Source organism: Perca flavescens, chromosome 23 (genome assembly GCF_004354835.1).
Source record: "Perca flavescens isolate YP-PL-M2 chromosome 23, PFLA_1.0, whole genome shotgun sequence".
Classification (NCBI taxonomy): domain Eukaryota; kingdom Metazoa; phylum Chordata; class Actinopteri; order Perciformes; family Percidae; genus Perca; species Perca flavescens.
Genome location: NC_041353.1, coordinates 16,780,372 through 17,068,729, shown reverse-complemented (window position 1 = coordinate 17,068,729; position 288,358 = coordinate 16,780,372). Strand labels below are relative to the sequence as shown.

The window sequence follows — 288,358 nt, the reverse complement described above, 5'->3', positions numbered from 1 at the left end:
AGTCTGGTGGACTTCAAGTGCAGTGAGCGATGACTGGCTATTGAATTTTCTACTTCTCTCCAATTCTATTTTTTTTCTTTATTCCTCTGTTCTTTGCAGTGCGTATTTTAGTTTCTCACTCTTGGGCTGACTTATCCATTCCTGTTTGAAATACAGTACACTCCTTTTTTCGGCTAATCATCTGAACTTATGTCACGCCATGCAGCATTGACAGCAGCACTGGTAATAAAAATAAGCTTAAAATCTATGAAAAGGGTTTAAGAAGCTGTCCGAATGCTTAAGCTTGGCTTGTGATTCAGCAACATCCGCTATTCCAAGACTATCTCCTCGGAGCAAAGAAGAATGAAGATTGGAGTACATGCTGCAGAGTTATAGGCTAAAAGAAGAGTAGTGTTTGTCTTCCTTTTTGTAGGCATTTTTTGAAAGTAGCTGAAGGTTTCTGTCTCTGTGTTGGCACATATCCATGAGCAAAATGACTTCCCATAAATCGTTGTTAATCACCCCCTTGTCCTTTTTAAACTTAAAAACTGTACACTGAAACATTACAATATTTAGCCTATAGGGCCAAATCAATATTTTGGAAAATGTGCTTTTTCACTTAATTGAAGACAGTTACATAAGAAAATTACAAGCTACAAGGGGGAGATAGTTATCTTAGCACTAAGACTAAAAACAGAGGGACACAAACAGCTAGCCTGGCTGTGTCTAAAGTTAAGAAAAATAAAAGGCTTACTAAATAAACAGTTAAAGGAATAGTTTGACATTTTGACACTTTGCTTTTACGTTGTTGCTGGGAGTTCATATCTGTCAGTTCAATATGGCGCTAAAGCTAGGAGATGGTTAGCTTAAAGACTTGGGTAAAGACTGAGCTCAGGGCTAAACAGCTAGCCTTGCTTTGTACAAAAAGTAAACATTTGCCAACCAGTACCTCCAACTAATTTAAAAGTAACAGTGTACAATAATAAGCATTGTTGTAAATGCACCAGACTTTGCAAAAAAGGTTATTTTTAATATGTAATTCAATCTGCAGTTAACACGCTACATTTGTTTAACCTGTAAAAATCAATGTGTAAAAAGGACAAGTTGTGGTTCTTGGTGCGGCAAAAAAAAAAACAGCAATGTTTATTAACAGATATGAACTCAGCCAGAAAGCAAATAAGAAAGAATACTATTCCTTAACTATTAGTTTGAAAGGTTAAACATAGACACTAGTCTTCATTCTAATTTCTGACATTTCATTTGATATGTTACGATACAGATGACAATGCCAAGCAACATTTACTGGAAGTTTCTTTGCTCTTTCAGTGTTTCCCTTCCCGAGGTTTCCACCAGCCATTTTAGGCCAAGTATTTTGAGCTGCACACAGAGAGAGAACCTGACCTGATCACGGTGACCCGCTGGTTCCTCTGCTTCTGCAGCGCTTCATGGGATACTTGGTCCCAGCAGCAGCTGTGTTCCAATTAGAGAGCCCTGACTTATGTGGCCTGTATTAGCATTTCATTTAGGCTCCCCTGCTCCTCACCTGGCTCCTGCGGTGTGGTGGTCCACCACAAACTGTCACCGGCTCGGCCGGTGACTGCCCACCAATCCCACTAATTGACTCTTGATCTTCCCACAGCGCACAGGTGAGCCCACACCGCATTAGTTTGGATTTAACGCACAATATGAAATGGAATATCACCTTAACTTCTCCGCTCTTCCCCTCTACCGGTGGGATAAAAGGACCAGGCACATAGTAAATTAAAAAGAGGCAAAAGAGAGCTTGAATGCAAGCTCTCTTTTGATTATCACTCTTTATTCCTATCAATCCAAATACTTTGGGGTATTAATGGCAACATAGTGTTCATTATACTTCTCTTACAGCTTATTAATCTTATTTAAAGCCATAATACTTCTTTAACAGCTTATTCATCTTTTTTTAAAGCAAGATAAAATCACCAACCACAGGTCCTTTGTACCTCAGTTTAAACATTAAGGGTGTCATGCTGCTTGCTGTGACTGCAGATGGGTGCCCTGCAGAGAATAAGAGATTCCTCTAATAACTGTTTGCCTGGGGTGAAGCCTGCAGAGGGCCAGGCACTGCCGTCTTATCTCTAGGAAACATTCCACATGAGTCACACAAACACAAACGCGAGTACATACATGCACATGTGAATTCTCCAGGATGCACACGCACATAGAACGACGACGTGTAGTCCCTCAGCAGCAGGGAAATTCAAAGTGAGGTAGACATATACAGGCATCACTCACAGTGCGTACTGAATTATCTCAAGTATTCAAATAATATTATGCCCTTTATATAAAGTGGATCCCTGGGCTGCCATTGTTGAGAAGATTTTGAAAGAAGTGACTTTTAAGTTTATTTCCCAGGCTGCTGCAGGATCTTATAAAAATAATATATACTTGCATAACAAGGCATGACTTGATTTCCATTTCGGTTTACATAAGTTATTGAAAATGTGTTGATGGCAGAAGGGTAGTTCACAGCGTTAAGCCACTGGGTAACCAGACAGGGAATGTGTTCAGCTCTCATTTAATTAGTGGGGTTTCAAGTGAGAGAACCATCAACAATCTTCTTACTGAACAATTGGTTTAATTTTTTCAAATGATGAGACAGCACCTAGCGGAATTGCCAATGGCTTATCAATTAGCACACGGAAGAATTACACAACCAAGTATTGGAGACTGTAGCATCAGTAATTAAGAATTGAATAGAGAGATGGGAAGGTTAATAGATAAAATTAAAATCTAAAACACTATTTTCTTACAAGTGAGGACTTATTGTACTAGGACTTAACTTGTTTAATTCAGGTTTGTTTTTTAGAAATAAGTGTTTGTATCTTGATAAAAGAAAGAATAAAGCAGGTCTCTGCATTCCAATTTAGAAAATACTGCATAGGCATTATCTTCTCCTTGTTGTAAGATAAATATGATTTTTAAAAGGCAAGACTTAATTAGAAGATTTCTGCATTACAAACCACATATACTTCATATCACCATTTTCTAAATCATGCAGCTGTGTTTAGATTTTTGAATGCATCTTTTCTATTGCTACAGGAAGCAGTTGTTTTCCATTTAGTTTTTTTTTTACAATATAAAAAATTAACTACCATCACAGTGATAACCAAGTCTGTACTAATTTTTGTAAGATATATTCTTGTTGCATGGTAATACAGCTCATGTGCTGACTGATTTGAAAAGTTGTACAACTCAAGTTTTAAGATTTGTTTTTGTACGACAATGAACTGAAACCAATGGCTGGAATGTGAGAATTGATGAATAAAAATACTTACTATACGCTATTTTTATATAATAGTTTTCAGACCAACATAGCCAAAACTCTGCTAGTTTATTGATTGTGACGAATGCAAATAATGTCAATATTTTAATAGTCTCACATTGCCAGAACTTCCTCCACAGCATTCCGGGATGGGAGAAAAATGTGCTCTGGTTTATTGATATTTCTTTAAACCAATCACAATCGTCTAGGGCGTTGCTAAGCGCCGCACTGAGCCACGGTGGAACTTGTCTTGGTGGATTTACCCTGCAGAGATCTGAGGAGCAGTTAAATATAGTCCTCATAAATCAACCGGAGTTTAAAATTACAACACAAAGAAAGCAGAAGGTAATGGGACATCCGAAAACGGACACCTGAAAACAGTGACGTCCGGTGGAATTTCCGGCAGAACGAGAGCAATCCCCGAAGTGGAACGTCGTGGATATAGACTAATCTTTGAATAACCTGCATCATTCATGACGGAAACATCAAGCTACTGCTACTACACAAATTAAGCTTCTTGAAGGTAACACAGGTAATGATTTGAAGTTTAGGAGCTAAAATGTGCAAAAATACTTTTCTTTCCAGATTTAGCACTATTATTTTATATATTTAAAATGCAAATCAAATGAAACAAAATTACATTTGATCTTGAACTCTCACTGAATTATATTTGACACGGACCATAGCCCTACAGTTTGACAGAAGGTAAATTAAATGATGAGACGTGATGCTCCTAAGCTCCCAAACTCCCCAAGCCACAGTACATATTTATCACCGCCTCTGCCTTACAACACTCCCCAAAGCTGCGCCTGTCCCAAGTTTTTGTTGCATCCGCGAGACACCCTGACAAGAAATGGATTGCGGTGCTTTCCCGCCCCAGTAAACAGGCTTCCTGCTTGTGAAGGTATAGATGGGTTTGATATAGGATGCTGTTTAACCCAGAAACGACGCCATGGCCCCCGGGACGGCCCATTCCTCACACTGCACATCCATCATGTAGGGCAATCGAATGAATGGGATACAGGGCTTACCCCAGGGAGGGCGAGGAGAAAAGCACAGAGGAGATGTAGAGGAGAAGAGGGTGTCAGATTTCACCCATGCATGTGGGTGGAGGTAACAATGGGCCCGCCTACCACATTTTCCCACTTACGGTGTTCAATTTTTAACGGCCTCTTTTGTCAGGCTCCATCATGCTCTGACTGCTAAACAGGAGAGAAAAGATCCGTGGGGAAGCCAGGTGGAGCGCTGGGGAAATCTTCTGTTTAGGCTTGAAACACAGGATCTAGATTGGTGTAGTCGTGCTGGATTGGCGGTGGCTGTGAGGAATCTTCTGTGTTTACCAGCTCATTTTGATGTGCCAGACCTTGTAACAGCTTTTAGGTGCCACAAACCCCCCCTGAACTGAATTAAAAAGCACACAACTGCGCCTTTGCCCATCACGGTGTGACAACCATTTATCACTTATCAAGTCTGCATACCTTGAGTGAAGGAGCTAGACCTGAGAATCATTAAAAAGTCACCTGTAAATTCACTTGCTTCACACTGATGTTTAGTCAAACTAAAATTAAAGTTACAGTAGCACATACATCCTTGGTGTTTATTTCTGAATGTATACTCATTTGGTCAAACATGTAATTATTAAAAAAAGGACATTTTTATGTCTATACCTTTCTGCTGTGATAGCACCCCCTACATTAGTGTTCCCCAGTTGGAGTGATTATTTGGTTCTGACAAACAACATCGCTACTATATTTGATTGGTCCAATATGTGTGTAGGCAGGCAAGAAAATAGTTAAAAATGTAAACTATTTTATATCATTGATTATTTTTCATAATATCCCAACAGTTTCAACAGCCACACAGCCAGCTGGGGTGTCAACATTTTTTGCAGTTGCTTTTTGCTGTTCCCTTCGAGTCTATATACACGGCCTTCCACTTCCGGGATTGCTCAGGTGCTGCCGGAAATTCCGCCGAATGTCCCTCATTTAGGTTGGATGTCCGTTACCTTGGGCTTTCTTTGTGTTGCCATTTTAAACTCTGGTTAACTATGGTTAACCGCTCCTCAGATCTCTGCAGGGTAAATCCAGACAGCTAGCTAGACTATCTGTCCAATCTGAGTTGTCTGTTGCACGACTAAAACAACCTTTGAACGTTCATGTTCCACCAAGACAAGTTCCTTCCCGAGGCTATTTTGCAGAGGCCCCATTGCTCCGTACAGCGCATAGCGCCGCCCAAGACAATTGTGATTGGTTTTAAGAAATGCCAATAAACCGGAGCATGTTTTCTTCCATCCCAGAATGCTGTGTGGACTAGCCAGACCCTCCTCCGCTGGGCTTTGGAGGAAATTCTGGCAAAGTGATACTAGTCTATTTGGAGCATGTTGTACGTTACCCCACTACTCTGGGTCAACGGATGTACATTGCTGGAATAAAGCCTGACATCCGGCGCTTCCGCTATCTATTTTGCAATGGGACCCGGGGGTGCAGGACGGTTGTGATTGGTTTAAAGAAATAAAAACAAGCCAGAGTGATAGGTCTGACAATGCAGGACTACTCTGTGACTAACTGGACCGAGAGAGAGCTATTGCTAGCTAGACTGCCTCCTTTTAATACTGCAGAATGAATACAGCGCTCAAGTGTGTGATGATGTTAATGACTCAGTAGCTGTTGAAATAACATGAATCAAAAGTATCTTTGTGAATAAGTGCTAATGTTAGTAGGCTAGCTTCCATTGAGTGAAATACATTATTTAATAATCACAAAGCATACATAACCAATGCTATGTGGGCTTGTTGAAAGGGGGAAAAATGTATGTACCAACATTGGTAGGTTACAGGGCATGGACGTGCCAGTAGCCAGTAGTGCACCACGGAAATTGACAGTGCGTCTTCGTTGGAAAACAAACTTCAATGCATCTTTAAAAAGACGTCAGTGTGTGCAGCCATTTGTGTTTCTGCCCGTTTACAGGAACTTCATTGACTACTTTCATCGTTTCAGTAATTAAATATAATACGTTATCTCATATTCTAATATTTTTACTTAATAGAAAAAGATCGTAAACACACATTTCATCGGGCAGGTGACATCTCACTGCAGCGGGGAGTGACTGTAATAGCACATCTGATTGACTGAGACATTAATTATGCACTTGGCTTCCCTTGACCGTCTCGATGTCCCCCTCGGTCCCGACTCTCCGCTGAGTGCTCATTAGTGAAATGGATTACTAATGGATTATTAATCTAAGAGGAGGAGTCCGCGGCGACCCAGCTCTGAACACCTGGAAAGCAAACAGTAAATAGCAGTTTACACACACACACACACACACACACACACACACACACACACACACACACACACACGGCATAAACACAAACACACCCTCATCAGCATATTCACACACACATGCTTGCTGGGCGTTAGTTACAAGTCTTTTAGGACAAAAATAGCTTGACCGTTTGATTTATTGTTGGCCCAGTAAATATAACGGATACAACTAATTAGCCGTAATTAATTGTTGCACCATCTTTGTTTCTCCAGGTTTTGGCCTCCAAATGTACGGCCTCTGCTACGTCCTCTCCTCCTATCCTTACCGCCGGCTAAAAAATGGCTGCGCACGCTGAACCACACATAAGACATAACATACATCTTTTTCTGTAGCCGAGGCACCATTACGTTTGCTTTTGTCACCTAATTATTCCTCAGGAGAGGCAATTAGCCACCACACAGCAGCTCGGGCTGCATGTTTCGAAACATACTACACACATACACGCACATACACGCAAACGCAGGTATACACCAATCCGTCAGTACGTGTGAATGCACTTAAGGCATGCTAACACACATATACTGTACATGAGGTTACAAAGCATGCACACACCAGGCATAATCACTCAGGAGCTCAGGTCCAGGGAGAGCGAAGTGCACGTCGCAGATAAAAGATTCTGTGAAACAAACCAAGGAGCATATATTTAGACAGTTAATTTAATCAGATAAATGTTTGTATTTTATATGCAGAGAAAACCATAAATATAAATCTACGTACGTATTCTCCATATCAAAGACACAACTTCAAAAGAAAAGACAGCCTTAGCATGTACATGTGGGGTTTGTTCTTTTAAAAAGAATCACTGGCCTAAGCAAAAGTATCACAAAGAAAAAGTGAGGGAAAAGAAATAGTGCTTCATTGTGTAAAAGCTGCCGACTTCTTATTACGCAAGTTTGCGGTGCCAAAATCAGTTGCTCTGCGAGACAATGGACGGCAACTTATTTGTGTTTTGCCCTAAATATGTCATGTAGTTGTCAGTTGATTCGCAACTGGCCTGGGCCTCGCGTAAACACTCTGTGCTTATCAAATCTCCCAGCTACTTTCTGGGATGTCACTTTGAATCAGAGGCCAATTACAAGTTCCAAATGGGACCAAAACAGATAAACCGTAAACACTGACATGCCAGAGTCTAAGTTTTGACTGTGTTCTTCATAAAAAATGTAGCAAACGGAGTGAAAGCTCTGACAGGCCTTGTTGGTAATAAGTCTTAAAAACACCTCTAAGGAGTTCCAAGACTCTGGTAGTCCCGAGTAACATTGTTTGTCCCATTTAGGCAATGTTTTAATTATTTCTTTGTGAATTTTGTACACATGACATTTATTTACTGAATGATCTTATTACTGAGAAATGGCTCAATCTTCTGCTTCTTCTTTTCCGATTGTTATTGTCTTGGGAGCTGATTAATTCCGTTGGCCTCTCCATGTCTAGCAGAGATACAAGTTTAAAAAGATACGAGGGAGGTCTACAGCTCTCCATTTTCTCTGATTGCTTACAAAGGTCTCCCTCTCACTGCCGCGATCCTGGCCAAGATAATTTGGCACCCACACACAGCCATGCACGAGCATGCAGCCGCACACACTGATGCAGCGCGAGGGTACATGCCGACAGCCTCCCGGTACACTTAATTTGGCTTCGCACACAAGAACAATTTCACAAACACGCAAGCGCATCAACCCCCATACTCCACATGCAATGCTGGTTATTAGGCCCCAGTGTTTTAGGGATGCAAGGGAGAGCAGATACAGAATTTGAATTCCTGGCAGGACTATCAGTAAAGGTTATTAAGCCGTTGTTGATGCATCCATTTGTCGTGGCTGTATCCAGCAGTGTGACATTTATCAAGTATGTCTAGCTAAATGTCACAGAGAGAGGTAGCTTGCTGTCCTGTCCCTAATTAGGACCCTGAAAGTCATACTGAAAGTCCCTCTCATCCAGTCCTCTACTTCTGGACAACATTGATCTCTTTCTCACTCTCGCCTCTATTTTCTGCACCCCCCCGCTTTTTTTTTTTTTTCCTCCTCTCTCTGGCATAGCAGGGAGTGCATGTTAAGCAAACTTTGGGGTTTTAACAATTGATTCTGAGATGGGGATAAAGTGCAGACAAATGGGGAGGGATGTAGGCCATCCGTCATGGACACAGGACTCATTGTTTGCAGATTTTAACCTATGGGAGAGCTCGCTTCTTCCCCAGTGGGCTCCACAAATCATAGGCAGGCAGGGGAGTACAGCACAGTAGGCAGGCCTGGCCTGGGAATAGCCTGAAAGCAGGACGGAGCCTCAGCTGTATAGTGAACAAAATGCATAGCTTGTACTACTCGCTCCCTCTCCCTGCTTACCAGCCCCAGTTTCACAAGCCAGACTGAGAAATTGATTTTAGGTTGAGGGTTATGAAAATCATAAAGTACAAAGGAATTGATAAAGAAATGGATTGCATGCCAGTACATATTCAACAGTTTTAATACGCAACATGCAGTGACTTTCATAATGTATGTAAATGTATTAACCAAATACATTCACTTGCATTTTTCTAGTCAGTCCAGTACAATAACTTTAATACATGTACTGTACTGTGCTTTTGGTGACAGGTAATTGTTGTGATTATATTTAAATTGACCTATAATGTAATTTTAGATCCCCTAACACATTAGAACTATTTACAACATCCCTGCAAATTCAATGATAGACTGACTTCAGTGTAGGTTTGACTCCTTTCAGGCTTTCCTTCAAAAATAAGACGTCTCATTTTACAGCAAGTCTAACTTCTAACTACGAAGCATCTATAACTATACACTGAGTGAATGACTGAAAAAATCTGCAATCATATTTAATGATCCTTTAAGTATGCTATTATTTATTAAAGGTCCCATGGCATGAAAATTTCAACCTAACCAAAAATTATTAATTCAAGGTCCACTTACTAGATTTTTTTTTCTGGAGCTTTTAGATGCATCTCATGGCCTTCATGAACGAATGGACTTTGATCAGTTGTCATCGAGTGTGAAGAAGTATTTATACTTAGTGTGTTATACAACATCTATTTTTGTTTATATACTCCTAATAATTACGGCGTTAAAATAAAGTGTTACATTATTACAGATGAAATTAGGAGTTGGCTTACATGCTTCACATTTATCATACACAGATAAGTCTTTGTAAAAGAGTAATACATAACTATTTTGTCAGTACTAATCAACGGACCTACGGGATAACAGTGTAGCTGGCAAACCAGTGAGGAGAATTGATCGACAAAATTCTACACTTATTTATTTATTTTCATGAAAAAGTGAAGTGATATAATACACTGTCCTTGCTTTGACTTACCTTCTTGATAGCCTGTGACACATTGTGGCTCAAAGCAGATTTGGATTGCTCATTTGTGAACATGACATTTTTGATCAAATAGAAATGTATGGGTAAAATCAAGCTGAAATGCAGTTTGTGAAATAGACCTATCTTTTGCTTTTAGATTACAATTACCCACTTAATGATTATATTGCAGCTTATATATTATGCCATTAAAGTTAGTAAAAAAAAGTTAGTGGGGAAAATATTTTTGTCAGTTGGACAGGAAAGTGCAATGGAGACTGCGGACCTGATCTGGGAATTGTACTACTGAAAGCAGGACGAAAGCCTCAGCTGTGGAGAACAAAGTGCCAGGCTTGTACTACGCCCTTAACTATTCACCGGCCCCATTTCCTCTGGACCTTGTTTTACTCTGAAGGTGAGGAATAAGAATAAAAAAAATTGCAGCTGTGCAGCGAGAAGGAGAGCAGCTTTGAATCGAGTGTTCTGGAGTTCAGGTGTTCAGGTCAATAAACACCTGCCCTGCTGGAGTACTTACCTTTTTACCTTCCTGTGGAGGTTGGGTGGTATAAAGAGAGTTTCATCATCAGTATAAATTCATGTGTGTGCTCTTAAACATTCAGTGTTAACATAAAAGATGCTCAGTTCCCTTTTTTTATTACTGAAACAAAGATCTATAGAAGGAGACTTCCCCGTAGACAGGGAATTGTACTGTAATTTTAATCACTGGTCATATGGTTCCTCACATCAGTCATTAAGGAAAGGAAAACTTGCTTTAAAATCTTTTTGTTAAGTACAAAATAAACATCCTGAGATTAGAACAGGAAAAACATGTCTAATGGTATAATGTGCTAGTTAAATGGCCCTGTGTTTCTAATTAAACAAAATTAAACATGTTATTGTTAAAAATAGAGATAGAAAGTGTTCCTTTAACATTTTGCATTAAAAACAAATGTGCATGCACAGAACTGTCGTGTTGCTCTATATTAAGGTCTATAATAACGTCAAAAATAGTAATAGTAAAGTATTTTCTACTTCTTATTTGCAACATTACAGGAATTCGAAACCTAGACTACACTAATAAATGTTTGGAATACATTTATTAATGGAATACATTTTTAAGATGAGATCCTTTACTTAAGTATAAGAAGCAATACAATTACATTTATAATGCATTCATAATTCTACTTGAGTAAAAGTACAGAAGCATGATCAGAATGTTAAATTATGGAGCCCCCGAAGTCCTGAAAGATGCTATCTTTTATATCTTGTGCGCACAATTATTATTATTATTTTGTACAAGATATTAACTTGTACAAGAAAAAACCTTGGGCCAAAAGGGCATTACTTCTGTTGCAACTTATACATTCTTATTGATACATGGAGTTTGGTGATCTGGCGTCAATCCTAGCATAGCTTTCCACAACTCCAACCAGAGCAGGTCTAATCTGACACAATAATAGACCTAAAACACCTGTGTGGGTATGCAGGGCCTTTAATCTGTAATAATGCATCATATTTATCATGCGTTTTATAATGTAATTAATTAGTAACTATAGCTGTTCAATAAATGTAGTGGAGTGAACATTGCAGTATTTCCCATTGAAATACTGTATAGTGAAGAAGTATAAAGTAGCATATTGAGTAAATACTCAAGAAAATTACCTCAGAATTGTACTTGAATGCAGTACTTGAGTAAATGCACAGTACTTTCCGCTATACTGTTAGGTATACTGTATATTAACTATCCTCATTAACATGAATGTTTGCTGTATCCGTCTGTGTTTCTGTTACTACATGTTGTGGACAGGCTTTTGTGTAATTAAATATGAGAATGCTGAAATGTCACTCATTTAGCTGCCTGATGAACTTGGCACTGAGTCAATTTCTGCATAGTGTTTTTGCTACATTTAATTACTTATAATCATTTGACACAATATAGACTGTGTATCTCTCACAAACATTTGGATGCTGTTTCATGTCCTGATTCCACTACAAGCAAACAACACAGGTCACCTTGTTTTTGAGAGTGGCTTGAAATAACAGGAGCTTTTGGTAGAAACCCAAATAGGCTACCACATGTTTTCTCTCTATTTTGCTTTGATAGGAAATGGTGCAACACCCATCTATGCTCCCGTTATTTGAATCCCTGATATTTGTTTTTGGCTGCGAGAGCTTTGAAGATAGGCCAGCAGTGTAAAACCCTTCCACAGAAAGATAAAGAAACCCCTTGAAAGAATTCCACAGGGATATCGAGTGTGGTCCTTGACCATGGAATATGCTTCCACTGGCTTCTTAGTCAGTCTGCATTCAGATGAAAACACAGCACAGTCACAAACAATGCATCTGATGTCTTATTCAAATAACAAAAAGATAAGCCGGCTCGAACCCTTGATTCGCCATCATTCTTTTAGGTGAACTTGTACAGGCAGATTGGATTCAGTGTTTATAGGCGGACTCTGTGGTGCTGAAGGAAAGCAACAGAGGCACATGCAGGGTTCATAATGGGGGAGTATGTTGCATTAATGTGTAGTGAGCTAACCCAGTGGTGAGTATCAGGAGACCTCCTACCTGCATGGAGACAGAGCCAAAAACAGAGCCATGGACTCAAGGGGGGAACGGCTCTGAAGCCTGAGATTGATGATAGTTGGGGTGTGCGTGTGCATGCTTGTGCACGGAATCCAGCAACTTATAGTATTCTTAGATACCTGTTTATGTGTGTTAGGTGTGTATTTTTACAGGAAATGTGAATAAGGGTTGTGGTAAATGTGTATTCCTATGTGAGCTTATCTGTGAATGTGTGTGTGTGTAATATGGGTGGTAAATGCTTGTATGAACACACACACACACATTCAAAAAATCTGTATATGAATGTGCGCTCCATTCCCCTGATCCTATGCCTCCTTTCTTTTTTTTTGTCATTTAATTTCCCCTTGCTCGTTACCTCGGGATCCCCACTGATTCCCCCTGGTTCCAGAGCTGGCCCCTGGCCTCAAGGTTCCCTAACTGAATCCTGCGTTTTTCAGTCTGTGAGCTGTCTAGGGGCCCGCCTGGTGTAACGTAAATAATTCATTGAATTCCTATGCTTTGGCAGAAAGGTGATAATGCCTTTTCTGGGTCTGTCTCATCCCCCCAGGAACACTGCAGCCCAGCGCAAAGAGTATCAAGCAACGGCAGCGTGCGAGGGAAGTTTGCATAACCTTTTGATAAGCACGTACAAATGTATGCGTGTTGATACCTGTGCATGCCTGTAGCTCACACATTCTCTATTATGGTTATGGTCATAGAAATGTGATCTTGGCAGCATAAGCAATGTATTAATGATAAAGAATAACATGGGGGCAGAGGTGCTCATTTCAATCATAGAAAAAAGAAGAGCAATTATATGACTAATTATATGACTGAATGTATATGCAGATGATAGAATTACATGAGTAAAAAAAAAATGCTCAAGGTAATGTAGAAGAACCAGAGATATCATTTATTCTTTGCATTTTTCTGACGTCTACATTACCCACAGTTAGGGCTGCACAATATTGGAAAAAACTGACATTGCAATATATTTTTTTCCTGCAATATATATTGCAATATGAAAAAAAATCTTTTTTACAAGATGAAATAAAAAGCTCTATTTGGAAATAATAAATAATTTTCGACTACTGCGGGGATTTTGTAAGTAAGCGCTGTGACTACTCTTCTGAAGTGATAAAGGGAGAGGGGAATTAAGTAGACACTGGTTGACTCACATGACACCATTGTATTTAGAGTATATAATACTATCAATCCAGGCTAAAGTCAATGATATTAATAATGCATGCATGTTGCTTCCTCTAAATTTCAAGTTGTGGTCCAGTAGCGGGGCCAGCCTCAAATGTTTGTTTGATAAATTGATCAACATTGAAAGTGATTGGTGGTTGGCTGTGCATGCATGTCACACTAGCAACAAACTGTGTATCCAAGAACACTTTGAAATAAATTGTGTTATATTAGACAAAGACTTCTGTTGTAGATTAGTGTTATGTTTTCAGCTTTGCGGCTCCGAACCATAACGTTAGTTGGGACAGACCCCTTGATTCTTAAGGCTAACTATATTAGCTTTAGCTAAACCTGAAACTCTGCGATGAAAAATGGCCGGGAGACGTCGTGATAACGTTGCATTAATCAGGTGATTTATTTCGTCTTTGCAGCGAACATAGAACACTGACTACTGTAAGTTCACAACCCATGGAAAAGCCTGTGCATCACAGCAGCTGCCACTTACGGTACTTTTCTACACACGAGAGAGCTTCACTTCCCATAACAAACCCCGCTGGACTAACGTTGGGTGATAAATGTTGCCAACATGGCCACCAGTCTTAAAGGGGAAGGGTCAGCTGGTAACAATCATGTAAAAGGAGAACGGTGAAAGATTACTTTTCTATCAAGCAACAAAAAGTTGTAGCGTTAATATTGCACGTCCTGTGATGTGACTATTGCATAATGCACATCGCGATGTAGACGATGAAACAAAATATCGTGCAGCCCTACCCACAATGCAAAGTGACTGCCGATACTTTGATCTGAGATGTGTTATGCTAGTGGTGACTAATCCTAAGCCTTGAGCCGGTAGCCTCAAACATAGATGAGGAGCTGGCTACAGAGGAAAATGTAAGTAAAACACAATATGCTGCACTTCATATTTCGCTAGAAATTAGCTGATAAAACTAATGCAACTCAATTAGTTTTATCTGAAAATAGTTGTCTATAGTATCATTTATTTGCAACTGTGAGTATTTACAGCTTAAAGCTACAAATGTTGAAGTGGTAAACAAAAAGTGGCAGTCTGTCTTCAAGGCTTCTGTAGCCCAGGTAAGTGTTTGTGTGTGTATAACAGATAAGCTTAGAATTCCCTCTGTTACCAACACTTGATAGAATACCATCTTGCCTCTCTATTTCAGTTTTTAGTCAATGTCCTTGTGGGATCCCAGTTGGATCAAGAAGTTAGAGGCTTGAATAAATTGGCCTGTTACTGCAGATGGAACTAATTCAGTGGATTTCTCTGTAGCTGAGAGATGCACATCTCTGTGAAACAAATATATAACGTCTGCAAATATATAACGTCTGCAAAATGATGCTGAGTAGTAGTCACCTACTTTGCTGACTTCACATCCTATTTTGATGATTTTGCCACAGAGTGCACACAGGATTGGAATATAATAATGTTGAAAGAAAACATCTCAATGTGGAACAAAATATACTGTGTGTCAAAGAACAACACCCACATATGGTTAATCTATATCTATCTATTAGGGGTGTGCAAACTCTCCCTTATAAGACTACGTATCTAGATACACGTTCAGTTCAATACGGTTCAGGGTCAATACATTTCATTATGTAATGATTCAGTGCGGTTCAATTCGATGTTAAATAGATTCGGTGCGATTCGATGATACAATTAATATATGTTTAATGTAAACACATTCATTTCCCATTATAAATTAAAATAAGCCAATTCTATAAAAGAAGCATTGACTATTGCCTTGCTAGGACATGTTAATAGTATAACTTAAAGTGCTCATATTATGCTAATTTTCAGGTTCATAATTATATGTAGAGGTTGTACCAGAATAGGTTTACATTAATTTTCAAAAAACACCATATTTTTGTTGTACTGCACAATGCTAGCAGCTCCTGTTTTCACCCTGTGTGTTGAGCTCTCTGTTTTAGCTACAGAGTGAGGCATCTCACTTCTGTTCCATCTTTGTTGGGAGTTGCACATGTGCAGTACCTAGGTAAGGACAACTAGCCATTAAGAAGCAGAGTATGAGGGCGTGCCACGCTACCAGCTAGGCCAGCATTATAACATGTGTTACAAAGTGACGCACGTTCATCACGGAAGTAAAGGCTGGACTACAATAGAGCTGTTTGGAGCAGTTGGTGAACAGTTTCTGTTTGAGATGGTAAGTCCCTTTGGGGTGGACCTTGGGCTTTTTCACTTCGTAATCCTATTACATGCACAAAAAAGATATATAAAACAATAAAGGAAAGGAAAAAGGCCAAAAAGCATAATATGAGCACTATTAACTTGATATGTTAGCCACTTATAACCAAATAGCATACACATCAGCTCCATATTAAATGAAACTGCCTCCTTGCTGTTGTAATCTTAGAGACAGTAACTTAAAAACACAGCTCCACGTTACACAGCCATTGTGAGCACTCCGATAATAATCTTATACAGTATTACGTGAGTACACATAATGCACAATAATACTGTTGTGAGCGTTAGCATGCGGCTAGCTGACTTTTATGCTCATGTAACTTCTTCTAACATCTTGGAACATATAAACGTCAATATAAACTTAACATGTTTATGAACGCATGCGTGGATGGAGGACTCACAGACCGCAGCAAGTATAATTCACAATATCCACGATTTATTTCTCTCACTCTCAACTCCAAAAAAAACCCGAAACCTAGCAGTCGGCATGTTTTTTCTGCAAACCCAAAGGCGCTGATTGGCTGATCCCTGCCAAACATGAATGACCATGTCTGTAATCACAGAAATGGTGAGGCTTTTGTCTCCCTCGCACATAAATGCACAGCCGTCTCTTTCAACAGCATTGCAAAAACCAGAGCAGCTTCGCTGAATTGACAGCAAAGCTTCAGTCAACCGATTGGTAACGTTAGAACCGGGCCATCGGCCGAATATTGCTCAATTTAGATCGATCCAGGGGCCCATGTATTGATGACCTGCCAAAATTAAGACATTTTTAATTTTGTATGTCTGCTACAGTTATCAGATCTACTGTACAAAGCAGAACACATTTCCTCTGTTCTTGTCTCTGCTTAGATGAGAATTTGTGCGCACGCACGCACACAAACACATGCACACACACACACACACACACACACACACACACACACACACAAACACACACACACAGACTGTCTTTATTAGTATATCAGTAGCGTCTGATGAATGTAGTACGGCATCAAAGATGACAGAAGGATCAGTCCCAGCTAGGCTTTTTTTGTATTTTAACCTAATCAATGTATTTCCAGTGTTTGATCCTGATGGCTTTATGTGCGTTTCCTTTCCATTCAGATATGAAGCTCAGCAGGGAGCCTGTGTTAATAGAGCAAGAGAAAGAGATGGCGAGGGAAGAGGAGAGATAGAGACAAAGACTGGTGTTGATATGAAAGGAACAAGATGCGACTCAACCCAAATAGCACGGATCAATCACCTCCAAGAGTTACGCACGCTGAGAACATGGCAGTGTGCTTGCTTGTGCCCCGTCCTTGCTTAACCGAGGTTCGATAGGCACAAGAAAGCTCAGTCACTACTTGTCTCTTCTTCATTTTTCCTCCTGTACACTCCCTAATCCTCTCTTTGCAAATTTAGCCTGCAGTATTTTCATTAGTTATTAAAAGCTGTCAAGCCGAGGTCGGCCTTCACTCCATCATCCCTAGGAGTTCCCACATTGGGTGCAGTCCTGATGAAGGGGTAGGCATAACACACACACACCATCTATTAAGTGCAAAGTATGTGGGGGAATTCTGCAGAATATTCACTCAGTCTCTCTGCCTTTTTTATAAATTATCATATTACTAAAGAGGCACATTTGCTATGTATGGTTTGTTGCCTGGGAGCTCGTTCTAATAGCCTTCTATAAAGCAGGAGGGGTGCTTTGGACTCTGATGTATGCTGGCCAGAGCCCACTGTCAGCGGTCGGCCCGGCCATCATTTATCAGATTTTTTAAGAGCTCTCCAGATGGGGAATATTAACAAGCATATTTGGCGGAGCTACAGTCTATAAGAATCTTAGCGCCGGACTTTGCTCACACTATACAGAGAGGCAGGAGGTGGGGTAGGGGTGGGGAAGAGGAAGGGGAAGGGGGTTGAGTCAGGGATTGGTATTCAAGATCTTGAGTGGATGAGTGGAGAAAATATCCACACAATATGCCTTAGTCAATTACGTGTGCCATGTCGCAGCGCTGCATTCATATATCATCTGAGAGGGTTTAAATCCCAAAAACTGACTGTTGCCAAAGTGATGACATTTTCAAGCGGCCGAAAATGAATTCCCACTTACAATGTTCCCCAAAATAAATCCTCTGCATTGTCAGGATATAAAGCCAACGGCATTAATGTATTATTCTAACAGATGCATGATTTGATTGTGTTGTTTTTCACGATCGCTATTTTTATCGAGTGCCACAGTGTATAATACCATGTAGAACAATAACACCACTCACAGAATGGTATCCAAAATTTAGAAAAAGTGACATCCTTACTCATAAAGTGATTGATAGCTTGAAGACTTTCTAACCAGTGTTGTCTGCTAGTAATGACAGTCCCCAGTGTAAGATTTCTTTTATGGGCCATACTTATCTTTGAGACACACACGATCATGCACAATATTGCAGACAACTTTAAATAAATACTATTTCTCATATACTGTAAACTATATATATTAGTAATGTATGTATTATATAGTATTTAAATGACTTGGTTATTTTCTACTGTTAATTTTCTTTTACCCTCAGATTTGTTTATTGTTTAAATACTACATTGTCCATTTTGTGTATCTTGTCTCGGTTTTCTTATAGCCTCACGTTGAAGGCTATTGAATCTTTTATCTTTTTTTCTTGTTAAACATTAAAAACTGATTACAAAAAATGCTATTTCTCATGTAAAAGGACATAACCTTTTATACTATAAGATAAACTAATATAATACTGTACATACATAAACACAGTTTGAGTTGTATTTAAATATTATGTGAGGCTATAGGAGTTAGGAGTATATAGCTGTGATCAAGGTTGAAACCACACTAGAGTATCTGACTGTAGTGAATTCAAGAAATTGGTCCAGAAAGAAACAAATAAGATGAGCAAGCAAAGGCACAAATAAGAATTATTATCATTATACAATTGTAGAAAATAAGGATCTGTGGTTCGATTTCAATGTGCAGCACCTCAATACGTTTTGCCCCTTATACACTGTCATTTCAAAATTGGTGTGCACAGTCGTGTTCTGTTGTCGGGCCCAGTGTCATTGAACACGGATGTTTGGCAAGCTGAAGTCGACTCGGACAACAATAGGCTCAGCTCAAATTAAAAAGAGAACACTATTGAGGCCAAGTGTTACGGCCGCTGTGGCTCCCACAACTGTAGGAATCTGTTCTGGATTTATTAGTTTCAATTTCACACCTCTTCTCTTTTAATGCCCGCTGTTTCGCTCCGCTCTTCCTCTCCTGTGCCCCGCGTTCCTCTTGGCTTCTTTCCTCTCCAACCTGCTGCTGAGCTCCTTCTAAACGCTTCTCCTCATATTCCTGCTGCTTTTTACCTCATTTTCTCCTCCTCGACTGCTATCCTAACAGTTATCCCTCTCCTCCAAGCTGATATTTCTGTTTTTCTTCATCTTAAAGTACCATCCTTGATTTGTATTGCACCAATGCACAGAAAGCTGCAAAACGACTGTACTACAACAACTTGAGTTAAGGTTAGGGAGTGTATGAAAATGATTAAGAGGGAGAGGTGGACGGTTATGTATTTTTTCTTTTAGATGAAGGGAGGCAGTCAGATTTTTTTGGGGGGCACCCTTTAAGCTTTTTCTCATCCCATATTTATATTTTATTTCCACCTTACATTGTGAGAATGATTATACTGTATACGTAAAAAATCTACATCTGGGATTTTCTTTTGTTATCAAAATCAGAGCAGAAAATGTCAGTTTTCGAAAAACAAAATAGACACAGGTCTTAGTTAATAATTGTTGATCATTTTGATATTCAACGGTGTAGCTCCTCATTCATAATTAGGGAGTGCCTGTATTTTCACCACTTTATGCCATAATATAATATTTTGAGGTATTTGGGGGAGCGTATTGCAGTTTCTTCTCTAAGTCAAGGGGAGGGTCCAATGAAAATATTACTTAGGCTGGGGACAGACTTTTTTCTTTAAAATTGAAATACAAGATTAAGCCCCGCTCTCAACGCAAATATGTTTTTATACAGTCCCATAATAAATAAATAAATGTATTCATTGTTAGCAAAAGGTTTTGGTCATGGTTAAACAAAAAGAAAAGTATAAAATTTCACTCACAATTCCAAACTTTCTCATATATTAGGATCTGAATCTGGGTCATCCAAATGAATCCAAATGAATCCAGCCCCATTTACTCTCCACTTCATTATTTCAAAGTCAAACTACCACCTTTTTCAGCCATGTGACTCCACCTTCTGTCTCATTTTAACACACAGAATCTGTGCACTTTAAAGTTTTTTTTCTAACTATAATTAAGAATTTCGGAACTGCATTTTCTCCTGTTGCAGTTGCGCCCTCCCTTTCTCCTCCATGTCTCCTCTCATCGCCGGGGCTTTTACTCGCCCTTCCTCCGTGGCGTGTCTGTCGCCCCCACCGCAGAGACACAGTGACCCGCAGGCGGTGAATTTAAACGAGGCTGAGAGCTGGGCAGGCCTGGGCCGCACCCGGCCATATGGCTCTGTCTCTGATAGAGGGATGAGGGGGTGGAGGGGGGGGGGGGGAGACACGGTGGAAGGGGGCAAGGATGAAGGGGTAGGACAGAGCAAGGAAGAGGAGGAGGAAAGCTTACTTGGCAGATTAAAAAAGAACAAAAATGGGGGTAACAACTGAGAACAGAGCAACTCAAGTAGCTTGAAAGAAATTTGAGTAAATGTGGCGCTCACCTGGATGAGGGAAGAGGATCAACACGGAGGTGCAGGGTGAGGAGCAAATTACCTGGCATTAATCTGGAGGTAACAGCAAGGAGGATGGAGTGAGGAGGAAGAGGGGAGGGGTGGTCGCAGGTGCGGAAAAGGCACTGGCTCACCTGGCAGAAGAGTGGTGCTCAAAAGAACAAGGCAAAAGAGAAAGAGGGATCGATGCCAGCTCAAGCGGCAAAAAAAAATAGGGCAAATACTACAGTTACTAAGTCTTGCTTTGAGTATCGATACTAGCACCAAAAGGATTTATACCCAGATGGAAAACGGATCCATCTAATTTCAATACCAGAGAGGAACGGATACATATAGCACAGAGGGCCAGATGGAAGGAGAGAGGGAGGGAGGGAGGGAGGGAAGGAGAGACAGCAGAATATAAGAGAGGACAGGAGGGAGGGCGAGAGACAAGACATACTGGTCTGGTGCATAGCTGGCTGTGGCTGGGTGGGCCCAAGGGTGCAGACGGACAAAGGGAGGGAGACTGGGAAGCAGAGATCAATTCTGTCAGAACTGGGTTCATACCCCCGGGGCCACAGAACTGGGCTGGCCCAGGGAGAGAGTCAGAGGAAAGCAGCAGGGGGGGGGTGAGCAGTGGTGCTATTTTTATCATTTTATACCAGACTTAAATGTTACACAGAAAGGGAATGGAGATATATGCAAGCACAAGACATATGCATGTGTGCACTTGCTTGAACATCTGTGCATGTGGAAGTACTGCATATGCATATTTGCGCTCATAAATCAGTCAATAAAGAGATGTTGCCTCTAGAAGGACACATGCGGAGAGAGCTAAGCATCCTTTTGTCATTGCAAGGGAGAGTCATACATCCGAGAGAGCAGCAGAAGCCAGGCAGAGACAAAGACAGAGAGAAAGAGTGAGGTAACCCTGCCTTGTCCCCAGCACCGGGGGAAATCTCCAACTCCAAGGTTAATTAAGCACTGGAAATGAGATCAAGAAGCTTTCCCTTTCCGACTCATTAACCAATCACAACGCTTCTTCAAAACAGTTCAGCACTCATCTCAGAGTGCAGAATAATTGTCTGTCAATGCAGATCAAAAATCAAATCACGTGATAGTCGGGGACTAGCTTCAGCAACAGCCAGAGGCGTGTTTGTGGATGTCCGAACAACAGCAACAAATGACTGTAGAGCATGCTTTGCAGAGCATTGTGAAAGTACTTCTTAGTGTGTGCATGGGTACCATCTTTGAATCAAGTGGGATTATTTAACAATACAGACAACAGTTCTAATGTCACATTAAATAGAGTGTTAGTGAAAGCCAAAGCACAAAGTTATTTTAATAAAAAGAAATCTGCCTGAAAGACTGCAAACCTTGTGAGAGCCATGGTCTCATGGTGAGCTAAGGCTGCCCACTCTTTTTTTGAAAAAGAGCTTTTTCAAATGCTCCTCCAGCGTAATCTTGGGGAAAAGAAAACAGTTTAAAATCGGACATATTTTTTTTTACCCTGGTTTTTCCCAAAACATGCATCATAAAAACACCTTTGTTCTATTGTTCTATAAGCGAGCCCAGCACACTATGTCACCACACTAATTTAAGGCCCGTGTCAGCAGTTTTTGACCCCTTTTTGACAGTAGTTCTATCACAGCCACACAGCCACAGGGCGAACAACATGAAGTGTGCTACTGACAAGGACACTGTACAAAATCCTTTTATACAGGAGCAGAGGTCAAGGCTTCATAGTATAAACATCACTGCAGTGTACAAGCACGTTACATATGCCGAACATGGCCGACAAGAAAAAAAAAAAAAAAAAAAGATGAGAGGATTGCATCAAATCTGTGCTTAGTCATGATTGGTGTAATGTAAAAAGTAGTAGTAAAAAGTGTTGTTGTGGCCGGGTTGGTTCAGTGGGTAGAGCAGGCGCACAAATACTTGGAGGTTTACGCCTCAACGCGGTGGTCCAGGGTTCAAGTCTGACCTGTGACGATTTCCTGCATGTCTTCCCCCTTTCTCACCTAGCTGTTCTGTTGATTAAAGGTGGAAAAGCCCAAAAAATAATCTTAAAAATAAAAGTGTTGTTGGAAAATAATCCAGAGTAAATTAAGTGTTTTGATGTATTGCCTTAAATCTTTTTTTTTTTATGCAAAGGTATTATTAAAATAGTTGCAGGTATGGGAAATACATGAATATTTTGTTCTTTACATAATGTTGCAATAGATGTATCCCTTCATTGATACCAACCACCATAATTTTTGTTCTAATGCAGTTGAACTGTCAATGTTTAGGTCTGTTTGGTCAAGTTTGTATTCATACTGCTACCAATTGACAGAGGCTGGACTTTTCAACCATTTACCCGGCACTTTTAACTGTCTATCCAATTTTACTTTTACACCAAGGGGAAAACAGTTGCTTGGGAGCAGGTGAAGAGGGTTGTGGGGCACAACACTAACTATGGATCCCCACATTGATACTTCTTATAAAGTCAATCAAATCAGTCGGGTGAAGTCCAATGTAACATCAGCATCCCTGCTACTGAGGAGGAAGCTGAAGATATCACAGAACTGCAGAGCCAGGAGAGTGGTGAGAGCGGGCAGCCTAGGGAAGAGAGGATTGATTAGCTGAAACCCAAAGTGAATTGGCCTAGGGCTAGTGAGAAAGGCATATGGGCAACTGCTATGTCAGATCTGAGAGGTGCACTGGAAGGCCTGAACGGGACAGTTGGGATGAAGTTAGAGAAGATGGGAGGTTTAATTTATGAACATGGCTCGGGAAGGTTTGTGGTTTGTGAGAGTAGGAAAAAGGTCATTTTGGAGGTAGTAAAGTCAATGCGGTGGCAACAGGAGATTAACAGTCACGTCCTAGAGTGAAGGCAACTCAGAAGGCAGTGGCTACAGATAGTGAGAACCCACAAATCCAGGTTGGCAACTTTAAGGAAAGCAGAAATATGGAAAATGGATCAAGCTAGGGCAGCTTTTTACAAATATCTGTATACATTTGCCAATGCATTATTTAGTAGGGATTAAAGCTCAATACAGGGAGTTAGTTTAACCTTTAGATATACCCCCCATTGGGGCAATAGACTACCCAATGGATGTTAAAGTTTGAAAGAGGTGGAAGTGTATTTTTTTGTGGAGGCTTTTTAAGTGGAGCATGAAGGAAGCAGCTTATTTATGGAGTTATATTACTGCCATTAGTCAAGAGCGCATTATTTCAATTTGAGAGCATTTCTCACTGATATTACGTTCAGATTTCTTGCTCTCACACTCAAATAGTCACTGCTCGCGCTCAAAACCTTGCTCTCACACTCAAATAGTCACTGCTCGTGCTTAGATTTGCTCTGCTTGTGCTCAAACTTTCTGCTTAGACTCAGATATGTTGTTGTTTGGACAGATTTCCTGCTCTCAGCTTTGAACCTTCTCCTCGCACTCAGGCTAATTCTGCTCGCTTGCAAATTTTCTGCTCTCGGATCTCTCCTGCGCGCTTGGATTTTTTTGTGTTATAACCCAAAAAGTCAACAACCAATAGAATGGGTCAACAACCAATAGAATGGGTTAGTCTGAAAATGATGAATTCATATCAGTCTGTTTAAAAAGTTGTAACATTAAGTACAATTTCACCACAATAATAAAAACAAATCTAGAAATGATATGCTTTCTTATTTGCTCCTTAAATAGCAGTTATTTGTTTAATTAATACAAAGCAAACTGAACTGAAAAAAGTTCTTTTCATCCAGGTGGGGCTGAGGGGCTCGACCCCTGTTGATCTGTGTGTGTCATATCACCAACCCATGATAGCTAGAATTCACCCTGCTGCTCCAGATCTACCTACTGTATGGCTGACTACAGACTACAACCATCTGGTCCAGATCTACCTACTGTATGGCTGACTACAGACTACAACCATCTGGTCCAGATCTACCTACTGTATGGCTGACTACAGACTACAACCATCTGGTCCAGATCTACCTACTCTATGGCTGACTACAGACTACAACCATCTGGTCCAGATCTACCTACTCTATGGCTGACTACAGACTACAACCATCTGGTCCAGATCTACCTACTGTATGGCTGATTACAGACTACAACCATCTGGTCCAGATCTACCTACTGTACGGCTGGCTACAGACTAAAACCATCTGCTCCAGATCTACCTACTGTATGGCTGACTACAGACTACAACCATCTGCTCCAGATCTACCTACTGTATGGCTGACTACAGACTACAACCATCTGCTCCAGATCTACCTACTGTACGGCTGACTACAGACTACAACCATCTGCTCCAGATCTACCTACTGTATGGCTGACTACAGACTACAACCATCTGCTCCAGATCTACCTACTGTATGGCTGACTACAGACTACAACCATCTGCTCCAGATCTACCTACTGTATGGCTGACTACAGACTACAACCATCTGCTCCAGATCTACCTACTGTATGGCTGACTACAGACTACAACCATCTGCAAGTTTTGTTTGTAGTGAACATCAACAGCTGCACTAAAAGTCTCTTGGGTCGTTCTCCATACTGCATCACACACTATATTATATTAGTATATTTTTTGTTTTGTTATATTAGTACAAACAACAGTAAGTATCATTACTTAACCATAGTATATATTATTCTGGTGTACACTGTTGACTTGACTCTAATACAGACAACAGTAAGTATCATTACTTAACCACAGTATATATTATTCTGGTGTACACTGTTGACTTGACTCCCTGCTATTGATTATACATCACTTTAGCTTACCACTACCTCATAACTTAACCTTAATTGCTCTTGTATAGTTCATTTATCTTCTACTAGTTGTATATACCTCCTATTTAATTGAATTATTCTTAATTTGTGTTGCAATACCTGAATCATCCCTCTTGTGAACACTAGGCTTATCTTATATTTATTCATAACCCTGCTCACAAACTCACCTTAACCTGGGTTATCTGTTTGCCAATATCAATGTTCCTGCTACAGTAAATCCTATAGGCAAATTGTTCTGCTATCACCGTAGTATGAACAATACACTTTTAAGGTTTTGTGTCAAATATTGTGCAATTTGTTATGAATTACTCATTGTTTTGACAAGGTAAATTAAAGCTATTTACCAAGTGTCAGCTCTGGTCAATTTAATTGTACTGTTTTTTTTATAAATGTTATGGAAAATGAAAAAAACAATTTGCCTTGATCAGGGTTTTAATTTGTTGCAAATATGAACATGGTTTTAATAATCTGTATCTTATTGCTCTGAAAAACTACAATGATTTAAGAAATATCAGTGATACTAATCAACATTTATTGAATTGATTGAATATATTGGCAGACATTACAGGCACCTACTCATGTCAACAGAGAAAACAATAGTTTGTTCTCTCTTTTATCCCTTTGATTATGCAGGTGATGGTGCAGAAAGAGGGGTGAAGTCCTTGTAGATCTCTGGCACTTTGAGGACAGAAAGATCCAGCAACTCTCCACTGTTGTCTTTGTATAGTATGCTCCTATTAAAGACAAATTCATAGACATCAACACATAAGATATTAGGTGTACATAGCTTTCTTTAACATCATTACTATATATATATATATATATATATATATATATATATATATATATATATATATATATATATATATATATATATATACCTTACCTTATCTGATTTGGTTTTGTGGATATCAGTAATTTTCTCTCCCAGGCCTGGTTGTGCACCCTGTGAATTTAAGCAAGAAACATAAATGATAAGTGTATGTAACATGATTTTACTATTATATTACAACAGGGGTACTTCAGTCACACCTAGAAGAAGAAAAACAAACAAACAAAACACTTGTTCTTTTCTGCTCAGTTTGCTTTGTATTAATTAAAAAAAATAAAATTTAAGTTGCAAATAAAGCATATCATTTCTAGATCTGTTTTATTATAGTGGTGAGATTGTACTTAACAGACTGGGTCCTTGTACTTTTTCGTTCTTCGATTTTCATTTCATAAACAGGTATTATAAAACAAAAAACAAATGTTTATTTGATTTTCGTTTTAAAATACGAAATTTGAAATTGAAATACAAGGCGTTTTTTCCTTTTCATGGTCAAAAGGGGATGGGAGAAATTTAAAATATGCTGTGATTTTCATTTTCTATTTCATATAACAACAACAAAAAAAACACTCGAAAATAGAAATGAAAAAAGGCCTGTTTTTTCATATTCAGAGACCGGATGTTGTCATTTCCAAGGCAACAGTGCCAGCCTAGCCTACCAGTGTTGCTTTCAGCCCAGGCTAAAATTACTTTGGAAACCTGTACTCTTGATAATGCTTGGGGGGAATTTTATTTCATAATGTCACATGTATTTATTACCCTGTCTCCTTGCCTCCCTCTGACTCTCTGTCTCTACCTGCCGCAGACAACTTTGCCCAAAGAGAGTCGAACCAGCTGACTGAGGAAACAGAACTTCAGTTCACGGCTGTAACGCTACCGTTACGCCACCGTTAACAATCCCAGCAAACTTTCTGTTGCTGCCGTTAAACTTGCTGATCTGGCAAAGAGTCACCGGCGGTTCAGGATCAGATCATGGGGATCAGACCTCCGGCGCTGGGTCTAATATTCTAATATTAGCTGCTGCTAGCCACCAGCCCTGTGACCTCGGTCCCTGCGGTTCGCTGGCGTTACCCGCTCTAGCTGAGCTGGGAATCTGCCGCGCTTGTGATTTATTCATATTTTCTTTTCTTTGCAGTGATATGCTATGATGCACTGATGCCAGGCAGGCTTGCTGCTTCTTTTAGTCAGAGTCTGTGCGATAACAAAACTTAATAAAATATAAAATATAACGTTCATATAAATAGACGGAATAAATAAAAGTCCCCGGAAATAAATATAAGTAAAACATATGTATTTAGGCTATTGAACTATAATGACTAGCTAATGCCTATATATGTATTGCCTCATTTATGTATTTCATGTTCTATTTCATAGCCATATTTATTATGTAAAGGGTGGCAAAAAACGACTGATCAGTCGCTTAGGAAGTTATAGGCTACAGTTTCCCTCAACTGCAGCTGGGACATTCTAACGCTTAACGTGAAAAAGCTTAATGTGGTTTAATGTAACTAAACATTCAGTTATCAGTCACATAACGTCCATAATAATTGGACTTTGGTTTAGATTTTTTGACAGTTTTCAGTGGTTATGAGGAGCAATATGAAAGAGAAATTTGGTAAACATTGATCATTGCTTAGGTACATTAAACCACATTAAGCTTTTTCACGTTAAGAGTTAGAATGTCCCGGCTGCAGTTGTTTTTTAATACCTGTTTATGAAATGAAAATCGAATGAACGAAAAAGTACACAGACCAGACTGATATGAATTCATCATTTTCAGACTAATGCTATATGAAGGAATGAAGACTAAATTCTGATGAACAACACAACAGTGATGCAAAAACTGACACAAACAATCCAGTTTCTGGTGTTCTTTCAGTTATATTACAGTTTAGGTTCTACTACTGGCTCTAACATGAAATCAGCCAAATCCCAGGAACATGGTTAACCAAACGAGGAAAAAATACAAAGTGAGGTCATCACATATACACATACAGTCCGTCATATGTCGTTCAATCTAGCTATACAATAAAGAAAATCTATTTGTTTATGGACATCAAGCTACGCTATATGCTAGCGCTATATGTTAGCTAGCTAGCTAGGTGCTTAAATTATGTTACTCACCCTCGTAGTTGTGGACATAACTTCATATGTCCCACTTCAAAGCTTTCTCCCGTTTCCTGATGGCTGCAGGTGAAAGTGCGTCGACCATTCTGTGCACATTGTTGACATATACTTATAATAAAGCAATGAACGGCGCGGGGATATATAAACTTGGTTACAGTTATCGGTTACAGTGCAGCCGCCCTCAACAGACGTTCTAACGTAAAGTGAACGCACCCTCAACGGGGCAGGGATCATTTCATTGGTCAACACTACAGCTGGCATTCTATTGGTTGTTGACTTTTGGCAGGGTTATAACACAAAAAAATCCAAGCGCGCAGGAGAGATCCGAGAGCAGAAAATTTGCAAGCGAGCAGAATCAGCCTGAGTGCGAGGAGAAGGTTCAAAGCTGAGAGCAGGAAATCTGTCCAAACAACAACATATCTGAGTCTAAGCAGAAAGTTTGAGCACAAGCAGAGCAAATCTAAGCACGAGCAGTGACTATTTGAGTGTGAGAGCAAGGTTTTGAGAGCGAGCAGTGACTATTTGAGTGTGAGAGCAAGGTTTTGAGCGCGAGCAGTGACTATTTGAGTGTGAGAGCAAGAAATCTGAACGTAATATCAGTGAGAAATGCTCTCAAATTGAAATAATGCGCTCTTGACTAATGGCAGTAATATAACTCCATAATTATTGGGTATTGGAGCAAACAAGCATGATATGACAACAAATTCAGTCAGCAAAGAGCAAAAGAAGAGACTCACATTTGTTTTTTTAAGATTATTTTTGGGCTTTTTTATGCAGTTTTATTAGACAGTACAGATAGACTGGATAGAGCAAGAGAGGGGGGATGACACGCTGCTGAAAATGTGCGAAGGGCCGCAAATGGAGTTAAACCTGGGCCACTGCCAAGCACTCAGCCTATATGGGGAGCACGCTCTACCGGGTGAGCTAGAGGTTGCCCTGTATTTGGTATTCTTAGTTTTAGAAAATGCATTTGGTTGTGTTCTACATAGTCTAAGGTGGAAAGCATTAGAGTACCAGATGTAGTCATACTCTAAAGGCGTAAACGGATGACATGACAACCATTACTACCACGGCACCATGTACCAAAAGGCTGCTGGATAACTTTAACACTTACTTAAACTGGGCTATAGGATGAAAGTTAAGTCAGAGAAATCTGAGTATTTCAATCAATGGGTGTTGCTTTCAAGTAAGCAATTTTATATAAATGAAGAGGCAATTCCAACAGTGTTAGAGAAGAAAGTTAAATGTTTAGGTGGGTGGTATGATGTAGCTTTTAGTGATAAGGAGCAGATCCAGGGGTTGAGACAGTAGGGAGTGAATGGCATTAAGACTATAGAGACGTAAGGCTTTCCAGGCACTGACAGTATGATGTATCTATTTAAAAAAGTCAGATAAAGAGAATGATTAGCTCTTACATTAGAACGTTGCCAGGAAACCCACAATGCCTCAGTGTGGCCTTGTATGGAAAAAGGGATTATGGAGCTCCCTATAACCAGTTTAACAGAGAAGTTTAAATGTGCATTAGCAAGGCTGGAGAAGATGACGTCAGAGTCTAGGGATGAAGCAGTACGGAGCATAGTGCCAACAGTCTCAGCAGGAAGTGGAACCCCAAGGGAGGCAGTTTTATAGGCTCAGGCAGCACTTAAACAGGGATGTTGAGGGCAGGCACAGCATGGATGTGGAGGGTTTAGACTAAGCATAGCCTAGCCTACATGGCGGCTCACACACACATTCATTTGGATATCTTGTTTTTTTATTTGGTATGACAGGGTCAGAAGGGAGGGACATAATTCAGGAGTGGTTTCTAATACCAGAGGGGGTTTCTAATTAGTGGCTACTGGTAAGACTAGTGGTTAGTAATGAAGGCTGGACTACTGAGCAGGCCATGGCTTTAAGATCATACTGCCTATCAAGCCAGTTGGGCCAGCCTTGTCAATTTAGCCTAAGCAGATACAATGTAGACACAAGGCTGGGTCAATCCTCGAGAATCTGCTCGTTGCTTGAGTGAGAGTAGGACTTAAAGGCAGCTCAAAGGCAAGTGAGGTCAGGGTTATACAATGGTGTTGCCTGTCATGGGGCCCCATAGATGAATGACAGCACAGTCAGATATCCAGTGAAGGGCCTAGTGATAGGGTCAAAAACAGTATTTAACATGAATGGAATGCTCACTGAACTTTTAGTACACTTTGGTAATGTGGATTGATTACTTTAGCTAATTATTTAAACCATTTAGCCATTACTTTTAGACAACCATTTAATCAATTTATCCATTACTTTTAGCTATCTATTTCAACCATTTATACATTACTTTTAGCAAATAACAAATTTTTGGAACACAACCATACTTGCTGGGCTACTGCTGCATTTTGACTCCATCCACAAGTCAGTGTTTGGGGAAAAAAAAGAAGCAATTTCTCTACTATCACACTGTCAGAAATTACAAGGAATGGTTTGGTAACTACTTGGTTAAGAGACCCTGAGTTTTGGGCAAGAATAAACTAATTTTGTTTGCACTGTATAATACTTGAGAAGGAACTCCCTGTAGTATTAGTGTGACATGCAGAATAAATGGCAGAAGCGAGAATTTCACAATGACTTCTATTGTATAACCTTATTTAACAATGAGGTTTGCCAAACTGTACATGATTTATAGATTCTAAATGTATGAGAATAGGAAGATGGGATGTGCCGCACTCTATACAGTATTGTTATTCAGACTAAAAAAGCTATGCATGAGTAAAACAGGATGTGTATTTAAATAAAAAGGGAAAAAACTGTGAAGTAAAAGGGCAAAAGATGGACTAGATAAATCCACTGTCGTCTCTCTCACACACCTCTCTGCTGTTGTTCATTTGTCTCAATTAGTGAGCATCCATTCAGGTTGTACAGTCTGTGAATTCATAGCCATCTATTTGCTTTACATTTTCTATTTTTCATCTCGCTGCCTCTTTCTTCATTTATTTGGTTTTAATTTTCAAGTTGAATGGCATTAATGTATTACATTGGCTGAACACAATTACTGAGATAATAGGCTAATATTATGATTACTGTATCAAAGTCAAAACATTCTGATTTCAAAGAAATTTGTAGAGGGGGAAATATCACATATCACAGGGCTGTTGCTGAATGAATGTACCTTAGTACATGGCAGTCTGCCACATTCTGCAGCTAAAATAAGAATCACCTTAATCTTCAAGTACAATAACCGCAGGAATATGACTTGGTGACATTGACGCAGAAACATATTGACACAATTCAATAAAAATGGACTTGCATGGAAGCAGGGCACACATAAAGTGCAAAGAGACACAGTCTTTAATGTTCTACTGATATTTGCATTTCATTGTGAATTGTAACTGTGAAAAGTAATGTTAGAACTGAGCTGTGTGCTGCACAGAATGACTGCAGCTGTGGCACAGGGAGTGACCATTAAATCAATAAACGAGTTACTCTCCTGAATATTTATTCTTATTTTTCAAAAAGATCTATCATGGGTTTGTTGTTGATGGTTTTAAATTGTGTGCCTGAACAATCATTGAAAAAGATTTCTGCTGCTTGTTCTCTCGCTCTTGCTCTTTTTTCCCCTCTGTAATGAAAAACAGAAGCAGCAGCAGCTGGGTGGTCAACTGTTGTCCTTCACATCCCAGTGACCAGCTCACACTGATCACTGTGCATTACTTTATCAAGGCTTGACGCAAGCACACACATATGCACGCAAACTCACATATACAGGGAGTAGACAAAAAAACAAACCTGTGTGCAATATAACAGCCCTACATACAATTACAAAAATATAACACCATATGCGTCACAAAGGCCAAATTTGTTGCATTGCCTTATTTTAAACAGGTATTGTTTCCATCGACTGTGCATAACAGATGCAATACCTTCACAAGTCTGGTATACTAGCCTTGCCCTCTCATCAACAACCAACCCTATATACAGTACCTTTCCACAGCAGACATTTTAACCGTTTCAAGTAGGAAAAGCACCGTTGTAATTGATAACATTAATGATGGGTGTTTTCTATTACATTGAGCCAGATCCAGGGTTTGGTATTGTACATGCTGCCTCACTGGAGAGGACTTACATTCATCAGGTGGACAGAAATACAACTCCTAATTAATGCTAATGTTGGGGGAGGAGGAGGGGGATACTTATTTTCGTAACAACCAAGTACCAAAAACTGAGTGATGTGGTCCTCCTCTCCTACTTCAATGCCTAACGAATCTATCTCTTTCTCTCCCTGACCCTGTCTTTCACTGGTTGAAGCCTGAAAATATTGTAAAGAAATTAATAACATAACTAATTACACTTGTCGGACTGTTCAGCTCTGTTCAGGCTGGTCCTTATCCTCAACACGTGCCTTTTTCCGTCGCAGAAAATTCTTTTCAATACTAATCTGGATTTAAGCAGCAAACATTCAGTGTAAGAGTAAAAAATTACATAACATTATTTAAAATAAGTTTATTTGATTCACAGCTGCTACATATAGCGTTTTGACCTCGACAACCCAACTGCATTGGTTTGCGTGTCATTCTGTCCAAATCTTGTTTGATTTAAACATCCCCTGAATTAGATAATTTTAGATTGTCCTTTAAATTATTGCATCAGTTGACCCGATGCAGAATAGAAACAAATTATTATTAAATTACATAATTGTCCCCTCCAGGCCCACACCAAAGTTGAATGTCTATATTAATGCCCTATGGGGAAAGGACTATGTTTATGTAGCGGCTCAGAAATATTTTCCCCCTTACACGCCATTGTAGTCCCTCCAGCAAAGACCATTTTATTGTTTGTGTGTGTATAAAGTGTGATATTGGTCATTAATATTTCATGCTCTCTGTCTGGGTGGTTCCCTACATACACTGTGTATGTTTGTGTGCGTCTTAATACATGAGTGGAGGGACTGTGTTTGTGGTGTAAAGTTGATGTCTTGGTTGGTTGTCACACAATTTCAGTTCCAACCTGAGCTGCCTGAAGTGTCTCATTCTCTCCCTGTTTGGATATATGGTCTCCCTCCTCGCATGTTCACTCTTTCTCTATCGTTCTGAAATCATAAAGTGTTTCCATTCACCTGCTTTTATTCACACTTTCAATTTGCATGACAAGACCTGACCGGAAACGCCTGTAAAAGTCACTAAAGCTTCTGCTCCATTGAACGGACTATACTAAAATAGCGGTTGATGAAAAAATCTGATCTGTGTGTAGCTAAGAGAAAACTGTAACATTCCTCAAATGCATGAAACAAAAATGCCATATTTCCATTATGTTTTCTACATTGGGTTCCATCGTTTGAGGTCTGACTGGTGCTCTTTTAATTACGTCATCTTATTGTGCCCTGCAATCTTTTAATAGCACCAACTGGAGAATTAGAGCCACCAACTGTTTATGTGGAAGTGCCCAACTTTTTATATTCGTATAACAGTAGTGTGTATTAATTTACTTTTGCAGATTTTCTAGAAATTCAGTAAAAATGTGTTCGACATTTGGATGGAAAGCTGACTATAGAGCTATGGTAGAACCAGAATAAGGCAGGGCATCACATCTTAACTTAACACATTTTAAGTTCTGACCGGAATTTGTTCGCCACATTGAGTATTGAAAAGTGTTACTTAATTTGGTCTCCGATGCTTGGGATACTTTCTGATTTAAATTAGGAAACTATCCTGACTGTAGGCTATATTTTATACAGGCACAGTTCTTTATTTAACACTGACGTGTCCAACAGTTTGGCAGTATTTTACAATTTGTACAAATGCCTGCAAATGCAAGGTGCCTTTAGCAGTGATTTATTTTTTGTAATAAGCACTGAAACTAAGGTAATATGAGGTGGCTGAGCATGTGATTTTGCACTTTGTATATAAGGCATAGATGCCTGCTGGTACATGATGATGAAATCAATACAGGTGCACTCTTCCAGGAAATAACTAAGTAAAAGCAGAAATTGCAATGGTACATTTTTGGGATTTGTTGTTAAAAAGGTACACAAGATAAAATTGAGCCTAAAGCAGCCACCTCTCCTCTGGCTCATTTTGTTGCTTTCCCTGCTTCTCTTCCTCTCCCGTCCTCCCAGTTTAAATCCCTGTTATCTGTTTGATTGAACCAAACCCTTTAATCACATAGCTATCTTGAGGATGGAAATGGCAGTGGCTAGATAATTAGCTGCTAGATAATGGATGGCTTTTTTTTTCCAACAGCCATCCTCTTCTCCCTTGTTCACTGGTCATTCCTGGAACAAGTTTATAGTTAATTGACTATTCATCACGAGCCATCTGATGCTTACCGAGAGTTGCTTTCGCCAACATTCTCCACTTTTACCTCCCTGCATACAGATACACAATCACACCAAAGTGGGAATGAGCAAGCATGCTCATAGTCAATATTAAACACACACACACACACACACACACACACACACACACACACACACACACACACACACACACACAAATACAAGATTGTGCACACTAGTACAAACACAGAAACTCACGTGCATGTGCATTAGCATAAGCATTCCCCTATGGGCCAGCTCATCTATATTCATACTGAAGGTAGCTACTTATTTAGCCAGTTTAGAGGTAGATTATATAGTAAACAATGTGAAATGAATCAAAAACAAGGTGCTGCTAAATGGCACGTGTCAAGGTGTGTGACCTTTGACAAATATACAAAGCACTGATTGAGCGACCTTTATCAAAGTAAACACAAAGTAAACTCATAAAATATACTGTAAAGCTATAATGTGTAGGTTTGTGTACTTGCCTTTTGCATATAAGCAATGGTAGAGTGGCAGAACATAAGACTATCATTAGGAGTTGATTTAACCTAACTATTTTGTAAAGCACTTTGTAGACTAAGCTTAATAGAAGTACTACATTAAGAGTACATTCTTTTAAAGTTTATTTTGGTTGTTTGTTAGTTATATGTTGCTCTTTTGTGCTGGTTTGGCTTTTTTTGTTTGGGTTTTGCACCAGTATGGTTATTTTTGTGGTTGGTTTTTTAGTTTGTTGGTTGAGGATACCGTTTAGGATATTTAACCCAACAAAAAAACTTGATTCATTAATTCCAAGGTGATCTTTGGTAATGTGACAGATTTAAAATAGGTAAGAAATGTATATATATGTATTTGGTATATAACTGTCAGTGATCATCAAACCTTTCTGCCCATGCCTCTTGTTCAGCTGCAATCCACTATATTTAGCAGAGTTTTGGTGTACCAATGCACACTAAGAAAAAAATAAAACGAGTACTCAGCGTTTCCCACCATCCTGGGAAGAAAGGTCACACATTTTGCTGCATGGCAGTATCTGTTGGGTCCTAGCACATGCACTTATCACATTTGTGAAGGGATTCTGGAGTCTGTTTCATGGTCTTGCATTATGAATCAGTCAAAGGAGGGAAAATTAATTATTTAGGGACATCCTATAAATTTAGTAAGGTAAAGGCCCCTAATCTGGGTCTGGCAATGCCACTGGGTTACAGGAGGGTTTTTTGTCATCATGGGGCCAAAGTATTGCACAGAGACCCTTCATCAAGAACCTGCAGTTTCTGCCATCAGGCAAACAGAACGACATTCACATTTTTCTCACAATTAAAATACGAGAAAGCTACGGGATAAATTGCCTCCTAATCGGGCAGGTGGGCTGCGAGGGATCTGGGCGTCAGAAGGCTTTAGATCATTCCATTTATTACCAAGTTGATTTAATCAGCACTGGCCCCTGATTTGATGAATTGCTCTAATAAGCCGCTTGGTAAATTGTTAATCTTTGGGGGGAAAGACATAGCATGCAAAAAGTCTTTTAATACTGCTAACACACATAAATAAATGTGGGCATTAAATGTGAAAGCAGCATATGGAAATAGAAAACGGAGAAACAAGTGTGATTGTGAAAGAGAGAAACGGTGTGAATATGTAAACGAGTGAAACAAAGAAGGGGGGAGGTGAGAAGTGGACCTCCTGGCATTACAAAAAATCGGCAGTTTCTTTGGCAGAGTCGAAGACTCGAAAGTCTTGAGTTACAGTAATTGGTTAGTATCATACGAACATGCAAGTGAACAAAGCATTGACGACCGTGTGTGATTGTGTCTGTACCTATTATAAGTATTCACATTTATTTTAAAAGTTGTTTTGAAAACCAAGACTAATATATATATATATATATATATATATATATATATATATATATATATATATATATATATATATATATATAATGAACGTACCTGAAAGCTGAAACTGTCAAAAAAATAAATAAATCTACATAAGTGCCTTGGTGTCATTTAAACTTCAGTGAGGTTGCTGTGATCAAAAACATAACAGGACAGCAGCTCGTTAACTTCGCTCCATCATTCAATTTATTACCACAGAACACAGCAAAGGACAGTATTTCCGAGGCATTATGCTCCAAATACTCTCTTTCATGCCTAATTTACACATACAGATGATTAATGAAACAGTAGTTGTTGTCACATGAGCTCCCGTGTGTGTGTGTGTGTGTGCGTGTTGGGTGTGTGTGTGTGTGTGTGTGTGTGTGTGTGTGTGTGTGTGTGTGTGTGTGTGTGTGTGTGTGAGAGGGGGCACTCTGGCACTAAAACAACCCACAGACTGTGGTGAGAAGTCATGCAGAGAGAAAGTAGTGTGGGGTGGTGGAGGTCTGTCCCATCTGTCTCCCTCAAGAGTACAGCTCACACACACAAGCACATAAATAAGTCATTTATTGGATGGGAAGCTTTGTTTTGGAGTTAGTACCTGTCTCTATCTATTATCCAATTTTTCTTTTAAGCCAAAATCTCTGACATGTTGACAAAATGTATTTTCTATTTGATCTATTTTTTTTTTTTTTAGCAAATATAATTGGAGTTGCAGCCTTTATTTACAGTAATTAATTATGCATGTGCCTTTTCTGTTTGAAACAATGTATTCTGTCCAATGTTTGTTCACATGGGAACTGTTTAAAATTGCTATTTGTCCTAGTTCATCAGGCTGATGTGAGTCTTTGTGGGATTATTGTTACTTTGAACTAAACGACACTGTGTGCGAGAGTGAGTATGTGTGTGCGTGTGTGTGTGCGCTTGCGTGCCAATGCTTCCAAGCGGATTCTGGTGTAAAAGCATAACAACCACAAGATTTTATGAGTTTGACATGTGGGAGATACAAAGTGACTGCAAATATGGCACTAGTTACCATCATGGTAATGGTAACGCAGAATTTTGGTGGAGGGTGGGGGTGTGGCCTTGACCAATTGCCACTTTGCTCGTTTGAAAGCAATGATGTCTCTCTCTCATGGGTAGGCCAAATTCTCTGGGCGGGCAAAGCAGAGAAAGGGGAGGTAACCTTGCTCCTTATGACCTCAGGCTGGGGGAATGCATATTAATGTTAAAAAACCTCATAAAGTGAAATTTTCATGCCGTGGGACCTCTAAATGTCTGCGCGGCCCTCTTGTGTTTCGAAATGGACATGGCAACAGAAACATTACTGCAAGTGACGCTAGTTAAAAAAATTAATAAAATAAAGTACCGGTTCAGACACACTATTTTACAAGTAGTCTGGCTTTACCAAAACTTCCTCAACAGCGCTGCGGAAGAGGGTCTGGTGAGTCCACAGAGCATTCCGGGATGGGAGAAAAACATGCTCTGGTCTATTGGCATTTCTTTAAACCAATCACAATCATCATGGGCGGTGCTAAGTGCCATACGTAGCAACGGAACCTCTGCAAAATAGCCTCGGGAAGGAACTTGTTTTGGTGAAGCATGTTCAAAGGTTGTTTTAGTCGTGCAACAGAAAACTCAGATTGGACAGATAGTCTAGCTAGCTGTCTGGGTTTACCCTGCAGAGATCTGAGGAGCAGTTAACCATAGTTCTCATTAGGGGTGTCACGGTGTCAAAATCCTCGAAATTTTCGATTATTTTTTTTTTTAAAGCACAGGTTGCTAGGCCATTATAAGATGTAATGCTCAAATGCAGCCTGTTATTAATATGCACTACACTACTCACACTTACGCATTGTCAACGTCACTATAAGCATGTGGTTGTTGTTACACGTTCTGTCCACTAGAGGGACTTCCAACATTAGCCTGGCCTTGAAGGGGACCTAAGTCACAGCACATTGCATTTCCAACACGCTGCTTTACATTCATTTCCCACCACAAGCACACAGCGACACAAATCAACAGAGAACTTTGTAATTAAACATTAACTAACAAGTGTAGTGAAGCAGTTCTGTTGTAAAGGCTAACGGTGCTCGGTTAGCACAATGACATCATGTTAGAAAGAAGAGCCAAAACGATTTGTCAAAAATAAATTAACAAAAGTGTTAGCCACGATGCTAACGGCATTGATAACTAAGCCAAACGGTGCTGTCACTGCTATCGAACGTTGTCGCTCACTGGAAATCCAAACTTCTTCCACACCGGCGACTTCAGTGAAAGAGGAGGGGGTTCAAGGTCTGTCGCTGGGTCTCCTGCATCTGCATTTGCCATGCTATCTTTTGACTGGCTGTAGCTAAGTTAGAGGAGTTTGACTCGCAGCACCTCAACACGTTTTTTTGTTTCCGCTTGACAAGCCGACCGGACGTGACATGGGGGCATGGCAGCATCGACGATTACATTTTTTAATTCAAAGTTCGAGATTGTGACTTAATTTTGGTCGATTTCGAATTAAAATCAAAATCGTGACACCCTTAGTCCTCATAAATTGACCGGAGTTTAAAATGGAGCAATCCCGGAAGTGGAACGTTTCTATTTTAGAAGTATCGTTTTAGCACTGGTATGGGAAAAAAAACACAAACGATACCCAACCCTACAAAGGACACAGGGGACTTACTCACAGCTGCAAAAAAAGATGGTGGTGAGACAGCTCCAAGATCTTGGAAAGCAAACAAAAAATAAACAAATATAATAAAGTGAATCACATTACATTTTTTTGTAAGAAAAACACATTTAGCTTGTTCTGGAGTTGAATTGAAATTTGGTTTGACTGTTCGTATTACAGCATTACAATACAATGTAGTGACGACAAAAGGACATTGATTCATTTTATAGAAACGGCAAAACTAGTATACTATGACAATTAGCAGCATTACTAGAATTAATTAAGTAAACAATGCATATATATATATATATATATATATATATATATATATATATATATATATGATTTTAATTGGGCTTCTACCTCAATAGTACAGCATTGTTCATGAAATGCTGGAAAATACACCGCAGTCTCAGCCAATATTTCACAGCGCAATGCACATGTTCCTTCATGCTTGTGATTGCTGCTGGGTTTCTCTGCATCTTTAGACTGTGTAATTTTATCACCGTAGAAACAAATGTGCCGAGGCTTCAATTGTATTTGAAATTGACTGTTTAAAATATCTTGTAAAGATAACTGATGTAAACAGCATTTTACATGTATAGTCTTCTAGTGACGAGATATGAAACAAGATACAACTGAACAATTATAATGACTGTGATAACTGGGTGAATGCACAAGCTGTACCAACGCATGGTGAAGATAATATGCTCCGTGTAACAGATTCTGTCTTTGTTCTTCAATGAAAAATAAATAAATAATTACATTCACTATCATTGAGTCTCATTGATAATCTCAACGCAGCAGAACATATCTTTACATACGTTTTTTGAGAGCAGAGGATCGCCAGGATCTGGATTGGTTGGCCAAGTAGTACTATTCTAGGGAGGGTGGGGTTGGACATCCAAGGGGGACAATAAACAATACTGTGGAAGCTGTACACCCAGTAAGTGCTACAAAATTATATTAAAATGATAGGAGAAATTAGACTATTTATATTAGACATATACAGTAAATCGACTATAATTTTCTATCAGCTAGCGTAAACTAGTCACTGCTTAGTCTGGATCAATGACGGTTCATTCACCGGATAGTTCCTGCTGGATGTCCCTTACTTTTCTTTTTTTTCTTTTTTGTTTAACATAAACTCCGGTGTGCAGAAATGAGCAGCAACCAGAACCTCTGAGCAATGTTACACGCTGAACATGACGGATCGTGCAACAAGGCTACCCCCCTCATCCTCAATAGCTACAGACACAGAAATGGCACATCCTAAGGAAAGCTCATTGTGGGACTGGCTCTAGTGGCTGTAATTCTGCACCAAGGCTGAATTTCGGGAAAGAGCCTTCAGATACAGTATTAGGGGACCACTAAGGCCTATATAAAAGAGCCTTCAGATACAGTATTAGGGGACCACTAAGGCCTATATAAAAGAGCCTTCAGATACAGTATTAGGGGACCACTAAGGCCTATATAAAAGAGCCTTCAGATACAGTATTAGGGGACCACTAAGGCCTATATAAAAGCATCCAAAGAGCACCATGTCATGGGACCTTTAAAACAAAGCAGTGAATCAGAGAAATAAAACGTTAAAATTATCCACATTCATATGTAGACCCAACAAATGACATCCAGCTACAAACAAAGCCTGAAAGTCGGAATTCAGGACGGAAGTACAAAGAGTCGTCGTGCTAGATAATGAAGATGAAGATAATAGACCGTCTCATCTCGTCGCATTGGTTTAAACTGGCAGGTTTCAGAATGTTGCAGACCGGCACATTGCAAGTAGCTGCAAATTTACACTCGTCTCATCCACAATCTGTGGTCTGAACTGGACTTCACGGCGCTGCGAATATTCGATCAAAGGATTGAATATTCAACTATATAGGGTCACCCCTATTTAATATTGTATATGCAGTTTTCTTATGCGGGGTGCAAATGTTCCACCTTAAAAAGTTCCTTCCCGAGACCATTTTGCAGAGCCATACTTGCTGCATCGGGAGCTTAGCGCCTCCCAAGACGAATGTGATTGGTTTAAAGAAATGCAAACAACCCCTGACCATTTTTCTCCTATCCAGGAGATACACTCCTGGTTAGCTCCTGTTGCCAGACCTTCCTCCCCAGTGCTGTGGAGATAGGTATGGCAATGCGAGACTAGTGAGTACCTTTACTGCTTGCTACAACATACTGGGCGGGGTTACGATGTGTGCATGCCGCTAACACAAAGTTGTTTATTGGCAGGCAGAGTCACCACTCGGTTGGTCTTTTTAAACACCAAAAACATGCGATCCTCACAAAAAAAAAAAGTTAATCTAAACAGTGCAGTTTTTTCCCTCTCTAACAAGCTATGTGTGTACAGACACCGATAAAACAACTACTTCATATGCACGTTAACCAGCCAACAGCCACAGCTGGCCTTGACTTTGCGAGGGAGGTTGCAGTGACGGGACATTTTATGTTTTTAAAGAGAGGGGGGAGGGGGGCAGATTGTCCCAAAGGAACACTCTGGATCAAACCCTGTGTGAGGCTTACAACGTAGTCAAAAGTCTATAAAAAAATAAAGGGCTGATGTGCCGACTGTGACATCATAACCCTGTGGGATAAATATGCCTCCTGTGAATGTAAATGTGGATGTGGGAACTTGTCTCCTAGACATAAGGAGACAGCAACTTCCTGTTTTAGGTGCATGGAGCCAATGCGCTGCAGTGATAATGTCAAAGTTATCGCTGACCTTTCTTGCCTACCCAAACATCCACGCTCTCACATGTCCACAGGCCCGTGTGGAGGCGTGCGATCCCACCCCCACATGTACACATGTACACATGTAAACTGATTCACATGCGGGCGCCTATCCTGCCGTTTCGTGTCTCTCCCTTTCTATGTGCCCTGAACTCTCCATACCCTCTGAGACACACTGCACACAGGCAGACACACCTTCAGGTACATGAACACACTCCCACAGTGTGAAGTGACCTGAGTCACACAGGGAAGGCAGCATCGACATCAGAGGGTTGTGATGGGGGTTCTTGTCAGAGAGTCTGTTCTCACATCTGTCTCTGCTTTGACCTCTCCCTATGCTCTGAACTCTTTATTGGCCACACAAGCATGCACGCACACACGCACATACACACACACACACACACACACACTTCGTCTTCTTCGGACAATTTCAAGAGCAATTAGTCGGTCCACGCCACCAGGGTTAGGCAGCGTATTCAAGCGTGGCTCAGAACCAGAGGCGAAACACTGCTAGCTAATGATGTGATGCTGGGGGAAGGGTTACCCGTAACTTTGGTCAAGACTCGCCGAACATGCTTTCTCCCTTCTTTTATTCAAATGTAGGCTGAAGGTTTGTGTTCACGCCTAATTGACTCAACTCTTCCCGCTGGCTGTCTCCTGTCCACTGTCGTATTATGGGTAACGCACGTTACGAAAAGTCAAGCCGTTTGTTTTAACAGTGGCTTTCCACCCGGTTTTGCTCATTATACTGAAACACATTCTTAGAAAATAAGATAGTACTAAGACATATGTTGACGTATGAAAACATCTTGTAAAAAACCACAACTTAAAAAACAAACAGATAAATGTACCTTCAGATCCCATGATATAAGTAACTGGTTTGAATAGACAAAGTTCAGGTACATCATTATAGAAACAGAGACATATGACAGCAAAACTGGAAATGAGACTCAGTGGAGGGAAAAAGACTGCCACCACATCTTTGTGCCTTGAAAGCAAATTGGTTGGAAACAAAGCCAAGAATTCATTATAATTCTGGTTTTAATCAAGATGTCATGTACTGTAGGTTTTTTGCAATAAGAGATGTAGCAGTAGAAGAATATTATACCTGCTCATCCATGTCAAGGAATTGACTATTTATAGCAAATTGTTACACATATGAAGCTCAGCGTAAATTCTTTCAGGGAGGCGTTCACTTTTCAGTTAAACCAATCAGAATCGGCCATGTATTTCACGAGCCAATCACAGCATGACATCCCTGCTTTAAATCTGTTCTCTCCTCTGCAGCTGTCAAGTTGTCATTTCAGGCAAAGAGTGCAACCCTCCTCCTCCTTGTTTTTATGCTCATATGCTTAGTCGCTGCGCCTAAGCCATATAAGTGCAGGGAAAACCCTAGGACTGGGCATCGAGAACCAGTTCCAAAAATTACGATTCCAATTGTATTTGAATCGTTTGGAAAATTTGGTTTCAAATCCGATCATCGATTCTAAATTTAACATGGGCAAGTTTTGGTTTGCGTAGCGGCCGCCGTACTTCCAGGCGCTTGTTGTGTTGCAACCATGGAGCACAGTAAGCAGCGCTCTAGTGTAGTTTGATTTTACAATAAAAAAAAGCCTGGTAAAACTGTAAATCACCACTGAATCAAAATAAAATGTTCCTCTTATCTGTGAAATAAGCATGTGAAACAGTTTCAACTCCATGCCTCAAAGAATCGGAATTGAGAATCGATAAGTACCGCAATTGAAAGAAAGAATCAGATTTGGAATCAGAATTGTTCACATCAAAACGATGCCCAACCCTAAAAAACCCTGACATACATGAACGTCAACTTACCCAAATATTAGAGCATACGAGGTTGGGGTGATAGAGGAACCTGCAGGAGCAAACAGCTTTTTTGTTAACTGATCAGAAGAAGAATAAAGTGAAGTGTCAGGTTATAATAAGGGATTCTTTTGGCAGTTTGCAGATTATCTGTATCAGCGCTTTATTTGCCTGATAACCGATAAAGTTAATTCATTAAAAAGTGCGCAACTTTAACACTAAGCTTCATATACAAAAGCAAGTATTCAATAAGTATTTAAAACAGCAGAGTTTATGGCCCTGGGAGGAAGAGCCTGGGAGGGCTACAGCCCCCTCAGCACCCCCTCCCCCCCTTCTCACCGTGGTGCACGCTAGATATTAAAAAATAAATGTTTTTAAAAAGAATTCATAATCTTTAGTAAATATTCTAACAAGCATCTAACTTATCTAAAATATTAAACAAAACATCAATTATAAACCTAATGAGGTTATACATATAATTATGTTCTAAAATGATTGATGCTCCGCGGGGGACCAGCCGTGAAGGGATCCACACGAGGGACCTAAAAAGCTCAACACTTTCAACTAGTTTATGTTTTATACGCTGTTCTTTTTTATTTGCAGTCTGGCAAAAGCAACCATTGCTTATTTGGCAGCACCTGAGAAATCCCACCAAGCTAAAAACATTGTATTAGAAATTTACATACTAATGAAGTGGCATAAAAGGGTTGGCAGACACCTCAGCCCTTCAGTGGTGGATTGGAGGTCTGCTCTCCCTCTCCCCCGATGTGTGCGAGGCCTCCTTCAAGGTGAATGGCGAGAGGGGTTACCACTTGTTGTGTCACACGACTTGCATAACGGCTACACGTGACCAAAAACCGTGGCACGAACAGGTCAACTTGGCTCGCGAAATAACGAGGCGACGAGGACAAAAACTATTATAAAAAAGGCACTGCGCTCGACATGTGGCGACTTAAGACGTGGCGTCAACAGCGTGAACCCGGTGGAAGTTATGGGAGCGGCGGGCGGATCAGTGGCTTTCCCCCCGTGGCAGATTACACAGAATACACACAATGAGAGACAGGAATATGGCAGCGGCTCACTTTTTCTCCCCTAATTATCAGACGCCATATTGGCTCTCTTCAGGAAGAGAGGGGGTAATTTTGTTTCTGAGTCCTTTTGGGAAATTAATTCATTTTACTAAAGTGACTTGGTAATTACAGTGACATCGAGGTTAATTGCCAAATCTGTATTGCTTTGGTGCCGTCAACGTCAAAGAAATCTGTTCTCTAAACACTCACCAGTAGACAACAGACCACACAAGCCCTGGCACACGCACGCGCACACACACACATGCCCATTTGGGTTTTGTGTGCTTTTTGTCTGAACAAAAGCCTTCAGTCGCGCACAAGCAAACAAGCACCGGCGCGCACAAAAATACCACATTCTGAAGGATTTAAAGATGCTAGTGCGTCATGACTGAAAGAAAACAGTAAACAAAAGCTAAAGGTCAAAAGACTGAATTATACCACAGTGGAAGAGAGTGACAAAAAAAAAAAGTAACCAATACCTATTTTTAGACTTAAATATACATGTGATGGGCCACCTGACATTAAAACATTCATCCTAGTAATGAAGTCTTTTATCAGCTGATGACAATCCGCTCCTTTCTCTGATGAGCTTTATCCACAGCTTACTGTTTGAGGTTGTCCATAAATTCACACAGAAAAGTTTATTAACAAAAACAAGGCAAAGTCGTCAGAGTGGAAACCTTGGTAATTATTATTACGAAATAGAACTCATTTGTTCTCCGCGGACCAAATCAACAATAAAAGACATCGTGCTCATTAACGGATCCGAATAAGGTGCCAACTGGGGTTGTTATGAAATATGTTTATTGGAAGTTGGGTAGAAAGCCCCAGTACAGCATGTTCCACAAATATAACTGCTGATTTGCAAACTTCCTTCGTACCCTTTTATCCTTGAATAATTTGAATTAAATTATTTTGCCTAATGTTGGTGCCCCTGTGCTGCTGCACCCTAATCAACGTACACTTTGATGTCTTCTTTAATGTGTGTGGGTATTTGGTTTGTTACCGTTTCTTGTCGAGCTGGTCGGACAGTTTCCTCTAGACAATATTGCCGGTTCTGAAAAAAAAAAGGGTTGCAACATAAGTAAAAATGAAAAGATTACTCTATGTCTGGCAAGATATAACAAATGCCAAAAGCATCACATTAAAGTTAACAATTTGTCCTGCCCACGGCATGCTTTTTAGAGGTTTTTATGGCCTCTTCAGAGAACATAGCACTAGCTAGAGTACAGGCAGGGCGCCAAGAAATAACTTTAAATGTGCTGAATTTAATGGAGGCCCAGGGCATCCGAATATTATGGCGTTTTTCCATTACATGGTACCAGCTCAACTCGCCTTGACTCTTCTCGCCTTATTTTGGTTTTCCATTATGAAAAAAAGTCCCTGCCAACAGGTACGTTTTTTTAGTGTCACCTCCATCGAGGTTCCAAGCGAGCTGAGGCGATACCAAAAGGTGATGTGAAAACCCGCAGACTACTGATTGGTCGGAGAGAATCGTCACTAATCACTGCGTCATCATTGCTAGCGACAGACGGGGGTGTCCTGAACCAACCCGCCGTTTTTAGATAGTTTAGCGAGCGGTGGTTTTCTTTTTGCTGCCTCCAGCTTCTTTTGAAACAAAATGTGTCTTCTGGCTGTGGCCGAGAATCAAAAACAACACACCGACGTTCTGTGTGTGTGTGTGTGTGTGTGTGTCGCGTTAGCTCGCGGCAGTTTCCTGCGGCGTCGCTATGACGACCAGCCACGCTTGCCTCACGCATGAGGCGGTACTAAATCTGCAATGGAAAAAGGAGGACGGGGCACCGCGGCCAAGCCGAGCCAAGCTGAGCCGAGCCAGGCAGAGCTGGTACTAGTAGTGGGTAAGTGCCAAAAGGTCCCACGGCCCATATGCCTGACAACAGGTGCTGCATCGGCCAGACAGGATGTTCCTGGATGTTGAGGGAATCCCTTAGGCCATAGTCTCCCGTTGCCTGGTGCAGCTGCCAACAAGCAGATGTACAAAAGAATATTCAAGATTCAACTGTGTCTATTTGCAACAACAACAGAAAAAAAGACAGCAGTGCTGTGAAATACAGAAGAAACCAGAAAATGTGTAGATCTAGCACTCATTTTGACAATGTCTGTTTGGTGTCAAAGCCTCAGTGCTGCACATTAAGCCTTAAAGCTTGATTCACATACACAAATACATTAAAATAAAAGAAGAAGCATCTGTGTAAGAACTGCTAAATTCAAATTGACAACTTTGCAAATTCTAATGCAAAAATAATCATCCTAGAATATGTTAAGCAACCCTAAAATACCCACTCCCAAGGCCTCAAAGCCCTACATATTTCTCCACTTTTTTCTTCCTACTTCAGTATACATTCGTGTAGGGTTGCTCGATTACACAATACCTTTGGAAAGATGTGGCATTTACTGAACTTAAAAAACAGTGAAACAGCGATAAAAATACCTTGAACTGTGAGATAAACCTAATACCTTTCTCCTGTTGAACTTTTTGAATTCCCCTTCAGAAGACAAGACAAAACAAGAGTTTACTTGCAAAATGTAATCTGCAAAATAATGTTTTTTTCTTGATTATATTGTTTTTTTTGTGATCAGATTTGATTGATGAATTGCACAGTCCTACGTACATTCAAGTGGATCCATCTACAGCCAAAATCAAGACACCTGGGCCCCCCCAAAACAATCAATTTTTATAGCTTTTATTTGTTTATTTATGGCACAGTTAAAAGTGTGCAGAATCAGCTATTAGCAGTTCCTGTTTGCAATGTCCTAATGGATGTACAGAGAGCTATCGTGGTATCCTTTATAGTGTAAGTCACACTAAATCTAAAGATATGTGTATCATTCTCTTTCCATCTAGGATTGAAAAAAAAAAGAAAAAAACACATCTCACGTAAGAGTAATTGCCTGGGGCGCCCGGATTGCTCAGTTGGTAGAGCGGGCGCCCATATATAGAGGTTTACTCCTCGACGCAGCAGGCCGGGGTTCGACTTCAACCTGCGGCCCTTTGCTGCATGTCATTCCCCCCCTCTCTCTCTCCCCTTTCATTTCTTCAGCTGTCCTGTCAATAAAAGCCTAAAAAGTCCCCAAAAATAAAAAAAAAAAAAAAATAAAAGAGTAATTGCCTGGCTTCATTCACATACTTAGCTTAGAAGTACGGCATTGGGAACACTTTTTTGACTATCTCAAATATCTCAAAATGTAATAACTATTCATTCCATGCTATAATTTGTGTACATTGCATATTTGCATATTTCATTTTTTTACCATCGTATCCTTATTTTAGTAGTCTTTTAGCACAACTTAAGAGGTAGAGCTGTGCAATAAATCGATATTATATGGATATTTTGATATGAGACAAGATATCGTCTTAGATTTTGGATATTGTTATATGGCATAAGTTGTGTCTTTTCCTGGTTTTAAAGGCTGCGTTACAGTAAAGTGATGTCATTTTACCAGACTGTTTTAACTGTTCTATTATTTGCCTTTACCCACTTAGTCATTATATCCACATTGCTGATGATTATTTATCAAAAATCTCTTTGTGTAAATAATTTGTGAAAGCACCAATAGTCAACACTACAATATCGTTGCGGTATCGATATCGAGGTATTTGGACAAAAGTATCGTGATATTTGATTTTCTCCATATCGCCCAGCCCTACTTAGAGGCACGCCACATTGCATTTAACTACACATATTACTTGTGTATATGACAAATACACTTTTTAATCCTTGAATGCTTTTATTGAAAGACCTTATTATACAACATAATATGTGTAGCTGACGCTGGAAAGTGTATATTTGTTACCAAAAATTAATATAAGGCGGTTTCAGTTTTATACATTATTATAAGACATTGTTCACTAAATTTCAGGTTCTTTATGAGTTAAACTGAGTTGTATTTTGTCTTTTGGTATATTCAGTACAAACGACTTTTATTTTGGTAAGCTACAAGATACAGGACCGGATGTTTTGGTGACGGGCGCGAACGGAGGAGAGAAACGGCAACCGTGAATAGCAAACTGTTAAACTTCTGTTTCCTTTTATTCTACTGCTTGTCTACCAGGTAAACACGTTTTCACAGTGTTCCATCATACTTCTTAAAGGAATAAAGGTGAATATGGACATCAGTATGAAGTGTGGACTCCTTCGTGACCAGGGTAGTTATAATATGGACATTGACAATGCATCATCATGATATAGCACACTATTTCAAATTTTACTTACATTAGCCTAGATATATTGCATCAAATTAATCACATTTGCTGTTAATTTGTCAAACTTTAGTGCCTTTTTTTGTGTTTCAGCACTTACATGATTATACTGTCCCTTTATTAAAGCAAAGCGGTCCTCTGTGTGCATATTCAAATTCATGTCATAAAATGGAAACACAGACACAATTATTTAAACAGTAAAGATGATGTGACATTTTTATTTTTTTTTAGCCGATCCATAATGTATCCAGTTATGTAGATTCATGTCAATTAGTTGTGTGTGCAATGCTTAACCTGGGAGTTTACAGCGCTTGTGCAACTCTTAACCAATCAGAGCAAAGCTCAAGGCCAGTTGATCCTTGATCAATGATGGGTCTTGATTTGCTCATTAGGCCCAGATGTGAAGTCTAATTAGGCTCACCAGTCTCAATTGCCGTTGTATCAAAACACACACACACACATACACACAATGCCCCCCCCTCCCCCCACCCCCACCACCACCCCCTACCTCCAGACAACCTGAGCTTCCTGAGTGATCAATGTCTCTGTCATCCAGGGCTCTGTCCGAGGGCGCCAGGCAGGGCCGGTGAGCCTCTGCGGCCAGGCTCGGGGCTGACATTAGCAGACACAGGTTGAGTGATGTCAGCCTGCTACTCCCGGGGGGGGGCGAGGCAAGGGATCTGGCTCGGCCAAAAGCAGTGGGCTCGGAGAAAGGTCACTGCTCAGCAGTGTGATTAATAGACAAGACGCTGAGTGTCCCCAACGCCATTATCAATATCTGTGGCCACCAGCCGCCCTAACTGCATATGCAGTAGGAGTCACGCACACAGATGCAAATGTGGGGAAAAAAAATAAAACGCGGATGCAGTGATTGGGATGCACACAAACATAGTTAAGTCTTATTAGCGTGCGCTGGTTTGGTCACATTTGCTCGTTAATGTGAGAGGTCAGCTATCAATTAGATCATATTTATTCACAACAACAGCTCTGACTCAACCTGATTCTGGTAATGACTCACAGCGAACCAATCCGAGGAGGTGAAAGTCTGGGATTGAAATGTCAGCACAGCTTCGGCAACAAACATGACATTTAAACAGACATCTGTTTCGCTGTTCTGTTTCCCTCGCCAACCAAAAATATTTATCCTAACCAGAGTTATCAAATGTAAATCAGGGGAAGAAGGAAAAAGAAATCCCCACTTGTATCAGAAAAGATCGCCATTAAAATAGTTCCGAATCCTTATTACCATGCACGATACTCCCCGAGCTCGGGCAAAGTCGAAATAAACTAATTTGGACATCAAAGCATGTGGAAGAAATCCAAAGTTTACATAGACAGCAGAAACTCCCTTCTGCAGCTTGAGCTTTTCTTTTTTCTTTTTTTCACTCCTATCCATCCTTTTCTGCTCTCCACCCTCCTATATTAGCTTTTTAGTTAAACCCATCAGCATCAATAAGCAAATCTTGCTTCTTTAAATCAATTAGCCTCTGCATGTTGAGTGTAACTAATAGCCCTGCTGAATCCCAGATTAAATATGCTAGATACAAGCCGAGTATGAAGCAGGATGGTTAAGATAATTAAGAGTGATAAATCCTTGAGAGGGGGAGAGAGCAGGAGGAGGAGGAGGAGGAGGAAGAGGGGGGAGAATTTGAAAGAGCCAAGTGTGAGCGAGAAGACAGCTTGAGAAAGACACAGTTGTCAAGACGGGATGGTTTAATGGGATGAGAGGCCAAAAGAGCAAAAAAAAAAAAAAACAAAAAAAAAAAAAAAGAGTCAAATAAAACCGATGTGTGAATGTGAGCTTGAGAGTCAGCGATGGAGCCGGAGTTGTTTTCAGCCTCGCCTCGAGCGGCCCAGATGGCAGGGTCTCGTCTTTGCCTAGCCCTCGGTGCATTTGGCAGCAGCTACTCTTCACTGCTGGCTACTGTACATCTCTCTCTGGCTCTTCTCTTCTCTTGTCGGAAAGGCGCATTAGCACGAGCCGTGAAAGATTACCCCACATTTTCACACTCCACATAGTCTTTTTCATCACCCTGACCTCTGGCTTACATTTCTTTCGCATCCAGATGTACAGAGTGGCACAACTGCGTTGAGTGCTTTGCGTTCCGCTCTAATGCAAATCAGCTTTTTTTTTTTCAAACCACACAACTGAAGCCTTGTAACAACATTATCCTGAATGCTTAACACAAGTGTTGTCAGCTTTAATTCTTTAAGGCAGTGAAATAAAATAAAAAACATGTACAAGCTCTTTCTCTGTGTCCCGATGTAAACCCTATCTCGTATAAAAAATAAAATCTTGTATATATCTATCAATATATATATATCAAATATATATATCAAAATCTTTCTCTTTTCTTGTAATATGTTCAAATATTTATAAAAACTCATCGGAGGTGTACACAGAAATTTATCTGGTAGTCCTTTAAGGGTTCATAAATTGATGTTATTTTCCTAATATATTCCAATGAAGGTTTTTGGGAAGAACCATGTAATTTGGCACTAAAGGTAAAGTAGAGACAGTGTTTAACTGTGATCTCCAATCAAGTCAATCAAGTCTTTTAGTCAGCTGAACAGGCATACAAATGCAATTTGTCTGTAAGCAAGCGAGCACACAATTCAACATTTATAAAGAATAAATATCCAATATGATGAATAAATAAATAAATGTTTACATGGGTTTAAATGGAGCATTTATTTCAAAGAAGGTCCTCCATTAAAAAATGACAACTGCTTATAAACTTAATAATATACCTTTGCCTACCTACATGTTTACCATAATTAGTAATTTGCTAATTCTTGCCAGTAAACTTTATAGGAAATTATTGGGATTTGTTTTTAAATAGTATATATATTTTTTTAAACTGTGTTGTTATTTATACAATCAAATTTGATTTGGGGTGACCAGCGTACCCCCACCATATAAGCTGCAATTGACCGTTAGCTTGTGAATTAGCTAGCAGAGTTAGTTTCATCTACAACTGTCCAAATTGCTGAAGCTCTCCAGAGACTCCATGCTATCACAGGTAAGAGGTGTGTCGCGTTTTTATTAAAGGTCCCATGGCATGAAAATTTCACTTTATGAGGTTTTTTAACATTAATATGCATTCCCCCAGCCTGCCTATGGTCCCCCAGTGGCTAGAAATGATGATAGGTGTAAACCAAGCCCTGGGTATCCTGCTCTGCCTTTGAGAAAATGAAAGCTCAGATGGGCAGATCTGGAATCTTCTCCTTATGAGGTCATAAGGAGCAAGGTTACCTCCCCTTTCTCTGCTTTGCCCGCCCAGAGATTTTGCCCACCCATGAGAGAGAGACATCATGGCTTTCAAATGAGCAAAGTGGCAGTTGGTCAAGGCCACACCTCCACTCTCCACATTGCCCCCCCTCTCTCCTCCTCAATAGCTACAGACACAGAAATGGCACATACTAAGGAAAGCTCATTGTGGGACTGGCTCTAGTGGCTGTTATTCTGCACCAAGGCTGAATTTCGGGAAAGAGACTTCAGATACAGTATTAGGGGACCACTAAGGCCTATATAAAAGCATTCAAAGAGCACCATGTCGTGGGACCTTTAAAGATTTTTCTATTATTTCTGGGGCTTTTGGCCTTATTTGAGAGGACAGCTTGAAGATAGGAAATGGGGGAGAGAGAGGGGCATTGACATGCAGCAAAGAGTTGCAGGTCGGACTCAAACTTGGGCCGCTGGGGTAAGGACTGAGCCTTTGTACATGGGGCGCACGCTCAACCAGATGAACTACCAGGGCGCCCCTAAGAGGTGTGTTTAAAAAAACGTTTTATATTTGCAATTAAATGTGATTTAGGGAAACCACCTAACCCTCTATTTACCCCCAATGAAACCGCACTTAACTAGCACTGTTAGCTTGTGGGTCAGAGGGGTGCTTTTGGATATATTTCAAAAAGTGTGTGGTTGTGGTTACTTTTTTTGGTTTACTTTTTCAATGTAACAATATGGGAGTTGAGGAATGAAGAAGTTGTGGGTGATGGCTAACAGTTCCCTACAACCAAGTAGCGGGTGATAGCTAGCTTCAAATCGCTGTGGTTCTGCAGCAAATAAGCTGAACTAAGTCATGTTATGCAAATCAAATGCCTGAATTATTATAGATCAAATTCCTTTAGATTATGACCCTACCTGCATATTGTTTTTCATTTAGAGAAAAAAAAATTACATTGCAGAAGCTAAAGATGTGCTAACTGCCATTACACTGTGACTAATGGTTTCAGTTAAAAGTACACAGCTACTTTATTATGCAATGAATGTGCATTTTCAAACTTCCATATCAGCAGATGAAATCATCATTCATCTGAAATGTTAATCTGTGTTAATGATTAGTTTTCCTAAGTATTTAATTGGCTTAATAGTAAAGAGAGCCAGAAACAGATTGTACAGCTTCACGCACAGTTGGATTAATACACCAAAACCTTATGAGGGCTGTCTTTTCCACCAAGCTAATACAAGCCTCGGGAGCTCTCCATCACTGTGAGAGATGCCTTATATTTTCCTCTGTCATCCCCGACAGAAGCAGGCCTGATTTAGAGCGAGCAGCACAACAATGACTTTTATTAGGGAGGTAAATATTAGCTTGGAAGAGCGAGATTCACAGCTGGGGATGAGATGTGCTGTGTTGACTGTGCGGAGACAGTACCAAGATCGTTTATGGGATGTTGAATTTCAGTCTTTTGTCACTTCCCTGAGTCCAATCAATTGTTCTCATCAATAGCTTTGTTCTGTTGGACCTGGTCCTCATTTTAATGAGATAACACAAAATAAAAGGAACTGCTTGACTTTTAGAACTTTCAAAACTTTCTAAGTGAAGTCTTTAAAGAAACACCCACAGAACCCAAGAGATTAATCTGTGAAAATGTTAAGCAATGCGTATCGTTACTGTGCAGAGGTGGACACGCGCACATGTTGATTGCTCATTACCCCCACTATAGCATTACAGCGGCGCAACAATGGAAATGTATGCAAGCTCACTTAACATTTCACATGGGCTTTGTACAATATGCAGGATCCACTCGAAGCAGCTCAGTGGTGCTTTTGAAGCGGCGCAGCAGGATATGAAAGTGACTCCGTGGCTAAGTGTCGCAGCATATTTCATAAAACATCTCCTCTCCTCCCATGGGTTTCCCCTGCTCATGCCATAGCCGTCAGTTGTCAGCTGGGGAGCCTGATAGCCAGAACCCAACAAGACAAGTAAAGCTAGAAAGCGCTACAGTAAACTGGAAACGATAAAAATGGCTTGAGGCCTTTTCAAGTGCGATCTAACATGACATGTAAGCAAGATGCTTTACTTCTTTACGGCAAAATAAACAGTGGAAAATGATTAACGTTAATATCTAGTATCCAACCCATATTCATCACACCTTTTCACCATCTGCCACCCACCATCTACGCCTCAACGACTCTGCGTCGAGAAGGTGAGGGGTTTTCCAAATGACATCCTCAGGAGTGCCCTCCCACTCATTCTCCCTCCTACACAGCCGCACCAAATAAGGCACCATTTCCCCTTGTAATGGCTGCCGTGACAGCTCTGAGATTAGCCTAGATAAATTTAAAGACTGGCGGTTTTACTACATGGCTCATTGGCGTAGCAGATGATAGTTATTACATGCTGCGGGTTAAGAGGGGAAATCCGTAGAAAAGAGCGGGGAGAAATGGCAAAGGCAGATGGATGATAATGGCAGAGCAGATGTTTTTCTTTCTTTTTTTGTTTAAAATGGATGAATAATAAACATTTGCTTAATGATTTTCTGAGCAGATTTTTGTGAAAAAGCGCACCAGCGATTCCCAAAGAAAACTCTGATGAGGAGCGAGGTGAGGGAATTGACAATTTCTGTCATCTCCCTTGTTAAGGGATTAAAATATGCTTTTGTGTATTAAAAAAATTAACATCTACATATGAGAATTTCTGTTTGAAATGCATGCTTTGCTTTTACCTACTGTGGAGGGGAGAAGGTATACACACACAGCCTGAGGGGCTTTGTAAAATAAGTGGGTAAATCATGGTTACTGTACATGTCAGTCAAGCAGGGTTAAGAGAGTGTAAAGACATACTGTGGGCTGATAGGGGGGGACGCTGCAGACAAAAGGCTCCAGGGGTTGCTACTGGGTACTGGGCTCGGTCCAAGATCTAATCAGTCCCTCCAGGATTTCGCAATGTCGCGTTTGCAACAATTCACGCAAATTCAAAAAATAAATGAATTTGGTGCGACTCGCAATTTTGACCAATCACCACAACTTTTCAGCCAAATTGACCAATAACCGGATGCTCCCGCAACTTCAACCAATCCCAGCAGTCCCACGTGCCAAGCTGGGAAATTAACTAACAATGTAATGATCAACAAGCCACTGACACATATGCTCAAATTTGATTAATTCCATTCCATTCAATTAATTCCATTCCATTCAATTAAATCCACCAGCTATTTTCATATTATACCAACATTTGCAGCATCCTGAGCCTTTTTGGTAAGGTTACTATAAAAACTCAGGCAAAGTATACCAACAACAAAAAAATCACAACTTTACATACATGCATACATACACTTATTTGCTTACTTGCTAAATGTGTGATAAGAAGATTGCTAACTCCATTGTGTTTGTATGCTAAATATGAAGGTAGAGCCAGCAGTTTAGCATAAAGATTAAAAGCAGGGAGAAACAGCTAGCCTGGCTCTGTCCAAAGGTATAAAAAAAGAATTACGTAAAGTGTTAATTAAATAGCTATAGAAGTGATGACAGGCTAACCTTTTTTAAACATTTGGACAGAGTCAGGCAGTTAGCTTCATATTTAGCATACAGCCAGCAGCCAATTAGCTTAGTCTGGCATCATTTTTTCTTTTTTTTTTACTTCTAAAATAGAGCCAGGCTAGCTGTTTCCCCCTGCTTCCAGTCTTTAACCTAAACTAAGTTAACTTTCTACTGGCGGTAGAGTGCTATCAATCTCATCTAAAAATTTAGCATATATATATATTAATATATATATATTAAAGAATATCTCAAGCACTGTCAAACTATCTTGAAATCTTAAATAAGATAATTTAACATTATGCAGGGAAATGGTTAAAGCTGCATTGAGACAAAGACCAAAAGACAGCAACAGGATGGAATAGAAACATGAAGCAAACGGCATGTTTACAATCCTACAGTCTTTTAGCAGAGTAAACACAGTTGTTGCATATGTGTAATGCGTACCAAGGGGAAACTTATCAACTTCCAGGGAGGAGATGGACAAGACAAGATGTGTTAGCGTGCCAGTTTAGGTTGACATTAGTGCAGTTCTGCTGTGAGTTTCATGGCCTGTCCACAGGCAGTCTGTTACAATGCATCCTGAAAACAGAAGGCTTTTGGCTGCCACCCATGATCTTTCTAGCAGGATGGGCAAAACATAGATTTGTTACTGGTGGGAGCTGCTGGGTTTCTAAACCACTCCGTGATCCCTTCATTGCATTAGATCTTTTTGACAGCTAAGCAGAGCACAAGCAATATTTTTAGGTTCACCCCCAAAACACTGCAAGATGTTAGAACTCAGGTGCATTTGAGAGTTCTGCTTTTCTACCTGTGTACTCTCAACTTGTTTGTGTCTAACCTAACAAGATCTGTACAAGGCTCCCCGCTCTGTGGCAGTTTTGCGGATTAGAGCCGACTGCAAATTCTTTGATGGTGTTCAACTGAAGTTTACCTCATTTGCACTAAACTTTATCAAAACAAGCATTACAAATGTGCTGTAAAACAACTAAAGATGAAAAACTGACAAGTAAAAAAAAAAAAAAAGTGTCTCAACACCGTACAAAACCGTATTGGATACTGCAGTAATATCAGTTTCTGGTTTCCATTAAATCAATTCTTATGAAGCAACTTTGATTCTTTATTTTGACCTCGAAATATGAACAGCTACCTCAAAAAAAAGAAGAAAAAAAAGAATCTTTTTATAGCTATAGATCCAGCACCTCTGTGAAGGTTTCCTGAAAGCAGTTTTAGCAAAACACCACGTCAGATTTTCTCTCCATTTCCCAGCTTATTCTGAAAAGTAATTGGGGATAATGAGGTGTAATCCATTTAAAGCCTGGACACACTTGTTCAAAAACATGTACTACACTTCTTGCACAGTCCCCTGACAGGTATTGCACGGGCCTGTACCTTTTGGTCTCTGTGACAGAGGGATTTGAAATGCCAAAAAATATAGTTTGACTTGTCAAAAAAGCAAGGATTATCATCTTTGGATACTGGGATTGAAAGTGACTACAGTCTTTGAGGTTGTTGTTTTTTTTTCAAAACATATACAGCTTTTAAGTATACAGTTTCTCCACATTTTTCCACATTTGTAGCCTCGACAGGTTGTCGTGCTACAGCTCAAACTCACTCATACACACACACATATGTATTGATACATTCGCCTGGCATATTTCCCATCACCCCCTGCAAAGAGTTGCAAAGCTGCAAGTCTGTTCACTCAATGCAACAATCAGAAATGACCTTAATGTTGACAACAAGGACACCAGCAATGGATTACTTGTCAATTTGACTGCATAACAGAATCATGGAGTTGGAAGATGAATTACCCTGCAAACCAGGCAAGACAAGTGGTGTGTGTGTTCATTTAAACCCGATTTATGTATTTAACGGCTTACGACGGGGTGTACGTGACAGAGTGCCACCAGGCGCTTAATTCAGATGAATTGCAGCTAGCGGCGAGTACTTCTGACTGACAGGCAAAACATAACGCTTTGGAAACAATTATTCATAAGCTCTGCAGAATTCTGTGTTCGCAGGCCGCTCGGTTTGATGAGAAATGCTTCGGTTTTTAGCAAAATTTAAAATGAATTTCCTCCATCAGCATCCATGAACATCTAATGGTGAACGTGTGCAGTGGTGGTTAAACTGTGCTGACCCTATCCTTTGATAAGGGCCCCTCAGCGCTGTCATCATTGTCGTCAACAATGCCGCCACCGTTGCTGATTTAATCATAGCCTGTCAATGTGTCGGCCCATGCTTGGAAGCTTTGTGTTCCATGTTGGTCATTAAAGTGTTTCAGACCGTCTGCACAAAAGGAAGGATAGTCTTGATCAATACCGTCAACGGCGATGACAGGCATGTCCCTGAGAAATGTCCGCAGTGTTTGGCCACATTTAAGCACGCGAGACATTCTCCATGACAGTTTTTCTTTCGCCTACATGCCGTTTTTTGCGTCACATTCGGGGTCAAAGCGACCGCAAAGAGACTCGCCACTACAAAGAGATGAAAAAACAACCACAAAGAGATGAAAAACACAAAAGTACAAATGGCCGGACTCCCATATTCTTATACTAAACTGTCCATGGCTGTGGGCTATTTGGAGCTATAAATAGCAACTATTTATTGACATTATTTTATATGAGAATATCAAAGTTTACAAATGAGCCACGCTTCTTTTGTTTTTTCCTCGTTTGTGTGTCTGTGTGTGTCCTGACTATTTTCCGCATGGCCACTTATCAGTTTAATATGCTCCACTCACCTCTTGATTCTGTCCCTGTGCTCCCCCGCGGCCTGTCACTTCATTCCCGGTGGTTGCAGCGCCAAGCGTGTGACGCCACGTGCTCGCGCCTCCACGCTGCCTTGTTATCTGATATCTTTCTTCCTCCTTACGCTTGATTTTCTGGAACCTTCGTCAAGCACAGGGAAAGAAATGCAGAAGCAAAAGCGATGTCATTAAACTTTGAAATTCTCTGTCATTCATTCAGGCTTCACGTGTCACATCTACTTAGAGGAGGCAAATTGATTCAATTTGCCGTGTTTGCATCACGCTTAATTCAGCAGCCTCTCGGTGAGCTGTGAAACATGCGTTGTCAAGGAGATGGTTTTATTTAGACTCTTTATTTTTTTTTGCTTTTGCACTTTAACCGCAAATGTGTCTGCCGATGAAATCTCATTTACTGATGTAACTGAGCAGATGAAGGCGGCAGGAAAAAAAAAAGCTGCAGTAAATAATGCCTCGTGATGAAAAGCTGTAGATTAGGTTGTCAAAAAGCTAAAGCACTCATTTATCTGATATGATTGTTTAAGATAAACAGTTGATTTATCTGTCCGAAAATTAACAACATTCCGTAAGGGGCTTTTCACACAGCCGCGTGGTAACTCGCCGCCTCCAGTCATTTCAATGAGGGCAAGGAGGCAGAGGGGAAGCTGGTTTTGATCACCGCAGTAGGGGAATGAAGCGGTTGCTGCCTACGTGAATGTGCACAGATTCTTCTCTGCCGCAGAGTTCACAGTGCTCAAGTTCTGGCTGTAACCGACAGGCGGCAGGAACCTTTTTTCCAACGCTCCTGCAAGTGTAATAGAGTGATTTGATATAGAATTGTTGAGTCAAAGATCAAGGAGATTACAGAGTGGCACAGGTGGGACATGAAAGGTACTAGTGGTGTATGTATGCACGGACTCTAAATTACTGGCGCACACAGAGCCTGAAAGTTTAAATGGATGTGTGTAGTAAAAATGACCGTATATTGTAGCTATTTTTGGAAACTGTTCATTGTAAGTAAGAGACTTTACAGAGAAAAAGTTTAAATAATGTTTTGTTTATTTAAAGCATAATTAAGACGTATATGTAAGGTTTTGTTTATATACTATATACTATATGTTCACCTGAAAACGAGTTATTGTTGTAATTGTGCATACAAAAATCTTTTTGCATTTATTTTAAATACAACAATTCTCGGTGGAGCTCCTGGAGAGAAAGCATCGTTGTCTGAGTGATCATATCTATCTCGCATTTCCAGGCTGTTACACAAGTAGGCGGTTGTCTTGTCATGGTGGTTGCCACATGGCGGTGTAAACCCAGCTTTAGCAACTGCTGTTAAATAAGTATGATAAGGATGAAACATTTAAAACCATTTAGACGATATATCAAAGCTGTTAAACATACAGCCAGACTTCCTATTACATGGAGCCAGTGCACTGCAGAAAATGCTAAATTACAGATCTCTGTTTTGTTAATTTTGGGGTGTGGTATTGTGCTGTTAAGTCATCTCACAACATTTATTTTAATCTCAACTCTGCACAAAGCACAGTGACCTCTAAGTTAAAACAGAATTATATTAATGTGTGTCAGTGTGTGAAATAAAAGTAGCATGGAATTGACTGAGCAAAAGCATACATTATTGGTGTTAGAGATGATTTAATTGGGTTACTGAATACTTCTATACTTAGCCAGATTAGTTGCACATTTTGACCCTAAAACTTAAGTCTGGAGCAGGATAGAGCTGGAACAATTACATTACATGTCATTTAACACTTTTATCCAAAGCAACTTCCAATTAAGTGCTTTCAACCCTGAAGAAATATATATATATATATATAAAAAAATTTTTTATGTTTATCCGAGGTGTAGTCGGAAGAGATGTATTTTTAGCCTTCGGCGGAATATGCGTAGGCTTTCGGCTATCCTGATGTCAATAGGGAGCTCATTCCACCATTTAGGAGCCAGGACAGCAAAATGTTTTATAAGTCGATCTACAGCAAATTTGATCAGAACCATTTTGATAATTATTTAACTGATTGAATCGCTTTTCAAGCAAAAATGTACAATAGAAGAGAAAAGGTCTGGAGGGCTCGGAAGTTCAAACAAAAAATGAAGGTGCTCTTTGGAAAGGAACACAAAAGTAAAAGAAAAAAGAAAAAAGAATAATGGTCTTTTTTGAAAAATGCCCAACATCCTCATTTGCTACTTTTCATTGTCTTATGTGATAGTAAATTGAAAATAGTTGGGTTTTGGACTTTTGGTTAAACAAAACAACCTATTTTAAGATGTCATCTTGGACATATTGACTACTTTCTGACATTGTATAGGCCGAACAATTCATTGATTAATTGAGAAAATAATTTGCAGACTATTTGATGATGATAGGTTAGGTGAACATTGACCATTTTAGCATTATGACAAGTGGCGAGTTCAGACACATTTCTCATTTTATCGTTTTTCCTTCACACTAACTGAAAGGTCAAGGATGAAAATAACACCTTTGCTTCAGCCAGACCCAGTCATCACACCTGAAAGTCTGTTCAACATTTCTCATCATCGGTTGGTCACACTACAAAGTGGCAGAACGGCATTTATCGCGCAATCATGACATATTTGGGTCTATCTTAGTTTAGTGACTCCTCGCAGGGCCAGTCGGTGAACCACTGTAGCTGGAAAGCAACCGCTAACACGCAAGCAAGACAGGAACATACTATAGGTGCTTCTCACTTCCCTTAAATTGCATCCCCGGCTCCTCAACTTGCCTCCCTTCCTCACGTCTTAGTCCGTCCTACCGAGGCAGCGAGGAAATCATGGGAGGAGAGAGGAAACGAGGAAATGTGTTTTTAGAGGGATAAGACGTCCTTTCCTCGGAAGCGTCAGCTGGGCAGAGTTAGCAACGGCTTTCAGCTGCACGGCTTCCAGGAAGGCTGTTCTCGTGTATCCTCGCTCATAGCTCCTCTGAGATCCCTCCTCAATCCTTGCTCCTCGGGGCAGGAATAAGAGCTTTAAGACGGCCTTCACGAAGGAGGGCCAGATCAACTTCTGGATCAGCAGAGGACCGAGGAGCTATCAAATAAAGGAAGTGAGATGCACCTTATAAGTCAGTCCCACAAGCTATCCAAACTTCTTTCTATTTTCTATGTACCGTTAACTCCCTAATGGCATTTTCTTCACAGATGGAATTTTGTTTTGTTGAGAAGGGAAAAAGAGCTTTTCAAGCTTACGAGCTTGCCAGCTGTTTGATTTCTGTCAGTTGGCAAGCTTGTTAGCTTGGTCGCTAATGCGATTATACATTCAAAAAAATGTTGAGAAATAAAACTGGATGGTGCAACACAGCTAATAAGCTAGTAAGCTTCCGCCATTTTAGGCCATCCCTTCCCTGTAAGGTCAGCGTTATCAAGACGGCTTGCTATTGCTCAACAGCACAAATGTGGATGTCTACATTGTCTACGCAGATTTACATGGCCACGACAAGTGAATTCAATTTCCAGTGGAATTTTGTCGTTTCAAACAGGGATGTGACCAGACCTACTCTGATGAACAATGAATATAGAAAGCAGGGCAACAGTATATCTAACTAATACTCTAATAACTAACTAATAACTAATAGTTCTTCTTCTACTTGAGGTAGAGATGGACAATATGGATACAATCAAATATCACGATATTCTTGACCAAATACCTTAAAGTCGATATTGCGACGATATTGCTGGGTGAATAATTTGTGCTTTCACAAAATATTTTCAAAATGAGATTTTTGATAAATAATCCTCAGTAATGTGGATACAACGATTAAGTGGGTAAAGGCAAATAATGGAACAGGTGGAACAGTCTGGTAAGTTCAGAAAATTACATCACTTTACTGTAATGCAGCTTTTAAAACCAGGAAAAGGAAACACCATATTACAATATTATGATATCCAAAATTTAAGACGATAGAGTCTCATTTCACAATATCAATATAATATCCATATAAACTCAGCAAAAAAAGAAACGTCCTCTCACTTTCAAATGCTTTTATTTTCGTACATGCGTAAAACTTTGTATGAACATAAAAAAATTCAGCTACTAAGAAACAAATGTGTCCCTGAACATAGGATGGTCAAAATCAAAAGTTACAGGGAAGACATCCTCCTCCCTTATGTGGTACCCTTCCTGCAGGCTCTTCCTGACATGACCCTCCAGCATGATAATGCCACCAGCCATACCGGCAAGGTAGACAGGAAAGTTAGTGTTCTGCCATGGCCAGCGAAGAGCCCGGATCTCAATCCCATTGAGCACGTCTGGGACCTTTTGGATCAGAGGGTAAGGGCGAGAACCATGCCTCCCAGAAATGTCCAGGAACTTGCAGGTGCCTTGGTGGAAGAGTGTGGTAACATCTCACAGCATGAACTGGCAAATCTGCAGTACGTAATGTAGGTGGTGGCCACCCCAGATACTGACTGTGACTTTTGATTTTGACCATCCTTTGTTCAGGGACACATTTTTCCATTTCTGTTAGTCACATGTCTGTGTAACATTGTTCAGTTTATTTCTTAGTAGTTGAATTTTTTTATGTTCATACAAAGTTTTACGCATGTTAAGTTGGCTGAAAATGAAAGCAGTTGAAAGTGAGAGGATGTTTCTTTTTTTTGCTGAGCATATATTGCCCAGCCCTACCTTGAGGCCAGTCTGAGCGCCAGTAAACACTCTTAACTTTGATTTCCTAGAAGATTCCGAACCTCTGCTCGCCCTGACGTTCACTTTCCCCAGAAGAATCCGCCAAAGCACCTAAAGCCATGCTAAATCAATAGCATGTACAGGTTAATAGCAGTCGTGTTTTTGTAAGCCGGCACATCAACTATTAATTAGCTGGTGATGAGAGTCAGCTGGCAAGAATGATTCACAGCCTGAGGAGGCTATCGTCCTTGTGCTACGCTAGGATAAATCAGCCGCTATTAAAGAGGGGGATAAAGGTTCTCTCTCAATATGTATCTGTGTGTCCTTTCTAAAAGTACAATCCCAAAACAACAGAACAAAAGAACATGGAATTACAATTTACAGCCAAACCGAGGCCTCTGTGTCTGACCTGTGCAACCTCAAGCATTTACTGCAAAGACTTGATTCTTGTGCTCACACTCTGGAGAGGTTCGCTCTTCCAAGACGACACTTGGACATTTCCAGGAAGAAATGTTTTACACAAGGACACAAACATGATTGATTTTGACATCATCCAAAGAGACTGAGGCAGGAATAAATATGGCAGAATAAGGAAAAACAGAGGGTAGAAGTAATGCCAGTGGCTGCTTTGATTAATGGATTGATAGAGGCTTGGACACTAACAAATGAGAAAAAGATGTTTACTAAATTTAAGAGTCAAATTCTTGTGCGGATGCCAATGACACGACAACTACACACCTACCACAAGACAGCAGGCACGTTTGATTGGTCCCTTTCCGCCTTCTACTCTTCTACTCTATTCTTCCCACAGATATGGTCGAAATGAATCCCCTGCAGCTAAGAGACATATTCTTTTTATTCTATTCTTTTTTTTTTAGGATGTTGTTTTCACTCTTTGGCATTCATGTTTCCACAAGGATAATTGGAATGCACACCTCCATATTCAATATCCAAAGTGGAGAAAAACAGGGAGAGTATTGGATTGCAAATCAAGTGTTTATAGTGTCTGGTTCTTGTGTCTTTGTGCTGATTACAAAGGGTTTGTGTAAACTGCAAGAAAATAGGGTGCCATAACTCCACAGGAAGAATTCATTGTATAATACTTAGAAATGGTTCTTGGAAGTTCATTTTATTGATGTAATCTTTGTTTTATGAATCTTTCAAATGATGCGTGTATTGTATTTGTAAAAATGGATTTATTAAATTGCGTAGATCAAGCATAAAAGCAAGGGATCAAAAATAGTGCTGTCTTTTAGATTAAAATCTCCGTTCTCAAGGGTCTCAAATGCAAAAGCAACCTCTACCCTAAATAAACATCATCACAAAGACTGGTCAGACATAAAAGAAGATGAAAAAAGGACATGTGTCAAATACAAAATCATGTTTCCGGCGTTGGAAAGAAGAGTGCAGTGTAAACGGATCAGGGACCCCTCAAAAGCAATTACTGCTTTGATTCCCATAGCGAAAAACAGGTGTCAGAAGATCCAAACCTCAGAGGTCAGATTTCATATTCTATCTGTTGTTTGAGTCTGCAATAAACCCAGTTTGAAATGTTCATGACAAGGGAGATGTTTTTATGATTTGTGAGGGCGCCGAAGTGAAGTTAAAAATCTAAACAGTTTGACATGGAGTGAAATATGGTGTGACCTGCAGATTTTCAACACCAAAAATGAACACGCACACTGTTGTGTTGCTGCAATGGGCAGAATTCTACTACATTTACAACTTCAAATGAATTTCTTCTCACATCTTTTTTCTATATCATAAATTTAGAATGGCAATAAAACAATGACATAAGGGCAGATTGTGTGAAAATATATTATTAAAAAAATGATTTGATGTAGGAAAAAAAAAAATATATATATATATATATATATATATATATATATAAAAGTTTGGTTGCATACTTATCACAATACATTTGATAAAGGAAAAGTCTGGGGTGTTCATTTGATCATAGTTATGATGATTTTCAACACATTAAAGTGCACGTACTAAGTAGGTCTGTAAAGTCAAATGTATATACTGTATAGAAAGAAGCAGGAAATGATGTGTACTGCAATTCTATCCAATGAAAACCATGTATTTACTGGGGCTGTCGCTTTCTCAAATTAAAAAAAGAAAAATCTAACCAAAAAACACTAAATATGAAGAACGGTTGAAACTGAAATGATAAGGGTCTTATGGCGGCTCCTGGATTTTTACCTGAACTTGATGCCCTTTCTTGAAGAGGGGGGCCTGTGTTGAAATGTTGTTTTGATCCTTTTATTATTTCAGTTTTGTATTATACTTAGATTAGTGCATATTTTAAACATGTGTGTTTCATTAAATTGACTGACACACAGCAAGAGACAGGGCAGCAGTCCAACAAAGTCTGGGGCTAAAGGGGAAATAAAATAAAGTTGCCGTGAGCTTTGTACCGGATGTATACCTAAAAGGAATAGTGGATAAATAAGGGGCCCATAGCTTATGTTTGCCCCTGGCCACCCAAGCAGGTTAAACCCCGTCACTTTCCAGATAGAAAGTGATGAGTGTTGAGTATTCACCCTTAAGCAAATCCATTTGAAGGTATATTACGTACAACTGATGTATCAGTGTGTATCTAATGCACAACATGACAGCTTTTTCATCAGACAGACGAGATGGCTTTACACATCTGATGGATGTGAGAGCCGTGGCTTGGTTATAGGGCAGCCATAATGACCAACAGTGAGGGTGCGCCGTTCCAGGCCACAGCTTTTGATTCCCTGTACAATTCCACGGCGACATTACATTCCCCGCGTGCAGAAGTTGTATCAAGGTCGTTTCAAATCACCCCCGTTCCCATTAAAGCGACAAGTTCAAACCCGATGCATCCTGGCACCGAAGAAGACGACATAAATTAGCTTGGCTGACGAGTGAAAAAAAAAATAAGGCTTCCGAGTAGGTGGGAGAGGGGGGAAGAAAATAGTTTTTCACCCTTTAATGGAGCCGTCAACAATCACTTTTCAGCAGAGAGATGGTGTCACAAGGCGGATGGCGGTTTTGTGGTCTAAGGCAGAGGGGAAGCATCATTACCATAGAAAACATTACAGCCAACGGCGGACATCCAGGCCATCAAAGATGATCATCTCATAAATTCCATGCACTGTATAATAGGCCTGTCACTCTTGAAGGCTGAAGGTAGAATAATGCCCGCGGCTAATTTTTATCTCCCACAGTGGTTCTGGTGATTACTGCTAAATAGGCTTCAGCTTGTTTAGCAAACACACACCGTGGATGCAAAACCACAATGTGGTGGGCAGCTTTTTTTTTTTTTTTTTTTTTTTTTTTTATGGCCACTGTCCGAATCCATATGTCCCTTTCAATGTCCCATGTCTTATCATTGAGGCAATAATTTGATGAGCAATTAAAGCAAGGCCGTCGTAAACAACCGCTCGGCCAGCTCAATGTGTGGCATTTCCAAAAGTGCCAGCGGTGGGTAATCAGCCATCGGCAGAGACCCTGGATGGGCAATCGTGACAGCGGATACACACTGAAGGTGTTTGTAAGGCCTCACGAATCCACACACAGCCATGTAAAGCATGCACAGAAACACACACATGGGCCGAATAACAATAAGACAATAAGACTAAATAAAAGACTAATGCCGGAGGTAGCCAACCCTCTCCTCGTCTTAAAGGTCGGTAATAATGTCTTTGTCTCTGAAAACATGGACTCAAGACAATGTTTTGGAGGGAATATTTCTAGCGGGGGGGGGGCATTAGACAGGCAGTTTCCCCCTTCTCGTTAATTACATGATTAAGCTCTGCTAAGGTTAAATATCCATTCAAAGCCCTGCATTGCTAATTGGGACACAAGTGATGCTGCTGTCTGGACTTCATCTTCTAGTATTCCCCACACACACGCACACGCACACGCACACACTTAATAGGTTACATCATGTCGTTCTACATTTTAATTTTGTGCCAGGAAACACCCTGTTGTGGCACCACATTTAACAAAAAAGCATTTAGCTAAAGCACTTACCCAGCAGTGAGTGCTGCAGTCAAATCACTTCTGCAGTAAACTCACAGTTTATAGACCAATGCCATGAGGGTCTAACAAACAAAATGTCCCTTTCATTCAAACACTTAAGCTAGGATGTGAGTTTAGTTTTGGAAGTGAAAATGATGTCAGTGAAGCTTATATATATTTATATACAGTACAGGCCAAAAGTTTGGACACACCTTCTCATTCAATGTGTTTCTTTATTTTCATGACTATTTACATTGTAGATTCTCACGGAAGGCGTCAAAACTATGAATGAACACATATGGAATTATGTACTTAACAAAAAAGTGTGAAATAACTGAAAACATGTCTTATATTTTGGATTCCTCAAAGTAGCCACCCTTTGCTTTTTTTGATAACTCTGCAAACCCTTGGTGTTCTCTCAATGAGCTTCATGAGGTAAAATGGTTTTCACTTCACAGGTGTGCTTTGTCAGGGTTAATTAGTGGAATTTCTTCCCTTATTAATAAAAAAGCAAAGGGTGGCTACTTTGAGGAATCTAAAATATGACATGTTTTCAGTTATTTCACACTTTTTTGTTAAGTACATAATTCCATATGTGTTCATTCATAGTTTTGATGCCTTCAGTACGAATCTACAATGTAAATAGTCATGAAAATAAAAAGGAAACGCATTGAATGAGAAGGTGTCCAAACTTTTGGCCTGTACTGTACATATATTTATCATGAGAAATTGGTTAATGTGCTTCCCATTATAGGGTTAGTACAACAAAAAGGAATAGGAAATGTTATGTAAATCTAACTGATTCTTAATGAGAAGTAATGAAGGCCTAGTAGCATTTCATGGCTGTACTTTGATTGATTATAATTATATTTGAAGAGAGTATTAACTGTAAATAAAAACACAGATTTTCTTTTCTTTTACCAGAAACATGCACAGGAGGTAAAATACTTTATTTGGCCCCAAGTTGTGACTGCAGTCTTTCTCTCAGGCTGCCCCCAACAACCCACACTGCTATGGTTAGGCCGACTGCGTGTAGCCCAAGAGGCGAGATAAAAAAAAAAAAAAACATTTTAAGGAACTTCTGCAAAGCAATCGCTGCTGCTCGTTAAAGCTTATTGCTGTGCGCCCCTGGTAATAATTGAGGCTAACTCAAATGAGCATATTAACATATTTATCCACCTTCTTCTCTAAAAGATTGTGGTCACTGGACAAGAGGACTGCATGTATGGAAAGATCGTGGAAAAAAATATAAAACCTAGTAGAGCAGCGAAAGACTATTTGACTTGAAGATAAGAGCATGTTAGAGCACTGGGTACACACTGTATGTATTAGGGATGAACAGGAGAACTGAGCTGATTCATGAACAGTAGTGTCTGCCTGTCTAAGTGGTTCTCACGCACATAAAAGCTTTCCCTCATGTACTATGCTTTCAGTAGATATTCCAAATGTGCACACCTTTCACAAAAAAAAAAAAAAAAAAAAAAAATGATATTGAAATGAAGCCTGCGCTTTACGTCCACCTTAATCTTTTTGCAGTCTTTAAACATCTGTCAACTCTTCATGACAGCTTTGTTACAGGATGTGTTCGCTCGCGCCGTAGAAGAATCATGGAATTTCAAACACAGATGAATGGCCTGTGGGGAGAGGGCTAGCTACAGTATACGGACTCTCCTAGGACTGAACTGTAATGAGCACCGTGAAAGGCCCGTGTGGCCGGCCAAGTAGCACCCTCTGTAGCGTATAACGGAGTAATGAAAGGGAAACCATCAGAGTTGTCCGTTCCCCCTCCCCTTTTTGCTTCCGCTGCTTCACTTGAGTCCTCGACAGAGACAAATAAACTTGTTTAAATGGAGCAGAAAGCATTCAGAGGGGGAAGACGAATAGGGCACACACTCGCGCAGTTTGGGAATCCACTTTCATCCCTCACTATATAGAAATATAGCTTTCCCCCCCCCCCCCCCTCGCTTTCTTCTCTCTCCCTCTTGCTTTCCCCTCTCTGAGGCAAACGGAGGGATGGTGATCTTTTCAAAAGGTCATTTGAACCATTTGTCTTATCTCAGAGTTTCTTCACTGAGATGGCAAGCACATAAGAGAAACTTTGCCTCGGGCTTTTGGCTTTGTACGTTTCATAGCCAGGCAGCAAGAGACCGGGCAACACTATTCTCTTCTCTTCGGCAATAACGTCTTACTTCCTGTTATTAAATTATGATGCGCAAAATATAGCGCCATTGATTTCGGTTCCCCCCCACCCCACCCCTCCTCTCAACAAGCAATCAGCAAAAGCAGGGTTGTAAACAATACTACCTTATGAATAGCTAATGCAGACCCCTGATGGTTGACTAAACTCATGCACCCACCCGTGTACTTTGACCTGAGTTTGAATCTGGCAGTTTTTGGCTATGCGGCCACGACTTGCCCTTTTCATTCCTGCTGCCGCGTCCGTAAACACTAACAAGCCACAGAGAACGACGGGGTTGCCGGTTCACTTAATAAAAACGAGTGAAAAATTACTGTGGGCCGCTGCTGCCTGCGCCCTACTGCGAGCACTACTTGAGTATTTACCTGCTATTATGATAAACGAGTGCTGATTATTACCCAGGGTGCACTAGGGACGGCAGTCATTACAGCAACTTCCTGTTTCTGCTGCAGTTAGCCGGTTGTCCTCTGTGTTATTCACTAAACACCTGTGCTGGACGCCTCCGGCTTTTGGCAAAGAAGGAGATGAGAAAATGAATATTGATGAACAGAATGAGCTACACTACAAAACACACCGACTGCAGCGGAGACACATTAGCCCTACTAATAATTGGTTTAGAATTGAAATTACACAAATTTGAAGTCTTTGAGATTTAAAAATAAAAATAAAAAACAGACCTGCTGTATCACACAGTAAAATATCGTCTATGTAGACAAATATTTACAAAATGACATTCTGCTGTAAGAAACACGCCAAGAGTATTTAAGAACGACACAGATTGGTCTGCATTATTTCAGTATTGATTAATCTATTGACTCCTTTTTTTTTTTTTTTGGACTAATCTACTAATTGTTTAGTCTGTATTTACAAAATGTCAGAAAATAGTGATAGAAACATTTCCCAGATCCAAAGGTGACATCTTGAAATTGTTTTTTTGTTGTTCAATTAACAATTCCAAAACCTAAATATATTCAATTCACAATCTTAAAATCGAAAACAGCATGAGCTTGTGGCAAACTCTGCACATACATCATTCTGCACGAGAAATTCAAACATAAACTAAGTGTTCATGCTTTTAGTCTGGATAGGCAAAGAAATTATATTTATGGGTATTTTTTCTCTCCTTTTTTTTTTTTTTTTTTTTTTACATTTTCAGACTGTTGTACTCCACCTTCATGCTAATAATGAACGCATATGCCCTGGATAATTATTGAAAAGCACAGTGGGAAGGTGAGAATAGAAGCAAATGAGCGTTAAGAGGCTGGGGCAATGGCCCAGCCAATCAGATTTTAGGACAGGTCAACCCCCCCACCCTCCCACACTCCTCTCTCCCCAGAACTCTCTCAGTGAGGCAGGCCACGATGACAAGAAGCCTTCAATTAACCTGCTGCACTCTGGCCAATGACATTTAGGCTCAAGCACGATCTGAATCACAACTAGCTTCCCCCTCTGTGCTCAGAAGTGTTCCACTTCTAATTGCCACCTCGCCAGTAACAAGAGCCTGAAAGTGAAAGGAGCACTCGCAGACAAAGGGCTTTTTCATCACATGCGAGGAATGCATTCACTGCATGTGTATGCACATGGCGTTTTTGCACAGGCTCCCTATCCTCACTATACCCACCTCACGTGAAGTTACCCACAGCGTTCCTGGCAGACCATACTGCTCTCACAGCAGCCCCAAAACTGAAATATTCATCTTTAATAAGATGTATACAGCACATGATTTATTTTGATAGTCCTATGCCTGCTGTTGAGAATATTTGTTGTTGATGCTATGTTATGGAAAGAGAATATCCATACAGCTCTAGCTGTTACATCCTTACACGTTCCCTTCTGTTTTCTCTCATTGATTTTGGCTGATAGTGCCACCAGGTGGCTGCACTGTCATGCTTTGCAGAGGATAACACTGCGGTCTCCTCTCTTTTCATCTTGGCCGGCTTGGTCGAAGTGCTGGAACGATTCGCCATGAAGGGAGTCAATGTGCCTTTTTCTTTATGTTCGAGGCAGCTCAGTGGCTGTCATCTACAATTCATCCATATCACGTGTGCATGTGTGTCAGTCGGTTCAACATGACTTTTAGGGCTGTTGAAAGATGTGCTGCTGATTGTTGAGTAGCTGCTAGATTGAAGAGCAGTCCACCCACATCAACCGCACTCTTCCTCACTCTCTCGGGCCTCCGTCTCCCGGGATGGAGAGGTGGGCAAGAGTGATATATACGAGCCAGCCTGAGAGAGATGAGAAGGACCTGCCATTCCCTGTCAAGAGGTGACGTTGCGAGGCGACAGGTTACGCACATTGAAATGCCATTTTTCTGCAGTTTACTACCTCACTCCTGCCGCTACCTCCGAGGCCGGGATGAGAAATGCGACCTATGAAAAATGGCTCCCATTACAGGCTTGACCCCAGCTGATCTTTGCTGTTGACCCCCACATCTTATAAGTGTGACGCGTTTGCAATGTCTCAACCTTTCTACTACACACACACACACACACACGCACGCGCGCGCGCGCACGCACGCACGCACGCACGCACGCACGCAGAAACACTCACACATCCACTCCCTTTTTTTCCCCTCCTGCGGGTGCCTTTAGATTAGTAATAACCATCTAGCTAGCTGCCAATAGGTCCGTGGTGAGTATCTACCGCTAGCCCTTTTCTAAATCAGTATAAATGGCTTCACACCAGAGGACAAGAAATTAATCTTGCACTAATCACTAGCATGGACTACTTACTGTACCAGGTACGATACATCAGCTGGAACTGGATCTATGCTGGTGAATGAATGGCATATTACCAAAGGAACTGTGTGTTAACCAGTTTTGGGGAGAGTTATTGTAAACGGTAATTAGTTAAAGTAATTCACTTTGCTTCACAGACTTATTTTGCAGAAGTTTAAGGTATCTAATGAGATCCTTGCTGTAGCAATATGGCTTGTACTCCCAAGTGTGCTGTTATGGTTGCAAATATCCCATTCAAGGCTATTGCTGCTCATATCAAAACACATGAATGGTCTTTTTTAGAAGGAACATCATCTCTGCCCCGGGTGCTTTTTTAACTTTTCTTTTTTTCTAATTTAACCTAAAATATAAAGCAAGTCAATGCTTTTGTTTGTCTTAACACCCACCTCACATACAAAGTGCAAATTCAAAAAAAAAATGTTTACGTTCAGGGTCATACCTTACACTCTGTTGCTAATACATACTGTATCTTTATGCGGTTTACTTTTCTACTCAAACTCTCTAACTCTATGGCTCCTATAGATATTGATCAAGACATAACTCTGCAAGACTTTGGCAAATAACCAGAGGCATCGCAGATAAACTTAACTCCATACCAGCTTTTATTAATAATTATGGCTAAGATCCTTTTTTTTCAGTGCATATTTTAACACTGTTTTGTCCAATGCTGTATTTGAAAAAAAAAAAAATTAAGAATTCAATCTTCAAATGTAGGCAAGTGTTTTAGTCTATCTAGCTACTTTTAACGATTCGTATGTCTTTCCTTTATACATGTTTTATTGGTCATTGTCCCCACTGTGTGAGAAGGCAGGAAATATAATGTGATTATCCTGCTCCCAACACTGCTTTGACTATCAAACAGAAAAGAGTGCGGTCGAGAAATGAGCATGTCCATCCATCTTCAACCGCTTAAACAAGAAGAATTCTTGAAAAAAGGGCAGCACCGTGGCTCACAGCAACTTGGCACGGCAGAGTTCAATCACCGGTCTGGACAGAGTTTGCATGTTCTCCCCGTGTTTGCGTGGTTTTCCTCCCACCATGCAAGACATTACATGCTAGGTAACTAGGACTACAGTTAAAAATTGGCCATCTGGCTAAAACTGGTGCATTTACAGAAATGTTGATTAATGTGCATTGTCCTAATCAATCTTTAAAAAATTAAATAAAAAACATGTAAATACCTAAATCTAACAAGTTTTTTTTTCACTTAGTGACTGTTTACTTCATTTCATTATGTGTGACAAGAAGACATTGGGGTGTCAGCAGAGTATATTAAAAGACCAGACCAAAAAGAATAATATAGGAAATAGTTGAATTACCCTTCTATCTTTTCATCCAACACTTTCAGGATAAAACCTTGTGGTCATTCTCCTCTTAAAAGTGCCTGCCTGCATGTAGCAGTATACATTGTGCCTGGGATTTTTTACTTTCAACACTAAGACCAGTACAGCTTAGAGAGAACTGGCCTAAGCTCTTTCTGTTCGCCTACTGAAAGAAATGCCATGTTCCTGCTTCTCAAATTACAGAAATGCAGTAACAACTGCCTGTACCATTCAAATAAACACAATATATAAACAAATAATGGCCATGTAGTGTGATAAAGGGACAGGCAGGATGAGAAATGTCCCTACATTAGCTCTGCTATCCTGCTATTGATAACGGCTACTCTAGCCACAATTGACAACTTGCTAGCTATGCCTGAAAAGCTGATGTCACATATGCAGATAATGTAGCAGATTTATTTATTTGAATTTTTTGAAACAGTGGGTCAAACAGCTAGAAAAAAATAGGCTTCAAATTTTTAACTGCCAACCGTCGATGCCAGCTAAAATGACCACTGTCACTGGCAGATTTGATCTGCTGTAGCTAGCAACTAACTAAACTTTAGCTCACTGATTCTTGGGAATTGGGATAAAACAGGTTTTAATTTTGAAAATAAAAAGTTAGTTAAATTACAAAATCTGAAGGTATATCATTATAGACCAAAGTGTTGGCTGTTCAGCAATGTACTGGTGCAACCTCCTCATTTTGTGTTTTTTTTCATATACTTTGTTTTTGTCAACACCGACACAATAAAAAGCATATTATGTTTTATTTATTTAGTCTAATATGTATTTAGAGTTTTTAAATCATTATCTGACATTTGTAGTACATAGATATGCTGTTAAATGTTGAATATTCACTTTTGTTGATTTTTTTTATACTGTTTCACATGTACTCCTTTAAAAGATCTAACATCATACAACGTTTACTTTAAGCCTAAATAGAAAAAAGTAATGTTTGTTATTTAACAAACATATATTTGTATTAAAAGAGACTTTTACTTTAATAACTCAACAGCACTGAAGAAACATATTGTAAGCATATTCATTTAAAACAAATAAAACTCCCTCTGACGGTGGTGACTTTAGAACTGACGGTGGTGACACTAATCTGGTGACAGTGGCCTCATAACAACATACAATTCCAAAATGTATACCACACAAGATGGCTTCTTGCTTAATAACTTCATTTAACTATTGGGTCCAAAAAATAACAATCCTGAGCATGCATATCATGTGAAAGAGTATGTTTTTGTCACCACCGTCAGACGTCACCACCGTCAGGTTTTTTGTGACGTCCAGTCTGACGGTGGTGACAAAAACCCCCAAATAGTCGTTAAGGGAGGCTTGAATATAATTGTTGATCACAATAAATACGGGCTCACGGCTGTGGTTCGGCCGCAGCCTCGAGGTTGAACCACAGCCGTGAGGATATCCACGAAAACCTGACGGTGGGGACGTCTGACGGTGGTGACGTCTGACGGTGGTGACAAAAACCTACTCTTTCACATGATATGCATGAGTTGTTCACATTAGCCATCTTGTTTCCCCTCTATTGTTGCTACTTCAGACCTCTTCTTAAAAAGTATACATTTATGTCATAATCTAATCTAATATTTTTTAATACAAAAGAGACGGTGTTGACATGTTATGGTGGCGACAGTAGCAGTGTCCAAAAATATGAACAAGTTTAAGAGAAAATAGCAAATTTAAGGGAGCTTGAGTGATCTTGAAGCATGCAGTAGAGCTGAAGGTTTGAAAATGGGGTCCTCAGGAATGTAGTTGACCTTTTAGTTGCCTGACTTTATTGCTTTTTATAAATATCTGACGGTGGTGATGAATATGTGGGACACATTTTGAGCAACCACAAAATAATAGTAAATATTGTTAAAATCTCACTGTTTGCAGTTTTTAAAACATATTACAATGTACTATTTCATGTGGTAAAGATATTATTCAATTAAATTATTACTTTATGTTTTTTTAATCAAGTTGAAATGATTATCTCCTATCCGAGGACAACTGATTTTGTAGGCAATGGGCCAGCAATTAATCATTAAATTAATAAAAATTTAAGATAAAACTATAAAAGAACCTTACATGTGTGTAAAGGACCCCCTGATTATAACCTACATTCTTTTTATTTATGAAAATGTTATTAATTTCCAACAGAATTGGCACTTTTCTTAGTGGGACATGTTTTTGCCAAAGTTTCAAGAATCACTGAGCTTTAAGTTGGCTGACTTTTTAAATTTCTTATCCTGACTCGTTTATAAGACGAACATTTTGTAAAAAGGGGTCTTAAATATACACTTGAGGGATACAAACATGACATTGTTCTAAAGAAAATAGAGATCGTGTGTCCCAGACAAATAGTTAGCATCCACAGTTACTGGTTGTATGCTAGTTAGCTGGGTATGCTAATGGCAGCACCTTATGTAAGAGCAGTTAAAAACAGGCTGTTTAATCCATACCTCACACTTTTTGCTCTTGTGTATTTGGTGGAGAAAGCATGTGGGGAAATCCTGCCTAGTTGCGATTGCTAATGCTACGCTTGGACAATAGCTACTCAGGGGACGGGTTTGGCTTATAGTCAATTAGCAATAAATACCCATAGCAAATGATATATAAATACAAACTTATTTTTTATTTCTTACCTCTTCCATCTCTCTAAAAAGAGGTACATGCCTTTAAGAATTCAGACTTCCTCTTGGTTAACCAAGCCCTAATCAGACTTCAATGTATATGATTAAATATAAGCCAACTGACATAAAATTATTGTGTCAATCAATGCCATTTAGCAGATTACTTTTAAATGTGATGTGGGATAAAAACATGCTCTGCACAGACAGTCGCTAAACAAGAGAGTAACTGTTTTACATATTTAACATATTAGTGATTGTTTATAAAGAGAGACACGCCGTTATTAGTGGAGACGGGAGACGGCGCTCAATCTGAGAAATCAAGGATGCAGCGATGTTGTTACACATTTATGCAAAACAAAGCTGATCAGAAGTAACCTCCAGGCAATGATACAAAAGAAAATGCGTTGTGGGAGGAAGGCAAGCAAATATTTGATCAAAGTTAAGGAGAACGTCTGCATGTTGTGCTTTTCATCTACATCCAACTTTGCAGCCTGGCAACAAACATCCCACCAATCAAATGTATTCAAATTTGTATGTACAGTAGCACCTTCTGTTCTGCCAGGAATAGATGAGATATGTCATCACCACTGTGGAAGAGTGTAACACTGCTGAGAAGGCAAAGAAAACCATTTGACATTTAATTTTAGTTTAGACTGATGGTCATAAAACATCATTTATTTGCTCAAAATTTTCGTAGCAAATAACATATTTAACAGTGGGTAGCTTGAAACCTGTTCTTGCTGAAAGATTGCAGCCAAAGCACTGATAAAACAGGGGATCCAGTGCAGAGTCAAGTATGGATAGTGACTAGTACGAGCCATAATCTTAAATTAAACCTACAGCATTTTATGCCACACCACCACAAAACTGTTTAATTCACCACAATATCTGCTATTTTCAGTGAGTATAGCCGACTTGCCCAACCCAACTAGACCCAATGATATTTAAAACAAACAATTAGATTCTCCAATGCAATAGTAAAAAAAAAAAAAAATTACCTTTTGCAATTCAAATAGACAATCTAGAACCCCGGCGAGATAATTTTATCATCTCCATATTCATCCGCAGCATTGTCAACAACACTGTTCTCCCGCATGGATGTTATTAAATACATAAGTTTCCCGAGCCAATCCAAACACAAACCCTACAACTCAAAGACTTGAAGGTTATAATCAGTGGTTGCTGCCATAAGTTTATTTTCCACCATGCAGTCAGAACTGGTCAGGGTGACTGTGGTTAGCAAATGTATTTCACATTTTTTCGGAGAAGACAGATTTTCAAATTAACCGTTTGACCTGCATTCTCAAAAGGACTGTGATGTTGCCACGAAACACTTTCATGACGCACATGTTTGAAATATGTCAAAATAGTCATGTCCTTTCTTTACTCCATGAAATCAATTAAAGGATTGAATTTGTGTTTATTCTTCTCAGGCAAAGGACATTTTTAGACTAGGTAGAAGGCACAAATCATTGACTTATTTGCTGGTGACTTAGTTGTTAAAGTAAATCCACACAGCGAGCCGCAACATGAAGAAAAAGCAATGGTCTTTTCTGAAAGTAAAAACTGGACAGAAGGTGATCATGTGTAGAGGAACAGGATGGTATTTTCTCATTCTCAAACTTGATATTTCCATCAGTGTTTGAATGAGGTTTTATAGGTCTTTTTTTGTTGAACAATGAGCTTAAAAGCACCAAATTTCAGCCTCATTCCCTTAAAGTCAACACACAAGATAATCTTTTGTAAAACTGTAATGCATTGGGAGTCGGCTTGTTCACTGTCTTAGCGGAGGTTGATGTCAGTGGTCTCTTTTGACTGGACTGTTCGACTTCACGGATTCAGATATTAGTTTTTGTTGTTTTTTGATACTGTAGAATAACAGAATCCTTAAAAATAAATGCTTTTAATCAAACCGAAACACACCTGTTGCGTTTGGTTTCCATTTCAACTCAGTGTGGGAGTCTTTACTGCGTTATGCTATCGTTGTCTCCTCTCATTTGATTTCTGGGTTTCACCAAGGGCAGGGCTTTGTACACACGAGCTTCCAATATTCGCTGTCGATGAGTACCAAAGTTCCGAAGCCCAAAAACTGATATTCGGGAAAGCCCTAGTTGATAAACTGGTCCCTGGCGTGTTAGCTCGACGCAGGGACTGGAAGTGTGGGTATGCGGTAACTGCAAAGTTGTCTTATTTATGTTTTGTTTTTTTGTGTTCTTCGTTAGCTAGCTTACTGATGTTAGCTACTAGTAAATCATTCAAGGTTGTTTTTTTTGGTCAACCCGATAGCTTCACTTTGAGGATGGGACTTCTGGGGCTAAGCTAGCGTTAGCTCTTTCCTCATGCATCAAGTCACTATGTGCTTCTCATGTCGCTTAAATTGTTTCCTCGACTCCTCCACTTGTCACCCTTCCTGCGTCTAAAGGTGACTACACACCGAGCCGATAATCGTCTGTCGGACAGTCTAGCGAGGTCAGTGACTCAAGTCTGTTCGGTGTGTTCCGTGCCGTCGTCCTTCCGAGGGGCCAATTTTACATGTATAATCGGCGGGGCGGGCACTGTCGACAGTCGGACTCAAATGACCCATCTGATTGGTAGAGTGCTAACCCAGAAACGGGGAGCGGAATGAGCGTGACTAGAGTCTCTCAAAATCTGATGAAAATCTTTTAAACTGACCTTTGTCGATCTGAGATGAAGACAGATTCAGCAACTGCATGGTCTATTTCTCGCTTAAAATGTTTTCAGAAACACATTTCGGTTTTAGTACAATATGAGATCGTATTCTGAACAAGCCGCCATGACAGTCTGTCTTTGAATTTCCGGAGAAACCAGACCCACGTGACGCGTTCGTCCAATCAGCTGCCGGTTTTCATTTTTGGGGGCGACAATACAGATTAGCGTCACCTGTTGTTATGGAGACGTATTACATCTTGTCGCTTCGGTGTGTTCCGAGTCACTTTTTTGACCAAATGATCAACTTGACCAACCACTGATCAGCCCAACTGCCTTTTTTCGTGCCGAGGGTCTGCCGTCTGGTCGGTGTGTCTGGGCCTTTAGTCCCTCCCACCGAGGCGGCACGGGAGAGACGCGAGGAACTCATCGGAGGAGAGAGGCAACGAGCAAATGTGTTTTTAGAGGTATGAGACGTCCTTTCCTCTGAAGCGTCACATGAACACGTCAGCTGTGTGGGCGGAGTTAGCAAATCCTTCAGAAGCACGGCTTCCGGGAAGGCTGCTCTCGTGCATCCTCGGCTATAGGTCCTCGATGATCCCACCTCGATGATCCCACCTCGATGCTCGCTCCTCGGGGCAGAAATAAGAGCTTTGAGACAACCTTTACCGAGAAGGGACAGAACAACTTCCAGTTCAGCCGAGGACCGAGGAGTCGAGGAGCTAGCAAATAAGGGCAGCCACTGTGGCTAATGAAGGGCAGTACATACTGTACCTCCCTAATGTAGGCCGGCTGCTTTTTAAACCACACAGTCTCGTTTTCTATTGCTACATGCGTTGAATACAGAATATGTGACGTGTCGGTGTGGAGGATTAGGGCTTGTTTAAAGGCACCTTTAACAGAACTATGCTGAGTAATGGAAAGTAAGAAAGACATTCACCACAAAAGAGGGAAAACTATATACATTTCTCAATCAACTGTAGGCTCAGTAGATCTCCTGGAACACACTGAACACAACAAAATGATGATATCTCACACAGCAGCATCAACGGCTGGATTTCTTTCTTTTTTTTTCTTTGCACACAACTTGATTAAAATGCCCATTTTTAATCCCCAGCCTCCAGGCTACTCGACCTGCAACAAACACCCTTCTTGTCCCTAGCAGTTGGAAAGCAACTGAATGCCTTGGTGATTGTAACACGAGAATAAGCTTCTTAGATCATTGAAAGAACACGCAATTAATAGCAACACTTTGCGTGGGTTGGGACCACAGTTTGGCCATGTGATAGGGGTGCACTGGGGGGAAAAAAGTACATGATCACATGAGACAGATTATTAAAAAAAGGAGAAGATACATCAGTCAGTAGGAAAAGTATAGTTCCCAAGTATATATCTGGATCTCCTTTGCCAAGTGGAGTCTGTTCCTGAACCTTAACAGGTCTCATCACGAATAATGGAAAGTATTTCAAACGTGGCTGAGTTTTCAAATTATATAATCTGTTATATCAGTACAGAGTTAAATTTGCATAATGCTTGCTTTGGCAGCTGCATATTAATGCATAAAAGCAAGCAGGCAACATGATACACATAAGGTCTTCAAGGATCCACCTGAACTCCAAGACCCGACTTCTACGGGTTCGGGTCCCGTTCTATTGCGTAGCAGAGTTTGCTGCCAAAGACAGATGATTCTAACATAAAGACAACTTACATTTCTTTCTGATATTCTTATATTTCCACTTATCAAAGCACACAGCATCGTCTGCCTATTTTGGTATATATGGTTTAGTGTCGTCCTACTTCCCAATTTCAACTAAGCAAAAAAATATGGTACTGTTAAGGTGCTACTGTATCTGGATCATGTGTGTTACCTAAAACAAGTTGTAGGGAGGGTTAAGTGGAGGATGAGACGTGTCTATTATCTTTCAATTAAAAAACGTTTTGTCCGTGTGTCATTTTTTTTATCGTATTCTTGCTTGTTTTTCCCTCTGAAAAACGTCAATTCCGCCTGAAAGGAGAAGAAACAAAGCTATTTCTGCATTGAGGGGACAACTTTTTATACTCTGCTGGAGGGATAATCATTCTCTTATTCTAGGTCATTCTCAAAAACCGTCATCTCCTGCATCATCCATCCCCTGGTCTTGAGGTACATCATGCTGTTCATCTTTTTCCTACACTACCTCACATTTTTCTTTATTTCACTTACAGGCATTAACCTGTCCACAGTGCATCTATGCAGTCTGGGATCAGTATACCAGTCCCTCCAGAAAAACGTGATTATGCAATCGCATAATTCAATGCATAATCAGCCAAAGTCCGCATATCTATGCGGGGGCTGAATTTTTTCAAATACGCCGCACTTTCGCCGCATAAATTGCAGATTTCCGCGCAAAATATGCTTGCATGATTTCATAATCCCCGCATTTTCGTTGCAAAAGAGTCACATATATCTTAGCAGAAAGTTGAAAACTTTTGCGTTTACTTCACACAAGAGCAGCCATTTTCCCCTGTTGCCATGGGAACATTATGAAGTGACGTAATTACGCGACGTGAACATCAACGAAAAGCAGGGTGTTGGGGGAATCACTTTTTTCTCTCTTTTTCATCAAACTGCAATTTTTGCAAGTTCCCGCAATTTCATCGCATAAAATTGCATTTTGTAAGAAAACGTGCCGCATAATCAAGGATTTTTGCAAAAAAATGCATTTTTCTGGAAGGACTGGTATACAGATGTAGCAACATTTTTCATCAAGTCTTCTTAAGGGTGAAATGAAATGAGAAACCCTTTTCACTATTGTATTTGTTTCAGTGCTCAGTTTACAGCACCGCTCTCCTCTGTGATCGGATTTAAAACCCAAACAAACACAAACAGTTTTTTGCGAGTGGGCCTTTTTGAATATCATCCACTAGACCTCCCATTGTCTGAGTGGGATGAGACTCAGAGCCATGAGACAAGACTCTGACAACACTTCTGACAACTAAATCCAGTATGTGTGTGTTAGTGGGGTGGGGGGGCTGTAGTTCTCAAATTTAGAGACATTTCAGGCTTGTTCTTGGAGTTATTTTTTGTAAAGTAGAAGTCTTTCTGACTTCTTTCTAATAATGTTTTTTTTTCTTCTCCCCCCTCCCCCTCTCTTTGCATTCATTACTGATTCTCCCACAAACAAACGTCTCCTCTCTGGCAGATTTGTGACTCTGATCCAGGGGCGTAATCTGTGAACGGCTCTGTCAACATAACCGGCTGCCTATTCATGTTTATCGCTACATTCCAGGAAGACATTGAGCGGAGAGGAAGAAGTGGGAACAGAGAGATGGAGGTGAGAGGGAAGGACAGACAGCACGGTGAATGAAAAGGGGAGGGGGGGTAGGGGAGGGCAGCGACGGGCAGACGAGGGAATCACTCAATCGTTTCGGCGGAGGGAAAGAGGTATGAATATTCCAATTTTACCCTGCTCATTAGAGACGGCTGCCTCTTCCTTTTGGGGAAAGCGCTGCTTGTGTTTGCTTGGAAACTGATTATTTGCATGATGTATTCCACGGCTTTACATTCAGTGATGGGAGGAAGATGGCGTTCTGGCAGGCTGACAATGAGGCCTAAGGGGTGCCGAAGCAGGCGCAGTCAGCTTTATTCAATGCAAAGTTCAAAGGCCACGCTTCTTTACCCCAAATTAGTCACCATTTCACAGTCCTTAAAGCCCCCTTCTAACAACTCTACTAAGGCTATTTTCTGAAAGGATGGGCACACTGAGGGGGGGATTACTATTTTGGGACAACAGCTTATAGCTAATAATGAATTCATACTGCCAGCAACCTGAGAAGCGGGTTGTCTACAATGCATTTTGGATGACCCAAGTAAGTCATATAGCCTCATTTCCTGGTATTTTGGCGTGGAGAAAATGGCTGCAGTTGAACCCTTTGGGCAACGTCACCTATCAACAGCCAATCATGCATTTTGACATTCAAATACATCCTGTCGATCACATTGTCATTAGTGCTGGAGCAGAACATTTGTTTCTAATATGACACAAAACAAAAAGTAGCCAGGTCCACATTAGTCTGACATTGCCAGACCTTCCTCCACAGCACTGCGGAGGAGGGTCCGTCTAGTCCACATAGCATTCCGGGATGGGAGAAAAACGTGCTCTGGTTTATTGGCATTTCTTTAAACCAATCACAATCGTCTTGGGCGGTGCCTCTGCAAAATAGCCTCGGGAAGGAACTTGTTTTGGTGGAACGTGTGTACGTTCAAAAGTTGTTTTAGTCGTGCAACAGAAAACTCTGATTGGATTTACCCTTGCAGAGATCTGAGGAGCAGTTAACCGTAGTCCTCGTAAAATCGACCGGAGTATAGAGTGCCAACACAAAGAAAACGGAAGGTGTCGGACATCCGGACGAAAATGAATGACATCCGGCAGGAATTTCCGCCGGCACCTGAACAATCCCGGACGTGAAACGTCATCGATACAGACTAGGTCCACATGGAACAGTGTGAGAGAACGGCCAACCCTCCACCTGCGACAACTGTCGATGATGTTTGTGCTTCCTTTGTGCTCGCGTTCCGAGAACACGTGATTCAAACATTTCCAGGAGCCAGCTCTACACCTCCTCTCGCCGTTTCATCAACTCCACTGGATACCTTTAATGTACTGCACAATGAAATGCAGCAACAGCTTTAATCCTAAATACATACAAACCACGCAGTCACAGTGAAGCACAGTGTGCCTGGTTAGGCTTCACACATGAGCGTGATGCCTTCTCAGCATGACATCCACCTTACCTCGCCCCTCTCTTTACGCCTTCTCTCTCTCTCCAGTCGACTCCACGCCTCACAGACTTTGCGGGAGAGCCTGCAGTCACATTAGCTCAGAGCAGTGACTTTGCAACTGAGACACCCCCCGTGGTACATCAGCTATCTATAGATTATAGCAGACAAACAAACTATGTGTTTGTGTTTCTAAGAGGGAGGCAGATATTTATTCCTGCACATATCCCCCTGCTAAATGCACACTTGACGTCGGCCCATAACGGCGATACAAGATATAGCGCTGTGGTTTCATTTGGTGGCTTGATGGCAGTTTATAAGTGACAGGCTATGAATCAGGGGAGACGGAGGATATACAGAGAGAGCAAGACATAAAGAAGAAGTAGAGGTTGAGAGGAGAGGGGAGCTGTGAAGGTGAGAAGGGGAGTCAAGGAAGACATGAGGCAAGATTGAGAGGTGAAAGAGAAACGGAAAAACAGTGTTCAGAGGAGAAGAGAAAGAAGCTGTGGAGGGGAGGGTTTAGAAAAAGTTTGCAGTCAATGTTTATCATACAAGGGTGATACTAATGTGGTGAAAAGCAGTGTTGTAATGGGGATAAGGATATTCTTCGATTGATATGCATCACGGTATGCCAAATGTATAAAAGTTGTGTAGAGAAGTATCCACATCAAGTTTTTGACTAGAAGTTGCCTTCACTAAACAACTGTTCGTTTCAGTTTACATTTCTGTCGGTCCGGACTCATTTAATATATGCAGTGAAGACTTGGAAGGAATTTAATAAAAACGTATTAAGTGTATGTTTTTGGTAAAATGGAAGTTATCACTATATTGACATGTATTCCAATACTTTCCGGTAAAGGGGACTGAGCTTCGTTGCATGGTGCAACAGCAATCAACTGAAGCTCATATACAGAACCATCTGAAGAGGCCTTTTTTTTTGGAAACTGTTTGGAAAATGGCAGGGACTTTCAAAAATGTTTAAAAAAAAATCCCCTGATTGGTTGAACCATCTCTCTATCAGGTCCACTATTGGAGTTTTGAACAAAGAGTCGCGGCCGTCACACACACACCTAAACCACGCCCGTAGCTGCCAGTAGCTCCTCGCCGGACACTGATTGGTTCGGTAAGCCGGTAGTTCAGACACACACAGACGCATTACTTGAAGCCTGACAAAATTGATTTTCGTGTGATACGTGATCCTGCAAATTCTCGCGTGATCTTGTGATATTGTAAGAACTCCCTACCCTGGAAATCCAGAGTTCTCGCAAGAGCACAATTCGAATTTGCTCAGCGAGTCGCTAAGGCATTCAGTAATGATGCTCATTAACTACGCCCTTGTAGCCGTGCTGCACCAATCACATCAGTGTATGTGCCAGAGGCGAGCTAAACAGATGATGACAGTTTAATCTACCAGTTAGCTCCGCTGGTAGCTAAGCACCCCGTGTATTGTTGTGATTGGTTGTAGTTTTATCCAATTGCGTGCAGTGAGATTTTCAAATGGTGCCGCCCCTTGAGTTGGGCCATTTTTATTACTCAGTGCCAGACCCTTAATCTTTCAGATTTGGGTCTGGATTTCCAGGCTAAGACCCCCACCTAATTTCTCAGGTGTGTGTTCAGGACTGTGTGCAGCGTTAGGCTAAAGTCATTCTATGCAATGATGTACATTAAGCGTATCTGACATGCAGCTGTCAGCCTGACTCTCCATTATCCCGGACTGAACACGAACACACACAAACACGAACACACACATACACACACACACACACACACACACACACACACACACACACACACACACACACACGTCTGGTGAACTCACCTGATCAACTCATTCATGTCTCTCCCTCAGTCTCTCTCTCTTACACTGTCACTCACACTCTTGGGAATCAGAAAGGGACACAGCTGCGGCTGTAGATGGCCTCACTAAACGGGCTACTAGGATGCATTCAGGGACGACAGGGACGTCTTGTTATGCCTCTATAATCACAAAGGCAATGCTTAGATCGACAGACTGCTTCGACTGACTGCATCCGCGCTGCATTCAAATCCAAATTTAAAATGGCCGGTCTCATTTCTAATTAAAAAATAAAGGAATAAAATATTTGTTGATTTGAATGAAAATCAATCACCCTATTGAGGCCATTTTTCTCAGTCAACGTCAGTATAAATCATGTTCAACTAACACTGGGGGGTGGGGGGGAATGCCACACTGGCTGAGAATGACATGTACAAGACAGCCACGTCTCGATCTTGCGGGCTTCTGTGGAGTTGAACTGAGGAAGGCAGACGGCATGCCCACAGACTAAAGAGTTACAGCCATGAAACCACATAGCCCTCACAGTATCAAATCCAAAATTGAACGTTCTTCTCTGTCGCATGTTGCTTGTTGAGATGGAGGCGGGGCGAGCAAGGGAAGGGAAGGAGTTCTTTGAATCTCTTAACCTTTACGGCTTGTTGCAGTATCAAGCCCCGCGGACAAGATCGGACGCTGACACGTTTGTCGAGGGATGACAAATTAGCTGTCCTTCCACATGCCTGATTGCCTGACCTTTATTCACTAAGTTGTGGTGGTGGTGAGATGGGCGGGTGACAGCGGTAAATGGTGCCTGTGTCAATGAGAGGGGCCTGCACAGGAAATCCACATTTCACCCTGTCAATTAGCATTCACAGTGAGAATGACGGAAACACAATCCAGAGCAGAGCATCTTACAATTTCTTCTTCTTTTTGACCACGATAATATTCGTTTGTATTCAACTGCATGATGATACGGAGTACGTACTGTATTATCGGCTAATGTTAAATAGTGTTTTAGGACACTTCATGTAAAAATTAAAAATGGAAGCCGGTAATTTCTCTCTGAATAGAAAACAATGTGTTCTCTCTGCTGAACTTCCTCATGTGACACTCAAGAATCCATGGCTTCAAAAGTACTGGAAATTGGAATATGAGAGCGCGTAAGCAGAGTTCACCTAAACACACACACACACACACACACACACACACACACACACACACACACACACACACACACACACACACACACACACACACACACACACACACAGAGCTAAGTTGGCTTTGAGAAAGGGGTGATAGTTTTGCGTTCTAAAATCTCTGTAAAATGTGGAAGAAATCACAACAGCTCATTAAGTTAAGTTTGAGTTGCAATGTCTTGTTGAGAATTTTGTTTCATTAAACTCAATGGTTGAGCCATCTTTAGCACTCATTTAAAGTACGTTAGGCTCAACAAACATCCCAGGGGCTACAGCAATTTTCAAATTCAGACCTTTTAAGTGTCCATTATGTGTTTAGGTGCGCAAAAACCACGTTCAAAGGTAATCATATTTTTTGTTGTTTTGAAGATGTTTCTGAGGATTCACTGAACAAAATGGTAACCAAAAAAAGTGATGTATGTGTTATATTTTAAAAGCATGCACAACCAATCAGGTTAAATGTCCACAATCTTTAAAACAATATTAAAAAAAAGGTAGTACTGTTAACAATTACCGTTTTTTAGCTAAATATTGCCACGGAAAACAAAATTTTTTCGTTGACGAAAACATGGCTCTAATGTCATTCTACTTTAAAAGGTTTTTGAAATTATTCTATTGGTATGATGTTTTAGACAGTAATAAGGTGACTCAGGGGTTCTAAAACTGGTAATAATGATTTAACAAAGACAAATCCAGGCACAAGATCAGCAGCACTTGAATCAGATCACTGGATTTTCCAGACTGAATTGTTAACTTGTGTTAGAATAGAAGTTACAGTAACAATGGGTTGTGGAACACCACAAGAGACGATCAACTGTTGTGCTGTCTCATCACCACACACAGCAAGTCTGGTATAGTTCTGCTATGGTAATCCTGCATATTATATAAATTTTTTTATACAGTGATGTTTAAGAAATGTTCCATTGAAATGTTATGGGTAAAATGTTTTTATTTCTTGGGTGTTACACATTGCTCTACAAAAAAAGATATGGGCATTAAAGAATATATATATATATATATATATATATATATATATATATATATATATATATATATATATATATAAAAATTAAAATAAAATAAAAAATTATTATATATATTATATATATATATATATATATATATATATATATTATATATATATATATATATATATATAATTTTTATTTTATTTTTTTCATTGCTTTTCACTGGGTGTGGGATCATTAAAGGATTACATTATACATTATTTCATAGATTGTCAAATGGAAAGTTAAAAATACAACACACACAATTTCTTACACTTACCATAAAGATATAAGATGCAGGTGAACCACTGCAAACACACACACACACCAAAGCCTTTATGGTTGTCGCATATCAAAGTTTTTTCTGTAGATTTTACATCATTTTCATTCAGCATCAACAGATGCCAAATTGGGATCTTTCTATTCTTCTGGCAGCAGATACTGTATTGACAAGGATCAGGGAGGCTACGGACCATGTTAGTAATTTTTTTCATTTTTCTATTTAAATGACAGTTGTGCACTGAAAGAAATATCACCGTGTTCGTTGAGAGAAGAGTGTGCTGCAGCGGAGGTGTTAGATCACATCATTATTTGGCAGGCTGCTTCAACACCATAAAAAAAAAAAATAATCAAGATTATGCAACTGCCTGTTTGAAAGCGAATAAAAAGTGATGAGGGCACAGGGGAATGCTACTAAAATGTAACAGAGTTAAGAGTCACCAAAAACACCATTTATTTATCTGTTCCAAGAAACCTCATTATTTCTTATATAATCAACTTATTATAATTAATTGTTCAGGCAAACGGCACTATATAAATAAGTCTTGATACTGAAAATGTGAATGTTAAACATTGTTTCCACGTAATCTAAATAGGTTTCATAAATTAAATTAAAGAAACAGTTCAGTGAACATAAATGGTATGAAATCAGAGATATGCAAACTATATTTGCAAATGTGTCAAATTCTTTTTTCAAAAGTTTTGACACATCTAAAAGTTCTTATTCATATACAACATTTAAGTAAAGTAGTATAGTATATAAGTGTATAAATTGCCTTGCCCCAGATACAATCAGCCGGTCAATTGATCAAAAAACATAATAGAGAAGGAGTCGTGACCAGAGGTCCGTAATCCTTTTCAGTAAAAGGCATAGCATCATAGTAACAACATGATTGATTGGAATCAGGAGAATCCTGATATTAGAGGATTGTCGAACAAGCAGTGAGACACGGACCGGTGATGTCATAGTAACGGGCTATGTCTGGCTGTACTGTAAGGTCACAAGTAGGACTGGGTACCGAATTCAATACCTTTTAGGCACCGACTGAATCGCTTATAAAGTATCGAGCATCGAAAAATGCCGCATCATTCAATACCCAATTTCAATACCTAAGGAGTAGATCTCGTCAGCTAGCCAATAAGCATGCAGCATGCTTCTTCTACCAAGACGCGGGGAAAAGCTCTACGTTACGCAGAGAGACGGCGCTCACTGGGGATTTCCACCGAATGCAGAAGGTTTGCGGACCGGCTCCGCTGCGTGTCGGCTGCGGCCATGACTGACAGCTGAAGTCACGAGGACCCACGAGATCTCGCGAATTCAGGTAGAACAGAACCACAAAACCCAACAACAGTTAGTTTCCATCCAGAAGAGTAGAGGGGAAAACAACTCTGTGCTGTGTTTTCAAGATGTGGCGCAGGGAAATATGATCCGCCGTGAGCACGGTGGATTTTATTTTGAAAATGAACCGGATGTTTTATTTTGAGCTTGTGTGCTCAACTTCCTGTCCCACACTGTCTGCCCTGTGCTGAATTGCTGCGCGAGCTCTTCGGCGTCTGGCAAAAATAGAAGCTCTGCGTATCTGCTATGGAGGGCTGCGGACCACCGGAGCCGGAACGCAGCCGTTCTGCAGCCAGTGGAAATACACACACTGACTTTAATGGAAACCTAATGACTCCGCCGCCGTTCCGGAGCGCCCGCAGACGTTCCGCAACTGGTGGAAATTGGGGGTCACAGAGTAGGAGCTGAAAAATAAATAAAAAGATTTGTGCCGTAATGTGTAATTTTGTCATTTCTCTTTGCTTCATAAAATTGGTATAAAAAAAAAAGGTAGCGTTTAGGAACCGATATCGAAGTCACAATATTGGTATCGGAAGTGTTTGAACAATAGTCAGCCCTAGTCACAAGTTGATTGAAAAATAAATACCTCTGGCCTTTGTTGAGATGTTTTAAAAGTACGGTGCACCATTTTATTAGCTGCTGCAACCTGCGAGTTGTGTAGCCCAAACAGAACGACAGCGAGGAGACGTAATATCAGATTTTATTTTACAATGAGTTATAGCAGACAGTTGATTAATGCAGAGGAACAAGACCTACTGGGTATTGACTTTTTTAAATTATGTCATGAATGTTAGATATGCATTTTAGTCTCTGATTGACATGAATTAAATGAAACAAAATGACTTTTTCAAATCAGAAGAAAAAAAGCTATGATAGTGCTGTTTTTGGGTAGCAAATACACGAAGAAAACATTTTGCAATAACAAGGTCTATGATTTGGAGAGATCTACAGAGCACAACTGTATATTTGTCATTAGGCAACAGAAAATAAATGCCCCTTCTAACGTTAAAACCAAACCTACGGTCTTTTTCTTATATCTATTCTACCATGTTGTGGATTTCATTACTTTCATACATTTAGAGGTCAAAGTTGGCAGAGTGGCTGACTGGAATCCAGGCCCCAGTGAAATGTTGGATAAAAACGTCTGAAAGAGACTTCTAAATCTAATTTCAGTATTCAGTGAGCATAGATACATTGTGAAGTTTTTAGGTTACATTTCTCATCTTGGTGCACAATTCAATCTGTCAAGCAGGACTTTCAATTAAAAAAACACTCATCAAACATGTTTGAGAAAATCAGTTTAAAGTGAACCTGTTGAAAGTTCCAATCCTTGCGAGAAACTGTTTTATTTTGATGGATTGCAGGGATCAAAAAAAAAAAATTGGATGTAAAGTTTTAACAGAAGAATGAGCTTATGTTAGCCTGTGAGCAAGAACACATTAAACAGTCAATTTCTCCGGTACAAACACAAGGTGGAACGGCTCGGGACAATCCTTAACCTTGACTTTTCTCTGTCCTTTCCTTGTGCAAGTCTAAAGGTTTCACTGCGTGCTCCTCCGCTGCATGTTAAGCAGCCCCATCCAGAGTAAACTTTACCCAAGTGCATCTTCTCCTACCTAATTGAGTTTGAAGATGCCATCTCTTTGAGAACAGGACATTAAGCTTCCCTCCAAGGGAATGGCGGGGAAAGTAAATCGCTTTTAATTAGAATAAACCTTAAGATTAGATCTGGCCTTTCCTTCCCAGTCATTTGCATAGCTCCTCTCAATGCGATCCAGTCTGATAACTGGGATCTGGAGATGAGAGGGAATGAGAGGTGCTGCGGTTGGAGTCAAAAACTGATCAACAGGTGATCTGAAAATGCCTGAGGGTGATCCCATTTATGTTTTATTGTGGGGATGAACTTCATGGGTTACATTACATTTTCATATCAAAAAAAAAAAAAAAAAAAAAAGCCAGAAAGTACAGACATCTTGATGGATTAAAAAGTGGTTTCACTTTATTATCCTTGCAAAGTGCAACTAATGATTATTTTTAATTATCGATAAATCTGACGATTGTGTTCCCCATTTATCGACATTTGGTCTATAAAACGTCACACAAAAGGGAAAAACCATCACAATTACATTTCCTGTCAATTAATTGACTAATTGTTTCAGCTCTGGTTTTTATTACATTTTACTTTATACTCACTTTAAAGATAGACATGAAATATAAGCGTACTTTGAATAATAATTTCTTTCCGATATGAAATACACAATAAACATTTTTTGAAACTCGCACTCGCTCCTTTTTTGAGTTTTTTGAGGGCAAGTGTATTTCTTTATCCTCACCCTGGTACACTGAATTGTTTGCACACACACACACACACACACACACACACACACACACACACACACACACACACACACACACACACCATTATAAACACCTTCATCATGAACTACCTCACACTCTGAATGTCTCTATCACTCGGTCTGCCTCTCGAGTGACAGAGAGAGGACTCGGTGTGTCACCATCACAAACAGACCCCGCCTCCGTTGTTTTCTTAAATTATTAAAAGAAAAAAGCCAAGTCAAAGTTATTTTTGGTCAAAAACATCCCCTCCGTGGCTTTATGTATTTGATCTCCAGGGACATCGCAAATAGGCCTAGAGGCGTTGGTGTCTGTAAATGACAGTTGCTGCAGCGATTTAACCTGCAACCTTTCTGTGATGGGACAGACTTTCTAACTATAAGCCTGTAGTGAGGAGAGAGGAGCAGGCGGGGGATGAGCGTGGCGCACGGCAGGGCCATAAAGAGAGAAAGGAAGGACGGATGAACAGAACCGAATGGAGGCAGTGACTGAACCCCACTGAGGGAGATGTGAGGGGACGTGTCCCAATCTCCTCTCATTCAGAGGTGACAGTCCATCTGTCACCACCACAGAAGTCCGCAGGGGGATCAATGTCTGCTGAGGTGGCCAAACCAAAAGCTATCTGCATCCCCATTAGTATTCCTGTGCGGTTGGGGGCCCAGGACGTCTACTGCATCGGGCTCCTATCGCAACTGGCAGCGCAGGTGCCACGTCGATAGATTGATAAGACAAGCCAGACATGGCCCTGGAAAGCCCGCGACTGGACAAGTGATTTAACCCCCCCCCTTGGGATAAACTTTTAGGAGCTTGGGCACACGCAGCAAGAAAGCACTTCCATACATACATAACACATGCAAACGCAGGTACAGTACACACACAGGCAGACACACGCTTGTGCGCCCACACTGAGAGCAGATATGGACATCTTACAAGGATGAATGGCCAGCCCGCAAAGGACAGCAGGACCGCGTAATAAAAGCCAGATGAGGCATTAATCCTCCTTGTGGGGTTCGCTGATGTTTGCAGCATTATGGCAGGCCACTAACATTTGTCACGTCTCCGCTGTGGGAGGGGTGGGGTGGGGGCGGTGAGGAAAGGGGCCACCGGTAAGTGTAATGCTAAATCACAACTATGTGCTTGGCATGTTGTGTCATCATAATAATTCAGCAGCTGTGAGGTGGTGGGTGTGGGTGTGTGTGTGTGTGTGTGTGTGTGTGTGTGTTTTAATGCCACATGCAGGCTGTTTTCTGAAGAAACAATCAACAAATCTCTCTCATATCTGTCCATCAAACATGCAGCTGCAGCCAGGAGTCAGTTAGCTTAGGTTAGCATAGCGACTAGCAACACAAAGTAGCAGCTAGCTAGCTAGCGTCTTCTGGCTGTAGCAACATGATTAAAGGAAAAGGTTGTACTTTTCTCACAGTTAGATTAGATCAACACCACTCTCACATTTGTCTGTTCGATATGTAGCTAAAAATAGAGTCAACGAGATGATTAGCTTAGCTTAGCATAAAGACTCAGAACATGGGGAAACTAGCTGGCCTGGCTCTGTGAAAACGTAACAAAATCTGGCTACCAGCACACCTAATAGCCGGGACACACTCAGCCGATTATCGGCCGTAGACAGTCTGGCGAGGTCAGTGATGCGAATCTGTTCGGTGTGTCCCGTGCCGTCGTCAGTCTGAGGGGCTGTCGGCGTTCATTTTGGCCAACCGGACACGTTCAGTCGCCGGCAGGGCAGTCGGGACTCACCCGGAAATGGGGAGCGGAATGAGGGGACTAGAGTCTCTCAAAATCTGACGAAAATCTTTTAAACTGACCTTTGTTGATCTGAAATGAAGACAGATTCAGCAACTGCATGGCCTATTTGTCGCTTAATATGTTTTCAGAAACATGTTTCAGTGAACTATTTTAGTACAATATGAGATCGTATTCTGAACAGCCGCCATGACAGTCTGGCTTTGAATTTCCGGAGAAAACAAACCCATGTGACGCGTTCGTCCAATCAGCTGCCGGTAATGTGTGTAAGCAGCTTAACGCTCACTAATTAACACATTGCACCTCATAGGAACCTGTAACCTTGTAACTTGTACCTTATTGGAGTCTATGTTACCTAGCAACTGGTCCAAGCCAAGAAATAGTTCAGCACATAACTTAAAATAATATTACATGAAATGGTGAATTGACACCTCTGTTTTCATACAAATTAAACAAACGAGACATGTTAATCAGTGAGCTTTACCCTTCTTGGTAAGCATATTTTGTTACCATCGGACAGCACCAGGCTAGCCGTTTCGCCCTGCTTCCAGTCTTTATGCTAAGCAAAGCTAACAGTCTCCTGGCTGTAGATCATAGCCCGTTAATATTAATGGACAGAGCATGTGTGACGTCACCCATTGGTCTGTGGAAATCTGCTACGAGTCGGTGAGTTTGCCGTTATGGGCGCCGTGGTTGCGGATGTGGCGGATGTGATGATTTTAGACGAGAGGGAGGAGCCATAGACTGTTGGGCGCTGTCTGACTGTGACGTTAGCTGAGAGTTGGTAACGCTGCTTACACTCTACCTTACACACTTTCACTGGCAAGGTAAGATTTAACTTTGCTAGGTTTTAAATATATCTTTGTCCCATAGTTATATTACATATAGACTGTAAATCACATCATAGCCACGCCCTAAAACACCCCCTGCTTTAGACCATAATTCAAAACATAATCATTCTGTATTGCAGAAGACTTAAAACTAGCGATTGAGACCATAAACTCATTATGAAAATGTTTACTGAGGTAATAAATCAAGTCAGAAGTGGATCACTTTCTCATTGACTTCTACAGAAACCGACCTCCTTTTGCAACCGCATGTGTCGCACCCTGCTGGAACTCAGATAGAATGCAGGTTTAAGGCACTTCCGCATTTGCAGTACTTCGTCGAACCGGATGCATTGTCCATTAATATTAACAGTCTATGCTGTAGATTTACAGTTAGCGTACATGCATGCGAGTGTTAGCAATCTTCTCGACTAACTCTTGTTGAGAAAATGTAATGTATTTTGAGCAAAATCTTGATTTTTTTTTTTTTTTAACAAACATCCAATGTTAATGGTTATTAAAGCAACAATAGACAAGGAAAGTGACTAAAAAAAATCTCTTTAAATAAATATTTTTCTTCTACTTAAAAACTAATTAAAAATAACAAATGAAATTCAAATGGTATTATAGGCGCCGATACCGTTGGGTGCTCCGGAAAATACTGAGCATCCACGTGTGCCAGACTACCAGTAGGCTACATTCATTTAAAATTAAACATTGCAGTTGTTGTTAAGTGGAGCGTGTGAGCGCTGATCACAGTTACGTGTCAGTTAAACTTCTCATCTCCAATCCTATCTGTATTTGTAAGAAGTGGCGCCGTCCTGAGTTGAAAGATAGCCTACTTTACGGCTTTATTATCGAGTTAATAGGCGTGTGTGATCGTGTCGGCCGCTGTCCATTTCCTAAGGTTGCTGCTCTCCCTCTCCTTTGCCTGCTCCGTGTCCGGTGTGTGTGAGTGACAGCCCGGTCAGCGAGCTTGTTACGTTACGCCCGCAATCTCTCGTGGAGCATAATAACTTTGAAAAACCACAGGCGTGTGTTGCGTTATTTAAACAAATGATCGGGGAACTAAACGCCTCTTGTCCGCGAGTCTCCTGATAGAGCTCCAGCCAGCTCACAGCGGGGGCTGTGAAGGTGGACAGGCCGACCGGCACACCAGCTACCCCGGCAGGCACCCGCCGGCTCTCACGTCAGACTGTGTGGAGTTTCTGAAATCCAACACAGTCGGACAAAATTTGCAATTAGCCATCAATTTTCGTACAACGGCCCATATCAGAGCTACATAGTTGATTTCTCGCATAAAAAAGTATCAGAAGTGAATTTAGTGATGAAATAGCAGACGAACAAAGTTTCCAGTTGTTGGCCACAACAGCAATCCATGGTTGTTGTGATTGTGTCTGACAGGGTGGGGGGGCGTGGCATCACGATGGTGGCTGACCGACATCACGATGGACGATGATATCGGCACAACCCTACTCTAGTGCGATCTCAGGTCTCAAAGAGAAATATGCATATCTCATCAACAACATCAGCATGTAAAAGCCAGACACACGTATGACCTGGTCGACAACAAAACAACAAACAAAAGGGGCTCTTTGAGTAGAGCTCACACCGTATTACATTGTGTAGCAACGTGTTGGTTTCACACATGGGTTGGTTTTGAACTATATATATATATATATATATATATATATATATATATATATATATATACACACACAGTACAGGCCAAAAGTTTGGACACAGTTTCTCATTCAATGCGTTTCCTTTTTATTTTCATGACTATTTACATTGTAGATTCTCACTGAAGGCATCAAAACTATGAATGAACACATATGGAATTATGTACTTAATAAAAAAGTGCGAAATAACTAAAAAAAATTCTTATATTTTAGATTCTTTAAAGTAGCCGCCCTTTGTTTTTTTATTAATAAAAGGGAAAAAAATCCTCTAATTAACCCTGACAAAGCACACCTGTGAAGTGAAAACCATTTCAGGTGACTACCTCATGAAGCTCATTGAGAGAACACCAAGGGTTTGCAGAGTTATCAAAAAAAAAGCAAAGGGTGGCTACTTTGAATAATTTAAAATATAAGACATGTTTTCAGTTATTTCACACTTTTTTGTTAAGTAAATAATTCCATATGTGTTCATTCATAGTTTTGATGCCTTCAGTGAGAATCTACAATGTAAATAGTCATGAAAATAAAGAAACACATTGAATGAGAAGGTGTGTCCAAACTTTTGGCCTGTACTGTATGTATGTGTGTATATATATATACATATATATATATATATATATATATATATATATATATATATATATATATATATATATATATATATATATATACACACATATATATATATATATATATATATATATATATATATATACATACACACATACATATATATATATATATATATATATATATAAATATATAAAAAGAAAAAAAATGATGTTAGTATGCATTTTAGCAAGTGAAATAACATTAATCTTCAAATTTGTGTTAAGAAATGTCAATAATAAAAGGACTATACAAAACAGGCCAGAAGTAGGTCCGATTCACTACATTTATGAAAAAAAAAATGACAAAATGCACAAATGCACTTTGAAGATTATGCCCCAGTAAGCATACTAACAGTGTGGTCGAGGGCGAGCATAATAATGAATTGATTGTCCTCTGAGAGTGTCATAATGAATGTGAATCAGACTATGCAGTGTGCTTTTAACAATCAATAAGGCTATGAATTGCCACCGCCATCCAAGTGATTGATTATATTCATTTCTATTTAAGCATAATGCAGGGTTCCATCAATTATGAAAATCTTCTGTAGTCTCATGAATAAAACAAACGTCAACGGTAAAATAAAGGTTGGAAAAAAAAAAACAGCCACTCTATGGTTTTATTTTGGAAATGGAGAGAGTGACAAGACAAAAAAAAATAACTATTTTGAAATTAATTTCCAAAGAGTTGTCAATATTCCTGAAGTGTGGCACATGCAGCGCGTAGCTATGGTGCTACATTAAGCTTTCATGAAAGTGAAAGTTAATTAGATATGATGACTGAACTCCCGGGATCGTAATTAGCCGAACTGCGTGACTGCTCTCCTGTAATTAAATGTCATTTTCCCTCAGTTCACTGAGCCTGAAAAAAAGAAGAAGAGGAGGAAGAAGAATAAGAAGAAGAAGAAGAAGAAGAAGAGGAACACTGCTGCAGAAAATGTCAGTTACAACAAATTCACCTGTGCCCCGTGGACACTTTTTGAAACATGGGCAAGGCAGAATGACAAAAAGTGCCGTTAAGCTATTAGTCCACACTGAACCAATAAAAAGCGAGCCTCTGTTCGGTGGTCTCACAGTGGTCTTGTTTCATAGCTCTCTCGCTGACATTTGGATTTCTGGAGGTTTGGAGGTCACGAATGAGTGTAAACACTCCGGTGTAAAGGTGAGAAAGGAGAGGAGGTCGTATGTGCAGGTGAGAATGAAATGTCAGATTCCTTTTATGGTGCCGCCATGGCAGGTGTCATATGTGGATAACCCCAGGAAGAGAGAAAAGAGTGGGGAGAGAGGCGACAGAGGGAAGAGGGGAAGGGAGCCAGTCCAACAGAGTGCACGGCGGGTCTCTTGTCATGTGTTAGAGGAGAAGAGTCAAACCTGCAGGAACCAAACTATTGACGGACACCAGAGGACACCGTGGAAGGACATCCACTACTACTACAGCAGCAACCACAACCACTGCTGGAGAGTCGGCCGCTATCATTTACCCCTACCATTTGCACCTTCAGAAGTAAAATGTCTTTTTAAGATGCTGCATAGAATATATTACAGTATAAACCAGAGAAGATGCATACAAGGAATTCTGTATTGTTATTTTATAAAAGGCTTTCTTATGCTTCATGCCTGCTGCGACACAAATTGCCCTCTGGGAAAAATAGTTCATTGATTGATTGATACCTTGTTTTGAGAAACTCATGCTATCGCTAAATCCTTGACAAAATAATTGGAGTTCATGTGGTTATATACACACACACACACACACACACACACACACACACACACACACACACACACACACACACACACACAATTGGCAGCTTGGAAATGCATTCCTTTATAAGTTTGAGACTAGCATTGAGGTGAAGACCCACAATGTTATGAAAATTTGTGTTAGAATAATTACATTATCAAATGACAGACAGTGACCACTGAAGATATATTAAAGTTAATTTTACCTGGGAACCCAACAAGGAGGCCTCCTCCGCACTACAGAATAATACAGACAATGACCTAACGAAAAGCTCTCTACAGCTGCTTTTTGTAATAAATGTAATAAATCATGATACAGAGTAGGTGTCAATTGATATCTCGCCAGAGTCGATGGCGTCTGCCCTATCTGGTCTGGGAGGGCATGTATGCCCTCAGGAAAAAATCATGTATCATCATTTCCCTAACAATGTGTCATATGTATTTTGATTTTCAGAAACAATTGAAAATATTATGTAAAATAATCTTGATGTTTAGACATTCGTCAGGCCCTGTACATTGTACTCCATGGTATGTGTGCTTTGGTATGGATGGTAATTCCCTGATAAGCTCAATGACGGGTAGGCTAGATTTGACAACATGATCCCTCACAATTCCGTAGCTTACTTTGAGCTGAGACTGAAGCGTGATTTATACTTCTGCGTAAAATCTATGCCGTGGCAACGTACGTAGGTACGTGAACTTGCGAAAAATGTAACTACAAGTCGTGGCGACGCACGTCAGGGCTTAGTAGCGTTGCATTTCCTGGTTCTCCTTCTCCATAAACGACATGAAATCAAGGAGAGGGTTAACTTTTCCTGCTCCAGATTTCCCACCGTGGTCAGAAAGCTCAGGGGAGACACTTTGTTTCTCTCACTAGGACTCTAGAGTCGGTACTCACTCCAAAGCTAAGCACCGTCACTCTCTCACTTCTCCCTCACTCTAAAATACACTCCACCCACCCACACACATATATGTATAACATCATGCCGCACAGCTCTGCGTGGAGCCTCTGCAGAACCAGAAATCACACTCCTGTTGGTACAAATTTGTACCTCAAATCTTGAACTTCTTAACATAAAGATGTAATTCTTCTGTATGTCTATTTCTGAGAGCGTCTCTAAGGACGCATGTTAACGCATGCCTGCATGAATGCATGGATGGGGGAATGTCATTGATAGGAACACCCACAGGCTATGTTCTCTATTATAATCACTCATTTTACCGTCTCCATATAGCACACTCTCTCCGATGAGATATCATTGACGCTGGAAGAGACAGTGTGAGTGGAAAACCTAATTAGCTTTGCCCGATGGACAGAAAAATGATCACTGTGAATGTAATAAGGCTTTCACGTGATTGCCTGAGAAAACGACTCGGGGCTCCCCGCCGTGTTTTGAATTAGAAAAACGCCAGGTTAAAAACCCACCTGTGTCTCCGACTCAATCGCTAATGTGGAGTCGCTGCGCCCCTCTTCTCTGCTCCGTTCCTTCCTGTGAAATGGTCTGCATCGGTCAAGGGTCTGGTTTGAAAACCGCTTCAAGACCCCCCCCGACACACCCCAACTAAAACACCGATTTCCCTTTGATGAAGTTTTGTCCAATAATACAACTTTTTTTAATCTATTGGTCCTACTTGAGGAAAGATAACTGTAGAAAGATGGAGACATCTCCACAACCCTAACTAGTGTTTCCAAGTAGGTGTAAACTCATAATGTATCCAATACTTTAATGTGTAATTCTTAAAAGGTCCCATGGCATGAAAATGTCACTTTATGAGGTTTTTTAACATTAATATGCGTTCCCCCAGCCTGCCTATGGTCCCCCAGTGGCTAGAAATGGCGATAGGTGTAAACCGAGCCCTGGGTATCCTGCTCTGCCTTTGAGAAAATGAAAGCTCAGATGGGCCGATCTGGAATCTTCTCCTTATGAGGTCATAATGAGCAAGGTTACCTCCCCTTTCTCTGCTTTGCTCGCCCAGAGAATTTGGACCACCCATGAGAGAGAGAGAGACATCATGGCTTTCAAACGAGCAAAGTGGCATCTCGTCAAGGCCACAGCCCCCCCTCCACCTTACCCCCCCCTCTCTCCTCCTCAATAGCTAATTGAAAGCTGAGAAAGCTCATTGTGGGACTGGCTCTAGTGGCTGTAATTCTGCACCAAGGATGAATTTCGGGAAAGAGACTTCAGATACAGTATTAGGGGACCACTAAGGTCTATATAAAAGCATCCAAAGAGCACCATGTCATGGGACCTTTAAGATTTTTTTAATAGGGACGATTAGTACAGTACAGATACAGTATTTTTTCAACAATAGCCATTTAATGTGTTTACAGCACATTATATATATCTCTGTGTAGTAGTCTTAATTGTGAGGGGCGGAGTTCGCCATTCCCGTACAAGATTTGAATCGTCGTCAAATGCACAAGGGACTCATAAAAAATGATGCATGGAGTCCAACGTTAGAGTTACTTCTGTACTTTTACGTCATTAAGATATTTTTTCATTTAAAAAGGCAATATTACAAGAATAGAAGAAGATAAAAATGAATATCCCAAAACCCCAGCGAAAGGGAAGAGTCTTTGAGCTGTAAAGCAAGTATTAAGGATCAATCATCTGAATATTATTCCAGGGGGAAGTCTTTTATGGGTGCTTTAAATTGGGTGATTTTATGACTGCAGCAGTCTATGTAATTTAATCACATTAAACTCCCTAAAAGAGGCTCCTAAATTCTCCTTATGTTCACCTGATCACTTAGCGCCATAGACCTGAAGTGGAAAACAAACTGCAGAGATTTGTCTGACTAAATCATTTCCCTGTCCCCATTACAACTCAATATAGTCTACATGACTCCCTACTGAACAACAGTTGTCAGTTCTGACCTATCCTCCTCACCACAGCTTTCCATGGCAGCATCTGTCCTCTAAGCTTTACTGTAGCTTTACATCCAGCCTGCCTATCTGACTGCCCGAGGGCTCTTAAGGTGTCTCATGCTAATTCCACCTGAGCCTTTAATTACCTCATTAATTTAGGCTGACAGGGTAGGTTAAAACCCCTCTGTGATCCCCAGGCTCCATACGCGGACATTAGCCGCTGAATGGGAGGCCGTAACCCAGTCCCCCTTTTTTTTGAGACCCTTAAGTGTTTAACAAGGTCCATACCTAATCCACAACTTTATCTTTATGGATCGTGGCCAGGTTTTTCAAAAGCAGCTTAATTGTTGATTGGCTTACAGTTGAACCAACATCATCTCAGTGCTTGGCAAGTCTTGTCTGAAAGTGGGTTTTAGGGGACATTACGCCCAATGTGGCAGCTGAGCTAGAACAGCCCCACTTATGAAACCATAAGTTTTAGGGATTTCCACTGTGGCTTTAGCTAAGCCATCTCCCATCCGGATCCATTCTATAAAGACGGTCACTGAAGGACAGAGAGCGAGAAATACAATGGCTTGAAGCCTCCTGGAGATCCTATCTAGACAGAGGAGTAATAAGGAGAGGGCTGAGAGGAGGGTTATATTGGTCTAGCTGGACGGCATGGAGGAGAAAGGAGGGCCATCACACATGTCCAGCCTTGACTGAAGATGGGATTAGAGAGGGAGGGGGGGAAGACAGGCAGACAGAGATAGAGAACAGACACCGAGGAAGTGATAGTGAAGGAGAGCAGGAGAGGGTGAGCGAAGGAATGGCGGAGAGGAAGACTGATGGCTGACTCGTCCTCTCGTTACGTGACTCCCCTCCCCCCCCCCCCCCATCTCTCCAGACGAAGCCGGCATCCAAGAGCCTCCACTTCTGTCACCAGGGAGAGAAGCAGGCAGATGGTGACGCAGGGGAAGGTAGCGATAAAATCACAGAACTGTTGAGCAGATAGAAAAAGGAGGAGGAGGAGGAGGAGGAGGAGGAGGAGGAAGGGGGTGGGGGAGGGGGGGGGACTTGAGAATTTAGGGGGAAATTATTAAAAAGATTTATTAAGAATTTTTTTAAGTCACTAGTGTGTGTGTGTGTGTGTGTGATTAAAGACAAATGGTGACTCCCTGCTCCTCTCTATACACGGAGACAATGAAATGCACGGGAACATTGTACAAGTGAAATTCATTTGGCAACAGCTGGGCTCTGGGCCACATGTGCAGAACAGAGCAGCAAACTGGGCTAAATGGCGTAATTCCACCTAATATGTACAGCATAGTCATTTGTATGTTTTGCCATATTTGTGGTATTCCAGGGTAAAATTGACGATTCAATTATTCTACAAGAACAGAACAATGAATCTGACAGTTTCATTGTTGACATTACATGCCGTCAGAGTGTCAAAGAGTGCTTTCAAAGCAACAGTGAGGAAGTTAATCTGTTAATTGATCAGTTTTGACATAATTACATAAACTCTGCACTGACTGTAAATTATATTTACAGGATTTCATTGGATTTCTGTACTGAAAACGGTCTTGAAAACATCACATTAACAGATAAGATACAAGTTATTAAAGTTTAAAGTTATACTTACAACTTACTTATAACCCTTAAGATTTTCATAGAATCAAACCCCATTTTTGATACTATTAATTGTTGACGTTTTTACTGCAATGGCCATTCAATATACTCATCTTCTGTAATTACTTCACTATAGAGTTGTTTTTATTGGTAGTGGCGGACTCTGCCATCACCGTGCTGGATTCAGAGGACGCAATGCAGCATATAATCCATCATTATTTTATTTTATTGAAATCAGGCTCATTGTTTACTCTTAAAAAGGACACTTTTCAAATTGTAATCCAGCTCTGTGTGGGCAGTGTGTTTGGATGAACAGTGTTTGATGCACAGCTCGGAGCAGCCCAGGTCTGCTGAGATCCGCCGGATGACAGACTTTTTGGACCTGCGTGACACACTTTGCGTAATCCCGTGGATCTCGGCGGACCTCAGCCGATTTGCTCAGCTGGTAACCACAGGTGTTGCCAAATCAACCTGGACTAAAATATCAAGGATTATACATTCAAACACTTTACCTTTAAATATTAATTTGGACTGGATGTGCTACTTTGAACATGTGAGGGAAATACTTAGGTTCTTGCATACACATACTGTATATACCGTATATAAACATACAGTAAATGCACATGAACATGCAAACAAGACTTCTTCACTATCTACTAATGTAATTATCTCTGCACCGACAGACGTGTATGCTGCACAATGCCATATTACACCCGGAACAACAATTCTAATATGGATACACTATATGGAGTGACTGCAGGATAGTGCTACACAGCTGAATTTATTTTGTTAGCTACAGATGCAGTGAAAACACCGCAGAGTGTTTTCACACGTTGCCATGACCCCAGGCTATAACGGCTGCAGCGTGGATCAGCCGAGTCAATGCACCATAAACCATGCATGATGTGTGATAGGAGTCCTTTATTTTGTTCCAGAGAACTTTCGTAGAAAAATGAGCGCTATATTTCAAGCACAAAAAACTGGATATGGATTTCATTCCCTCAAATCATGTCAGATAGTGTGACTTTAGTGGAGAGTTCATTGACGTGCAAGAATAGAGATTTGCCAATTGAGTGACTCTGCCAATTCATTTTATTGTGCAAAGTTTAAAAGAAATGAATTCATGAAAAAATTATTATTATTATTATTATTATTATTATTATTATTATTATTATTTATATATATATATATAGACACTTTAGGGGCAAAATGGAACCATGTCTTAGTAGTATTTGAATATTTATGAAATCACAGTACTGTGTTACTATATTGCTGTAACTGCTCTTAAAAAAAAGCTACATTTTCTATAATTTCACAATAACTTGTTCAAACATGACCCTAAAACTTTGTTTCAGAAAACACTCACCACAAAACACCTGGAGGCGACAGGAAAGGCAATAAATGGAAAAAGATGACACGAGATATGAAAACTTTTTTTCCACACCAACTTTGCTAAACTGGACCGAAAAAACTAACACCAAGCAATAAATCATGCCAATTTCCAACAAATAACTTGATAATAGTCAAGGCTACTGTATGAAAGTAGAGATGAGGCCCTGTGTGTCCTTCCCATACCTGCAAGCTCACTTTTCATCCTTTAAAAAAAAAATAAAAAATAAAACATTAAATAAACTATACTTGCAGTTTACAGGTCCAGTAAATCAACTGGGATAGTGGCAGGGGAGCGGAGGGGAGAGGTATTACATTTGTGTTATTGGTCAAATATCGGCGGCCTGTTAAGGAAAAAAAAGGTGATATCCAGCATGGGTGTGTGTATGTCACAGATATGTCCTTTCTAATAAGTGAGTTTTCACTTGCCTTCAACCCCTCCCCACTGTAATAAGAGTTGACACCTATTTGTGACATATGACTGTATCTCTGATTGCCTGGGGCGTGATAGCATCCCGACGCCCCGCTCAGGCGGCGATGGAGGGATAGCGAGAGTGAGCGATGGAGAAATGGAAGAGTTTGTGGCTCAAATGCACCGGTCACTGGATACACTATATCTATGGGAGATATGGAGGCTACGTGTGTGTGTGTGCTGTGGGGGGTGGTGGGGCAGAAAAATTGGAATGTGTGCAGCTTACGCGTTGCTCGCTTAGAGATGTGTCGGATGGATGGTTGTGTGGATGGATGGCAAATTATTGGGTACCTCAGGGAATCCATTTATTCGCATCTCCATTTGCTTGGACCGCAGTGTAACTGCAGTGTCGCGGGGCAGGGCAGACATGCTTCTGCAGGGCAACTTCCACCAACTGCGGGATCCCAAGGTGTTCCCAGACCAGCTGTGAGGTATATTCCCCCTCCAGCACGTCCTTGGTCAACCCTTAGGGTTTCTTCACAGGTGGCCATGCCCATTACACCTCCAGTGGGAGGCACACTTACTAATCAATGCCTGTTGGGTTCTCTCAGATGGAAAATAGGAAGCACTGTTCGACAGTCCTCCTGGAGTGCAAAACACTTTACCCCATTTTAGCAAATAAGCTTAGGTCCCGCTTGGCTCGTAGACTTTACATTGGCCAAACAAAGATAAAAAAAAAAATTGCTTTTCTAGGCTTTGGGGGAGTCTTGTAGTATAAAATCCGCATGGTAAAAAAAGAAAACATAATACAATGAGCAGGGAAGGGAAGGGAAGCAGGGGATTAATTTTGTTATCAGTATCGCAAGTGGCCAATGGGGCAAATTGGCAGCAAAGCTGACTGGCTGCACCATATTTGGCTTCCTTAATACAGTGGTTCCCAAAGCGGGGTCCGTGAACCCACAGGGGTCATTGAGGGGGTTACAGGGGGTCCCCAGCACAAAGGGGAATAATTTATTCTTCACTATAATTCCATCCATAAGTAACACAATGACAGAATGTATGACTATTTTGTTCATGGGTTTCACACTGGTCCTTTCAGATGGGTTATGTAGATTGATCACAATAAAGTTTCTTATCTAATAGTTTAGCTTTTTATTAGCTGCAGCCCTGAGCCTAAGTAAACAGAACCTCCACTGAAGGAGCGCACACGCCCATCTGCACTGGCAGAAGAGCCAATAGGAACGCTCTCTCTGAAATGACCGGTGATTGGCCAAAGTCTCCTGTGACGGCTAGATTTATTTAAGGCTAGTCTTGCGTTGCCAAACGACAACACTGTGGATTAAGGTCTGGCTACATCACGCACACATTACAACATGTGTATTTTGTCCATAGCTAATCCCCGCCAATCGTGTCAGGCAAATATCCTGGAAATGTACATCTGTTGATCCAGACTAACTAAAGGCTGAATACAAAGCCAAAGAGGAGATGTAGAAGTCTAGTTTTCTCTCAGACCACTTCAATTACAAAATGTTGAAATATTATGGATTTTTTGCCAAACACCACCAAAAATAAACTGCCTCCCCCAGCTTTAAGGTTGGGGGCCCCAAACCTCAATGCCAGCAACTTTACCTTAAGCGGTACACTGTTCAAGTGCACCTTGAAAGCCGAAAAAGCCATTGCCAAATCTGAAACAAGACAAGAGAAAAGACGCAACCCTGTCAAGACACAGACCTTAAACCATTTGACAAATGCCGAGTACGCAGAGTAACACGGACACTTGGACCCCATGCATCATCTCATACCAAGATAAATGACACAAAGTTGTGAGCTTTTTCTTACAAGTCTAAACCCTGAGATGAGCCTTTATAACATTATCCTCATGCACCACTGACTGGTACAGCGTTTTAATAGGTATGGGATGAGAAGTGTGACTGGCTTTTTTGTTGTTTTTTGCGCACTACAGTATATAGAAAGGTTGTGCAAAGTGACATTTTTGAATGCAGTATTAAAACTTCTGGGATCAAAACAAAAGTTTCAATTTACGTGCAGTCTTGCAGTCAACACACTGTTCACAGAGCAGAGGTTTGACACTGTGGTTTCACAGATCAATGGCCCGCTCCGCTGCGCTGTCTCAGGCATGATAAAAACACTCCTCACTCTGTATGCTTACTGAGTCTGGCCTACATCAAATGTGCTAAGAAGGTCACCAAGGTTAGATTAAAATGTATGTAAAAAAAAAAAAAAAAAAAATATATATATATATATATATATATATATATATATATATATATATATATATATATATATATTTATTCAGGGGTATTGACAGTTATGAATGTAGAAGTTATAAAAATAAAAAGGTAAGCACACATTCTATGAATTTTGTGATGGAAGATCTAAAAAACTAAAATTATTGAAAAAAATATATAAAATACACTATTCACGTTTGAAAGGAATCTACAAGAAATGTGAGCTTGCACGTATTTGATTGGACAACGCAGCAACTTGCAGGATGATGTCACACTGCAACAAAAGTTGAGCCAGCTTTTTTTGCTGGAGGACCTAGCACATTTTTACCAAAGCCCACTGTGTTGAAATTTTGCATGCAGGCCTGCATTTTTGTTGGTCTATTCAAACGTATAGGGTCTCTAAGAATAAATGAGGTGGCCAAGATAACCGTACATGAAACTATACTGACACTGGAACATACAGAGCCATTTGTCAGGCGGTAAAACCTTTTGTGTTTCTATCAAATTTTAAAGGATTCTTCCTACAATATCTTGAGCCCCAGAGCAGCAAATAACCCATTTGAAGTAATAACTTCCTGTCATTCCTTTTCATTAACCTCAAACTCTGACAAAGCTATAAACTTTGAGCTAATAACCTTTGCAGCTAATGGCGTAAGACTGAATAATGTGAAGTCATCAGGCTTAGAAGTCGATGCCGCCTCCTGACCTTACAACCTGTAATGAAATGCATCTTCAGCCTAATGTGAAAAGGATTGCGCCGATTAAATATGAGTCTTTAATTTTCTATGGAGGAAAAAAAAGGCCAGCCAGTTCAGCGGCAGTGTCTATCTTTTTCATAGCAGTGAGGGAAAAAGTCCTGATCCCGTTGGGGCACAGGTGGTGTCAGAGGTGTCAGACACACAACAATGCTTGGCCACATGTAGGACTCTTTTAACAGTACTGACCTTTATCAACATGAGACAGTGTACGGTGTATTTTTGTTGCGCTGCTGTACCAACAAATGCTCTGAAATGCCTTGTGTGTGTGTCATTCTGTCTGTAAGAAATCAGAAAAACCCTCCTTGTCACTAGGGCTGGGTACCCAATTCAGTACTTTTTAGGGGCCGACCGAATTGCCTCCTTGGTATCGAGTATCGAAAAATGCCTCGTCATTCGATACCAAATTTTAATAGAGCAGGGCATGAAATTAACACCCGCCCACCCGCCAAATGCGGGTGAATTTTGCAATTGGCGGGTAACACTGTCAATCTACTTGCCACTTTGGCGGGTAGCCAATGAGAATTGAGTGATTCAGATGCGTAACTATCGGTAAGCAGGGTACGCGGTTGCTTACGGGCTTGGTCCAATCAGGGGCCCGCATCACTGGAAGACATTGATTGGCAGCCGGGGCTCCCTATCGCCCAGCCACTGACCAAGCGGGAGGGAGAACAGGTCAAATTCATTTCCTTGTTTATGTTATGAAGACGAGACGTGTGTGTGACTCGAACAGCTCACATTTACCGACAAAACGTACAGCGAAAGACCGTGCAACACTTTTTAGACCGTCCTGCCAACGTGTATACATCAATGTACGCTGGAACGATTATTCACTCTTAAGTCTCTGAACGTTGCTGCTGTTTCATCTTGTCAGCTGTCTGCAGCGGAAGGGTCTGTTGCTCCATTTCCCCCGCGACTGACGCGCACACACACAATCACACAATGAATCACACAATGAATCACACACACACACACACACACACACACACACACACACACACACACACACACACACACACACACACACACACACACACACACACACACACACACACACACACACACGGTGGATGCAGGAAAAAATGCAGATGAGACCTACAGGATGACCTAAATTGAGGACAGCTACTTTATTGTAAGTGCAATGATAAGTTAAAGTCCAATATGAAGCCGTATGAATGTGAGTCCCAGCCCAGGTTAGGAAATTAACTAACAATGTAAAGATCAACAAGCCACTGACAGATATGTTCATATTTGATTCATTCAATAAATTATTATTTTGTGTCTTAAATCTACCGGCCGTTTTCATATTATACCAACATCATTATCCTGAGCCTTTATGGTAAGGTTCCTAGAAAATCTCAGCCCAGAGTAATTAATTTATAGTACTAATTATTATTCTCCCCAAAACAAGTTTCCATTTTATTTATTTATTTATTTTTAAGAACTATACAAAAAAAGTTGCAACTTTTTTGCAACAACTCGTGTGTTATGGTCCACATTCACCAGTGTTTTTTTGTTGTTGTGGTGCGCATAGGCTCCTCCTGATTTTGTCATCTCATCGAGCCAACATCGGACCCCTATGCAGTATTATCAAGGCAGAACCCCCTACTACAGCACGTGCGCAATGTCCATGAGTAGGCTACCATGAATAGGACAGGACAGGATTATAGAGACACAGCAAGTCCTGTTTTTCACCTTTTATGAGGCTGATAAAAAGTCACTTTGGCAGGTGGATTTAAAAAATCCACCTGCGCTTCTGTCCACCTTGAGCAAACACTAATAGCGAGTTAATGACTGTTTGTGGAGCAGTATGAAATCCCTGTGGAGACCGCTCAAAATTACAGGTTACCGTAATACACCTCGAGACCGTTAACCAATCGTCACGGCCCTGATCGTGATTCATCAAACGCTTCTCAATTAGCGGACATCTCCGTTGACACCAGAGCACTTTGCAATCTAATGAAGTACCTCACATTATTGCCCTGCTAGTAAATTATTCAACTAAACTCCTGACAGGGGGTGGGATGAAAAGACAGACAGCGAAGAAGAAAAAAATAAAAAATAAAAAAAGTCTTCTCATCATTTTCAATTCATCGCCTTTTTATCCATATTGCCCTCCAGATCACAGAGAATATTCGCCTAATCAGATTTATGATTTATCCCATTTAAATTCCGTCGACTTTCTCAAACGCTGAGAGGTGGTGGGTGGAGAAAGAGAGACAGAGAAAGACAGAGAGAGCAAAGCAATTTATAATCTACAGAAGAAAGACACCTAGTGTGGGTGACCTCTATTTGAATGAATAAAGATTGGCTCTTTATATGTCCCACTATTGTGCCATTTCTAATGAGCATACATTGACAGTTAAGTGTCTCAAACTCAAAAAACACGGGGCAGCTTGTCCTGATACGTCTTCTTATAGTCAAAATATGGGGATTCCAAAATCAGTAATGGTAGTACAAATGCAAAGCTGTCAGACTATTATGTTATCACGCTATATATGCAATTTATTATTTTATTTATCACACCAATGTGTAGGATTATGTCATCCTATGTTGTAAAGACTATACTGGAGGACAATCAAGCTCAGTTGAGACAAGTTTCTCAAAATAGCAAAAGGTAATCTAATAACAACAGGCTGCAGAAGAAAATATCCGTCTACAATTTAATAAATGATTCCATGTACATGGAAGACCTTGATTTATTCCTCACATTCAACTTATTTTCAATTTAAAAAAAAAAAAATTAATATTTGTTAATTGAATTAACATGTACATGCAATTTAATAAAATATGTGTGTTTTTGTTATAAGATCTCACGTTCCTATCATAATTAGTTCGACATGAAGGCATTGATTTATCTTGTTTAATTATCTTGACATTCCGTTGAATAAAACTACATTTACTACAGGTAATTGCCGATTTTTATCATTTATTATGAACAGAAAACTTAATCGTGTTTAACCGTAGCTAAAAATATAAAAGAATGAGTTACTGAAGCACTGTCTGCGTAAAAGGTTTGAAATATTACTGATTTATCTTAAAAAAAAAAAAAAAGTAAACTTCATGGTCGTCATCATGCACAAGATTCCAAACAGGGACCTGCTCATTAAAACATTGCTCCATAGCGCTACTAGTGGTGAAAAACCTCCTCAGGGTAACTTTAAAGAGGCACTCCACCAATTTTACACCCAATGGTCGCTTCACTCAACAAGCGTGCTCAGCCTAATGTGTGTGAACTGAAGCGTTTGTGAAGTTTGGGGACTAGGAACTAAAAGTCACCATATCTCAACCTTTAATTTATTTTATATTTATCAGTATCTAACAAGTATGGTAATTAAGTACTTTTTAGGCACCGGCCGAATTGCCACCATAGTATCGAGGATAGAAAAATGCCTCGTCATTCCATACCCAATTTTAATACCTAAGGAGTAAATCTCATCAGCGTCAGTGAGCCAAAAAGCATGCAGCATGCTTGTACCAAGATCTATTAATGTTGGTGATTGGCTGTCTAATGTTACACGTCGTAGAGACAGGCAGGACAAACTCTACGTTACACAGAGACGGATCACATAGTAGGAGCTGAAAAACAAATAAAAAGATTAGTGCCGTCATGTGTAATGTTGTAATTTATATTTGTTTCATGAAATTAGTATCGAAAAAAAATTGTTTAGGAACCAGTTTCAAAGTCACGGTATTGGTATTGGTATCAAAAACCTGGCCTTTATGGAAATGTAATGCAAAATGCAGTACAATCAGTGGTACCAACAGAATACATTTTCAGTTTGGATCATACGGTCATCTATACATAGATGCAAAGTGTACGGACGTTGGCAGTGGTCCGAAGGAATAAGAGGCACAAGATGTGGTGAGTGAGATTTCTTTAAAAGTATAGTTGAGCAGAGAGACGTAAAAAAAAAGGTGACCTAGAGGTGAAGTGTGGGTGTGTTTGATTTAGGGAACCTAACCCACAGATTCTCAATAAAGAAGAGCTCAGGAAAGGGCAGTAGAGACCATTTCAGAGTGCAGGCTAAAGCCAGGTGGGTAGAGCACATAAAGCAGACAGGACACCTTTGGCTGGTGCCAAGGTGATGTCGCCCTTTTAACCATGACGCGACTGTAAAATTAGGAGGTTAAGTGACTGCGCACGATGCTGACGACAGGAATCTCTGCAGACGCTTCACAACATCAAAATCCACTCCAGATCTTTGATCCTGCCTTGGTTGCACAGGTCTCACGGGGGTTTCCAAATACATGAGTTTACTTCGCCGCTGTCAAATGGATCACAAGCTTAGCCCGACGAAAAACTACCCCAAACGTGCTGGTTTTTCCACTCTTAAACTGGCAGACAGAACAGGATTTACCCACCTTACATTTACAAAGTGAATCACACATTCGTAGTTAAAACACAGTAGGGTGTGTGGGCTAGGATCGCAAATATATAAATTATAAACCCAAATGTAAAACCTATTGGAATAGAAAGGTTGCCACATAATTCCAACAACTACCATATCCATGTTATTTTTGTGTTAAGACAACCATGTTTTCTGTGTAGGGCACTGGTATAAATACAGTGGCAGGAATAACAATAAAATGGATGAACACCGTTGCATATTTCTGCAGCATGTCAGTGAAAACATGCCAGAAAAATATCCCCATGTACCATAACTGTTATAGCGCGCTATAGCTATAAAGCCATCTTTTATGTTCAGGGGGAGGCAAACCAATATGATTAGATTAGATCATGTTTTCCATTCTGCCGACAGCCAATCTGTGACACGCTATTTTATTTTACGGATAACATGTACATGAACACTGATGGGCCCACACCATCCACCACGGAAACACTATCACTGACGGCTGTGCTATGGATCCACAGTACTGCTCTCCAGTGTTTCTGCACACACACACCACAGCCCTCCCTCCGTGCACACAGCGCCGCCATAAAAACGAGAGAAAGACTAATTTGTTGGCGGAACACCTTTACACAATGTATTAAAAAATCCTATAAAAAAAAAAAATATTCTGAATACAAGTCAACATCAAGGGGCCGCCACATATTGCGTTTAGTTTTTTTTTTTTTTTTAACCCTATTTAAAACATGCAGCGAACCAGATTCATTCAGAACTGCATTTCTTAATTTGTTTAATATTTTCAGGCTTCAACCAGTGCTGCTCCTCAGTCTCTGTTGCTCACTCACACTCGCACACACACACACACACACAGGTCCCCCTTCCCCTCCTCTGACCCCACAACAAAGCGTCTGTCGCCATAAAAACAGTGAAGACACAAAAATAAGAGAAATTCACAATTTCTTTTTGAAAATAATCCCAAAAAAGGTTGGTATCTCGTGAACACCTTTACACAATCACGTATTAAAAAATCCTATAAAAAAAAAATGATATTCTGAATACAATGTTGTCAGTGTGTTAATGTTGAGTCCGGACCCCAATCCTTGGCAAACAAGGGATTGCGCCTGCTTTAGAAAGTTAACTAGTCGCAAGTTTGCAGTAAAAGGCAGAGTTATCAATAATGGTCTTTTTATTAATAAGGGAACAAATTCCACTAATTAACCCTGACAAAGCACACCTGTGAAGTGAAAACCATTTCAGGTGACTACCTCATGAAGCTCATTGAGAGAACACCAAGGGTTTGCAGAGTTATCAAGAAAAAAAGCAAAAGGGATGTTTTCGGGAAGTTTGACTTTGAGGAATCTAAAATATCTAAGACATGTTTTCAGTTATTTCACACTTTTCTGTTAAGTACATAATTCCATGTGTGTTCATTCATAGTTTTGATGCCTTTAGTGAGAATCTACAATGTAAATAGTCATGAAAATAAAGAAACACATTGAATGAGAAGGTGTGTCCAAACCTTTGGATATTTTTTTTATTTTTATATATGAGATATATGAGTCTGTTACTATTGGGCTTTTTTCTCTCTTTTTTTCTTTTAGCTTTTCTACTCAGGTTTTTTGTGCAAATTAAAAATGTGCATTAAATAGGTGGACAGAAACATACTTTTAGTGTGTTTACTCGTGTCATTCAATGCTTTGCTTGTTTGTTCAATATGTGTATTGTATTTTAAGCAATTTTGACAACTTTGTTGCGCAAAGTGTGCAGTTAGTTTACTGAAAAACAGCAGGGAGGGAACGGGATGAGGAGGAGGGAGGAGCGAGCTAGTCTTCGTTTTGTTTGAAAATACTTTGAACGTCAACAAGAAGTAACGTCACCCAACATCGCTTGGAGCACCTTTAAGTTGTGGATCAGTCTTTGCCAACCCCTGAGAAAAGAAATAACACTGCCTTTCGTTTACTAGATTCTTGACTTGTGTCACCAGGAACTCTGGAAACGGCTGCCTGTGGTTTTACATGCGAGGGTTGATAAAAGGCTTGACCATACAGTCTGTGTGTGGACTGGAAAACTAAATAACGGAGCTAAAAACAGCTGAGGGCTGTTAGTTTGATGTAATGTCTGATCATTTGTTTGGTTCGTCACTTTTACATTGTGTGATGCATGTACAAGGTGTAATGTTCCCACACGTCTGCTTGCTAAATTGCTATCGTGTTCACACATTTAATATGTTCATTGTTTATTATACTTTGTGATGCACGTCTCATTTGTTTTGATGAAATGTGTATGTAATGTTTTCCTCATTCTGGTTGATATATGTGTATAGTTATTCATTAGTCTGTACATTTGTTATATTATATAGATAAATAAACACTGGTTTGTTCATATCAGAATGCTGCTGCTAGACTACTAACTGGTACCAGGAAGAGAGACAGCATCACACCTGTACTGGCGTCCCTGCATTGGCTATCGGTCGAGTATAGGACTGAGTTTTACGGTTATATCGTTTGTTTATAAAGCGTCAGACAGCATGGTGCCCCCAGTACATCACTGAGCCCCTCTGCCCACATTTCCAACCCCAGATCTCTCAGTTCCTCGGACCAGCAGCTCCTGGCTGTCCCTCGTTCGAGGCTAAGGTGTATAGGTGATTGTGCATTCGTAGCAGCCGCCCCAAAGCTTCGGAACAGTTTACCGTTTTCAAACGTGTCTGCTGTAGACACGTTTAAGGCCAAACTTAAGACCCACAAGTTTCCTCAGGCCTTGGAGTATCCTTGAGGCTTTACGTCTCGTGACTTGTGTTGTATATTGTCCCATCTGTTCCTTACTTATCAGTACCTGGGATGGTATTGTTACTGTATGTCATCTCTACTGCTTTTATGCGGTTACCACGGTATGTTATTGTTGCTAATTCATTGTACAGCACTTTGGTCAACTCGGGTTATTATTGAATGTGCTTTATAAATAAACTTGATTTGAAGATTTCATGTGTACGACTCAAAATAGTTTCCTATAGATTGTATGTTACATATATTACACTTTTGATACATCATCGGTTTTATATGTTATGTAGTACAGTTTGTAGGGCTGTGCAATTAATCAAATTTTGATCACAGTTTCAATTTATGGCTGCTAAAAATCACAAAAACAATGTAACCAAGAAAATTGATTATTTTGCAAGTAAACTCTTGATTTGTCAAAAATTCAAAAAGTTCAATTTCACAGTTCAAGGTGTTTTCACTGTTGATTTGCTTAACCGGTTTCACTGTATTTTAAGTTCAATAATTCCAACGTCTTTCCAAAAGTCAATGAGTGATGGTGTTAAATCGTGATTTCAATTTTGACCAAATTAATTGTGATTGACTTTTTTCCATAATCGAGAAATTTGTTTATATGATTCATAGAGTATATTAGTGCTGCACAATTAATCTCAATTTTATCGAAATCGCAATATGAACTAGCGCAATATCCAAATCACAAGGGGGCTGCAATATTTGTTAAAGGCAAAATATGTGTCAAACCATTCTAAAATAAAGTATTGCGGCGATGCAGAGACATCTCGGCCTACAGATCATATCCCACAAAGTAAAGAAAATCTCAATCTTTATATATATATATATATATTTTTTTTTTTCAATGAAAATGTGAATGATACAAAAATTATCATTCCCTCCAATATCATGAATCAAATCTATATATCGGTCAAAATAATAGCAATTAGATATTTTCCTAATATCGTGCAGCCCTAGAGTATATTGCTTATTAATGATTGCGATATACTGATCAATATACTACTTGTATACTAACTCCCTTTGCCTGTTGTGACAAAGTGTCCAACACCATCCAAGATATTGTGCATGATGAACATCATGTAATCGTTGTACTGTCCCACTGCTAATCAGCGTAATTTGTAAAATGCCACAACGAAGCAATGACAGTCATCACCCTTCCCATCCGAGCATTATTAAAATCCAATCACTGGCATCCCAGATATTGCGCGTGACATTTGGATGGACGAACCGGGGTCGATCCATACTCTCTCTCCTGATTTCATTGCGGGGGACAATTATAAAGTTGCTTTAATCTCATTTCATGTCCTGGCTTATTGCATGTCTGCTCTGATTAACTACTGCTGGATGTCCTTAAGGAATGTTTTTTTTTCTCCTTTTCCTAGCATTTACCTGAATTATTATTATGAGGTCAAATGGCAGCATCAACAAATGAAATGTAAATCCACAATAGGTAACTTGGAGCCTGAAAATACCTGCCTTGTGTGTAAAAACCACTCCGCAACACTCAGCATGTAGCTTTGAAGCTCAGAATCACCGTTGTTGTGTGAAGGTTATCTACTCATCTCTGAGCGTGACAGTAAAAAAAGAGGGTCTATCCTATCATTAACATGGCAGATGTGTCGTCTTGTAACTATTGAAACACTACAAAGGAGCAGATTCAAGGTTCAGATGGACTCTTGAAAAGTAAAGTGAATAAAGAGAATATTTCATACAAAGCCATAAAACAGAATCCCTCTTACAGTTTTACTGGTCGGATTGGACTTAGTTCTATATGCATTTGGCCTTTGCTCATTCATTTTCCATTTGATTTAATACAAGTTAATAGGGACTGAGATTTTCAAATACAAAGCAGCTGTAATGATCATGCAGTTTTAATGGTTAGAACTATATTGCTTTTGGTATACCATTTAAAGCGAGCTTGGGGAAATTGGGAAGTTGTCATTCAAGCTACTACATTTAGTGTTTTTTTTTTGTTTGTTTTTTAACAGTCTTGAGGCTAATGTTAGCTAGTTATTAACTAGGGCTGAACGATTCATCGTTTTCAAATCAAAATCGCGATTTGAAAGACCGCGATTAATCAAATGTGAAATATTTAGACAAATATTTGATGTAACATTTGATTTAACATTTTGTATTCCTCTTTTCCTTATTATATTTACTGTTTTTTCATAAGATAAATGCTGGATTAATTTTACATATCACAGATTGTTGCAAATCCAATCGCAATATCTGGCAGGAAAATCGCAATAAAGTTGTTTTTTTTTCCCAAAATCGTTCAGGCCTATTATTAACCAACCTTAACCATATAGTTCTCATTGTGCATCGTGCTGACTTTAGAGGTCTTAGATAAACATTGGAATGATTTTACCAGACTTACACAGGAAGGGAACAAACTGTGGCGTGCTAGAAGACACATTTGTTGGTTTCTGCTTTTGGTCCATTTCCTGTCACTGAGGTCGTCTACAGTATGAGCTCTGACACATTCTAAAATGGACACACAGCGGACGAAGACACACTTCTGTACATACTACACTGGGTGTCGCCATATGAAAACATAGTAGGGCAAGTGCAGTCGACGCAAACAAGAGCAGCTGACAAAATTCGCACCCTTGTTACAACCCAGAAATTAGAACGGTGGCTGATGTTCGGCTAAATTACTAGGTCGCTTGCCTGAAGCAATAATTTGACATTTTGGGAAATAGAAAATATTTTTTTGGCTTTCTTGCCAAGAGTTAGATGAGAAGACCAACATCACTTTCATATCTGTCCGTTATAAATATGAAGGTACGGCCAGCAGCCGGTTAGCTTAGCTCACAATGCTCACACACGCACATAACCGCGTGTAAAGCCCCAACGTGTCCTTTTAACAAGCTTTTGTGCAGATTTAACAAATGCGATGTAATGTGTTAATTAGTGAGCTTCAAAAAGGTGTTGGTAGGTGGATTCTGTTACCTGTGGACAGAGCCAGACTACTGTAGCAGGTTCCCTGTTTGCAGTATTTGTGCTAAGCCAACTGGCTGCTGTCTGTAGCTTCACATTTACCATACACACATGAGAGTGGTATCCATCTTCTTATTTAACTCTCACCCAAAAAGCTAACGAAAAAAGTACAAAAAGTAAGTCATTTCGGGCTACATTGATTAAGGATAGCAATATATTCAATCATTTTGGTATCTGAAGAGCATAATAAATCTATAACTGTTTGGGGCCATTTTACCTCGGGCCCTCAGGAAGTTGCCTACCTTGCCTAATGGTAAAGTCTGCTCCTGGGTTTTGTTTCCCTGTGAACCAGTGCATTCCACCGGTGTTTTGACCGCGAGTAGCTGCAACTTGGGTACGTGATGCGACTAAATCGTGGCAGGTTTATTGCTCGGGACCCGAGGAAGCGCAGTGTGAGTGTAAAGTTGAAGAGATGGGCAGTTCCCGAGAAAGCTGCAAGCAGCAATACCACAGGGCCGTTCCGAACAGGCATGTTTTAAAAAAAAGACAATGTTGTGCACATCCATGTAGATGGCGGTGCAGGACAAAAACCTGAATGTTCAAAGAAGGTCAAGTCCGCACAGCAGCTTAGTGCTCCGGAAAAATGCTTTAATAGTGCAAATAAGGCACATAATGTTTCGGCCCACAATTTCTTCCTTCCTCAGGTGTTTTGAACTGAGACTGCACTAGTATTATGAATGTAGTGGAAGACCTACCTACTGTGACTCTACAGGTATCTAATCCACAAACAATACCAAAGGAAGCAAAGGTCTTGAGTTGATAATCCAATTCTGATTCACCTCACTAAAGTGCCTTAACAATTGGCGTGAACAATTGCCGTTTTTCCTGCCTCTCTTGGCTAAATAACCCTTAGAAACTGATGTCGCAAAAATAGAAAATAGGAGGATAAAGGATTGCTGCAGTTTAAGCCTCAGTAGACACAGTGCCTGTTATTCGTCAGCACAAAGAAGTACATAAGCTTCCTTGAATAATGATTTAAACAAGGATATCATAAACTAGGGCTGCATTAGGATTTAATGAGGCCAAAAATATAGAGAATAAAGAAGCAAATAATGAATAAATTCATCTGAATGCTATGCATGTAGTAATACGAATGTGATATTTTGTTTATCCCCTCAGGGAAAACAGTTAATGATACGCTAACACACAAACCACAGAATGCATTTCTTCCAACACCGATTCTTCACTGATCTTTACTCTCAAAAGGAGAAGAGGGTAGTGATCACAATCTTAAAAATATCTCTTTTACTCAATTAGATTTACTTGAGTAAAACATATTGGTAGGTGTATTATCACACCGTCGTACCCTGCAGTCTTTCCAGATCTTCTGTGCCAAACGCAGATTTTGCCAATATTGCAAAAGGTGCCTTTAAATACCTAGGTTGAGGCTCCAATGTAAGCAAGCATGTGCCCTGCTGAAGTGTCCTTAAGCAAGACACTGAAGACCACAATGTTTTTAAATGAAAAAAATCAAACATGTCTTCTTGTGAAAGCTCTTGTTCTTTTTTTTTTCATATTAGTGAATGGGTTTCCAGGATAAGAACTTCAAATTGTATTTATATTGGAGAGAATTAGGAGTGCGTGCACTTGAATGTCCTAAAATATTCTCCTTACTGCACCAAGAGCTCAGACTGTCTGTTAAACTTCAGACTTAGCAGGGCCCGTCTGACAGTGGAGAGCAGGAGGATTTTAAATCTCTCAATAACCCTGTCAATGAGCAACTTTACATCATTGTTTGTGTTTGTGTGTGTGTGTGTGTGTGTACGCGTGTGTGTGTGTGTGCACGCAGTAGTTCCCAAGTGCCAAGTGCATGACTCACCTCCAGTGATGGTCTGGGCTTGCAGAAAAAGAAAGACGGGGTGGGAGGTTAATCTGAGGTTGGTACAGTTCATCAGTTTCCTGAAGTGATGTGTGACAGCAGCAGGAGCAGGCAGGTAGAGCCTGGAGAGCCTGGAGAGCTGAATTCAGAACTGCAGCATCAACAACACGGACTAATAGCTATCCACACAAAACGGTGCGCCAAAACATAGGGCATTTCTGACAGTTTGAGGCATCATTAATGTTGTACTAGGTACTTTATTTCCATATAATATAAAAAAAAAAGAAAAAAAAGGAAAAACAGACGCCTGTTAGCCATGTTTCCTCTGCTACCTCAGCCTTCTGCAAATAAGTACATGGCAGGAAAGCTATATTAATGATTGAACAGTCATGCATGCTATCAGTAATGCCAGTCTCCAAGATGTGGACTAGTAAGTAGACAAACTGGCACAAAGACTAAATACATAGGGAAGGAAGGGTAATGAGGGACAGGTGAAACAGGGCAGGCAATCACAGAGGGGCAGGAAGTGACGCTATCTGAAAGAGAGACAAGGTGAGCATTTCAAAATAAAACAGGAAATATTAACAGAACTAGAACTAAGAAAAGCATAACATTGAAGGCAGGGCCGGACATGACAGGAGAGATCCAGTAAAAGTTGAGGAATAACACTCATAACTTAAACAAATAAGAAGTGTATATAGAATAGAATAGAATAGAATATACTTTATTGTCCCCATTGGGAAATGTGTCTTGGGCATAATGCTACAATTTTGTTGCTTCACAATACAAACATGTCACAGAAAAACCATTCAAAATTGACATGAAATCAACATAAACTCTATATAAGATCAACATAAGACATCTTAGGACATGAAGGAAGGACACATGAGTGTACAGACAATACTACCTCTTAAAAAGTGACTGTAAGGATTATAGTGCTATGTGCAAAAAGTGCTGGTGTATTTATACTTTGCTAGGTTGTGTTAAGGGTTACAGTGAAAATACACCGGGCGCATAAGCGTCGTGTATAGTCGCATAGCGCAGCTATTATTTATTTCGGCGGCCATGTTGTCTAATCTGTCCATTCATACCGGGCGCGTAGCGTCCGCCTCGGCCTCTACGTTCATTATAGCGCCCACTAACGGCCGATTTTCACCAAATTTGGTAGGGAGGCTGTGGGAATTCGAACAACAATACCAAGTTTTGGTATTTGGCTGAGATATGCTAACGTTCGTGTTTTGTGGCTAGCTACGAAAATTAGTTTGCTATTAAATTGCGAATGGTGTAACGTAGCAAAATTCTTTTGATAACTTTAGGTCAGGTCTGTATGGAGATGCTACCTACCAAGATTCATGCCAATAGCTCGCACGGCCTAGGAGGAGATAGAAAAAGTTTGTTTTGCTCATTGCGCGATATTGCGAAAAAAAACTTCTTTGCGCAAATGGCCGTGGACTATATCATCAGACTCAGATGCATTCAAGGAACACGTGGATATAAGGGTTTCTAATCTGCGATGTAGACTGTGGGAGTTATAGGCAAAAACACGTTTTACGTGATTATAGCGCCATCTAGTGGTTCATGTGTGTATTTCTTGTTAGGTAAGGTCCATGAACCATTGTACATCTACACTGTAAATTTTAAGTTGCTCACATTAGTGTAAGTGGTGAATCCAAACCTGGGTCCCATAGGCCACGCCCGCTTTGACAAATCAGTACCCCACTGTAGGCGTGGCGTCAGGAGCGGGCCGAGATGGTACACTAAAAATTTCGTAAAAATCAGATGAGCCGTTCATGAGATATACACTTTTTGTACTTGTATGTGTATTTTTAAATATGTGATGTACGGTTTGGGAGTTATAAGGCCAAACGCGTTATAGTGCCACCTAGTGGTGTAAGTGGCTGAATTTTTTTGTCCGAGGTCCCTGCAGGGATCTGGACCAGTCCTGAAAACTGCACCCCCCCACTATGTTTTTTCTACGAATCTTTGAGTTAACATTTACTAAACATTGAATTTGTTGAATTTTCAACGCAGCACCGCCACGCCTTGATGCTCATGACAAGAATAGCATGTATAGTTATCTTTATTGAAGTGAATGAGGTTTAACCCATTCAGACTTGATCACGCATCTGTGTGTGTTTACCTTTAAGACCTGATCACGCATCTGTGTGTTTACCTTTAAGACCTGATCACGCATCTGCGTCATTTTGAGCGGTGTCATCTTTTTCAAGGCACATGGCCAATTATATGTACTGTGATTGGCTGAAATATTCTTGGGGTGAGTGACAGAGATGCATAGGGATTTTGTTATGATTTCTTAGATGCTTTTATCCAAAGTTCGATCCAAATAATACAAGAAACAAAATTAACATAAATTAATATGTAATTGTTATGTAAAGAAGAAGTAACCCTCTGTTTTGTTTTGGGTTTTTTTCTATAACTATTTATCAGTGATGTTCACTTGTCACTTTGGTACCTCAAAAGTATGAAATAATGAAATAAAAAAGGATCTGTACTGATTTTCAAAATATTCTTGATATTTTTGTTGTTTATAGATTTTTTTTTCAAATGCATTTGAAGATTATCAAGTCAGTCAAGTTGAAAGCCAAAGAAGTAAGCTCTCAAATGCTTTTTATTACATGTTTTTATCTGCTATAGAGCCTGAGAAATTAAGATTTTAGTAGGCTTTGACAAATTTTGGATTTGGGATTTTTGGAAACCCTTAGGTTTTGGGAGGGGGTTACTTTTTTAGCAGGCGTTTTAGGCCTAAATGGGTTAAATCGCCGTCATGCATGAATAAATGATATTTTTGCACATCAAAATGACACATTGTCAGAAACTAGGCCTATCAGTAGAAATACATTTTTGAAATTGTCGTTATGGGAAATTATGTCGATAACAGCTTCTGAATTTCGATGTTGATATATTTTCGATTAATCGTCCAGCCTTATTTTGGATGCTAAATCCTTTAGGCAAATGTTTTATTCACCTCTTCGCTCATATAGAACGTTAGGCGGATAATTGCCAGTGTTCATTTTGTGCTTGTATGACTGTGCCTTTACAGAGCTGCGAGCGTGGCCGTGGACTCTTAGCCTTGTTAGCTAAATTATTACTTAACAAGAGGAAAAATCCATTATTATGGCTATGTCACAATATCAGCAGTACACTTTGATCAGAAAACCTATTGGGCATTAATACCTGCGCCTCAGGTAAAAACATTTGTTTTTTAAAAAAAAAGCTTTGGAACCCACCTCAAAACAGTGTCTGCTTTGTGTGGCACTTTATAGAGAGGGCATGCGGTGTTGACAGTGATGGCAGGAAATGCAAAAAGCCATTCAGATTAAGAATGCTAAGCCTCCAGAGGCACAGCCTCTTCTGCTCCCATATGAAAAGACCCAGAGTGAGGCCTGGCATACACTCTGTTGGATTACAGGGAAAAATGCCTTCCATCAGAAAACTGATTACAGCACCTCTTAGCCAATGTGCATGCAATGAGAAAGCCAAATGAATGAATAATTATGGCAAGGAGAAGCCGGAAGCAAGGTGAGGCAGAGGAAGAATAAAAGGAGGAAGGGGGAGATTGAAGGGGTGGCAGGTTTGCATAACGGGTATTTAAAGCCTGCCATTCATGAACAGTGCAGTATTTATGAACTGTATGGTTAGATATACGATTTTGTGTCAGAATAATGCATGCAGTGGTACATTTCCTTTTCATACTCACTTAAATGGGCCTTTGAAGAATCTGTAAAGAAGAGGGAGGCTCAGTAAGTAAGTTTTACAAGAACACTTCTGAAAAAAATAAAAATCTTTTTTTATCACAAAGAAGGCTCAATGAATACACTAAAGCCTGTTTACAATGAGATCAATGGAGCGTTCAAATAATTCAGAAAACGTTTTTGAAATGAATAGACGAACAAGGCTTGTATTGAATTAAGATTTTTCATTTTAATGTTTTGTTTACTTTTGGGCAGAATTGATGCAATAAGGCGCTCCACGTACAATGCAATTCTGCTTCCAAGAGGGAGCTCGATTATATCAATTTCATTCTGAGTAAAATGAATAGCTCCTCACACCGGCGGGGCCATTCGCATTATGGCCTGAATTGGGAATGGTGCGTGTGAGGACTCAAGGGCCCTGGGTGCCTTCAAGGCCAACTCTAATAGTACCTTGGATGGCAATACCAAGTTTGACATCAGCTGTAAATATTCAATACAGCTACTGTCGCAAACAGAAGAGACTGTTTTGTAAACCTTAAGTGTTTTTTGTTTTTTTTATTTAAGCACAAGTGCGCATTCTAACAGATGTGGAAACTTTTAAAATGAAGAGTTAGATTTCAAACTGCAACAAGATCCTTGAAAAATTAAGTTGGGATTTAAACTTTACAAATCTGTGCCCACTAAGCAGAAAACAAGCTCTTTTGATTATTTGGGGGGGCTTTTCCCCTTTATTAGACAGTGGATGGATATGAAAGGAGGAGAGAGATGGGGAATGACACGCAGCAAAGGGCAGCAGGTCGGATTCGAACCCTGCGCCGCTGCAGGACTCGGCCAACACGGGGCGAAAGCGCTTACTGGGGGAGCTAGAGGCCGCCCTGTTCTTTTGATTTTATGTTCAAATACAAAACAAGTAAATATGGCTACAGCAGTGATGATTTGGACTGAAACAAATATGAGTGGATTTGCATTAATCTTCCAACCACTGAACATGCAAAGTGCACCTCAGATGGCAGGAAGTGCGCTTCTAGGCTGCTGCGCCTGACTGAGAAACAACACGCACAGCGCCACACTCAGAATAGGTGACAAATTAGATTAAAAGTGCTTAGCAAATCTGGCTGTGTGACTTTACGTCAGCAGATACAGAAAACGTAGAACCTATACAATTGCGTTACATGATGCGGCCACAGAGTAGAAGTCCGATTAGAAGTTTAAAAACATGAAACACAAAGTTTACACCGCAGCACCAAAGGGCAATCTAAAAGAGTAATTCAGTTAGTTCAAGTGCTTTAGGTATGTTTCATGTGGTAAACAAAAAAAGCTCTTTGAACACTCCACCCTTACCAGCTGGGGGTCGCTCATTCAAAAAAAGTATCAGTATTGCAGGGCAAGAAAACACCCGAACATCTTACACTCTCAACATCAAAATGTAACAAATGAAAGGCATGAAATTCTCTCTGAGAGGAAGGCCAATACTGGCAGACCACATCAGCAGGTAAGGCTCCAGCCACGCTATCACTGGTAAACACAGCCCCAATCTTTCTTCTAAATCAACTCGGCCTACCAACAATCTTGTTTATCTTTATTTTAATACTCTTCCTCTCCTCGATACACACCTCTTCTACACAAACAATCTGCCTCTTTTCTCACATTGATTCCCTCCTACACATATCCATCCTGTTTTCCATTAATCTCACACTCTCCGCTCCCTCCTCTGCCAGATCGGCGTCTCTCTCCCCTGCTTGCTACAGTGTTTTGCCACGGCTCTTGCATGTTCCCCTGTAGGGCCTGTGTGTCTGCTGTAATGAATTGTACTTAATTGCCAACTGGGACCCGCAGCCTTAAATATAATTCTCAGGACACTTAACCTGGGTCACTATGAATGATGAACACACCTTAACAGATGGACTTGGGCTCGGAGCAGAGAAGAAAGCCATTTCTCTATTCGGGCCCCACCACAGCACAGGTAGGCAAACGCACAGAATACCGTATACTGTAAACGATCAGGGCAGTGAGTCCTATCCTCGGACATTCTTTGAGGGCAGAAACAATACTTAAACGGTTAAAGCTTTATTATAAGCATGCGATTAAGTTAAAACACAATAAATGATACCTTTGGGCTTTTGATAGCAAGGCTTCCTTTTTGCATGCTCTCTTGACATCAATTAACCATTCATTATATCTTTCCAAAACAAATACTGTCCAATCATAGCTTCACAAATTAGACATAGCGAGCTTGTCAAGCTTTAAACTGATTGGGCCTTTCCTATTGTCATACTGTAGTAGGAAAAGCACAGGTGTTACTAATGACAGTAATAGCAATAGCTCAGTTCTATTCAAGTGCCCCATACCCAAAAATATGCAAGTTTTGGGAAAAACTACTAATAATGTATAAAGTGGGTTTACTGTATCTGCAAGCCATTAACTATCTATAATTTTGGTCAACTATCAGGGCTGTCATTTCAGCCTGGACAATCGAAGATCACGACCAAAAACGAGAAGCTTGCTTTTGTCTACCTCTGTCTGAAATCAAAGACCCATTGTTTCAAGATTTAGCATGCATTTTGAGTGGTAAATCTGCCACCATATCATTGGAATCATTGGAAAACTTCTATAGCAACAGTAACTGTGGGGAGCACAGCTGTGGGGATGTCTGTGGCCACAGCAGATCCACTGTACTGCTTATGCCACTCATGCATAATAGAAAGTGCACAGGGCCTGGAGGAACCCGAGGAGGAAAGAAAAAAGGGCACAGGGAGGAGTTAGGCCAGTAGGACAACATCCCACTCCGCTTTCACCTCACCCGCTCTTTCCCTTCCCATCCACTCTCTCGCCATCTCGATCTGACGCATGCTGCAAATGCAAAGCCAGATCAAAGTTAGTGAAGCCCTTATGAATATTAGAGTACCACCCATCTGTGCAGCGACAGAAAGAGAGAGGATCTACAGCATGTCCATAGGAAAAACATCACACGTCGGGTGGTGGTGGTTCGTCCACAGTAGCGCAGCGGCTCACCGCTCGCTGCTCCCTCACGGGACCCAACCCACAGGGCCCTGCCATCTCTCTTGGCAACCAGCGGCAGCATCAACTGCTTGTGAATATACCAGTCTGGTTAAATGAAGTGATAATGACGATGACATTTAAAAAGACAGGAAGAGAAAGACATTTAGTGTATGAGCTATACAGATTGAGTAGTGAAGGTTTACGGTTCATGTAGAGGCTGCATCCGTACCAAGGCATCTCACCTTACCCCGCATGCCCGACTCTTGCCCCTTTTTTGCTGTGTGAGCTTTTAGAAATGGCCACATTCATCAGAGGGTAGTGCAAAGCTCTTCATTTCATCCCACGTGTTGACATATCACAGCTAAGTATGCATCCATATAAGTGGATGTAAATGCTAGACTCACTGCTGTTGCCTTCTGCACGTCAGACTTTTTTGTTTTTGCTCTTCCTGCACTTCTTTCAACCAAGGCCTTTTCAAACCTGCCTTGTCGGCCCATAAGTGAGCTTTATGGACAACCCCCCCCCACCCCATTCCACATCTTCCACCACAGAGAAAGACAGGACAACTAATGCCTTGTTCAGTTCTTGTTTCCTAAGCACTATATCGAAAGCGCAGAAGGGAATGGTTTATGATGGTAAAAAAAAAAACAACAACCCGCAAATCACGGCCAAGGCAAATTTCCTAAAAAGCAATTCAACATAGCTTGATTAGCCTGATTCAGCCTTGGCAGGGAATTCTCATGGTTGGCAAAAACAGGCTTTAGCATCAAAGATGTATTATTATTGTGTGCCAACTGCTGAGGACACTGCATGCACTGGGCCTGGGGAAGTTGTGCGAAGGAAGAACTAGAAAGAATTAAAAAAAGTATTATCAATAGCAACATATAGTTACATTCTAAAAGTTAAAGGCTGGTGGCATTTTATATTTTTCTTGCTGTCTTAATCCTATAGACCTAAACGAATAACAAATAGTATTGTCTGAGCATCTAAAGCCTGATATAGCTTATTCCTCTGTGCCATAAACCTCCATTGCTGACTTTGCAGGAATATCGGTCTGGTCAGGCTACTGAACACGCTTGCAAGAAAAAAAAAAGTACGTTACTGGGAGTGTAATGAAGTAACTGAGACAGACCTACACAACAAATGTAGTGTTTACTCCTATTCCTATGTTTGCTCATAGGAAATTACTTAGCCTTTAAATATGAAACTATATATCTGTGACCTAGTTTCAAAAATGTACATCTTCAGTAGAAATGCATGGACTTGAGACTTGAGTGCCACAGACAGGTTAGGGAAGGTTAGTTGGTTCTAATCTTCTCATGGAATTTGTTTCAAGTTATAGCACTGTTGCTATTCAAGACCGCTACTAATGCTGCGTTCCAGACACAATTTTTAGCCTGTAAGTTACGACTTCAAGTCACGACTCACGACGTTCCAGGCAAAGTCACCACAAACCCTTCTAACTAGCGTTAGCTAGCGGCTACCTAACATTGACGTTAGCTAGCGCTAGCTGATACTAGCGATTTCTAGCCGGCGACATATTTAGGGCTTCATTTAATTAACATAACCTGTTGTAGTACACAATTGAATGTGTATTGTTTTGATTACAATGTGCGGAATTACTTTACGTTGCCTATTTATGTCTATTTCTCACCGTTAATCACCGGCGTCTGTACAGGGGTCGCCATTGTGGTTTATGTGTTGTGACGTCAAAAACTGTAACCGGGAGTACAACGATCTGGTAGTGAAAACACGGGTTACGGGTTGCCTGGAAGGCAGCATAAAACCCACAAAGAGCAGGTTTGACTCAGTGAACTTATTGTGCTGACAATGTCATTTATATTAGTGATAAACCAATTATCGGTCAGTTTTTTTGGCAGTTTGCAGATTATCTGTATCGGCATTTTATTCGCCTGATAACCAATAAAGTTAATTCATTAAAACCTGCGGTACTTTGGCTCGGCTACAGCTCTGTGTCTGTCCCTCTGCTTCTTTTTCACTCACCACTGACTTAATGTCCCGCCCTTAACACTATCTGACTATCCTTTATTGTCTATTATGTTGAATGTTTTGGTTAATTTATTAAATAATTGCTTAAAGCATTTTAACAATGTTTTGTGTTGGAGTTTGTAACATTCCAAAATCTTAATTTTGACTTAAAGATTTTAATTTTCACTGTAGATACATATCAGTTCCAAATATCGGTTGTCGGTTTTATTAACTACTAATAATCGGTATCGGCCTTCAAAAAACAGTATCGGTCGATCCCTTATTTATATGACCGACAAAAGGAGCAGGAAAATGCTTCAAATTTCATAAGTTCGCACATGGAAAGCAAGCTAAAACGCAGTGGTCAAGACATAACTTGTCGCAATTTTGAGATGAGCCTCAGAGCTCTGGTATCAGACTTAACATCACAATACAACACCTTAAAGTGCCAGCTCTGGCTTGGGGTATAACATCAAGTAGGATGCACAGTGAGCCAGATAACTTGATTTTGTTTATTATTAGCTGTCTACAACATGAGTGACAGCCATATTCCAATACATATAAATCACATTTTGTATTATAGATCAGTTTAAGCGAGATATATATTTTGAAGTGATCTAGCCATTTTACATCTGTTAACAAACCTCCTACAACCTCAAAGCTCAAAGTCGTATGACATTGTATCATTTCGATACTCAAAATCTTGCCCTTAAATCTTCAAGGTGTGTGGATTCTATCCTCAATGATGAGATTCTTGGTACTCTGCGTTCCGCATAATCCTTTTTAATTTAGTCTCTAAGAGTAACATACTTACATCTGTGCAAACAAAACCATTTGTTCTTGTTTCAATGTTCTACCAAATGGTGCTTCCCCAGATAAACACCATTACCACAGCTTTATTCTCTTAATCTTACCCCGAGGAAACAAGCCGAGGCAAGGAAATACCCTCTGATGTGATGTGCCCAGCACAGATGCGTTTACAGTGTGTTATTAATCACAGAAAGATCATTTGCTCCTCCGAGCCGCCCAGGAGCTTAATTTCATTTGTTCCCATCGATTTAACGGCCATTTCAGAAACAAGGGGGTGGTGTGGGGGAGTGTAGGCTCGATACAAGCTATTGATCAGACACTAAATGACCTTGTGTACACAGTGACCGTGGAAACCGACTGAGAGATGCAGAAAAAAATGCATCATTCAAAAGGTCTCGGCAGGTTTAACATGGCAATGTCAGGCTGAAGCAGGTTACACATGGTCTATGTACAGCAGTCCACTGCTCCTACTAGGGCTGCGCAATATTTCGTTTCATCGTCTACATCGCAATGTGCACATCGTCTACACGTTGCGATGTTGACACTAAAACCTTTTTTGCTTTTACATGATTGTTACCGGCCAACCCTTCCCCTTTAAGACAGGTAGCCATGTGGGCAAGGTGTGTATGTGACGTAACGTTAGTCCGACGGGGTTTGTTATGGGAAGTGAGGCTCTCCCGTGTAAGGAAAAGTACCGTAAGCAGCAGCTTCCGCAGACACAGTGATGCACAGGCTTTTCGATGGGTAGTGAACAGTTTTGGGAACTTTTGAGAGCATTTTAAGCTTTGTGGCTTTTTGCTGGACGGCGTTCTGAGCCAGGCAGACACAAAGCTGACAAGCTCACAGATGGATGCGGTGGAGATGGCCTTATACATACACACAGCGGACCGCTGTCCAGACTTGTATCGGTTGCACGGACACGCAAGGATTTCCAGAAAAGAGGCTGCATGTGTCTACGACAACACACGGACCATCGTGGCAGCGCGACCGGTACAAGTTGATACAGACATTACATACACGGACACCGTTTAACGCTGATGACCTGCTGATGTTCGCTGCAAAGACGAACTAAATCACCTGATTAATGCAACGTAATCACGATATCTCCCGGCCATTTTTCACCGCAGAAAGCTGCTACCACCAAGGCTAAAGCTTATATAGTTAGCCTAAAGAAACAAGGCGTCTGTCCCAACTAACGTTACATTTCGGAGCCGCAACGCTGGAAACGTTAACACTAATCTACAATAGAAGTCTGTGTCTGATATAATGTAATTTACACTGATTTAATTGTTCTTGTATACACAGAGTTTGTTGCTAGCGCGCGTGCAGGTCTGCATGCACAGCGAACTACCAATCACAATCAAGGTTGATCAATTTAGCTAACAAACAAGCACGACCACAACCTGAAATTTAGAGGAAGCAACATGCATACATAATTAATATCATTGACTTTAGCCTGGATTGATAGTATTATATGAATGCAATGGTGTCATGTCAGTCAACCAGTTTATTTCTTCTTGATTTCCCTCTCCAAAAATCACTTCAGAAGAGTAGTCACAGTGCTTACTTGCTTTGGTGTTTGTAAAGTTCAATAAAGAATGGTTCACATTAGAAAAGTTCCTTTTTAATTTTCTATGTAGATGCACTCCCCTACAAAATCACCGCAGTAGTCAAGAATGATTTATTATTTCCAAATAGAGCTATTGATGTCATCTTGTAAAAATGACAGTCTATTTTTAATATCGCAACATATATCGCAGGGAAAAAAAATATCGCAATGTCCGTTTTTTCTCCTACTCCTTAGGGCGGGTTGAATGCAGGATTTACATTTCACTACATTGAACTGTGTGAATGTGAAGAATTAACAACAAAGTTTTTTTTTTTTTCGTCTAAAGGTCCGCTGCTTTACACAGTTCGTAAGCACAGATGGGCGCTAGTCAATGCAGCAACACCTACACAACAAGCGACACACTACATAGATACATGCCCGCACTTGGCAACCCTCTTCTCCAGAGCGTAATTCATATGTGTTCATATTCACGCGCCGCGCCACTCCACTCCATCCCCGAGGAGCACTGCCATGACGACCGATTCCACGCCGGGGAGTTATTTTCCATGCTTCCACTCCTACTTGGCACTGGGAGTCAATTATGAACACCTTGCGAACTTTGGCCCTTTCGCACATTAACTACTATTCCCAGGTACGCTGCCACATCACAGCTAACAGGAGCCTGGGGGGGGGGACCATGCGCTCTCTTGGTGCGTGAACAAACATTGTTTACAAGAATTACATGCTATAGGAGATGATTAACTACCCAGCTGAACCCAGGCACCACTTTGGCAGCAGTCCCACAACACAATTTATGGGGATTTGTGCGTTTGTGTGTGTGTGTGTGTGTGTGTGTGTGTGTGTCTGGGGGAGGAGTGGTGGGGGTTAATAGAATAATGAAAGTGCAATGCTGTGAAGCCACCAAGCAGGAATTAGTGGCACTAAATGAACTGCTCTTTTGTTTGAGGCAGTTTGATTACTTGGGTGGCAGCAGAGGGTGTGATTTCATTCACATTTCTAATCCTAATCTTGTTATTGTATAACTCCCCCAACCTACCACCAACCACCACCACCACACACACACTCACTAACTCACAGGTAAGCGCGTGTGTATTTGTGTCTGCGTGTGTGTTAAGTAGGTGAATGATGGATATATCTCGTTGCCTGGCTTACCTTATCAGCAGAAGGGCCAGTATGGGTTTCATCAGGAGGTTGATGAAGCTGGAGATACAGGTAAGCCAGGCAGCTTTTGAGAAGGGGAACACACACACACATAACAAGATTGGCTTGTCTTCACAGCAAAATAAATGGTGTTGTTGGAGCGGAGATAGTCAAAGAAGAACAGGGGAGACTGTTTTTAAGGTGCAGCCCACTTGATAAGGGCTCCACTGTGATTAAAAAAAAGAAAAAAGGGAAACCGAGAGCTTAATGCAGTTTCACTGATGGGAAACTGTCAAGGACTTTCTAATTGAAAACATGTTAACATGGTCTACAAGAGAATACTTCAATCAATCAATCAACATTTATTTATATAGCACTTCACAGCAACCCGCAGGTATCCAAAGTGCTTCACATCAGAAACCAAGAATAAAATAACATATCATACAACAAAATGAATGAAACAGAAAACAGTAAAATCTGAAAAGGTTACATAGAAACAGGAGGAGAGGGAAATTGTCACACCACTACTACGAATTAAAAGCCATTCTAAACAAATAGGCTTTTGAGTTTGGACCTGAAAAGAGCTACATCTGTAATAGTGTGAATATCAGGGGGTGACTTGTTCCAGAGTCTCGGGGCAGCAACTGCAAAAGCCTGATCACCCATACCTTGACCTTGGCACTTCTAAAACCAGTTGATGTGAAGACCGCAATGAGCGGTTGTGCTCACGCCGTGTTAAAATCTCGGACATTTTGCACAAGTTGAATTCGTGAGATGGAGGTTTGATTCAGACCAACATAAAGAGTAGAGATGCACTGATAGACCGGCCGGTGACCGGAATTGGCTGTTTTTCACGTGCTCGGCCATGACCGGCAGGTCAGTCTGACATATGCTGATTTCATGCCGGTCAATGCTACAATTAACTGACAACATAAGTTATACGAGTTACAGTAAACGCAAACACGGACGCGACAGCACAGTCTCTTTTTCCTTTCTCTCAACTATTCCGCCGTGTGTCGCGCGTACCTGCTCGCGGTGTCCGCGCTATTCTCGCACATGTAGGGAACCTGGTGAATTAACCTGCAACATGTCAGCTGTTTGGAAATTCTTCAGCGTGTGTGCAGAAGATAACAAGTTAGCAATATGCAACACCTGCAAGGAAAAAGTAGGGCGTGGAGGGACGACACCAAAAACAAAAATCACGTTTTTTTTTGTTGGATATTGGATGGGAAATGGTTCTAACATTGCACTTTAGATGTGTGTGAATTTCCCACACCTATTTTATAGTGATCCATTATCTGTTAAAAAAAAAATGTTCTGTGCAAAATGTTCTATTAAAGAAAAGATAGAAAATAAATATTTGTGTGTGCTGTAAAGTGGTTAGAAAACAAATCGGAATCGGCCTAGAAAGTTGTAATTGGTGCATCTCTAATAAAGAGCATTACAGTAATCCAACCTTGAACTAATAAAAACATGAATCACCATCTCTAGATCATCTAGCCTTTAGCCAGGAGACGAAGCTGGAAAAAGCTAATTTTAACAACATTACTGATCTGCTTGTCAAATTTCATGTTGCAATCAAAAGTAACCGCCAAATTTCTGACAGCTGGCTTAAAGGAGAATTCTGGTCGATTTCAACCCGTAGCTTTGTTGTTTGTAAATCAGGAGTACTGTCAGTAGCGAGAAAAACGAAAACAAACGGTGCCGCCTACACCGAGTTATCCTCCTGCTAGATTTTGCACCCAACAGTCTTAAACAAGGCTTAAACAGGGCAAGTTTTAAACGTGTTTTTAGCCTCTAAACATGTTCGAAATGCCATTACTAGTGCTTAGCCATGTGCAGTTATTCCTTACGAGGGAACACAGCGAATTCGACGGCAGTAGATGTGACAGAAAGGCATAAAAGTTGTGTTAATCCTTACCTCTGTTTATGTACTGCTTTCCGGTCAAGTCCCCACCAATCGAGTGCCGATCTCATACAATCCAATATTCCAAAATGTATTTTTTACACAAAAAAACGATTTGCCGAGGTCCTGTCCATAGTAATGAGCATGTATCAACAGGCTGTAACCTGACACCGCAGTGAAGCAGAGCTGACCTACAGTTCAAGAGTTCAGGAGCTCATTTGCATAGGTAACCTAGCAACGGCGGAGCCTGCCTGTCGGCAGAAGCAGGGAGGAGCTCACAGAGCTGACAGACGGAGCTTGGAGTTAGATCAGGACTAATATGAGAAAATGCTTCGAGTTTGTGCCTTTCCAAATTGCGGCAACCAAATGAAGAGATATTTGAGCTTGAGAACATATTCCTGTAAGACAGTGGTTAACGTTTATGTTGTGTTTAAACCCTCTACCGCTAAATGGCTAAGCTGAGACGCACCACTAGTGTCCTTGCCTAGCAGTGCCTGACTTTTAGCTCGAAGCTAACAGGTAGGTAGGTATGGACTTGAACTTTGGCCTACTTTAGCATATAAAAATTAGTTTACTAAGAACCTGTGAACCACAATCCCAAACTGGGTTTGATTTTCTGTGTACTGAATTGTTTACCGAAAGTAAACTTCTTTGACTTTTATGCAGATCATGTCATTTTTTAAATATTAGTTTTTCTAAAATTATACTATAAAAAAATCCCAATATATCGCAATATATTGAATCGTGACCCATGTATCGTGATACGTATCGTATTGCCAGATTCTTGCCAATACACAGCCCTATTCATGGCAACTGCTGGCTAGGACGGAAGAGAGATGGTGCATCTTCGCCACCTTCACAGCCTTCTGGTATGTGGCTAGACTGTCCCTTAAAAAACCCAGTGATACATGTAAATTGTCCTTCATCCACCTTCGTTTGGCTTGTATGCAGTGTTGCCTAAGGGCCCTTGTGGTGTCATTTAGCCAGGGGTCCGCCTTAGGTTAAATAGATTTAGCCCGAACAGGGGCAATAGAGTCTAGGATTTCAGTGCTTGTGGAATGGAACACAGAGAGAAGGTTATCTGGGGAATAGGGAGCGACGAGACCATTCATGGCATAAAACTGTGAGCCCACAAACGCAGAAGCAAACTCTCCAGCTGAAGAGGAGGTGATGCAGTGGCACCTAGAAGCTGAGGAGACAGGCTTACTAGCAGGTGGAGGAACACTGATCTCAAACCTGATGGAGAGGTGATCTAAAATACCAGTTTCTGTTATTTATCTCAGTGAAACTGAAAGCCCACAGGAGAGGGTGAGATCCAAGGTGTGGCCAAGACGATGTGTCGGCCTTTCCACACATTAAGGCCAAAAGAGTTCAAAAGGATGTTAAAATCATTAGCCAATGGGTTTGAGGGGCAACACACATGAATATTGAAGTCCCCACAAACCAGAAGTTTGTCGTATTTTGTAAAAACATCAGCTAAGAACTAAAATAATAAAATACTGTAGTATACTGGAGAACACCGCAGATTGCAGCCGATATTGCAACATACTAATCAGCAACAAATATATAGCACATGGCAGGACACAGAAATGCAAAGGTAGTCTGGGATATTTCACATACAGTCCTGCCTGAGGCTGGAGCCGTTTATGCCTTTTAACGTCAGGCTGTACACCCTCCAAGAAGCCCATATGAAGTGCCAAGTTGAAAGAGGAAACGCAAAGATGCTCCTTTGCTGCATCAGCCCAATGAGTTAATAGTCTAGGATGTAGTTTATTGTCACAATAGTCCCCTCTGCTGCTTCTCTTCCACCTTTTTCTCCAGTTTAGTCTGCATGCTCTTCCCTGTTGTACAGGCTCAAATGTGAGCCTTTATCCCCATTTGTATGATTCACTGCATCAAGAGTACTTAAGGAGGCAGTATACTCCATACTCCACATCTTTCCAATGTCAAAACTGTGTCTGACAACTCTGCAGTGTGTATATGTGTGTATGTGTGTCTCTCACATAATATATAATTAGGCTGTTACATACAAAGGATACTCTGACCTCTCGTGTGCATACCTTTGAAATGTAGCTGGAGAGGTGTCAGTTCACCTCATGGGCATTGCCAAGGTGCTCTTAAGCAAGGCACCCTACCCCCCCAACTGCTCGGGGTGCCTGTCCATCGACAGCTGCAGCCCCCTCACTCTGATTTCTCTCCATTAGTGCATGTATAGGTTCTGAGCATGTACTGTATATTGAGTGAGTGTATTTCAGGCCTGTGTGTAATGTGTGTTCTAACAACAGAGTGAAAACATTGCAATTTCCCTTGCGTGATTAATAAAGTAAAAATGATTATTATCATTATTGTTGTGTTAAAAACCATTATTGAGGAAAACGTCCAGCAAGAGCAATTCAGCTGGCTGAATGCAAACAAGATTCATTCACCTGCACCTGTCCTACTAACCTACTCTTTGCTTTTACAGACATATACCACACAAAGGCGCCATTTGGGATCATGTAGAGCTGTCATGACCCAGAGTTAAAGCTGAAGGGGTCGACGGCAAAAAGGAAAGTTGACAGCACTGCTCCATGGTGTGCCGCATTTTCCTCTGAAGCATGTCCTAAAAACAGTACCTTTGATGCAGACAAACGGTGGCTTATCAAAGAAATGGACCATAATCTAGAAAACCAGGCAGGTGTTGACCACAGCTGCTCTATTTTTGTGACAACCACTCTGGAACTGCCATTCCAAGGAATAAAGAAAGAGCACTGGAAGAGAGAAAGAAAGAGCGAACAGGAGAATAAAAGGGTGGGACTGAAGAGACGTGTCAGAGAGCGAACAACAAACAACAACTACAAAAAATGAGAGGCTAGGAAATAAGTTTTAGAAAATCAAGAGAAAGAAATTAGGCATAAAAAAAAAGAGACGAAAGGTAGACAAAACTCCAGCAAAGAGGTTGGAGTAGGACAAAGACTGCCGTACTTCAGCTGACATGATGTCTCCTCATCTTGTCACAGGGATAGAGAGGCATGGCTGGGGGAATTGGGAGGAGTGGAAAAAACACTGGATCCCAGGCCCACAGTGCCCATCACTGTCACTCATGTCTGGCAGTACAACAGTTCTGGTGACATGTGGAGATCCCTTGAGTCTGAAATGGGACAAGAGACCCTCTCCTTTCCTCCCCTCCCCTCCCACACTGCTTCCAGTTCCCTCGTTCGTTCTCCCAAGTCCTTCGGTTTCATCAGCAACATGTCTCCTTTCCACCTCATTCAACACACTTCTCCTGAGGACCAGCCACCTATTTACAAAAGCGTCATTTCAGACCCAAATGAAAACTATGCTGCGCCTGTTGACCAATTTCAAACCACCTTGACATTTGAGGAAAGAGTCCAAAATGGAGGAAGCTACCACATAAGTTGCAAATTCCTAGCTGTGTTAAACTTACGGTCCGGTTACTTGACCGGCAGTGGAAGTAGTCCCTATATCACTTAGTTTTCCACACAACCTATTGCGCAAAGAAGGTGGAATGAATTTTGCTGCGTCACTTTCTTGTATGACAGAGCACTGGACCATTTTTTGTTTGTTAGCACACCCCCCCCCTTCTCCTTGCCCTTGTGCTTTCTTGTCCACCACTCTGATTACTGTATGCTATCTCATCTTGTGCATATATATACGCGGTAACAAATGTGCTTGTAAGCATGCGGCCCTCCTACGTCTATGTGTGTCTCGGTTAGAACAGCGGTGATGTTCATTCGCGTCGACCAGTGGCTCCAGCCTTATTAGAGAACCACTAGATGGAAGGACCCAGACCCGACCCCCGAGAGAGCGGGAAAAGAGGAGGGAAGGCGGGTGGGGAGCGCAGCCGGAGTAAGACCAGAGCGAACAGCCACATTATCACATTTCCTGCCGCTATTTTCCAATTAGCTCGCTATCGATCAGCTTCCAAGCCACTTGACGCACTGTGCCTTTCACCGACTGGGCTTGAAGCCACTTTCTGTCCAAGTTCTGTCAAGATTTCCCCACACAGCGGAGGCGGACAAGCACACTTGCCTGGGAAACCATCCAGGTGTGCTGGGAAGGCATTGAGTTGAATCTGGCTCCGATGAGCGTATTATCACTACTTCCAGTCATTACGGTGAAACGTGAGCAAACATCTGTCATGAATGCATTGGAGGAAGATGAATTTTTAGGCAAAAAAAAAAAAAAAAAAAATCTTAATCTGAAACATATGTTGCATGGAAATGGATGAGATCACGAGCTGAGTGTGGGGATTGGTTCTATATGAAGGCACTGCTTCTTGCATGTCATCCCTGGCATTCACTGAACAAACACTTGCTTAATAACAAAAAGAAAATATCAGACGCAGCTTTTCCGACAACCCATTTCCACTCGTGTGCCTGGAAATAAGTCACTGTACAAGACTAATGTTCTCACGGCCAAACACAATTCCTCCATCAACTCCCAGCCGGTTTGTGTGTGAATGTGTGTCTTCACCCATGAGTGATTGGGCAAGAGAGAGACGGAAGGTTAAGTGATAAAAAAAAAAAAAAAAAAAAAAAAAAAAAAAAGGTGGGATTCTGCTGATAACCCCATCACACTGTGAGGACACGGACTGTGGCTCTTGTGGCTCTCACTCTCTGTGCTTTCTCTTGGCTCTGTAAATGGCTTTCATTTGCCATATTTCTCTCTATCTACATGGTGCAACAGATTGTAGAGCACGCAGTGCCTTAATGCAGATAGTGGAACTATAAGATTGGTTTCAAGACAGTTAAACTTGAAAAATTGTCTTGACAGGGGAATTTACATTTGAAAGTGGTGAAGTAAGACAACAGGAAACACTCAGGAGGCCACCATTGTTTTCCAATATATCAAATCAATATGGTCTGCGCAATTACTGTGATGGACAGGCAAACAAAGACAAGAATGGAGTCCAATCGATGGTTCCCGCCGACACACAATCATACACACAGTTTCATTATGGAGAGGGCATTTATCACACCACATTAGTAAATTTTCTTTACACCTGTTTCAGGTAATGCAGGGTTTGAAGAGCCAGTGCTTACACAAACAAATGAATCAGATGCTATCTTGCAGTTTCATGTATTGTACCTTTTGTTATTTTTCTGGTGTCACCTAGAGCAGCATAAAGCTCACCAGCATGAGAAACAAAAGCGCCTGTCAGTGAGGATTCGGTTGCGTGTCCTGAACGGGCTGCACCCTCTTATCTGAGCTCAGCAAAAGTTCCCATCGATTGGTCCGCTGATTGTGCGTCTGTCAGCCTACCTGTCCAGCCCCCCCCCCCCCCCCTTTCCTCCCTCCCCCCCTTCTCCTCGCTCCATCCATCCATCCTCCCCCCCACTCCGCTCTGCCCAATGCCTCATTGATCAGCCATGCCCTGGCTCCTGCCCGCTGATCAGTCAGCTTGATGTCTTTTGTGTCTGGATGAAGTGAATAAACTATTGGGCCGATCGAACGGGAAGCGTGGGGCCAGGAGAGCCGGTGCTTGGCCTCTAGAATGCAAGACAGTGAAGGACAGAGGGATGGGAGAAGAAAAGAGGAAGGTATGGATGTGTGAGGGACGAGAGATGAAACAAGGGGTAAGGGAGGCAAAGAGAAGAGGATGAAGGCCGCCAACTGGCTCGGTTATCGGCGAGATCAGAGAAACGGCACACAAAAGGATGGAAAATGAAGAAATGGTGTATAAGACAGGAAGGGGGTGGAAGGTTGCGCCTCCCACAGGGCCCAAGTTCACAGAGCTCAGCAGACCTTTCCCACTAAGGCGAGAGCAGAACATCCATCTCCAATCCACACACTGATGACAAGCTCCTCAGATAAACACTAGATGCATCCGATCCGTCTTGAGACCGTCACAGTCCCCACGCTTCTTCGTGACTGTGGACATAGGGACTTATTGCATCCATGAGGCTGCATAAATTAGCCGGCAGTTGTGGCAAATCCATAGGCAAGTGGATGAGGCCTGAGCACGAGGATCAGCGTCTCTTAAATTTCGGAGCGGGGCTTCCAAGTCTCAGATGGGCCAGATTGATGGGACGAGGCCCGGATAAACCATCATTTCCATTTCATCCCTGTCAATAAGCATTTGATAAACAGGGGGGTAAAATGGGAGGAGGGAATTTGAATTTGTTATTATAATATGTGGGGCTTTAATGGTCATATTTTGTAGCAAGGTGACAGGAAATTGCACTGATGGATGCGCAAATGGATGATGTGATTGTGGAATAATATGGACAATTGGTGGAGGAATATATTGGAGTTTATCAAAATAGATGCAAACCTGAAGTATCCCTGCAGGAATGCATTTATCCAAACAGCTCCAAGAGCATATGATGGCAAAAAAAAAAAAAAAAAAAAAAAAAGAACAAAAGAGGTCCGAGTTTTAAGCTGACTCATTACCAAGGCCTGCTAGGACAGCGGATGCATTTCGAATCATGCTCATAAAAACCAAAAGACATAAACAAACATTTACCCCTGGAAGCTCCTGGTTTGCTTTGGGATTGGTGCATTTTGTTTCTGTCCTCCATGTTTTCAGTCAATCGGTCCTTAGATAAAAAGAGCTTAGAAAGATTATCCCCCTGGCTTGCATGCCATTATCATTAATCAGTGTGTTATTGACTGCTCTGTCCTTTCCTGTTTCAAGTTCAGGCCTCCCTTAATCCACAGATTTTGCCCAGAAGACACACACTCGACTCCGGGAGGCTCACAGCTTGAACCATGCCCACCCTTGCGGGCACCAATCGATTTGCAGCGAGCCCTCTCCCGCCCACCAATCAAAATGCTCAAACATTGTGACTGCTGATGTAAATTCCCCCTTACAGTACCTAGGGACTCATTCTGGAAATCTGTTTCAAAGGCCAAAGGACTTTTAAGCTCATGATCTGTCATTTTATTAAATGTAATATTGAATACGTGAAGAAAAAAAAAAAAAAAACATAGTTCAGGATTGTTTATCCAGTTAAGATTCACTAAGCTCTTAATCTACAGTATACATTACACATGATTAGGGCTTATTATTTGGGAATTTATCTGTGTTTATTTAAAAAGAAATCAATAATGCAAAAAAAACAAAAAACAAAAAAATTCTACTTGGAGGGTCTCTGGTGGATAATTAGGAGCTCATTTGCATTCCCTTCGCATTTCACTCCTTACTTTTTTATTACCAGAAGATTTTCTGAGCTGCGTTCATTGCGAGAGGCCCTTGTGAACCAGTGGTTCCCAACCAGAGGTACGTGAAGCCCAGAGGGTACTTCTGCAGTTGACACGGGGTACGTGGAAAGCTGTGAAGTAGCTCAGCTAATTTGAAAAAAATGGATGTGAAAACGTGTCCACCTAATTGTGTTTAGGGGGAAACTAAATTCACAAATAGGATTACAAATGTGCGTGATACTAATCTTATGTATACTTACTGCTACAATAAGCAGAAAGCTACCAGCTATGAGAGGACATGCCTCCCACCAACCTGAGGCTACAGCCACACTACTACGTTTTCGTTATAAAACGCATAACTTTTGCTACGTTTATGCCTTAGTCCACACTACTCCAGAGTTTCAGAGCCCCTGAAATAGACATTTGGAAAGGCTGCTGATGCCGTTTTAGTTTAAAAACTCTGGGGTTACGTTGGTAGTCTTGACGGGCAGAAACGGATGCCTTTGGAAACTATGACGCTGACACCCACAGTTGCTTCCTGATTGGGTCTTTTGGGCGAGCAAAGACGTTAAAAAAGTAAGTTTAACGTATTGGATAAATGGTTGAAATTGTTAGCCAAACGTTTAGGGATAAATGGTTGACATACTGTAGATGGCTAAAAGTTCATGGGTAAATGATTGAAATAGATAGCTAAAAGTTAAGGGATAAATGGCTGAAATTGTTAGCCTAAAGTCAAGGACAAATAGCTAAAGGTTATGTGAAACATAAATGATAGAAACATTCAGCTTCTGCCACTCTGAGTGGCAGTGTTATTAAAAAATACAAACAACCAGACTGACCTGAACACTGACAGTTCAATTGTATGAAGAAATGATTGGAACAATATACACTTTAAAATAAATACTAGTAAATAACATCTGCTTTAAAATCAGTTCAAGATAACATGACAGGTGGTGTCAACTAAGGGATATCTGATGCGTCAGACAAAAAGGTTTGGAACCGCTGTGTACAAGTTTATTGTATATATTTTATTTGCATTTATACTTATATTAGCATGAGATGGCCTACCTACATTATGTATGGTAGAAGTATTTACATACCTTAGTATTTTTGTTTTTTCCTATTGGCTATTTAACATGTCTGCTAGTAGAGGTGTGGTTTGCTATGTCTGTTTGTTTAAGCCACCACACACTAGGGCTTGGCAATATATCGATTATATATACATTTATATATGAGGCTGTATATCGTCTTCAATTTTGGATATAGCAATATTGTGATACAACACAAGTGGTCTTTTCCTGGTTTTAAGGCTGCATTACAGTAAAGTGACGTAATTTTCTAAACTTACCAGACTTAGATGCTGTTTTATTATTGGCCTTTACCCACTTAGTCATTGTATCCACATTATTGGAAATCATTTTTTAAAACTCTCATTGTGTTAATATTTTGTGAAAGCACCAATAGTAAACCCTACCATATCGCCACAATATCGGCATTGATGTATTTTGGTCAAAAATATTGTGAAATTAGATTTTATTCCATATCGCCCAGCTTTACCACACACTGCTGTAAACTAACTGTGGTCAGTGTTTTCTTGCAGGCTATTCTTTCAGTGAAAATTGATCCTTACATCCCAACATTATGGTTATACACACACTCAATATACACACATCTCAAAACTGATCACAAAACTCTGCAAGACCAGAAAAATGGCAAGTACTAGGAGCCACTGGCAAATTCAATTCAATTGTATAAAATGACAATCATCAACCATCAAACTAAATGCTCTTGAGTGAGACACTGAACTCAGAGCAGCTCACCCGCTGCGCGCTGCTCTGCAGTTCAACCGAAAAGTGTAAAACACACAGTCACAGGCATTCCCAGGCGTTTTCCCAGCCATACCATGGGAATTAATGTTTTCAAGCATGTTTGTGCTGGAGTACAAATCATGCTGTCAGTTTCGGTGGGCCTGTCAAAGAAGCAAGACGTCAACTCAGCCAGATGGGGACGACAGGAAGCAAAATGACATAGCGTGAGTCGTTGGGGAGGGAAGTAGCCTAGAGCGGTGATTGGAGAAGCGGGTGCGTTTGTGTGCGTGCATGTGGCCTCAACTGTGCGCGCGTGTGTGCCTGGGTGCGTGTATATGCATCCGCGCGAGTACACACATCACAGGGTTGTGTATCCGTTGGTAAATATGAGCTGAGCCCGATCAATAATCTCAAGCGAAGAGAAGCTTAAGGTTTTACCACATTAACTCTACGCTGTCAAATTCTATTGTCCCCACACCTTCCCACTGTGTTCAAGCGTGTGCGCTTGCATGCTTTATGTGCACAAACATGTCTGTGTGCGCAGGCATGTTTGTTTACAGGCAAGGCATGGTAGCCTAACGGTGTCTGTGCGCACACGGCTGTGCCTGTGTCGCTGTTTACGTTGTTTAACGTGCGTTGTGTGAGGTCAATGCATGGTCTGGACTTCCGCACGCTTTCCCGCTGTTGACTGCAGCTATTTACCAACTTTGCCTTACCGACACATACAGCCTGGTCAAATAGATAGAGATAATCTATGCAAATGCAGCACACGGTTTTCTCAATCAAAAGCTATTTAGCTGCCTGTGTATCTCCCTCCATGTGTTCATTGAGACGGTTCCCAGAGGGCTTCCAGCGGTGCCGGTTTGCTGATATGAGACTGATTAAAAATATTACAAAGTAGTTTGTTTAGCAGCGAGAACGCCAGCCAAATGTGTGTTCTTTTAACGTACGCTGAATGCAATAACACGAGGGTGTCAGAAGCTTGTTTCTTCATTTGTTGTGCTGTTAAGACACAGAACCCGTGCCTGCAAAATAAAGGTCTGCAGGAGTAGAAATTGTCAAAGATACTTTCATATCAACAATGGATCAGATGACTATGTGTAATCTAAAAAAGTGCCGCTTGTAGCGATGAACCCACTGAGAATTATCACCCGACTCGGCAGGTCACCTCAACTTTATGGCGCTGTATTTTTTTCTTCTTTTTTTTTTACCTTTAAAAAAGGTAGCTGTGCAAACTAAACTGTAAACAGCAACATCCTGTTTACAGTTTAATAGAACAATAGAAACAAAATAACAAGAACAGAGTCCATAAATCAAACAGGAAAACTGACAGATTGAATGAGTTGCAGGCTCAATGAAAAAAATCAGGTAGAGAACAAAATTGAGAACGGTCTTGAAGGTATAACAGATTAGATTTTTAGGTGACATTGCAGATTATTCCATAAAACAGCATAGGCAGTTTTATACCGTCTTTTTAGCTAAGGTTTACTATCACAGCTCTCATCAACTGTGTCTCCGGCAGCATCAGGCCCTAAAAAGCTCTGATAAACTCAGTGTACACTGTCTGCCCGGCTAACTGAACAGCAGACAGACAAAGTAAGCGACTAGCTGGTCAATAGAGTGGCGCATTTAGCAGCTAACTAGCCAGATATTTCCCTCGGGAATTAATGGAGACCAAATATCTTTTACATTGGAGTTGCTTTAGGAAAGGATCACTTCATTAGGACTGATTACCAATAACTCTTTCAATGCACATGTGGTATGTGAGTATTGTGTCGAGGTAGACTTGAAAAAAGCCAAACCTACCCTCTAAAGCAGGGTTTCCCGCAGAAAGGTAAGGTGGTAGGGTGGGGTTTGCCGACACGCGCGCACACACACACACACAAACACTAGGGCGCACACACCAGACGCAAGCCACCATATCACTTCTGTTTAATGATAGCTAGCGTTTACCTCAGGCTAATTAATTAGCTAGTAAGTGGCGATTTTTTGCAGCCAGCCTTCCAAAAGATAGAACAATGAAATGAAATGTTAACCGATCATTGACCGACAAGCAGGAAACGGAGTCTTAGTTCACCTGTCCGGGAGGCTCTGACACATTTTCTGCACTCCGTGTCCGCGGACAGCTGTAGGCTTGTAGCAGTTAATGTTTTGTTCACTGTCGGACACATGCTGCCACTTTCCTGAAACCGCTAGCGAGACTGACACAGCAGCCCGTGGCGTTTATGTCCCAGCCTGTCTCCACCGCCTCCAAATGCAGGTTGTCAAGTGTGTGGTTTGGAATGAAAGGGAGAAAACAGGACAACGTAGACGACGTAGTTAAGGCGGCAGGCGTGTGTTGCTTAGGCGGCCGCCTTAACTGCAAAGTGCTGCGAGAGAACCTGCTCTAAAGCGCTCTCATTGTTGATAACTACGTGTTTTTGAAATGTTACGCCGGCATTTGAGTTTATCGGCTGGACTCAATGAACAAGCTGCTTTTATGATGAATAATACAATGTTTAGCTCAATGTCACTGTGGATTTTCTTCCTTTTTACTCAATACAACTTTGTACGTGATAGACACTCTTCACTAAGTGTTTCATGCCAAAGAAAAATTAGCTGGGGTAATTCGGTAAAGCCTGTGTTGCAGTTCAACCCTGTCACATTTTTTAGCCATCATCTACAATTACAGCATTTAGCTGTCACTGACTGTCGTCCAGAGGGATTTTCAGTGATTTACCAGAGGTTTGGAGTGTTGCTCAGGGGTGTTTGCTGATGGATATATATACTGACTAGGAGGGCATTAAAACGGTCTCAAATGGGTCTTAAACTGCCTGCCACATGTCCATGTCTCTTCACGCCGGCACCATAATCTCCCCTCTGCCTGAAACCCATCAACACTGTTCCTTTGGTGATCCACGCCACCGTTCCACGCCAAAAATCATTTGTTCCCATCCTATTTTCTATGCATATCCCCTCTCCTTCGCACAAGGCTGAGCTCAGAGACAAAAACCTGCTTCTCCCTACCACCCACACCTCCCTTCCTCCCTCTGTTTTTGTCTCCCTCTTTCCTTCCCCCCTCCATCTCTCCTTCTCCTCACCCCTCCTCTCTCCCTCCCTCTCCTCCTCCTCTCCTCCTACAAACTCCAAAGTCTCCTAATTCCTGTCATGCTAATTGGAGCTGACAGACACAGCTAATTATGCAGAGATAATCTGCTGCATCTGACTAATTATAATTCCCATTAGCTGCCGATAATGCTCATTAGATTAACTTTCTCCAGGAGAAATTGGAAATAATAGACCGGGCTCAACTCTGCATCTTTTTGGTAATCACGGATAGCGGTGCGTTTTGGCACGGTGGGCTGGGGTTTGTTTGGTGTCGAGGAGGCAGGCTGGTTGCTTGCGATGGCCGCTGTGGAAATAGATACACTGTCTGATCCAAATGATATCTGATACGCTGGACTGCTAGCGCAGAAATTGAGAGAGACAGTGAAGCCGCCGAGAGGGGGGAACTGCGACATGTGGGTCTATGTCAGGTCAGATATGAAAACATGTTTATAAAAAAACAGGTCTCAGATAAAGATGAGTCAGGATTTTATTTCAAGGCCGGTCAAGACCACAACTGCAGGGATTTTGCTAAATTGTCTGTGCATTGTCTGATTTATGCTTATGTGTTAAAACTTATAATAATATAATAACTTGACTCTAATTTGAAATGTTTCACCGTAAACCCCCCTCTCCCTGCCCCCTTTACACACACACCCAAGAACGTGAGTGCGGGAGGGGGGAGAAGCTCTGGCTGTCTAACACAAATCTTGTCTTGGTCTCGACTCGGTCTCGCCCTGCCTTGGTCTTGGTCTTGACTCGGTCTAAAAAACCCTCAGAATCTCGGTCTTGTCTCGGTCTCGATACACTCTGGTCTTGGTGAGGACTTGGTCTCGGTTTAGGTGGTCTCGACTACAACACTGGCTCCAGGTCTGCCCCACTGATGGAAAAAGCTTTGTTGATTATGAAATAAGCAGCGTTGAGTAAAAGAAGACATTGTAGGAGTTGCTGTGGTGTTGGCGCTGCTCATGGCAATCAAACACACACCAGTACGTATCTGCAATGAGCCATGAATGTTAAGGCGGGAAACTCTAGCTGGCTGCAGTCCATTAGCCCACTCAGCGGCTCGATCACTATAAACCACCAATAACACACACTTTCCCCTGAACAGTGCAAACTATTTATTCGTTGCCCACTCAGTCTACCGCTGTGCGTTCCGCTCTCGCTTTTTCTGCATGACACGACAATTCTGCTTTGGCTCACCCACCACCGACAATTACCAACGCCTTAGATGTGCTATTATGTGCTGCGGAGAGGGATATAATCTACCTTCCTATAGGTGCCGCCAAGTCGTGTTATTTGATAATTTTTTTTAAACTGAATACGTAAGCTCTCCTGACTGCAGCTGAAGTGCACGACTGATGCTGGAGATGATAGTTTTGTCATATAGGGTTTTTCCTGCAGACCCGCCAACCTTGGAAAAACTTTTTGGATTACTGATTTATTGTCAAAGTTCTGGTCCATGAACACGGCGGCATGCATGCCGAAAAAATATGCCATTGCTGTCACTGATGTCATTTTGGCTGGTTGGGCATCAGTATAGTATATCGTTTAGTTCACATGCTTACCAATCACTTCACCTGGTCCTAGGACATAGTCATTTCCCCACTCACCACCACATTCAGTTATTCAACATATAAATCCACTATGAAGGAAGCAAGAACATTGTATCGTTTGGAGTTTTTCCGTTATCAGTGCTAAAATGATACTTTTAAAACGGTGACGGTGCCAAAACGGTGCCTGAAACAATACTTTAAAAAGATTTAAATATATATTAAAAAAGGAGCACAAAATAACAGTCTGCAACATTAAAGAACGGCTTGTTTATTGCTAAGGCCACAGGGTCAAAATTAAATGATTTATTAAAAATGTAATAACAATAACTGATTATATATAGATTGCTGGTAAAAGACAAAAACAACCACTGCATGGGAAAAGGGTATTTTACAATAACTTTGAATGCAGCACGAGGCTGGCGAGGCGATTGTTTTTCAGACAACAGCAGCTGCAGACAGTTACGTCCCGGTGTTGGAATCCTCTCCAGTGACAGTACAGACAAACTTTTACACCCTTTAGCTGTCAGCATTTTAACTGTGTCTAATCCAGATGCTAGCTAACAGTAGGCTAATGTTACCTGCTGCCAAGTGTAGTGTTAACTAGCGTGATATGTGCAATCCGTAATTAATTCATTTCACAATTTCATCTTTCTACATCAAACCCGTTTACCTTTGCAAGCACCGTCCTCCCTTGGGGAAACCAACCAAACGGGAATGAAAGAGAAATAACACTTGCATTCGATTCTTTCGTTTTGCTATCAGTAGCCAATATCCCGCTTGACATTTAAGAAGAAGGAACCCGGCGCTGTGATTGGTCGAACTCTTCTTCTTTAGTTTTTGCCCTGGCATGAAGCATGATCGGTCCGTGTACAGTAAAGGCTATGAGTCTGTTAACTTATTTGACAGAACTCTATGCATTTTCCTGTTATTTCTGACAATTTGATGAACAAAAATGTATATTATGCTTGAGTAAATAAAACCCCAATTAACAAAACTGGTTAAAAAAATTATATTAATATTGAAATAAATCCCCGGGAAAGTCCACTACAGCCCGACTCTGTAGATAAAACTGAGATTACCTCTCATATTCCAGTTTATTTTCTGCTTGTTCAACGGTTGTTTGGTAAATTGCTCTTAAAACACATTTAGAGAGATAATTTGAACTGCTATTTTTATTCTCAATTACTAAATCCTTTTGGTGCTGGTGATTTTCCTTTGGGGCTGGCTAAAACCCCTTTGGTGGGTGCCAAAAATTCCTCTATGCAGGAAAAACACTGGCATATATTGTCAAACAATTCATGTTATTCATGCATTTATTATTCAAGCTCTTATTTTGAAGCTGTTGTTTCTACAGAATCTTTTATCAGGGTTTAATATCCTCACATGGCAAGCATAGGCGCACAAAGTAAGTTGGTGGATCACTAAAATGACCAAAATCCAGCCATAACTATTACAACTGATGGAAGAAAGTGTTGGTTATGTTACATTTTAACAAGAGGAGGTTATCGAGTAAGCAGCAACGCCGTTTGAGTGCAAGAAATAGAGAAATCCTCTGTTATGGTTGCCAAAGTTTGGAGAGCAATTGGACACAGAAACCAAATGTAATTTATCGATGCAGTGTGGGACCGGGGAGTACAAAGCCTGGGGAACACGCAGGCCCTAAAACCCACAAATGGGATATTGATTGTTTCGAGGGGGGGGGGGAGAAAGAAAAAAAGAAGAAGTTATATTTAACCATGAAGTGCCTCACTTACTCTAGTGAGTGGTTAACATTCTCTTATTTTCCTCTGTCTCTCTCTCTCCCACAGCAACACACACACACACACACACACACACACACACACACACACACAGCTATTCAATTCAACAGTGTATGTTCCTATGACAACTCATCAAATTGCCCATTGGGAGGAGCGCTGACAGCACCTTGGGGTGTTTAAATGGAAAGACTGATCTGAACTACACAATATTCTATAGTGGATGTGCTCTGTACTATACCGCACTGTACTCTGTGATGGGACAAAAAGAAGAGCTCAGTATTCTTTGCTCCAGTTAAGTGTGTTCATATTTTTATTCAGACCCTGGGGCCAGCCGTAATCCACTGTGTGCGTGCGTGCGTGTGTGCGTGCGTGCGTGTACGCGCTGTACACGTGCCTGCTTGCCTCTGCACATGTGTAACCCCATTTGCGATGTTCTGAATTTGATCACCTTAAAGCCCATGTTGCAGGTTAACCACCACTGTTGATTAATAGGTACATATAGCACTCAATATATGTATATCATTGTTAAAAATGTCTCCAAATAGTGTTAAAGGCAAGTTTTTGTCAGGTTTTGGTATTAGTGTTTGTTTTTTTTTGGAATTCGGTGATGACGTCGCGTTGAGGAGACGTGTATCTGCCTAGTACTAGAACTATGGTGACTGACTGGGATGAGGAAGAGGGTTTTTTACTGTCCATGAATAGCACCAAGTGAAAGTCAATGTTTTATTTAAATCTAGTGAAAGTGATCATGTCGTTAGTTCAGCTAAGTACCATTAAACTTATCTAGATCTAGAAAATACAAGGCATCATGCTAGCTATGTGCTAACTTGCCAGTCCCACCTGTGAAATCCCCTGATGGTTGTAAACACATAAATATGATTGATATCATGATTATATATCTCACGTTTTGATGGTAGCCTACTAGCTCCAGTAACAACATATTTACCTGGTGTTTATTTATGACTTGGATGGGGATGCTGTTTAGCTTTTCACAAGTTTAGACAGCTACAGACGTTTCGCTAACGTTAGCGCAACAGCGTTAGTCTAGCCGGCTAGGTCAATATTACAACTGCCTTCAGAGTTTCCTATATCTGCGTCCACATTGTCAACATAAGACTTGTGGCGTTAGTGCTCCTTTTATACCATAACTTTATTGAATGAAACGTTAAACTTCGCTCCTACGAGATGGTTTTTGTTAGTTACACACAAAGCTAACTGGCTATAGTTAGCCTGTACGTATGCTAGCGAACATTAGCTAACGTTGCATAGCCAGCAAGCAGCTTCGGCGAGCTAACCTCGACAGCTAACACATATGTGTCACCATTTCAAAACATCACTGCAGATTGGCTGCTTTTAACAGCAGAGGTTGATTGTGGGCAACATACTGTCGCGGTTAGCTCGCCGAAACTACTGCCGATTGCCGAAGTTACTGGCTGGCTACGCAACATTAGCTAATCCCGCTAGCATACGTACAGGCTAACTATAGCCAGTTAGCTTTGTGTGTAATGTTACAAAAAAACACCTATTTCGTAGGAGCGAAGTTTAATATTTCATTCAATAAAAGTACGGCATAAAAGGAGCACTAACGCCACATGTCTTGTGTTGACAACGTGGACGTAGCTCCGAATGCAGTTGTAATACCGGTATTTAACTAGCAGTCTAAGCTAACACTGTTGCGCTAACGTTAGCAAACGTCGGCGTAGCGTTAGCTAGCTGTTTAAACTTATGACAAGCCGAATAGCATCCCCGTCCAAGCTGCCTTTCACTTCCCCCCCAATATTATTATACACATAATAAAGACACATTGACTCGGTCGAGACCAAAAGCCATATTTTGCCAGACCAGCGGCAGAAACCGTGACCGGGACAGTGAACAGAGACGGGGCTTTCGCCTGTCGTCTCCCCAACGTGACGTCATGCAATGCATTGTGGGGGAAAGGAGAAACCACTGTAAAAAAGTACTACTTTTTCGTATTTTATTCCGTTTTGTGATATCCATTGTATTTGATGTTGTTGGGTAACAGTTTAAATGTTTATTACCAACAAGCAAATTGCAAAAAATTGTTAGAAAATAAACCTTGCAACATGGGCTTTAACCAGCGCGTCTCGTAAACAATAAGTACCAGACATTCACTCCGTGCCGAATGGATCCAGCTACAAAACGAGATATGCTGGCTAATCACGACGAGCAGCAGAGCTTTGCTGCAATATTCGCTTGGCATGTATTTTAAAACACAAGTCAGGGCTGAAACCATAGCAACAATGCTTTAGCAAAGAGGGAAACAAAAGCACAGGTATGATCTGCATGAAAATGTTCAAGCCCACTTGAACTCGGCTGCCTCCCTGCACAAGTCCAGAAAAATGCCTCTATGTAATGTTTTTCCAAAAAGTACATAGGTATGATTACAGGACCACTCACTCATTGCTAACAAAAACAAAGGGAGTTTGATTTGATTGTGCATTTCATATGTGAGTAGCTTCGGGCTTTCCAATTTTCTCTGGCACAAAACAAAAACAGATCTTGTGTGTCTGCAACGAAGTGGAGAAGGTGAGTCGCTCCACAGAAGTTACACTCTGAGTTAACAACAACAACAAACAGAGCATGATGAGGATTCACAAATGTCATAAGTAACATGTCATTTAGTCATGACGTGATTATTTTGCAGACAAAAAATATATATATTTCGGCTAGAATGCTAACTGACTTGCTTGAATTGCTTCTCCAAAAGCTCTGATTAAAAAAAACTAAAATAAAAAAAAAAAAACTGGCGTTATCTGCCCAGCACCGAACAGCAGACACAGTTAGCAACAAGCTAACATAGTGGAGCATAAGGTTGTCACGATACCAGAATTCTAAGCTTCGATACAATACTAGGATTAAAAAACAGTAATTGGTATCTCTTTTGATACAATGGCAAAAAGACCAAAAAAAATTGTCCCAGGCACACAAAAGTAGGATATTGTTTTTCCTTTTTTTAACAACCTGCACCCAGTTCTGGTACGGAAAAAGTCACGGAACACGTACCAACACATTTGTAATAATGTTAATAGCAATTAACACTCTATTATTCTTACATGTTTTTCCAACCTTGTAGAAGTACACATTTTTTATGTTGTTGTTATTGCTTTTGTTATTATTTCTATATGTTTTTTATTCACTTGGAAACACAGTACAGTGGTCCCAGTGGGTTTCCCTTGTATGAATAACAGCTGACTCACGTAGCACTGCCTGCATGTGCCTCTAAGTTCGTCGCTGGAGAGAATGCCGTCACAGCGACAGGTTGAGGACTAGTTGATTTTCTTCCCCGTTGTTTCATTTGTGCAGCCTTGGGTTAAAAAAAAAAATCTTTGTAGATCTGTTTTTTTTTTGTAGCTTTGGTACTTTCAATACTAAAGAATGTATGAATGGAGTTTGCATCGCTTTAAATTCGGTATCGAAAAAGTTTTTAAGTATTATTAGTAGAACTTTGGACAGAGCTAGCAGTGGCAATACTGTATCGATACACAGATGCCAAGTATCGATCTTTTATGATATATGTGTTGGTCAGTCTGTCAGCTTGCAGCAATAACAAACAGACAGGGAAATGTAGATTTTTAGATAAAACAGATGTTGACAAAAGTTTCCTTTGGGACATCATTTGAAGTTGAAAAAAAGGTAATACATTGCAATATATCGCAGAATATTGCAGTATGTTTAAAATCGCAATAATATTGTATTGTGACATAGGTATCGTGATGATATCGTCCACAGTCCACACTCGGTACTTTGGTCTGTACGAGGACTTGAACCAGCGACCCTCCGGTTCCCAACCCCCTACGGACCGAGCTACTGCCATCCCCAATCAGGTAGTAGAGCCATTTCTTACCTGTTTAGCAGTCTTTCTGTTGCAGAGGGAGAGCGAGGTAAACTTAATCGGGGGAGAAAGAAGTTAGAATTCTCCTTTCTTAACACATCAGGGGCACCATGTTTAACAGAGCAAGCAGCTCAATTTCTGATGTAAGTAGCCACTAAATGAAATGCGCCGCCAATATCAAGTGTCTTAATACGAGAAGTTTATGCTGTTGATTTGTCATTTAGTCCTCTGTATTTTCAGCAGCAGGGAGAAACTAAACACACAATTGGTTGAAAAGACTGTTTGATATACAGACCCATAATTCACAAACAATACCGGACCAATTTATATCAGAGTTGTGATGAAGAAAAACACTATGTGATAAGAGTTTACCCAATCGGCTCACTTTTTGTGAGTCACCTCTTGACAAAGAAGACCCGCTAAGTGCCTAAAATGTAAATCAATAGGACAGACTTGTGAAAATCCTTTCTAGTGTTGGATCACTAAAAACAACTTCAGTGTAGCTCAGTACGGATACAAAAATGTCTACTTGTGTTTGAGAGGCTGAAATACTGTACCGCTCTCAAAAAAAATCTATTATTTTGTTTTGTTTTCAGCGACACTCGTATCCAATATCCAGACGCTGATGAGAGCGCGGGAGGAGGTGAGGTTTCCCTGTAGTCAAGGGCAATTTGATGGGCCATGTGACACATTTGGCTGTCGCCTGTGAAAACTGCTGCTAAACTCTGCCGTGTGTGTGTGTGTGTGAGTGAGTGAGTGAGTGAGTGAGTGAGTGAGTGAGTGAGTGAAAGAATGAGATTAGGTAGAAATGTCATTATTTTGTGCTTTGTTTATCGTACAACCAAAAAAGGCACTCAAAGCGACTTGTGTTCAAATGGCCGAAGGTCTGGGGACTGAGATAACCACGGCACTGAGGTCGTTTTCGTTTTGTCCATTTGGATACGGAGCTCCTGCAACAAGCAAATATAAATATGCATGCTTCCTTAATCAGGCGTTATTTTTCTTATGTCGATGCTTGACAATCCGCCAGCCGCGCCGCGGGGCATCCCAGAAGCGTGCGTGAAGAGGCTCTCCGCTCCGCTGAAGATGCGCGCCAGGTCTATTATCACGTTAAGCGCCGGCCTGCCACGGTAAAATTTCTGCCGCCACGGTATCAGAAATAGGGCAGACGCACAACAGGGTTTCCGCTGTGTACACCGCGCACCGCCGCTCCTTCAGCCGTTTCTGAAAAGTCATAAAGTCGTAATCACACGACTCGGCAGAGCCGTGTGCTCTACTGAACTCAAGCCAACGCTCATCCGCTCTCTCTCCCCTTTAGAGTGGTGAGCAGGGTGGGAAATTAGCACCCGCCACCAGCCAATGGCGGGTACTTTTTCAAAGTGGAGGGTGACTTTGTGGATTGCAAAACATTCCTTGTAACGGATTTGACAGCGCTTGTCAAAGAATGCTGTTGCTAAGTAACAATGCACAATGCTTATAGCGGTCGCGTTATATTACTGCTAATGAATCCCCAACATTTCCGGATTTTGCTGCTTCATAATAAAAACAGTCAAATACCAAAATAACTGAGGACTTTTATTGTGAAGAACTTACAGGAAATGAAACCGTTCACAGCCGGGGCTTTGACCACGCATATTTCCGTCAACTCCAGACTTCTGTCGAGTAGTTTTCAGCGCTGGTCCATGACACCATGTAGCTGAACTGAGGTACAGACGAAACGAAAATTAGCGGTTAAAAAAAATGTGGTGGCATATCCCCGGTGTTAAGAGGCCAAACACTGTTTAACCATGGTCTCGCAGGCTTTTTTTCGCATCACTTTTAATTTGCCTATATCAATAAAATATGTATTAATAATACAAAATAATGTATTGAAGCAATTCAAAATATGTTAGCGCACTTTATTTTATAAATTTGAATTCCGGAAAAAGTGGCTGGTAAAAAATATAAGTGGCTGGTAAAATTGGGCATTCACCAGGCACTAAAAAGTTAATTTCCCACCCTGGTGGTGAGCAACTGGAACAGTGACAGGACGTCATCACTCACGAAGTCATGACAACCAAATGAACGACAGGGCGAGTACTACTTGTCACTCAATCTTAGGCAAAGTGACAAACAGCGACGAAAGCCGCGACATGAAATCCTGAATCACGCGGGTCCCGTGAAATATGACAGCTACAGTTTATTGGAAAATAGCATTGTGGACACTGAATTTGATGAATTTACTGTTTATCGGACCCCAGATGAGACAAGAAGCTAACGTTAGCAAACGCTGCGGTGCCTCTGACTCCCCGCTGCAGGAGACGCTGTATTCCTCCGACACGCTGTATTAACGTTACGGTTTTAAAACCGTTTTCCAGGTTAGTGGGGGGGTGCGTACCGCTCAAAACCAACATGAAAAACGTAGCTAGTAATGTTCACTCAGCGTTTTGTTTTGTTGTTAAACTGTGTGTCAAATGAGCGGTGACGTTAAATCACCCTACGGTACTGTCTATTTGCTGGATGGTTTCAAGGTAACGGTCGGTAGCTAACATTAGCAGATAAGCCAACACCCCCCACCCCCCGCCGCTGAAAAAGAGGAAACAATATGTCAAAACACCCCTTGGACGCCAAGTATCAATCTTTTGTTATATAAATTGCACATGAGAATTTAACTTTTTGGTATCAGAATATGAAATAAATTGCTTTTTCGGTCCACTAGATGGTGCAGTCGAGTTTTTATTTCTGGTGAGGTCAGAAGGGATCGTCGCCAGGGACCACCGAGGAAGTTGGCATGGTAATAAATTCCAACATATTGCAGAGAATCGCATTATGTTTAAAGTCGCAATAATATTGTACCGTGACGAAGTATCGTATCTTGGGGCCCTCTGGTGATTCCCAGCCCTAATTAGTTGACAAATCGTTCCAATCCTACATGCTGTAAATTACAAGTTTTGGATGCATTATTTCTATAACTTCAGGATCTGCATTCTTTCTGTCACATGCGGTACCGCAGAATAAGTGCGTGTTCATTTGAAAAGTCTGCACTCTATTACCTCATAACAACACTGACTTATACAAAAAAATATTGCAGACTTGAAGGCAGGGTGACACAACTCAAACAAGATTTAAGAGTCCGCTAATCCTTTTGTTTTTTTTGTATTGGATGGAAATTAACAAAAGAATGGCTGCCTAGAATGGTAGCCTGAATAGATTCAAGACAGAGAGGTAGATAAAAAGGCAATGGCATTTGGTCAGAGGATCAGCAGCCGCATTTACGCACTACTTATGCAGCATTTCCACTCCCATAACTGCCAAATTAGAGCCCTTTAACAACTGTGTATCTCGTTGTGTCCGCCGTTAGAAGCTACACAGTAACACTTTAAAGGGCAGCTGTCATTTTTATGTGCCATTATAGAGCAGAGCATGAATACGACTTTTATGTGCAACACCACGAGCCCTCATCATTGGTCATTGCAGGGGCGGGGTTTGAGCTGGTGGCGAGGCTGGGGGTGAAGGGGGAGGGGAGGGGGAAGGCTAATGAGGATGTTCGTGGGTCCTTTAGCCAGGAGGCAGACGGGAGCGCTCTGTGTAAAGATGTCAGTTCATGCTTGATTCGCATCTGATGATTATTACCGTCCCTGCATGGCTTATCGTATCGGGCCCGCCGCTGGCCAATCGACGCGCTGTGCCGATGAGAGGTAAAACAACCACCTTAAGAGGTGCTTAGCGGCTGTAACGATGAAGCTGAGAGAGTGGATGGGGAAACTAGCTGTCACGGCGAAGGTCTGGAGCCATCAAAAACCAAGCACACCCCTGACCCCTTTGTGTCCCAGTCAAACAATGCACACACACGGACGCAACACTTAAACTCGTACTTGTCCATTTTATTGCTCGGTTTCTACGTCTGCACTCTCTCACTGCCTCGCTCAACACATCCCCCACCCCCCCCCCCTATTCTCAAGTGAAATATGACAATAATTGACCCTCACTGTCCAGTCAATCTGTCTCTTTTCTCCCGCTCCTCTCCTTTTTGTCTTTTCTCCTGCCCCGGATCCCAGCCGAATGCTGCAGGATTTCTATAAGAGGAAACACGACATGGAGATTTAAAAAAAATAAAAATAAAATAAAAAATAGGGAAGCTCAACTGTCTAAAACGAGCTTCCAGCGAGAGAGGAAAGGGCTATAGCGTCCTATTTGCATGAGCAGACAGAAGGTTAATAACACAAGCCCTGCTGTGACAAAGGAGAAAAAGAACATAGAGTACTGTAGTTAGGGAGGGATGGAAAGTGCTGATCCTCCACTTCTCACTCCTGAGAATCCATCCAAGACGCAAGGGAGCAGCGTGGAGGTAATTAGAGCCCTGGATATATGATGGGTTCCATGTACAGCACCACCTCCCCTTTTTCTCTGCAGCACCTCATTTCCCAGAATGCATGTTGAGATGGGATAGCAGCAGCAGCAGCACCAACTGTCACAATCTAAAATTGTGTGTGTGTGTGTGTGTGTGTGTGTGTGTGTGTGTGTGTGTGTGTGTGTGTTACATTAGTGTGCGTTTTACATTAGGGGGAAGAATGTGGAGTTTATAAATGGTTAAAATAGCTAAAAGCAATGGAAAAGTAGTTGAAATAATTAGCGAAAGCTAACGGCTGAATGGTACGGGTAAAGGGTACGTGCAATGCATTCTGGTAGCGTCACAGGGGCTTTGGAGAAGCGGAGCATCGAGTTGCCCGCTCCTAATTTGCATGATGTTGAATCCAGGCTACTTCATGCAAACGAGGAGTGGGCAGCGGAGCTGAGATTCCGCAACTGCATGGCCTATTTCTCGCCATAAAGTGTTTTCAGGAACACATTTTGGTGAAATGTTTTCGTAAAATGAGTCGAGCCGTCCAATCAGGTGCCGCCATCGCAGTTGTAGGAGGATGGAGCCTGTTTTCTTTGCTTGTCAATGGTCAGTGAAGAGAAACGGATAACTGCTCGCGTTAGGGGCCTATATATGGAACCCTAACGCTATGGACCCATACCATAACTGGTAGAAGTACAAGCGCAATTTTGACCAAAGCAACCTAAACATTGACAATTCAATTGTGAACTATGAACTTTACATAATGAACTGTTAAAAGGACATCCATCTTAAAGCCCATTCATAAAAGACATATCTGGAACATGACGGGTAGCAGCGATAAAGGGGTTCTTGAGCTCACCTAGGGCTGTGTGGTACGCCAGATGGAAACAGGTTGGAACGCCATTGTTGTACATGACGCAGGGGAAAGTGATGAAAGCTCTTTGTGGTGGCTAGAAAAGAGGCCGAGTGTGACAAGGAGACGTCTTTCCTTCCTCTCTCGCTATTTGTTTGCGTGAGGATACCGGATTACCTCCTGACAGTAAAGCATCAGGCAGTCGAGTACAGTTAAAAGAGAGGAAAACAAAAAAAAAAAAAGGTGTAATCAATCTGACGTGTGTGTGCGTGTGCGCAAAGCAAAACGGTGAATGCAGAAGCTCGCTCTGCGGAAGTTGAGAGAGAGAGCTTCTTTTAGCTATCCTCTCTTTTCCAGCATCATGGCTGAAGAGTGCTGTTCAGAAGTCACCAGAGGGAATTGATTATCAACAGGCGAGGGCTGGATCCTTCCCTGCTCCGGCATAATGAAGCTCTCTATTTCGGGAACGTCAGGTGTTGTTTTAGGCGTCTTGTCGCTGCTTCTTCTCTGTATCCTCGGATCATACCAGCCCAGATAATGAGTGCGCTGGGATTACAGCATGAATAGATTTTTTAAGTCTAATTTAAAGTTACAAAAGCTTTGTTTTGTTTTTTGGTCTAGCAACAATGGGGCGCAACTAAATCTGCAATGCAATAGTTAGGCTATGACAGTATTTCAAATGCATGATGGTAACAAACAAGAGGGGGAGGAGGGGGAGCTCATATGCTAACGAATACACAAGCTCCGACAATTAAAAACACACACACGCAGGTGCACGGGACACACACACACACACACACACACACACACACACACACACACACACACACACACACACACTATAAATAGCGGAGATCCATGGCAACCTGAGAATTGTTGTTTGCCGTCACATGCTGCTGAGAGCGAGAGAAGAGCGAGGGAGTTAAATAACACTGGGAGATTGGTTTGTGTGAGAGGCAAAGTCAAAACAAATTACGCCTTTTCTATCACTTTGGGCCCACCGGTAAAGCATCTGAAATAGCTTTGTGCCTGGGGACATTTTACCACTGAAAGAATACGGCGGCAACGTCCTCCGAGGACCTTAAAAAAAAAAAAAAAAAACAAAGAGATGAGGGGAGGAGGAGAGGATTGGGAGTGAGAGGGTTTAGTTTTACTGCGGATCACAGGTGGCGCCTTGACCACCTAACTAACTCTATTCACTTTATTCTTTCCCATCTCTCCTCCCTTCGCCTGTCTCTTCCTATCTCACCGCGGTGCCCTGCTGTCGCGCTGAAGGTCTCCTCTGCTGAAAATTGTGAAACGCCATTAAACTGATGCATGCTTTTCTTTTCTTTGTGAGCTCTTAAACATGGGTCTGTCCAAAGTGGTCCGCCCCAAAGTGGTTCCATGACGTTCAAAACGTAAATGAATATGGAATTCATACTCTTAAGAGGCAGCCCGGAAGGTTTTTATCCCATTTCTATCGACTCCAGCTTGTTGATTTAACTTGTTGTTTTTTTTCCAGGCAAACAAGTCAGGAAGAAACGTCTGCCTTTCTCCATTTAAACTGACCTTCAGCAGAACTTTTGCTTTCCTCTCTCCTTCTCGTGCAAAATGAAAACTTGGAAACCTGCGCTCTCCCTGCTTTCTCTTTCCCTTCGCAACATGAGGGATGTAGCAACGTGAGATATATATCAGCCTTTAATTGATTTTTTTGTTTTGCAAGATAAAGTAATTCGGTGCAATTGTTTCAGTTGGCGGCGTATTTGCACTCGCTTCCATATGCTGTTCATTAATTTGCAGCTAGTGGGTGATTTATCAACCTATTACACTTGGGCTTGTGCCCTCGACACACACACACACACACACACACACACACACACACACACACACACACACACACACACACACACACACACACACACACACACACACACACACACACACACACACACACACACACACACACACACACACACACACACACACACACACACACACACACACACGTATGTTCCCGCTAATCTTGAGGAGGCATACATGTGGCACCGCTTTGGTGGCTGGTGTTGTAATGGCTGCGCTAAAGGGCTGGGAGCGAGCCAGAATCTGTCAGACTGCAGATGGATGGACCCATGGGCTGCGCACACACACAAGCTGTTTGCCCTGGCCCGGCCCGGCCCGGCCCAAACTGGACTGGCCCACTTGTGAGCGCCACAGCGAGGCTACAGTATGTGGGGCAACTGGGCCGGCCAGGACTAAATCTAAATGCCAATACCACGAGATTAAAATCACTGGTAACTACTGGATTCTACAACACAACACGTGCACCTATGTTTGTGTTGCATTAAATAATAAGCCACAAAAAGGCATTAGCGAAAGCATGGGTAAGCATTTAAAAAGAGCCTAAAACCTCTGGCTTCTTGAGGAATGCAAAACAAAAATCAATATGGTATTAACAGCGAGTAGAAAATATTAAGGCTGCTTGATCTCTCCATGAAATAAACAGACTAATAAGATCCTCGTGACGGCTTTGGCTCTCGCCTCTTTGTGCAAAAGTATGAATCAGAGGAGAGAAAAACAAAGTTTTTTTTGGGCTCAGCGACAACTGGCACATCATTGGTTGAAATTGAATGATGGCGCTCAATAACAGGAATGTGGTCTTAATATCACATAGCCCTCACAGTATTTCTAAATATATTTCATCAGCCTTGTGTGGTGTTGTATTGTGCTAACTACAGTGCTAAATCCCATGCTGTTGTTTGTGAGAAGCACTGATAAGGGAGGGAGAAAACATTTCTGGTTGTACGATTGCTTGAGAGAGCCAGCCAAATGGATTGTTATGGTTTTTTTTTTTTTTTTTTTTTTTTCAAGAGGCTGTTACAAAATTACAAACTGGATAATAAAACTGTCTGGCTGAGATCCGTTTCACAGGTTTTTTTCCCCCGTTTCACAATGTGACGTCCGGCGGATTTTCAAGAGTGTACGACACAGCAGACGTGTTTGCTGTATTGGATATCAATGCAGACTGCCAACTGTTTGCAGTTTCTTGATTTCTAACATAACTGTTGCAAAGCAAATACCATATGATGGAAATAGCAGACAGGTTCTCTGTGTTATTTATTTTAGTCTGAAAAGGACTGAAGTCTCGCCTTCAAGTTGGCTTTCAACAACTCCTCTGCTCCCTTAAAGAGCAGCATAAGACCACATCAGAACTGAAGGAACCTTAGCCACCAGAGGACACTTTCTGTCAAAGAGAGCATCTTTTACGACAAATACAATGCCCCACTGAAAGGCTTCATGGGTGGGGTGTGAACAACAGACGTAACTCACCGCCACAGAACTAAGGCTTGACCCCATCTTCTTTTTTTATCTTGACTGAATGTATTTGTTTGGTAAACTAGACTGAATTTGGGCCTGACATCTTTCACTTGTTTTAAAGCTCCCATATTGTTCTCATTTTCAGGTTCATACTTGTATTTTGGGTTTCTACCAGAACATGATTACATGCTTTAATGTTGAAAAAACACATTCTTTTTCTCATACTGTCTCTCTGAATACTCCTGTATTCCCCCTCGGTCTGAAACGCTCCGTTTTAGCGACTGTCTCTTTAATTCCCCCTCCCAAAAAAGCCAAGTCTGCTCTTATTGGTCAGCATTTCCGGGTCTTTCACGTCTGCATTCTCGGAGTCTCTGCCTTAAAAAAAAGACTGTAACAGCACTGTAGCGGCATTTTCAACCTAGATAGTATAGTTGTGACATCACAACCGTACAGAAGTCCTTACTGCTCGTTTAAAGGCACCGTTTCTGAATATGTATGTACTTAATTTTGTTTATTCATTGAAGCCTCTATGTTTACAGGGTTGTGGTGATGCACAATGTGCTATAGGTGCCAAAAAACGTTTGGTACTGCCAATTTGTTTTGTTTTGTCATGGTTCATGTGTGCAATAAACATTACACTTCGTGAGAAAAACATTGTGGCAGAGAATCGTGATTCAATTGGTTCAAGAAACTCAATTCTAAGCTAAAAAAATCGTGATTCATATTTTTCCCCGAATCGAGCAGGCCTATTCAGAATAAAGGCATATAGTTTGCATACAAAAAACCATTACAAAAAAGGGAGAAGGAAAACAGCAAACCTATACATTAGAAGTACAGAAACCAGGACAGACAATACATTTAAAAAAAGGGCTGCATTTTACATCACCAGAGAAATCACAATTCACACTACCACCATTTGGAGTGGTAAAAGCTGGACATTATAACCATTTATCCATATTTAGTTGACTGTTTCGACCATTCGATCATGACTTAGTTATTAACTCATTGCTGAGTTGCTCTATTAACACAGATTTCAGTCCCACACCACCCCCGTGCCTCCTTAAACCCAGCAATCAAAGTCATACAAGCAAACAAAACACCAGAAATCCAAAAGCAAAAGGGACCTAGAAGCAAAGGAGTGCTTTCATTCCTCCTTGTGCAAAGTACTTGCTTTAGTTTAATCAACATGAATTAATTGTATGCACGTATTTCTACTTAATGAGCTATAGCAAGCAAAACCACTACCTGTTTTCCCTCTTAAGGAATCAATATTTCCACTAAAGACTTTTCATTAGCCAACTTTCAAGATGGCCTTGCACTGCTTTTTAAAAAGGATGTAATGATGGATGCTGTTAAAGCTTATCTTATGCCCAAATGCAGATTCCCCAGGTGGAAAATACTTTGCGTTTCCTGTGGGCTTAAGTGACAAGAGCCTCACATTTAGCTTCTAATGCATTATTATACAAAGCAGGTTTAAGCCTCCAGCTAAACACACACACACACACACACACACACACACACACACACACACACACACACACACACACACACACACACACACACACACACACACACACACACACACACACACACACACACACACACACACACAGCAGATGAAATCATAGCTGACAGTAATAGGTAAACACACCAAAGTAAATAAACTACATTAAAAAACTGACATGTTTAATTTAGCTGAGCGTTTTGCCTTATCGGCTCGGCAGTGTTTTTGTTTAACAGAGAGGGAGTCGGTGAAGGGATGAGAGGAGCGAGCAGGGAGAGAGCCCTGCAGGTAATTATACTCCATACACTTGTAATGTGGGGGTCAGCCCGAGTCCCTCCCCTTTGTTCTACAATCAATAGCCTCGGAGGAGGTGGGGTGAGACCGAGGGGAGGCAGAGAGACAGGGAGGAAGCGGAGGGAAGAGTCGGAGCCAGAAAGTTGCTGGGTCTTTACATTCGGCATTAATCATTTAACAGCATGAGTGCGGGCAGGTGGGGGAGCACAGACACTTAAGTAGTCAGGTGCAACAGGGAAATACGTGGTGGCATTAACAGGCCCCTACAGGAAAAACAGGGACTACACCCTGCAAAGGGATTGGTTGGAGGAAGGAGGCTGAATAAAAGAGCTGAAGAGGGCTGGAGAGAGAGGGAGAGAGAGAAATTATCACTTTTACTTAATCTGGAGATCTTTGGGGAAAGAAGCAGCGGTGACTTTACTGTCGCCATCTAGCAAGATAACTTAGTGAGTTTATTTGACAAGAGAACGGCGCCAGACCCAGTAGTAAAAGAAGAAACATTAAAAAAAATAAAATAAATAACATCCCTATTTCTCTTCCGACCTGTTAGACAGACCATCCTTTATTGTTTTACAATCTCCAACCTGCATTCCCCTGCATCTGCACCCGGAGCAGCTACCGCAGAGCAAAGTTATATGGACTCATCCCCTTCCCAAAATAAGAGCCTCGCTGTATACCTTTCTATAAATACAATTTATATACATACAGTGTATATATCAGTTTTAGGGCTGCAACTATTTGGCATTCAAATGTTTCTGCCAATTATTTTCCCGATCGCTTGGTCTATAAAATGGTAGAACATACTGAGAAAAAAATGGGCAACACAATTTCCTTGAGTCCAAGGTGGCAGTCCAAACTGTAAAAGTATTCAATTTACTGTCACAGAAGATGAAGAAAACCAGCCAATACTCACATTTGTGAAGCTCGTACCAGTTAATTTGTGAGACTTTAACTTAAAATGTGGACATCATAATTGTTGCCAATTAAATTTCCGTAAATCAAATAAATGATTAACAAAGCAGACTTGCGCCGACCAGTGAAGTGATGTGCTAAATTACTGTGTGTTTATGGGGGGGTTCTGGTTTTTACCTCGAGATGGGATGGGATAGGGGGACAATAATGTGTTTAGATTTTCATGACTTTATGTATCTGTATTGTATACTGTAGCTGGTTTGTATTTTATTGCGCCATCTACCTGCCCAGAGACTACTGGCAGAAACTAGCAATTTGCTACAACCAGGCACAAGACATCTATTAAAAAGGTCCCGTGGCATGATAATTTCACTTTGAGGTTTTTTAACATTAATATCCGTTCTCCCAGCCTGCCTATGGTCCCCCAGTGGCTAGAAATGGCGATAGGTGTAAACCGAGCCCTGGGTATCCTGCTCTGCCTTTGAGAAAATGAAAGCTCAGATGGGCCAATTTGGAATCTGCTCCTTATGAGGTCATAAGGAGCAAGGTTACCTCCCCTTTCTCTGCTTTGCCGCCCAGAGAATTTGGCCCACCCATGAGAGAGAGAGAGACATCATGGCTTTTCAAACAAGCAAAGTGTCTCTTTCCTCCTCAATAGCATTTAAAGCGACAGACACAGAAATGGCACATACTAAGGAAAGCTCATTGTGGGACTGGCTCTAGTGGCTGTAATTCTGCACCGAGGCTGAATTTCGGGAAAGAGACTTCAGATACAGTATTAGGGGACCACTGAGGTCTATATAAAAGCATCCAACGAGCAGCATGTCATAGGACCTTTAATGTCTTTTGTGCACTGTCCCAGTTCAAATAAATAAATCACAATTACAATTACTGACTGTTTCAGCGCACAGTCATTTTATTACATTAGAAATGGCAGACGCTTTGTTGAGCTATACATAGCCTGGGGACAAGCACTGCCTGAGGAGACGAGTTCTGGGGAACAAAGTCCTTTTCACTGTAGTTGAAGAAAGGTTTGTTTGGCTCATTTTTTAATTGGACCTTGGCTCATAAAAGTGAGTCTGAATTACAATATTTTCATGTGAAAACTTTGGTGTACAGTTCCGTCTACTAGCTAATTAGGTCTGGGGTCGGGATGAGGCCTTTTTCTTAGTGTAAAGCTTTAGGCTAGGGTCGAGTTTGGTCACTTTCACATGTCATTTTTGAAGAAATGTCTGTCTTTCTTAGGCCTGTAACAATTATTACATAATTGTCTAATCGCAATTTTTTGACATAATCGCCATAGTCATTAATGCATTACATGAAGGTTGGGTTTAAGTCTCAGTGTTAGGCATGTGCAGAACGCTACTGTGGTGACTGGTAACACTGGCGAGCAGTTTTTTTGTGGAAACTATTGCAGGTATTTGCAAAGAACTGCAAATATCTTTTCCTGTCTTGCAGATATTCCCGATTGGTTGAATTCACGTTCAATTATGCACGACTGCAGAGGACTCCTGGAGGGGCTAATACACGGTCAAGCAATGTCCATTATTCATGAAGCACTTGCAATATTCAAGATGATAACAAGGAGCCTATGGGGCACAAACACAGATTAAACCCAGCACATGACACGGTGTTTGTTTGTGCATATCCACACATGTACGAAGGGATTAAGGGTGCCACTTCAGCCGTGCCTCCACATGGAACCAAGATAGAAACTCATTGTTCCCTTCTCAGCTGAAATGGGAATCTGTCTTGGTCTGCATTCCCTTCCTCAGCCTCCGAATCAGACAGAGATAAGGAGGGACGCTATTGCAGTAATGTCAGTCTTCAGCCAAATGGATAAACCCCGGATGGCAGGCTTTTTGCCGGTGATAAGGATGTTACTGCCACAGATCTGTGGGAGACAAGGTTCAGCTATCTAAAAGCCGGGGAGAAATGGGCCCTGCTCGTATGCCCACAGCTTCATGACATGGAGCTTGTTGTAACTGATGACTACAGTTTTCAAAGATCTGAACGATATGGCATGAACAACAAGCTCTCGGTATGCTCATTCTGGCCATCTTTGGGATTGATGGAAGCTTGGTAGAAAATGTGGTCTCTTTTATGTGGACGCTGACAGCTAATGCCCACTGTGGAGACTGTTCAGGTGCCCCAGACTCAAGCCCAGCTTTACATTAGGCACCATGCTGTCACTTACAGACGTAATTAGGCCTTGATGTACGCGGGGTGGGAAAAGTTGCGCCTATGCAACCAGGAGTGCCACGCCACCTCAGCCCCAAACAGAGCGCGGTGCAGCGTTTCCGACAAGCCCGCCACAAATCATTGTTTTGTTTCATCTCATCAGTGCTTTGAAGCGTGAGGTGCCAGCAGGGGAAGTGCGATTATCCAGCTAAAATTCTGCAAGGGGAAATTACAGCTCTGTGGCACCAGGTGCATCTACAATGCAAACCCCTATCCTCCCCCCTCCCCCCCTCTCTTATTCTCAGGCATAAACAGGCAGGCAAACGTGAACACATATGCCACAACACACGCCTGTACATAAAATACGTACGCACGCATACAAGCTCCCACTGTCACACCTGCTCTTTCTCCGTCTGTCTTTTCACATGCACAAATCCTCTCCTACGTCCCTGCCATCCCTCGTAAAACACAAGCAGCACAATCACCCAGTGACACAGATCCGCGCATGATCTCGCCACAATGCAGCAAGCGGGGCAGGCAGGAGCTGCTCCAGAAGAGGCAATTCTGTTTCTGTTTGTTCGACAGAGGAAAAGGGAGGGGAGAATAGGAGTGGAAGGGGTGGGAGTAAATCTAACATAGGGGCCCCGTGGCAGAGCCCACAGGATCAAATCCAATTCTGGCAAGATACACATTAAGCCCCGTCAATCACACCAGTGTCCTTGGAATGCGGCAGAATGGTGATGAGAACGTCGGGGGAGTCTCTTTTTCCACGAGAGCTGGGATGAAGCCACTTAACACAAACCCACACACACACACACACACACACAAAACACACAACACACACACCACCCTGAGGGGTCCCCATATTTAAACCCGCTCAGGCACATATGCAACTGTAGGACATGATCTACATGTCTACAGCTCAAGTATTCTTCTTACACTCAATGGATTTGTTGTGCTACCTCCAGGCCAACGGGAAAAGAAGCACGCTAAGGATTTGGGCGTGGAGGAGGATGTGTGCCATTTAGACTTTCAAGTAGGGGAATAACATTTACAGAAAGTAGAAGTGAACGGCTAAAAATAACAAAATATGAAGTCTTAATCAGAATAATTAGACAATTTCACAAACTTTCCGTTCGGTGTGTTGGCCAAATCGTTTTTAAAAGGCGGTGGTGGGGTTGCGTTGGGACTTGACCTCAGTATTTCTAAAATCCTACAGTGCTGTTAATGACTGACTAGTCTCATTATATAGCCTGGCCGTACTAGATTTTTGATACCATTAACAATATTCATATTTGGGAGTTTAAAAAGTTAACAAAAACAAGATAAGATAGCGATATATTGACGGCCGATAGTAACGTAATATAACAAACGATCTTGATATGGATCTTTTCAGTGTTTTTTTTGTTAGCATGAAATGTGCTATATGACATTTTTTTATTATTATTATTGCTCTTGAAGAGTACTCCACTGTTTTAGCATTGCACTCCTCTAACATTGTCAAATTCAATGCAACAGAACCAGAGATAGCGTCTTTTTTATTTCATATATCCTTCCTCCCTGACGCCTACATTACCCACAATCCAACTCAACCACAGTTGAGGCAGATCAGTCGGAGAGTCAAGAGACATCACTTGAAGCAATGCATCAGACTTCCCAGAGCTCCCTCTTGGGCCACAAAAGGCTTTATGCAACTTTTTTTCACGATGCAGTAGTACTCAACACCTGTAAACAAACTATGATGTGGCAAACGGGTGGCAATCCCTTCTTAACGGTACCAAAACATGCATCCAAAAAGCCCATTCATGTACATTATATCAAATTCATACCAAACCTGTGCCAAAATACAAAATCTAAATTAACTAAAAATCACACGCTGTTTGGCTCGCAGCTTGAGCTCACTCAGGCTACAGCGGAAGCGACAGTTATTCTCTTTACTTTTATTCTGGACTTACTGCCAATTAGCTTAACTACACAAGTAATTATCTTTCACATCAAAGGGCAGCGCTCTGAGCCCTGCTGGTCCCCCACCCAACCAACCAACTATTCCCCGACTCTCTATCTCCCTATCTCCCTCTCTCTCTCCTGGAGCCAGCTGAATCATGACGTTGGCAGATAATTAGCCGTCGCCTGGCTGCGTTTGATGGGGGCACGTGTGACGAGCAGCCGTCTACCGGTGGAGCTACTGAATGAGAACCCAGAGAGATGTGATAAACACATTCAACAGTGGCTATTTGATCGCAGGTGTTAAGCTGCAGACTGAGTGAAAGCCTATATAGTTTGTTACGGATTAGCTGTAAACAAATGACACCCCAAGGGAACCGTTGATGATTTTTTATTAATTTTTTTTTGTGGCTTCATCCGTGCTCAGCAGCTCTTTCATGTCGTTCCATTAGCGGCGCTCTTTCTGATCACAGTGCGCTCTGATCAATGGATGATGGAACCGGCTGGTTTGATTGCTTGCTGCCCAAAAGCCACGACTTAATGGCAGGACCTCATGACTGTGACCGTACAGTCCGTCTTTGTGCGCGTACATTTGAAATTATTTCCATCTACTTCGTTCACCGATGCCCCCGGGCTCCCGTTTTCTGCAAACAAGACAATAATCAGGTCATCCGGCATCGGGCGTGAATCCTTCATTAACAATCTAGCGATAATCTCTGCAGGAACATGTGACTGTGGGAGAACATTTACATGAACTGCATTTAAATTCCTTTGAAGTGGTTTGTTTTGCTCACCTTGGAAACACACTATTTCTACTTCTCCTCTGTGGTAAGAAGTAAACGCACCCCATAAATATTTATCTACCTAGGGCCCGTGCTATTCTGGCCCAGTGTTTTGAACATAGCCACTGGAGATTAGGCCTATCAGGGTCCCATCGAGAGAGAGAGAGAGAGAGAGAGGGGGGGAAAAAAGGAGGGAGGTGGAAGGGAGCAGTGGAGGATAATATTTTTGTACGTGTTCCAAACTGAAATGGTTTGCGTGATGTTTAATGCAGGAGGATCGGGGCAGGGTTCAGAGTGTGTTTCCTTCACGAGTCACCTCACACACCTCCCAACTTTCAGTCACAAATAAGACGAGTCTCTATGCAGCTTTTTGGGAGAGTTTTTGAGCTTCTAGGGAACTATTTTGTTGTCTTAAAGCTACACTGTGTAAGAATTTCTCCCGTCTAGCGGTGAAATTGTATACGGCAATTAACTGAATATTACTTTCTAGCCCCTTTCTAGCTCTTAGTATCTCCATCGTTTTTTTGGGGGCTTTTTCTGTTATTTGAAAGTGGATAGACATGAAAGGGGGAGAGAGATGGGTGGATGAAACACAGCAAATGTATAAGATTTAAACAATATATAGCTTTAATAAAGAGCTAGACGAACGGGAATTTGATATACAGCCTATGTCAGAGAGACAGAATACAAAGATGTGTCCAACCTTAAAGCCACTTAAGGGGAAATTATAAAGGTCTAATAATCAGTCTATAAAATGCCAACAAATGCAGATTGCAACTTCCAATTCCAAGGTGACGTCTTAAATAATCTGGTTTTGTCTGACCACAAGTCCAAAACCCAAAGATATTCTATCTGCAATGATATATAACAAAGAAAAGCAGCAACTTCTACTTTTTATTAGAATCTGAAACCAGAGAATGATCAGCATTCTTTTAACTATTTTTCCATCTCTGCTTTAGGTTTTTTTTTGTCAGAAAATCAACAATGACTCAGGTGCAGAATAAAAGCAGCCCTAGAGACTTTCATTCCGCCTTGAATTAATCTGCCAAGAAAAGTCAAAAATGTCAAGAAAAAAAAAAAAAAAGGCACCAATCGCCAAAACCTTGGGAGGAAAATGTATCAGGAATTAGTTGCCAGGTCTGGCACCATTGTGAAACCCAGGCAATACTTGCTGTCACTTCCTGACGTGAGAACCAAAGAACTGCTGGTGGCGCTAGTTCCTAATTAGAAGATGCATTAATATGGAACATGCTCGCACACATTTACTGCTATGAACATGTGTGGTTCCATGTGCCTGCAAGCTCATTAATGCATGCAGAGGAGTGTATCGTGTGTGTGTGCGTGTGTTTTTCTTTGCCTCCCTGACCCATGGTGACACAAGGTGGGCGGTTGGATTAAAACGTACACACGCACGGTTACGCCTACGTTAAAACACTTACCGGAAATGACGAGCGGGATGAGCGTGACGAACGCAACACATGGGCAGCTGACTGGACGAACGTGTCACGTGGGTCTTGCTGCTCCCGAATTTCAAAACAGACTCTAACGGCGTCTTGTTCTGAATAAGATCTGGTTTTTTTACAAAAATAGTTCACTGAAACGTGTTTCTGAAAACATTTTAAGCGAGAAATAGGCCATACAGTTGCTGAATCTGTCAATCGACAAAGGCCGGGTCAAAAGATTTTCCGAGAGGCGGCGAGCCGAGCCGACCGCTCCTCAAGTGGAGCGCTGCAGGTCACGCCACGTGTAGAAATGTCAAGCGGGAGAGATAAGGAAGGCTGCCCGGAGTTGGAGGATGCGCCGGCGTCGCACAAGTCTGGTGTGTGGGAACATTTGGGATTTCATGTTACCTATGATGACAGCGGAAATAAAAACAATAGATAAAACTGCCACTGTGTGCAAGCACTGTGCAACATGCATTCAATATGCTAATTTTAGCATATTTTATCAATATATCATATGCTGAAGTATATTTCTGCAGTGTTAAAGATTAAAAGAACAAAAGAACCGTACAGAACCGAAAACCGTGATACGAACCGAACCGTGCCACCCCTAATGCTAACCTGTTAACTGGTGAGCTCTGCGGGCTTCCGTAGCTTCGGAGGCCTCCACCTGGATGTTATTGCGGCCTGCTCCAGCGCTCTAATGAGCCCGCCTCAACTCAGTCAAAGTCATCTGATGACACTGATGTGGGGAGATTGATATTCACGCTTGACTCGCCGTCCTCTCCACTTGACTGCTATGTTTACCTCCCCACACAATTAGTATCTGGTGAAGACAGACAGACAAAGGAGGGAGAGAGGGATGGAGTCAGACTCTGCTGCTGTGCGTTTTGCGCGCGACCACATTAGCTCCAATCGTTTAGAAAGATGGGAGATGTCTTTCAATGTGGCTTGAAGGTGGCTTTCTATATCACAGGGCCATTACTAGCTCATTTAATCCCCCATAACGCTACTTTACCTCTCCGAACGTCAGTAGCTTGAAATAACAAAGAGATGGATTGGCTTAAGTAAAATGCATATTTCAACAGTCTCCATTCAAATTTGCATCGAGGACGTGCCTCGCTTTTTTTGGCCTTTTTAAGACGCACTTCTTAAATGAACCCGCAGAGCAAACTCTACCAGTTGGAATTGGTAGGTATGGGTTCAACTCACGCCCACACAGCGCTGTTTACACTTCAAACCCCTCCATCTCAGTTAGCCAACTTTTATCTGACTATAGTAGCATATAAACAAATAAAACACTTAAGATGAGAATTGTCTGCCCACTCTCTGTGAAAAAACAAGAAAATGGAAGAGGCGGGGGGGGGGGCATATGGCCAGTGACTTTTAGCAGAGCTCGAGAAGAAAGAGAGGCGCCAACACAGCAGCCATGTCTTTAAACTGGTTTAGCATTAATTGACATTCTCTCTAATCGGTGCATTCACCATTTGAACACAGTGATGGAAACGGTTTATATGCAGAATACTGATGCCTACCTGGGTGGGAGAGTGAGCAGAGCTGAGCAGAGCAGGTGGACGCTCAGGTACACCGAAAAATTACGTCCAGGCAAAACCATAGACGGTATAGTCTATGGGCCAAACGGAGGGAGGTTTTGTGTGGAGCCACAGCGCCTCTCTGTGGACACACTGAAAATGGCCGCCTCATTCTGCTGTGCTGAGCGGATACCAAACGTGTCTCTCAGTTAGCTTGAGCTGGAGGGATACTAGCTGTATTATTTAACTTTATACTTCTACTCCACCACATTTCAGAGGGAAATATTGGACTTTTTACTTCACTACAGTTTTTTTACGTGCTACTTTCAGTTACCTTTAACATTTTACATGTTTATAGGGTTCCCCTTGACATATCGACTGAACTTTGCACCAAAATAGTTAAAACTATTCAGTATTTCAGAAAAAGAACAAGGATTAGAGAAATGTACAAAGTCTTTTCTACCCCATTGACCCCTCAGATTTACCGTGTGACCATTTGTATGGGGTCAAAACTGGACTAATAGTCAACCAATATAGTTCAAAGCTTTCTTTCTTGATTTTACGGTTACCATTTTTTATACATTTTCTTTGAATACAGGACTTATACTTCTAATTGTTGCATTGGTAGTTTTACTCCAATAAATGAGCATGCTCTTCAGCTACAGGTTTTTACAGTCAGTACTGAAACATCTCTTGTAATCGAGAGGGGAACTGTAATGATTTCATTAATACAGCTCCTGACACATTTACTAAGAACCCTACATTTCTCAGCAGGAGCATCATTTGGAAATTCAGAATAGTATATGTAGAAAAAGCATTAAAAATAACTAGAGAAGGCATTTCCTGAAGAAAATATGGGTGAGAGTTGGCAAGCTGCAGCAGCCACTGGTGCTTAAAGAGCACGTATTAACATTAGAAAAGCTGCATTTACAGGAGAAAAAGCAGGTGTGATTAAAAACAAGAGAATATCTCAAACTAACATGTCCTCTGGCACTGCGGGGATTCAAATTTATGACAGATTAACAAGGTGCATGCTGTGCCAAGTGAGCCAACACTTAAGATGGAAATAGAAAGAATAAAAACAAAACAGTATCCAGAAGAGGTATAATAAGTTATGTACATATGAGCAGTTCCCACCAAAATAATCAAATTAGATTGATTCCTTAAGAGTCTTGAACAAGAAGGAAGTTGTGCAAAATCAACAAACTTCCTTTACCAGACCGCTGTTGTCAGGATCATCTAAGTTTAAAGTTGATTTAAACTTGTGCTTGTTTAATTGCACTAAAAACTAATTGGCTTGTAGTTCTAGGTTTAAAATATTAAAAGGCAGCAGGAGCATGATGATATACAATAAGTATACACGGTGTTTGAATTAATGGAGAATCTAAGTTTAAGAAAAGGAAGACAAAGAGGGGGGTCGGCCTGCACAGCAGTGAATTGGTGTCGCAGTGCTCAACCTATTAAGGTTTAGATTTCAAAAACGTGTCCAATAAGGTATGCATGTGTGCTTGTAGAGTAAAAAATGTGGGACTTTGACTGGTTTAGAAAATATTTTCTAATTTAGAAAAAAAAACACTGCAGTTGATCATGTTACTGATGGAGTCTCATAACATCAAGTCATTTCTGACTTAAATTGCTCTAAAACGGTCTTAGTGGCTGCATGTACGTCAGAGCAGTTTACTTCCCAAGTTGAGTCCAATCATCCCTCTCTCATTGACTTCCGTTATGAAATTCTGATCTTCAAAAATTCATATAAAAATCGCTGCAATACAGCAGCCAATATTACATAGCTGGCAACCTATAGGACACAATTAGCTATTTAGGTGGACAGTCATCAGCTGAGTAAATGAGAAGGGTACGGTGCCATATGGCAGGTAGTAGGTTGAATTAGTGTCTGCCCTCCGCCAACCATGAAGGAGGTTCAGTCCTTTAAAAGTGACTTTGAGGAGAATTTGAGTCCCTCTTGTGCCCCCAGATAAGGCTAAAAATATGTAAATGTAATCACAAATTGAATTAGAATTTTGGCTTTATTAAATTACATTTGTTGGTCTGTTACTTAAGCAGTGAGTTGGTGTAACATTGAATACACAATGCCACCAGGAGACACCACATAAAAACAAAACATGTTCATATTTGTATATTTTATTTTTTTGCTAGAAAAAAACTGTCCCAGCAATATATCATATGACCGGATTAAAAAAACTACTACAGTTAAGTACAAAATGAAATATACCAAAACTACCCAATGCTACCCAGAAAAAAAGGCAAGAGTATAAAATGAAATGTCTTGAAGTCTACAACTAGAAAAAAAAGTTAGAAAAAGGTTACTTAAAAAGAAGGCAAGTATCCATCACAAAATGTGCCACTTTACCACAATCAGTTTGCACGTCTTTCCTTGGATATAAAGTAATGCAAAAACTTTACAATAAGTTACCGCAGGCACATCTCCCTATGACTACAGCAAAACCAAGTAACAGTCAAATGTATCACATAAAAATACACTTACTTTTTTTGGCAAACAAGTTCACACGTCACACAGAAAATGAGATTGGCAAAAAACTTCTGGGTAGCAACATTTTTGGTTTCTTGAGAACAATATAACGTTCTGCGTCCACGACATCAGACTGCCTGTATGAGCTTCAGAGACTTACATACCGTATTACCGTGTATTCAAAATCGTATAAATATATCTGGAAAAAAATATATACTAAAACTATTTTTAATACAAAAATTAATAAATGCCAAATGGAAGCTTACGATTATAAACCTCAATAACTTAAAAAAAAAAAAAATGAAAAAGGGAATACTTTCATACTTTTCTGAAACATGACATTTTAGCCCTAATCTCCTTATACTAAGGCTTTTGCACTTTTTTTCTCCATTCTTCTTGATCATACAGCACTGTCAAAATAGCACTCACGTGTTAGTGCTAAGAATGCATCAAGTATAAATATTAAGAAAACCCCTGTACAGTACCCATTGATGTCAAAATTACAAAATAAGTTAGTGTCAGGCAACTGTACAGAATATTTACAGTTTAAAAACAAAGGAAGATATTTGTAAATGGAGAGGACCAGTAAGTAAATGTGACATAACGCAAGCTTTGGCTACAACTGAAGAGCCCTCACGTAGGCATGAAATGAACGTTTTCTGTCCACTTTAGCTGCTTTACTAAAACGCTTCTTTTCTTAATAACAGAAATGATAACCATGAGCCATCAGCCACAGCCAAAATGTAAGGGTCGGTGTTAAGTTCTTGTCTCACTACAAAGTCCTGACAGCGCAGAAACGTTTGGTAAGGCTACCAAAATGTAGGAAATCAATCACTAACTGTTGTTTTTGTTTTTTTTGCCTTGAAATGATGAATGAAAATGCCAGTCATGATTGGTGGAGTGAGTGAGTGAGGGAGGGATGGGAGGTGGACATAAAGAGCAGTCTCTGAGCACAGTTACAAGCCTGGAGGTGGAGAGGAATAGATAGACACATTCATTTCAGCAGCAGCAGCGGCCATATCCCAGCAGCACATGGTAGGAGTGTGTGCGAGTAGGAATGGATGAGGAAGAGACACCACCTGTTACAGCAGGTGCCCAGTAAACATTTGAGTCTCCTGCAGAGACAGAGAGTCAGGGGGGAGTAGAGGAAGGTATTTGGTACAGGAAACGTACACGTGTGTGTGTGTGTGTGTGTGTGGGGGAGAGAGAGAGTCCGCGAGTGTCTTCAGTCCACGTCGCTGAGGTCGCTGACTGGCTCGTCCTGCACTATGCTCAGGTGGTTCATGGCACGGCTGAAGGCGATCTGGACAGCCTTGCGAATGCTGGATGTGCGTCCCTCCATCATTTTGATTTTGTCTATGGTCTTGTCCATTCCCAGAGGAACCATCTTGGATCTAGGAAGCCACTGCCTGAAGGGGGGGGGGGGGAGAGAAAAACACCTTACAACACTTGTTTTTTTTTCTTTTTTTAAATCACTTTCCAGGAATGTATGCACTCTTCTTACAAGAAAACTTGGATTTGTTGCAATGAACTAAGTTTGATTTTAAACAAAGCGCTACAGATAACTTAGTGTTTATTCTCATATGTGTTGTCATTCTTTCATTTGAGGTGAGGAAAACCAACGGCTACCGCCCTACGTGTTACTGTCTCGCTGACAGATTTTGCTCTCAGCTTGGTTTTTGCACAGGACAGGAAGCAACCACTGCAGCTAAAAGGTTGATCTAAAACAACTACAACAATAATTAGAAACAGTGAAAAGCAGTAAAGGCTCACATTTGAAAAGCTGGAATCGGAAAAGGTTTGGAATTTCACTTGAATGAATGACAAAAAAAAAAATGACTACATTTTCTGTCAACTGACTACCGTACTTGTTTCAACACTTATTTGGAGAAGGCACCTCTGTTTTTGTGCATGAACACACACATAAGATTTAAAAAAAAAAATTTAATAATATTTATACTGCAGGAATTTTGGCAGGGAAATGGGAGAAAACTGCCCAACTCACAGTACCAGCCCCAACATCAGTTCCTGTCAGTCCTTATAGTCCAGATATACTACTATTGCTACTGTCTCGGCTCCATTTGAGGGTGCAGTGGTCTTTGGGATGGAAAACGTTTCTTAGGGAAAATAAAGAAGATAAATTATGTGTGTACCAGGACAAAAAAAAAATCGAGTATTTAATCAACTGATAGGTAGTAAAGAGCAAAACTAAAAGCTTTTTGTTATACTCTATTTTAATAATAATATTATTTATTATCCTAGATGCAGAGTAATGTTTCCCAGTGGCAAATAAAAAGCCAGTTCAAGTGTAACACAAAGGCTCCCGTACCATCATCACTGTTAAAGACTGAAAAACAGGGGACATTTTTAAGAGAGCCGCTTTGTCGTCGCTTGACAATTGACGTGACGCAGCCACGAGAGAATAATGATCAGCTGAGGGGACATGTTGACAGGTTTACCCTTGCAGAGACCTGCGTCAGCTTAAATCACTCCAACAGATAGCGGCACTCACCAGCTGCGCTTGTTGTCGAAGAAGAGGACGAGGTAGAGTTTCTCTTCGGCTTTGTACTGCATCTGTTCTCCAATGCGGAGCACGTCCATGGGGGGCATGGGGATGGACACCCCGTTGTGCTGGCAGCCCACGCGCGGCATGTGGGGGTCGATGATCTACACACAGCAGGGGAGAGGGGAGGCCGTTACACACAGATGCTCATAAATGCAAACGCATGGCAAACATACGTCCACCCACAGAACCTCAAGCATATAGTAAAGATGTCTACACTGTGTGTACACGCACGCACGCACACATGCGCACACACAAATGCATGCGCACTACCAGCTTGTGGCAATAAGATTCTTTTCCTCATTTGTCTTTTCATGCTAAGGTCAAATTGAAGTGGTTAACAGTGAAAGGATGCCACCTAGAGGAAAAACACCAGACATTCTCTCCCCTCCCTCCCCCAACCTAAAAGAACAGCCGCAGTAAAACTATTGCTTCGTCCTGTGGGACGAGAGTGCCATAATTAGGTTCCAAAGTGAAGAGATGACAAGAAAACTTCAGATTAAAAAGATATCATGCTTTTCTCGCCCACAAACACTCACCAAGGCAGGGTAGGAAGGGTATCCACTACATTTGGCCCAAACTAGCTTTAGGGGTTCCAATGCAACAGTTGCAGCGCTAGCGGGCATCCAAATATTGCTGTTGCCAACCTCTATGGAAGCGGGAACAACACCAAACAAGTCAAGTGTGGGTTTAAACACAAAAAAACACATTTTTTATTTAAAGCTGAGCTGGAAGTGCAGGACCACAGCAAAAACCAGGGTGGGAAATTCACTTTCCCCTTTAAGAGCCACAATGAACGACATATATTAAAATTTACCAGCCACTTTGAGCATTTTATTAGCCAAATATGAATTTTAGATGAGGGAAGAGTCCCCAGCTGCTGACTGGTTACATGCCATGATGGCATTCAGAGGTTATAGACTCACCGGTCACTGCCAAAAGTCACAAGAAGCTGGCTGGAAGCTGCTGGTAATGTCCAACCCTGCTTTTATGGATGCAAATGCCAGGTGTCTGCCAGTTAAACTTTTAGGACCAAATATCAAAGGACCAATTCTCCAGTTCAAAGTTTGATAGTTTTCATGACACAATTTAAAACATTTTAAGATTGTACAGCACCTGCAGACATCTGGCAACATGCACAAATACTTACTGTGCGTATATTTTGGCTCATAGAAGAAGGAATTGCAGCACATAACATCCTAATGTATATTTGGCCCTATTTTCTACTGGAAGTCCCATATTATGCTCATTTTCAGGTTCATACTTACATTTCGGGTTCCTACTAGAACATGTTTACATGCTTTAATGTTCACAAAACACATTATTTTTCTCATACTGTGTCTGAATATACCTGTATTCACCCTCGGTTTGAAACGATCCATTTTAGCGCCTGTCTCTTTAAGCCCCCCTCCAGAAAATGCCCAGTCTGATCTGATTGGTCAGCGTTTCCGGGTCTTCCGCATCTGCGCTCTCGGCGTCTCTGCTCCATCATTGCAGCCGGGGAATGGATGTAACGGCACTGTAACGGCACTTTCTGTCTATATATATATATATATATATATAGTATATTTGTGACATCATATCTGTACAGAAGTCCGGACGGCTCGTTTGAAGGCACCGTTTCTGAATACGGGCTGTGTGCTTTTTACAAAGCACATGGGACCTTTAACTGGAAGTGCAGTGAGGTTTTACGGTTCTAAATGTTTTCTCATATTTACGATTTTCTTTGATGAAGTGAATGGTTGTAAGATGTCACGTCTCCTGCCTAGGTACGTACATATTTTTCTCAATAACCAAATTTGAGGGCCCATATAAAACATGTTTACTGTGTGAGTTATCAGTATCAACCTCAAAATCCAGTATCATACAGGCTCGGATTCAGTTTTTGTTAACAGAAAGGCATAAGAATTGTGTAGAGCACTTCTATTTATTAGAAACTGTGAATAAAATCGATAGTCTGTGTACATAATGTTAAGACTAACCGTCACACATGCATGCAGATTGTCATAATGTAGCCAATTTACCAGCAGCGATTCGTGCAGCTTTTGCAAAATTCCCGGTTTCGATGCAGGCGATTAATTCGCTCTTATCGTCCACAGTGTTTCTCCGGACCAAGGCGGGTTTCCCTTTCCCACATTTTGGAAGACTGAGAATAGTGCTAGAAACAAAAACAAAACAAAAAAGACATATACACACCAGTCAACTTCTGGTGCTGATGATGGCTTGCTCTGACGACCAGCTAATAGAACAATAGAAGAATGGAAGAACAGAAAGAGCAGCTGACATCGTTAGGCCCCGCTTTTAAGTCAAATCAAGATCAAAAACACAAGGCTAGCTGTATGTTATTATCTGGCGGGTTACCTGGTGCTTCCTGGCAGACTACAACACGAAGAGATGGAGGACTCCGAGGCACAGCGTCTCCGTGGCTCCACAGGTCTACTGGCTCTACTAGAGTCTTCTAGCTCCTTCTCCTCTTCCACCTCCAGAAAACCGCTCGACAAGCCTGAGAGGAGGCACAGCACAATAGAATGCCAAAAGATTTACAACCCAACGCAAAAATGTATATGTATATGTATATATATATATATATATATATATATAACAAACACTCAAATGGTGTCTGCACTGGCTACAGTTTGTTCAATCAGCCTCTAATCTTATTAGGCAAACTGATGTAAAAGAGTAAACAAGTGTCTGTTGCTAATTACTGCTGTGCTGTTTTGACTGCGATGACTTGTAAGTAGTCTGACAGCTAATTGCAACGTTTGAATTGACAGTTTCAGGGGTTGGCAGCAGAACTAAGTACATACACTAATTTAATCAGAGCCTTGAAGGAGTGGCATTCAAATTCTGACATTTGGTAACTAAGAAATTTGTGAAAAAGTGCAAGGTAGGCTAGTGTTAAGACGGTGGAAATATTGATGGCACTGAACAACCACAGAAATCATAGTCAGTGACGTACAGCCCATTTTCTCGGAGTATTTTTCTGTGTACTCTTCCTACCGGTGTCAAGTCGTTTCACGGGGGACTGGCCCTCGTCTTCAAGCTCTCCCCCTCCCCCGTCCTCCTTGCCGTCTCTGCTGCCGCTGTGCTTCCTCTTCTTGCCGTGAAGTAGCGTCTCCAGCCGGGGTATGACCACCGACAGGAAGGACTTGGAGCCCAGCTGCGCGCCGTCTTCGTCCGCCGCTGCCTCCTCCTCGCCCTCTTTTCGGTCAAGTCTGTCAGCCCCATCGTCGCCGCTCCTCCTCGGGGGCTTGTGGGGACTGGCGGCCTTGGACTTGCGGAAGAGCACGGCCGTCCGGCGGTTAACCGTGCCCGTGGGCTCTGCGAGGGTGGATGTGGCCACCACGCTCACATCTCTGTCCAGCAGCGAGTTCTGGAGGCTGTCGTGGGAGTGGCCGTTGAGGCGGGGGCCGGAGGGGAGCAGGTCCGGTATTTCCCCATCCAACTTGCCGCGCTTGCTGGGATGCTTGTCTTCACAGTCTGGGGCGGCGTCGATTGGTTTTAGGGTGGGGGGCTCGGGGTCTGTGTCTGAGTGGATGAGGGGGGGGATAGAGTCTGAATGCTCCAGTTTGGGAGGAAGAGACTTGTCTCCTGCAGGGGGGAATAAGAAGAAGAAGAAATCATTTATAATTGAATGTTTGACTATACGGCGTACATTAATTTTTCAAATTGCAACCACTAAGCACAACACATTATTCATACTATGACACACGGGCTTACAGTTATTGCCAAGTTTTTAATAATTATGCACCACAATTTGTTTAGTTTTTTTTTTTAATTTTCATTTATTTTTACTTCCTCTTCCATTCTTATAACTATTTCCTCATGGTGCTATAGACATAGAATATATTACATTTTAGTGTGGTAAAGGATTAGCTATGCAGAAGAGCATAATGAAATCTTTGGCATACCATTTTGGTGATAAAAACATAAACTATACAACAAAAGTCCAGTCGTAACAAAGACAAAAAATACGATCTAGTATAATGCGATTACCAACAGTAAAGCGCTGCAACACACACACACACACACACACTTTTAGGTTTATCATAAAAGTAAACAATAAACACTGACGAACTTTTATGAATAAAAAATGAGAGCAAAATGACTTTTTCCTCTCTTTTTGTACCCACCAGCTCTTTATAACGCTATCTTCACCAGACTTAATGTGACTCAGCAAGTGTGCCTGTGAGTTAAAGCTTTAAGCAGCCAATGCAGTGACCCAGTGTGATGCTACAGCAACACTGTGTTAAGACCTTGTTCACACATTTGTCGCAGTGATTATAGTGTACTGATGCGGACAGTATTGGTTCGGAGCCCTAGGTGCACTCCCATTCAGGGATCAGTTAAACAGAGGGACATAAGAATGTTGTTTGGATTCGCCAATCACTCTCTGCTGCAAGCGCACAACCCTGATATCCATGTAATCCTAAAAGGTGTTACTGTCTGCTTCTGTAATTTGGAATCAGGAGTTCACATAAGGTTGTGTGTGTCTGTAAGCCTTTTGAAAATTTTTCAGTTGAACATTAAAACTGTGTGAATGATCTAAAAAGGGGTTTTCTTGTTCTTCTGTTTGGACAAAAAGCAACAACTAAAACAGCAGATATTATTTATCAGTTCAATTGATATTCTTAAGAGTGTGCCAATGTTACTGAAGAATCCTATTACGCATTAACAAACAAGTTACCACCAATTAACCTATAACATTCAAAGGTTGTATCAGTTCATTATGTAATCAAGATGGTTTGGGCTTTCTTGATTTTAGTTTTAGAAAATGAAAAAAGGTTTGTGTTCACAACCGTAGGCTCCGCTTTTCCCAAATACCAGGAGCATCGGTTGTGTTTTTAGCAAATTCCCCTTAACAGCAGACCGATGCTCACTTCAACACAAACAGAGCAGAGTTTATAATGATTGTATGATGTGTAATAGTAACCTGATAATAAGACTTGATCGCAATTTCGTTCTCTCCGAATTGCTAACAAAAAAATATATATCAGAGATTTGGAGGGCAACTTAAGAGATTTGGAAGCAAAGGACGACTATACTACCATGTTTCAGGCACGCTCAGTATAGGGAACAGCATGCGACATTGCTCTGTGAGGCTATGTTTTGGGTAAGGGGCTAATCTCGGACCTCTGACCTGCGCGTCAGGATATTAAGGACATGTGATTGTCTTTCAAAAATCACGTCGCACACAAATCCAAACCCATACGTACCCTCATCATCCGGAAAATGTCCATTTGGCTTCAATCTCTCTTCTTTAGGTTTACTCAACTCTGGGTGGGAGGCAGCTGATGAAGATGATGCCGAGGTGGAGAGAGTTGTGGAGGAAGACGAGTGGTGGTGGTGGTGGTGGTGGTGGTGGTGGGAGGGAAGGACTTTCTTTAGGCTCATTTCATTGCGCACGTCGTTGATGGTCTTTTTGAGCAGCTTTAGGCGCTTGCTGCGGGAGGGGCTGGACTTCATGGCACAGGTCAGGTCAAACTTCTCCAGTAGCTGCTGCAGCTGCTTGTCCGGAGACAGGTGCTCCCGATTGGCTGGCGCTAGTAGGCGGTCCACTAAGGAGAAGAACGAAAACAGTAGGAGATTGAAAACGTGGTCAAATTCTGTGACTATTTCTCATTCACTCGCCCCGACTCTACTGATGCAAAAAAACACGTCACAGAGGCATGTGCCTTCGCTGCTGCTGCTGCTGCCCTTACCGTCCTCCCAAGAAAAGGATGTAGGTGCTTTGATTTCAGGCGCTTCAGCCAGATGCATGCCGCTTTCCGTGTCAAAGCCGATTTTCTCCACATCTCGCCGAGCCTTTCGGAGCAGGGACCCGCCCTGGTCTCGGAGGCGAACGGCAGTCCGGTAGAAATAGGTGTCCTTTGAGTTATATTTCATGCAATTATCAATAATGAGGTTGAAGTCGTTCTCAAACTGCTCAAAGTTGTTGTAGGCCTGTGCATCGATGCGCTGCCGCATGGTGGAGAAGTCCATTGGGTGCTTAATATGGTCGAGGTAGTCTGGCACCTATCAGGAAACAGCGGGTATAATTATTTTAGAATTACTTCCACCATTCATTTTTAAAACATAACGTGAATATCATTGTATGTTGCATCTCAACCCAACATGCTTATTTTAGATACAGCATCTAATAAATCATTCGTGTCAGCATGTCTGTCAAGTAGATGACGTTACTCTGTTGGGGCATATTATCTTTTACAACACTATCTGAAAAAAACTGTAAACAAAATCAATAATATTTCACATTTTTCTAGATTGTAATGTCTTAAAATTTAGATTTCTCATTGCCAACAACACACTTTCCACACGTGCTCAGTTAACCCACCAAATCTACTAGTAATTCAGAGTCCAGAGTCAAAAAGCTGCGCCCAACGTGGGGCTCGAACCCACGACCCTGAGATTAAGAGTCTCATGCTCTACCGACTGAGCTAGCCGGGCTGGCAGAAGAACAACCCTTCACCCGTTTAATACGTCACCATCTGCCGGTGGACCTTCCTCTCAAGTAACACATTCCACTTAACAGGCTGCCACATCGCTCAACACAATCTAAACAAGGAGAGGGGGGTGTTGATTTACAACCAGAGAGGCACTATGATCAGAACCTGTACCATGGAGCGAGCAGTTGTCTGCTGTCTGTAGTCTCTGTGGTGTGTTCAAGTGCAACTTTTAACATGTGTGGAGATGCACGGGAAAGCAAAGGCTGTGCTTACTCTGTTTGTAAGTGGTAGTACAGAAAATCATAACCAGTGATTTGATATTTCACAAGATCACACGCTGTGTTGTCCTCCCCGGGACTCTTTAATGTACTCAGATTAAACACAAAGAGTTTAAATGATGTAAATGTTTGTGTGACTTGCCATTATTTCACTGTGCTGCCGTTAGCAGGCTTTCCTCCTGACAACAGCACGATGGCAAAGTGCAAAGTGCTGTGTTGAAATATGAACCAGCAAGTCCAGTTTGGAGCCTTATCAAACAGGAAGTCTCTGGGTGACAAATGGTAGTCCTTGTACTCACTAAAAGCTGGCTGGACATGTCTTAAAAAAGTTCATCATGGCTGCAGTTACTTTCTTCTCTGACTCATTGCCTGAGAGCCAAACAACAAATCGGCATAATGCCACAAGACACATACAGCACTATGAGATATTTTATATAACCAACACAATGCATTGCTATGGCCAAAACAGTACAGCCAGAATCAGCTTTTTTCAGCACTATCTAGGTTTCCTTGGTGGAACACACAACAATGAGACCTCTACGATTTTCCAATATTGCACACAATAAATAAATACACAGTACCACAGACTGGAGGTAAAATACATCCACATAACAACAAGAAATAAAATGGTTTTGCAGCATATTGTACTATATTATATATATAATAGATGATGTGTGGACAAGCTCAACATCAGAAAACTACAGAAGTTTTCAAGTATCTATTGAAGTTCACCTCGTTGACATCAACTGGCTGGGTGAAGATCTTGGCCTGGTCTTTTGTCTGGAGCTGGTCCAAGAGGGCTCTGAGCAAAATACTGAATGGACTCAACTGTATCTCTAGAAGGGTCTCCTGCAGTTTAATCTAGAAGACAGCACAGAGAGGAACCATTACAAGATCAGATTGTTGCATTTATTTAGCAGAAGTTATCGGACCACAGGTTTAAGTCAGAAGTCTACCCATCGATTCCTCCACTCCTACCTCTTCCCTCTTGAGCTTCTCCCTCTTGCGGATTAGCTCAAGCAGCAGCCGGGCTCTCTCCAAGTCATGTCGGAGACGATGCCACTCCTTCAACTGGTCCTTCAGTACCCTGCTCTCCTCCTCACTCTGCCTCTGGAGAAGTAATTGAAATAAAATACATATTGAAGAATTGAAGAATAGAATTAGCAACTTGCACAATGGGTACATGTTTATCAAGACTCATTTCTTCCATGCAATGAGTAATTACCATGCTGCATGCAGTTAGCATGTAAACACAGCACTGTCAAACTCCTTACAGCACTACAAGTTGAAAAGCATACTAGGCAAAACACGTAATCTGAAAGGCTTATGGAAAATGTGTGAAAATGAAAACCGTTAAACATGTCAAGTTCGAAATGCTACTGGTGCTTTGGTAAAAGGCAAAATGAAGACTGAAAGTCTCCTGTGGTTGACTGACAGATGAACAAACCGGTTGCGCATTCTTCTGAGACTGCATGCTTGTCTGAAGGCGTCTGATGAGGGGAAGCCCATTCCTCGATTGCCTTTTTAGTGTCCAATAATTCAGGACCAGCTCCACAAACGCTTTCTTCTTCTGAACGGACACCTGGTTCAGAATGGTTTGTAACCTAGACGAGGCAGGAAGACGGGTATCAGAAGGACACAGCCAGGGAGAGACACAGAACAACTAGCTAAGCACACCTCAAAAGTCACTGGTTGCTTGCAGGATTATGCAAGTCAAGTCTATTTTTAGACTGTCTGAACTGCGGCTGGTTACACGTCGTTGTGGTTTTTCGGAGTAACGTTAAAAGTAACAGCCGCAGACAAACTTTAAACAGCATTTGAGTGCATGCTAGCAGATCACCGAAGCTTCTATCTGTGCGGGCAAACATTAACCAGTGTCACAAATGCACAAACCCTGCAACAGCCAGTGTTTGTACATCAACAACCCAAAGCCCTATCAGTGTCTATGAGAAAGACAGAAACGCCCTGCCTGAACCACCACTCACACACTGAGCACCAAAACTTTAAAAAGTAAATGTAAGTGAATATGCCATCCCAACACACCAAATACTACATCTCCCACAATTAATACAACACATAAGCATACCTGTGAGCAGGAAATGTAGGCACAGTAGCAGGGGTTGCAGCTTCACTTTCAGGTTCAGGTTCAGGTTTCTTACTCTTCTTCTTCTTCTTCTTTCCTTTTGACTGTCTTTTACCAACGCCTCTCCTTTTGTCCACTTTCTTACATAGTCCATTTTTGGGTTTGGCATCATCATATATTGTAAGAGGCCTCCTTACACACCCGTTAGGTGTATGAGCTCCACAGTAGGCTGTCTTTTTCACCGAGAATCTGGGATCTCCGGTGTCCGTTACCTCTTTGATTGGCTCCATCTTCATAAAGAGGCCCGCCTTTTGGGCGCAACTGACATGGAAGGCGGTGTAACAGTTGGCTTTGTGGCACTGGATGCACGCCCCAACACCTTTCTCCTTGCAGAGGTAGCAGGTGAGCTTCCAGCGGGCTGAAGGAATGTGGCTGACGCCATCAATGGGTTCGATGAAGGTGGTGTTGGAGAAGCCGACCTCCGGGACCCAGAGGGCGCACACCACGTGGCCCCAGCGGTCATCGTCTGTCTTTTTCACAGCCCCACCCTTGTTGGGGCAAAGGATGCAGCCTGCGGGCTGGGCGGGCAACTGGAGGCAGTGTCTGCAGAGCCACTGGCCCTCGGGAATGTAAGGTACACCGTAACATTCCTGGTGCACAGCCACGTTGCACATGTCACAAAACAGGATAGCGTTGCCGTTGTGACACTCGCCATCCATGCAGATGCAGCAGGCGGCGTCCTCATCGATGGGAGCGTGCTTTTCACTGCCTTGATCCAGACTCTCCAAGTGCAACTCTTTCTCAAAGCGGTCGACGAGGAACTCAAAGACGTTGTAAGAGACCTGACTGACCCCTTCGCTTCTCCGCTTTTCATTCACCAAATCCAGCCAGGCATAATCTTCCTCATCCATGTCATACTCGGTTTCCTCATCCAGCTCTTCCTCTGTCTTCTCAGTGTATTTGTAAAAGGCAGCTGAGCGCTTAGGAACTGCTGGAAGATTATACTCCACTGTACGAAATTTAGGCTCCTGAAGCTTTGGACCGGCATTACCAGCGGCCGGATGTCCACCTCCCTCTCCATGGCCAGTGATGCCCAACGCAGCGTTTCTCTTCTCCAGGTTGTTTTTTAGTCTGACTGACCTCAGGGGGACCTGCTGCGGTTTCTCTGCATTCTCCTTATTGCTGGTGCACTCCATCATCTCCTGCACCATGGGGTCATCATCCGAGATCACGTCCAGCTGGTCGTATACGCTGATTCGATGGAGGCGGCCATCGACATCGAACTCCACCATGCGCTGCGCCTGGGCGTAAGTCAGGATCTGCTTGTTGGGGGAAGGCTTGATGGGAGACGGCGGCCTTTGCGGCACCGCAACCCGGTGCTGCCGAGCTTTCTTCTTCATCTTGACGCTCCGTGTTGCTGTGGAGACACAGAGTGGGGAGAAACTATTAGAGATCTGCATTTACTTCATTGGGGGAGTAAGTTAAACCAAGGGCAGAAAAGGTGGATGCTTTTTTTTTTTGAGGAGTTGCCTTTCAGAGGTCAGAAAAAACAAAAAAAGACCATGATAATGTATTGATGATTGACATAGACTCCCACTTTTCACAGTACAAAACATTCAAACAGCAATATAAATCGACAAAGCTTCAATTGTTTTCAAAAGGTACGTTTTCTACAACAGTATGAGATATCTCATACTTTGATAGCAATCAAAATAGTGTGTAACCTGAAAGTAAGATAACAAATAATATGGATATATGCTCCGGAAATAACATCAATTAAAACGGATTGATATGATAATATAATGTACCTGTTTTGAACTGAGAGATATAGTATTCTAATTTAATCCAATGTCCCCTGGACCAAAACACAGAACAAGTTTTACATTGTGACATTTGAATGCATACTTTTATAACGTTAACCGGCTGACTAAGAGAGCAAATGGAAGGTGGAACTTGTTACAGCTTAAAACTACAGAGACTATATCTATGTTGTGAACTGATATGTAACGTTAGTAGCCAGCTGTACGTTACAGTTTTGTCAATGAGCTGAGGTATTTAAATGCGGTGGGAGGCGGCCACACGGGACACTTACAACATGACTGCGCAGGAGTTAGCCCTTGCCCATTTGGTGCAGAGATGAAATGTCCTTTTCGCTAACGACTCACTGTCAAAGTGGCCAAGTTGCTAACAATAACAGTAGCTAGCCAGCCAACTAGCAAGAGGAGCTAGCCACCCCCTAAACGGAGCAAATGGCGTCAAACAAAACAAGAGCTCTTTAAAACAACGTATGTTAATTCATACCCAATGTGTAACATTAAACACACACTTTGCAGATGCACTGAATGCCTCGTCGTCGTCACCGCAAAACGCAGAGAAAAGCACATGAAGCAAAAAGAACATACCTCGGATTCACGAACAGTTTTGCTAGTTGAGGAAGACGGTAGCTAGCCAGCAGCCTTACAAAGCAATGGCGATACGGCCTGCTAAGTGGCTCTAATTCCGCACACAGTGTTCTCATCCAACGGGCGATACTGGGGTCTTTTCAGCTACTAATAAAATAAGAAAGAGGCATGCTTGGTGCCTGTGAAGTTTCGATATTCAATTCTACAGAGAACACACAATTGTTTGCTTTGTGGACCATTCATAGGCTGGAGTCACTCGCTAGCCACAGTCGACCAGGAGCAAATAGCAGTAACAGCAGAAGCGGCAGCACGGACGGCTCATCCCCCAACACAACAATGCGTTTCACCAGACAACTCCCACCCGTACGCACTACTCTACGTGTGACGCTGGAGGTCATGTTGGTGGTGAGTCGTAGATTTCACACAAAAGCCCATCTGTCACACAATCCATGCATTGCCTTTTGTCGGTCCAAAGGCAAAGCTCCAAACAAAGCGCGAACCGGAGCAGTTGCACTGTCAGAATAAAAGCTGAGACCTGACGTGGTATCTGTTTCTCCGGACCGGGCTGTTATATTTGTATTACTAGCTAAAGCATAGGAGTTTAACTGGTGACTATCTATCTGTCATGCACTGGGCTATTGATTCAGCAGTTTTCCTCTAGCCACAGAGGACAGTATTCAAGGGTTGAGGACACAGGCAGAACAACAACAAACCATTGCTATGCCCCACCCTGGTGACCAGTTCGCCCCAAACACTTTTATTGAAGTCAAGACGGCCCATTGGTTCAAAGCAGTAATTGTGGTGATACAATCACATATTTAATATGTTCCGAGATCAAATAAGCTGTAGCCCCAGAATGACCGTGAATGCAACACACGCAGCACTTTATTCAGTGAACAATTAGTAGCCTATCAAAGATCCTCTGTAAATCCTCGAAATCGTCTCTGTTATTATAACCGTGTGTGGTCGAATTGCGTTCGTTTAGATAAAGTTACGTTCGAAGCCGAAAAGCAATTTGTTGGCTAACTATAATATACATGATCATTTATCAACTGTTTACTACATGTTATTACGTATTATTATTATTATTATTATTATTATTATTATTGACGTTACAGTAAATGGTTACTTTAATGAAATGTTCACAAGTTAACCTATCATGAATAACATGTTCTCGCTTGTTATGTAGCTATAGTAACAGCTCTCAATAGACCACTCAATCTGTTATTTTAATAATTAATAATTGATCTTTATGAGTGAAAGAAAAAGTAATGCACGGTTATGTGACATATTGCTTACATGGATGACCCCCCCCGCCCCTTCGCTTTACTGAAGACCCTGCGCCCGGTGACATCATTAAAACATGTTCCTTCCGTCCGACGCTGTGTGGAGCTGCTTCGGCCGAACGTGAACTGCTAGCAGACAAAAGCAACAAAGTGAACCCCCCTCCGGATCAATCAAATGTGTCATATTTAACTGTTTAGGAACCGAAAACCTAGTGATCACACCGTCATACTTCACAGTAAGTATACTGAGCACATGTACATGTCTGAGGAGGGTTTAATGTGGCCTGGACGTCGTGGTGAGAGCTGGCCTGATTCGGATCCCGTGTGGTTCTTGTGTTGCCACGGCTGGGTTCTGCCTCGCCAGGTTAGCTAGCTAGTGTGTCCTGTGTGTGTGTGGCCTAGCTGGCAGCTAACCAGCTAGCAGTCGTGGTGTGGTCCGAAATTTACTACACGGGCCATTGCAACGTTACTGATAGTTGTAGAAGTTGCATTGTCTTGTCTTGTGCACCAAATCCATGTGACCTCAGTGTTGAACCTGTGTCGGTTTTGTGTGTTTATTAGCCAGATCTGCGGCTAACCCAGTTAACGTTAGCACCAGGATAGCCGCCGTTGTGTTTACTGATGATGTAGCTAGCGTTACTGCCAACAATGTTTCATTATGTTATTTAGGCTACTGGTATGATGGTCGCACACGTTTCATGATTTGTGTTAGCTGTTATTCAATGGAGGGGGGGTAAATCGTAAACCGACATATAGATAGCCATTTACAAGTTGGTGTGTTATGTGAAGATGAAAGCTAATCAGCGTTGGCTATTTTCTGCTGTCCCCTCTCATCTTCCTGATTAGCACTTAAGCCAAAACCCGGAAAAACTGTTGTCACTGCTCACTGCTTCACGCTGCTTGTTTTTTGGAATGCCTACTTAACTGAAAGAACGTATTAATAATCAAGGATACAATTGTTTATGTTGGCCAAATTCGTGAGGTTAGATTTAGACGAATGAGCGATTATTTTAATGACTTTTTTGTTGTTGTTGTATAAATTAGACTGGGTGAAAGCTTTGTGAACTTAGGCTAATGTTCACATAGGTATCGTCTGTAACGTTATCGTTTGCTCACGCATTGTAAAAAATTAAACTAGATGTTGGTGGTGTTAAGTAGTGTTGTCTCGATATATTATCTTACTTAATGTTATGCTGTAAGTATAACGCACGTGATCCTGATGACATTGGTCTGTAGTAACACAATTCTTATTGCTACATACATGTAAATAAGGTACTCGTACGTAGACCTATCATTCAGTGCAAATTAATGCACTGGCTATTCTTAACACATCGCATTTGAACTGACCCCACAGCCTACCTGCGATCGAGGTACAGAGACACTTTTTAACAAAAATACACACCATATTCACCTAGTTACCAGTGTATTATGGACTCCTAGCTAAAACTGAGGCAGTCTTATACTGATAACAGTCCTGCAGAGCACTTTCATGATGACTAGTTCATGGTCATTTTTTGGTGTTACAGAGATGTTCATTCAACTCAGTGGTAGGGCTGGGCGATATGGAGAAAATCAAATATCACTATTTTTGACCAAATGACTTTATGGATACCGCAACGATATTGTAGTGTTGACTATTGGTGCTTTCACAAAATATTTACACAATGAGATCTTTGATAAATAATCATCAGTAATGTGGATATAATGACTAAGTGGGTAAAGGCTAATAACAGTTACAACAGTCTTGTAAGTTCAGAAAATGACATCACTTTACTGTAATGCAGCCTTTAAAACCAGTAAAAGACAACACTTATGTCATATTGCGATATCCAAAATCTAAGACGATATCTTTGTCTCATATCACGATAGCGATATAATATCGATATATTGCCCAGCTCTACTCAGTGGTCATTTTAGAGGCTGTAGATTGTGGTGCTGTTTCACTGTATTGCATTATATTGAGGTGTTTTTTATATTTTGACCACCCCATTTATATCAGTTAGGGTAGACAAAATATTAGAAATGCCTCTCTAAAACAGTTTAAATAAAAACAATGTTCTCACCTAATGACAGGATCCTTATTTTTTTACATTGTGGTGCTGATCATGTATTCATAGTCTAATGATTCTAATGTTATGGCAAAAATAGTAGACTGTCTGTACTCTACTAATATGAGACACTCGGTTTTTTCTCCTACCAGATACTACCGCCTAGCTGATTTTAGTCCTCAGTTCCTCAATATGTGCTAATCAACTGCTGAAGCATTTCAGTGTTGCACATTTTCAGTTGTGTTGGGATCTATTTTACTATGAGGCTGTTACAGATAATCAAATGTGATAAGAAAAAAGTTACCGGCGTTAGCATACAGATAAAGTCCCAAAACTGAAAATTCTAATTTAACAGTAAAACATGTTTCCTGGTAAGCATGGTTATCCCACTGAATAGGAAAACATTTGCATACAATTTGAAGGGGTGGCAAGATAGTATTACATTTGTGGGGATGAGTAAATGCAGGCCATTATAATCCAGAAATCTTACAGAGTTGAGCAACAGTTCTGTGGAAGAAGCATGGAGAGGTGTTGGGTGTTCCTGCTCTTGATGGTCTTGATTTGCATATTTAAAGCTGAGACCCAAAGGTCCATGAAAGTGGAGAAGCTTAGGGCCGGGCTGAACCTGCTTATGTAAAGAAGACCGCGTAGCCACACAGCTTAATACGGTGTTCGGGCAGTGCTTGTCAACTTGCAAATTAAAACCTGTCCATGTTTAATTACCTTTTTAAAGTTGCTTTCAAAGATAAATCAAAGTGGTCAATACAGACATTTTATGAAACTTGGTTTTAGAGTTCTGCCAAACCTTGTATAAAGAACCTGTTAAGTCAGTTTTAAAAAGAAGAATGAAAGTTAAAGTGTGGTGTACAGGACTTCAGTGTCATTGCAGCATACCTGTATTACCGGTTATTTTGGAGTCTCGTTATTTCATAAGAATACACGTTTATGTTTACTCTCTCCCTTTTCTCTAGGTTGTGTGGGGAGAGGTGGGACTACTTCAGTCATAAATGGAGAGGGACAAGCAGGCACCCTGTGTCCCGGGCAGCCACACACTCATCACAACACCTGCTTGAGTGCTGCAGTGTCGATGACTACACCTGAAAAAACAAATTACATTTGACAACGCAGACCTGACTATTCTACAGAAACCCTTGGTCTGCTGCCATGGATGGGGAGGAGGAGGTGTCTCACAAGCGTGAGGATACGGTCAGTGAACCTAATGGCTCCATGGAAAGTAAAAAAAGAGAGGCCAAAGGGACCTGCCTAAAAATTGAGGGTCAGGATGGCTATGTGTTCAAATCCTACAGCATTAACCCTCATGACACTGTGGATGCAAAGTCCCCTGCTTGTTCCTCGATAACACTGGATAAAGACTCTCCCCCTTCCTCTCCTCAGGATGACAAACCGTTGGAGTCGGACAAAGCGAGTGAGACTGACCCAGCTTCCCCCACCCTTTCAAACAAATGCCTAAACACTGATACGGAGGGAAATATGGAGAATGAAAATTATGAAAATGGCAGCGAAGCAAGTCAACATATCAAAGAGGAGACTGGGGATGCAAACGGAATGGATGAGGATACCCAGGACGATGAAAGAATAGGATTTGGTAGCTCTGTTGGCCCTTTTGTAACTCGAGACGGTGAGGAGTATAGTAATTTACTAAGTGGATACACAAGCACCCTTTATGATGTTGCCATGGATGCTGTCACTCAGAGCCTTCTGTCATCTATGAGGAGTAACACCAATCCAAGGAAAAAATCTCCTGCGTGGAATCATTTCTGCATATCACCACGAGACAGTACCAAAGCAATCTGTTTATACTGCATGAAAGAGTTCAGCCGGGGTAAGAACGAGAAAGACCTCAGTACAAGTTGTTTAATGAGGCACGTACGAAGGGCTCACCCCACTGTGCTTTTACAAGACGGAGCAGACGCATCCTCAAACAATCTGACTGGCTCCCTCGCCTCATCTTTGATACCTCCATCCCCAAACTCACCAAAAAACGGAGACTTGACCAACAGCGTCATTTCTTCTGCCTCAAAGAACACTTCACCGTCCACTTCCTCAGCTGAAAATTCAGATCTTACATCCAAAGAAGTGTTACCCAAAGTTGAACCAAAACTAGAACTGTATGCCAACAACACTGACGCCATTTGCAGCACGCTCTCCTCCTCACATTCCAATGACAACAATCTTGAAGATATGTCAGACGGTGGGCCTGAGCGCCTCCCTGGGACCCCAAAAAGCTCAAGTTCCCGCCGGAGGTCCGCTGTATGGAAACACTTCTACCTGTCACCTGCTGACAATTCCAAAGCAGTATGTATCCATTGCATGAATGAATTCAGCAGGGGTAAAAATGGGAAGGATCTAGGGACGAGCTGTCTTATTCGCCATATGTGGAGGGCCCACAAAGAGGTTGTCATTGAGGAAAATGGACAGGGCAATCACATTCCCCCGCCCTATACAAACCCGCCTTCACTACTGTCCCGCACTCATCTACACGATCCACTGGAAGTAAAAAAAGAATCGCCCCTTCTTCCATCCTCACCAGAAACCATATCAGATGAGTTACCCCAAAGCATGGGGGAAAGCATGGATATAAAAGAGGAATCTGATGAGGTGATGCATCTCTCAGGGCAGGAATCCTCTCTCAATCTCTCCTTCAAAACCCAGGGGGAGGATACACCCCTAACTTCCTCGCCATGCGACCTCTCTGAGGGCCCCAGCCTCAACCAGGATCATTCAGTTTTCCAGCAAAACAAGAAGATCATGAAACGGGTGAAATCTGAAGTGTGGCACCATTTCATAGTGTCCCCAGTGGACCAGTTGAAAGCACTGTGCCGTTACTGTCCGTGTGTCATCAGTCGAGGGAAACGCGGCGACTTTGGTACAAGCTGTCTGATGAGGCATCTGATGAGACGCCACCCAGACGTCCTCAAAAACCAAAAAAGCACAGATGAGAAGGAATCCTCCCCTCATCCTTACGCCAATCTCGCCGCAACGGACGCAGTTTCAACCAAAGAAACTGAGAGCCCAGCCAGCGAGAAAAAGCCCCAAACACTGCCCGTTTTCAGTAAAAAGACGTCAAAACTGTGGAACCATTTCTCCATTTCGCCCACTGACCCCACAAAGGTGGTTTGTTTGCACTGTGGCCGCACAATAAGCAGAGGCAAAAAGACTACAAACCTTGGCACAAGCTGCCTCTTCAGGCACATGCAGAGGTTTCATGGACATGTTCTTGAAAGTAACAATACTATCTCAGGTGATGTGCCGTCTGCTGAAATTCACGTTAAACAAGAGCTCATGGACACTTCCGTTTATGAAACGGAACCGAGCCGTGAGAGGTTTGATGAATGCCACCCGGTTGCCAAAAGAATCACCAAACTACTCGCAGAAATGCTCGCACTGGATCTTCAGCCATCAGCTATGGTGGAGAATGCTGGACTCAATAGACTGCTAGAGTACCTCCAGCCTCAGTATTCTCTACCACCTTCTTCCTACTTTACCAGCACTGCCATACCAGACATGTACGAACGGGTGAAGGACGTTGTGCTGACCCACCTGAAAGAGGCTGAAGGCGGCGTTGTCCACTTCACAACGAGCATTTGGGTCAGCAGCCAGACAAGGGAATACCTGACCCTCACTGCCCACTGGGCAACGTACGAGTCAAGTGTCAGGCCCCAGGGTCAGGACTTCCACTGCTCTGCTCTCCTAAGTGTCTCGCAAATAGACTGTGATCACGATATGCATGACATCCCAAAGCAGCTGGAGTATCTGTGGGATTCCTGGATCACCTCATCAGGGCTGAAAAAGGGGTTCACTGTAACCGATAACACCACCATCAGAAACACTTTGGAGGACCACGGCCATGTCACCATGCAGTGTTTTGGACACACTATAGACCTCATTGTTAGCGAAGCCATAAAGAGCCAGAGAATGGTTCAGAACCTTCTGAGCATCGCACGCAAGATCTGTGAACGCGTGCACCGCTCGGCAAAGGCCAAGGAGAAGCTGGCCGAGCTCCAGAGGGTGCACCAGCTGCCCGAGAACCAACTCATTCAGGACGTTCCTTCCAAATGGAGGACCTCCTTTTTCATGCTGGAGCGGCTGGTGGAACAGAAGAAGGCCATCGACGAGATGTCGATCGAGTGCAATTTCAGGGAAATGATCAGCTGCGATCAGTGGGAGGTGATGCTGTCGGTCTGCAATGCACTGAAACCGTTCGAAGTCGCCTGCAGGGAGATGAGCAACCGCACTGCCACTCTGGGACAAGTGATACCACTCATTCACATCCTCAACAGAAAGATAGACCTGCTGTTTGATGAAACCGTGGGCATAGACAACATGCTCAAGTCCCTAAAGGAAGCCATGGTGAGCAAAATGTCGGCCACTCTGCACGACCCGCGAAACACCTGGGCGACCATGCTGGACCCACGATACAAGACGTCGCTGTTCACCGAGGAAGAAGCCGAGCAATGCAAACACGACCTGATCCGGGAGCTGGACTCGTCCTCGACCGCCTCCGTCGTAGCTCAGCCTCCGCTGCCCAATGGCTGCAACGAGGCCCCCTTGTTGTCCAACGCCTCCCACCCAAACAAGGACAACCTCTGGTCCCTCATGGCCGACATCCGACAAAAGATAAAACCCGAGGAGAAGCCAAAGTCCTCAGAGCTGGCAGTGCTGGAGTACCTCGAGGAAGACATACTTGATCAAAGCTGTGACCCCCTCGACTATTGGAACCTGAAAAAGTTCCTGTGGCCCGATCTTGCCAAAGTAGCCGCCCGTTACGTGGGCTGCCCTCCCAGCATCGTCCCAGCAGAGACACTGTTCAGCACAGCGAGTGTCAACTGTGCCCTAAATCAGCCCAGGCCTTTACTGGAAAACATGGAGGGTCTACTGTTCCTCAAAGTCAACCTCCCTTTGATTTATTTTCAGTACTGATTTATTGCTGAGCATTAACTTAAACCCTTTATCTAGGACCAAGTTGCATAGCTGTGAAATGGGGGGATGGGAGGGGGGGGGGTTCTGTTGGGCAAAATGTAAAATATTGATTTATACACTGATTGATTCTCACTGCAAAGGCCGGATTTGGAGGTTTTATTTTATTCTGTGTACTACTGTTAAAACACTTTGGAGCTGTTGTGATGAAAAGTCTCAGTCAAAAGTGTATCAGGGAGGGAGGGTTTTTCTAGCTGTAGGGGTTGATGATAATGTCGTTTGCTTGTAAATCAATGTTTTTGTTTTTTTGTTTTCTGTGTCTACTCTCTCCTTGTGCCTTATTCAAAACTACTTCAGGTCAAAATGCTGTAAATATTTAGTTAAATTGCGCAGATCACGTCAGGATGCTTTTTGATTACTGTGTATTAAAGATAGACACAGAGTTGTTTTCCGAATGATGGCCCAGAAATAAATGCTGTGACTGAAAGATGTTTTAAGTTAATGTTATTTAATTATCATTGTGAATTTGTGGCTCATGGTACTGTCATTTAGATATAGACTTTTTCTTTTTACTTGCTGAAATGTTTTTAATAAGATCATGTATAATATTGCTGTATTTTCAGAATAAGCAGTTTGTTTGGAATATACAATTTGTCTCTTAAGCACAATTTAAGTTTATGTCCAGGGGATTAAATTATGGGTTTATTATCGAGTAAAACGATGTACTGTACATTTTTATATTAAATGACTTCTGAACCTAATTTGATAAATGTTTTAGCATTGAGACTGGACCCATGCAAATGTTGTGGTCATTTTTAAATAAAGGTTTTCCTTATGCAATATCAAAGAGGTTTTTCTTTGGTTATCAATTAGAATCCAATTTAGGAATCTGGCTTCCTCCCAGTTTCAGCTTTATTCATCTATAAAATCTATTTTACAAAATATACAAATAACAGCCTGAGGTAAAAAAAAAAAGAAATAAAAAAAACACACACACAAAGCTGTCTAAGATAATGGTTTCCTGTCTGCAAGAAAACATGGAATTCTTTGCTTGCTATTCATGAGAAAACAAATGCATTACACATCAGTATGAGAAGAACGAACCATTTCAAACATCTGAAAAGATGTATGTGTAGCACATGTCAGCAGTTGATCTGTAGCTGAATGAGACTAGAGATGGCCCGATACCACTTTTTTGCTTACCGATTCCGATACCTGAACTTGCGTATTGGCCGATACTGAGTACCGATCCGATACCAGTGTGCCATATATTTTATTATGTTTTAACAGCTGTACTGTACTACTATCTCTGTATGGATGTGATATGATTTCTATCTCTGTTGTCGGTCTGGCTCAGGTTAAACTCTTTGTGAAACATGAACAAACACAAACAATGAATGCTGTAGAACTACAGTCAGTTATAACGGAATAAGAACATAAATAAACTACTTTAATGTAGATTTTCTTTAGGGCTTTATTACGTGGTATCGGATCGGTGCATAAACTCCAGTACTTCCCGATACCGATACCAGCGTTTTAGGCAGTATCGGATACTGGTATCGGTATCGGAACATCTCTAAATGAGACACACGATGGCCCCGTGGTATTCTTTTCATACAAATAATATTCCAATCTATCCCATTATATCCTTTGAGGTTGCAATCTTTCTCTCCATGAGCACGGCTTTTCTCTCTAATCGCAGACTGACAGGCGGAAAGTGAAACGCGTCAAAGGCAATGTTGCTGTACCCTTCAATGAAGGCCAGAGGCTGATGGGTGTCCTGGAGTAGCTGTATCTTGGTGACATTAGCCTCCATCAGTAGGTGGGAGTACATTTTGATGTAAGGATTCGTGTGGTTCATGTCCTCACGTTTGTCATATCTGTTGGAAGAAAATTAGAAGTGGTTGCATTGTTGTCTTCCTGTCAACCTTGAAAAAAGAAAAACGTTTTTGACGCCTTTTTTTCACAGTTGTTGCTTTTTCCAAAGTTTTAAATTGTTACATTTTTCTTTTACACATTTTCAGCGCTTATTTCTACGTCCCATATTTTCTGATATAAAACAAAAATTGAAAACGGGTCAATGTGACCCAAAGTCAACACAAGGGTTAAAAAAAGTGATAATATTGGGTATTATTTGTGACTAATTTGAGTTCAAAACACTGAAAAATACACTCACCTCCAGGTTCTGTTCTGCTCTAAGAAGCGAGACACTCCCGTTTCAGCAGCATATGTGTCAATATGAACAAAGACATCTGAGGGGAACAGAGGCATTGTTTAACAATGTGAGAACAGTGTTCTCTGACCAAAGAGTTTATGCATGCTTTCACTGATTGTCAGTACACGGTATTTAGTATAATTACTGAGAAAGTTAAAAAAGCAAAGATGCATTTTTCTTATCCACAATTAATATAGTTAATCAAACTAATATGGTTTCCATACATGTGCACATACATAAAGTTTAGTTGAGATACTTGCACAACATAGAAAATAAATAAAACAAAAAGGCAATCTTAAAAAGTACCCCTAAACTTGCATACCGCATGCAGATATGATCACGTTTTTTCCACAACCAAAATGGTTAAATCTTATATATTTATCGAGAGTTAATCTCAAAGGTGGCAGGAATTAATAGTGTTACAGAAACTCCCTGCAAATAAAGTGGTGCTGAAAGTGATTCCAACCTGCTGTGACTGGCAACAGCCTGTGTAGTTCCTGCATTCCTCGGCCGCCTGGGTAGTTGTGGTGGGAAACGTAGAGACTAATACTAGAGTACGCTGCGTTGGTCAACAGCTGGCCAACCACAACTGCAGCGCCCAGTTTATACATCCAGGATTTCCGGTAATTGCACAAACTGAAGCACAAAAAAAAAAAAAAAAAAAGGAAGTGAGCAATAGCTTTGAGCAATGTCACACCTCACACACTGTTATACCGTTGACACAAGAGGTCTTTCTTATGATGGCGCTGAATAATATGAGAACTTATCAACATCGGTCAGCCAAGCATGTTGCTGCTGGTTGTGCTGCTACTTAAGCAGGTTAAATTTCCCTAATCTTTTTCTGTTTGTTTATAAAGCAATGAGAGCATCTGGTTTGTGTTGGAATCCGTCAGACACTGCTGTTGGTTGACAAAATGTAAATTTCCTGCCCTTGCATTTTCAAATGCAAGCATTGGCTGTAGGGCTGTGCTCGATTGAAGAAATTCTTAGTCGACTAACACTCATTCAATTGTATCGAGTAATCGATTAGTTGATTCAAATCGACAGATCTGTAAATCTGAGTTTGTCGGCAAAGAGTCATGCAAAAGCACCACTTTAATTCTTGTGTTTACCAGAGATGTGCTCGTACGTTTCTTGGAAAGAAGTCATTCAGCATGAAAAAAAGCATAAAACATGACTAAATCGACTAAAGAAATCTAAGTTGACTAAGACCAAAATGACCGATTAATCGACTAAGAGAGAGCAGCCCTAATTGGCTGTAACATGTTTGGACCTACATGAAAGAACAGCCTCGGGCAGCCACCAAGCTGAGCACAGGGAACGTGTATATGATGAAGCGCAGCTCCTTGTGGGGCAGCAGCGAATAGATGAGGATGAAGCCCACGGTGGGGAGCAGCAGCAGCCTCACCCGCCGGTCCAGGAGCCCCAGGGGGACGAAGAGCAGCGTGCAGCCCAGGGCGCGGGGCACCGCAGAGTAAAAGTACCACAGGAAGGGAGAGGTTTACTGGGGAGAGGAGAGTCAAGGAAAACGGCGCGGTGGAGCTCCTCCTCGGTGGTTTTCAGTGGCAGTAAATTGACAAAAAGTTCAAAGTAAATGCACACACATGAGTGGGAGTGTACTCGAGTAAATGAAAGGATATTCCCCAGTTGGAACTTTTGTTGAGAAAAGTATTGTACCACAAAACCTGACCTTCAGGCCACAACAACTTTCTCCAAAAGAAGGTGTCAATGGCCACCGTCAGAGCTGTTAAAGACAAAAGGAAATCAAAAACGGTTTGGACAGCAGGGACATTGTATTGTTTATTGAGTAAGTACTATTCATATACTGTACGCCGACTACTGACCCAGTGACAAGATCCCAGCAGGAACAGCATAATAAAGCAGCTGCAGCAGTCCTAGCTTCCTGCTCAACAGCGATGCCAGTAGCATGAGACCCAGGAAGATGCAGAGCTCTGACCGGAACACAATGATGACTAAAGCAGAGAGGCTGATGAACCGGCCGTATTTCTGAGCCATCCACGATGTGAATGCTACCAGAACTGAGAGGAAAAATTTACTTTTCATCATGTAGAGTTACTCGCTTATTTAGGAAAACGGAAAAACAATCCAGAGTGTCTGGCTTAGGGCTCCTGCACACTGGCTGCGTGAGCGTGTCAGCTGCGTGAGCGTGTCCCTTTTTATTTCGGCTCCCATGTTAACAGGCTAGAGCTTTGCACACTGCCTGCGTGACACGCACGTCTCAAAGCGTGTGCGTGCTAGAAATAGGACCGACGCCTATTTTTCACGCGACACGCAAGCGTGTTGGAAGCGTTTCCAGGCAAAACAGAATAGGAAAAGATGTTCATATGTCACTTTGACACGAATACATATTAATAAATTACATGATGATGTTTGAAAGTCTCTAGGTTTTGATATAAATGCAGATATATACTGTAAATGTAATTTAAAAAACAATTGGTTTTCTAATATTGCACCTGTCAATACAGAACAAAATATTCTGTAGCTTATTTTGCCATCAATACTGCCGACGTTGTCTTTGCTGTAATCAAATCAATTAAATGACACAAAAAATCTGTTTAACTCCTTTTTAAAAATTGTATTTCAATTGGATTCTGATAAAACAATAACATGGACTTTATTATCTCAGGAAAGGGAATTGAAAGATAAAAAGACATCGTAATATGTGCAAACAAAAATATTGACAAAATAAAGATGAAAAACACGCTATTATTTAATTTTATCAATCGGAAACATACACGTGTACAGACAAGGCTAGCAGCAGCAGCAGCGCCGCGTCAGACACGTTTCTGGTGTGCAAAGACATAGAAAATGCCACGCAGCCGCCACACAGCTGACACGCAACAGACACGCCACGCAGCCAGCGTGCAGGAGCCCTTATGGTGATTATTACCCATGTATCTTACCTATTGGCAGTGCAAATACATTAGGGAGCGTCCTGGTGCTGTAGAACATTAGGTGAAACTGAGAAGCACACGTCAGACAGAAGAGCCCTGCAACTGTGGAGCCAAACTGCCTCCTCACCTCCCTCTGCATGTGCCACAGTGCACCGACGACACACACTCCCAGGGAAGCTCGGACTGCACAGAACACATCAAGAGAACGCATTTGTTTGAAACAGTTTGAAACCACATTGGCGATTTAGAGTCCCTTCATTTAGACACACGCTCAAGAACTCTTTTATACATCACGTCTATCCTGTTGCTAAACCAAAATCAGTGTGCTGCCAATTGAGATCTGAATCCAAGATATCAAACGGTTTCTTTTAGAGATGGTCCGATACCATTTTTTTGCTTCCCGATACCGATTCTGATACCTGAACTTGCGTATCGGCCGATACCGAGTACCGATCCGATACCAGTGTGTCATATATTTTATTATGTTTTAACAGCTGTATACTACTACTACTGTATGGACGTGATATGATTTCTATCTTTGTTTTTGGTCTGGCTCAGGTTAAACTCTTTGTGAAACATTAACAAACACAAACAATGAACGCCACAGAACTTTCTTTTATTCTCCAGTTTGACAGTCACTTATAACGGAATAAGAACATAAATAAACTACTTTAACGTAGATTTTCTTTAGGGCTTTATTACGTGGTATCGGATCGGTGCATGAACTCCAGTACTTCCCGATACCGATACGGCGTTTTAGGCAGTATCGGAGCAGATACCGATACCAGTATCAGTATCGGACCATCTCTAGTTTCTTTGTCATTGCTCTTGATGTGTTTTCATCTTTTGTACTATGTGTGCAATTGTTGTCAATTTGTGTGTCTTTTTCTCTTTTTTTTTAAGCAGACCTGCTTGGTAAGGCAGAATTAATTTCAGTATTTAAACTGATAATAAAGTTGTATCGTAACACTGGATTGGAAAGTACCAATCAGTGAGATATTAGTGATTTACCCGTCAGCTGTGTGTAGAATTTGGGTGCATCCAGCAGAGAGGACAGAAACACAGCGGGGGAGCAGAGGATGGAGAGAAACAGAGGGCCAAGGAAAGTCCGTGGCACCACACCGGGGAACTCGTGATGGTCATACTGAAAGACAGCACAGGATCTGGTCTCTTTCAACACTAATACAGACAGATCTCAATCATACCACATGGTCTTCAGCAGCAGATGCCACAGTTTGACAGTTGTCACGGATGTTAAAATCTCTATTTTTCACAGCTTCATCCCAAAAACAGCTACTAAATGAATCTTGAGCGGAGATTTTCTCATTTGCTTTTATATTAATTTGACAATTATAATTAATACCTGCATGGTTTTAGAGCAAATACAATATATGATGTAAGTGTATACCCCCAATGTAGTTTGATTGCATGATTCAATTTTAATGTTTCTGTAAAACCACTGATTTGGGAATCTCCAAATAAAATTGACACGTTTTTTTTTTTCAAATATGAAATGTACCTTCTTTTTATAGCTAGGCTAATATGATAATGATACCACATACTTTTTTTAAACAGCACAATTCAATTAGATAGTGATATTAGTTATAGCTAATAGCAGGAATAACTCAGCATTCATTTTCACTGACTAACCGTATACAATGCTTCACTCATATTTTTTATTCCATCTTACTCATGGCAAGTATTAATTTATCAAAAATCTATTCAATGTAACCTCTTTTTACATGCAAACAAATGCTAAAAAGCTCTAAAAGGCATACTAACTGTGCTAACGGTGCTGTCTGTATGGTTTGTGTAACGTATTCACAAACGTTTGATTTAAAAAATAATGATTCCATTCACTGGTGCTGTGCATAGTTAGCATGTTAGCACACCTAACACCTGCTTACCTTGTCAAAGTTAAGCCTGTGATACAGAATGTCGTGCGCGGCTTGTAAATTAAAGCTCTCCTCAACTTTAGTAAACGGACAAATGAATAAATGCAAAAGAGCCACAGCTATTAATAAACAGAGCAGTGGCAGCCCTGAGGTATTCCTCTTTTCGGCCATGACAGCTGAAGGATGTGTGTGTGACGTGTATCACTTCCGGTCAACACAGGAAGCAAACATGTTTTTATATCGCTAAAATTATTGACACATTTTCTACCAGTGGGATACATATTTTGTTTATAAATTCTGTCTAAAAAGCCCTTCAACAGGAAAAACTCAATTATTTTAAATACTACTATTAGAAATCCAGAATTTTCCACGTGGGGGAAAGGAGCTCTTTGTCCCGCGCGTGGCGGCTTGTGATTGGTTGTAGATGTATTTGACAGGCAATCCCAGCAAATGAGCGCAAGCCACAATTCCACCAAGAGGCTGACGCGGAAATCTAAAAACGCATCGGTGTTTTTTTTTTTTTTTCTACAACCGGCATGTAAATACTAATTTGTTGCGCTTTGCATACATAACGCCAACTTAGATTTAATGTTAGGAACAGCTCACTTAGATGTGTCCGAAACCGTGTAGCGCTAGTTGTAAGCTTGCTTGTGTGTGCATTAAGCGTGTGTCCTGTTATGAGACGGTGTCTGAATTGATCGGCTGAGATGCTGTCCACCGGTCCAGAGCTGCGGCTACTGCGGCTATTGTTGTGTGTGACTATTATTTATATAGTTTTAGTTTGTCAAGTCACCTACGCCAAGAGAGATTTTAAAAGCGCCTGTTCTACCTGTCAGAGAATTACTGATAACTTCAACAAGGTAAGAGAACATTAATAAACCTCCCCTTTGTGTTGCTTGTCATTATATTGCTATCTTGCTCTAATATTGTGAACGTGTCCTACTACCCTTAATGTTGAGACATACCTATGTATGTGTGTGTGTGTGTTTCATTAAGTTGCAGTGCGTTTGCCTCTGTCGGCCACCGTGTCTTTAACTTATTTCACCTATACACCTTTCCCTGTTTATTTCTGTACAAACGGTGACACTATTTTTGTATTGTAGGGCTTCGAAAGAACATCAAAGCAGAACTTTGGCGGAGGCAACACAGCCTGGGAGGAGAGAAAACTGTCTAAATATGAGACCAGGTGAGACCGGTGCATCATCCTGTCACGTCCAGGTCACCCTGCCACAGGAACCGGTCATCCCAGCTGTTGGCTTTGCACCAGCTGGCTGTTGTACTTGGCACAGTTAAGCTTATCAAAGTTCAAGAATATAGAATATAACCGACCGTGTGCTCAAGTGGCTTGGTAGCATAGGCAAACTTTCAAACCGCAACATTTGGTCGCAAAGGATCTACCAGACGATTCCCCGCAATCGCACAGACCTGTGCAACAAACACCCGTTTTATCACACAGTTTATGTTGTGGCTCATCTCTACCTCCACCCCTTTTTTTTAAACTTCCAACCGTTCATCTCGTTGCTTCCTTTACAGCGAGATCCGCCTGATGGAGATCGTGGAGGGGCTGTGTGACAGCAGCAGCTTCGAGTGCAACCACATGTTAGAGGAGCACGAAGACCATTTTGAAACTTGGTGGTTCAAGAGGTGGGTCTTGGCGTATGCAAATATTGTCAAATGCCAGCATGGTGAGCCACAGTGTCAAGTTGGTTGGATTTCAACTGTCAATTTCACACTAGGATGTAACACAGCTTGTGTGTAAAAAAAAAAAAAAAAAAAAAAGGCACACAGGTTGATGCCCTTTCAGCATGATTAGACACACTAACAGAGGTATCCCCCACAGAGCTATTTGTGTAGTGAAAAGGTTCGGTTAACACCTAATGTCTTCCTGTGTTTCCTGTCGCAATACAGGAAAACGAAACATCCTGATCTGCATAAATGGTTCTGCATTGAAACCATCAAAGTGTGCTGTCCAAAGGGAATGTTTGGACCGGACTGCAATGGTGAGGAAAAGCCTTTCAAAAGACAAGAAATGCCATGTACATTGGTTCTGTGTCTGACAGACTAGATATACTGTAAAAAAAAAAAAAAAAAAAAAGAATGCATTAATACAAATAACCCCAAGAACCTGATGTTTTAAAATGGCTTAATAGTTGCTGATTTTATTTTCTGAAGCCTGTGTGGGGGGCTCTGACAGACCTTGCCATGGAAATGGAAAGTGTGATGGCGACGGGACTCGCGGAGGGAACGGAAAGTGCAGCTGTGACCGCGGCTATGAAGGCGAGTTCTGCCTAGACTGCATCGGCGGCTACTTCAACGAAGTGAGGAACGACACATTCTCTCTGTGCACAGGTACACTTCGACACAGATCGACCACCAGCGTTCTCTGTGACGCATCACGTACCTTTTGATACATAACATCATCGTGTAAAGTAAATCGGTGGTGATTCTGAATTCGGGCTTCACCTCTCCCTGCAGAGTGCCACTCCTCCTGCAAAACCTGCAACGGAGCGACCAATCAGGACTGTGATGAGTGCAAAGAAGGCTGGGAGGAGGATGACCAGGAAACTTGTGTTGGTAAGAGGGCCAGTAGAAAGTCTCCATGTAGGAAAAGGGAAGAAAAAAAAACCACAGCAAAAACATATGGTCTGTGCACACCACCGTCTATCTCACTGCAGTCCATCTCATGTGTTACAGATGTAAACGAGTGCTCCGCAGTTCCTTCTCCATGTAAAGAAGAACAATACTGCCTTAATACGGAAGGCTCCTACTCCTGCGAGGGTAATAATTACTCACTCAGTTTTGCACAACATTTTGGTCTGTAAGATTTGGACACAACAATACTGCATGATAAAATAAAGCTTGTGTAATGCTATCATATTTAAAACTCACAAACTCGTGTTACCCTTAGCCTGTGACAAAGTGTGCTCTGGCTGCACTGGAGCTGGTCCTGATAAGTGCCAGGCTTGTGCCAGTGGGTACCAAGACACAGAGGGCACCTGCACAGGTATGACGTAAATAATTCACGATTAAAATGGGTTTCACTCCTTTTTTATGCTGTATATAATGTGTGAGGAGTATTTCATAAACGGATGTAGTATATATTTTCTAGTTTCTTCACTCCTCCATGACGGGAAACTGAATATCTTTGAGTTGTGGACATTTGACAACAATCCAATAATCGAGTCAATATTCGACACATTAATCGACAATGAAAATAATTGTCAGTTGCAGCCCTAAATTAAACTTATGTCTTGGAGAATACACAGTCCAAAAACCATAGCTAAAATATTGAAAAGAGATCAAAATCAACGATGCTCATATCAAACAGTAGGGGTGTGCAAAAAAATCGATTCACGTTCGTACCGCAATTCAAGCTCTACCAATTCAAAATCGATTCATGGAATTCTAAAAATCAATTTATATTATTTATTTATTTTTTTAAATTGTAGGTTTACTGCAATCACATGGGAAAAGTAACTACATTTACATACTGTGAATCGTTTTTTTTTTTTTTTTTTTAATTGACAAACGTTTTTTGAATCGAATCTTAAGCCTAAAAATCACTATTGAATCGAATCGTGACATTTTCTGAATCGTGCACCCCTAAACAACAGGGCATTGTAATTTTTTAGCCTATGTTACTCAAACAACAGTAAATAGCACTGTATGGGGGGACTATTTTCAGCTGCGGACTGATTTGATTTATATGTGCTTCGGAGTATTTATGGCACCACCAGGATGGTATATGTGATGGAAACCAAGATAAACTACACTGCCTGTGTTAATCACAATAAAGGAACATGTCACCCAGTGCAACAACGGTGGTCCTCGGACAAAAAAGTGGCCCTGTGGCTCAGAGGAATGAGAAGTATTAGGCTTCTGAGGAAGGAGTTAAAATATGTGTGACTCCTCCTCCTTACTGTAACCGGTCGGTGATTTGACAGTGTATGTGGTCAGAGGAAGGTGTCTCTGCCTTTACTACAGGTTACCACGTATTGGTAATGTAATGCTCTCGGTGTGTCATCAGAAGAGGAAACATTGTTTCAGTCAAGTCGTGGCATCAGTGTCGTGTTGTGTTTTCCAGATATCGACGAGTGTTCCCAGCCAGAGCCGGTATGCACCAAGGAGCACGAGCAGTGTGTCAACACTAAAGGCAGCCATGTGTGCATCTGCTCCAGTGGCTATGAGAAACAAGATGGAGAGTGTGTCCTAATGCTACAGCCAGGTGACGATTAGTGTTGGTTTAAGAACTGGTTTCGTATGATTTGTGCTCTACAGATATACACTCACCTAAAGGATTATTAGGAACACCTGTTCAATTTCTCGTTAATGCAAATATCTAATCAACCAATCACATGGCCGCTACTTCAATGCATTTAAGGGGTGTGCTGGGCTACACCAGCAGAAGACCCCACCCGGGTACCACTCATCTCCACTAAAAATATGAAAATTAGGCTACAATTTGCACGAGCTCACCAAAATTGGACAGTTCCGTCAACATGGATCCGTCATGCCTTGTTATGTCGTCATGTACGTCATGTGACCCGTTTCAACTCCACCCCTCAAAGAATCGGAATCAAAAGAAAGAATTGGAATTTCAATCAGAATTGTTAATATCGAAACGATTCCCAACCCTAATTAGCTGTAGCTTTTATTTATATTTCTTGAACAGAAAGTTCCATTGTTCACTACAATGCTTAAAGATACTACAGCCTATGAAACACATTTAAGCTAAACTGTATCATTTAAAAAAATTAAATGTATACGCATTGTCACAATTATCAATATTAAAAGGGAATATATTTGATTTATTATTTGAGATTATAGATTTTTTATTCATGCTTTTATTCTCATCAGAAAAAGAAGAGGAGTCCGAAGAAGAGGAGTCCAAAGAAGAGGAGTCCGAAGAAGAGGAGTCCGAAGCATCTGAGACGAACGCAGGTCCACACGGGGAGCTTTGATGTAAAATCTGGGACCAATGGGAGGAAGAACGGCTGGAATTTCTGCACATCTGCTTTTTTTTTTTTTTTTTTTTAAATCGTAGACTACACGCACTTAATGTACCAGCTGCACTTAGAACCAACAAAAGCTGGCAAGACATTGTTTTCCAGCAGTGGATTATGGATTAAAGGACAAACAAAAGAAAGACATTTTAAGCTTGAAGTACTCTGGTCATTGTTGCTTTTCTCTGGTGTGCTCAAACTACCACTTGGTTGTCTTTATTTGTTGTATGGTTTTAAAATGGAAGGAGTCTCAATAAAGGTGATTTATGTTGAATTAAGAAACGCATGTCAACAACGTTGACAAATTTTCTTGTACATTTTTTTTTGTCTTTTGTTATTCTTAAAGGTCCAATGTGTAGGAATTTCTCCCATCTAGCGTTGAGATCATATATCGCAATCAACGCTCTCTCACCACGCAGTTCAAAGTACCTATTACAGCTACGGTAGCCTTCACGCTTCAAAAAGCCGGTCTCTTGCTCTTTTCAATATCCTTTTTCTTTTTCTGAGCGAAGAAGAAGAAGACTCCTGTTCCTGAAATTTGGATTTTGAATACGTGTGGTTCTCCATGTTTCCTTCTTGCCGGGGCCGGGAAGCTACGATACCCATTAGCAGCATTAGCAGGACCTGTGAGTTTATCATGGGACAGCGAAAACACGAAAGGCGGAGCAGTATTTCAAGATGGCGCATGAATATGGAGCGTCTAAATGGTCTACCCCAGTTCATGCGAATGCAAATGTAAAATTTCAAGCCAAAAGGTACTTTTTCCAAATACTTGGAATTTATGGTGGTGGTAAATATTGATGGAAAAAGGACAAGTTTGTGAACGGTCAACACAGATTTTGATAATGAACAACTAAACGCGTTACACACTGGACCTTTTAGGAGCAAATGTAGTCCAGTTGATTGATTTTAAAGGAGCAGGAAGTTAGATTGTGTTGCAGTAATGAAACATGACCACAAGGTGGCAGTCTAGCCATATTAAATATAAATGCTCAAGACTGTAAAAAAATGTGTGCGTTACTTCAATCATTATAGAAAGTCCTAGATGGTGTGTCTCGCTGTGTTTACTCATATCTTATCCTCATATCCCATAGCTATTTTGATGCATGATTATATTTTAGGTGCTTTTAACAAAGGGAAGCATACTGTACTGTATTTCCTGTATATCTTAATGCCTACATGTTCTATAACCTCAATCTAAGAGTATTTCCATACGTGAATCCAAGATTCAAACATTTTATTACCCATTTGTTCAGGTAAAAGTATACAAGGGTGTTGGAATTCTTGTGTGGATCTCTCAGTCATCCATATCCCTCTGTGGCTTGGACTTCACAAAAGACATTCTATCACCGACTTGAAAGTCTGCAGCACCGCCAGCACTCAGGTGTTAGAAAGCTTTTTGTGAAGACTTTTTGCGGCCCCGTTTGGATCAAAGCATATTTTTGTAACCCAGGTCCCACCTTGCAATAAGGGTTCCTGCGGAATGATGTCAGCTGTTTGGACTCGACAAGCTTGCCATGGTGGTGGAGCAGCCAGTTGAGACCTGTCTGAGCTGGTAGACTGCCCCCCCCAGCCACCCCTCCACTTTTCACCCCTGGATGTTAACTCTGGTGTATGGAAAGGTTTTATCAGGGAGGGTGGAAAAAAGGTTACACCCTAGATGTACAGTGTTATTATATGCTGGTACAGATGTAAAACCCAGGGTTGGTGATAAGAAGCAGAAAAGATAGCAAATAACCATATCTCCCAAAGTATAGAACAATTTTTTTGTCCTGATCACCGCAATTAATAACAATAACAAGAGCAAGAGACAGGGCAACAGTGCCAAAAGCAGAAAAATGAACTCAAAAAGTTCCTAGGTCACCTGTAAAAGTCATGTATCATCTGTAGCTCAAGGGAGAAAGTGAGTGAAATACTAAAGCACGAGTCAGTGTACCTACTATGGATGCTACAACAACCATCTAGGTGAATTGAGCCTTTATTAGAGCACTGACAGGAGAAATATTTGATATGATTCTCCATCGCTTGGAAACGATATAAACTCTCCACTTTTAGCACCTCAGTGATAGAAACGGCTCAACCAGGAAAGATTGTGATCATGCTGAGCAACTGGGTACCATGAGTAACCATTACACATTCACCTGGCGTTTTCTTTGCTTAAAAGGGCTTTTCTTATTTTGCTACACACCCACGCAGTGCAGCAGCAGAGATTTGATGATTCAAGCTGGAGTTCAAATAATATACTCCACCCAATTTATCAGCCTAAACCACAACGTAGAGTGTTCTGTTCTGTTTCATCTAGAGATGTAAAGTCTCTCTGTATGCCCTGCTAACTTTAGACATTTTGGCATTTAAAGTGTCAAACCTTTTTTTATTTAAATATTCAACTAGTATTTAGTTTTTTCATAAATGTGGCCGGTCTGACGTGACTACTATAACTTTGTACTTGCCTCGTCTGCTGGAGACATTTGAGAACTTGCAAACTCCAGCGAGTTTCCCTGGAAGTCGATCCCTATTCAGCTAACTCTACTACTACTACTTTGTGCGTTTACATTCAGTCTGGCTCAGAGACTATGTTTAAAATGACTTATTTGGATAACTGTAGCTTCCTGAATCTCTACAGTGCAGGTGGCAAGTGTCAACTTAGCATGACCTATTAGCTACAATAGCTAATTCAGGTGGCTACTTTCCGTGTTTACGTTCACTGGGACTCAGACACAATGTTTTAAATTACAGTACTTTGCGTTAGCGCTTCTTGCACCAATATAATTGTTCCGCTGTAGTTAGCATTTCCTGAATCTATACAACGAAGGTAACATGTATAAAGTTAGCATGGCCCATAGTTTGAGTGGACTCAAAAAAACTGAATTTTCCTTATTTTTCCTTAGTAAAAACTAAGCAGAAATGAGCAGCTCTTACTATTGTTAAATCTTTTGTGTCCCTTATCAGTTTGGTACAACGTCAACGACTGACCCTTGTAGGTAATTATGAATGGCTGTGTGCAATTTATTGATTAGCCTGTATGTCACATGATAGATAGATATTGAAGTTCAAATTCTTGCAATAACAAAAAGTAGTATTGAAGACGATTTTACATTAGACTCTGAGCAACCCAAATGTTCTCATCACATACTAAGTGAATCCAGAGGTTAGAGCTACTCGAAGAGCAGGCAGAATCATTCTTTAACTTTCAGTATTTTGAACTTGTGACCTATATCTTTCTGAGACTAACCACTGGGCTTGCCTGCTGTTGAAATTAGTATGAGTATTGTTTATTCCACATGCTGGCCTCCCCTTTCGTGCGGTTTAGTGAATCCATGATCGGATTCCATAAAACGTGGATGGTGTTTGTGTGTCACGTGCGTGTGTTTACACACTGGAGCAGCATGTGCACGAATACGCTGTGGTTGGAGGGGCACCCTGCTCTTTTCTCTTGACTTTGTGGTGGTTTTCTTCTGCCAGTAAATCTCAGCTGTGGAGCACATGGTCCGACTGTAGTGGGGTGACTATGAGGACACTGACAGGGTTACTGAGGAAAGCCAGGAGCATGCAGGGCAAGGAAATGACACTGCGCTGATAGCACCCTAATCGCCATCTCCATTCAGAGATGCTTTTTATTCCCGCAGGCCTGACACTCTGCCTTCCACTGCCTGGCATCACATTGGGACTCTGATTCTCCTCCTCATCCTCTCTCAGGGCCGCTGTTTCCCAAACCTATCCTTAGACAACAATCCTCTTTGTTCCATTATAAGGCGGTGGGACCGAGATAATCATAGTGCTGAGCTACTCTGAGGGAAACTGCATGCTTAACTAGAAGCCAGATGTGGCACCATGTGCTTTTGTTCAGCTGTCAGTGGCCTGCACCGCCTCTGATGTCAGGCACTCCTTAAACTTGCTGCCCTCTCTGATGCGGTTGTGTCTGCCTTCCTTTCACACAGCTGGACGCTCAACCGCCAACGATTTAACCAGACAAATTGGAAACTCTGCAGAGCAGACTCGGGTGGAACTCAAATCGATTCTCAAGGTGCTGTTTGGGAATCTTCCCTTCCAGGGCACCGCGACGGAGATGCAGGGAGCGTCGGTGAATGAACTGACACCAGCACTCCAGCTCCAAGACGCTTTATAAAAGACAGACTTTGGCGGGAAGTAAAAACGTTAGATTGAGAACAGAGGAGCATCTGGGCCTGCGTAGCTGAAGCCGCCTGCCTGAGGTCGAGGAGGGGAAATTGGAAATTTGTGTGCAAAAGCGATACAGTATAACGCACTCACTCGTGGTCTGTGTGACACTCAAAACACAGCTGGACCCTAATGCTGGATTTCACCAGAGAGGCGTTTTCTTGTCTTCTTTTTCTTATCTAGTTTGGATCTGAGGATACAAATAAGAACACATTATGCACTTTTATATCTGCAGCATAATTGAAATGCAAGTCTGTGTCCAGGCAAGTGTGTAGTCGTGCCTCCTTTTCTCTAGATTAACCATTTTCTAGTTTTCCCCTGGTTCAGATAAGTGACGCTGTGGTTTACTTCTTTAAAAGGCCAGAATATATCATTGCCATTGTATTTGAGCAACAGAAAGATGCTTACTGGGACTGGCGAGGTCGGTGACTCGAGTCTGTTTGGTGTGTTGCGTGCCGTCGTCATTTTGGCCGATTTGACTTCGGCAATCGGACTCAATGACCAATCTGATTGGTTGAGTGCTTGACTAGCGAATCAGTGCTTCTTCCACAAGAAGAAGCCCGAGAGCTGACAACGCCAGTATCTTCTTATTACTAGCCATCGTATTTTCTTCTGTTCAGCGAGTAATGACAACAACGATCCTTCTTGACTGCTATCAACACTCTCTGATGAAAACAATGACTGACGACAGCGTGCTCTGTGTTTACTAGGTCTAGAGAGATGACAATACAGATTAGCGCCGCCAGCTGTTATGGAGACGTATTACGTCTTGCGCACGCGCAGAACCTTCGCTCAAGTCAGCGTCGCTTCGGTGTGTTCCGAGGCACTTTTTTGAGAGACGGGAGCCGACTGATCGGTCCGACTGCCTTTTCTGCCGATGGTCGGCGTACAAATACATTTTTCCCATAAGATGGTTTCTGTCATTTTGGGTAGTTCCTTTCATAATTTGTTCAAGTGTTAATTTTCTGATAAGTTTGTGTTTAACTAGTTATTTGATGATAAATAAATGGGGTAAAACTTCATGATTGACAGCTGTAATTGACTTGCAATTGGTCGGGCGGGTGTATGCGCGGTGCAGACTCTAGTCTCCAGCAACCTATATCTGGCACCGTAGCTGCTTAATGCTCTGTTGTGTTCACCAGCTAGCTTTAGCTTTCTTAACTAACTTTGTCTTCCATTTTGGTGCTGGGCAGGTAGAATGCAGAGCTGAAAATAAATGGGGTTGTTGAGAGCAGTTAGACTGAACAAGAAATGTGAGATTACGGGCCAGAAAACCTAAACAATGATCTGACAGACGCTAAAACGCTTTGTGTCAGTTTATAATTCTGTGTGGGTTTGTCACTAAGAGCGAAGCCTTTCACATTACGCATTGTCATTGGATCCATCGTTGCTATGAAAATATGAATTAGTGCAGCTTTAAGTTGGATTTGGATGAATTACAAATTGGGTTTAAGGCAGTTAAAGGCCCGTCTCCTGCATACAATCATCATAGTGTTTATTGGAACGGATTGTGAGAAATCCTATAAGTTGATTGGAGCTAGGTTCAATGCTGTGAAAAATCACAATTTAAAGCAGGCATGTTGTTCATGTTGTGTGCTATACCTATAGATCCTTTTGCAATATAAAAGAAGATTACGGCTGTTTCACTTTACTGAGTCAAGCAGCATTTACTGAGCATGTTTTTTGAAGCGATGATTTGTCTATACGATTTTCAATTGACTTTTGACAGGGAAACATAATTTGAATCTGAATTATTCATGTCATGAGGTAATGATACTTTTTTTCGTGGAATAGCTGCGCCTGGGCCCGAAGCAACAGAAAAATAATGTATTAGCAAAGCGTTCAATAACACCAGTGTTTTCCTCTTATGTGTAAAAATGATCTGCTACCTGGGACTATTCTGCTCAATAAGAGTGCAAAACCATTCCAAACATTTTTAATTATTCAGCATGTTTGGTTCATTGTGCTGGGAATGAAAAGTTGTTATTTTTTCTACCATGAAAGGCTCATAGTGTATATACCTGTACTGGAGAAACAGTATAAGCCCTGTATACACACAGAATGGATGTATATATGGGACTGAATGTGACACCATTAAAATGTTCCACAGAAAAACCCATCTTCATAGAGACTTTTTTTGTTGTTGTTTTGTTTTAATAAAAATAAGATGCTAGTTTCAGTTCAGTCTTCAGATATTGCTATGGAACAATGTACCGACTTAATCGTTTTTTTTCTTCTTCTTTTTTCACAGTTGTATTTCTCAGGGTAGCAGGAGGAAGAGGAGGAGGGGGGGGGCATGAAGTGGCGTGGTGCTGTAGCTGGCAGCACGCTTTCTGCTGCACAGAGATTTCACAGACAGGTAGAATGGATTGATGTTACCCAGCTTTTGTTTGATCTCAAAGCCAGCGCCCATGTCTGGGTGTGTATCTGTCTGCACATGAAGGCATACGTGTGTATGCCTGCATGACAGTATGATGAGATTTGGCTCGTGTGTGTGCGTGTGTGTGCGCGTGTGTGTGTGTCTGTGTGCAGCTCTACAGTGCAACTGCATAGTCTGGCCTCTGCTCTCTTACACCCATCAAATATGAGAAGAGACAGAAAGGGCGACTTTGATCTACCTCCAAAGAGATGCCGCAGTCCTCCCTATTTAAATATTTGGGATGGCGAAGTCGAAAGAGAAATAGCACTTGAAGAAATATCTTTCCTGCTGTTCATTGTTAGTCTTTTTAAATACCAGATACCAAAATCCAGTTCCACAAACAGGTCGAGGATTTATTGTCTTTCTTAGACTGACTCACTTAGGGAATTTACTGTTACATGCACTTACGTAACCAGGTTACAATCTGCTTTCTTGAGTATCACAGTTTCTGTAAATTGGGTAGAGGATTAGAGAAACCTGATCTCTTGGAGAGAGCTAACTTCTTTTAGGTGGTTGGAAAAAGTTTGAAGCAAGTGTACCACAAAAACAACACAAATAATAATAATACAACAGCAGAAGAGGCAGCGACCTGGCTTAATGTCCCTTTTTCTATGGCTTCTAACTTTTGGGTCATCACCCCCAGGCCTCTTCGAAAGACTAAGGTTATCCCACACGGATAACCTTAAATTTTTAAGTTCAATGTGTTTTTGCAGACACGTGATGAAGGATCTTGTGACACAAAGTGAAATTAATATGTGCTAGGCCTATTAATAGGTGCACATTTCTCAAAAACAAGTACTGATAAACAGAGTTGTACCAAAAAAAACTCGTTCTATTAATTAAAACACAAACAAATACACAGTGTGCAACCAGTCACATGAACTGATGAACACGTGCAGCAGCTGCGGCTCTTTTTGGTCGCCCCGAATTCATCATGAACATGCCGAATGGGAATGTATTTGGAGTATACCTCCAGCTGTAAGGACGCATATTTGCTGTGCGGATTCAGCCTGTGCTGTGATCCGTTCAGTCGCAGGATCCCTCCACCCTGTCACATCGTAACAAAGCAAACCAGATGATGATGCTCAACAGATTCTGTGATTTGAAACTTGGATGCCAAGACCAAGATGATTTGTCTTTGGATATCTCTAGAACCTCTCGAAAAAAAACCTTTACAGTACCTTACGTAACCCTGAAAGGTCCAGGCAGATGTTAGATAAACACCTGGTTTCAAGACCCAAAAGACATGGGCTTATTGCTGGAGGTTACATACACATACCATGTCAGCATGTTTTCATGGTCCTATATCTATTTTGAAAGTCTAAATTAGGAGTTTACGCTTAAAAAACGGAAACCTAAACAAGTATAAGTCATTGTGTACTGTAGGTCAGTGGTTCGCAACCTTTTCGAGAATAATGAGGTTGGTGTTGGCGACCCCCCCCCCCCACCCCCATCGACAAACATCTGTTTCTACGCGCCTCCCCCTGCTGATTTTGAGTGATTTTTGTGAATGCTCTGATTAATACAAATAAACAAATAATGCTTTGCTTTAAAGGTCCCATGGCATGAAAATTTCACTTTATGAGTTTTTTTAACATTAATATGAGTTCCCCCAACCTTCCTATGGTCCCCCAGTGGCTAGAAATGGCGATAGGTGTAAACCGAGCCCTGGGTATCCCCTTTCTCTGCTCTGCCCGCCCAGAGAATTTGGCCCACCCATGAGAGAGAGAAATCATGGCTTTCAAAATACCCCCCACCCCCCTCCCCCTCCCCCCACAGACACAGAAATGGCACATCCTAAGGAAAGCTCATTGTGGGACTGGCTCTAGTGGCTGTAATTCTGCACCAAGGCTGAATTTCAGGAAAGAGACTTCAGATACAGTATTAGGGGACCACTAAGGTGTATATAAAAGCATCCAAAGAGCACCATGTCATGGGACCTTTAATGACAGTTTAGTTTTAGTTTTAGTTTTAGCACCTAGCCTTGTCCAAAAGGCTCTGTGGATTTTTAAAGCGTTTGGGACTTTTTCTCTCCCCCTGACTTCCTTCAAGACCCCTTTCTGTGTTCCAGGACCTCCTGAATTACAAATGAAACTCTGAATACAACACATGAAATGTACCAAATTCACACAGCCATGTAAAAAACATTCCTTGGTTTTTTTTTCCAACCATCTGGCGACCCCCAGAAATGATCTTGCGCACCCCCGTCGGGGTCCCGACCCCCAGGTTGAGAACCACCGGTGTAGGTGATGGTATGCCCTTCTTCACACTGGAGTTGTAAAACTGGATCTTTTGCTATGAATAGGCACTATTTTGTATTGTTAACCGTTTTTAACACCTGTGGTAACATAAAACGCTAACTGGCTCCCCACATCAAAGGCATCTTTTCTCCCTCACTTGCTTTCTGAATGCTTTTTTTCCCCTGAAACCAGTTGTAAAACGCTGGTGGAAGCTGAGGCCCCGATTCCTCGTGGCGGTGTGTGTTGCCATGGCGCTCAGGCGGTGTTGACACTGGAGAGTGTAAACAGACGTGGCGGAGAAGGAACAAGGTGGCGGTGTGTAAGGGATGGAGGAGGTCACACACAGGCTCAGACAGACAGAAAACGCAGTCTGGGCGGCGTTGATTCTGTGTGTACCTCAGCGGTAAGTCAGTCCTTTAGCTAAATCCACACTCAAACACTGTTAGGAAACAGACTTAAATTTGTCTGACGCATTTGACTTTACTCAACTGATAAATGGACAAACCTTGACAACTTGAACATTGGAATTCTATCTACCACAGATGGGCAAGCTCAACATTTAGCCATTGTCATTTTGAACCAACAAACAAATAAATACGAGTTAATAAATAGGCTATTTAAAGCTCCCTTAAGAGATTCTTTTTGAGGTTTTGAACACATTGGGCCTCATTCACCAATATCTTCTTAAGTGTTTTCTCAAATTTGTTCTTAAGAAAGTAAGAAAAGTCTACGTCCCCACTGTTCCAAGAACCCAAACCACCAGCAGATCCACGTCAACATATGTCATAGGACATATTGGACTCCTCAGAAGAGATATTTCTCTAAAGCCATTCCTTCTCCCTATTGCACGTTCTGCCAATCTGAACAAACTGGAACTTTCCTGCACATGGTCTGGGAGTGTGAACAGGTGTATGAGTTCTGGAATAAAACAACATCAATAATATCTGATGTGATAGGATTTCGACTTCTTACTGACCCGATTGTTTTGTTACTTAATGACGACTAAATCTAAATTACACCTGCTTGGGAGACAGAAGAAAGTTTGGCTAGCCGGCTCAACCGCAACCAACAAAATTATAGCTCTGCGCTGCCCCCCCCCCACTTGCTTTGTATAAAACAGTGGTTGGCGTACTTCCTAGACATAGTTATGCTTGAGCTCTCTACAGGAAGGATTAACAAAGCCAAATCATCTACTATAGGCCTATGGAAAAACGCAGCAGCACAGGTATCATTCCTAATGACCTCAGCATCACAAGAAGTAGAGGAGGGCGACTAGGCAAGGTGGGATTTCTTTTTTTGTTTGATTTTTCTTCCCTCGAGGCCGCACAGGGTGATAGACGGTTGTTGTTCCTGTTCAACAGTTTGTCTGTTCTGTATGTTTGAAAAACTATAAAAACAATAAAAAATGTATCATTAAAAAAAAAGTCTACGTCTGATTCATGACGTGTTCTTAAACAGCAGAATTGTTCGCAGGCGTGTTCTTAGAATGATGAATCCCAATGTCTTCGTAAGTTGAAAGCTCATGTCCGTTGCTCCTATTTAGCACAGGTAAATTCCCGTAGAAGGGCATGAGATGGCAGGGCCGTGTGCACACTTAGAGAAATGTCTAAAAGACGTGGTAAAGACGGTGGAGGCCTCGACTCCGAAAGAAAGAAAAACTTTAGTAATTCTGAAGTGAAGGTACTGCTGCAAGAAGTTAGCGAAAAACGAGACATCATATTTAGTAGTGTCAGCAGTGGATACAAAGCAGCAAATAAAAGCGATGCATGGAACGCAGTTACTCATGCAGTGAACGCTGTGTCTGGAGAAGGGCGCAGAACCGATGAAGTAAAAAAGAAATGGTTTGACATTATTTTTTTCAAAACACAGAAGACAGATTAAAAGTACACTGTGTAGTGTTTTAAGTAATTTATTCATAAATATGTCCTCATTGGTGTCAAATTACTGATGATCTGACTTATCCTCGTCAGAAGAATTCCTTATCTGTATTTACATTGGACGGGAAAGTCCAGGGAGGCTTCTATGTCGTTCTGCCATTTTGAAAAACTATAATCGCTGAGAGGGACATAAAGCACTAGCCTACCTGTCTAGCTAATCCACAACGCGTTTTTGTTCAGCGACTAAAACCAGCTGTTCACCAGCTAATTGCTAGCAATGAGTTGCATACAGTGGGCTTATCAGAGCAGTAAGAGTATCTCATGTGAGAATGGAACCAAAACAGTTATGTTGTGGGCCACAATGAGCCACAAAACACTAAAATGCTCACATTTGGAAAGGAAAAATACTAGAAATGTTAGAATATGTTTCTTTATTTACCAAGAATACAGTACAGTGTGCAAGCTGTGACGTAACATCATCGTGCAGTTTGGCAGTTAAATGAAGGAATGAAAAAAAAAAAAAAAGCGTGACATGTGCCTAATGAAATGGGTCCAAAATGAAAGGTGCTGTACATAAAGAAAAGTGGATTCTTTTTTCAAAAATGTTGATGAATTAAAAGAGGCTGTGAGACTGCAACCCTGTCTCTGAGACTGTGACAGACTCACATGCTGTTCTGGGGGCAGAAGTGATGAGTGGGTTGCAAATAACTACATATAACTTAGTGCTCGATTTGCAACATTGTCCAGTCTTAAATGTCATACATGGTGTTTTTTCAATCTCAATTTTGTCAGCTGCACAGTCAAAACACAGCCTACTACTGCTGGGTCATCAAAACACTCTCACATCTTGATCCAGCTTCCTCAACGTGACTCGGTCTGATCCGCGTTTTATTGGGTAGTTTAGTGGATGTGTTTCATTGCAATGTAATAAGAGAGGACATGAGTCTCTTATGAACCTTCAAAGCCACACGGCCACATGAAAGCAAAGAGCTGCCTATAACAACAACAACAACAGGCATCAATTCCATTTTCCCCGTATTATAATCGACTGGATATGAAACAGGCCTGGGCTTTTGTGTCACTCTTGATGGAACTCATTTCCTGGCTGTTATCACTTCATATGGCTTTGTTTTTTCTGGATCGTACAAAAAAGAGAGTCGCGATCACAGGAGGGCTCGGCAGCTTAGCCACGCTGACCACCCCACTGATGGTAGTTACGCAACTGAATGGGCTACTTTAGGTCAGAGCAAGGGGTGATTCATGTTCACTTCAACAGCCTCAGGGGGACAAAAAACTAAACCCTTCCTTCGGGATGGCAAATTTTGAAATAGCGCATACTTTAGTTTGAAGGTCTGGTGGAAATTAAGGCCAATCAAACCTGCTTTTTTTTATTGCAAAGTGTGGATCGGACAGGTTTCTGGGAATAAGAGCTTGTGTTGTATTGAAGGCTATGCTGATGTAGTCAGACAGAGTGAGGGGGAGAGAGTGCAGCACTGCTGGGTCAGCTAAGCCTTGCCTGTCACCTCTCTGTCAGCTCAGCACTTTTGGACATATATCTGCCATATAGAGCCGCTGGGTCGCTGTCATGCCACTCATTCCCCGCTGAAGCCCGCTCTGCTAAAGCTTCTCACTTCCTACATCTACACTATCATTTTTCACAGCCACAGAATACTACATACTCAAACATTTGTCCAATTAAACAAGGTATTTATGTATTATTTTAGGTATAACACCAGCTGAGCTAACTGTAGCTCTCTAAAAATACAACATATACAGTATGTAGGATCCTCAGAATTGCAGCTGTGAAACATTGACGGAATCTTCTCTTCAAAATGTCGAAATTTTGTCCACTTCCTTTGGTGGGAAAGCTTAAGTGTGTTTTTTTTCTCCTTCCTTTTTCATCCCTTGTGTTTAGTATTTTGTGTTAGGGGTGATTTTCAGCTACAAAATTACAGCGGTTACGCATGTCCTGATCATGAAAAATAACTTTATGTTCATGCCACTGGGATATGTGTGATATGTGTGTACTGGATTTCATAGTTATCAGGTAAACTATATAATCTTGATGAAACACTTCCAAACATCAACATTACCATACACAAAATTATACCTTTGCTGGCTAGCTTAAAATTGTTGCCATTCCCCAGTATATAAAACATCTATTTTTGTAGCGTTGTTTATACATGTATTTTGTTCTCAGGTTGAAATCGCAATGGTTAAAATCAAAGCAGTAAAAGAGGAAATATCCAGACTTTAAGTCCCTCATATGGGTCAAGCTCCAGAAACTCTGAGTCCTAGATTCCCCATAATGCAACTCGATAGAATCTTCCACCAATGTCTTTCAAACTCCGCACCTCCAGTTTGTAATGCAAGCTTTCTGTTACAATTTCTCAGAAAGTATCAACCCAAATCCAGCATGACATGATCAGGGGCTTTGGGAAGCTCCCTCCAGAGCCAAGGAAGACATTCAACAACAGTTTTCACAGAGTGAGTACTCGTAATGATGAGTAAACTGAAACTTCCTGAGGAAAATACCCCTTTAGTGGCTGACAAATGTAGCTAACTGGCATTCACTCTAAACTTTTGTTACAGACTTTATACAAATGACTATGTTTTTTTTCCTATTTCTGTGAGGTGTTTCCATCATTTTGTCCACCCCCCCAGCCTACACTATCCAGTTATGGAAGAGGTATTCTGACCCTTAAGTTAATAAAGCAATACTGCAAAGTAAAAAAAAAAAAAATACTCCATTAGAAGTAAAAGTCCTGCACTGAAAATCTTTCAGATTTCAGATTTTAAGTAAAAGTTCAGAAGTATTATATTAAACAAACTATACTTTATATATCAAGTAAAAGTTATTCTCTATTTATCTGAAATTATTTCTGTCCTTGTTAAACTGCAACAACTGAATTTCCCCTCTGAGCATCAATAAAGGCTTATCTTATCTGATCTTATCTTACTGATAGATTGATGTGTTTACAGTCAAGTAAGTAGCAACTATAGCTGTCTTCACACCTCAGGCCACGAGGTGGCGACCTTGGTGTGAGAGGCGATCAGTCACTCAGTTCCACTGTGGCCCACACATGTACTGATTTAATAGCCAGAAACATCTGGACACACGAGCAATTCAAAGGCTGGGCACAGCTGTAGATAGAAATCATCCAGCGGAGCGTTTTCCTCCAGGCGGCCTGTCTTTGTTTTACTGCTCTGAGTTGGTGCCTGCATGAGCTTCTGCGCCTCAGGACCTGAATCTTTTAGTTTACGACAGTCCGCTAAAAGACTTCACTCCTTGCTGTAGTTACGTAAATAACACCATGTTCTCATGATATGTTCTCTTGTGGTAGAACATACCCTCAGGGGATGACTGAGTCAGATAAGTCTATTCTGTGTTTGTTTTCTAAGAACACTGAAGGAAACTGATCCGCAATCGTTCTTCAATTGTTGCAGGATGTATGTGCCTGGTACACATGCACATTTCTGCATGTACAGTACGGTGGTTGTTCAGTTGCTATATGCAACCACAGACACAGGAAGGTTCATGCTACTGTTGTGGTAGGTCCCTGAGCAAGACACTGAACCCCAAGTTGTTCCCCGGATGCTGTATGGATAGCTGTCCACTGCTCCTAATACTTAGGATGGGTTAAATGCAGTAATTGAATTTCACTACATTGTACTGTCAATTGTTTGTGACGAATTAAGAATAAAGTATTGTTTCGTCTCAGTTTGTTATTCCGGCCTGAAAGCTGAGCAGTAAGAGGTTAAATGATGGTGACATAACACACCCTCTGTCTTTGATCTGCAGGCTTTTTCAGGTATTTCCCCTTTTCTCCAACCTGCTGTCGTTGCTAAAGCTGGGAAGAGAAGAGAAGAGAAGAGAAGAGAAGAGAAGAGAAGAGAAGAGAAGAGAAGAGAAGAGAAGAGAAGAGAAGAAGAAGGGCTTCCGGTGTTTCATTCTATTGCTGAAAATGTAAATTAAGCGTGTGACCAAATGACTACACAGCTTGATCTGGCAGGTTTACAAAATGCTGGAACCAAGTCGGTGTCCCATGGCCAAGCAATAGCAGCTCCGACTTGGCCTACATCCTGTTTCTGGGACTCTTTAGTGATGGTTGTGAATGGCTCTGGTAGCAAACGGTGTGGAAGTGTCTCCGATTGCAGAGAGAATGGGAAGGCAGTGAGCAGCCCACTCACCAGCTTGCTGCTGCCCCCGCACACTGTGCTCACACACGCGCACACAAATACACTCACGTACACAGGAACGCTTATATATTGGCAACAAGGATGGCTTTGGTGCGCTGTCGTTCTATTCAAAAATGACTAAATTAAATTCAGAAATTTGATTTAATCGATAGCATTGAGAACGGATAGGGCCGATACACACACACTCACACACCCACAACTCAAACACACATACGCGCTCACTCACTTGACTCTTTCCATCTAGCTCTCGCCTACACACTGACACACTCACATGTTTATTTGTGCCAAAGGAGTACTCCCAGATGGACTACTACCAGAGCAGGAATTACGTAACAAAGGCCTGTTTCAAACTACAAACTTTCAACTCAAACAGAGAAACACGGTAATGAATGCATGTTTGCCATCATTTGATCAGAAGTAGTATTGATATGACAATGTTTTACAAACCACTGCAATTGCTGCGATCTGGGACATTGCTGAGACAAAGTCTGACAAAGTCACAAACATGAGCAATTAGAGTGTATATCTAACCCTAACCCATCAAATATAGACCCTATGTTCCCCTCGGCGGTATTTTATGTTTTGGATATGTGACCTTGTATTGATTGATACAGTAATACTGACCATCTTGGTTTAATGGGTAGCGCTAAGGGAACATAGGACTGAGGGAACACAGGGATGAGGGAACATAGAGCTGAGGGAACATAGGGCTGATGGAACATAGGGCTGATGGAACACGGGGCTGATGGAACATAGGGCTGAGGGAACATAGGGCTGAGGGAACATAGGGCTGAATGAACACAGGGCTGAGGGAACACGGGGCTGATGGAACATAGGGCTGAGGGAACATAGAGCTGAGGGAACATAGGGCTGAGGGAACATAGGGCTGAGGGAACATAGGGCTGAGGGAACACAGGGCTGAGGGAACATAGGGCTGAGGGAACACAGGTTCTGAGGGAACATGGGGCTGATGGAACATAGGGCTGATGGATAGGGCTGAGGGAACATAGGGTTGAGGGAACATAGGGCTGAGGGAACATAGGGCTGAGGGAACATAAGGCTGAGGGAACACAGGGTTGAGGGAACATAGGGCTGAGGGAACATAGGGTTGAGGGAACATGGGGCTGAGGGAATTTTAGGGCTAAGGGAACATAGGGCTGAGGGAACATAGGACTGAGGGAACATAGGGCTGAGGGAACACAGGGCTGAGGGAACATGGGGCTGAGGGAATATTAGGGCTAAGGGAACATAGGGTTCAGGGAACATAGGGCTGAGTGAGCATAGCGCCAGGGGAACATAGGGCTGAGGGAACATAGGGAACAACAAACCGGTGCACAAAGAGCATCCATAATACAGAGAAGTCCTCAGTTGACTTGACTTGAAACTCAATAAAACCTGCTTAGCAAATGTTCAAATCTGTACTGGTTTCCACTTAAAATGCAATGAGCAGGATTTGTAATGATTTCCAACTTTCACCCAGTCAAGGAGGTTGTTACACAACTAGAGGTTGCGAGAGAACAAGATTGTACTGTTAATCGAGTAAATCTCGCCTCATCTCCCACCAAGCAGCGAAACCCCTGGCCCTGTTAGCCCCACATGGCTGGCAGAATGCTACCATTTACAAGCGGGGGAGGAAACCAAAAAGGGGGGCTGGAGGTGGGGGGGTAACTGGGAACAGATGTAACTTCTGCCACGTACACACACACACACACACACACACACACACACACACACACACACACACACACACACACACTTCTTAATACTGTTCTCACTCATGTCCTCCCTAGACCATGTTTTCAATATTGCTTCCATTCTTTTCCTTTTTTTTTCTTCATTTCTCAGCTCTCTTACATTTCCCATAGGAACATCACCATGTCTTAGCCCCCCCAACGCCTCTTCTTACCCCTTATCCCCACTCTTAACGTGCAGGTTTTAACAACAGGCTCAGTGTTGCCCACTGGCGTCACCTTGCTCCTCCACCGGACACAGGCTACTCTGTCTGGGTGCAGGAGGGCCTACTCTTTGACGAGTAGGAATGTGGGGGGGTTCATGCTGTCATACCCCCCCCCCACCCCCTTTTTTTTTTAAATCTCTGCCCCCCATGAGTGTTTGACGATCAACTGTGATGCAAACCACAATCTGAACAATCACTCCTTTATAACAACCTATAATTCCCTACAGCTCAGAGTTAGATGCTCAGAGTCAGAAGCTGAATTATTGCATATGTTGCATTTCAACTGAAAGCCATTGTGTAGAGAGTTGCTCTGTTCATGAGGGGCCCTGATGAGGTGAATCAGTTAAAAGTCATTATCCCTCCTACAGTTAAGCTACAAAGACAAGTCACCAAAGTCAAAGGCAACTGGGCGTTTCTCTGATGATTCTCACATGAGTGCCATCGAATCTTAACCATTTACAGCTGACCTCAATGACTCTCATGTGACACTCAAAGTGATGGGATGGGAATCCATTATGTTAAACGCAAGAAGCCTCTCAGCTCTGTGGCAAACATATTAAAGACTAAACTGCTAAGTCTGGTTGTCTTTGACATGTCGTTAACCCTCATTGATTTCCGTAAAATGTATGTTAATCCTAAATGCTGAGATGCAAATTAAGAGCGGCAGATTAGTTACAGGAGGATTTGTAAAACAAGACCTACAATATATATATACAGTATATATATATATATATATATATATATATATATATATATATAGTAGTATATAGTATATATATAATACGTATATTACTCAAAATATATGTTGTGTATATGTAACATGATTTTACCGGCAAATGAGGTTGGTTGTGATAGTGAGATTAAATGCCAGAAAATATTAATGGTGTATTTTTTCGTGAGTTGGCATTTGTTCATCAACCCACCAGTATTATAATTGTGAATGTTGCTACCTTGGAAATGGGTTTCATATTGTTGTTGGTATATGATCTCCATTATCTTTTCTGCTGTCCGTGGAAAACTGAATTTCCATTTTGACAAGGAAAAGAAAAATGTACTCAGATCTTATTTTCCCTATATGGGGGTCTATGGAGAGAAGAGGAGCTGTGATAGTGACTGATGAGGGCTCTATCCTCCTTCTCCTCCCTGCTCTGCTCTGGTATTATATGAGATGACAATGCTGCCATGTTACAGGAATGCATCCTGTATTCCCCGCTGAAAGGAGCAGGATGTTGCTGATGCTCATAGGTTCTTTCAGCCAGCAGGCACCGCCCTGCGCCCCAGCCAATAACAAAAGACCCTGCTGCCTGCTCAGACTGATTAACCAAACAAATGCCACCGGTGGCACAAAACATTGCTGTAAATGCACGTGGGCATTCCTAACGTGCCTGTCTGTTTATGTGGCAGGGGGTTCAGGGGGGTTCATGCATTGTGTGTGTGTGTGTATGTGTGTGTGAGACTGAGGGCAGCTAATGGCCTGAGTGAACCCTACGACTGAAATCTGCTTTTCACACAAGTTGTAGCGCTACCCGCTGTATGTGTGCCAGCTCCATAGAGGGACCTGTGATGCATCTGTGATCGGTCAGCTCGGACCGCCTTTTGTCTTTTCTCGTACAGGTTTCAACGACGAGTAGTTGGAGCAATATGGTGCAGGTTAAAGTTAAAGTCAAAGTCAACTTATCATCAATTCTACCATATATACAGGACATGTGACACCCAACCGCACACAATTTGCACAGTGATTTACAAGGTGTGAGGAGGTGTACCAAGCTTTCCTTTTTTTTATTCTTCACACAACTACTTTGTGTGTTCAGCCAAGAGCAACATCATCAATGTCTCTGAGGACAAGGACTGGCCCAAGTAGTTCGCCGTTATCTCCATTTGTACGGATTATTGTCTCAAGATTTAAAAGACAAACAAAAGACACAGTTCTTGGAAAGATATCAAGGAAGCAGTGTGGTGCAGTAAGGCCATGATGACAGTCATTCATGGGGCCTTCGATTATGGCCATTTGGAATAGGTATGAACACTTTTGCCCTGAGACATGGTCGGCAACACGTTTGACGAACTAGTTTGTTTGAGTTGAAGCATACTGAACAGCCATTATTAACCATGTAGACTCAGTCACAGACCTACTGCCAGTCATACATACAACCCTAGCTGACCACAAAAAAACTAAACGTGAGCATCTATTTTTAGGCTGGATGTGTGTTTAACAGTCCTGTTTTTCTAATATTCTTTTCTGAAAGAATATTCATCCTTTCTTTCCTAACATGGAAATAATGCTGATGACGTAAAGGAGACATACATCATCATTCTAAAACGACAAAGACTGACGTCAATGCAGGTTTGACCCTGTATGAAGGAGAGAGCAACGGGATACAGAGGAGGGAGAGAGAGAGAGAGAGAGAGAGAGAGAGAGAGAGAGAGAGAGAGAGAGAGAGAGAGAGAGAGAGAGAGAGAGAGAGAGAAAGAGAGAGAGAGAGAGAGAGAGAGAGAGAGAGAGAGAGAGAGAGAGAGAGAAAGAGAGAGAGAGGGAAATAAGTCCAACAAGAAAGCAAGAGTGTGCTGTGATGGAGGGCATGTTTGACTTACTAGAATTGACAGCCAGGGAACAAAAGGTGTTACAGAGGGGGTGGATGTGACGCACAGTTGCACACACATACGGACACAAACACACACACAATCGTCACCGCTGACAATGACTTCTCGCCTTGGTGCCTGCCACAGGTGAAGAAGCATGTATTCACACTGGGCGAATGAGGACAAGGGCCCTTAGTATTCTCTCCGTCTGACTACTGGGCATGCAACATTTCTTTTCTTTGTTTAGCAATTCCCATGAACAGACCAAAGCTAACAGTAAGTCCTGTGACGCTCCACCCAAGCCTATTTCCTACTGGAGATGATACTGAAGAATTCTAAAATTTACTGTAGAATTTATGTTTTTTTTGTTCATTCGTGGTGCCTCCGCTACCTCACTGAGTGACAACCTCACAGATTTGTTGGCCTGCTAACGTTACCTCAAAGCAGTAGTGTTCTTAAAAGGCAGCAAACAGCCTTACCTTCCATCTATTGTGTTGAATCCAAACCGCTTTCACACATTACTGGGGGTGTCTAGGTTAGGAAATATGATTACTCGCTCGCTTCCTCCATTTCGCAAGACAACAACAAATACCCAGGTTGGAGCGGCAGGTCAAATTTGGACATAATGTGGGATTGACACAAATTTAACTATCAGTTCCCAATGTTCATTGTAATGAAGGAACCTGTCACTAGGTTCTACTGTGAGGCTAATTATTAATTTATGTGTTTATAATAGTTTTTGGACAACATTTAAGATTTACATTTAAGGTACAGAGGAAGAAGCTTTGGCTACACATGCAACTTGTTAATTGGATAAATCCTTTGTTACATTTTGTCTTTTCATGGGATTTGTTGATAATAAATAAAATCAAGATAATTGTCAGATTTTATTTTGATATCAGACACAGTAGGATATGAATGTGTGCCTAAAAAACAAGAAAACTATCATTTTTTATTTTTATTTTTTTTTACAAAATGCCAGTGAGGATATTTTACCAAAACCAGCTTGAGATCTTGTTAGTGTTCGTTTTACTAATAGAGGCTTCCAGATAAGATCAGAAATATAATTAAATGAATGCTTTGTAAAGACCAAAAGTGAGGCGTTTAATTGTGAAATTTACAGTTTTTGGCATTAGGGGGAGATAAGAGGACTCTGTATGTGTGTGTGTGTGTGTGTGTGTGTATGTGTGCGTGCGTGCATGTATCTGTGAGTGAGCATGTGACTGTACGCCTACTCCTCTGACGTTGGATGTTATTCACAAACAGCGTGAATGCGGATGCACACGCAGAGCGTGATAAGGGGAAAAGCCTGGAAGATATTATTATCATCCAGCGGCGAGTGAATGACACAGCGACACGCACTCAGTGGTGATGCAGGGGCTTTCATTCGTCTTCCACTTCACTTCCTGGAAACAAAACACAGCGAGCTGGAGGAGAGAGAGAGAGAGAGAGAGATAGAGAGAGAGAGAGAAGGGGAGAAAATGGCAGTCCTCAGCCTTTTTCCAGGTCTTGAATAATTAAGCAGTGCTGAGCAGTTCACTGGGCAGATAACTTAAACTCTAATTTTAGTCAGCATGAGCAATACTCGCTGGTCGTGACTCATTAAAACGTAAGAAGCGGAGATCACGCAAGCACGTAGACAAACACGCTTACGTACGGATGCTTGCATTTAAGCATATATGTACACACGTGGAAACATGGGGCCGTAGTCTCAAACATTCTGAGAAGGCCTAACTCAGGAATGATTTAGGAAGATTCTCAGAGCAATTCTGAGCAAGGAAGGGAAATAAACCCTTACCTTAGTGAGGAGGTGGGGTTGACCCCCGTTGGCAGGTATGATGCATTCTTCTAAAGGTTTGATTGGTTGATGCAAAAAATAAGAAAAAAAAAATGCACTCTTAGTGATAATGGGCATTAGAGCTTGGCAATGTATCAATATCATATCGATATTGTGATATGAGGCTGGATATCGTCTTAGATTTTGGATATCGTAATATGGCATAAGTTGTGTCTTTTCCAGGTTTTAAAGGCTGCATTACAGTGAAGTAACTGTTCTATTATTTGCATTTACCCACTTAGTCATTGCATCCACATTACTGATGACTATTGATCAAAACTCTCATTGTGTAAATATTTTGTGAAAGCACCAATAGTCAACCCTACAATATCGTCTCTGTATCAATATCGAGGTATTTGGTCAAAAATATCATGATATTTGATTTTCTCCATATCGCCCAGCCCTAATGGCAGATGCCATAATTTGCAAATGTGTATTAGTCTGGAACCTCTTAGTTCATTTTCCATTTGCATGGGGCGTTATCAACAGTGCAGAACAAAATGCCTCCGAATGCAATTAAATATAACCTACAACCAATCAGAGCAATGAATAATGACCTACAACCAATCAGAGCAACGAAACAGGCTCCATAAACAATCCGAGCAATGTAACGACACAGCGCTGAGCGACACATGCATGTTGTGGCGGTGCTTGGTCCGTTTTGAAGCAGGAAATAAATGGCGGCCGGCTCACAAACTTCCCCAAATTACAGCTAAACAGTACACTAAAATGATTTTCTGTAACATTTGACATGAGAACTAGGCAATACAGTATGAATATTGATTCATATTTGATGCACTGCCTAGTTTGACAGTTTGATCTGAGTTTCCTGAGCCTGGTGAGTTGCGCTGGACTGAGACTACGTTCGGTAAGCATGACCCTGTCTGAACGGGAGGAGGACCAGACGTATCTGCCAGAGCAAATGAAACAGGAGCTTGGCAGATTTGTCTGATTCCCAGGCCAGGTAAATGGGCATAGAAGGGACAGTGGAATCGATAGGCATAATCATGGAAATTAGTCTTTATGAAGACATGGTGTCATTATGAATACTACTTTATGTAAAGAACATCTCTGTTGAATAAATTGTAAGCCATACTTCAAAAGTAGCCTACGAAATGTTTGAAGACACTTGCACAGTCACCTGTTTACATGCTGACAGTTGTTATATTGAATTGCTCACTTTTATTTGCCATGCTGGTAAATTGAGTACTTAAAAGGTCCCATGGCATGAAAATTCCACTTTATGAGGTTTTTTAACATTAATATGCGTTCCCCCAGCCTGCCTATGGTCCCCCAGTGGCTAGAAATGGCGATAGGTGTAAACCGAGCCCTGGGTATCCTGCTCTGCCTTTGAGAAAATGAAAGCTCAGATGGGCCAATCTGGAATCTGCTCCTTATGAGGTCATAAGGAGCAAGGTTACTCTGCTTTGCCCACCCAGAGAATTTGGCCCACTCATGAGAGAGAGAGAGAGAGACATCATGGCTTTCAAACGAGCAAAGTGGCAGTTGGTCAAGGCCACACCCCCAACCTCCACCTTGCCCCCCTCTCTCCTTCTCAATAGCTACAGACACAGTGATGGCACATCCTAAGGAAAGCTCATTGTGGGACTGGCTCTAGTGGCTGTAATTCTGCACCAAGGCTGAATTTCGGGAAAGAGACTTCAGATACAGTATTAGGGGACCAATAAGGCCTATATAAAAGCATCCAAAGAGCAGCATGTCATGGGACCTTTAATCTATTTGATGTTAACAGGGTGATGGCTCAACGGCTCAGCAAATGGCTCAGCTTTCATCACTTTCTGTCATTGACGGCCAGTAGTTTTGTGATCACTTTCATTTCTGGCATTATAGCGTTTTCGAATAATTTCAACCACAGACATTATCCCTGCACGATCTAATCTGTAGCGTAGAGCTGGGCAATAAAATAATCTCGATATGGGATCGCGATAAAAATTTAAGTCGATAATGATTAACTTTGGACATATTTTACTCGATTTGGAAAGATCTAACAGCCGAAATAAACGCTATTCCATTTCAGAAGGTGGCGGTAATGCACACCAAAATGTTTGGCAGCCGCCAAAAAAACATCAATAGAATAGGCGGTAAAGAAAATGGAAGAAATGAGTGGAACCGAGGGGCATGGGCTCGAAAGCGATGGTGAAAGTGAACGTCCGTCATCCTCCTAAGCTGAGGAAATTGTTGACAAAAAAGGTAACACAACGTCAATTATATGGAAGTGGTTTGGATATCTCAAAAGGGACGAAGCGCAGATTAACACGGTCTGCAAAATATGCCGTCGGTCGGTGTCGACCAAGACGGGAAACACAACCAATCTTTTCTGTCACTTGAAAAGGTACCAACCCAGCAACCACAGCAGGCCCATGTTAACGTTAGTCCGCTCACAAGTTCTGTCGTGTTGTCTTTTGCGACCATTGCCCCATATGAAAAGTGAATGTGATAGTAGTCACAGCTTTTAGTTTTATTTACATTAGTGACATTTACATTACTAACTTGTACTCTTTTGTTAAGGCAGATAAAGCATGTTTGCAAAGTTAAATGTTTCCATGTAGATGTTGAATATATTCTTTTATCACACAATATATTCTAAACCAAGCCATGTTTGCACAGTTAAATGGTACATTATGTTATTCTATTTTTTATGTTAATAAACTATATTCTGAAGTTTAACTAATGAACCCTCTGATTTCTTCAGGCTTCAGTCCTTATCAGGATACTTTTCAAACTGGCAGCATTATCAAATTATAATCTATATCGGGATAAATATCGATATTGATCAATATGGAAAAAATTATCGGGATAATATTTTTTGCCATATCGCCCAACCCTACTGTAGGGTTTCATTATGTCGCTGTCATTCAGCTTCCTCTGCTTAAGAAACTCCTATGCCTCTTAAATCTCCGCCTCCCTTCTCCTAACAGTTTTTCAACTTTGATCTTTACCATGAACTAGTCTTATGTATAAAAGGAAATGTTATGATTCTAAGAATTTTCATAAGAGGTTATTCAGTAGGAGCAACTCACAACTCTTTGTAAAAGGAGGCCTTATGAATACGGCACACACACACACACACACACACACACACACACAAGCCACATGATGGCAGCTCTGTGCCTCTGGCCAAAACAAAGAGCCTTACATTAAACATAATAGGAACGTTAATGTTGCGTGATGACTTTCACAAAGCCATGTAAAGAGTTTCATTCAGTGACACTTAGAGTCATAAAGGTCATCATGTTGTTCTGAGATTAGCTACACCAAAGAACAAATGACAGACTGACCAAAAGAACGATGGCACAAAAGGGTTGGTTCACCCAAATTGCAAAAGTGCAGATGGTTTGACCTTTTCCCGGTATCCATCTCTGAATGTTCTGCCTCCATCCCAATACAATGAAAGTAAAAAAAAGACTTGTTTCTCCATTTCCAATCTGTATGCTACATGCTTGCTAAGCTAACTAGCTGCAGTTAGTTATATGTACAGACATGAGAGTGACATTGATCTTGACATCTAAGGCCAAGTCCACACGTACCAAAACGATCTTTGTTCCCCCCCTGTCTTCCCTGGCATCGTTTCAAGAAGGTTTGCGTCCAAAAGGATCCATTTGTAAATGACTCAACACGCTACTTCATATTCCAGGCCTAATAGGTGGTGATGTTTCTGCTACAGAAATTCACAGAAAATGGAGAAGAGGCAGAGCATGCACATAAAACTTGCACGCTGTACACAAACAGACAGTAGAAGAAGAAACCAAACAGCCCTAGTAACCCTAATAGGCTCAATATCTTCTCCGGCAGGAACACAGGCATGTAGTCCGCCATTGTTGTTGTTATGAGACGTCGTCGCGGGATAAGAGGTCGAAGGGGTGTGGCGATGACATCATCGATACGCAAGTATGCGGCTTTGCCGTCGAAACGAATACGCAAGGGCGGCGTTTCCGAATTTTTTTCACCCTGGGACAAGGTTTACAGGATTCGCTTGGACGATTGGCCAAAACGATGCAAAACATGTGCATTTACACCAAAAGGCGTTTCCGTGGATGGCCCCTAAGAAAGCAAATTAAAACTTAAAATCCTCTCCACTGATAACCACTGCACTATAGTACTGGGCTTAAGTCATGCTTGGGTGCATACTGTTCAAAGAAATACATTAAACCCTAACAGACTAGATAATAAGATATTATGCTTATGCTTTTCCGAATGTAGGATTTTGCATATATGAAACAGTCCTCCTCCCTTCTCCTAACAGTTTTTCACCTTGGGGCCCTCACCTCTTAAGGGCTAAGATTTTTTAATAACTTTTTCCTTTACCATGAAGTAGTCTTATGTGTAAAAAGAAATGCCATGATTCTAAGAATTTTCCTAAAAAGTTAATCGCTAAGAGCAACTCGCAACTCTTTGTTCAAGGAAGCTTTATGTATACGGCCCACACACACACACACACACACACACACACACAAGCCACATGATGGCAGCTCTGTGCCTCTGGCCAAAACAAAGAGCCTTACATTAAACATAATAGGAACGTTAATGTTGCGTGATGACTTTCACAAAGCCATGTAAAGAGTTTCATTCAGTGACACTCTTAGGGCCCTATTTTAACGATCTGAAACGCAAGTATGAAACGCAAAACGCATGTAGCTTTGTGGGCGGATCTCAGGCGCTGTTGCTATTAAGGCGCTGACACACTTAGCCGATTATCGTCCGTAGACAGTCTGGCGAGGTCAGTGACGCGAGTCTGTTCGGTGTGTCCCGTGCCGTCGTCCGTCTGAGGGGCTGTCGGCGTTCATTTTGGCCGACCTGACATGTTCAGTCGCCGGCACGGCAGTCGGAACTCACCTGGAAATGGCGAGAGGAATGAGGTGACTAGAGTCTCTCAAAATCTGACGAAAATCTTTTAAACTGACCTTTGTTGATTTTACTTTTTGCGAGCTAGGCCATGTTCGAAGGCCTAAGACACAATTTCCTAAACCTCAACAGGCAATACATTAAAACATAGAACATATGAAACATTCACACTTCTTTTATACTCTCAGGTCACAACATGGTCACAACACAACATCATTGAACCAGCCAGAAATCAAAAGCTTGTTTCCATATTCAGTGAATACCTTCGTACCTCAACCTAAATATGCACTTAAAATCCTCTCCACTGATAACCACTGCACTATAGTACTGGGCTTAAGTCATGCTTGGGTGCATAATGTTCAAAGAAATACATTTAACCATAACAGACTAGATAATAAGATATTATGCTTTTATGTATGTAGGACTTTGCATATGGTTTAACTTGATATCCTTTTCCCTCAAGCTCCTTGTGACCTGCCTTTGTGCTCTGGCCTATCATTGAACCCCCAAGGCCTGCTGGGTAAGCATCCCTCCCAGCAACCAGGCAGGCAGGGATTGGCTGACTTCACAGCATAGACACATGTATATATATATTATGGGTTTTAAATACTTCATAGTCTAAAATCAGTGTAATAAAGTTGCTGAGCAGTGATGTTTTCCCCCTTCTATTCAACCATGCTTCACATTTGTCCTCTCCGCTTCAGTAACCAGTATGATCCATGCTGTCACATCATGTGTTATCATCCTGCTGTGGATGTTTTTTTTTTAAGAGTTCATGTGGAATATCACATTGAGGAGAGTCAAAAGGATAAAACACAGAGTGCATTTGCATACATGAGTGCACGTACAGAAGCGGGGGGTGATGAAGAGTGCATGTTGTGTGTTTGTGTGCTTGAAAATGACAAGAGAATGTCGGAAAATGCAAAAGGAAATGTTGGCACACTAACAACATCTTAAAAAAACACACACACACACACACACACAAAATTTGCCTCTCTGTGACTTCATCAGGACGCTTCGTGACTCCAGCTTGGACAGCTGGCTCTTTGCATAACAAAGTCAACAACGGTTGACCAGGAATGATGTCACTCACATGGAGCCGGACTACAAAGCAAATAAAAAAGGACTTAATAAGCTTGTTTGTCAGACTTCGAATAGTGTCCTAATATCTGATATTAGATCTGAAGGGTGTGACATGCACTGAAAACCTAATATTAACGTGTTAATTACACCTTGACAAGTTCATCAGCTGCCCTATTATCTCGCCCGCCAATGGTAATCATATTTGATCAGGAAAATAATTTCCCCTATGATCCATGACATCAAGACAATAAAACCTCTCTTTGCCTTGTGCCACCATAACCAGAAAGGTATACGAGCACTTTGAACAACAACAACAACAACAACAACAAGTTATATTTGTTTGATTTCACTTTCTTGCTGAATTAGACGACAAGTCCACTACCACTCTCATGTCTGTGCTTTACTGTACTGTAACTATAGAGCTAGAACCTGGAGTCTTATTGTCACTGTAGGGTTGCCTGAGACTCTAGGAAGTAACTGCTCCAAGGCAATATTAACCCCCCTGTAAAACCCCAACACATCCTCATACAAACGTTATTCCTATTCGTCACATACGCACAGTACAATGTAGGGAAATGCAATTGCTGCATTAAACCCATCCTAAGAATTAGGAGCACTGGACAGCTACAGCATCCAGGGAGGTCAGTGTCTTGGGACACTTTGACATGTAGCCGGACTGCCAATCTTGTGGTTGAGGGGCGACCCCTCTACCTCCGAGCCACAAGCCTACTTAATCAACAGAACAGGTCGATTATCAACGACTCCCAAAACAACACGTACGACCGATCTATTTACTGCCGCATGATGGCCATTTTAAACATCTGACCGTAACACGTGACCGTGGTGGAAATTTTAATAATGTGACCCTTCTATTTAACGTAACAGGCGCCGTTTTGAACACAAAGTTAACGTTGTGAAACAGAAGTACTTAAGTTTAGGCAACAAAATGACTAAGGCCGGTTACACACTGGCTGCGTGGCATTTCTGTTGCGTGTCAGCTGTGTGGCGGCTGCGTGGATTTTTCTATGTCTTTGCGCACCAGAAACGTGTCTGACGCGGCGCTGCTGCTGCTAGCCTTGTCTGGACACATGGATGTTTCCCATTGATAAAATGAAATACCACGTTAAACATAAACATATACTGATCTGATTACGGCAAAGACAACGTCGGCAGTATTGATGGCAAAATAGGCTACAGAATATTTTGTTCTGTATTGACAGGTGCAATATTAGAAAACCAATTGTTTTTTAAATTACATTTATATATCTGCATTTATATCAAAACCTAGAGACTTTCAAACATCATGTAATTTATTAATATGTATTTGTGTCTAAATGACATATAAACATCTTTTCCTATTCTATTTTGCCTGGAAACGCTTCCAATATGCTTGCGTGTCGTGTGAAAAATGGCCATTGGTTCTATTTCTAGCAGGCACGCGTTTTCGGCGCGGCTCGAGGCGCGCCTGAGACGTGCGTGTCACGCAGGCAGTGTGTAAGTTCTAACCTGTTAACATGGGAGCTGAAATAAAAAATGACACGCCACGCAGCTGACACGCTCACGCAGGCAGCCAGTGTGTAACCGGCCTAAGAGTTTGTGAAACATCAAGGATTGGCCTAAAATGTGTCACGTAAAACTACTTTTAAAAAAATGTCGTGACTCATTTTAAAGCCAATCTCTGATGTTTTATTAACCCTAAGTATGAGGAGGTACTGGACGGCACCAACGCCATAGTGTCATGGACTACGGTCGGTTAATTTCAAAAAGGGACAGTTAACTTTTGGTTTCACACAGGACACAAACCTCAGTCTCCTTTGTTGACCCATCCACCACCCCAATGTGCCCCCATAATGTGAAATTTTCTCTTATACTTAAGTCACCTTGCTTCGTGGGTCAAACGTTATCACACTGTGTTCGTTTCATAACGTTACAACATGTTCAAAACTGCTAATTTATGAAACACTTCTATGGGTCGTAACAGAGGATAGGAATAATCAACATGTATTGTCGGATGGTTTGTAGGACTTGTTGGAAGGAAATGTGTGCTTTGAATTGGAGATTTACTTGACTTGTTTAAGCTTTTTTATTCAAATTTGTTATGTTTCCCTGCAGTGATAAGACTCATAAAAGAGTTTTATTATTAATGTGAACATGCTCACAAAAAATAAGAAAATAAAATCAATTTTGGTCAAGTCACTCCTGGTTCTTTGTGGTAAGGGCGTAATGGACAGAGACTTGGCTCCTCTGCTTTCAGTCTAAATGTCACAGAAATATAATCGTGCTTCTACTTTATGTGAATTTGACCTGTATCATGTATCTCTGTCAACACAGATTCACATGAGTCTGGCTAAAATGCTTTGTTTAGTACAGCGGAAAGCACCCAAAATAGATCCCAACATAAAAACGGATGGGATACTTAATATGCGTAACCTTTTATATTATTGACAGACTGGGTGGGTGAGCCGTGTTGGTGACATCATAGTGTCCTCAGGACCAAATAGAGACAATGCAAACACGTACATGAATGAACTGACATAGAAACATGAGTGCACGGTTGTAGGGGAAATTTATATCTAACACACTTGCAGTAGTAGGGTTTTTAAATAGACCCATTTGCAGGGAGGACAGTGACTGAACTCGATACAGTGATGCTGCTGTGATGCTGGGCTCTGAATTCTAGCATGGCAGTCAGTGGAGCAGAAACAATCCTCATCTGTGAGCTTCTCACAACTTGCTTAAAGCACTCTTTTAGCCGCTAAGCTAATGGCCTCGCCTACCTAAAAAAAAAAAGAATTCTGGGAGTATCCACATCCCTGGCAGCATCATCGTTTGTTAAATAACAAAGTGTCCTGGGATCATTGCCATCCACCTGAACACCCACATCAGTATCTCTCTCTGGTTGGCTTCCAGTTTTCCTGTGTTACTGTTCTTTTTTTCTCTCCTGTTTGGCATAGAAGAGCAAGGTGGTTTGTAGAAAGTTATTTTGAGTTTATGTGCTCTCATTCGACCTCCAATGGAACACAGAGATCACATGAAAAAAGAAAAGCATCCGGGGCTGTATTGATCCCCTGACTGCTTTTCATTGTGTACTGAAAATCTTCTGGATGTAAGAAGAGAATCCTTCCTAAATAACCATTTTATGAAAGAAATACAAATTTGAATCCCATTTGTGCATCGAAAAGGATTGCTCAATATATACTTGGATTATATTGCCTCTGTCAAAACTCTTTTATGTGCCATATAACTTTCCAAAACAGCAAGGTTGCAGAAAGAGGAGGAAAGTAGGCCGTAATCAGTGGCCTTGCAGCTCAACCATATTTCCACTTTGTGTGTTATGATGCTGGATGTGACCTAGTTCTGTCCGGCCAGCATCTGAGTTCCCTGCTGCAGGTTATACTGCATTGCACTCACTCGCTTCCTATAAAACTAAAGCGTTTGCTAGCCAGCTCAGCTTCCTGTGGTATTCTGGGTTACAGAAAAAAAAAAAAAAAGGCCTGTGGGAATTCGTGCACAGCTGCAGCGGAGCCAGAAGAACAGCGGCGGCTTCTACGCAGCAGTGTGAGTGAAAATCCACCGCTCAGCACTGGCCTCAGCTTTGTTTATTGTCTTCCCTGTGCTTTAAATATGACACATTTAAAGCCTCGGAACCACACAGGTGTTTTCAGTTATTCTCATGGTTAGATCTCTGCTCAGGTTGAAGATGGGCCAGAGCTTTGAATGGGAATTTATTAGGTCACAAATCTTCATCTACCAATAAGAATAATAAACGTGCAATTTGTTCTGCAACAAAGCTAACAGGAGACTCAGGAAAATGTCAATCAATAAGATTATACACACCTACACAGTCCTGGGAAGAGGTCTAATCAGCCACATTCATTTAAAACACCTATGTGGGTTTTCAGAGCCTTCCAGCCCTACCTTTACCATCACTCGTTCACACACACGTGTCAGCTAGGCCTTTCTCAGGAAGAATCCTTCATTGCACATGATATAATGTATTTAGTTGGATTAGTCTTCTGTGGCACTGGAGAAGCTTTTGTTTATAGTATTAAAGAAAATGAAGACAAACACATTAAAGGTCCCATGTCATGCTCATTTTCATGTTTATGCTTTTGTTTTGGGTTTCTACTAGAACATGTTTACATGCTTTAATGTTCAAAAAACACATTCTTTTTCTCATACTGTCTGACTGAATATACATGTGTTTACCCTCTGTCTGAAACGCTCCGTTTTAGCGCCTGTGTCTTTAAGCCGCCGTCCAGAAAAAGCCCAGTCTGCTCTGATTGGTCATCGTTTCCAGGGTGTTCTGCATCTGTGCTCTTGGTGTCTCTGCACCTTCATTGCAGCCAGCGAATGGCTGTAACGGCACTGTATAGCGGCCCTTTCTACCTACATATAGGATAGTTGTGATGTCACAACCGTACGAAAGTCCTGATGGCTCGTTTGAAGGCACAGTTTCTGAATAAGGGCTGTGTGCATTTCACTGTGGATTGAGCGTTTTGATACTTTCACAGTATTTTTATAGCACCATGACCTGCTTTATATCAAGAAAGGAAAACCTGAAAACCTCACATCTATGGGAACACCATGTTGGTCTATCGCCAGCTAGTTAGCCAGCTACATTCTTAAAAAAGATGGGGATGGTTGCAAGTCGATTTACAGTAATAGCAAATCTTGAACATGTTAAGTTAGCTGCTTCTAGCAACCGCTATCACAGCTTCAGCGTCATCTGAAAATGTATCTCCTCCTAACAAGAATTTGGCTAACGGGCACAAAGGCAATTCAGTCAAATTTTCAGGCAACATTTAATAGGCAGGAAGGGTGCAGTTGCATTATCAGTATCACAGGATCCAGCATTTTGGAACTTGAGCCATACAAGAGACTTAAAAGTCAGAATATTATGACCTCTTTTTCAATCACGCACAGTCGCAAGTCCCCTAACTTTATGTAATACTAAAACACTGGATAACCCTAAGTATAAGGATAAGGCCTAAGTGAGCTGCTTTTAATCATACATATGTGCGTACAATGTGCCTGTTTGTGCATTTGCTTGCGTGTGTACATAGTTGTTCTTTCATGTACAAGTGTGTATCTGATGTCCTTTTCCGATTGTGTTACGGGAGCCTTTTGGGAACAATAGTGGCTTATTATTGGGAATCCCTTGTTTCCCCTCTCTCGAAACTGGCTGTCCTAGTTGTAACATGATCACTGTGACAACGGCGGCCATCACCGTAGTTACAGAGCTACAGGTAAACAAAGGGGAGGAGGAGAGAAGAGGAGTAGAGGAAAAGCAGGTAGGTGAAAAAGGAGGATGACAAGGTGGAATAGAGGAGTAGGACCTGACAGCAAGTAAACAAACAAGACAAGAAGAAACTTGAGCAGGAAAAGATGTGATGCACAAGCGGTAGAAAGGATAGGGGAGGAAGGCAGGGAAGGATGAGAAGAAGAGGGGAGGACAGAGTGGGTGGGAGAGGTGACCCCCAACCAGAGAAGGGTAGAGTCGGGTAAACAGGATATAAATCCACTGGCACTGGATCAGGGTCACACTGTTCCAGAGCTGTGCCATGACAGACTGTTATTATTTAAAATGGAGGAAGCCAGGCTGATTGTTGACATGCAATAATGCTGAGTCACGCCTCGAGCTTTGACACAGTCACCTTGAACAGAGCAGAGAGGAACAAACGATTGTGGCAACATGTTGATTGCAAAAGAGATCAGTTCAGACACTAATAATGAAAAAGCATATTTCTTTTCAGATTCATTACTCAATATCAAAAGCAATATATATATATATATATATATATATATATATATTCCTGAGATACTGACACTTAATCCACGTTTCTACTCTATCTGATGTGATGCTAAAAGTATGTACAAATAAAACTGAATCTTAATTAAAATACTAATAATGTCTACTAAGTTTGGTCAATTTGCGATTTACATTTGACAAGGCAGGCATTGATATTGAAGCAAATATTTTCCTATGAAAAGATTAAAGAATACAACAACTTCATACACATTTTCATGATTATATCCTTCAACAGTTATCCAGTGCATTACTGTCATATCAGTGGGATCAGTTAGGGACAGAGAGAGAGAGAGAGAGAGAGAGAGAGAGAGAGAGAGAGAGAGAGAGAAAGCTCCCTGAAGCATTGACCAGTAGTGGATGAGTGACACAACCATCTGAAAACATGGGCCTTGGCAAACTGGGTCATAACCACACACACACACACACACACACACACACACACACACACACACACACACACACACACGGCTACCATGAGTCTTCCGTTTAACCCCAAAAAAGGAGTGAAACCTCTTTTTTAGTTTGTCAGATCACTCATCCAAAATGTTTGTCCTGTTGGCACGCTCATTCTTAACAAAATTAAATTATATGGCATTATAATATAATATGGTGCATCTCTGCTATGTGCCAGATCATGGAAACAGCACAATGAAGGTTGTGGGTTCGAACCCCAATAAGGCCCAGTTTGTATGCTGCATGGTTATCCACCATGTGTTCCTGTTTTGGTATTTGGTACGGAGACACCAAGTGACAAATAACTTGCATCCGATAGTGTCACTATGATAGCTTCTAGCTAAAATTGCTTGTTGGATGGTTGATCAATGTCTGAAACCCCCTCATTCCACACCTTGTCGATGTTGTCGGACAATTGTAGCTGCTTCCCGAAACTGACTTTTGCCTTTATATGTTGTTTTGGACGAACCTTCTTACAAATCACTTTGTTTAAAGCATACCGAACCCTTTAGAAATCTGAGGCCAGTGCCCTTAAACAAGTCATTTGCTGCAGTTGCTTGTAGGGATTTTACAAGGTGGAGGACCGATCTCCACCGGAGCTAGAAAAATCACCTGAGTTAACATAATTCTCCAACCAAAATGTGGGATTATGTTTTTCCTCTCTAAAAACGGTGTACTACCAGTCATAATGACATTTTTTTTTAAAAGGTGAATGTTGCTTCAGTCATTCAATCTGTACTTGGTTATTACAGGCATCATCAAAAGCTCTCAGTTTCATTTCTCAGCACGCTCACTTGTTAGAAAGTGAAACAACGCCCATAATTCTCTCCTCTTGGCTTCCACTGATTCCCAGGGTCCTCCCAAGCCATATATTCTCAGGCTCGCCAGCGGTGAAAGTGCCCCGATGGTGCACCTACTGTATGTGGCTGAGCGAGAAGCCTGGAGGAGTGGAAGTGTTTTTTCCCACACAGTGGTACTTTTCTCTCCTCTCTGTGCAGCTCCCATACATTCCTGGAAACATGAGGGAAGCTAAGATCAGCCCGAAGTGGTTGTTACATACCTGAGGCAAACACGTGCCCTTTAATCATCGTCATCGAGGAGACGCGGCAGCTTTCGGGACAGTGCTGAATGGGAGGCTGAATGCCCTGCCATTCTCACAGCTTGTAATTGAAGCCCTGCTTATGTAAACTGTGTCTGTCTACCACGTAGTGATATTTACACAGTTGAAATAGAAGGGAAGTAGTTTGTTTTTACTGCTCTGATATAACCCCTTTTGTGTGTGCTGCTCTTCTTGATGTTTTCCTTGACAGAGACAGTCTGGGCCCAGGATGGATAAAAAAAGAATTATTAAAAATGATTTTGAAGGGATTGGAAATCTAAAATTACTATCTTTCAAATTTAGCGTTGAGGTAGTACAGGAAAAAAAAAACATCAGCTCGAAGGTTAGTAACCCCGCAACGTGATAAATTTAGCTTGATTACTGTATACAAAAATTGGAAGTCATAACAATAATACTTCTTGAAACGTAGGTCTCAACACACTGGTCTTCTCTTACTGTAACCTATGAGCGGCGAGTGATACCCAGGTCCAGACCTCTTCCTCTAAGTCTCATTCTGTCTGTTCCTGTCTCTTACAAAGTTCAAAGTCCTTTCAATCTATTTTTAAATGAACAATGGATCAAACAACTATGTGCATGTATAATGTGCAAGGGATGACTGATAGTGACCGACCCACAGAATGAGCACCCAACTCTGCAGTTCCTCTCAGCTCTACGGAGCGTTTTAACGTCTTTTAGCTCATTGTTTGGATTTTACGGCCCACAACTTTGCTGTTTTGGCTGAGTCTCACAGCTCTCATCAACCTCATCTCCAAATGTAGGCTGCTGTTTTCAGTAAAATAACCACTGATAAACTCAATGTGCGCCACCTGCCCAGCAAATGACATACATACAAAGTTAGCGACTAGCTGGTGAACATAGTGGAACATTTAGCAATTAAAGAGCTAGATAATTCCCTCACATTGGTGGGAAATGTGGAATGGCCCGGAACAATACTCAAAATGAAAGATAATGTTGCTCTGTGTCTGTGGGATGTATAAATGGGATTTGCCCACATGTAACTTCATACAGTGATACAGCTTGTTCCGCTGCCCCCAGTGGCCAAAACATCAAGTGCAGCTTCAACTGTAACACTAGGTTTATGGTCGCCGTGGTGTACCTGGCGCGAGGTGTGCCAGCCATAAAATGATGTCACACCGTCTGTCGTTTCCAGTGTCAAGGCCCTGCGTGTTGTCGCGCTGCGTGGTTGTTCACCTCGCCGCGCTGTGCTTTCAGTTCATCCATAGCCACAAATATGTGGTCAGAGGGAGACACCACACTGGGAAAAGAAGAAACATTTTGCTGGAGAGTGTGGAAAAACGAGAGATTGCTTTGTCAAAGCTAAAAGAACGGTCTCACGGAAAGATTGTTCTTAACAGTGTTAAAGGCAGACAGTAATTTCGGTTTGGAGATAAACGACAGCCACGTTAACCATTAAAGTAGACTGATGTAATGTTTGGCGGTACGTCTGTGTTTACCATTGTTGCCAGGCAGCCTGCTTTCTTTTACATCGCTCTCTTCTTCTCTAATACTTCTTGCTTTTTTCATAGATTATTTTTTTGGTACACCCTCTCTGGTGTTTTGGAGAATAACAATGCCTTGAGCATTAACGTCTCCGTGCATGCTCGTAGCGTATTTACGGAGGCCCACGCTTAAGGATGTCCTGTGTGGTCATCTACATATTCAAATGAACAGGATCTTGTCCTGTTGCCACAGTTGTCTAAGGATGAAAATATAATTCAACACAAGTCAAACAAAAGCCAAAATCAAGGTTGTCAAACTGCTGGCAAATATTTGACTATGCAGCAACCAAAGCCAGTTATGCTGCTTTTTACTTGAATACCATAGTCCTTGTGGTCCCATTTCTGCTTTGTTCCATTTAATTAAAGTTAAAGGGCCTTCTTGTTATAGCTACATAAAACCCATGCAATTTTCTCTTGCAATATAATGCAATAATCTACAGCACTAGCTGCACATTCAGGCACATGCCTGCTGTAAAAGCTTGACCAAATAACTTTTGAACTGTACTGTACTTGGAAAAATTTAATTTTTTAAACCATTTTGGAGCTGTAAAGGTCCCATCAGACTCAGATATGTCTCATGTGACAGCTTTCAAATTACACAAAATCACCTGATCCATTTTTAATACACAAATATTGATTAGAGCAGCTTTAAAGTTGGCTTGAAATGCTACATTCCAGTTTTCCACTTAGTTCCTGAACTTTGAAACCCCTCGTGTCCTCAGTGCCCTGAGCTACGAAAGCATACCAAGAGCAGCTGACACCAGATATCCACAAAGGAACAAAAAGACACCTCAGAATGCAGTCACTCATCCGTTTTTGTTTTTTTTTACACTTCCATAGACACTGCATACAAAATCTGTGCTCTCTCCATCAATGCCTTTTTGATATCCGCAGGGGCCATGTTTGCCTTGACTTCATGGGAACGCTGAAGTCCTGTAACAAAACCTGACTGACAGGGAGTCCTGCAGCGCTCTCACCCATGAGAACGTTCAGTCATTCACTCTCTTCACCTGTTTATTATAAGGGCACAGGGGGTTGGAGCCTATCCCACCATGCATTGTGCCAAAAAGGAAACACTCCAGTCTGGTCGCTATAAGCTCACACTCTTGGTTCTGCTGTACTTCTGCTTATGGAAGTGTTGAAGGTGCAACACCCCCCATCAGCATATACATCAATCAATCACACACATCACATCAGATTAACTGAAAACGCCTGTGTGGGTCCCAGGTGAGCTGAATCAGCTGACGACCCTCCCATGTCAGCCACTTGACTGCTGAGGTTGGCCGGGACGTTATAGTTTTGCAGATATCTATCTGGTCGTAAACCAAAAAGTATTGGACAAATTGAAACCTGATGATGATGAAGGACTACAGTTGAAATTTAGCCAACACTGGTACATTTACAGAAATGTTGATTAATGTGCGTTGTCCTTATAAAGCGCGTAGATACATGCTGCATAACATCGCAGAAGGTGGCTCAGGTTCTGATTCAGGCTCTATGCTACGTTTATACTTGGCCGGCTATTTTCATAAACGGACATTTCAACCTCTCCGTTTTCAAAAATGACATTGTGGACATCTGTCAGTTTTCAGAAAAGTGTTTGTTTACACGTACCCGTGTATATATGCCGTCAAGAGCACGCCAAACCTGTAGGTGGCAGTGTAACGAGAAGCTCAAGCCCACGTTAGCCAATCAGAATCCCGAAAATAGCAACAACAGCAATGAATCACTTCATCTCTCTTCTCTTCCTCGCTTCCTCGGCTGCCTAAACCTCCGTTTGTCTCAGTTTACATGAAAACGTGCAAACAAAGTTTGCGGAGTTTTTAGAAAGACTCGTTTTCAGAGGCAAATTCTCAGTTTGTGTGTAAACGAAGGGCACAAACGAAGGGAAATGTCTCCGTTTTTCAAAATAACCATGTACGAGTAAATGGGGTACTAGTGATCTCACGTCTAGACTAGAGATGGCCCGATACCATTTTTTGCTTCCCGATACCGATTCCGATTCCGATAGCTGAATTTGCGTATCGGCCGATACCAGTGTGTCATATATTTTATTATGTTTTAACAACTGTATACTACTATCCCTGTATGGATGTTATATGATTTCTATCTTTGCTGTCTGGCTCAGGTTAAACTCTTTGTAAAACATGAACAAACACAAAAAATGAATGTCATAGAACTTTCTTTTATTCTCCAGTTCGGTTATAACGGAAAAAGAACCTAAGTAAACTACTTTAACGTAGATTTTCTTTAGGGCTTTATTACGTGGTATTGAATCGGTGCATAAACTCCAGTACTTCCCGATACCGATACCAGCATTTTAGGCAGTATCGGAGCTGATACCGATACTGGTATCGGTAGCGGAACATCTCTAGTCTAGACTACTGCAACTCCCTCCTGATTGGCCTGCCTGCATGTGCCATCCGGCCCCTGCAACTCATTCAGAACGCAGCAGCTTGACTTGTCTTCAACCTCCCCAAGTTCTCTCACACTACACCGCTCCCGTGCTCTCAGCACTGGCTACCAATAGCTGCCCGCATCCGCTTCAAGACACTAGTACTTACACACAGGGCCACGAACGGATCAGCCCCAGCATACATCCAGGACCTGGTCAAACCCTAACCGAAACCCGCCCACTCCGCTCTGCATCAGCCAACCTGCTTGCTGCTGTTTTAGTCGTGCAACAGGAAACTCAGATTGGACAGATAGTCTAGCTAGCTGTCTGGATTTACCCTGCAGAGATCTGAGAATAGGTTTAACATAGTCCACATAAATCGAACCAGAGTTTAAAATATCAACACAAAGAAAGCGGAAGGTGACGGACATCCGGGCCGAAATAAAAGACATCCGGCGGAATTTCCGGCGGCACCTGAACAATCCCGGAAGTGGAACGTCGTGGATATGGACTACTATCTTTACAATAGTTATTTAGATATTTCACTAACAAGGAAAAATCAGGGTTCCCTAGCAAAAAAAGTCAAGGGATCACCAAAATCAATATAATCCATTATCTGGGAACCAGAAATGTCTGTATAAAATAGTTGTAGAGATATTAAAACACAATATCAACTGACATGACAGGGGCTTTCAGGTGGGTTTATTACCTGTAGAAGGGCCCTGTATTTCTTTAGATCTTTACCACAGGGTGAATCCAGGGCCAGGTAGTACTGCAGCATGGATCAGTATTTTCATTAAACAGAGAGGGTTCGGAAAATAGTTTCATATTACTATCTTCCAAAGGGAAAACTACAGAAATACTGTCCAACAATACAGCAGTGTATTGCTTTCATCATGAGAACAACACCTCTCACAAACTGCCATTAGAACGAGAAAACCTTTTGTCATTATACTGTGATATTTTCATATCATATCATCTTTTTAGTAATTTCCTCTTAACAATATATGTTTCTCAACAACGTATCAACGAGAAACTACAAAGGAAGAACAACACGCTGCGGTACAAAAAGAAAGGTTGTGTTTGGACTAATATTTTCCCAGGATACATAATACAGGAGAAATAGATAACAGCCACAGGGCAAAAATGAGCACCAGGTCAAGGACTCCTTTGATCGCGTTACACGCTTGTAAAAAGACTAACGATTAAGATCTCTATCGCTCTCTTTCATCCCCTGTAATCCTTCCTTTATTCTCACCTTCCTCTCACTTTTTGTTTTCCCCTCTCATCCCCCTCCCTCCCCCCCCCCGCCTTCCCGGCCACTTTTCAGTCTCTCACAAACACTCACAATTAGACATGATGGACAATTTGTTCTGACTTGGGACAATTAAGCTGTTGCAGTCGCCTCAGTTCACCTGCTGAGATGTGCAGTTGTTGTTGTTGTTGTTTGGGAGCTTGGCAACGGCAGCAACGATTGAGGGTTTGTAGCCCTGCTTCTATTTAATCTCAGGGATCTATTCATGTGCTTGTGTGTGTGTGTGTGTGTGTGTGTGTGTGTGTGTGTGTGTGTGTGAGTGAGTGTGTGTGTGTGTTTGCCTGTCTGATGTCTCTGCATGTTTCTTTTTGTCTCTATTAAAACACACTCTACCCTTATGGGTACAGCTTGTCCTGTCGATCTAGAACAATGAGTTCCTTCACGGTGCTTGGTGACGGAAGCAGGTTCCCACCAGACTGGCAGCCAGGTACTCCTCTCTGGCAGTGGCACAGTGTTCAATAAACACTGCGCCAGACCAGTGGAAAGTCCCTGTGGAGGCTCTGCTCTGGGTAACAGAGAGCAGGAGGCCTCCAGGGTGGGCAGCCAGGCGTCCTGCAACCCTGAGGGCTAACAACAAAAACATATACACAACACAAGTACATAAACACACAGTTCAAGGCAACAAGACACAGGCACAAGATTTATTTCAATTTTTCTACCGCATGGTTACTGTGCATTTTCTAATGTTTCACCACACCACAATAAAAAAAAATAATAAAAAAAAATTAACATTAGCCACTTTTCATTTTAAAAATGAAGCCATACACTTGAAAATCACCATATTTAAAACCCCGTTAAATGTGCAGTTACGCCACGGCTGGGGGTTGGTTGTCTTTGGTAACCACGTTAGGTAGCTTAGGTACACAGCGGTCAGAAATAGCGACCGTCAAAGCAAGTGATGCTAAGATGTGTCACTGTAAATATAATCTGGATCAATCAGCGTTCATTTCCAGGATAATCGCCGGAACATCCGGCGCGTTGTCTAACTCCGATTTCTTCGGCAAACAACTAGCTACACGCTATAAATGGCTAGTTTTTAAGAAATTTTGGATCGTGCAACAAGACAGGCCTGCTTGGTTCTTTCAGGGAATAATTGTAAAGATTTATAAAGAATATGTTTACGGCATTTACTCTCTAACTGGGACGTTTTGGGACTGATTGGCGGGGATTTGCTATGGACAAAATACACACGGCGATACACTTGTAAGAGCAAATTACGTTTAACCACGTATCCAGCTAGCAAAGCTGTGATGTTCTCATTTTGTGTGTATGGTCTGCTTGTACGCTGATGCTGACGAGTTGACAGACTGGAATATATTTAAAAACCTTAAAGATCTGCAGTTTTTCCACAGAGGAAATGAATCACGGGATATATTTGCTACTTGTAGTGTATGCTTGCGTGAGAACGAACATGCACAGACTCGAGAACAGAGACATACGCGTGTACGTACATGCACACATTCAGCAGCATGCACTTATGCAAACTCATGCATTCAAATGACCATGTCCTTAATCAAAAGGTCCGATGCATGGGCACACGCACAGTGAGAGAAGTACTGTGAAGTGTAGTATCACTGGTGGTGTGATCTCTCTCTTCTTTCCCCTGTCTTTGTGCTGGCGCTGCCGCCTGTGCTGCCTGTGTGGGTGCCACCCACCCACCCATCTGTGCCCATCGGGGCCCTCGGGCCCAGAGTCCATCTGGCATCTTCCTCTGTGTCTGTCGAGTTGTCACCTATGACGGCCACCACTGAGTGCCTTGACGTGCCAACACTTTTGTTCAGAGACTACAGAGAGAAAAGCTCTGAACACAGCTTCAACTGAAGGGTTTACATTACAAAAATACACAATCGCAATCATTGAATGCATAACCAAGAACCCCAAATTCAAAATATTTAATACCGCCGACACAATTCTCTTCAAATTTACACAAAAAGTCTTTCTTTACACCTCCAACTCGCCACCTCACCCAACCATAACTGTCTAGCAGCACTGATGCTTGTTTCACAGATCCACATTTTAAAGAAGTTGCATAATTACACTGTGAACTGTGAAAAAAAAGTTGGGAAATAAATTTTGCCTTCTTGCCATGCGTTAGATCAGAAGAATGATACCACTCTCATTAGCTTAGCTTAAACACTGGGAAAAGGGGGTGGGGGGTGGTGGGAGCCTTGTATGAATAAAATAAATAATATAACGTTTTTATTAGTGAGCTTTATAGATGCTGATAGGTAGATCTAACTTTCCCCCCTCCTACTTCCAATCTTTATGCTAAGCTAAGCTCACCGCCTGCAAGCTCTAGCTTCATATTTAGCGTGCAGACGTGATAGCTATTCCTTTAAAGGTTAGCAATTGCTCCGCAGCAATGAGAGCTGGAATTGGCAACAGACCAGCTGTTGATTAAATTCCTCAAAATTATGTTTTTCTTTTGAATGTTTTGGACACTAAGATACCTATGTTCCCTTAACTCATACCATTTGATCTTTTAATAGATGGCTACAAAGCAGTGGGATCTTTACAGAGTCTAACTAATTGTCAGTGATGGATGATATAACCAGCCTGTGGGATCAGACTTCAAACGAAGGAGACAACAGTGTGACATATGCCCTACGCTGGTGAGAGAGATCTCGATATAGTCTTTAGTCTGAGCAGAAGGCATTCTGATGAAGACAAGTTGCGGGGTCATTTGCATGTCAAAAAAAGCCTGGAGACACAAAGACAATAGACTATCGGGGCTGCACATAGAAACACAGCTGTCAATGTATTGAGACTGACACCAGCGATCATGCTCAGGGGTGCTTGTTGGAGATTGAGTTTAAGATTGATTAAAAGAGACGTCTTTGGCTGTAGTCTTCCCCCATTCCCTCACTGGAAGCTGAGTTATCCTGGTTCAAGTTTTATTTACAGTTTTACAGCATCACAGGATGTTCAACAGTTCAACATTGTGGGAAATACAAGTATTTACTCAGTGTTTACTATGTTTGCTTTGCAGCGCTTTACTCAGTATAAAATACTTCTATTTTAGGTATAGAATTAATATACGGTCTAGGCTATTTGTGAATTAGATGATTACTTTGAGGGGGGCTCTTCACTAGAAGCTCCTCCAGAGCCTCTCAGTACTCGCCTGATGTTTCCTTGTACCTTCTACCCGGCCTCAACACGGAGAAAAGACTTTTGGATCTTAAATGATTCTCTCAGCCTTTTTCTTGCAACGCCTAGTGTAAATATCCTTTAGGCAATTGGTTAGTTGCTTTTTTCCGTACCAGGCAGTGATGTTCCCTAGGAAGTCAGGATGCTCTCGATGGAGCAGGAGTAGAAATGGCTCAGTATTTGAGGGGATACCTGGAATTTCTGAGGTGAAACAGTCTCTGTGTGTTTCATCCCTCTCCAGATGAATATTTGAAATGGTAATTAAGAAAAGTCTTTGTTTTCCCCCAAGCATATAAATCATTGTCTTCGATGATCGTGAATTAGATCCCTGAGAAGATTTAAGGACCAGCTGTCAAATGCAGGATTAGAATTAGAAGCAGCCAGTTAAGTATAATTTGACATGTGTGGGTGTCTGGATGAGCTGTTGATATACTTTTTTTTTTTTTTCATACACACAGGGATAAGGATTTTAGGTGTGAGGTCTGAAGAGTGTGGTTTTCATGAGTGGTTTAGTTTCCATCCATTTATGTCTGTCTGCGTCTATCTTGTAGAAATAAAACATTTGAATACAGACCCAACATTACAGGCATAATCATGAAAGAGGTTTTACGGAAGTAATCAATAGCTGTTTTAACTATAATCAGTGGAAAAGTATTACAGGTGAAAGCTAATGACACTGACCCACCACAGGGGGCAGCACCTCACCAGGAAAAAAAGAAAAAACACCCAACTCACTCCTAAAAAAAAAACTGCTCACGCACATGCACAGACACTATGTCATCAGCCTGTTACTTACAGCCTTCCTGCATCAGAATGACTCGTGTTATTGTACTGTAGGTAGGAAAGCAGGAGGCTTAACACAGAAAAGCAACTGTTGCATTATATTTTAGAGGCTGTATGTGTGTGACGATGCATAACACCCCAATCTCCCTCTTTTCCTCTGTCATGACAGCATCACTCCGTCCCTTCCTCCCCTCGGCTCTCAAAGACACATCTGTGTCTTATTAGCCCTGTGGTTGCTGCAGGTTGTCATCCAGCTAATGACATAATAAGTTGCTTACAAAGCTAATTAAGACTATCAGCTCCATAAAACTCTGTATTTCTCAGTACCTATGCTCAGAAGATTGTCGTCCGGTGACTTTCGTGCGCAGAAACTCAAGAGAAAATAATGACCTCTTCTGAAGAGTCAATGTTTTTTTTCCTAATCCTCCGTGTCCTCCTTGGCTACTAACAACTGCGTGGAGGAGGGGTGGGGGGCTGCGAGCGATCACAGAAGGCTTGTATCACATGGACGCACCGACAGTGTTGTTGTCATTACTTAGAATTCCTCATGGGGGCGACAGAAACTACGCACTATAGCTTTAGTTAAGGTGTGTGCAAGATGTTAGGACTTAATTTACAAACTAATATGGTGCTATATCTCTAAAATATGAGGTAAACGTGTTCCATAAAGAACGTAATGAATCGTGCGATACCGTGTGTGCGTGTGTTGATCATACCAAATGTTATGGATTAAAAAACGTGTGTAACTACAACATACCATGTTCAAAATGACCAAGACACCAGACTTATTTCTGTACATAAAAAAATGGGAGTTTAATTGAAACTTTTGTATCAAAAAATAGCAATATCCATCCTTCACAGCCACAAGTCACACTGAAAGGTCTCCAATATGAGGCTGTGTGACAACTACCAAAGCTGTTCCAGCCGTAGTTTAGCTTTCCATAGAATTCAAAATTAATCTTGACAGTACAAACACCAGATGGACTTCTCTGATAATTAGCAATTCAACATTACCAACAGACTTTTTAAAGTAGTTAAATAACATTCAAATGCTCTTTTCAAATTGAAGTAAACTTGTTTTATTCTGCTTTACATCGACAACTGCTTCAGTGCATTCTCCACATCTAAAAAAAAAAAAAAAAAAAAAAATGGCGAAATGTAAAAATAAGTTATAGGAATGCAAACCAAAGGCAGAGTAGAATATGCAAATAAATTTAGAGGGGATTTTAAGCATAGACAATAAATAAATAAATAGCCACAGAGTGTGGAATGTCTACATGTTTACAAATAACTTAAATGCAAACGGGGAGGAAAAATAATGTACACACAAAAAGGAAAAAAAAATACACGCTGTACAATATTTGTTGAAAACAAAAATACATAATTGAGTCCATGAATATTGCATTGATTGTGCATTTCACACCCCAAACCCTGAGGGAGGCCAGGGGCGGGGGCCATGTAGTGTCAAGCAGTGAGATGGCGGGAGGCAAAAAAGAAAAGTCAAGAGGGCCACACACCCTGCAACAGGCATGGGATAAGAGGGAGAGAAAAAGGTGTGTGTGGTGTGGGGATGGGAGGGGGGAATGGGGGGGGTACGTGTGTTGACATTTTGTAGACATTCAGAAAAGACAGGATCCAGTTTCCAAACACCTGTTCAGGCTATAGAGTGATTGAGCAGCGTTAAAGAGAGCGACACACAGTTGAGTCGAGTGTTTTTCAAGTATTCCATTGTCAGGAAGAGCCCCCACCTCTTTCTCTCCATATAATGCTATCTTAGCCTCTTGGCTGTGGGTTGTTGGCTTACAGTGATGGAGAGGAGCAACCTCCTCCCCCATTCCATCAGAGCACAGGCAACTTACCCACCAGGCCACGGGCAAACCCAAAAAACAGAGTTGTTAATGAAAGCCCCCCAGAAAAGCAGCTTTCCGAAAAAAGAAAACAAAAAAGGCACTACAAAATCAAAATTAAAACATTTTAAAAAAAAAAAAAGGTTTTCTCCAAGCTCTATGAGAGCAGCCATGTTTGAATAGGAGGGCCTTGCCAGCTGCATATACCAGCCTAGTAACAAAACGAGTAAAATAAAGTTAAAAAAGGGGGAAGGGGAGAATAAATAGTGCTGGCAAGACCGCCAAAAAAAAAAAAAAAAAAAAAAAAAAAAGTTCCCATATAGGAAACAAGTATTATCAACTGGAAAAAAAAATAAAAATAGGAGGATGGGGAAAATAAGATAAGGAAGAACAAATGGTAATAAATTAGAAATTCCGGACAAAAGAGAAAAATTAAAGTACATTTTTCTTGCTGGAGCAGCTGAGTCAAGTGCCCAGCCACTGTTGGGCTACAGGCTTTCCGGCCTCGAGTCCATATCACCCCCCTCCAGCTAACACCCCTTCTTTCCCCAGAAAGTCTTTTTGGGTCCAACAGAGCCGTCCTCAGAGGCTCTCCTTGCTCGAGCTCGTACTTGACGAAGAGTCTGTGTCGATGGTCCTGAGGCGGATCTCACTGGTGGTGACGGGCTCCTCTTGTGACTTGGGTGACTCGGTCGTCGTCGCCCTCATCCAAGGGTGGTCGCAAATCTGCTCCAGTGTAGGCCGGTCTGAAGGCCGCAGGGCCAGGCACCATTTGATCAGCTGCTGGCACTCTGATGAAGAAGGAGACAAACAATGATGAGTATAAGAGGCTCTGAACTCAAAGAGAGAAATTACCAAGTGTTTTTTTTTTCTTTTCTTCCCCTGTACTGTATGTGGCTGCACTGCATATGACTCAAGTTTGTATGAATCTACAATATTCTAGTATGTAGGCGGCACAGACAGCCAATAGAATGAGAACACGCAACCTTTAATTGGAGTTACCTCCCTAGGGATACCGGGGCTGTTACACAAAGTGCACCGAGGGAAATCATAACAGTTGAAATCTCAATTTCAGTTAACAATCATAAATCTGCCAGCCATTTCAGCAGGTAATCCATTAGGATTGTGAGGTATCACTCCTGTGTACATCAAATTCATAATATAGTTAAACCAGGAGGTGGATTTAGGGCTGTACCAGTTACCGTGGCTAGAGGGCAACAGAGTCAACTCCTATGTTATGTGCGTTGTTGTGGCTGACTTACCGGCTGAAACCCTCCTCCTGAAGTACAGTCTCCCTCGGAGAATCTCCTCGTCCTGCTCAAAGGGGATGTCTCCGCACACCATGTCATACAGCAGCACTCCTAGCGACCACACCGTCGCCGAGCGACCATGGTATCTATGGAAGCGGATCCACTCTGGTGGGCTGTACACTCTTGTACCTAAAACAAAAATAGGGAAAGAGAAAAAATGTGGAGGTGTGAGTGATGATCAGGGCATCTGTTTTGAAATATAGTAGGGCGCTGTGAAAAATAAGTTTTTATAGGTTTGGATGAGATATAAGAATATAATATAAAAAAAAGGGGCATTGGTGCTCAAAATATGGGAAGAGCAAAGAGACCGAATGAAACTAAATGAATGTGGCTGTGTCTAAAATGGCTGAGTCATAGTAGAAATGCTTTCAATCTTCCTTTTAGCCATAAAACAAACTGCGTGACCTGCCTGCGTCTCCTCACTCACTCTCCCCCCTCCCTCCCTCTTGGAAGGAGAAACTTGGATACCAAAAAAAAAAAAAAAAAAAAAAGGCAATGTGAGCCCATCACGTGAACCGCCGACTCGGGTTTCACAACAAACAGATGTTACGTGGCACTGACCTAATACCCACAAACTGCGACTGTTACTCAAGCATTACCAACAAAAATAACAACCGAACACACAACAGTGCACTCCATCTCACAAGACGAGGATGAATCAGACATTTATAAAAAAAAAAAAAAAAAAAAAAAAAAAAAAGAAACTGCCACCAATAAGATTAATAAACGGTGAGTCATATCTATCAATCCATAACATGCGCGTCATACAGCCCGATAAAACCCTGGACGCTTGTCATTTGGCAGCATCGATTTACAGCCGCGAGACCCTGGGCGAGGAAAACCCTCGACCAAAAACGCGTCACAGCCTCGTGAACGCCTCCGTCTCTGAATATAGCACAGCGGAGCATCAAGGGCAAATACAACCCAGCCCACACGGATATGTATTCATAACAACAAATTACACATCGCGCATTGTAACGTTTTAGAATAGCGATCAATGTACTAGTGGGGTGGTGGCGGCTGCTGCTGCTGCTTACCATCGAAATCGGTGTAGACGGTGTCCTTGAGAATCGCCCCTGAGCCAAAGTCAATAAGCTTGAGCTCCCCGGTGCGTAGATCCACCAGCAGGTTTTCATCTTTGATGTCTCTGTGTACTACGCCGCAGCTGTAGCAGTGTCTGACCGCCTCCAGAACCTGGCGGAAAAATCCCTGAGCCGTGTCCTCGTCCAGGGCGCCCTTCTCGGTGATATAGTCGAAAAGGTCTTTGACGAGCTCCGGCCTCTCCATAACGATCAGCCAACCGTCCGGCCGCTCGTAATAGTCCAGCAATTTGATAACTCCGCGAAACGACGAGCTGACCTTCTTTAGCAGCAGGATCTCCAAAGGCACCATAGCCCCGTTCTGTAACACATGAAGGAGAATTTATAATAAAAACAAAAACGTTGAAATAATGCACAGCCATTATTCTGCCTTTAACATCACAACTCCTCCACCCAAGCAGCAGGCGGGGAGGAAGAGGGGTGGGGGGTGGGGTGTGGAGGGGAACCAAAACAAAACAGATCGGGGATGACTACTTACAATTGTTCCCCACTCGGTCACCCTCTCCTTTGCAACGTGTTTCACAGCCACCTGAAATAACACAATAAAGACGAAATGAATCGTGAGCAAATGCTTTAAATATCGTGGAAGTTGCATTGTATTTCCTGGTGGCGAACAAGGACCGCCCGGCTTTCATGGCGGCACATGCAAGATCAAAACATAGACCCCGATCCCTGTGCATATTCTTACCGGTGCGCCATCAGAGATCCGGCTGCCGGCGTACACTGTTCCAAATCCTCCGCTGCCCAGCACGGATCCCACTTGGTAAACCTTTTCGAAGGACTCCTTTTCCACTTTAACTGCAAGTAAAAGTGAAGAATGTTAAAAAGGTAACCAACCACCGCTTAGTGCCAGTTCAGGTTGTTATCGTTTACTGGCTGCACTAGCTCAGCTGCATGAGTAGTTTAAATTAATCGACAGTAGTAAATATAGCTAACGTACGTTTCTCATAGCATTTATCAGTTGTTTTATATTAAATCCGCTGTATATGTGGTGACAAAGTAACGTTCAGTAACGGCAACCTACCCGACTGGAGCTGTATTTTCACTGGTAGATGGTCCATACTTGAAGGATTGCAAATGTGCGAAAATGAACCAAACTTTGACAACAACATATTCCCGCTGAAAAGCCGGCGAAGACGATCCCGATACACCCGTTCAGAGTCAGAAGAACCAGCAGAGGAGTGAATTCAGGCGCAGAATGGTGGGGTGTACCGTCTTGGCTTCAAGCGAATAATATATCCAATCCAGCAGTGCACCAAGTCCGCTGCACCGCACCCGTCAAAGTCGTCTCACGACCGTGAAATGGTATACCGTTTCCCGAAAAGCCGCATGAAATTTGACTTCTGTGTCTCGACTCAAGCACAAGAAACGAAAACAGTCCTCTCAAGTAACAAAAATCACGGACACTTCGATCTGTATTATAGCCGTAGCCGACAGCAGAACGTGTTTAAAGGTCCTCCGCAGTGTGTTATTGTCCTGAAGAGTGGCCGCTGTCTGAGCTTTGGCGCGGTCTTCCCGAGCCAATATTTTGACGCGCAGTGGGATAGTGATATCCCTCCGCCACCAATACAAGTCGACACGTTCGCTTAATTCCAGCGCAAATTTGCCACTTTTCACTATATACACATCCACATGAAACCACTGGGTACGTATTGTAATATTATCGTACTTTTATTAGAAATAAATCATCGAAATAATCATTTTCACCGTGCACTACTTTCTCATAGTACGAGACGCCCAAGAATCCCTTGTCTGGAACCTTTTGCGCTGTGTTCATTATGGACTCGGAGGCTTCGACCAATTAGATCTCGTATATAAATACCGCTTTTCGTATCTGGACCAATCCAGAAACAGTTATTATAATAAAGCAGGCATTTGAGCGCACGTGGCGGCAATTCTGAGTTACATTTCCCCCTCCCTTTTCTTCCGCAGCTCTGCAGAGAGAGAGAGAGAGAGAGAGAGAGAGAGAGAGAGAGAGAGAGAGAGAGAGAGAGAGAGAGAGAGAGAGAGAGAGAGAGAACAAGATAATTCATGTTTGGAGTGTAAATTCAGTTTGTAGTGTAATTCACCACAAACTACTGATTACCTCTTTCAAGTTGTTTTCAGTTATAAATTGAGTACCTAGTTTACCTTTTGTTTGCCTTACATATATATCTCATTCCAGTGTTATGAGGTTTGACTGTTATTGTCATACATTTGAGACCAACAAATATTTAAAGATAAAAAAAATTAGAGTTCATGCATAAGACAGAGATGACAGTTAATTATATATTTTTGACCAAGCCTCATTGAGATTTTTTTTTTACTAGCATCCTAGCCAAGAGAGGGCAGCAATAACAATGAGTTAAAGATAAACAACATATGACAAAAGCACTAAATATACCAAAATCTGACTTAAAAATAACTTTTTAAAGTTTCTGAACTAATAAATAACATTTATTATAAATGTTATAAATATAAAAAAAAAATAGCTAAATAAGACCAACAATAACTTAATGAGGCTTCCAGAAGAGCATGTTGCTGCATGTGTCAAAAATGAATGATTGTCCAAGGATGAAAATGCAAATGGCAGTATTTGAATGATGATACATGAGTATGAAAACAAAGTAGCACATGGAAACACAATCAGATGGCCAAAGTTTGTGAAGCCAGCTGTCCCATTTCAGGAGGTAGATATTCCAGTTTTACTGTTAAACATTTGACATGACCTTGGCTCTCTGTGAACTCTACACTTTTTATCTTCTGCTACCTCTGATAACCTGCGTGAGTGTGTGTGTGTGTGTGTGTGTGTTTGTGAAGCATCAGAGAGTTCCAGGGAACCTTATCTTTCTATAGGCCTGCCGACTGCAAAGTTATGTAAATGTACACATGCAGGCTGCAGATGAGAGCAGAGTAACAGCCTGTAGGCTAATCGGCAGTGCTGCTCTGGAATTACCGCGTAATAATTTACACTGCTTCATGTTTCTAGTACTTTGTCACTCATACAAGTTGAGAAAATGCATGCTATCAACACATTTGTGCATGGCTTTTGCTATTTTCCAACATAACAACACTGTATGTCGCAAAGCTTTGTGTTCCCATAAAGGTAGTATTTGCATTTTAAGGGATATACTGCTATGTACATGCAGATTGCGCAGGGGCAAATGGAAGAACCTCCAGGGTTGATTTACTTTAATCTTATAAAACATTTACATAAATGACAAAGAGTTCAATGGTTTATTGGATTATGTGTTAGCAACGGCGTATTCCCTGCAGAAAAACCTTCCACCTCTCCTGCATGTTCATTCTGTGATCATGAGTGTACGTATGAATTGGAAAATAATCAATTGCTTACAGTTATCAGCTTGAATTAGGTTTTATTTCTATGACTCCTAACTAAAACCAGTCTCTCCTCATTTGCACTTCTGTATACAGTGTGTCAGTTAACGTGAGGTCACACTCGCAGCTGAGGAGGGGCACTCTGTATCGCAGAGAAAAGTATATGAAAAAGAATATGTACTCCATTCTCCACCTGATCTCCAACAGATGCAACATGTGTACCAAAATAATAATGCAGGATAGCCCTCAGTATGTTTTGTCCGTCGTGCAAGTGTGCAAATGAAGGTGGAGTGGATAGGGCGGAGGTGCAGCGGCTGGAATGATATAGAGTGTCAGCCCCGTGATAGATTTGTTGTCCTGTCCAGGGTGTTTACTGCCTTTCACCTAGTGCATGCTGGGACAGGTTCCAGCCATCACACGATCTTGGATAGGAAAAAGATACCATCATGGATGGATAAAAATAATAATCATCAGCACTCCTCCCTCACAGACAAGCCCCCCTGCGTGGCACCATAAGGCAACCTTTTCTGATAACGCACCTTTACACACACACTCTACATAATGCATTTAACACACAGTATGGATCCCACAATCCTGTCATCCAAAGTATTTGAGTGTATAATGTGCAGATAAATCCAGGTTCTACAAGACTTTGACCCAGACAAGGACCAGTCCAGTTCTGAAGTATTCCCGATTGTAATCATTTTCCTCTCTTGGTGGTGTGAACCAGTTGAGCAGCAAAGTGAGGCAGTCAGACAGTTGGCCAACCAGGCGTTCCAGCAGACGCACACAGCTGTTTTGCCGTGGCTTCACTTGAACGCGTGCTATGCACTTGTTTGCAGCTCTCATGGGAAATCATCGTCAGGGTTTTTATTTATGTTCACCAATCCTTTGATCCGTGGATGTAGAGGAAATGCTGAAGGGAGGGAGCAACAAAAAAAAAAAAAAAAAATGGCTTGTGGCCCGCTGATGAGCTGTCACTGTCCACCCTGCTCGTTCTCTCTTCTTTTTCTTCATTTCTTTGCCCTTGTCTCTCTTTTTCTCCGCGTGCCTGGGATGCTTCCCATTTTCCTTTGCTCTAATTACTGCCTTAGTAAACTGTGTCAGCGAGCTGAAATAGTTTTGATGAGGGGTCCGGCTGCGTTTGCATCTGTAATTTGATGGTTTTCATTGGGGACACATTAAACCAGACACACTAGAGGGTACGTGACCAGATCAGAGCCTTGGGGTCAGCCAAGGTTATTTTTAGCCCCGTCATGCTAGTCCGGTGGCAGCCACATCATTTTGGTAAGCCGCCGATTGAAATCGATCCAGCTGGTGCTCTCTGCCAAGGAAATCTGGGGGCCTGAATTTGTCGTGCGTCGTTCTGGGGTTAAGATTCTTCAACATGTGTGCAGGATATACATGTATTATATTCTGCTGGCATGTTTGTAAAGATCAAGGATTACCTTGTAAAAAGACTGTAGATTATCTAGAATTTCATGCAAACAGGCAGTGGTGGTCTAAAGGTTAGAGAAGCGATCTTATGACCGGGAGGTCGTCGGTTAAATCCCTGGAGCAACAAGATAAATCTGGCTGGGGAACTCAGATTTATCTTAAACTCAACTGCTCAGCAGATCAGACTGGTCGTACTGGGCAGCTTCTACGTGTGAATGTGTGTAACTGTGCGTAACTGTGCGAATGTGATCAGGGCGTTCCTGCAAAAGAGAAGCTTTCTCTGAGTGGAAGTTCCCTGAATAAATAAACAAGGTAAAAAAAAAGAGAGATCACATTACAAAAAGTGAATAAATACCACTAGTTGATGCTGTGATTTTGACAAGGTGTTATCAATCACTTTAATTGTTCTAAACATATAAATACTGCGGTGACCCCCGTACGTAATGCTGCATGATGGCACTGCTGGCCCTGCAGTAGGACTACGCCAATGGAAGAATCAGGAGAGAAAGAGACTTCAGGGACCATTCCCTAAAGCTGCACTCTTGGATCTATGTACTGAATTGGGTCCAGTAGAGAGGGCAATGCGCCGGATCCATGCCATCCCGGTCCATCCCGGTCCAACTTCAGGTCCTCGCCACTCTGGGGGCAACTGGCTGTTTCCAGAGGGAAATGGTAGACAACTAAGTGTTTTTTTTAAAAATAAATATTATATATAATCTTCAACTTTATCACTAAGGTTTGTTTGGATTTAATGTATAGTTCTGTTAAATCTCATCATATAGGTCTGGTATATCGAAGCTGTCCCCGAGTGCCGTAATGCCTGCCGTTTTGGACGGTATTATTAATATACGTAGTCCATAGATCAGGTTTCCCTACACTGTGCGAGAAGAGGCCGAAATTATAATTCAATTTGCAGCAATTCCTGAACGTCCGAGAAGTTTTTTGCTGTTCCCCCGCCAGTCGTCATGATTTGACTTAATAAAAGAACAACTGCCAGGGTCATTGACATACTTATTAGCATTCATGGGGTACTTTGCATTGACTTTTTATGGTTAAAAATGGGCGTGTACAGGGCGGGATAAGAGGCTGATTCACGTATGCACACTTGTGGGTAATCTGTGATTTATAAAGGGAACATTGCTTACAGATGTGTGTACGCGCGGTTTTATAAATCTGATTTTTTTTTTGGGGGGGTGTACGTACACTTTTAGTAAGGATCTTACGCACAGTTTTATAATTGAGACCCCAGGTATTTAGTGGGATACCTAGATGCAGTCACCAGCAGTAAAATAGTAAAACACAGTAAGAATATACATATATAGGCCTAAATACATTTTCTAAATGTTCCTTTGAGAGACAGCACTCTTGTCACTTGTACTAACCTTGTCCAGGACAGGTTAAGGCATGTGTGCTGCATGCAGACCAGGCCACTGAATGGATTACTGTCTGGACTCAGCATTATGTAACAATGTCAGGTCAACTGGTCACACTCCTAATCTGGCAGCCACATTGGATAACTGTTCCCTCACACCTTCACACACACACACACACACACACACACACACACACACACACACACACACACACACACACACACACACACGCTGCACACAAGAAACCACTCAAGTACTTGTATGCACACACACACTGTCTGCTGCCAAGCTTATTTTATACTGGCACTTTTCATCATGAAAACATCCATATTAGCATAGCTCATTGGTATCTGAGCTCTCTATCATCTGTGTGCACATGGTGAGTGTTTATGTGCGAACGTGTAAGTAGTGCAGGAGGGGACAGAACAGGCCGCAGGCCTAGTGTGGGAAATTTCATAAAAACAAATCCCATTTGATCATTTGGATAGGAACAAGCTTTTATTGCGATAGCTCAGGTTGTGGGTTTTGGTTGGTCTTTGTGTATACCATGTAAAAAGGCTGGCAAGCTGCCAAAATTTAGAACTGAGGTAGTAAAACATTTTGCAGTAGGAAAGATTAGCACAGTTTAGATGTATAAATTGAAAACAGGTGCTATATTTTCACTGCATCCCTCTAATGGGGATCTCCTTAAGCGACCATATGGATGCAATTTGAGCTATCAAAGCGACAATGCAAGTTTTCCTTGACAGTTGACATACATGGTTTACATTCTGAATGGAGTTTTCTCCTCTTATTCTAATTAGGGTAAGAGGGTACTTATTAGGATAGGGCGTCACGGTGGCTCAGTGGTTAGCACCGTCGCCTCACAAGAAGTATGCACTGCTCAGTACTGGGTTTTATCCTTGGTTCGGGGACCAAAAACACATACGTTTTAGTTCTCCTGTAACTGCCCCATGACCAAAAGGCACAGGCAAAAAGGCTGGAGTTTGTCCCCAGGCGTTTGCCCGCTGCTCCCATGTAGGCCTATAGGGTTAAATGAAGATGACAAATTTAATTTCTCTGTGAATGACAATAAAGGCATTTAAACCTTTATAAAGAGATTGTTGTTTACCAGTCAATAATCACTTTCCAAGTCTATTGCTCAAATCGTTATAGAGAACCTTCCCCCGCCAAGCAGCTGGGTTGGTGGTTAATCCTCAGCGGCAGAGCTGCCGTATATACCGTCCTCATACTGTATACATGAAAGTTTCAGCTAAGTGCTCCACTTCCCTCCAGTGACTTGATCCATTTAACTGCCACATCCCTGTTTTAAGAGGATACTGAGACCAAAGCCTTAAATCCCCCAGGGACCACGACCCTGGAAGCGGAGGGCAGCAGGGCAAAAGATGGTCCAAGGGACCTCTCATTGTACCCTGCATGTTCTAAATATAAGAGCTAGTTACTTTTTCACTCTAATAAGCTGAATCCAGGTAAAGGCCATTATCTTTTTTTTCCCCACCACTGATTTTCCATTCTAAAACATGTACCAATCGCAAAGGTCATGGTGTGGATGAAAAGATGAGCATTTTTTTGGTGGTTTGAGTTCAATATCAGGGCAATGTCCTTAGTGTTTTTGTATTTTCTGATTAGAATGTTTTGGTATGGTCCAAAGAAGAGGTTTGACCCACGTCTGACACTGAAGGAAATATTCAAGGGCCAACCAGAACCACAATGCGAGAGGAGAATGTAATATTATGATCAGGTCACAGCAAATGAACTGCAAATATTTTATACTGTAAATAAAATCTTCTAATCACTGCATTTGGAAATAATAATAATAATAATAATAATAATAATAATAATAATAATAATAATAATAATTGTGTATGCATTATATGAAATGCAAACACAAATAAGAGATTTGGGACATCTGCAATTTGTAATTGATTAATCCACCAATTTTCTGCAAAAATTATTTCGGTTCATGTCACGTTGATTTATTTAGAATTTTTTATTTATATGACAGAATATCATATTTTATATATACAATATATAATTATTGCAGCTATACTGACAAAAATGTGGTATGAATATTAATAAATCTGTGCACTTAATAAATAATTGTAGGCCTGATATTCAGTCTTTAACCAGACCATTCCAAAAGGTATTTCATTGCATTTTATGCGTATGAAAAAGGTGATAAAAAGGCGTAATTGAATTTGGTGAACACTGTAGAAACCATAGAGATTGCTGTACCCGTGAAGAAACCTATGTCTACTAGTACTATTTTGATTGTGACCTATTCAAAAATGAAATCCGCTAATTTTGCTTTTTCAATCACAACCAGGGTCGTACCTATTAGGAATACTAAGGTCGTGACTTCAGTATTTTATCTGGGATTATTTGGGGGATTAAGTAACAAACAGCCTTTTTTAGGCAGATACCAGTTTTTTGTACTTACATTTGAACACCAACAAAATAAATGAATCAAAGATTTAGTATGTGTCTACCAGAATTGCATTCCTGGTGGCATGGAGAGGGCTTTGAATCAGCATTTAGACCTTTGTGGTGAAAAAATAAATGCTTTATTTTACAGGTCCTTAATTTCGTAGGATGTTTCCTGGAAATAAGTCTGTGATTTGGGTGCCCTGATAGCTCAGTTGGTAGAGCAGGCGCCCATATAGAGGTTTACTCCTCGACGTAGCGGTACCGGGTTTGCCTCTGACCTGTGGCCCTTTGCTGCATGTCATTCCCCTCTCTCTCTCCCCTTTCACGTCTTCTGCTGTCCTATCAAAATAAAGGCTGAAAATGGCCAAAAAAATTATCTAAAAAAAAAAAAAAAAAAAAAAAAAAAAAAAAGTCTGATTTGATCCTAATTAGAGGGAAATCAAAGTTTTGAGACATCTTTTTAAGTTAGAATTCAATGAATTGAGCAGATTTCTAGCAGAGATATTAAAGACACCAACCAGGTAGTGACAGATTGTTACCAACATGTTTATAGGGGATATGGGTGATTAGCTAACTTTCTTTGAGTTTATATGTCATTCAACAACAAAGACAAGACATCAGCATGCATCAGTATTGAATGACTTTTGAATTGAGCCACTAGTTATGCCACTGCACAGGATCGTGTCACAACAATTGGTTCCTGTCTGCCCTTTGGCCCGCGCTCTGAGTGATCTGATTGGCCGGCTGCTGTGACAGGCATTGTGCTGACTGTGTGTCTGTTAGGGCCAGGGCTCTGGCTGCCTGGTCAGCAGTCTGTGCCCACACACACACACACACACACACACACACACACACACACACACACACACACACACACACACACACACACACCATCACAAACAGTTCAGAAGAAAACGTGTCTGTGTGCAAAGACATGTGCATGAGTCATGCACCCAAACCCACACATAATTGACCTACTCATGCATAAACACAAGCTATACTGTATGCAGCTATACAGTTCACGTTGTGTTTATGTTTCATCTTCCATCTTTGCTGTGGTCACATCATTACTTATTCACCAGCGTGGCTAATAGCCACATGTCACAGCGGCACTGGGACACATTGTGCAGAAATTTAACCCTCAGGAGGCCCTAATCCATAGGTCCTGATGTTATGACACAGTGACAATAGCAAAGAAAGCAGCTGCAGACCCCCGCACCATGACACCTATGACACCAGCACAATAAAAAGGTCCCCCCCATGCCCCGCTCCTGACGCTCCAATCCTTCACACCTGAGCGCTCACACTGAAATGAACTAAAAGGTGAGAATAAAATATAATATAAATATAAAGTAAAAATAACACACCTGCTTTCAATTGGTTTAGAGCAGCAATTTAGCAAGACAAAAAGATTAAAAGAAATCAAAGCATCGGGTCAAGCTCCAAAGACACTGGATTGTATATTTCCTATAATCCTACATCCCCCATAATGCAACTTGATAGCATCTTTCATTAGACTGCCCTTGCCTTTTAAATGGCCATGTCTCTCAAACCTCCAGTTTGTAAAACAGGCTTTCTGATAAAAAAAATGTTCCAAAATGTCATCAGGTTTTTTTTCCAAACTTTGGACGCACCTTTCTCTAATAAAACCCATCAGCATTATGACTTTCTGCTTTGAAATGTCACCCCCCTCCCCCCCACACACACTGAGGTAATGAGAATGAATCGCAAAGCATCAGCATGAGCAAGGAAATGCTTCCTAATGATGGCCCGACTAATTGCATGTCAATATGCTTTGCATGCTCAGCAGTTTAATACAAGACTCGCGTCCCCTGCCGTAATTGGTTAGCTTTTGCGTTGTAATCACAACTTCCCCAACCGAAAACGGTGCCTGTTGAAGGTAACACAGAGTGCTTATTGAATAATTATATGCAACATGTCCAATTATTATTTCCTGTGTGGCTTTCGCCTCACATGTCAATATTGGCAATGTTAAATTTCATCATCATGTGATAATGATTCTTCTGGATATTTATCACTCCGGATGATTGGTGAGGACAATATGGCAGCGTTGTTTGATGATGAAAGAAAAATGACCAAATGTATATTTGTTAAATGCCAATTATAGCAAATACACGTGAGCTAGATAATTAGCAAATCTTTTCACATGTCATTTTGGCTTCTCTCCGTGGCGCCAGTGCACAGAGGAGCGGAGCAGCGGAAGTCTGCTGAGATTTGCCGGATAATGTGAAACGCATCGGGGGAAGCCAAACACTGTTCATCTAGACTCACTGCCCACACTGCCATGAGCCAGAGCTGGATTTAAATCAGCAACATATCTCTAAAATATGGCTGATCTGGTTTTTCAATTAATCAGAACACTGCATGGCATGGTGTTGGCTCCCAAGACGTTTCCCACGAGAAGAAACTCATCCCCAATACCTGGTGATTTTGGTCACATATTAAAAAAAAAAAAAAAGGCAAAAATGGAATGTTATTTTGAATAGGAGGCGAGACAGCGAGTAGTGGGAGGGATATGCAGAGAAAGAGTGAAGTAACAAGTACATATCCTTAAGGCAAACGTTAACCTTTCAAAGCTGTGCAGCGTCTTGCGAGACAGTATGTGCAGATAAATGCCAGTGCCTCTCTGTTCTTCATTCCTGTTTCTTTCTCAGATGGAAGTGCAGATGGATTGTGGGTAATTACGGAGGGCCCTTGAACTGTGGGTAATTATTATCAGGAATGCTCACAGCTGAGAGCAGAGTGAGAGACAGAGTGTTGGCATGGCAACCGCAAACGTGTTCATTATTTCTGCCCTTATGGCACGGGAGGAATCCCCTCTTTTATGGAAAAAAAAACACCTGTGAGTAGAAGCCTCCCCCACCATCTCTATTTATTGCCATGCTCTTTCTTCTTCTTCTTCTTCTACAGCTCCCTGTATTTTGCACTGCCGTTTTCCCTCACCTTCCTCACTGCTTGAGTCACCCCTTCTCATCTCCTTCGTTCTTCACCTCTGGACCTTTGTCTTACTCCCTCTCTCTGTCTGTGTCTTTGGTTTACTTCCTTTCTTTCCCATTAGGGTCTTATGATGAGTACCAAACAAAGAACAGAGTGTGTGGTAGCTTTGAGCTTTTGGCTTCACTGGTCTGACTCTTATTTGGCCCCCTTTGACCAAAAAGTCCCAGAAACTAAGAAATCCCAGGAAGTAAATTCAGCGACTGTCAACACTGAAAACTACAGTACATAGTTGTGTAAATACTTCTAGTTTCATCTGCAATGTTTTTGCAGACCAGGGACTAAATTTAGATCCTGGTTCTTGGTTATGAAATAAAGTTGTGTGTTAATAAAAAGGTTCTAGGATTTCCTGGAACAGTTCCTGTGGTGGAGATAAAAGTTGTGTTAAAGATATCACTTTTGTTGAAGCAACACTGTGGTATCTTTGTGTTTCTACACATTCAATTCTGCACACCTGCTTTAGCAATAGCCCTTCTGGAAGTACCCTTAATTTCCCATTAATCTTTTCTGTAGACGTTTTGGAAAATCCCACACAAACAACATTTCAACAAAGCCAACCATTTCCAACAGTCCATTTAATTTCTCTCATTGTATTACTTAATAAGAAACTAATACAAAGTAAAAAGTAAAGTATAAAAGAACATAAAAATACAATTTTAATGAAAAACAAAACAAGCCTTTGAGCATTCATTATTCAAGTGCTAGAAAAACTCTCAGCTTTGTCTGGCTGTCAACGCACTAAACGGAAGTGTTTTTCCATGTTAAAAGGATTTCTCTGGAATTGACGCTTGAGTGAATGGAAGTAAATAAATAACTGATCAAATCAGTAAGTTATTTCTATACATGAATGCACAGTGAATAAACTGTATAGAGGTTTCCTGGAACATTTGTTAACCATACCTAAAAACATGAGAGAGCTTCATTCCATTGTGATTGTTTTCACTCCACTTGCCATCTCTAATTTGAGTGATGGGCAAAGCATGCTGGGCCGGTGTGTTCTCCCCCATTCTTCCTGCTCTTTAATTGGTTCGTCAACAGAGGACCCCTGCCTTTGTTTGTCAAAGACCCCAGAACACACACTCACACAAACACACCAAAACCAGTAGAGGTATGCGAGCACACTGACTGGGCCCAACTATTTCCAGAGGCCTCTCTCCCTCTCAGCTGATTAGGAGAAGATGATTAAAGTTATCGCAATCTTTCCACAACGGAGAACACCTTGACTTTCACGGGCTGTGTTTGTCCTTCATCAACACTACGTTGGTGTGTAAATAGTCCCATACTCACATCACTGTGTCCAATTTTCCATGAGCCACCAAAACAATCCACCCACTGCCATCAGTTCCAATACAGACAGTGAGTCTGGTATATAAAAAGACAATAATGGGAATACAGACAATTGCTTTTGGATTTTATTTCATCAAGGAATTGCATTTGTAATGGAGAAAAAAAACACAGCCGCTGTTTTCGTAACATTTAAGTTCAAGATTTGATCAAAAACACAGTCTTGTAGGTCTGAACCTTCTATTTAGGGACTGTATGCAAATTATTGGGAGAGGAGAGGTGGTCAGAAAAGGGGGAGGGTCATTTTTGCTTTTGATGTTTTCTTTAATACAGAAAACAGTGAAGGGATCAATTTTATTTTTACTTTTTAGATTTATATTGCATTTCAGCCTTCCCTTGTGAGATTTACCATCTAAAAAAAATCAAAAGATGCCTCATTCAGTGGCAGTAGTATCTGTTCATTTAGTAAAGACACACAACTGCTGGAATATTTGGTAAACCGGACACATCATTTTTATTGTGTTTGCCCTAATGTTGGCAAACTGCGTATTTCATTAATGTGCATCTCAGTGGTGCACAATGTGACGATATGACAAAATAAAATGTTTAAACTGAGTTACACATCTTAAATTCTTGCTTTTTATTTTGAAGGATTTTGAGTGAGGGTATTGCCCTCTCCCCAAAATCTATTATTATTGATATTTTAACCCTCTCCTTGACCTATCATGGCTGCCCCCACCCTCTCTCCAGCTCAACAATTATCACACAGTCCCTTAAAAGAATTCAGTCTGGGTTTTAACAACGGTTTTGTCAGATCAAATGCTTAATGGAAAGATTGGCAGTGGTGCAGTGTGTTTTGACAGTTATTTGTACTGTTAGTTCCACTCCCTTTAATCTCTTATCAGTGCACAGAATTAACCCCTGATTAAGATTGGCTGTGACTTTCCACTGTTTGACCACTCTGAGGTTACTGTTCCAAGGTGACCACCAGCTTGCGGACGGATGTCCATCGCTCCCTCTGATCTTTTTCCACTGGGAACTCTGCCACATGTGACTTGGGCAGGTAAAGTATTAGCTGTGAACTTTGCTAAACACAATTCTAAAACTGACCTAACGTAGGTCACGCGGTCACTTTAGTACAAAATGTCTCATTTGTCTTTAAGGTATTTTGTCCTTTTTTCTATGGGTGAAATCATTAACAGAAACTTTCTTTGATCTAGTGTCACCTGGTCACTTTCAAGAAATGCTGACACTGTGTACACCCAAAAAAAACACATTAAAAAAAACAGCTGACCATCTTTTAAAATGGCAGATTTGCTTTGAGTCTGTGGGAAAGTTTTCTGGAAAAAAACATTTGCAATTTTAAAGTTCTCTATGTTTGATATATTGTGAGTTTTGGCACACACCCTGAAATAAAAACCTGATTGAAGTGAATACTGCTGTGTTGGTCAAACACTACAGTCCACTAACATGGTACATAGCAACATAAACAGTGTGTCTGGGCACAGATTAGCAAGACAGTGTGAAAAAGGTCAGGAGAGGCTGGAGTTGTGCAGCCAGCTGCTTTATGAAAATACCATAACTAGGTTTCAGGCTGGAGAAAGTAATTAAAATCATTCCTGACCAAAAGTGATTTGACATAAGCTGCAGCTGGGATCAGCTGGCCTGTTGAATCATCGACCATACTGGAGGGAAGGAGGTACTGATAAATGGGAAATTGCTAAAGCCCTATACTAGGTTTTACAGTGCAAAGGCTATCCTTTCTAACGGCTTCAGTTCATTTGAACATAATACCATTTTGGTAATGTTTGGTGAGAGGATCGGGAGAAACTGGTATTTTCCAATGATTGCTCAGGTGCTTGGTCCGAAGAACTGCATAATTAGGCGTGGTGCTTTATTTGGCAAACACAATGGCAAACTCCAGCAGTGGCAAATCCAGTTCAGCCCTCAGTGGCATTCATGGTGAAACGTTACACTGTGACCAAAACACTGAGTGATCGTGTGACTTCGCCTCAGGTACAAACGTATACGGGCATCAAAGAGAACGGCGCAGCATGTTCTTCATGTGACAATGCGTGCATGTGTATAAGAGTGTGATTGTGCGTGCACGGTATGTCCATGTGCACACGCTTACACTGTATGTCCCTGCACCTGTGTGTTTGTTTCTTTTCATGAGCTCATGAGCAGGGGTGTTCTCCCCCTTAAACCAGCCCCTTTCCCCTCCTGCGTTTGCCTCATGATCAAAGCCGCTGCCGTGCCACCGCTCCTTTTGATGCTCTGGCACAATAGAGCCTGTTGAGGTTTTGATTTCTTCATCCATTCAGCTCCATAAAGAAGAGGCCTCACCCTCCCTGTCCAATGGGCAGGGGGAGGGAAGGACCCTGTCAGGACCCTGGTAGTTCCCTTTAAGTTACAGTTATCTTTATGTCACTTCCTCTCTGTTCGAACTGAGAAGGCCTAATTTGCACGCACACACGCATGCCGACCCCCCCCACACACACACACGTCTTGTTGGTACCTGTAAATGAGCTTTTGTTGTTACAACAAAAGTTGTGCTGTTTAAGCTACCTCTCATGCATTAAGCTGAACTAATGTGTTAAGTTTTGATACTGTGACATGCTATACTGTTGCACTTTTTGTTGCCACACCAATAACATTGTTTCAGACACCATACATGACCTACATTACTAACCTATACAGCTATAGCATTACATGAAAAGCTTTGTTTGGTTACTGCAGATCTGGTATAAAGATGTTTCCATGAACTGAATGTTCTCTTACTGATGGAAGGATCTTGAAACTCTGCTGTTTAATACATGTGAAATGGCAAAATCAATCAATCACCCACAAAACCTAAATTGGAGGCAAATCCTGTATCTTCCTCTAAAACTAGAGGCAGTAATGGAAGTGCCACCCACAGTTGAATTGCTCATTTATCTTTTTTTTTTTCTCTTCCTGAGAAAGAGGCATATTTGCATGGAGAATTAATTTGACTTGGTTGAATGGCAACTGGGAAGTCCAGTTAGATAATGGGCATCAAGGATAATTAGCTCTTGAAATATTATTCATATGCTTCGTTCTGTCCCACTGCACTGTCATTTCTCACCGCGTTTCAATTAATGTTCAATAAAATAAATAAATGAATACATCAGAGAAATCATACAATGGAGCAAACCATCCCAATGATATAAAGACCCATTTATTTTTCTTATTTTATGAATTCAATTTCTGTTAGTTATTTCTGATGTCATGGTAGAGAGACATGTAAAAAATGGTTCTCTTTTGGCAGAAAAATCCACTGAACTACTTACACAACATGGCATCATGACTTTGCGTAAACATACACGCCACTTTCTGTACGCATTTTGAGCTATCCGCGTGTGGTTGGGTTTAGGAAAAGAAGAACGAGATTGGTTTTAGGAAAACAACAAACGTGGAAAGGAAACATCACACGCAGGAAACAAAGGAAACATCATACGTGGGACGCGATCGCCACCCTGCGCGGATTTTCGCCCTTTCAGACTACTCACTAAGGCGTCAATTCACACACAAACGCAAGGTAATGTAAGTCAATGGAAGCCAATCGGCGTTGATAAACACGCTAAAAAGCGAGCGTGTGCGTCTTCATAACACGCCAATAATGGCATACAATTGGCAGTTCTCTCTAATGACCTTGACGCACGCACACACGCACACACATGCACGCACTCACACACTCACAGAAAAGTAATTATATGAAACATATGATTCTTAAAAATGATTGACAGTGAAAAACAAATCATAGCAGTTTGTGAAAGATAATATGGAACATAATAAATTCGTTGACAATTAATCCCCATTCAAGGAGGTGGAGCGCTAAAGCGGAAGTAGCCAGCTCAACTGGCGGAGGTCTCTAGTGCAGTGCCGATAATCTGGGTAATTTTATACGCAGAAGCTGAACTTTTTTGGCTTCATGCACCACTGAGCAACTCTAATAGGAATGAACGTTGTCTGCCTCGAACACTGTATCCAGGTTTTAATATACATCCATGGATAAAGCCAAGGACTTACTGGACCGGAGTAAACTTTCTCATTTTACAGATAAACAGTACACATTAGCACCTCAGCTAACCAATTTCCTCAGAGGAGTCCTGAAAAATCTATTGTGTTTTTCAGAACATATGATATATGACAGGTAAAGTTTTGGAAAACACCTCTGTATATTATGCATATTATAAGTGTCCTGAATGTTAGCTAAAAATAAGTTTGGAAATTCATCAGCAGCTTTCCCATTTGATGCAAAAATAAACTAAAGTGTACCTTGTATTATCCATTCTATGTTGCTCTTAAAAAAGCCCTCAAATCTGTTCTCTTTTTTGTGTGTGTGTGTGTGTGTGTGTGTGTGTGTGTGTGTGTGTGTGTGTGTGTGTGTGTGTGAAATCTAGCTTCCGTCTGACACTGCTAACCTCTTGTGTCCCTCTGCTATCCTTGGTGTGAAAATATGTGACAGAACATGGCAACACACTCCCCCCCTCCACACACACACACACACACACACACACACACACACACACACTCTTCCTTTGTGTAGGTGTCTAAGTTCCTTTGCCAGACCCTCTGGTTACTCCACATAGCATTCAGGGATAGGAGGAAAACGTGCTCTGGTTTAATGGCATATCTTTAAAACAATCAGAATCGTCATTGGGCGGCGCTAAGCTCTGCACAGAGCCACTGCAAAATAGTCATACGAGAGCAAAGATTAATCCCACTGAATTTAAAATTCCAACACAAAGTAAGTGGAAGGAAAAATTCCTGTGGCACCGCAACAATCCCGGAAGTGTAACGTCAAGGATATAGACTACTCTCAGTGTGTCCCTCTTTCTGGTGCTTTCATCATGAAGTGGGTTGAGAGTTCATGTTGGAAGGTGTGAAAATCCAGAGTTGCTCAGCATATCAGCATGACATTTTGCTCACTTCTTCATATTGTTGTGTCACCCCCAGGCATACATGTGCATCACAAGCATGTGAACCAGTGCCACTGGCACATGGGCTTTCTTTTCCTGGACTCTCCTGCATGTGATGCTGAGTTCCTGGGTTACACAATGAAAGCCATTCACCAAGTATCACCACTCAATCAAAAATTTTTTTTTTTTAAATTAAACCATTGGTATTAATCTGTACTTAAAGAGCCTCTCAAAGCCAAGACACACCAACCAGGCGGCCGACCGTCGTCAGAAAAGCCAGTTGAAATGATCAGTCGGGTCCCCGGTGTCCAAAAAACTGCCTCGGAACACAATGAGGTGACACCGACTTGAGAAACGTAATCCATCTCCATAATCCATAATCTCCATAGCAGCAGGCGGCGCTACTCTGTATTGTTGCCCAAGAAATGAAAACCGGCAGCTGAACATGTCAATTTCTGTCGATGGTCAGCCATCTGGTTGGTGTGTCTCGACTATCAGGTCGGCCAAAATGAAGGCCGACAGCCCCTCAGACGGACAAAGGCACGGGACACACCGAACAGACTCACACACCTGATTCTGGGCTGGTCCTGCCTGATTGGATAAATGCACTGATAGCTTGGCTGTCATTTAACTTTGATAATCAATTTTCCTTAAACTTGCATTATTAGACATCTTTTGGCCACTTGGGGGCCACACAACAAGTTGTAAATAACATATTATGACCATATAATGTTCTTATGGCTAATGCATTGGCAAGCAGCAGCTTATCAAAGATTTTTCTCTTTTTAACTTTGTTAACCTCCAGGCCTGAAAACTAAAGCCAATGTGGAAGCACCTAGACCTGCATCTTTGGCCAGCAGGGGGCGATTACACTGGTTGCAAAAATAAGTCAATTATATGGAAATGTATGAGAAAATGACCCAACCTCTTGCTTGATTTATTACCTCATTAAACATTTTCCTAATGAGTTTGTGGTCTCAGTCACAAGGTCTTCAATACAGCATGGTCATATTTAGAGTAAAATAGACGATAAAGCAGGGTATGCTTTAGGGCGTGGCAACCTTGCGATTGACAAGTCGCTATCACTGTGTTGTCTGTGTTTTCGTTTTACAACGTTGACCCTTTCACAGTGTGTTTTCAGTTCATGAAAGTTAATTTGAACATTCGTTCAGTGTTTGTACTAAAAGACACTAAGAAGCCGGCTGTTCACTTTTGCACCTTGCTGACCAAGCTAGCTAGCGCTAGCATCTGCATTGGATAACTTAGCTCCACCCTATTGTCCAAATATGGTCACTTCTGGCTCCAGTAACCCAATATAGTGACAGCCAAAAACCAAGATGGCAATGGCTGAAATGTCAAACTTGCTTTAAAACGGTAGTCCACAAACCAATGGGTGACAGGTACAATAATGGTCTCCAACAACTCCTGTGAGAAATTTGTGGCTCATTAGCAGCTAACAGCTTAACTAGCTGGTAAACTTAGCCTAGCTAGGCACACTTCGTACACTATGCAGCACATTTCATCCATTGTTAAAATGATTGCAGCGTTAACCTTTATAATGATTCCCTAGAATAATAAAAACATTACCATCATGAAATAAAAAAAAATCTATACATTGTTACAACATAACATTCCATGCAGGCACAGATTACATGAGAGACACTACCTACTACGGCTATCCTGATGTCTCTATCTATAGAGACACTGTGGACATCCATAATAGGCTACTAAATACAAACTGTCCCTCAATATTAACCTATGGCCTGCTTTCACAGTTATTGTTAGCCCCTGCAGGTGTGAACAGCACCAAGCATCTAAAACAGTGTTATGGGGAATACGATGTACTACTATGGCATCTCCTGTACCCTCAAGGGAATGGTGTTCAGGTGCTAAAGCACAAAATGTACCAGGAGAGAGAGACAGGAGGAGAGGTGATTAGAGGGAAAATAGCAAGAGAGGTCAGAGACAAATCTATAATACACTCCATCAAGAACATTGTGAAATAACATGTGTCTGTTGTTGGACATGGAAACATGGAAACGTTTGGTTACATGACAATTAAATCTAGGCTACACCCTCATGTGTGTCCGAGTCACTTCTCGTCTTTGCCCTCCCAAGAATCTTCCACTACTGACAAGTGGCCACGTCAAGCTCTGTTGAATGTCAATATGACACAGTCCACGCTCTGATATGGCAACAAACACATCAGGGAGTAGGCGTACGGTTATGATAACTGACTCACGTGACCTGCTGAGTGGACCCATAATAGTTATTGTTGTGGACCATATTACACACAAAAGCCAATGGGGGAAATTCCAGCATCATATTTGCTTCATTCTTTTTTAACTGCTCACAAGCAAAATCAACAATTATTACAGCTCAGCAATTATTATTATTAATCACCCACAAGATCAACTGAGTGATGTGACGGTCAGAGCTGGATTAAATGGAAAGATCACACTAGGCATACTACATTTTTCGGGCCCCCTCCAAATGGATACATGTGTAAAGATTCTGCCGAAACCGAATACTGAATCCTACTCCCATCCTCAGTCCATTAACGCAGTAAACACATTAATGAAGTAAAGAAATGGTTAACACAAGTTTTAAGCTGTGACTGTCCTTCCTTTGCCGTACCTGAAGTTGCTGCATTTTGGCTGCTGTCTGTAGATTCCTTCATGAACAACTTGTGTTCTTTGGATGTTTCATACGCAAATGTTTTAACAGGGGCAATGTTGTGTATTGTTTAGGGTCTTTGCCACCACGAGACAAATTGGCATTGCAAATTGAACGTGTACCTCAACTTGAATCGCCTTCTTTTGACTGAAAGTACTGCCAAACAACACTTTTTCTGCTCACAAGTTCCATTTTCACTTTCTCACAGCCTACTGCCCATGTGTCAAACTCAAGGCCCGCGGGCCAAATCTGGCCCGTTACAGATTTAGATGCGGCCCGTATATCAATTTGGGTTCACAATAAATTTTGGCCCGCCTAGTTGTGCGCCAAACCAAAAAACACAGGAAAGTGTTTTTTAAACTGCAATTACCTGACATTCAAAGCAGAATATGGCAGATTTGCCAACTCTGAGACTCAGAAATTCCCCCAGAAGCAGTGAGTTTTCATATTCAGGCTGTGAAACAGGTTGTTGTTAAAAAAAAAAAAAAAAAAAAAGGTATCATTGTTTTGCTTGATTTGCTAAATTCTATGATGGCTAAGGAACTCTTTTGATGACTTCTCTAGGGCTTCATGTCAACAAAAAGCGTACAAAAATGTCAGAAAAAGCAACACATTTACAAAAAGGTGACAAATGTCTGAGAAAGCCACAAAAAAATCGCAACAAAAACAAAAATTAGGTAAAAAGCTACCAAAATGTTTTTAAAAAGTGACATGCAGTAACAAAAGCACATCAATAAACTCTACATGTCTGGCCCTTGGTGTGATTCTCTTTTTCCAGTGTGGCCCTTAGTGAAAATAGGTTTGACACCCCTGGCCTACTGCATTGAACGGTCCACCTACCTTTCGTAATCAACGGCGGTGTCATTACGCCGACCAGCGTAGCGCGCGTAGTGCAAGCGTAGGGTTGGGTTCGGTGGAAAAAACGATATTCAGCCCAAGCCGAATCCTGGATTCGGTGCATCCCTAGTTTAGATGAAGTGTTAGATTGGAAATTACTGGGCCCCCTAGTGGCAAATGGGCCCTAGGCCTGTGTCTAGTATGCCTATGCCTAGATCAGCTATTCTCCATGTGGCTGACCTCTAACCCCTCTGGCCTAAACGATGGAGCAAATGAAGCGTAGTCAGGAAGATTAGTGCTTTTCATATTCTTCCCCTCTTTTATTTAGGGTTTTTGTGTTTCCTGCTGTCAATTAAATCCACAGACTTTGTGCCCTTTCCAACAAGTCTTTCAAACTGAACAAAAAACCACATTGTTTGTCCCCACCCCCGCAAGAACGACACATATAAGAACAACTAGTAATTGAACCTTGAAGAGAGATATTCATCAGAACCAGCCCCAGAATGCGTCCTACTTCTGGTACGTCCTATAAAATCAATTGGAATACTGTTAAAGATCCCATTTGTTCAGATTGTCAGGTGAAGATTTGTGTTCTTCAGAACCTCACCACCAACCATGTCTAGACTTAATTGGGGAGGGGGTTAACCTACATGATTTAGCAATGCATTTCTATCCCATATCATATATCTCTTCAGCTTTTCCTATATTGTGCAATAGTTGCCAAATGAAGTCCTGCTCTGCTGGTTGAATTGCAGCAGGCGTGAATGTGTGTTAACAGTGAGTGTGCAGGGTGTGCTCAGTAAACCTTCCCAAGTTAAATAAAGATGAAGTAAAGATATGAAATCCGTAAATTGGAGGAAAGTTGGACCAAGGAGTGTCCTGATTCCTAGGGATATCCCTGCGTAGCTTTGGCCTAAGGTTGGTAAACATACAGTAGCTAAGCTGTGACTCACATACTCAGAAACTATGGTTGCTTTTCCAACAGTGACACACCACTGTACTGCACACTTTGGAGAGCTAATGCAAATCACCAGTGTTTCATAAAATGTAGATTGAATCACCTAAGATGTCCAAATGTCAACAGAATATCTGGCTGCCATTTAAAGGAACAGAATCCTTATTTTTGTGGGTGAATTTAAAAGTTGGAGCTGAAGGAAGATAAAACACTTTGCAAAAGCACACATTTAGAAGCTTTGCAGGGATTAAAAAATTTCCAGGCTATCCTCAAAAGGAGCCCACACTGACACCAGTAGCTTTTACAGACGCGGCTCGACTGCATCAGCCTCCATTATTCATGCTCTACTCAGCTGCTTCAATCCGGCCCAGACCACTCACCTTACACGTTACGCATTCATTCACAGTAGCGCTTACTCAAACACACCATCAGGCACAGTGTGTTCTGCTTTTTGGTGAACACACTAACATAAACCTACTAACCTTTTCAATGACTGTTTCATCAGATGTGTAATGTGATGATGAACACAATTGTTCACTGTTCAGATTTATGTGAAAGCTGACAAGTGGGACCAGTATTTTGATTTATGAATCCCCTAGGTATAGCCTATAACTGAGTGAGTGAAGGGAAACTGGATTGTGGTCGAGCTTATTTCAAGTTGCTCTGAATGTGGAGAACATGAAGGTACAACTTTAACCTTTATAGCCTTTTTATTCCAAAAATGAAGATTTTAAAGCAACCTTTTTATTAACTCTTCAAAGCAAATATTAGCAGAAAATAGTACTTTATTGACCAAGTAAACACTTTAAAACTGAATCATAGTGCACAAATGCACATGCAAGGTACACATTGAAAAGAGATTCACTCCAAAATACTGCAAGATGGTAAAACTCACTTTGAAAACATGCACTTTTCACACAGAGCTTGCTCTGCTCATTAATGTGTGTGAGAAGACACGCTTGGCCTTTCCAACCATTCAGCACTCCACCCCTCTTTTTCTTCCTCAGGGAACTCTCACATACTTTTCCTATCAGGTGTCTTTTATCCGTGCGCATACTCGTGCACACACGTAACTCAATGTTCCTGCTCCTTTTCTCATAAATTCAGACGTAAATCTTCCCTCTCATCTTGTGCCAGGTAAGCCAAAATTGTTGGTGGCTGTTATAAACACACACACACACACACACACACACACACACACACACACACACACACACACACACAGAGGGCCTTGTATAACCTAACACCTCTGAACAGTTGGTGAGACCTGCGCGTCCTGATTTTTTATGGCGAGAATGACAATCAGGGCATTTTCCCTTGACTCTGAGGCAGGCCCATACCTGTACATGCATGTACTTGTGTATGTCATCTAGCTGAGTCAATCTTTATCTCTTATGCAGCCCACGATACTGAAACAAACACTTTGTTCATATAAGCTTCTTTTTTTTTGTTGAGTTTACAAACTGCTGGGGCTTCTGATTATCCTGTGCCTGCCAAAATGAATTGACTATCCAAACTACAGACTGTTTGAATGTCAAGGCTACATTTATGCAGTGCGTGGCACACTGTGTGTCTCTGTCTGTCCCCTTTGAGAATGAGATCTGGAATGCCACCAATGTGAACCAAAACTAGGCCAAGCACAGATGGACCTACTGCTTTGCAGGCTTGCCAACATGTCACAGGCAGTGATTGTGTTGCATAAAGAACTGTGTGTGCCACAGCTTGAATTCACAACTTAAACAGTGCTACCTTTTGTTGGCATCAAAGGCGGAATTGATTTGACTGAAATGAGCCGCATAGAATCAAATCAAATCGGACCAGACCAGAGTGACAGTTGGATCGAGTAAAAGTAAAATCAAGATGAATCAAATCAAACCAACTATACTGGGTAGGGATCTAGATAAATGACTTCAATGCCAGCAAATCTTACAACTAAATTCACTTAGCCTACATAAAGTTGAACTTTGAATTCTTCACCCTTTTTTTGCCTAAGGAAATATAATCTAAAATATGGCAAGTATGACCAATATTAATTAATATTTAAAGTTGGTAAGATAGGCTAAGAAGTTTCCACAAGTTAGCCTAGTTTGCTAAGGTTAGCACTGATTCCCTCTTAAAGTTACTTCTAGTTCATGATATTTCTCATTGGCAGCTCCCACACATCCTGCATTAGAGAAAACAGGGGGTCTAGCTAGCATTTGTCTCCTTGTTGGTGACACCAAATAACCAAACTGTGGAAACTCACAGCAACGGGTTGTCCTGGGACCTGTCTGTACATTACTCTGTGATTCAAATCATGTCACACAGTAATGTACGGCGTGCTCAAATCACATATGGAACTAAAGGCCCTAACACACCACCGCTGGCCAATGTCGGGCCGTCGGTGAGCGTCCGTCGCCCGTTTGGCACTAGCCCATTGGCACTGGTAGGCCCTTGTCAGTGACTTTTTGGCCGATTGAGCATGCATTCAAGTGCAATATTTTGACCCAGATGCAGGCGACATGAGGCGATGCAACAGTCGGCCTTCATCGCCATTAGTTTGGTGTGTCTGGGCCTTAACAGGAAAAGGAAATGGCTAACAATGCCAGCCCCCAGCGGGTTAACTGGCCGTTAGAGCTGTACATATGTGATTAGCTATTTATATATAACAAACACCAGGGATATTCATACTGATGTCTAGAAAACAAATGAGTTTTAATTTCAGTTCAACATTAGAAATCCTTCCCTGCCCACCCATGTTAAACCCCTCTACTTCTTACGATTAGGTCTCCTTCCTGCTAAGTAGCTCCATCATCCTTCTGACCCATTTATCTGCAGGACTCTGCCCAGGTAAATCTGCACTGATATCATTATATTCCCATTAAAGGCCCCTAGTGTATCCAGGGCAGATACATTTAGGCCAACAAACCCTCCTACTCCACAGATGAGACTCCAATTCAGGAGAGAAAAAAAAGCTGTTGGACTTGGATCCATATTGGGATTAGCATTACAATGCAAACAGGAAGTTCAAGGTTGAATGGTTTCAGGTTACATTTATTTGTTGAAGATGATTACAATTGCTGATTGGAAGCCATTTTTTCTACAGATGACTGTATATTATATGGATGATAATGCTTGCTGTGTAGCTCTACATGTCTAATTAGTACCAATAAAAAGCATTTATGGCGCAATTGAATTTATTCAGCATGGATGGTAAAAAGGAGCAACCATCTGCCATGTTGCATTTCCTCAGACCCGGCTCCAGACACAAATTCACGGACGGGCTTGCCATTATTTTTGGGGGGGGCACAAATTAAATAAATCTCATCATGTAACATTATCTTAATTATCTTGCAAATGAGTATTGAATGAATGCATACAGGTCTACACGTTAAACAAATTTTATTTGGTATTGAAACAGCATTAATTTAGACTTAATTTTCACTGCGCAGTATGTACATTGAACATTCAACTATTGCGCACAACCACCATAGGCCTATACAGCATATACAAATAGGGTTAATTGCGTTAGCCTAAATCATGGACAACATGGCATAACAGCAGAGTGACTTCATTTTCACTGCGCAGTATGTACACTGAACATACAATTATTGCGTACAACCACCATAGGCCTATACAGCATATACAAATAGGGTTAATTGCGTTAGCTTAAATCATGGACAACATGGTGATACAAATAAAAACAGGGAGAATAATGTAGACCTTGGCAACCATTAAGCATCTTAATCACAAGTATTAACGTTACATTTCTATTACATTTTGGGTGTTTTTTAGGCTGTTTGTTTTACTGTCTCTCAGCCTCTAACATGGACTACAGGGAGCCTAAAATACAAGCTCACCGTTAGTAGAGTGGCAGGCGACGCTTTGCTGCAGAGTGAAATCTTCTCAAAAGGCTGTCCTTCCACTCCTACCTGAATTTCTTTGTTAAGTCCTTTTCAAATGCCAACTTAATTAAATTGGCCTTTCTTCGATGAAGCATGCTGATACGATGTTCTGTAAGAATGTTCTTTAGTGTGGAAAAAGAGTTCTCACAGAGTGCAGTGCTTGCACCAAAAGTCAAAGCGTGTTTCAGCGCTGTCATCACGCTCGGCATTGCTTCGAGAGGTTTGTGGAAGTGTTTTAGAACTTTTTTCATTGTCCATCTACCCCCGTCAGGTGGGGATGAGACCTTCATTTGCTCAGTTAGGAACCGGCGAGCCACTGTATATTCCGACTCCACAATGGCTGTATTAGAAAGGTCCAGTAAAGGTTTCACTTTGGACACATCCAAAAAAGTAGAATCCTCCGGGTCGAGAGATTTGAGCGCATCCATTAGCACACAGTTACGCTCCCCAAAACGCTCCTTCATTTCCCCACAAACTGCATCAATACAACTAAAATACAGCCTGCGCAGCTCGGTTTCGTTGTTGGGATCTTCACGTGTAATTCTTTCCTCAACTACATACATAGCAAAGGATGTGTTTGGTGTGCGCTGTCTCTTTGGTGCGGGCTCCTCAGTTGCATCCTTGCAACACTGAAAGAGTGCCATGAATTCTGTCTCAGAGCGCAGATTTTCAACACATGTACATGCTGAATTTACAAGTTGCAAACCTGTAAACAGATCCATGTCCTCTGCCTGTAGCATTGTGTTAGGGGGTGCGAGATATGACAAGATTTTGTGCGCCATCTCAGCAATGAATCTGAAACTTCAGACATGGCCTGCAGTAAACCTGTTGCTTCAACTCGTACGTCTTTGGGATAGGCTGTGGTGCTGTTGACTTCGCGCAAAAGGGTGGCAAGGTCATCAAATGATCTTAAAATAACAGAGACCGTGCCAAGATGACCAGTCCAGCGTTGATCTAAGAGTCTCTTCAGGGTCTGTCCCTTATAGAGAAGGGAGACTGTGGGTTTTCTGCAGAACTTGTAGAGCATGTTGCACATTGTGAAAAAAATCCAAAAAGGCTTTCTCAGTTGCCAAAGCATGAATGACCACCAAATGAAGTTGATGATTGAAACACGCACAATTATGGAAATATTTTCTGTTCCTGTAGAGTCTCTAGTTCCATCCACTTTTATAGTGTAAAATGACTCGCCAACCTCTTTCACAATCTGCTCTGTGACCATAGTACTCATAATGTCTATGATGTTGTTCTGAATATCATGTCTAGTGTATCTAGCGTTGTGTGGAATAGACTGTGCTATTCTGGCCAAGACAGGATCTTTCCTTAAAGTGTATTCAAACAAGGACAAAAATAGGCCACAGCCATCTCCAGACATACTATCAAAACCATCATTGTTCCCTCTAAAAGGTAGCTGGTTTTACTGTAAGGAACTCAATGGCATCAATGATGGCTGAGAGGTAGTATCTATTACGTTGCAACTGTTCTGTATTTACCAACGTAGCAATTTCTGTACCCGTCTGAACACGTCTCTCCTTATCTCTCCACATAGCTTCACAGAGCTGGTTTTCTTTTGATGATGCATGTTTGTTAAGTCCTTTCCCAGTCTCGACTGCATGCTTCCAATTGCAAAATCCAATCAGCGTAAAGGTCAAGTCTACAACAGAGGAGGGTGCTCGGAACTTTCTGCATGGGTAGCAAAATGCAGCATCTGCCTGGATGGAGTATTCCCGCAAGCCTCTGCTACCATACCAGCTGCTGTTGAAAGTTCTTTTTTTGCCTGAGAACAAGCGTGCAGGAAAAGTTTTCAAGACAATTTGATTTGGTTTCTCAACGCCGAGATCCCCTGGTTCTGCCGCTTGTGATGAAGACCCTTGCTTTGGGTTACAGTGTCGGCCAGCAGCACCATGGGTAATGCTAGCTTCGGCAGTGACAACTTCAGAACAAACGTTACTCCCTGTACTTTCGCCGTCTTTGTCACTTTCTTCCACCAACCTTGGAGCTCGTTGTTTAACATTAAGGAAACGCCGTATATCCATAGCCTAAATTGTCTCTTTAGTTTACATTAAGTTACCTATTCTCTCATACAAATTCCTGATAGCTTCCTGACATGCAGGCTGCATGTCAATTTCCGTTTTAACTGCATCAGTTTTGACAAACCAATCAAATCCATTTACAATTATTTTAACAAAATTAAGAACAAACACCCTTTTATTTTTATCATGATTCATGTATATACAACACAATATATGTTTATTTATCATGGCATATATATGTTTAAAAAATGTATAAAACAAAAGGTGTGATTGGTGACAGGCTCGTCAGTTAAAAAAGGGCTCGTCCGTCCAGGGCGGGCACAGCTGACTCTGGGGGCGGGCCCGGCCCCCTAAAGCCCGCCCATAACGCCGGGACTGCATTTCCTCCGCAATAGCGAGCATGTCTGTAATGTTATTTGCCCAGTGCTATCTTTATGAAGAGCAAATATAGCACTTGGGCCTTATTTCAGATTTAACGGCGCAACATAGGAGACTGAAGCTGGCCGCCTCCTTCAGTATGTACAGTATGTGTGCACCTGTGGATTGTTATGTCTCTATCTCTGCATCTGCATGCTTTTTTTCTGACTTTAATGCCTGACTTTTCAGCTGCAGTGCACTTGTTCGAGGCTACCTGACATTTACATGCGGCCAGCTATTAGTGTTTAAACTAAATATTACTACAACCAAGATCAACAGACACTGACCAGGCCCGGGCGCCGGCAGCTACCACTCCCCTTTCCTTTCTCTCTGTCTCGCTTTATGCTCTGCCTTTTCTTTCTCTCCTTCTGCGCCAAGCGGCGTACGAGGACGAAACCAGGCGGCCAATTATGGCGAGAGCAAGGCGGTGCAAGAGTGTCAACATGTAGTAAAGAGCAGACAGTCCACTGTCTGGAAAGACTGAAGGAGGGAGACAGCGAGGGAAGAGAAAACAAATGAGAAAAAAAGATGTAAAAAGAGACTGACAGAGATTGACAAAGTGAAAGAGGCCCAATAGAAAAGACAAAAATAGACACAGAGACAGTCACAAAAGACACAAGAGGAAGACAGACAATGTACAGAATAGAGCCAAGGGAGCACACATGACACATGACTAAACAGGAGAAACTTGTCTTTACTTCCTTCGCCGAGAGGATTTCCTCGAAAGGGCATAACCACAGTTTATATTCTGTTCCCGACACAGACACGTGTTCACAAAGGCATCATTAAAGGAAAACTGTTAAAGCTTTAAAGGGGCAGTCACATTGAATTTTTGTTTCTGTTCACTAGTTCAACATATTTATAATAATATAATATAATATATCTGTGTCTGTTTTTGCCCCTTCACTGTGCACGGATCACTGAAGTGAAGGACCATGAAGGTCTGCACAAAATTTCATAGTGACAACATGCCAGAAAACACCCAGTCAAGGCAAATACCTTTAATATATATTGATGTTTACCTTATCAGTGAATTTGTATGAAAAGGTCAATAGACATGGGGCAGCTGTGGCTCAGGAGTTAGAGCGGGTCGTCCATAGATCATGTGGGTGGGTGGTTCCCTAACCAGCTCCTCTTGTCCTCAAGTATCCTTGAGCAACACACTGAACCTGCACTTGCGCTTGATAACCATGGCCAGCCGCTGTTAGTGTGTGAAAGCATGGGCAAATGAGAGGCACATTGTGATGCGCTTTAGTCTAAAAGCACAATATAAACGCAGTCCATGTACTTTTTAAAGGTGTGGTTGTGGCGTTAATCAGTCCTGATAAACAGCTGTCATCTTTAAAGTTTTCATTTGAATCTCAATCAATCCAGCGGCCCGAGCGTCCTGCCTGACCACAGCCAACGTCAGGCCCGACACAGTCTATCACTCAGTCAGGATGAATCGGGGGAGAGAGTGAAGTGGAGAGAAATCACCTGGAATCTTATTAAGTCCAATAGCTTTAGTGTGTGTGCAGAGCAGAGTGTGCAGTCCAGGTCTCAGGGGAGGAACTGTGGCTCGGATTAGTTAACCCCGTCTCACCCAGGCTGCTGCTCGGCCTTCATCCCTGCAGCAGTAAGCTCTTAATGAGTTCGCTGCACCCTTCTCTTTTTCTTTCCCTCTCCCTGTGTTTCCATTCATCCTGGGTATCCCTGCTTTTGCTTACTGGTCATTTCCCCCTCTTCTTATCTTCTTTTTTTCACAGTTACCTTGTTTCTTTTGCTCTTCTCAAACAGTATAGCTCTTTACCTCCTCCCATGCAACCTTTTTTCCTTTCTCCCTCTTCTTTCTCCCCTACCCCACCCCCACCTCCACCTCCGCAGCATATGTTCTTCTTCTGGGTCAGGATTAGGGCCTTTTCTTGTTAGTCGATTAGAGAGAGACGCAGAGTGACAGAGAGCAAAAGAGAAAGAAGAGTGATACATTGAATGATTGTTTTTTCTAGGCCTACGCCAGGTCACATGAAATTATTCATTTAGTTGCTCCATTTATCAATTAAATAATCATATTCACATAAGGCTGGATCTCAGGGTGAAATAGGCGCAGTTGGATTTTCAAGTAACACAAACAAATAGGAAACCAAAAGGTCTGTTCATCAATGTTGCTACCAAATCAATGCTATAACCAAATCACAAATCCTATAATAAAAATTGCTCACAAGTGTCACTAGAAGCTACCTCATGTACACTGTAGCTGAGTGGATTGAACTCTCTCCAGGGGTCTGTCTCACAGTCTGTTACTGAGATTCAGTGGGACGCTTGAAAAACTTCCTTTAAAACACCTCAATGTTTTTGTGCGCAATAGAGTCTGCATCACAAGGAATGTAATAATGAACTATATATGCTAATAAATGGATTTAATGAAACAGAGCAACGCCTCTTTCCCAATACACATACTCCACATAGGGAAAATAATAAATAGGGAAATTATTTCGGGAAACTTGCTAGGAAATTAACCCTCCTGTTATCCTCGGGTCAAATTTGACCCGTTTTAAAATTTTCTATATGAAAAATATGGGTCTCTTTAACCAAATTGCCTAAAGATAACATGGATGGTTCCATACACAGGCTGTGATCATCCATCAACATACGTTTCTCTGCTCTTAACCATTAGTCAAAATTATTTCCGGGTTTTTTAAACTCAAATTGGGTATATTTTCACATAAATGAATTCCAAAAAATGGTGTTAAACTAGAGTTAATAAGTTAGAATGAAGTTGGCTAAGAAGATGTAGACAGAATTAAGTAATAAATGTACTTTATGCTTCATAAACAGGCAAAACAGACTTAGAACAACAAGTGCATGGCCGACAGGAAGACAACACAAGAGTTAATGGGCAATTATGGACCCATGAAATAAAGTGATACCAAATGCTGGCTACTTTTGGTGGTAACTAGTAAGTTAACATGTATGTTTCTTGTAGTTTACTTGTGATCTCTTTAATTTAAAATTTTTATTTTAAATTCAGCTGCAATTAATTATTGGTTCATTTTTAGTGCAAATAAAAAAAGGCATTCAGGATTACAGTTAAGGATTTCTGGCATGCACAAATGAACATTGGACCAAATATTGGTGCATCACTGAGGTTTTAAGGTATGGACACATAAATAAGACAAATATTCTCTCAATTCGGTTTATAAACAATACATCTAGGATTTTCTTAGATTACCAATCCTGTCCATTTTGTATTCATTATTTGGTTTATATATTTCTCATGAGCTCTCAAACTAACTTTTGTTACTGTAGCGACTTCTTTGAAACCTCCATAAGCCGCTGAGAGGCTGAGTCAGGGAACAATCAACACCTGTGTGACCCGCCATTTCAATAATCCAATTCCACTTTGTGATATGCGTTTAAACAGTATTTGTCCATTTGAAAACAAGAAAAAACAAAAATGACAAAATCCAGTAGCATGAAAAATACAGTG

General features: G+C 41.5%; 4 protein-coding genes, 2 long non-coding RNA genes and 1 other non-coding gene across 19 annotated transcripts; 2 read left to right on the top strand and 5 right to left on the bottom strand.

Annotated features, from left to right (window-relative positions):
- Positions 1-26,057: 26,057 nt before the first annotated feature.
- LOC114550553 (uncharacterized) lies at positions 26,058-28,357 on the bottom strand. The gene is made up of 3 exons (XR_003691713.1): positions 28,318-28,357; positions 26,251-26,310; positions 26,058-26,098 (listed from the first exon to the last, which is right to left on the bottom strand). It is a non-coding gene; the product is annotated as an uncharacterized LOC114550553 (long non-coding RNA).
- Positions 28,358-58,506: 30,149 nt separating this feature from the next.
- Positions 58,507-171,858, bottom strand: LOC114550552 (uncharacterized). Of its 5 annotated transcripts, XR_003691709.1 has the most exons (7): positions 171,721-171,858; positions 170,807-171,011; positions 131,555-131,627; positions 123,039-123,059; positions 122,569-122,736; positions 119,321-119,459; positions 58,507-58,648 (listed from the first exon to the last, which is right to left on the bottom strand). It is a non-coding gene; the product is annotated as an uncharacterized LOC114550552 (long non-coding RNA). The 5 variants fall into 5 exon arrangements; XR_003691711.1 differs by lacking the exon at positions 131,555-131,627; XR_003691712.1 differs by lacking the exons at positions 58,507-58,648; positions 119,321-119,459 and adding an exon at positions 119,618-119,661.
- A 1,985-nt stretch (positions 171,859-173,843) lies between these two features.
- brd1a (bromodomain containing 1a) lies at positions 173,844-198,506 on the bottom strand. Of its 7 annotated transcripts, none has more exons than XM_028571187.1 (14): positions 198,432-198,506; positions 198,004-198,135; positions 185,585-186,998; positions 184,934-185,102; positions 184,477-184,608; positions 184,231-184,359; positions 182,477-182,789; positions 181,991-182,332; positions 179,775-180,365; positions 179,133-179,274; positions 178,796-178,929; positions 177,311-177,420; positions 176,721-176,875; positions 173,844-175,617 (listed from the first exon to the last, which is right to left on the bottom strand). In XM_028571187.1, exons 2-14 carry the CDS (start codon positions 198,059-198,061, stop codon positions 175,434-175,436), a joined length of 3,873 nt encoding a protein of 1,290 aa, XP_028426988.1. In that variant the 5' UTR covers positions 198,062-198,135; positions 198,432-198,506; the 3' UTR covers positions 173,844-175,433. The 7 variants fall into 7 exon arrangements, with proteins under 7 accessions (XP_028426988.1, XP_028426989.1, XP_028426990.1 ...); XM_028571188.1 differs by having other exon boundaries at positions 184,946-185,102; XM_028571189.1 differs by lacking the exons at positions 198,004-198,135; positions 198,432-198,506 and adding an exon at positions 187,984-188,680.
- trnak-cuu (transfer RNA lysine (anticodon CUU)) lies at positions 183,149-183,221 on the bottom strand. The gene has a single exon. It is a non-coding gene; the product is annotated as a tRNA-Lys (tRNA).
- Positions 188,248-197,097, top strand: zbed4 (zinc finger, BED-type containing 4). Of its 3 annotated transcripts, XM_028571197.1 has the most exons (3): positions 189,359-189,505; positions 192,289-192,523; positions 192,713-197,097. In XM_028571197.1, the coding sequence occupies exons 2-3, from the start codon at positions 192,482-192,484 to the stop codon at positions 196,256-196,258; spliced, it is 3,588 nt and encodes a 1,195-aa protein (XP_028426998.1). In that variant the 5' UTR covers positions 189,359-189,505; positions 192,289-192,481; the 3' UTR covers positions 196,259-197,097. The 3 variants fall into 3 exon arrangements, with proteins under 3 accessions (XP_028426997.1, XP_028426998.1, XP_028426995.1); XM_028571196.1 differs by lacking the exon at positions 189,359-189,505 and adding an exon at positions 188,248-188,388 and having other exon boundaries at positions 192,289-197,097; XM_028571194.1 differs by having other exon boundaries at positions 192,289-197,097.
- A 5,224-nt stretch (positions 198,507-203,730) lies between the features above and the next one.
- Positions 203,731-208,565, top strand: creld2 (CRELD disulfide isomerase 2). Its single transcript, XM_028570762.1, has 10 exons — positions 203,731-204,140; positions 204,384-204,466; positions 204,814-204,924; positions 205,189-205,280; positions 205,453-205,629; positions 205,756-205,854; positions 205,975-206,058; positions 206,189-206,284; positions 207,365-207,505; positions 208,138-208,565. Exons 1-10 carry the CDS (start codon positions 203,988-203,990, stop codon positions 208,239-208,241), a joined length of 1,140 nt encoding a protein of 379 aa, XP_028426563.1. The 5' UTR covers positions 203,731-203,987; the 3' UTR covers positions 208,242-208,565.
- Positions 208,566-252,824: 44,259 nt separating this feature from the next.
- pim3 (Pim-3 proto-oncogene, serine/threonine kinase) lies at positions 252,825-257,812 on the bottom strand. The gene is made up of 6 exons (XM_028570423.1): positions 257,321-257,812; positions 256,985-257,094; positions 256,775-256,825; positions 256,234-256,597; positions 255,149-255,325; positions 252,825-254,677 (listed from the first exon to the last, which is right to left on the bottom strand). The coding sequence occupies exons 1-6, from the start codon at positions 257,406-257,408 to the stop codon at positions 254,469-254,471; spliced, it is 999 nt and encodes a 332-aa protein (XP_028426224.1). The 5' UTR covers positions 257,409-257,812; the 3' UTR covers positions 252,825-254,468.
- Between the last annotated feature and the right edge of the window lie 30,546 nt (positions 257,813-288,358).

Excerpts from the sequence above, each read along its gene's own strand:
- zbed4 (XM_028571196.1), top strand. The coding sequence starts at position 192,482 with ATGGATGGGGAGGAGGAGGTGTCTCACAAGCGTGAGGATACGGTCAGT.
- brd1a (XM_028571187.1), bottom strand. The coding sequence starts at position 198,061 with ATGTCACCAAGATACAGCTACTCCAGGACACCCATCAGCCTCTGGCCT. Across the intron at positions 177,421-178,795 it reads AGCTGCACGAATCGCTGCTG|AGGTTGGCAACAGCAATATT; the intron begins GTAAATTGGCTA and ends CCGCTTCCATAG. Across the intron at positions 175,618-176,720 it reads TTCGACAACAAGCGCAGCTG|GCAGTGGCTTCCTAGATCCA; the intron begins GTGAGTGCCGCT and ends CCCCCCCTTCAG.
- creld2 (XM_028570762.1), top strand. The coding sequence starts at position 203,988 with ATGCTGTCCACCGGTCCAGAGCTGCGGCTACTGCGGCTATTGTTGTGT. Across the intron at positions 205,281-205,452 it reads GTTTGGACCGGACTGCAATG|CCTGTGTGGGGGGCTCTGAC; the intron begins GTGAGGAAAAGC and ends TATTTTCTGAAG. Across the intron at positions 207,506-208,137 it reads TGTCCTAATGCTACAGCCAG|AAAAAGAAGAGGAGTCCGAA; the intron begins GTGACGATTAGT and ends TATTCTCATCAG.
- pim3 (XM_028570423.1), bottom strand. The coding sequence starts at position 257,408 with ATGTTGTTGTCAAAGTTTGGTTCATTTTCGCACATTTGCAATCCTTCA. Across the intron at positions 256,826-256,984 it reads GGATCTCTGATGGCGCACCG|GTGGCTGTGAAACACGTTGC; the intron begins GTAAGAATATGC and ends GTGTTATTTCAG. Across the intron at positions 254,678-255,148 it reads CAGGAGGAGGGTTTCAGCCG|AGTGCCAGCAGCTGATCAAA; the intron begins GTAAGTCAGCCA and ends CTTCTTCATCAG.